The sequence below is a fragment of the Anomaloglossus baeobatrachus genome, chromosome 3, assembly GCF_048569485.1.
Source record: "Anomaloglossus baeobatrachus isolate aAnoBae1 chromosome 3, aAnoBae1.hap1, whole genome shotgun sequence".
Classification (NCBI taxonomy): Eukaryota; Metazoa; Chordata; class Amphibia; order Anura; family Aromobatidae; genus Anomaloglossus; species Anomaloglossus baeobatrachus.
This window is the reverse complement of record NC_134355.1, coordinates 691,470,115-691,758,472: the sequence shown is the minus strand read 5'-3', so window position 1 is coordinate 691,758,472 and position 288,358 is coordinate 691,470,115. Positions and strand designations below refer to the sequence as shown.

General features: G+C 48.4%; 1 protein-coding gene across 1 annotated transcript; it reads left to right on the top strand.

The window, feature by feature from the left end:
• The first annotated feature begins 50,702 nt into the window (after positions 1 to 50,702).
• LOC142295786 (uncharacterized) lies at positions 50,703 to 241,588 on the top strand. Its single transcript, XM_075338878.1, has 3 exons — positions 50,703 to 50,813; positions 208,290 to 208,411; positions 240,800 to 241,588. Exons 2-3 carry the CDS (start codon positions 208,296 to 208,298, stop codon positions 241,371 to 241,373), a joined length of 690 nt encoding a protein of 229 aa, XP_075194993.1. The 5' UTR covers positions 50,703 to 50,813; positions 208,290 to 208,295; the 3' UTR covers positions 241,374 to 241,588.
• Positions 241,589 to 288,358: the final 46,770 nt, after the last annotated feature.

The window sequence follows — 288,358 nt, the reverse complement described above, 5'->3', positions numbered from 1 at the left end:
TGGGTTATGGGCCCAGCACGCTTCCGCTGCGCCACTCTGCTGCCGGTGGTCTGTTTTGTTTTACTGAGGACACTGTGGAGATGACCCTGAGCTGTGGTTGCACATGCGCTGATGACTAGAGTTGAGCGCGGTTCGCGGTTCGAGGTTCTCCAGTTAGCGGCTCGAGTGATTTTGGGGGCTGTTCTAGATCGAACTAGAACTCAAGCTTTTTGCTAAAGCTCGTTAGCTCGAGTTACGTTCGAGAACGGTTCTAGCAGCAAAAAGACAAGCTAATTCCTAGCTGGCTTTCCGCTGTAATAGTGTAAGTCACTCTGTGACTCACACTATTATGAAATTTCAGTGTATAGTGTGCGGGAACAGCGCATTCAGATCACTGCTGTATGGATAATGGCGATTTGTTTTTTTTTTTCCTTGTCTTCCTTCCCTAAGCGCGCGCGTGTAGTGGGGTGGGCCAGCATGTCAGCCAATCCCAGACACACACACAGCTAAGTGGACTTTTAGCCAGAGAAGCAACGGCATGTGTGATAGGATGTCCATGTCACATGTCCATGCATTATAAATACGGGCATCTGCCCGTCTGGACACCATTATCTGCCTTCTGCGTCTGGGTGTCAGTCACCGCTGGCGTAGCTCCTGTCTCCGATACTGCTGTGTACGCTCTATACACAGCGCTATACAGAATAGGGATAGAAGTTTCTATTAGTCCTTTTAAGGGCTAATACCGGCAGGGTCAGAGCCATAGGTGACAGTCAGGGCCGTGAAAACAGATTTTAACAGCTACACAAGATGACAGCGTCTGTGTAGCTAAGGTCAGGGATTTCCTCGCTGCATTTCCCCATTAGGAGGGATAGAAAGGGAGGCTTCCTTTCCTCTACCCAGAGACCCACAACCCTGGCACTGTACCCTCCTGCCCTTTGCACACTCAAACTCATTGTTACTAAGCCATTATACTAGCAAACACTGAGTAAACTTAGTGGCATCCTAAAAGTGGCTGTTGGACTTCCATTAGTGTCCCACTGGTGCCAAGCTATTTCTAGCACCTCTGCATGACACCCTCCTGCTCTGTTTTTAATAAGCTATAATAATAGCAAAAAATACTGCCATTTAGTGGCATACAAGAAGTGGCTGTTGTACTCCATTAGTGCCCCACTGGTGAAAAGCTATTTGCAGCACCTCTGCATGACACCCTCATGCACATTTTGCTACACTATTTTTATAGCAAACTCAGGGAATTCCTTGCTGCATTTGATCATTAGGAGGGATAGAAAGTGAGGCTTCCTTTACTGTCCTGATACCCACAGAACACGGCCACTGTACTCACCTGTCCACGTTTGCCACGCTATTTAATTTGCCCAAAGAGCTGACTCTTTTTCTGCCTTCCTAAAATTGTCTGTAATACTAAGTTAGTGTTCCTTTGCTGCCAAGCAAGGTACAACACATGTGCATTCTACACTCCTTTCCATTTCTGGAATGCAATTATTAACTGCAGGTAGTCCAGGCAATCTGTGACGAAGGTGCAGGCGTGGATATAATGTAGCCTGCATCCAATGATGGTTCTCTCGATGTCTGACAGCTCAACAATACCATATGTTTCCACTTCCAAAACAAGTGATGACCTGCCAATCACACTCTCTGTTGCGTGTAACGGGGTGGAAGTTCAGTGTGAAAAACCATGTGTGACTGCTGTCCCCACAGTCACAGAGGATGAAGAGCACGCAGATGCACTTGATGGGCCAGGCGGTGGTTGCACAGGCACGCTAGGCCGCATTGTAGCACAGTGAAATTCACATTGCGACTTATGCTTCATATTAAGTCGTGTACAGGGTAAGCTCCCCAGTATGCAGCAAAACCAGGCAACAGGAAAAGGACTCTAGGCAGTTGGGTTGATAAATGATTGTTTAACTTTACCAAAACAAACAAAAAGAACCATGCATACAATTTAAATAATTGAACAATCTATTCTGTTGCCTACTACCTGCTAATCCCTCTGTGTAGCAGTAATTGTGTGTGTGTGTGTGTGTGTGTGTGTGTGTGTGTGTGTGTGTGCAAACACAACTTACCAGTGGCGCATCACAAGAGCTTCCCAGTTATCTACCTAAACATAGACAAAACACATTCCCCCCCCCTGAATACCCTTGTTAGCTGAAGCCTCACAGATAAGGCAGATGATAACAGTGTGAATGCAAACCACACAGCTCTGCAACACAGTCATCGAAATCTTGAAAAGCAACAGTCAATGCAAACATGTGTCGCTGTCCCTCTATGATTTAAACTGTACGTGACAATTTGACAGTGCAGAGGCAGCAAGTCTTATTGTCTATAAATAGTCGGCCTACCCAGAACAGATATGTGTTTTGCTATTATTGTCTGGGCACAGCCTACCGTACCCAGGTACTGTGATGTCCAGTTGCCAGAAATACAGACTTTACGCTCCTCTCACGGTAAGCAGTATAGACAGCACCGTAAGAATGTTGGTCTGTGGCACAGGATGCTGCTCACTGGCTTTACGGTACCCCTCACCAAACTCCAAAATGACTCCCCTCACAATTGAACGAAGTGTTTCCGCGGTGGCTCATTGCTGTAACCCACACCTTTAGCTTTTCCTTCTGTTCATAGACAGCATCTCCAAGTCCACACCCGAAGAGCAATTTCTCCTCCACGTGTAAGTGTGGAGAGGCAGCTAGTGCGCATGCGTGTGCCGATTTACCCCAGCCGCAGTCTAACTACAGTGTTTCGCCTAGTGAGTATGCTCAGCCTGACTGTGCCATTCCTGAGGCTAAGTCTTCATTTCGGGATACAGCGCATGCTCCCACACTTAGTGCGAAAAGCTTCTTTGCACAGGTACTTGCACTCCGTGACGGGTCTAAGTCCTGTTTTGTGCCTAGACACCATGCTAAAGCTGATAGTCTTTTTTCAGAGACTGTATTTCATGCTACTGAGCATGCTCAGGCACTTACTGCATCAGAGACTAGGTCCGGTAATGAACTCTTTGGCCCTGCCCCTGATGTGGGGGGCCCATATAGACCACAGGGAATCAGGTGTCCTGACGATGTGGCCAGGCCACTCCCAAATGGCTTGCAGAGGCTCGCCCCTATGACTTGTCACCTCATTATTGATGGTCAAACGAAGACTGGTGAGGTGTTTGTGTCGTGGCAGCCATGAGGTCATTATTGAAGTTGCGGTTCCAAATAGGACGCTAGTTATGCCACTCATGACGTGTCACTCTGCTTTTGTCTTCAGGAGGTGCATTGTGGTCCACCCTGGTTTGGGGCGGACCCAGGTTATAAAACGGGCTGGAGCCAACAATGAGGTGCGCAGTCTTCTATTATGCTCCGAAAGAGCACACCTCCATGTGTTGAACCCATTGCGGCTTTAGGCCAGAGGTAGGCAAGGATAGGGCGTCGATGCAGGCCGCCACCACAGTTGGTAACGCAGAACGGTTAAGACCAGCTCCTGTCCTACAAGTCCTGCTTGTGCAGCCCAGTGGCATTAACAGGCCTGCTGCTGCTGATGCGCCTGTTGTCCACAGGTGTGGCCCCAATGCACACGGTCAGCATACTCAATGGCCCCTGTGATGTTAACAGGGAGTTCCTGGGCTGGGTGGGCATGTGGACCCTGTGACGCTAACAGGGCTCACAGTCTCCAGATCCGAATGGCGTCTAACTCGGTTCAGGCTACTATTAGTTTCATAGCCACACGGCTCTGTATCCTCCACCAAACCTTCCAGTTGCCAACCTCTCCTTTTCCATCTGGGAGCACGGTGGACACTGACTGCTGATGGGGATATATACCTTTCTCTTTCTTTTCTTATTAATTTTCGTTATATAGCGGTAACATAGTATATACCACCTTATCCAAATCTGCCAGTCCCACCGTAACAGATGGTGTTTCTTCAGCAAATGTTACTTTTGCTTAACCAACAAACCCACGGACCAAAACTTTTTTCCCCTTTCCAACACACCTGTTCCCCTTTCCACCAGCATCTGTCCTTTTTCAACTCATTTTGTATATGACCAAAAGTGCAACTCTGCAGGGACACCATACTCAATGGCATCTCAGCACAGCAGCCATCCCTCGGTCCCTCAGGTGTGGACAAGTAAAAGACCATTTCCTCCTATCCATGACAAAGCGTTGAGATTCACTCTGTGCAGCACTGGTGTTTAGTGGAAAAGCAGATCGAAGATTGCGTACCACATTCTGCAGATAATCCTGTACACGTGCGTCCCTTTATATGGCAGGATTTATTTCGCCAATTTTTGTCTTGTACCGGGGATCTAACAGTGTGGCAACCCAGTAGTCAGCATTACTTCGAATTCGTGCAATCTGAGGGTCATGTTGTAGGTAGTGCAGCAAGAAGGCGCTCATGTGTCTTGTGCATCCAGGAGGACCAAGTCCTTGGTGTGTTGGTGGCAGAGAGGTGAGAATCGTGCCTCCTTCCTCTGCCCTCTCCCCCCAACCTCGCACAACCGAAATGTGAGCAAGCTCTCACTCATCTGCTGAGTCTTCCATGCCCATCGCCAGTTCGTCCTCCATTTCTTCATGGCTCCTGCACCTTCCTCAACAATTTTTGCTGATACTATGCGCCCTTGTTAATCCCTCTCCCCCACCATGACTGCCGCCTAGGTGCCGCTCACCGTATGGACCTTGTAGATCTTGTTATCCCTTCCGCATATGACTCCTCCTGTACTTCCTCCCCTTCCTCTTGTCCCAACACCTGACTCTGAATAATGCTTACAGTGTGCTCCATCTTGCAGATGACCAGAATTGTCACGCTGAGAATGACATTGCCAGTGCTAAACATCTTCGTCGACATTTGTAAACTGTGTAGCAGGGTGCATAGGTCCTTGATCTGACACCACTCCAGCAGCGTGATCTGCACCACCTCTGGATCAAGTTATCCCAGGCTATATGTCATACCGTATTTCAGCAGGGCTCTGCGGTGCTGCCACACACGCTGCAACATGTGCAGATTCCAATTCCTGCGTGTCGGAACATCGCATTTCAGGCGTTTAACTGCCAGACCTAAAGACTACTGTAGCGACGAAAGTTGTTGAGCTGCTGGGAGCGAAGGATGAAAGTGAGCACATAGCGAGCGTGCCCGCTGCACAAGGCCATGTAGGCCGGGATGGTATTTTAAAAATTGCTGGAGAATTAGATTCAACACGTGAGCCACACAAGGCATGTGTGTCACATTGTCACGGCGAAGGGCCGCACCCATGTTTGCATCATTGTCGCACCCGGCCTTCCCTGGCTGCTGGTTGAGTGGAGACAACCATTGATGAAACTTGGTGTCCAGAGCTAACCGTCCACAACTTCTCAGCGGTGTGACTCACATTTCCCCTACATTTCAAAGTAAACATTTGACCGCATGATGGCATTGAGCTCTGCTGCCAGCATAGTAAGGAGGTGTGTGGTTTTCCTTGTGCGCAGTTACAAGGAAGGGTGCCCTGACCACACAGGGTTTGGGCCAAGGTGAAGGACCCACACGAGGTTGAGGAAGCAGAAGCAGTGTATTAACTTCTACATACAGAGGAAGGATTGATACAACTCGTGGGGACAGCAAGACTTGTACAGCAGACCCTTCTCCACCTCTCCCCATAGTAACCCATTGCCCAGTCAGCGACATGTAACGCCCCTGTCCATGCTTACTGGGCCAAGTATCTGTGGTGAAATGCACCCTGTCACACAGTTTCTCAAAGAAGCGGTGATGTTTGGTGCGACATGCTGGTGTAGCGCGTGGACGCCTTTGTTTGAGAAGGAGTGGCGCCTGGGCATCGGCTCTTAGGGCACTGCGATGGGCATAAGGTCTCGAAAATCCTCGGTTAAAAAGGTTGGAAAGGAAGCATTTTGGTAGCCAACAGTTTGCAGATGCTGAAAGTCAAGCTCTAAGCCATGTCATGCCCTTCTAAAAGCATGTAAAACACAGCAAGGGGACTCCAACCACAGTCTCCCTCGTTTCCACTAACTGGGCCACACACACCCCACTTGACTGGCATCAGTTGACCCCATTTTCAAGATGAAAAAGATCCTTTGCATGAAGCACTCTCAAAAATACGCGTGCCTTTCGCCTCCCATGGCTGAGCCAGGGGAAGAAAAGTCCTCTGAGAGCCATGACTTGTTCATCTTGGTGAACGTTAGTCTGTCCATATTGTCAGTGGACAGATGCGTGTGTTTAGCTGTCAGCACACCCCCAGCAGCACTGAGGACACGTTCCGAGAGAACGCTGGCTGCAGGACATGACAAGATCCCCAAGGCGTACGTGGTGAGCTCAGGCAATTTATCCAGATTGGAAGCCTAAAATGAGCAGGGCTCAAGTTGCACAGTAATGGCATCGACGTTCCCTTGCATATACTCATATCTGTGTCTCCTCCTCTTTTTCCTTTTCCTGCTCTTTTGTGTTTTCACATGAGTATATGTCCTTGTCACTTTCCCATGTGTTTTTGTTGTGTTGTGAGTTGTTTGTCACCTTTTAGACACCTTTGAGGGCGTTTTCTAGGTGTTTTTATGTGTTTGTGATTGCCTGCCATTGTTTCCTATGTGGTTCGAGTTCGGTTCGTCGAACGTTCGTCGAACCGAACTCAAACGAGACGCCCGTTCGGCGAACCGAACTCGAGCCGAACCGCGACCGGTTCGCTCATCTCTACTGATGACAAGAAAAAATTCAATCTGCTGATGTGCTGCCACCGCTGATATTTTTGTCTCCACAGTGTCTTCAATAAAATGGCACCAGATAATATCGTACGCGCATGCACCAATACCAGCGCCATTTTACTGAAGACATCATCACACTAATAATGCGCACGTGCCACCAACAGTGGGAATGATGGTGGCAGTGTGAAATTTAAATAAAGAATAGTGGGCAAGCCAGGAGGAGGAAGCATTCCTGAGGACCCAGACCCCAAAGTCCTGCCCTGATGCTCAAGACACTGCACTGATGACATTATTTCTGAAGCTTTGATAAAGGATTCTTCAGCAATCAAGCCTCCAATCTCTAAACTGAAGGTTTTCTTCTAATCAGCATCCTAGTGTCAGTATGGCAGTGCCTGTACTTTATATGTAAAAAATTGACTGGTTGGTTCCCTTTAAGCACAAAACCGCTGCTTTCAGAGTGACCTCAGGAGAAGGAAATGTGCAACTGTGTGATAAAGCTATTAGCACAACTGTGGTGAGACCTGAACTCTGAGACAGGAATCAGCGAGACTCTGCTGAAACCCGAGCTCCATGACTTTTGTGGCAAAGGCTCCTGGTCAGGGGTGCACAGCCTCTTTTACCCTGCTGGCTGCATTTTTATCTTTTTTTACTTTAAAGGGAACCTGTCAGGTCCCCTAGGTCCTCCAACCCAGCAGAATTCACATCTGTATGCCCAAATTCCCTGCCTAACAAGCCCTGTATAATAATTCACTAATATGCAGGTTTTAAAAAAATGACTTATAAGCCTCAATGTCCTTATGCTAATTAGGGCCTTGACTACTCGCGGGATGTTAGTTTCCCAGACTAGTCGGCCCTCTTTCTGCATTATCATGCATGTGAGCTGGATATCATGATTTCCCATGAGCATTATCACTGCCAGCTCATGAAAATCTTGCATGACCAGGAGTTCAGAAGATGGCTTACAGATAAGTCTTCTGAACGTCCGATCATGCGCAGTGTGCCTAATACAGCCAGGAAGCATCAATCCTGCTTCTGAGGCAGCCAAAGTGAGCTGCCCATATGCGCGAGATATCCATGAGCTGGGGGTGATGCCTGGTCATGGAAATCATGTTATAACACCATTAGGGGAGTGATAATAAGGAAAGAGGGCAGACCAGTTTGGGGAAACAATGCCCGTGAGACTAGTCAAGGCCATAATTAGCACAGTTTATAAGTCATTTTTTTAAACATTCGTATGGGCACTGCAAAGGAACTTCAGAAATCCACAGCTCAGGAGGGAAAATCTGTCCACAGGACACCTATTTGCCATAGACTACTCAAATCTGCTCTTTATGGAAGAGCGGCTAAAAGAAGCCATTTTTTAAAGCTAGCAATAAGACGTTCCATTTGCAGTTTGGAATAATCTATGCAGGAAGCACAGCGAGCAGTGGAAGTGTGACGCCCTGGCAAAACCAGGTAGTCACACAGTTAGGCCCCCGCACTACACCTTTCCCACACAGGGTTAAACCAGCCGACCTGAAACCCTAGTCACCCCCCTTAGGGTAGGACAATCACACCAGTGGGTGGGGCCAGGCAGATGGAGAACGCCCACCTAGGGGTCTAGAGAACCCAGGGCGGGAAAAGAGTCAGAAAAGAAAAGTGAAGTGGAGCTGTGAAGTTGACCGGTGCCGGGGTTGGAGCCCTGGTGCCTTGGCAAGGTGGCAGACAGTTGTCAGAGTCAGCAGGAGATGGGAAAACGGCTGCCGGAGATCCGAGGTGGACCGGGACAGGGTTGTAGCCCGCCGCTACCGACACCGGAGAATCGACCCTGAAGCCAGGACCGGCACCAACTGCCTAGCTAATTCACTAATTGAGGGCAGGATGATTTAGGTCCTGTCCCAACCTAAGTCCCGAAAAGTGACAACCACCCACTGAGATGGATAGGGCATCTGCCAGGGCTCGGTAGATCCGACGAGTCAGCGTCAACGGGCATGGCTCCCCACAAAAGGACCGAGAGTGGACTCCCGTGTTACACACCGGGAAGTCTATTGCAAAGAAACACACAGTGCAGAGGAGAGGCACACTGACTACTAGCCCGGGTGTGGGACCAGATACACCCATCAGCGGAGGCTGGCCACCATCAGCTTGGTTTACCAAAAAGAACGTTGTGCTTATTGACTCCATACCGCCGTGCAACTTCGTCCAGCACCAGTACAACTGAACTGTGAGTGTGTTGAAACCTGCAACCCTGCACAACACTGGGTCCCAGGGCATCCATCTCTACCCACAGAGGGTTAACATTCAGCTGCCATTACATCTCCCCGGGTATCCCATAACAGCAGCGGTGGTGCTACAGCTCCCCACACACCGTGGGTGGCGTCACAGACACTTTACAACAAATCCCGTACATTTATGTCCGCCTTTTATTCGACGTGTCCGCATGACCCCCGGGTCTGGAGCACCCCTCGAGCCGCACCATAGGTCCGGATCCGAGCAGCACCGGCTGCTGGCGTGGGGAAGGCACACTCACTGCACACCCTGTACATTTTTCTTTATATACTATTTCAAAGTTTCATTTATTTTTAAATATTATATTTTTATTATTATTATTATTATTAATAAATTATAACCTCTTTGCAATTTTGTAAGTGGGTTGTTTTTATTTAAGGCCCCTTCCCTTTTAAAGGAGTTGTCAGCAGGTGCTGATCGTGTACAATCCTGTTGTATTGGATGACTGGCAGGCTATACCAACTTACCTGCTGATCATTCTTGGTATCTGTCAGATGAGCCAATGCAATGTTATCTGCATGATTTTTTTTTCATACTTATCTGATCATAACCTAATCCGTGCTCAAGAATTTTTTTTTCTATTTATAGCCATTTGGGGTTAAAAATTATTTCAACTGATATTCAGAATAAAATTAGCATGAAAAGCCCAAATTGTAAAAGGATCAGTGGTGGACACAGCGTTTCATTGTTGCACAGAAGCCACAACAAAGGAATCACATATTTCAATAATGCGAGGTCAATGTAACATACTGAAAAGTACACCATCGCCTAGTCAGATGAGACCAAAGAAGAACTTAATGGGCTAAGTGCAAAATGATGTCATAAAATGGCATGAATTTCATAAAACTAACACTGCACCTCATCCTGAACACATCATCCCCTTTGTCACACATGGTGGAGGCAGCATCCTGCTGTGAGGAGGCTTTTCTTCAGAAACTGGTCAGAGTTTAGGAGAAGATGGATTGAGCTAAACACAGCGCAATCCTGGAGGAAAACCTGTCCAATGCTGCAAAAGACTTGAAACTGGGGAGTCTGTTGACCTTACAGCAGGACAATGACCCTAAACATCCTGCAGATCTACAATTGAGGGTTTAGATCAGAGCATATTCTTGTGCAACAGTCCACACCCAAATCCACCCAGAATCTGTTACAAGATATGACAATTGCTGATCATAGGCATCTCCGTCCAATCTCACTGAGTTAGAGAAGAAGAAAATGTCACCTCTAGATGTGCAAAGCTGGAGAGACCAACCACAAAAGTCAGAGAATGTGGGTCCTACAAAGTGCTGAATGACAGGGGCTGAATACAAATGCATCCCACAATTTTCAGATTTATATTTTTATAATATTTAAAAACTGGTATCAGTTCCTTTTTTCTTGACAAATACTTGTGCTTAGTGTTGTAAAAACTGGAGAAATATGAGTTTAATTCTGAATAATCAAAGTTTAATGAGATAATTAAACACACAAAGTGCAAAAGTGCATACATCAAATACTCAAGGCAACACAAGTAACAGGAGGAAGAATGTCGAAAAAAAAACTAATTCCAATCTTTTAGTTAAGACAACAGATTAAAGCTGCCTTAAAGTATGCAGGCAGCAGTAAAAGCATGTTCCAAGTCATGAACCATATATAAATATATTCAGCTTTAGGCTGACAAATGTTACTTAAAAGGCAGCCCTAATCAAATGAAGTAAACTCCAGGGTGAAATTAACCCCTAAACATGGAAAATAATACCTTTCTCTGGTATCCATAGGACATGGCAGCGTGCCCTAATGCGCGTTTCGCTGCTTCAGGATTGTCTACTGCTGCTTCATCAGGGAAAACTCATCTTGCGAAAAACAAGCCCTAGTACTAATATTATTTAAAGAATAAAAAAAGTTATGGCTCAAAAAGGAAGTGAAATATGAAAATGTACAATTGAAAAAAATCACCTGGTCAGGGGGGTGGGTGGGATGAAAAAGGCCAATAAGGGGTCAACATGGCTACTAAATGAAAGCCAATTGTCTTTAATGTAGCGGTCATTTAATAGCCGCAGTCACCAGTGTATTTGCGCCATTAGTTACAACAAAGCATTACTCACTCGCTTTCTGGTGCTGGGTGAGCACATACATCTACTTTTATGCAGTAATAGGTACACCGGAATTCCAGGCCCCACCCCCTTGCATGTCTTGCTCCACCCCTTTGCAGATGGCGCAGGTGGAAAAAAGAAAAAAGTTTGCTGGCTTAATATGTAGATCAGGACATTGTACAAATAGAGGAAGAACATCTGTTCTCCTTTCCAGTAGACACTCCTGTCACACAGAGCATGATCTGAATGTGCCATAGGAGATTCTCAGTAATTACTGAGCACTATGTGTTACTGTTAGGGATTGCAAAGTCTCTGCCACTGATCAAAGCCTGCAAAAATAAAGAAAACAAAGGAGAAGGTGCTCCTGTGTGAAGCTATCGGAGGCTAAATGGTGAATTTAATGTCAGTTACACCCACATTACAATATTGTGCTGACAGGCACAACACTGTGGTAGCGCGTGTGAAGGGTTTACGACCAGGTGATCCAGGGAGAGATGTTTTCAGCCTGAGGTCCTCGCTGCCACCATCATCTGCCCCGTTGGAATACTATCCCCTTTTGTCAGCTGGCTGGTTCCCAGATCCTGCTGTTGCACGGGCCACAATGCAAAAATAGGAGGTGGTAATTCGGGTGGTGCACAGATCCAACCACAGCAACACCGACCGGGAGGTTAGTCACTTTATTCGCACAACGTGTTTCCGGGACGGAACGTCTCCTTCGTCAGGTGCTGCCTAGGCAGTGATTGATCTGCCTTATATACACATGCTAATAATCCATAATTAAATAAAACAACCAAAGATAAAAAATACTCCCAAACACATAAAATATACTGGCACAAAACCAATCACACATTACTGTCATGTTAAATAGGAGGAAGGAATCCTAGTACACAAATAGACACAATTATTAAAACCAAATTAAAAGAGGAACCTAATTTGTATAATGATGAGTACATACCAATTATGTCCATATGGAAACAAATTAAAATATTTTAATAATCTTAAAATAAATTTCATAAATAATGTGCTGACACACGGTAGATAAAAAATGTAATGAGACTTCATCTCTTCATTACCATTTTGTTGAATTCAATAATAAACTATATTAAATCAATTTAAAGGTTTTTATTTTATTTTATTTTATCATTCCAAATTATGCTTTATCAATAAATTTGCTCTATAAAACTGCCTGCCTCATCTTTCCTCACCACATACGGATAAAAATAGAGCTTCAAAAAAAAAAAAAAAAGAGTATTGGACCTATTTAGAGCTAACTGGATTTTTCAGAGTAGATAAAATACAAAATTCTGGACATGGTTTATTTCATAGTTCTAGTCTTAAATTTAGTGGGTGGCTACTCATCTAACATATGGTGACCTTAGGTGAACATACTATTACATGATAGATTAATGTCCTTCACATGCTTGGAAAATTGCGTTTATGATATGAAATATTCACAATTTATGGGTGTTACTAGAGCGACAGTCATATGATCGCGATTGTCTGATTGTGACCCTTGCGGCTTAACAGGCTCTCTGACCAGGAACCAGGTTTGTGGGCATGGCCTTAGTGGCTGCCATATGATTGCGTTATGCTCTTAATAACTGTGTTCTATGGGCCTGTGATCAGGAACTAGGCCTGTGGGAGTGGTTTAAGTGACTGTTACATGACCGCATCACTCAGAATACCCATAGTTTACATGCCTCCGATCATAACTAGGCTTGTGGGCGTGATTTGGGTGGCGGTCACATGGCCGCATTGTTATGCCTGTGACATCTATGATCCAGCATACAGCTGACCGGAAACTAGGTTGGACATGTGACTGGGATCCATGACGCGACGATTATACGTCTGGGTAGTTGAATATACCACGTGACCAGATGTGTGACGCGGCAGCCCTACACCTTGCTCCTGCGATCATGTGACTGCACTCACATATCGCCCGATTTTTCAAATGAATCACCATTTTACCGGAAATATAAAGTACCGGCCAGTCCCCCAACAAACATGGACTCCATAGGAAGCGCGGCCCCTGACAAAGCATGACATGTAAGCTCATGCACAGGGATGAAACAAGTTCCATGCTCTTTTGATAAGGTAACATTCTGCATATTATTTGGGGTTTATTTTAGCAATACATTTGCTCTACTCTTTGTACCACTTAGATAGGTCCATAGCTCATTATATCTTTCACACTGCAGCCTCCAAATATATTCCCCTGATGAATTGGTAAAGAGGAAACGCGTTGGAAAGAGGAGAGCATTGAGCACGCTTATGGATTTTTGGCTTAGGCTGAAACAATCTGTTGTGGAGGTTCACGCCTCATGCCCAAGCAAGGTAATATCCATACATGCTTCTGTCAAAGAGGATGGGTCAAGCAAAGATACCCTATTTCTGTCAGATGCCGCATAACAATTTGAGGTACCAATAGTCAGATCTTTTTGATTATTAATTATAGGACTGTGTGGGTACGCTAACCTCAAGTAAGGCTCTATATAAGCACTTAATATCTGACTACAATTTGCATTTTCTGTGAAACCGTGTCATATACAGAAAACATTCTAACACGAAGCCCAAATTGTTTATTGTCCATTTTTTGTGGTTTTTTTTCTATCACGGGTGATTAATACAGACTTTTGAGTCATTTTTAATACATTTAATTAAAAGTTAATTTTTATTACCAATTGCTGCACTCTCTACTATACCTAGGTCATTTTTTTTACCTTATTATCTTATTTCACCTTAAAATTATTTTTGGATTTTTTGGTAGACATTCGGCCAAGATGGGGTCACTTTTCAAAATGTACCAATATTTCCTTAATAGTATCTGCACATTCCCAAATAAGCTATTGAATATGTATGAATGAATGCGGGCCTGCAGCAGTGCAATAAAAAGCCCAGAAAAAATGTTGCACAGTGTACACACAGAGCTTTTTGGACGTTTAAGCCAACAGAATAGTGCACAGTGGTCAAATAGAGCTTGTTACTGATGTCACTCAGAGCCTGGTGCAGCTCCCTAAAAGCTTTATCATTTATTTACAGTTTGGATTTGCTGATCCCTATTTCCTATAGACCCGCAACACACATCCGTGTAATTTGTACGTGGGCGGTACGTATTTGCACGTACCGGAGACACGTACACACGGAGACACATGTTATTCAATGGAAGATGGCACACGTACGTAAAATCACACGGAACGTGTGTCCGTGTGGTAAGTACGTGTGTGCGCTTTTCTACACGGACAACATGTCCGTTTTTGGCCGGCAGCACGCAGGCACGGACCCGCTTTAGTCTATGGGTCCGTGCCTGCACGGACCGCGCACGGAGTATGTCCGTGTTCAGCACGTATCGTCCGTGTCCGTCTTTCATCACAAAATTGGAAACACTTGTTTCCAATCTATCAGGTCAATTGAAGGCAAACAACAACACCAGGATCTCATGATGAATGATTAACATCGGTAATTGGGTAAGAATACGGATCTGAAAAAACGGACAGCACACGTACGTATTTTATGTCAATACGAACATTCCACACGTACACACGGCTCGCATACGCCATCACACGGATGCCATACGTACCGGAGAAACGCCCCAAAAATACGGAACACGGACCCGAAAAACTGACCGTGTCACACGGACTTTTTTTTGCGGAAGTGTGTTTTAGGCCATAATGAGTTTTTGGGGAATTTTTGATGCTGACAATTTTTCCTTCACAAAAAATGAAGCATCATTCTGTTACAGTAAAGTGGAAGGGATTTACAGTGCCTTGAAAAAGTATTCATACCCCATGAACTTTTTCCCATTTTATCACATTACACCCAAGAACTTAACTTTTTTTATTGGGATTTTATGTGATACCAACAGTAACAGTAAGTAGCAAGTATTTATGAGAAACCACTTTGGATAAATAAGACAGTACAAAGTATAATAAAACAAAAACAAAGGGCGTCTAAAATCTTGAAGGCTGAGAATACAGAAATAGCACTTCAGAAGTATAAAGATATCAATAGTAAATGTAAAAAAGAAATCAAGCAAGCAAAATTAGCTACTGAAACAAAAATCGCCAAGGACATTAATATAAATCCCAAAATCTTTTATAAATACATTAATGCCAAAAGGAAAATAAAGGATAGTATTGGTTCCTTAAAATATAATAACAAGTTAGTTGTAGAGGACAAACAAAAGACTGAGATATTAAACAGGCACTTCTCAACAGTGTTCACCAAGGAAGAGACTGTTCCAGGTATCATTCAACAAGTGAAAAATCAAAGTTCACCACCCGATATAATTAATTTAACACAAGAAGAAGTACGCCTGCGTCTGGGTAAATTAAACATTGACAAATCCCCCGGGCCAGATGGCATTCATCCACGAATATTGAGGGAATTGAGCTCTGTAGTCGACAGACCGCTGTATCTCATCTTCTTAGACTCGCTTGTAACAGGGTTGGTGCCTCAGGATTGGAGGATTGCTGATGTGGTACCGATATTTAAGAAAGGTAAGAGGATAGATCCAGGCAACTACCGTCCAGTAAGCCTGACATCAGTAGTATGCAAAGTTTTTGAGGGCATTTTAAGGGATGACATGCAAAAATATATTGCAGAAAATAATATAATAACTGATAGACAGCATGGATGAATGAAAGATAAGTCGTGTCTAACCAACCTGTTGGGGTTCTATGAGGGGGTAAGTGCAAACCTGGATATTGGTAATGCAGCTGAGGGGATTTATTTGGACTTTGCAAAGGCATTTGATACTGTACCACATAATAACCCTATACTAAAGCTCCAGAAGCAAAGACTAGGGGACACAATATGCAACTGGGAAAGGAATTGGCTAAAAGATAGGAAACAAAGAGTATTCATAAATGGTATATTCTCTAAATGGGCTATAGTCAGCAGTGGGGGACCACAGGGATCTGTACTGGGAGCAGTGGGGGCCGCAGGGATCTGTACTGGGAGCAGTGGGGGCCGCAGGGATCTGTGCTAGGACCGATCCTTTTTAATCTCTTTATTAATGACCTTGTGGATGGGATTGATAGTAAAGTGTCAGTTTTTGCTGATGACACCAAACTATGTAGGATATTAAAAACTGACCTTGATAGTACAATATTACAAAAAGATCTGGATAAGATGTCAGAATGGGCAGATACTTGGCAAATGAGATTTAATGTTGATAAATGTAAAGTAATGCCCCGAGGACGGAGTAATCCTATAGCTGCGTATACATTAAATGGAAGTAAACTCGGGACTACAGAACAGGAGAAGGACTTGGGTATTCTCATTACAAATAAGCTGAGCAGCAGCACTCAATGTCAGGCAGCAGCTGCTAAAGCAAACAAGATTCTAGGGTGTATAAAAAGAGAGATTAGATCCCCTGATCCCAACGTATTGTTACCCCTCTATAAATCACTTGTAAGGCCACATCTGGAATATGGGATCCAGTTTTGGGCTCCACATTTTAAAAAGGACATTCACAAGTTAGAGTCAGTTCAAAGGCGGCAACTAGACTACTACAAGGAATGGAGGCCGCCCGTATGAGGAGTGATGGAGGCCGCCCGTATGATGAGTAATGGAGGCCTCCCGTATGATGAGAGGTTGAAAAAGTTAGATATTTTTAGCTTAGAAAAAAGACGTCTCAGAGGAGATCTCATTTATATGTATAAATACTGTACATGAGTGGTCAATATAAAGGACTGGCACATGACTTATTTCTTCTAAAGACAATACTAAGGACCAGGGGGCACTCACTGCGAGTGGAAGAAAAGCGATTCCAACAGCTAAATAGGAAAGGGTTCTTTACAGTTAGAGCAGTCAGACTGTGGAATGCGACCACAAGAGGTAGTAATGGCAGACACTATAACAGCTTTATATAAGGGCTGGATGATTCCTCACTACACAACATTGTTGGTTATAAATGACTTAGGGACAAAATGTAGAATTGGAGGAAGAAGGTTGAACTAGATGGACCTAGGTCTTTTTTCAACCTAAGTAACTATGTAACTACGTAACTATGTGAGGTGTAAAGAATATGACTCATTATTTTCTAAATATGTTAAAGATATAGTTCTGAAAATTGTGAGGTGCTTTTGTATTCAGCCCCTAAATAAAATCTTGAGTGACCAATTGCCTCCAGAAGTGTCCGAATTAGTAAAATAAGTCCACCTGTATGTGATTTCTACTCAGTGTAACCACAGCTGTTCTGTGAAGGCCTCAAACATTTGTATAAGAATATTAAGGATAAAATAACATCATGAAAACCAAAGAACCCACCAGACAGGTCAGGAATAAAGTTGTGGAGAAGTTTAAAGCAGGGTTAAGTTATGAAAAAAACATAGGCCAAGCTGTGAACATGTCAGAGCACTGTTCAATCCATCATCCAAAAATGGAACGAGTTTGGCACAACTGCAAACCCACCAAGTCGAAAAATGGCCATCCGCCTAAACTGACATCTCATGTGTCGCTGGCGGCGGGGCGCTGCGCTCACCACGCTCGGGTCCGGCGCTGCTGCAGCTGCTGCTCGGTGGCTCGAGCGGTGGGCCGGATCCGGGGACGCGAGCGGCACTCCTCGCCCGTGAGTGAAAGGGGTGGTTTGTTGGTGTTTGGGATGTCGGTTTGTGACGCCACCCACGGTGTGTGGTGAGGTTGGGACACCACCGCTGCTCTGTACGGGGATCCTGGGAGTGATGACAGGGAGCAGCTGAGATGTTTCTCTCCCCTCCGTGGGTAGGGGGATTTTGGTGGTCCCGGGGCCCGGTGTTGTTGTCCAGTTGGTGGATTGTGGGGCTTGGCCAGGTGCAGGGTCGCGGGGCAGCGCAGTGCCTGACGACATGGTGGTACTTACTCAGCCAGTAACGCACACGGAGTCTCTGGTAAAACAAACGGCTGGATGGACGAGTCCCACAGACGGCTGCGACGGTCACTCCCGGTAGGTTGGCGGTAACTGTCTCTCCCTGCACCGGTGTTATGTTCTCGGCCCCGATGGCTTCCCACCGGTAACCCGCTCCCCAGTGGTATGTTGGCTAAGGGAGCCCTTTTGTTGCCCGCAGGCTCTGGCCCTGGGAGCTCTAGCTCTGGCGGTAGCTCTATCTCCCTCACGGTTTGGACGGTCGCCTTCAGTCGGGTCTTTATTGCTGGGAAACCCCGGAGGTTCCTGTCGCTGACGGATTTGACCGGTTTAACGGCGACTCCTAACCTGGTCGGGGTCCGTAGGCCCTGCCGGATGGTGCTGGCTTCTCTTCACTCCCCGATCCGGTACCGGCGGGCCACCGCCCGTCCCCGGCCCTTACGGTTTGCGTCAATCTGCCTCTCCTGCAGACGGTCACCACCGTCTGCCAACCTTGCTGTATGTGCCCAGGCCACGTACCCGGACACGGTCAGTCAGCTCCTCCACTACCACTTCCTTCAACTGTCAAACTCCAAACTACACTGACTTCCTTTTCCCGCCTCCAGGACTGTGAACTCCTCGGTGGGAGGAGCCAACCACCTGGCTCCGCCCCACCTGGTGTGGACATCAGCCCCTGGAGGGAGGCAACAAGGATTTGTGTGTGCGGCTGATGTGCCTAACCGGGGTGTGGGGTGTGTTGTGGTAGTACCTGTGACATCCTGGCTTGTCCAGGGTGCCACACATGCAAGGAGAGAACTAAATAGAAAAGCAGCTCAGAGGCCCATGGTGACTGGTGGGGCCGCAGACAACCGCAGCTCAGGTTGAGAATCTGTGCACAGGACAACTATAAGTTCTATACTCCACAAATCTGACCCTTTTGAAAACATTACAAAAAGAAAATCATGTAGCTGGCACAGCGAGCATGTGGGAGAAGGGAGCTCTGGTACTTCTTGGACTAAATGCAAAACGCTATGTAGAGGTGTAAAACTATCACTGCACATCACCCTGAAAAAATCATCTCACAGTCACATGGTGGAGACAGCATCCTGCTGTGGGGAGGCTTTTCTTCAGCAGGGGCAGGGAAGCTGGTCAGAGGTGATGAGAAGATGATAGAGCTAAATACAGGGCACACCTAGAGGAAAATCTGTTATAGCCTGAAAAAGAATTGATACTTGGGCATAGGTCCACCTCCCAGCAGGACAACAACCCTAAACATCCTACGCAGCTACAATGGAGGGTTTAGATTAGAGCATATTCATGTGTGTGAGCGGCCGTGGCACAGCCCAGACCCAAATCCACCGAGAGTTTGTGACAAGACGGGAAAATCACCGATCACAGATGTCTCCATCCAACCTCACTGAGCGAGAGCAAAGAGAAGAGGAAAATGTCACCTCTAGATGTGCAAAGCTGGAGAGACCCCAAAAGACAGAGAAAGGTGGTCCTACAAAGTACTGAGTCCGGGGAGTTTGGGGATGGAAATAAAAATGCACCTCAAAATTTTAAGATTGATATTTTTAAAATATTTAGACATCCATTTATCCTTTCCTTCACACTTCACAAATACTTCTACTTAGTGTTCGTTTATCACAAAAAATCCCAATAAAATACATACATAACATACATAAATACATAAAATATATTATGTTTGTAAGTATAACATGAAAAAATATAGAAATGTTTTATGAATGCTTTTTCAATACATATTTCAAGAGAAATAGTTATACCTGGCTCACTGTGTGAACAGTTGGTGCTCAGAGAAAAAAAGCATACAATAAGTGAGAAAAACTCTGGCACACTCAATGAAAAAATAAGAGAATGGAGATTGTTTTGATACTTCAAGTGTATATTTATTTGTGCAAGGATCAAAAAATGTCATCCAACGTTTCGACCACGTGTTTTACGCTCTTTGTCAAGGATGGAATTTATCTAAGATAAAAAATTTTACATGATCAACATACATTTTGGATAATAACATAAGAATGATCTCACAAAGCAAAAATTGTTCATAACTGATCATATAAATCACATTGTCACAGAGACTACTTTACAAAGAAATATACATTCCTGAAATATATGAAAACCATGATAGACGTCTGGATACAATCAACTAGCCTAAAGCCCGCTACACACGCTACAATATATCTCACAATCTGTCGTTGGGGTCAAGTTGTAAGTGACGCACATCCGGCATCGTTTGTGAGGTATCTGCGTGTGACATCTACTTGCGATCAGGATTGAACGCAAAACCGTTGATCGCAAACACATCGTATCATTCTCTAGAATTGAGCGTTTTGTTGCACGAACCTAGTGAATTGTAACGTGTGACATCCCTCATACGATTTTGGTGTCTGATGCTATGTGCGCAGGTGTGCGCTCTGCACCGCAGCTTAAAAAAGGTCCGCTTCAGAGCGCAGCTGAAAAGCTGAAGCGCCTCACAATGTCTGTCATTCACTAATCTCTGTCAGTCGGTCACTATCTCTGTCCCTCTCTCTCTGTCCATGTCAGTCTATCCCCCTCTCTCATATACTCACCGATCCCCGGCGCTGCACGGCGTTCACACTGCTCCGGCGGCTTTTACTGTTTTGAAAAAGCCGGCCGCCCATTAAACAATCTCGTATTCCCTGCTTTACCCGCCCACCGGCGCCTATGATTGGTTACAGTGAGACATGCCCCCACGCTGAGTGACAGGTGTCACACTGCATCCAATCACAGCAGCCGGTGGGCGTGTCTATACTGTGTAGTGAAATAAATAATTAAATAATTTAAAAAAACGGCGTGCGGTTCCCCCCAATTTTAAAACCAGCCAGATAAAGCCATACGGCTGAAGGCTGGTATTCTCAGGATGGGGAGCTCCACGTTATGGGGAGCCCCCCAGCCTAACAATATCAGCCAACAGCCGCCCAGAATTGCCGCATACATTATATGCGACAGTTCTGGGACTGTACCCGGCTCTTCCCGATTTGCCCTGGTGCGTTGGCAAATCGGGGTAATAAGGAGTTATTGGCAGCCCATAGCTGCCAATAAGTCCTAGATTAATCATGTCAGGCGTCTCCCCGAGATTCCTTCCATGATTAATCTGTAAATTACAGTAAATAAACACACACACCCGAAAAATCCTTTATTAGAAATAAAAACACAAACATATACCCTGGTTCACCACTTTAATCAGCCCCAAAAAGCCCTCCTTGTCCGGCGTAATCCAGGATGGTCCAGCGTCGCTTCCAGCGCTGCTGCATGGAGGTGACCGGAGCTGCAGAAGACACCGCCGCTCCGGTCACCTCCACGCAGGTAATGAAGACAGCCGCACGATCAGCTGCTGTCACTGAGGTTACCCGCTGTCACTGGATCCAGCGGTGGCCGCGGGTAACCTCAGTGACAGCTCAGCTGATCGCTCTACTCACCGCTGCTCCTATCACCTCCACGCTGCAACTGAGGTGAGTAGCGCGATCAGCTGAGCTGTCACTGAGGTTACCCGCGGCCACCGCTGGATCCAGTGACAGCGGGTAACCTCAGTGACAGCTCAGCTGATCGCCGGCTGTCTTCATTAGCTGCGTGGAGGTGACCGGAGCGGCTGTGTATTCTGCAGCTCCGGTCACCTCCATGCAGCAGCGCTGGAAGCGACGCTGGACCATCCTGGATTACGCCGGACATGGAGGGCTTTTTGGGGCTGATTAAAGTGGTGAACCAGGGTATGTGTTTGTGTTTTTATTTCTAATAAAGGATTTTTTCGGGTGTGTGTGATTATTTACTGTAATTTACAGATTAATCATGGAGGGTGTCTCATAGACGCCTGACATGATTAATCTAGGACTTATTGGCAGCTATGGGCTGCCAATAACTCCTTATTACCCCGATTTGCCAACGCACCAGGGCAAATCGGGAAGAGCCGGGTACAGTCCCAGAACTGTCGCATATAATGTATGCGGCAATTCTGGGCGGCTGTTGGCTGATATTGTTAGGCTGGGGGGCTCCCCATAACGTGGAGCTCCCCATCCTGAGAATACCAGCCTTCAGCCGTATGGCTTTATCTGGCTGGTTTTAAAATTGGGGGGAACCGCACGCCGGTTTTTTAAATTATTTAATTATTTATCTCACTACACAGTATAGACACGCCCACCGGCTGCTGTGATTGGGTGCAGTGTGACACCTGTCACTCAGCGTGGGGGCGTGTCTCACTGTAACCAATCATAGGCGCCGGTGGGCGGGGAAAGCAGGAATACGAGATTGTTTAATGGGCGGCCGGCTTTTTCAAAACAGTAAAAGCCGCCGGAGCAGTGTGAACGCCGTGCAGCGCCGGGGATCGGGGATTGGTGAGTATGAGAGAGGGCTGCTAACTTCAGTAACTTAGGAGATTAGCGGTCACCGGTGAGTCCTTCACTGGTGACTGCTAATCAGGACGCGACACAGACAGAGCCGCAGCATGACAATGAAGTCGGGTTCTGACAGTGCGGCTCTGTCTGTGTCTGCTGTCATCTGCCATTCAGCTCTGCTACATGGCTGTCTGTGTCTGCTGTTAGCGGCCATGTAGCAGAGCTGAATGGCAGATGACATAGTAAAAACACATCCCTACACATTACACACGCTTGGCAAGTCAATAAATAAAAAAAAAAAAAAAAGGTGCCCAATGCATACGTCACAGAACACATGATCTAAAGGATCGCACACAAAATTGACCAATTTAACATAGACTACTAACGCTCATGTGACAGCAAATGAACGACCAACGTGAAATCTCATAGATCCCGTATGCAACCTGGGCGTGTCACATCGCAAATGCGATTGTACAACTAATTGCAACGTGTAAAGCAGGCTTTACAAAAGAATTCAGGGTTTACAGGGTATATAGAGGATAAAAATGCAGACAAACACACACCTAAATGCAAGATGAGTAGGATGAATGCTATTTGACAATTGTTCGTCACAATGAATCATTGAATAGATACGCTTGAGATCCTGTGCAGATAGCGAGAATATTATATTTAAAGACATACAATATAAAGATCTGCCTAGGAAAATAGACTGAAGATAATGACTACATTGCGCACACAGAGTATCTACCTTATGCATCAAAAATTGAGGGGTAGTTGATAATGAAATCCGTTTTCATAAATGGGACACCATGTAAGTCTGAATGAGGACATGCAAGGGATTCTGGATGAATATATATGTAAAACATTAGTATAATAAAACACTGCGCACTGTAACCAATATACGTTAGGAATCTTGTGTAAGTATGTTCTAATATATATGAACAAACGGAGTATAGGAAACATACAGCATGAAACTACCTTGTACACTTTGCTTTAAAGAACACAATGAAAAGAATTGGTAGTTCTATAAAGGATATTCTCCTTTTTCTGTAGGATATAGATAACTCCAGATTAGAGACATCATGAAAATCCGCATAATAGGGAATAAATTCTCAGTACAGCAACACCAGTATAAGGCCTATATAGCAATGAATGAGAAGAACTTGATATGAGCATTACCTTAATCTGGTATGAATGGGTGAAAAAACAGAATAAGTGGTGATATAAGAGAAACACGTCTCTCAAAGGCTATGCAGGAAACCTGCTAAATACATGACAAGTATTAGGCAGCTCAATAGCCAAAAATGGCTCATGTGAAAGGTGCTCAATGAAGCACATACCTTGTAGGGTACTTATGGGTAAATGAAAGGACAGCCAAGCTGTGGTGATGTAGGTCTATAAAGAAACGGAACATGGGGGTAAGTGATCATCTATGCCGGATAAAAATTAGTGTGACTCAGCCTCTTAACATACCTTATGGTGGTCCAGGGTAGGGGCCCTCAGGAGAGTGTGCAGGGTGAATGAGGTGAAGGCGCTATTTATGCTAAAGTGCTGCATCCACTTCCTGCTAGGTGGAACGCAGTGTGCTGGCCGGTGGAGCGCACGCCGCGCATGCGCAGTGAGACAAACGCACTGCACAGGCGCCGGGCACGGAGCACAGGCCAGAAAGTGGGAGTAGTGATGGATGGTGTGTGCGCTGCATCCACCTGCATTACTTGCATGGTGGACCGCAACGTGCAGGCCGGTGGAGCGCATGCCACGCATGTGCAGTGTGATAAACACACCACGCAGGTGCAGGGCATGGAGCACAGGCCAGTGTGTGAGCGGAATGGTGCTTACATGGAAGGTGTACTGTGCCCACCTCCTTTTCCCTGAGGTGGACCACAGTGTGCTGAACGGTGTAGCGCTTGCTACGCCAGCGCAGCGCAATGCCTTGCACAGCGCAGGCGCCGGGCACGGAACATAGGCCAGAGTGTGGGAGCAAACAAAGGGAGGTCCTTCAGGAAACCATGTGTTTGTGGTGTCACAATCAACTATAGAAACATTAAATGTTACCAAAATTAACATAAACCTTGGACATAATAGGATAACCTGGGATGAAAACAGAACAAAAGGACCCAATTCACTAAGAATCATACATGTACATCATATTCCCTATTGAGTCCCCTAGGTTCTAATGTATTCAGAGTGAATATCCAAAAGGATTCCCTTTCCTTGAGAATGCGCACCCTATTTCCGCCTCTGCGTGAGGGGGGTACATGATCAATTACTTGGTATTTAAGCTGAGCAATAGTGTGGCCATGTGTTATAAAATGGTACGGAATGGGCAGCAGAGTTTGTTTACACCTTATTATGGACTTATGCTTACAAATGCGGTCCCGGATATGCTGGGTGGTCTCCCCAACATACCCGAGACCGCAAGGGCACTTGATTAAGTAAACGACAAATGTAGATTCGTATGTGAAAAACTCATGTATAGGAAATATGCGGCCTGATAGGGGGTGAGAAAAGGTGTCACCTCTGGAAAGCTTGTTACATTGTATGCAATGATAGCATGGGAAGTTGCCCTTTCTAGGAGTCCCCAAGAAGGTTTGTCTTTGTTTGTCCTTATTTGAACCAATGTCAGCTCTTACCAGGCTATCTCTTAGATTTGTGGGTTTTTTTGTTACAAAACAACGGAGGCTCATTAAACTCACTGATTTCGGGATATGCCTTACTAAGGAGTGGCCAATGTTTGTGAATGATGTTTTTGAAGAGTGGTGAGAAGGGATGATATGTATTGATACAGGGGATACGAGCAATGTTCTTGTTAGTAATAGGTTTCTGTGATGTACTTTTGTTAGCAATCAACATAGGGTAGCCCGTTTGGAGAAATTTCTCGCTCATTTCAGAGGATCTCACATTACGCTGTATGGGATCGGATACAATCCGTTCCACCCGTTTATGTTGTGAAATTGGCAAACTCTGCTTTGTGTGCCTAGGATGACAGCTTGTGTAATGAAGCAAGTTGTTACGATCCGTAGGCTTAACATATAGGTCCGTACTTAGATGACCCTCAGAGAGTATGACCATAGTGTCCAGGAAATTGACTTGATGCTCATCAGAGTGGATGGTGAAGGAGAGACCCTGTCTGAATGAATTAATATCACTAAAGAATTGGGATAGAGATTCATGATTACCCTGCCAAATTAAAAAAATATCGTCATTAAATCGTTTCCATATGACGACATGTTCCAACCACATAGGGTGGTTGAAGATGTAACACTCCTCAAAATGCACCATGTATATATTCGCGTAGGGGGGCGCTAAATTCGAACACATCGCGGTACCACGTTTTTGTAAGTAAAATTGATCCTGGAATAAGAAAAAATTATTTTCAAGGACAAGTTGGAGCAGGTCAACACAAAGTTTGTTTTGTGAACTTGAATATGAACTGTGCTTACTTAAGAACCAGTCAATGGCCTGGATCCCATGTTGATGCTCAATACTGGTATACAAGCTATTAACATGTAGAGATACCAGAATGCACTGTGCTGGAGGTGATCCAATGCCGTGTATGACTGACAGAAAGTCTGAAGTGTCTTTCAGGTATGACCTAATGCTAGGAATCAATGGGGTTAAGATTTTCTCAACCACGGTGGCCAGAGGGGATAAATTAGACTCTGTGGAGGCAACAATTGGACGACCTGGAGGACTTTGCATGTTCTTATGGACTTTTGGAAGTGTGTAGAACACCAGAGTTATAGGGTGTGTCTTGACAAGAAAGTCAGCCAATTTCTGGTCAATAGTATTATTTCGTACATGATAATCAACCAAATGTTTGATGAGTCCTTGTATATGAGGTGTGGGGTCTTTAGAAATAGGTAAGTACGTCTTTGTGTCGCTTAGTTGGCCTAATATCTCACTGATGTAATAACTCTTATCTAATACCACAATGGCACCGCCTTTATTGGCGGGTTTGATGATTATTCTAGAATTGTTTTTGAGATCCTGTATGGCCCTACTCTCTTCCAAAGTGATGTTATGCCTGATTCTGAATTGTCCTTCCTCCACTGCTTTGAGTGTTCGTGTGATATCTCCGGAAACCAAAGAGATATACGTCTCTATTGGATGGTATATTTTCGGAGGATTATACGAACTGGGAACTCTCAAATCGAGTTGCCTGAAACATGTTGTCGGGTTCTGTTTGAACAGTGTCTGTATGTGTACCTTTTTCTGTACTGAAGTGTGCTTTGAGTCAGAGGGTTCTAAAGAATCTCCTCATTTCTTGAGCTAACTGAAAGGTGTTCAGTGGTGGAGTGGGACAGAATGACAAACCCTTTTGGAGAACACGTGACTCAATTACAGACAGGTTATATGACGAAATGTTATATACTGAATTAGTACCTGTGACCGCGTCTGTACGTGATAAGTTGGCGTGGTCCCTGTTGCCCCTCTTCTTGCTCCGCCTCATTTTCCTATTTGGTTTAAACGTTGAGGTAAAAAACGGGGTTGACGAGTTGCGTATTGTTCCGTATCAGAACAATTATAGGATGTAGATCGTCTTGGGATTTCTTCCATGAACCGCCAGCGATATACGCGGTCTTTAGAGTAGTCCTCTTGATCCCTTACGAATTTGGACCTTTTTCTTTCTGTAAGACTTTTCTGAATTTGGCAATGGTTTCTTTGGTTTTGGAATGTATTTTATCCCATTCTGTACTGGGAATGGTATTTTGGAGTTGTTGTTCTATTGAGTTGATATTACGTCCTAAGGTTTCGATCTCCGTCTGAAAGAACTCTATTGTGAGAATGATGATGTCCATAGAACATTTGTTCACTATACTTTCGAACTTTGTACAGTAATCAGAATTTTTGGAGAATAAAGTCGGTCTTAATGACACTCGTAGTCCCCTGGGAATCCTTTGCACCTGTGATATTCGGCCAGTGTAGCCAAATGTAGTTCTAACGCTGTATGTCTCCTTAACTCCTTTTCGTAATCTCGGGACCGCACTTCTTCGTTGGGAACAGACAGGAACATTTTCGGTATGGTTACCTTGGATAGTATGCTGCTAACCTCTTCATCATTATACGAGAATGTAGTGAAAGACATATGGTCTGATTTAGGCAAAAAAGAGACTTCTACCAAATTCAAGGGGAAAATGAACATAGGACAGTGTCTCTTAGGCTATGTTCACACGTGGCATCTTTTCATGCATTTTTTGTACATTTTTTACGTCATACAGATGCACCTAAATGTGTGCATTTCCTTCTCCCAGCAAAGTCTGAGATTTCTATTTTGCTGTCTGCATGGGGCATCTTGTTTTGGCTACATCTTGGCTGCGTTTTTGAAGATGCAGCCAAGATGCAGCATGTCAATTCTTTTTGCGTCTGGTCCATGCGTTTTGGAGGACTGGCAGATCAATCCACCGCTGACTCGATGTCGACGGGGGACTGATCCCTGGCATCTGGTAGATGCCGGTACCCATAGAGTCAATGGGGACCAGAATCTGGCGCAAAGGGGTAGGAACAAGCACTTCATACTTACCGAATCACCGGCGCAGCTGTCACACTGCTCCAGCGGCCGGTCATTCACTTCCCAAGCTGATCATTAAATTCATCGAATATTCACTGCTTCCTACACCCACCAATAGCTGTGATTGGTTGCAGTCAGACATGCCCCCATGCTGAGTGACAGCTGTCTGACTGCAAGCAATCACAGCCATCGGTGCGCGGGTCTATATCATATTATATAATAAGAAATAAATTAAAAAAATGATGTGTGGTCCCCTCAATTTTGATACCCACCCAAGATAAAGCATTACAGCTGAGGGCTGGTATTCTCAGGCTAGGGAGACCCACATTGTTAGGAGGCTCCCAGCCTAAAAATATCCGCCCAGAATTGCCGCATCCTTTAGCTACGACAGTCCCGGGACTTTATCCGGCTCCTCCCGACTGCCTGGTGTGGTGGCAATTGGGGTAATAAGGAGTTAATAGCAGCCCATAGCTGACACTAAGTCCTATATTAATAATGGCAGCGTCTATGAGACACCCACCATCACTAATCTGTAAGTTAAATGAAATAAACACGAACACCGAAATAATGCTTTTTTGGAAAGACAAAAAACCCTCCTCTTTACCCCAACACAACCCTCCAGGTTTGACATAATCTACATGAGGTCCCACAACACTTCTAGCACTGCTACATAGCTGAAGCTCATAGTGAGTGCCATAGAACAGGACTGCCTGCTGTGACGTTCAAGTCGCAACTGAAGTGAGCCGCGCGCTGACATTATTCAGGTTAGCCATGGCCACAGCATGAGTACGGCCTCCACCTGTGACAGCAAACCCCCTGAGTGATGTACCGCTGATCGCACAGCTCACTCTAGTCACTTCCGTGATTTTTTATCACAGGTGGAGGATTCCAGCTGTGGCCGCGGGTAACCTGAGTGATGTCACCGCTTATTGCGAGGCTCACTTCAGTTGCTGCATGGAGCTCACAGCGGGCAGTCTTGTTCTACGGCCGCTCCTGTCAGCTTCCGATGTAGCAGAGCTCAAAGAGTCATGAGACCTCGTGTGGATTACGTCGGATCTGGAGGGGTGTTTGGGGGCTTAATAAAGTGGAAAAAGATGGTGGCTTTTTTGTCTTTTATTTCAAATAAAGGACTTTTTGGGCGTTTTTTGTTTATTTACTTTCACTTACAGATTAGTGATTGGGGTGTCTCATAGACACCTGCCATCCCTAAGCTAGGGCTTAGTAGCAGCTGTGGGCTGTTATTTACTCCTTATTACCCCGATTGCCACCATACCAGTGCAATGGGAAGAGTCGGGCCCAGCGTCAGAATTGGCACATCTTATGGATGTGCCACTTCTGGGGCAGCTGTGGGCTGCTATTGTTAGGCTGGAAAGGGCCAAATAACAATGGCCCTTCCCACCCTAATAATATCAGCTCCCAGTTGTCTGCTGTACCATGGCTGGTTTTAAAAAAATGGAGGGGACCCCACGTAATTTTTTTTTTTTTTAAATCACTCAAATAATTAAAAAAAAAAGTGTGGGATCCCCTCAAATTTTCATACCCAGCCAAGGAGCAGCAGACAGTTGAGGGCTGCAACCTGCAACTGCTGCTGTTCCTGTGCTGGATCTGAAAAATGAGGGGGACCACACGTCATTTTTTTAACAATTAAAAAAAAAAACCAGCTGACCAAGCTAGCTATCTGTCTATCAAGCTATTCTGTTATTTCTTTTTATCTATTCTATATGTTATCTCTATTATCTGTTATCTAGCTATCTATTATTTACCTATTCTAGATATCTATCTATCAATTATCAAATCCTATCATGTTTTGTTTCTCATTTAAAAAACTTATTAACAAAAATGTGTCAAAAATGCACCAAAACTTCACGCACTTTTTGGGCCACAAGCTGCATTTTCTCAAACCACAGGAAAAAGATGCCGCATGCGAACATAGCCTAAGGGATACTTTGCACGCTGCGACATCGCTAGCCGATACTAGCAATGCCGAGCGCGATAGTAACCGCCCCCGTCGCACATGCGGTATCTAGTGATAGCTGCTGTAGCGAACATTATCGCTACGCCAGCTTCACACACTCACCTGCCCTGCGACGTCGCTCTGGCCGACGAACCGCCTCCTTCCTAAGGGGGCTGGTTGTGTGGTGTCACAGCGACGTCACCCGGCAGGCGGCCAATAGAAGCGGAGGGGTGGAGGTGAGCGGCATGTAAACATCCCGCCCACCTCCTTCCTTCCGTATTGCCGGCGGGAGCCGCGGGACACATGTAAGCGATGTTCCTCGCTCCTTCGGCTTCACACACAGTGATGTGTGCTGCCACAGGAACGAGGAACAACATTGTAACAGCGGTCGATCCGACATTATGGAAATGACCGACGCTACACAGATCGCCGATTTACGACGCTTTTGCGATCATTTATCGGCGCATCTAGGCTTTACACGTTGCGACATCGTTACCGGCGCCGGAAGTGCGTCACTTTCGATTTGTCCCTGATGATATCGCAGGTGCGATGTTGCAACGTGCAAAGTACTCCTTAGAGGGATAAAGGACAATCGGTAGCAGGTGAGATAACCTTATGGTAAATCATTAGCTTCATTTTAATTACTTTGTGTAGGTCAATGAATGATGAAATAAAAAAACAAATAACATGACTAGAGATGAGCGAACCGGTTGCGGTTCGGCTCGAACTTGGTTCGCCGAACGGAGGTCGCGTTCGAGTTCGGTTCGGCGAACCGTTCGACGAACCTCTCGAACCCCATAGGAAATAATGGGAGGCAATCACAAACACATAAAAACACCTAGAAAACACCCTCAAAGGTGTCCAAAAAGTGACAAACAACTCACAACACAACACAAACACATGGGAAAGTGACAAGGAGAAATTCTCATGCGAAAACAAAAGAGCTCAACAAGGAAAAAGAGGAGGAGACACAGATAAATGAGTATATGCAAGGGAACATCGATGCCATTACTGTGCAACTTGAGCCTTGCTCATTTTAGGCTTCCAATCTGGATAAATTGCCTGAGCTCGCCACGTACGCCTTGGGGATCTTGTCGTGTCCCGCAGCCAGCGTTCTCTCGGAACCTGTCTTCAGTGCTGCTGGGGGTCTGCTGGCAGATAAACACGCGTCTGTCCACTGACAATGTGGACATACTAACGTTCACCAAAATGAGGAAGTCATGGGTGACAGAGGACTTTTCTTCCCCTGGGGCATCCAGGGGAGGCGAAAGGCATGTGTTTTTTTGAGAGTGCTTCATGCAAAGCATCTTTTTCATTTTGAAAATGGGGGTCAACTGATGTCAGTCAAGTGGGGTGTGTGTGTGTGGCCCAATTAGTGGAAACGAGGGAGACTGTGGTTGGAGTCCCCTCGCTTTTGAAAAAAGAACCAAGATGAACAAGTCATGGGTCACACAGGACTTTTCTTCCCCTGGGTCATCCAGGGGAGGCGAAAGGCACGTGTATTTTTGAGAGTGCTTCATGCAAAGCATCTTTTTCATTTTGAAAATGGGGGTCAACTGATGCCAGTCAAGTGGGGTGTGTGTGTGTGGCCCAATTAGTGGAAACGAGGGAGACTGTGGTTGGAGTCCCCTCGCTGTGTTTTACATGATTTTCGAAGGGCATGACATGTCTAAGAGGTTGAGTTTCAGCATCTGCAACTTGTTGGCGACAGAAAGGCTGCCTTTACACCCTTTTGAGACCGAGGATTTTCGAGACCTTATGCCCATCGCAGTGCCCCAAGAGCTGATGCCCAGTCGCCACTCCTCCAAGAAAGATGTGCCCGCGCTACCACAGCAGGTCTCACACAACATCACCGCTTCCTTGAGAAACTCTGTGTGACAGGGTGCATTTCACCACAGATACTTGGACCAGTAAGCATGGACAGGGGAGTTACATGTCGCTGACTGGGCACTGGGTAACTATGATGAGAGATGGAGAATGGTCTGCTGTACAAGTCTTGCCGTCCACACGAGTTGTGTGTCAATCCTTCCTCTGTATGTAGAAGTTCCTACACTGCTTCTGCCTCCTCAACCTCGTGTGGGTCCTCCACCTCAGCCCAAACCCTGTGTGGGCAGGCCACCCGCGTTGTAACTGCGCACAAGGAATCCCACACACCTCCTTACTATGCTGGCAGCAGAGCTAAACAGCATCAGGCGATCGACTCTTTTCTTTGAAATGTCTGTGAATTGTGAGTCACACCGCTGAGGAGTTGTGGACGGTAAGCTCTGGAGAGTGAGACCGAGTTTCATCAATAGTTGTTTCCACTCAACCAGCAGCCAGGGAAGGCCGGGTGCGACAATGATGCAAACCAGTCTGCGACCCTTCTTCAGCACAATGTGACACACGTGCCTTGTATGGCTCACGTGTTGAACCTGGTTGCCCAGCAATTTTTAAACCACTATCCCAGCCTACATGGCTTTCTGCAGAGGGCACGGTGTAACACCTGCCTGGATCGACACATTCAGATGGGCTGTAAAGGATAGGCTAGAGGGACGCCACTCACCAAGCAGGACCCCCAGAAACCTTAAACCCTTTAACACCAATACAGGGATTTGGAATTACCCAGGGCCCAAGTTGATCAATACCTGTGGAAGGCTGCAGTCCGAGAGTAGTAGTCAGGCAGGGTCAAACCATGAATTGAGGAAGAGGAACAGAATGGGACGGCCAGGACTTAATCAGAAAACAAGCAGAGGTGAACTGCGGATTGGCCAATGAGGTGCATAAACAGCAAGCAGGAAAAGTAGTCAGGAAACAAGCACACAAAATCACAAAACAGAACTGGGGGTAAAAGTAACCAGAGGTTCATAGCTTTGTCTGGCAGTGGTCAGCCGACAGGATGAGCATAAAAAAGGGTGTTGTGTCGTCCCATTGGTTGTAGCTGAATGATGGTACTTCATCTGTGAGATACCCACCACCTGCATTCAGCCAGTGGTTCTGCATCTGTCAAGGTAACACAGTCCAGTGGGTGAGCATAACCTGCGTGACTGCCCACACATTAAACAAAGGCCCCTTTTTCCCCGACGCAAAGAAAAGACCACATTAGAAATTTAAATAACTTTATTGGAGAGTAAACAAAACTTACAACCACTCTCATCTTTTAAGACCACCATTTTGGAAGGGTAAGGTCGCAGCTCCTGACATTGACCACCGGAAGTGTTGGGGTTATGCCGCCGGACTCCCGACACATGTTACCCATAGCCGATCTTCCGCCATCAACTGCAACTTACAACATCAATAAACCCAACAACAAACAGCAACATAAAAGGGGAGGGAGGGTGGGCAGCTCTCGATCGCAGATCAAAGAGGCCGGAAGCACTTCAGTCACAGGAATATATACCCCCAAGGGGGAGGGGGGAAGGAGGACTGCCTCACATCCGGATCCGGGAAGGGAACAAGCCATGGAGAATTAACCCTTTACAATGCACCAGGGAAAAGAGGGCATAACAAGCCACAACCAGGCTGGCCAGTCAGGGGCTCCCCGTCATATAAAGCCGGGCTCCCACAGACTGCCCACACATTAAACAAAGGCCCCTTTTTCCCCGACGCAAAGAAAAGACCACATTAGAAATTTAAATAACTTTATTGGAGAGTAAACAAAACTTACAACCACTCTCATCTTTTAAGACCACCATTTTGGAAGGGTAAGGTCGCAGCTCCTGACATTGACCACCGGAAGTGTTGGGGTTATGCCGCCGGACTCCCGACACATGTTACCCATAGCCGATCTTCCGCCACGGAGTAGCGCCGACACGGCGGAGCTACGACCCCCCACCCAGCACAAACAACGCCTCCTCAATTCCGTCCTGCAGCCCAGACAGAAAGATGTCCAACCCAATATCATTCAGGTGGACCCCATTTGGAGGCATCAGCCTGGCATTAGTCCCCTCTAATTGGCGGTGCCGCACAATAACCCCGCCCTTAAAATGCACAAACCGTGAAATACGATGGTTTATGGTCCTGCGGGTTCTTTCCATACCTGCCCAATCCCGCGCTCCGCGCCACACCACCCTGGGTACTATCTCCGACCATACAATAAGTACTTGTGAGAAAAACGCGGGGAACTTATCAATATCCGCTCGCATAAGCGTAAGAAGCTCCGTCATCTGTATTGAACACAAATCGTTGCCCCCCGCATGCAAAACCAAGACGACTGGTCCGACAGCCGTTCTGGATATATTCACAACTTCCGGAAGCACTTGTGACCATGTAAGCCCCCGGATGCCTCTCCAATTCACTTCCGCATTAACAAAACCAAGTGATTTACCATCAGGACGTACCTCAGCCCTCTGCCCAGCCCAATAAACATAAGAGTGTCCCAGGACCCAAACACTTGGCCTGGAACAACCTGAAACGAGAAAATACTAAAGTCAGATGCAAATAACGGTTATCAAAGCGTAAGCAGTTCAGGCCTGATATAACGAAAGAAACACCCCGAGCGCCATCTGCCAACCCTCCTAATGTCCTCATTCATTAAACCTGCGCATGCAGCTTCTGTAGCTGCGCCAGTTCTAAACGAATGGGTACCAAACTCACCCGGAGGGAGACCCAAGAAAATCAAAATCCGTCGCAAAACCGCCAAAAACTGGAATCTAGTCAACGGGGACCCGTCAGCATGCGCAAAAAACGAAGGACTTTCAGGGCGAACAGCCAAATAATCAGAAACTAATTTGATAGGGCAAATAGGACCAGTAATAGAAAACAGGGGAAACCACAACCCACTACCCGTCGGGTCCGTCTTCGAACGCCGAATACGAATGCGTAAACCGCCGTTACAAAAAGCGACATCGTTATCTTGCAGTCCCCCCGGAACCCGCGCCGAAGGGGCCGCCAGCTCACTAACCCGCAGGGCCCCGAAAAATGCAATCCCGAACGCAGCAGCAAATAAAATCGCTTCAAAAGGTGAACTACAAACCGAATTAGTATTTACTATAAGACGCTGCAAAAGCGAAAAAGAAATTGGACGCCTAAGCAACTTCTGCTCCCTTAATCTTTCCCAACCCTTTAAAGCCTGGCGCAAAATAAAACATTTTGTGCCATCCTCCCATCCGCGCAGTTTAAAATGAAAGGCCAAACCTGACAGCCTATTCTTAGCCAAAGCCGCTGACGAACCAGCGGCATGGAGCTGCTGCAAGTAACGCTCTAAGGCCTCAATCCAGGCCGAGATAGATGAACCAACTGGCAGATTACCTGCACAAACACACCACTCTTGCCAAGCCTTACCGTACGCCGTCCATGTTGATGAAGCTATGGAGGCACGAACCAGCGGCATCAGGGGGCCTCCGGCACCTCCCAGAGGTAGTCCGGGCACGTTGCTCCTTGCTGACTGACCAATGGAGCAAGCTCCCGGAATTTCTGGAAATCAAAACGTGAAAGCGCATCAGCCATAGAATTATTATACCCGGCACGTGCCAAGCACGAAACCAAATATTAAGGGATAAGCATCTCAACACCAAGAAACGAATCAGCTTCACAACCGGAAGTGAAGAAGACGACAAATGATTCACAGCGTGGACAACACTTTCATTGTCGGACCAGAAACAAACTCGAGAATTGGCCAATTCCTCACCCCAAATAACAACCGCCACCACCAATGGAAAGAGCTCGAGCAGCGTGAGGTTTTTTGTCCATTCACATTCAATCCATCTGGATGGCCAACGCTCAGCACACCACTGGTCCTGAAAAATAACTCCAAAACCAACCGACCCGGCCGCGTCAGCAAACAGGGGGAGGTCCTGACACGACCGCTCCTTGCCTTGGAAGCAAGTGCGACCATTATATTGCAACAAAAAACTCCTCCACACTTGTAAGTCCGCCCTTAAAGGGAGGCCTATTCGAATCCTATGGTGTGAAAGCTGAACACCTCGCATGGCCATGGCCAGTCGCCTGGAAAAAATCCTGCCCATCGGCATAATGCGGCACGCGAAAGCCAAGGAGGGATTGCATCTGTGCCAACGTAACTTTCTTAAGGCAAAGGAAACCATCTATCAAACCTAGAAGCTTATCAATTTTTTCAACAGGTAAACGGAAAACCATGTCCATGGTATCGATTTCAATGCCTAAAAATGAAAGGCACGTAAGAGGACCCACAGTTTTTTCCTCAGATAATGGGACACCAAAAACGCCCATTAACTCCTTAAACCTCATCAGAACATTGCTGCACGTGTCCGAACCTGCTGGACCGACAAACAAGAAGTCATCCAAGTAGTGAGTGACCAACTTAGAGCCTGAATCATCTTTAATGACCCATTCCAGGAAGCTGCTGAAAAGCTCAAAATGCCTGCATGAAATTGCACACCCCATGGGCAGGCAAGTATCATAATAATAAGCCCCATCGACGACACAACCCAATAGGTGATGACAATCCGGATGTACAGGCAAAAGGCGGAAAGCGGACTCGATGTCTGATTTAGCCATTAGCGCACCACGCCCGGCTTGCTGGACCATCAAAACTGCATGATCAAAAGAGGCATAAACCACCGAAGACTCTTCCTCACTAATTCCGTCATTTACGGATGAGCCTCGGGGGTGAGATAAGTGGTGAATCAACCTGTATTCTCCAGGCTCCTTCTTAGGGACTACACCCAAAGGGGATACCCTAAGGTTGGAGAAAGGGAGGGAAGCAAAAGGCCCTTCCATGCGACCAAGGGACACCTCCTTCGCTATTTTTTTAGACAACACATCTGGGAGCTCTCTGGCCGATTTAAGGTTAGAGGAAAACGAAGGGGTCACAGAATACCGAAAAGGTATGAAAAATCCGAACGTGAAACCAACCCGCAGCTGAGCAGCTGCCACTTTATTGTGGTACCTGCTTAGCCACGGCTCCATCGCGGAGACGTTCACCGGGGTCCTTAATTTCTTGTTGTGGGGTTGACCTACTGGAGGTGGCTTTTTGAGCAGGGCGGGAGCACTTGACGAGTGCATGTGGGCCACCACATGCCGAGCATTCATGCTTGTATTTACATAATCCGAAGTACCTTCAGTGGCCGTCATTAAACAGCCAGCAGGTGCCAGGCCTGCGGGCCGAAACTGGCCCCGAGCCAGGCTGCTGGCCCGGGGCCCCGGAATGAAAGGGCTGGATGGGTCTTTGGGACATCATAAGGCGCAGCCATGAATCTGTGGCTTTAACACCCCAACCAAGTTGTGGATTAAGAGCAAGGCGACGCCGGAAATCCTCATCATATCTCCACCAAGCGGAACCGCCATGCGTCTTATACGAATTATAAATTGTGTCCATGTATAGAAAAAGTTCCGAGCACCGCTCAGGATGCTTTCTACCCATGACACAGCCTAAGACAAAAAACGCTTGAAGCCAATTATTTATGGACTTCGCAATCTTAGGACGGCGCTCATACGGCCTGTCCACAGGCCGCTTTTCACGGTCAACCGAGCTTTGTTCTGGCGACAAAAGGGACCAAATATCTATATAATCATTGGTCCAGATCTTATTTATGGTCTCCTGATCCAGGTGGGAACCCAAAGGGGCAACACCACAATAGAAAACGTCCCTATGAATATCTGCGCGAACAGGCGGGAGGGGCGAAGGGGACGCGCTTTGAGGCAACAGTTTAGGGTTCAAAACCACCTTATCCCCACTTAAAATGCTTCTCAACGTGTCCACTGTAACATACTTGTCCATACGAAGAGGAAGACGACCTGTGATGTCTTCTCCTGCCTCGACTCGAACGACCCAGGCCTGGCGAGGCCACGTTGGAGGCTGTAACAGGTTGAACAGAAACAGTGGAAACGGTAGGCATCATCCCTTGCTGGTTTGATAAACCCAGTAACAAAGAGTTACCTGCAGCTGTGGAAATAGCACTAGATTCTGCAGAAACAACACCCGGCTGCAAAGGGGCAATGGCAGAAGCCAGGAGAGTGTCAACAGCTTGAGAGGGGTTAACTCCTCCAGCAGGCACCTGGTGCATTATCAGTGACTGGGAAAGGGGGGGTTGTGGCGATGTAATCAGAGGGGGGGGTGTTTGACTGCCAGCAATCAGCAGCTGTACATTGGGAAGGGGCTGCAGGACAGCTGAATGCACTAGGGGAAAGTCTGTAGAAGGAGGAAGGGGAGCAAACTGTGGGGACCTTAATGATTGCTGACTCCCAGAGGCCCCAGGAGCAACCATCTGATTGTCCCCAGACTGAACCACCGGCAGCTGAGGCTGCCTGTGGCTCACACAATGCCCAGCTTCATCCACAGATGAGGATCTGGCACTGTGAGTACCCCCCATTAAAGCAGGCTGTGAATATGGCCGTGGGCAGAGCAGGGCAGACGCTGATGTTGTGATTCTGCTGCACGAGGCTGAGGACGCTGGAAGCTGTAACTCCGCCCCCCCTGTGAAGTGGCCAAACATTTAGCAGAAGTGTTATTCAAACTTGTCCCGCCCACCCATTGCCCAGCATGGCTAGGGGGTGAGCCAAAAGCGGGAGGTGTAACCTCCTCAACAAGGGGCGGGTCCTTCCCTGGTTGCTGAATGCTGGAAGGTATCCTCCCATGTTGCCGAGTGGCAGGGCAACGTGATCCTCGGGCCCGAAAGGTAGGCGGGCTCAAACGCTTTGGGGGGCGTGGCTTACGCCCAGATCTCCGGCCTGCTCTATCTAATAACAGAGGCACCGGGACAGGAGCAGGCTCTGGCAGGAGTGCTGCAAGCCATTCAGCTCCCTCCCTGCTTACCCTCTCCCTGATAGCAGCTTCCAAGGGCGACGCCATCTTGAAAAGCACAGATAAAGAACAGCGCAGCACAATGGGGGGTGCAGCTCTCGATCGCAGATCAAAGAGGCCGGAAGCACTTCAGTCACAGGAATATATACCCCCAAGGGGGAGGGGGGAAGGAGGACTGCCTCACATCCGGATCCGGGAAGGGAACAAGCCATGGAGAATTAACCCTTTACAATGCACCAGGGAAAAGAGGGCATAACAAGCCACAACCAGGCTGGCCAGTCAGGGGCTCCCCGTCATATAAAGCCGGGCTCCTACACCAGCTGCGCCGCTGGCATCGACTCCTCTCCCATCATCAGCACTATGCACGAAAGGAACACGTTGTCACCTGGCGACCGGAGTACAAATTGATGGAGTGGAATCCGGTGGTGACTTAACAGCCGTGTGCGGCAATGATGCAAACATGGCAGCGGGCCTTGTGACACTCGTGCCTTGTATGGCTCACATGTGGAATCTGATTCTCCAGCAACTTTTAAACCACCATCCTGGCCTACATGGCCTTGTGCAGCGGGCACGCTCGCTATGTGCTCACTTCCATCGTTCGGATCCAGCAGCTCAACAACTTTCATCGCTCCTGAAGTCTTAGGGTCTGGCGGTTCAATGCCTGAAATGCGATGTGCCGACATGGTTGAATTTGAAACAGCACATGTTGCAGCGTCTGTGGCAACACCGCAGAGCCCTGCTGAAATACGTTATGACGTATACCGTGGTCTAACTTGATCCAGAGGTGGTGCAGATCACACTGCTGGAGTGGTGTCAGATCAAGGACCTATGCACCCTTCTACACAGTTTACAAATGTCGACGAAGATGTTTAGCACTAGCGATACCAATTCTGTTCATCTACATGATGGAGCATACTGTAAGCATTATTCGGAGTCAGGTGTTGGGACAAGAGGAAGGGGAGGAAGTACAGGAGGAGTCATATGCGGAAGGGATAACAAGATCTCCAAGGTCCAGACGGTCAGCGGCACCTAGGCGGCAGTCATGGTGGGGGAGAGGGATTAACAAGGGCACATAGAATCAGCACAACTGTTGAGGAAGGTGCAGGAGCCCATGAAGGACGAACTGGCGATGGGCATGGAAGACTCAGCAGATGAGTGAGAGCCTGCTCACATTTTGGTTGTGCGAGGTTGGGGGGAGAGGGCAGAGGATGGAGGTACGATTCTTACCTCTCCTCCACCAACACTCCAAGGACTTGGTCCTCCTGGATGCACAAGACACATGAGCGCCTTCTTGCTGCATTACCTATAACATGACCCTCGGATTTCACGAATTCCAAGTAATGCTGACTACTGGGTTGACACACAGTTAGATCCCCAGTACAAGACAAAATTTGGCGAAACAATTCCTGCCATAGAAAGGGACGCACGAATGCAGGAGTATCAGCAGAAGGTGGTACGCAATCTTAGATCTGCTTTTCCACTAAACACCAGTGGTGCACAGAGTGAATCTCAATGCTTTGTCATGGATAGGAGGAAATGGTCTTTTACTTGTCCACATCTGAGGGACCGAGGGCTGGCTGCTGTGCTGAGACGGCGTTTAGTACGGTGTCCCTGCAGAGTTGCACTTTTGGTCATATACAAAATGAGTTGAAAAAGGACAGATGCGGGTGGAAAGGGGAACAGGTGTGTTGGAAAGGGGAAAAAAGTTTGTGTCCGTGGGTTTGGTGGTTAAGCAACATTAACATTTGCTGAAGAAACACCATCTGTTACGGTGGGCCTGGCAGATTTGGATAAGGTGGTATATACTATGTTACCGCTATATAATGAAAATTACTAAGAAAAGAAAGAGAAAGGTAGATATCCCCATCGGCAGTCGGTGTCCACCGTGCTCCCAGATGGAAAAGGAGAGGTTGGCAACTGGAAGGATAGGTGGAGGATACAGAGCTGTGTGGCTATGAAACTAATAGTAGCCTGAACCAAGTTAGACGCCATTCGGATCTGGAGACTGGGAGCCCTGTTAGCGTCACAGGGTCCACATGCCCACCCAGCCCAGGAACTCCCTGTTAACAACACAGGGGCCATTGAGTACGCTGACCGTGTGTGTAGGGGCCACACCTGTGGACAGCAGGCGCATCAGCAGCAGCAGGCCTGTTAATGCCACTGGGCTGCACTAGCAGGACTTGTAGGACAGGAGCTGGTCTTAACCGTTCTGTGTTACCAACTGTGGTGGCGGCCTGCATCGACGCCCTATCGCTGCCTACCTCTGGCCTAAAGCCGCAATGGGTTCAACACATGGAGGTGTGCTCTTTCACAGCATAATAGAAGACTGCACACCTCCTTGTTGGCTCCAGCCCCTTTTATAACTTGGGTCCGCCCCAAACCAGGGTGGACCACAATGCACCTCCTGGAGACAAAAGCAGAGTGACACGTCATGAGTGGCATAACTAGCGTCCTATTTGGAACCGCAACTTCAATGATGACCTCATGGCTGCCACGACCCAAACACCTCACCAGTCATCGTCTGACCAACAATAATGAGGTGACAAGTCATAGGGGCGGGCCTCTGCAAGCCATTTGGGAGTGGCCTGGCCACATCGTCAGGACACCTGATGCCCTGTGGTCTATATGGGCCCCCCACATCAGGGGCAGGGTCAAAGAGTTCATTACCGAACCTAGTCTCTGATGCAGTAAGTGCCTGAACATACTCAGTAGCATGAAATACAGTCTCCGAAAAAAGACTATCAGCTTTAGCATGGTGTCTAGGCACAACACAGGACTTAGACCCGGCACGGAGTGCAAGTACCTGTGCAAAGAGGCTTTTCACACTAAGTGTGAGAGCATGCGCTGGAGCACGAAATGAAGACTTAGTCTCAGGAATGGCACAGTCATGCTGAGCATACTCACTAGGCGAAACACTGGAGTTAGGCTGCGGCTGGGGTAAATCGGCACACGCATGCGCACTAGCCGCCTCTCCACACTTAGACGTGGAGGAGAAAGCAACCAGCTGGACAACCCGAGGCACAGCCCTAAATGGCAGCTAACGCCTGGGTGCAACTGAAACCGCAGCAGGCTGCTTGCGTTTAAGGCGGCACCGTTTCGTAACAACAAATACCATCCAAAAGAACAGGTGTACTTCTTCCCATGGATAATCTGATATGATCCCTTTTTTCACGTACACGACCATCACTAACAAATGTAGATGAGGCCAAAACAGCAGCTGCTTCAAAGGATCTCAAGTGCTCCATAAAGTGGCCTCTCCTCCACCTTAAGTTCAAGATCATAAATACTCCATTCCTCTGTGGTGTCAACCCAATCGCACTTGCTTCTTAACAGCTCTCAAGTTTCCACCAGCCCTGCTGAGTATGGGATAACAGAAATGGTTGATTCTGCAGAGCTGTTCAGTCACACTATAGCCTGGTAATCAGAGGTGTGCTCCAAAGCTGCAGTGAGTACAGAGAAGGAAATTATTATTATTAGTTTTATTATTATTATTATTATTATTATTATTTTTATTTATTTATAGAGCACCATTGATTACATGGTGCTGTACATGATAAGGGGGTTACATACAGAATACATATACAAGTAAAAATAGACAGACTGGTACAGAGGGAAGAGGGCACTGCCCTTGTAGGATTACATTCTAAAGGATTTTTGGGAGGAGACAGTAGGTGTGGTGTAGGTTGGGCGTTAGGTACACACGGTGGTGGTGTCATTGAAGGTTATAGTCATTTCTGAACAGATGAGTTTTCATATTCAGTTTGAAGCTTGCGGGTGTAGGAGAAAATCTGACGTGTTGAGGTAACGAGTTCCAGGAGACAGGGGAAATGATCTGCACAGATGGCCAGAAGCTTTGTGAGTCCGATCCAGGCCCTGATGAAGAAGGTGCTGAGCCTAATATACAACCTCACTTCCAAACAGTAAATCATCCTGGTGGAGACAATGGGGGACATGATGAAGAGCACAGATACCTGATTGGAACGACAACTTTACTATTCGGTCAGGGCAGGAAGAGGTTGTCTCGAAGGACTCAGGAAGAGGGGAATGAAAACACACAGGGTGATTGATGAGGTTTGAGACCACACTTACTGTCAAACCAAAGTCAGCCAGTCGATGAGGTCAGAAAAGGAGGTGGAGGAGGATGCTACTGACGACGAGGTTACGTTGCGTCTTCCTGGCCAGAGACAAAGTACTGGAAGCACGTCAACAACTGAATCCTGGGCCACAACTTTGCCTCTGAGCAGAAGTCGTGTTGGCTATGCAGGTCGCATGGGCTGTAAGCATTGCCTAGCCTGTGAATTTTTGGACATCGCAAAGGATCACCCAAATCATGGAATCTGTAAGATTTGTCAACAATCTGTAAGTAGAAGGCAAAAACTCACACCTTTGACTACTTCCTCCATGAAGTGTCACATGGATATGAATTGATAGCGTGAAGGTGTATTGCTCAGCTTTAGCCACTGTCAATACAACATGCTTATTTGCCGTTCATTGCATGCCTTGTTGCAGACTACACACAAGGGGCTGCTGTTTTTTTGGATCTGCCTTTGTCTGTTTGGTCACTATAGCAATAGCAAATTGGTCTTCGGGTGTGGACTTGGAGATGCTGTCTATGAACAGAAGGAAAAGCTAAAGGTGTGTGTTACAGCAAGGAGCCACCGCGGAAACACTTCGTTCAATTGTGAGGGGAGTCATTTTGGAGTTTGGTGAGGAGTACCGTAACGCCAGTGAGCAGCATCCTGTGCCACAGACCAACATTCTTCTGGTGCTGTCTATACTGTTTACCGTGAGAGGAGCGTACCTGGGTACGGTAGGCTGTGCCCAGACAATAATGCGGGCACGCAACACTTTGTTTTATTAGCAAAACACATATCTGTTCTGGGTAGGCCGACTATTTATAGACAATAAGACTTGCTGCCTCTGCACTGTCAAATTGTCACGTACAGTTTAAATCATAGAGGGACAGCGACACATGTTTGCATTGACTGTTGCTTTTCAGGATTTCCATGACTGTGTTGCAGAGCTGTGTGGTTTGCATTCACACTGTTATCATCTGCCTTATCTGTGAGGCTTCAACAACAAGGGTACTCAGAGGGGGTAATGTGTTTTGTCTATGTTTAGGTAGATAACTTGGAAGCTCCTGTGATGCGCCACTGGTAAGTCGTGTTTGCGCACACACACACACACACACATTCAGAAACACACAGTTACTTTTGCTACGGAGAGGGATTAGCAGGTAGAAGGCAACAGAATAGATTGTTCAATTATTTCAATTGTATGCATGGTTCTTATTGTTTGTTTTGGGAAAGTTAAACAATCATTTATCAACCCAACTGCCTAGAGTCCTTTTCCTGTTGTGTGGTTTTGCTAGATACTGGGGAGCCCACCCTGTACACGACTTAAAATGAAGCATAAGTCACAATGGGAATTTCACTGTGCTACAATGCAGCCTAGCGGGGCTGTGCAACCACCGCCTGCCCCATCAAGTGCATCAAGTGCTCTTCATCCTCTGTGACTGTGGGGACAGCAGTCACACATGCTTTTTCACACTGAACTTCCATCCCTTTACCTGTAAGCGGGAGTGTGATTGGCAGGTCGTCACTTGTTTTGGAAGTGGAAACAGATTGTATTGTTAAGCTGTCAGACATCGAGAGAACCACCATTGGATGCAGGCTACATTATATCCACGCCTGCACCTTCGTCACAGATTGGCTTGACTACCTGCAGTTAATAATTGTGTAGCAGGAATGGAGAGGAGTGTAGAATGCACATGTGTTGTACCTTGCTTGGCAGCAAAGGAACAGTAAGGTAGTATCCCAGACAATTGTTATATGCCCCTAAAAGTGTCAGCACTTTTGTAAATTAAAATTGCGTTCCACAAATGGAAAGAAGTGTAGAATGCACATGTGTTGTACCTTGCTTGGCAGCAAAGGAACACTTACTTAGTATTCCAGACACTTTTAGGATGGCAGAAAAAGAGTCAGCTCTTCAGCAATTTAAATAGCGTGGCAAAAGTGAGCAGGTGGGTACAGTGGCCGTGTTCTGTGTGTGCCAGGATAATAAAGGAAGCCTCACTTTCTATCCCTCCTAATGATCAAATGCAGCAAGGAATTCCCTGAGTTTGCTATAAAATTAGTGTAGCAAAATGTGCATGAGGGTAGAATGCAGAGGTGCTTGAGATTGCTTGGCATCAGTGGGACACTAATGGAGTACAACAGCCACTTTTTGAATGCCACTAAGTTTCAGCTGTGTTTGCTAGTATAATAGCTTAGTAAAAGTGAGCAGGAGGGTGTCATGCACAGGTGCTGGAGATTGCTTGACACAAGTGGAAGCCAAATGGAGTACAGCAGCCACTTTTTGGATGCCACTAAGTTTCAACTGTGTTTGCTAAAATATAGCTTAGTAAAAGTGAGCAGGAGGGTGTAATGCACAGGTGCCAGAGATTGCTTGGCACCAGTGGGACACAAATAGAGTACAGCAGCCACTTTTTGGATTCCACTAAGTATCAGCTGTGTTTGCTAGTATAATAGCTTAGTAAACGTGAGTAGGAAGGTGTAATGCACAGGTGCTGGAGATTGCTTGGCACCAGTGGGACCCAAATAAGTACAGCAGCCACTTTTTGGATGCCACTAAGTTTCAGCAGTGTTTGCTAGTATAATAGATTAGTAAAAGGGAGCAGGAGGGTGTAATGCACAGGTGCCGGAGATTGCTTGGCACCAGTGGGACACAAATAGAGTACAGCAGCCATTTTTTGGATTCCACTAAGTTTCAGCTGTGTTTGCTAGTATAATAGCTTAGTAAAAATGAGCAGGAGGGTGTAATGCAGAGGTGCTGGAGATTGCTTGGCACCAGTGGGACACTAATGAAGTAAACCAGCCACTTTTTGGATGCCACTAAGTTTCTGCTGTGTTTGCTAGTATAATAGATTAGTAAAAGTGAGCAGGAGGGTGTAATTCAGAGGTGCTGGAGATTGCTTGGCACCAGTGGGACACAAATAGAGTACAGCAGCCACTCTTTGGATTCCACTAAGTTTCAGCTGTGTTTGCTAGTATAATAGCTTAGTAAAAATGAGCAAGAACGTGCAATGCAGAGTTGCTGGAGATTGCTTGGAACCAGTGGGACAATAATGGAGGACAGCAGCCACTCTTTGGAAGGCAATAACTGGCAGCACTCTGCAATTAAAATGGCTTTGCAATAAAGGGCAGGAGGGTAGAATGGCCGGGTTGTGGGTCAGTGTAGAGGAAAGGAAGCCTCACTTTATATCCCTCCTAATGGTGAAATGCAGCAAGGAAGTCCCTGAGCTAGGCTACATAGACGCTGTTATCTGTAGCTGTTAAAAACTGTTTCCACGGACCTGACTGTCACCTATGGCTCTGAGCCAGCTGTAATTAGCCCTTAAAAGGGCTGAAATAAAATTCTGTCCCTAATCTGTAGAACGCTGTGCGTGTATAGTGTACACAGCAGGATCAGCGGCAGGAGCTGCGTCAGCGGTGACTGTCACCCAGACGCAGAAGGCAGATAATGGCGTCCAGACGGGAAAATGGCCGTATTTATAATGCAAGGACATGTGACATGGACAGCCTATGACACATGCCCTTGCTTGTCTGGCAAAAAGTCCACTTAGCTGTGTGTGTGTCTGGGATTGGCTGACATGCTGGCCCGCTCCACTACACACGCGCTTAGAGAAAAAAAAAATGGCGATCGGCATTTTCTCAGCAGCACAGATCTAAAACCCGTCCCCCACGCACACTATACGCTAAAATTTCATAATTGTGTGAATCACAGAGTGGCTTACACTATTACAGTGAAAAGCCAGCTAGAAATTAGCTAGGCTTTTTGCTGATAGAACAGTTCTCGAACGTAACTCAAATTGTCGAGCTTTTAGCAAAAAGCTCGAGTTCGAGTTCGATCTAGAACACCCCCCAAAATCACTCGAACATGAAATTGGCGAACCTCGAACATCGCTCAACTCTAAACATGACACCATCCAAGATACATTAAGGGACAGATTTAAATTGTGCCTGATGGTCCCCATTAGTGTTGAGCCACCCCCCTAGTGTTCGAGTTTGGTTCGGTTCATCGAACGGTGGCTGCGTTTGGTGAACATTCTACGAACGTTCGACGAACACCTTCGAACCCCATTGAAAACAATGGCAGGCAAACACAAACACATACAAACACATTATACATGTACACATACAGTTAATAAACATTACACTTACAGGTCCCCGCTACGCGTCCTGCACTCTGTCTCCTGCCGCTTTCCCTTCCGATCATCGCTGCCCCCTCCTGGTAACCAGCACTGATGATCGGACCTTCCGTGTTGTAGTCATAGTGTGTGACCAGTCACGTTTGTATTATCTCATTGGCTACAGACTGGTCACATGGCTAGACGTCATGCTAGGTCCTGTCAGTGCATCTCTTTGGTACGTGGTGCTCGTTTGAGCATCTCTGTGTACCGGCGAGGTGCTCTGGCACATGATCGCCTCCCCGTCCCTGTATGTCGGCGCTCTTTATAGAGTCAGCCCACATGCAGGGACTGGCTGCCACAGCCGATGAATATCGGCACCAGGTATCAGGGGACGTCCCGGTTTACAACCCGCAGCCTCTGCTCACTCACTGAGTTATTAGACTGCACGGAGCAGCAGCGTCTTCCTCCCATGCAGTGCTGTCTGATGTAGCAGAGCTGCATGGGTCGAAGGAGAAAGAAGACAGAAGACCAGGATCGTGATCTGTGGGGTGTTTTTTTAACCCTTTAGTGGAGATTCTTCTTTGGCTTAATACTAGCTAGGAAAAAAAAGCTAGTATTAACCCTTTATTACCCAGCAAGCCACCCGGCATTAGGGCTGCTGGAAGAGTTGATACAGCGCCAGATTATGGCGCTTCTATGAAAGCGCCATTTTCTGGGGCGGCTGTGGACTGCAATTCGCAGTAGAGGGGCCCAGAAAGCTTGGGCCAAACTGTGCTGCGGATTCCAATCTCCAGCTGCCTAGCTTTACCTGGCTGGACACAAAAAGGGGGCGAAGCCCATGTTGGTTTTTTTTTTGTAATTATTTCATGAAATTCATGAAATAATTAAAAAAAGGGCTTCCCTATATTTTTAGTTCCCAGCCGGGTACAAATAGGCAGCTGGGGGTTGGGGGCAGCCGTGCCTGCCTGCTGTACCTGGCTAGCATACAAAAATATGGCGAAGCCCACGTCATTTTTTTGGTGGGCAAAAAACTCCTGCATACAGTCCTGGATGGAATATGCTGAGCCTTGTAGTTCTGCAGCTGCTGTCTGCTCTCCTGCATACACCAGAGAATGGAGCATGCTGAGCTTTGTAGTTCTGCTCCCCCTGTCTCTCCCTGCAGCATATAGTCCTGATGGAGGATGCTGAGCCTTTTAGTTCTGCAGCTGCTGTCTCCTATTCTCCATACAGAAAGACAGCAGCTGCAGAACTACAAGGCTCAACATACTCCATCCAGGACTATACGCAGGAGTTTTTTGCCCCCCCCCCAAAAAAAATTACATGAGCTTCGCCATATTTCTGTATGCTAGCCAGGTACAGCAGGCAGCTACAGGCTGCCCCCAACACCCTGCTGCCTATTTGTACCCGACTGGGAACCAAAAATATTGGGAAGCTCTTTTTTTTTATTATTTCACGAATTCCATGAAATAATTAAAAAAAAATGACGTGGGCTTCGCCCAATTTGTGTGTCCGGCCAGGTACAACTAGGCAGCTGGGGATCTGTCTTCTGGCGCTATATCCAACTCTTCCAGCTGTCCTGGTGACGGGTGGCTCGCTGGGTAATAATGGGGTTAGGGATAGCTGTGTATTATCAGCTGTCCCTAAGCTCGAAATTCATGGTGTCACACCAATATTAGACATGGCCACTATGAATTTCTAGTACAGATAAAAAAAAACACAACGCACAGAAAAATATTTCTATTAGAAATAGAACACAACACAATTAGTGACTCCATCTTTATTGAAATAAAGAACCTCTCTCCGCAGTAATCCTGGGTCAATGGTCCCGCGCCGTCCAATCCGCATCCAATATCATCTGATCGGTTTGCTGGAAGGCAAAGCAAGCGATCAGATGATGTGTCAGGTTCAAGGGCCTGAATCACATGACACAGCAGCTGATCGTATAAATGGCTTTTATACAATCAGTGATGCATCAGTGCAAAAAATCCCAAAAAACTACACACTTCTGTGCAGACTCCTGTCTGACAGCTGATAGTTTAGCCGACAGGGCGGTGAAAAGCGGGCCTCACCGCTCGACTTATAGTGTCAGCTGATTCTGTCAGGTGACCGCATCAGCTGATTATAGCCAGGTCTGAGAGAGAGGGAGAAGAGAGAGAGAAGAGAGAGAGAAGAGAGAGAGAGAAGAGAGAGAAGAGAGAGAGAGAAGAGAGAGAAGAGACAGAGAAGATAGAGAGAGAAGAAAGTGAGAGAAGAGAGAGAGAGGAGAGAGAGAGAATAGAGAGAGAGAGAGAAGAGAGAGAGGAGATAGCAATGAAGCCACATTCCGTGAACTGCTCCAATTTTAGAGGTGTGTCCCGCGGCTCACAGCTGATGTCCAGCTCCTCCCCTCAGTGCATAATTAAATTAAATTATAATTATAAATAAATAATTATAATTTAAAATTATAAATAAATTAAGTTAAATTCTTTTCCGGGATGGCCGGGATTCAAACTCGTGAACTAATTCTCCTTAGGCAGTAGCTCTACCCATTAAGCCACTGCCTCTAATGAAAAGCATAGGAAGATTTGGTAATCTTGACCTCTATATTGCATATATCTATAGAGTCTCCAGAAACAGATTGTTCAGCTGCAAGGATGGATGGATGGAGGGATGGATGGAGGGATAGATGGATGGGGGGATGAATGGATGGAGGGATGGAGGGATGGATGGAGGGATGAATGGATGGAGAGATGGAGGAATGGATGGAGGAAGGATGGAGGGATGGATGGATGGATGGAGGGTTCAATGCATGGAGGGATGAATGGATGGAGGGATGAATGGATGGAGAGATGGAGGGATGGATGGAGGGAGGGCTGGATGAATGGATGGATGGCTGAATGGATGGATGGATGGAGTGATAGAGGGATGGAGGGAGGGATAGAGCGAGGGATGAAGGGAGGGATGAATGGAGGGAGGGATGGAGGGATGGAGGGAGGGATGAATGGATGGAGGGAGGGATGGAGGGAGGGATGAATGGATGGAGGGAGGGATGGAGGGAGGGATGGATGGATGGATGGAGGGAGGGAGGGATGGAGGGAGGGATGAATGGATGGAGGGAGGATGGAGGGATGGATGGATGGGAGGGCGAGCACCGGCACTACCGCACTCATCACCGCACACACGCAGGCACCTTTGCCCCAATCATCACCTCATATGCAGGCATTACCTCAATGACGTCCCTGCTGACAGCGCAATTCACTTCAGCTGCTGCGTGAAGCTCCTAGGTGCAGCGGTGTTCTACTGCCGCTCCTGTCAGTTTCATGTAGCAGAGATGATAGCGTCATGGGACCTCTGTGGATTACGTCGGATCTGGAGGGGTATTTGGGGATTTTAATAAAATGGTGAAAGAGGGGTTTTTTTGTCTTTTATTCCAAATAAAGGATTTTTCGTTGTGTGTGTTTATTTACTTTCACTTACAGGTTAATAATGGAAGGTATCTCGGGGAGACGCCTGCCATGATTAACCCCTTATTACCCCGATTGCCACTGCACCAGTGCAATTCGGGATGAGCCGGTAGTTTTGTTTTTTTTTATTATTTTATTTTACTGCACAATATAGACCCGCCTGCCGGCGGCTGTGATTGGTTGCAGTGAGATAGCTGTCACTCATCGTGGGGGCGTGTCTGACTGCAACCAATCATGGGCGCCGGTGGGCAGGGAATAACAGATTGAATAATGAGCGGCAACCATTTTCAAAAGAGGAAAAGCCACCGGAGCTTTGTGACAGCCGTGCAGCGCCGCGCGTGTGATCGGCGAGTAGGAAAGAGAGAGGGATTGTGCTGGGGACGTAGGACGCAACGTGCGCACATAGCCTTACTGTGAAAAGCCACGCTTTTGGTGATCGAACCATTATCGAACGGTAACTCAAACTGCCGAACTTGAAGCAAATCATTCGAGTTCGTCGAATGACTCGAACACCGCCCAAAATCACTCGAATTTGAAATTGGCGAATGGCTCTAATCGAACATCGCTCATCTCTAGTCCCCACTGGTTTCCACTGGTGTTCTTGCTAAAACTATGAAAAATTGAGAAAGAGAAAGTGAAAGCTCAATTAGGGACGTGCAGGACAATATGTTAATTTAAAGATTGTGAAACAGGAAACTTTTCATCGCATTCAACAAACTGTGAGCTACGTCGAGAGATTATAAATCCTGTGTGACGGAGATACCAAGCAGAAAGCTTCACACCTTGGGTCACGGTCTACATCTCTGATTCTCCTGTAGAAACGCATCTCAGGTGCAGTATAATCTGATCTTTATCCATATACAGATATCTGTACAGGGATCAGTTTTATTCTCATTTTTACAAGGAAAGACTAGTAGCAATGGGATGAAACTGATGGGGAGGAGATGTGCCACCCCCGTGGAAGCAGCCGAGCTGCTCGGATCCGGGTTCTTTATGGATCGGGGGTCTGGGGACCCGGGGGTCGTGGGGCCACTCAAATGAAGCGGGTATTTACAAGGGAATATAGAGTTTGTGACGCCACTTGTGGTGTATGGTAACTTGGGAGATTATCGCCGCTGCCATTGGGGAGTACCCGGGGTGATGAAGGGGCAGACAGGTGTTGTAACCCTCCATGGGTAGGGCAAAAGCCCCGGCACTCGGTGTTGTGGGGGTGCCGTGGTGCCCAGGGGTCACTATCGTACTCACTCAGTTCATAAGCAGACACTGACAACCGGGTAAACCAAGTCTCTGGACACCACTGCTGCTGAGGGTAGCTCGTCCGGGTCCCGTCCCCTATGGTGTTGCCTGGTGATCTGTGACCTGCCTCCAGGCAATAAGTTTAACTTCTCTGGTGGTCCGGTAGTGTGAAACTTGCCGGGCCCCGCTCCCCACTATGGCTAAGTGTGGGAGCTTGCTCTCAGGGCTCACCCTTTGGATTATCTGGACCGTTTTGGATGAGAAGGTCCTCTCCCCCTCGATGCGCTAATGCCCTGATTCTGGAGCGAGTGGGAATGGATCGTGAAGGCTCCATTCTTCTCGGGTGTATTATCGGGTTGCCTGAAGCTACTCCCCGACCTAGGGTCCGCATACCCAGTCGTGCCTTTGGTCCTGGACCGGTGACAGTGCTAGGCTGCCGGCTGTCCTCCTCAACAGGTCCAGGCACCTCACCACAATCCCCTGCGACCAGGAGTCCGACGCCTCTGGGCCCATACCACTGTCTGCAACTTAAACAGCTTCCTTCTTGGAGCCACCGCTCCCGACCTCCTCTAAGCTCCTCACAGCTCGAGGGTTACTCTCTCAACAACTACTCCTACTGACTACACTCCTGACCCCTCAGGTGGGCGACTCTATCCCACTCAAGCTGTCCACTGGTGTGCCTGGTGGGTGTGGTGCAGGGTGAATTGAGGGTTTGATTTGCTGTTGGAGGCATCACCATTAGTTAGTAACCCAGAACCAAGAGGGAGGTGGAATACTGCACGAAGGATAGATGTGCAGTACCCTGTGACGACATGATAGTCCAGGGGTGTCACAGAGACACAGATTAGATATTAGAAAAAACTTTTTGACAGTGAGGGTGATCAACAAGTGGAACAGGCTGCCTTTAGAGGTGCTGAGTTCTCCGTCAATGGAAGTCTTTAAAGAGAGGTCACACGGACATCTGTCTGGGATGATTTAGTGAATCCTGCTTTGAGCAGGGGGTTGGACTAGATGACCCATGAGATCCATTCCAACTCTAATATTCTATAATTCTATAATTCTATGATCTCCTCTGCTACAAATCTATTCTTATAAGCTATGACTTAAATGCTGATGTCTATAGAATTTCATTTTAGAAACAAAGATACAGTGGAACCTTGGTTTACTAGTAACTTGGTGTGTGAGTATTTCGCTATACGAGCAAAGCTTGCTGTAAATTTTTAACTCAGTCTATGAGCAAGCTTTGCTGTACGAGCAAATACTCACTGCACACACTTCCCGTTCCGTACATTCACTGCGCTCTGACCTGCTCTTGCAGTCCGCACAAACACGCACAAACACACACATAATATGCTCACCTTACCTTCCCTCACAGGCCTCCTGGTTCTTGTAGTTCACCAGTACAGGATGTGTATCGGGTAACCATTGCGACAATTGAGGAACTTCCGCTGTCAGCTGCTTCTCAAAGCCAAGCGCGCTGACCAATCAGAGGCAAGCGGCTCATGCGTTTGACGTCAGCGCTCCGCCATCGGTAGCGAAGTTTACCTGATACACATCCTGTACCTACGGACTACAAGAACCAGGAGGCTGGTGAGGGAACGGAAGGTAAGGTGAGCATAATATGTGTGCGTGTGCGTGTTGGTTTCTGTGTGTATGGAATGGCACAATAGGGGACCAGGATGGGAGATTGAACAAGTTGTGGAACAAATTGTCTGAGCTTCCATTATTTCCTATGGGAAATTTTGCTTTGCTAGACGAGTAACTTCGTTTACAAGCACACTCCCAGAACGGATTATGCTCATAAACCAAGGTTCCACTGTATTAAAAAGTTTGAACTCCCTTCCAGATGTGCACTGCTCATGGTGTCTGAGAGCTCCACAAAATGTTATATAGAGAGAATACAAGTAATTCAAAGACCTGAGACTTTAATTATAACTTCACTTAACTATTATTATTATTATTACTATCATTATTATTTATTATTATAGCGCGATTTATACCATGGCGCTTTACAAGTGAAAAGGGTATACGTACAACAATCATTAACAGTAAAAAACAGACTGGTATAGGAGGAGAGAGGACCCTGCCCGCAAGGGCTCACAGTCTATTCCATGGCGCTTTACAAGTGAAAGAGGGTATACGTACAACAATCATTAACAGTACAAAACAGACTGGTATAGGAGGAGAGAGGACCCTGCCCGCGAGGGCTCACAGTCTATTCCATGGCACTTTACAAGTGAAAAGGGTATACATAAAAACAAGTACAACAATCATGAATATTACAGAAAAAGGTAAAGGAGAAGAGAGGACCCTGCCCATGAAGGCTCACAGAAATCTCTAGGTCTCTAGGTGAAAAAGTGGAGGAATGGATTGATTTCCATCTTCAAGCGCTTGTGAAGGAAATATTGGGTTTCATACGGGACACTAAAATCTTAAGGCCGCTTTACACACAACGACGTATCTAACGATATGTCGTCGGGGTCACGGAATTCGTGATGCACATCTGGCATCATAAGCAACGTCATTGCGTGTGACACCTACGAACGAGTGCTAACGATCAGAAATACTTACCTAGTCGTTGATCATTGACACGTCATTTATTTTTAAAAGATCGTTGCTCGTTCTGGACGAATGACGGGGAATGACGAACCGCAGCGTTCCTGCGTCTTCTGGCAACGAGGTGGGCGTGACATTAATGCAGCTGCTCTCCGCCCCTTCACTTCTATTGGTGGCCCGCTGTGTGACGTCACTGTGACACCCTAAAAAAAGAGGTTGTTCGCCGGCCACATCGACGTCGTTAGGAAGGTAAGTCCGTTTGACACATCCTAGTAATATTGTGCGCCACGGGCAGCGATTTGCCCGTGACGCACAAATGACGGGGGCGGGTGTAATCGCTAGCTATGTCGCTGCGTGTAAAGCAGCCTTTGGTCTCTAGTTTACAAAATATTAAATGGGAAAATATTTTTCATGGATATCTTGTGACATCGTAAGTTTGTACCCTTCTATTCCACATCATATTTCTTTAAAGAGTTTAGAGTGTTTTTTGAAAAAACATAGTACCTATCCAGATGAGACTCAATTTATTTTTATTTACAAGTTTATTGTCCAAGCAAGTAGTTTTTTACTTACACATAATTATTTTTCTTTTGACAAAAGTTTTTTCTCACAGAAATGTGGTGTAAGTATGGGTGGGGGAAATTTTCCCCCTCATTAGCAAACATTGTGGTGGCCATTTTTGAAGAACAATTTATTCTTAATGAAAAAATATTTTTTTGGATAAAATTTACTTTTTTGGCAGATAGATAGATAATTTAGTGTTAATCTTGATGGGTACAGAAGAGGAGGCAGTTATGTTTATTAATTACATCAACATTAACCCTTTCAATTTAAAATGTACCCATTTTTTTGATAAAAAAGGAAATTAATTACCTAGATGTCACTTTAAAAGGTAATCATGATGTCATAAGTGTGTTACCATATAGGAAAATAACCAATAGCAATTCAATCCTGACAGCTGACACTTGCCATTCCCAACATGTGATCAATAATATTCCGTTGAGTGAATATATTAAAACTAAAAGAAATTGTTCTCAAGATGAGATTTTTCTTATTGAGGCTGATAAAATAAAAAAACTCTTGCGGCATAGAGGCTATAAGACATGGAGTCTGAATAGGGTCCAAAATATTGCTTACAATTTAAGGCCGCTTTACATGCTACATTATATCTTACAATGTATCGGCGGGGTCACGTCGTAAGTGACGCACATCCGGCATCGTAAGTTACATTGTAGCATGTAACAGCTACGTGCGATTGCGATTGAACGGTAAAACGTTCATCCCATGCACGTTGTTCAATTCCTAAATATTGAACGTTAGGTTGTTCATCGTACCTGGGGTAGCACACATCGCAGCGTGTGACACCCCGGGAACGATGAACAGATCTTACCTGCGTCCAGCGGCTCCCGCCAGCTATGCAGGAAGAAGGAGGTGGGCGGGATGTTTACGTTCCACTCAGCTCCGCCCCTCCGCTTCTATTGGCCGGCTGCTGCGTGACGTCGATGTGACGCCGAACGTCCCTCCCACTCCAGGAAGTGGATGTTCGCCGCCCACATCGAGGTCATATGGACGGGTAAGTGCGTGTGACGGAGGGTTACTCGTTTGTGCGACACGTTCAACAAATTGAACGTGCCACAAATATGATGGGGGCGTTGTAAATCGCGTACGATATCGTATGCGAAATCGTAAGGTATAAAGCAGGCTTTAGATAGACAAATCAGATTATGAGAAAATAACTCTAAAAAAAATACTTTGAGAAGTTCAAATAGTATCAAATAATATTATATTCACAACAGAAATTTTTTCCCCAATACTGCGATATAGTGAACATCATAAAAAAATATTTACTCAATCTTAATCATGATATGATTTTTAATAATGTTTTTAAAGAAAATACAGTCAGATTTGTTCCTAAGCGTGCCCCCACTTTGGCCACTTTACTCTCACCTAGTTTATTATTGAGTTACAACAAACATAGTAAACATACCTGGCTGTCCTACACAGGTTTTTATGGCTGTGGACATTCACAATGCCTTCAGTTACGCTACTCAAGGTAGAATTTTTACATCTAATAGCAGTGGAGAAGTTTTCAGCTTGAGGAGTTTCATTAACTGCAATACCTCTAAGGTGATATATTTGATTGAGTGCATTGCATGTTAATTACAATATGTGGGTTGCACAGTTACATCGTTAAAAACACATATGAGGTGACACTTACCTGATACTACCAATGTGAATGCAGTTAATGTGCAAGCAGTATTGTGGCATTTCAGATCTTCAGAAAGTATTTGTATGAGATTGCGTCATTCTTTATGTATACAGTCAGCCTTTTTTTCCTGTTGATCTGTATTTGCAGGCCCTAATTAGACTGTTATTCCTGCTGTCAGGCTTCAGGTTTACTTTTGTGTAGATTCTCTGATGAGATCACTAATAGAGATAAGCGAACCGGCCGTGGTTCGGCTCGAGATCGGTTCGCCGAACGGAGGTCTCGTTCGAGTTCGGTTCGGTGAACCGCTCAAACCGCATAGGAAACATTGGGAGGCAATCACAAACACATAAAAACACCTAGAAAACACCCTCAAAGGTGTCCAAAAGGTGACAAACAACTCACAACACAACACAAACACATGGGAAAGTGACAAGAACAAATTCTCATGCAAAAACAAAACAGCGTTACAAGGAAAAGAGGAGGAGACACAGATATAGGCATGGCACGCCCTTCTAAAACCATGTAAAACACCGCAAGGTGACTCCAAGTGGAGTCTCCCTTTTTTCCAAAAATTGGGCCACACACACACCCACCCCTTCAGTGGCAGCACTTGTGCCCCAGTTGTACAATTCACAGCTAGGTTTGCATCAAGCACATTCAAAATCCACAAGCATTTACTCTCCCCAGGATGACACAGGGGTAGTAAATTCCTTGTGGATCCATGACTTGTTCATTTTGATGAACATTAGTCTGTCCACATTGTCACTGGACAGACGCGTGCGCTTATCTGTCAGCACACACCCAGCAGCACTGAAGACACGTTCAGAGACAACGCTGGCAGCTGGACACGACAAAATCTCCAAGGCGTAACTGGAGAGCTCTGGCCATTTTTCTAGATTTGAAGCCCAAAAGGAGCAAGGCTCCATTTGCAAAGTCATGGCATCGATGTTCATTTGGAGATACTCCTGTATCATTCTCTCCAGCCGTTGACTATGTGTCAGACTTGTTGTCTCTGGTGGCCTTGCAAAAGATGGTCTAAAAAAAATATGAAAAGATTCAATAAAATTGCTGTTACCAGCACCAGATACGGTGCTACTGGTACGGGTAGACTGTTGAAGATGACGAGACCGTCCCATGTTTGTCAAGTTACAACTGGGAGAATCACTCCCTGCACCTGCACGGTTGTTTGGTGGAAAAACCAAGTTAAGATCGAGTAACAGCTTTTGCTGATACTCCTGCATACGTGCGTCCCTTTCTATGGCTGGAATTATGTCACAAAATTTGGACTTGTACCGAGGATCTAATAGTGTGGCAAGCCAGTAGTCATTATCACTTCTAATTTTGACAATATGAGGGTCATGTTGGAGGTAGTGCAGCAAGAAGGCGCTCATGTGTCTTGCGCAGCCATGCGGACCAAGTCCACGCTGTGTTTGTGGCATAGAGGTGCTAACCATTCTTTCTTCCTCTGACATCTCCCCCCAACCTCTTTCAACTGAAATTTGACCAAGGTCTCCCTCATCCGCTGAGTCTTCCATGTCCATGGACAGTTTGTCCTCCATTTCTTCATGTTCTCCTGCACCTTCCTCAACATTTCGCCTGCTACCATGCGCCCTTGTTGATCCCTGTCCCCCATGGTCCCATGCCTGCCACCTTGGTGATGATGAACGTCTGGACCTTGGTGATGTTGTTGTCTCTTGCGCATATGAATCCTCCTGTAGTTCCTCCCCTTCCTGTTGTCCCACCCCCTGACTCCGAATAGTGTTTAGCGTGTGCTCCAGCATGTAAATGACTGGAATTGTCATGCTGATAATGGCATTGTCAGCGCTAAACATATTCGTCGCCATGTCGAAACTGTGCAGAAGGGTGCATAGGTCCTTGATCTGAGACCACTCCATCAGGGTGATCTTCACCACCCCTGCATCTCGTTGGCCCAGGCTATACGTCATGACGTATTGCACCAGGGCTCGGTGGTGCTGCCACAGTCGCTGTAACATGTGGAGAGTCGATTTCCAGCGTGTCGGCACATCGCATTTCAGGCGATGAACCGGCAGGCCGAAAGACTTCTGGAGCGATGCAAGTCGCTCAGCTGCGGTGGTTGAACGGCGGAAGTGAGCAGACAGTTTTCATGCCCTGTTCAGAAGGCCATCTAGGCCGGGATAGTGTGTTAAAAATTGATGGACAACAAGGTTCAACACGTGAGCCATACAAGGCACGTGTGTCACCTTGCCCAGGCGAAGGGCCGCACCCAGGTTTGCAGCATTGTCGCACACGGCCTTACCAGGCTGCAGGGTGAGTGGCGACAACCATTTACCAAACTCAGTCTCCAGAGCTGCCCACAACTCAGCCACTGTGTGACTCCTATTTCCAAGACATTTCAATTTATTCACCGCCTGATGCCGTTGCGCTCTGCTGCCAGCATAGTAATGAGGGGTGTGTGATTCCTTCTGCGCAGTTAGAACACTGGTGGTCTTACCAGGCAGGCTTGGGGCGGAGGTGGAGGACCCAGACGAGGTGGAGGAGGCAGAAGCAGTGGCGGAACTTGGACAGACAGAGGATTGACACACAAGTCTTGGGGACGGCAAGACTTGTGCAGCAGACCCTTCACCATCTATCACCATAGTTACCCAGTGCCCAGTCAGCGACATGTAATGTCCCTCTCCATGCTTACTGGTCCAAGTATCGGTGGTGAAATGCACCCGTTCACACACAGAGTTTCTCAAGGAAGCGGTGATGTTGTGTTCGACATGCTGGTGTAGCGCTGGCACACCTTTCATAGAGAAGTAGTGGCGACTGGGCATCTGGTACTGGGGCACAGCGACAGACATAAGGTCTCTAAAATCCTGTGTGTCCACCAGGCGGAAAGGCAGCATTTCGGTAGCCAAGAGCTTACAGAGGGATAAAGTCAACCTCTTAGCTTTGTCATGGGTCGCAGGAAATGGCCTTTTATTTGTCCACATCTGAGGGACCGAGATCTGGCTGCTGTGTGTAGACGGTGGTGAGTAGGGTGTCCCTGGAAAAATGCAGGTTTGTGAGGAAAGTGCAGGTGTAGACATGATGTTGCCTTCATCCAATGTTGGTGCTATCGATATCTGAGAGAGCTGTACACACGCACTTGTTTCCCCTTCCAAACCAACTGACGACCTACCATGCAAACTGCCTGTTGCACTTACAGTGGTGGAAGTTGTGCGTGGAAAACCAGGTGTGACAGCTGTCCCCACAGTCCTAGAAGATGAAGAGCGCGCGGATGCACTGGAAGGGTCAGGCGGTGGATAGCCCGCTCCGCTAGGCCGCATTGCAGCACGGTGAGCTTCCCACTGGGACATATGATATTTATTCATGTGACGATTCATGGAAGAAGTTGTCAAACTGCTGAGGTTTTGCCTTCTACTAACATAATCACGACGCCTGAATCAGAGTCACAAAGGTTCTGGGCATCACTGCACATCATTTCCTGGTCTGTACTCACAGTATCTTGGGAGCAGACCTCTAATTCCCAGGCTATAGTGTGACTGAACAGCTCTGCAGACTCAGCCATCTCAGTTCCACCATACTGTGCAGGGCGGATGGAGACTTGAGAGCTGGGAGAAAGCAAGTGTGATTGGGATGACAACTCAGAGGACTGGTGTTTTTTGGATGCGGTAGTTGAGGTGGCGGAGAGGGCACTTGTTGGACCACTTGAGATCCATTCAAGCATTTTCTTTTTTTGGCCATTATCTACCTTTGTTCCAGTTGTTCGTGTCCGTAAAAAAGGGAGCACATCGGATTGTCCACGGTAAGTAGTAGACATCTTACTTTTGCTGGAAGATGGTCTATCTTCAGCTGATGTTAATGGAGCTTTGCCACCTTCCCCATGGACAAACCCTTTTTTCCCTTTTCCAACACGTCTCTTTCCCTTTCCACCAGCATCTGTCATTTTGCCACTCATTTTGATTGCGACAAGATTGTGCACTTAAAATGTGGTAGTAAAAATTGAGAGGTGGTGTAGATTGCAGCGGTGGTCTTTATTAACAGCAGAATAAACAACAATAATTATCCCTGACAATGCAACTACGGCCCTTAAATTGGCAGCATAGTTTGCTATTAGAATGGCTTAGTAACAATGAGTTTCAGTGTGCAATGCAGAGGTGCCGTAAATATCTTTGCACCAGTGGGACAATAATGAAGTCCAACAGCCACTTTTAGGATGCCACTAAGTTTCCTCAGTGTTTGCTAGTATAATGGCTTAGTAACAATGAGTTTCAGTGTGCAATGCAGAGGTGCCGCAAATAGCTTTGCACCAGTGGGACAATAAGGAAGTCTAACAGCCACTTTTAGGATTCCACTAAGTTTCCTCAGTGTTTGCTAGTATAATAGCTTAGTAAAAATGAGTTTGAGTGTGCAATGCAAAGGTGCTGCAAATATCTTTGCACCAGTGGGACAATAATGAAGTCCAATAGCCACTTTTAGGATGCCACTAAGTTTCCTTAGTGCTTGCTAGTATAATGGCTTAGTAACAATGAGTTTGAGTGTGCAATGCAAAGGTGCTGCAAATAGCTTTGCACCAGTGGGACAATAATGAAGTCCAACAGCCACTTTTAGAATGCCACTAAGTTTCCTCAGTGTTTGCTAGTATAATGGCATAGTAACAATGAGCTTGAGTGTGCAAAGGGCAGGAGGGTACAGTGGCCGGGTTGTGGGTCAGTGTAGAGGATAGGAAGCCTCCCTTTCTATCCCTCCTAATGGGGAAATGCAGCGAGGAAGTCCCTGAGCTTAGCTACACAGACGCTGTTATCTGTAGGTGTTAAAATCTGTTTCCACCGACCTGACTGTCACCTATGGCTCTGAGCCTGCTGTAATTAGCCCTTACAAGGGCTAAAAGAAACTTCTATCCCTATTCTGTATAGCGCTGTGTGTAGAGCGTACAGCAGGCAGATAATGGCGTCCTGACGGGCAGATACCCATTTTTATAATGCAGGGACATGTGACATGGACATCCTATCACACATGCCGTTGCTTCTCTGGCTAAAAGTCCACTTAGCTGTGTGTGTGTCTGGGATTGGCTGACATGCTGGCCCGCCCCACTACACGTGCACGCTTAGGGAAGGAAGACAAGGAAAAAAAAAAATGGTGATCGCCATTATCCCAGCAGCAGTGATCTGAACGCGCTGTTCCCACACACTATACGCTGACATTTCATAACAGTGTGAGTCACAGAGTGACTTACACTATTACAGCGGAAAGCCAGCTAGTAATTAGCTTGGCTTTTGGCTGCTATAACCGTTCTCGAACATAACTCGAGCTACTGAGCTTTTAGCAAAAAGCTCGAGTTCTAGTTCCATCTAGAACAGCCCCCAAAATCACTCGAACCGCAAACTGGAGAACCACGAACCACGAACTGCGCTCAACTCTAATCACTAACACTATTTAGGTTTTCCTAGAGTACACAAACGCTGTTATGTTCATTGTATGTTTGTCACACCTGTATGTCATTTGGGTACCCCAATTTTAACTTTAGTATAAAAAGTTATGTTTTATATTCACAACTCTACCCTGCTGAATTAAACCTAATATATTTGGTAGCCTTCATTATAACACGCTGTTAATGTGTCAGCAGTATCGCGGCATTTCAGATCTTGGCATAACAGGGACACTTCTAATTTCAGATTTATGGGTATTGAAAAAGTTTTTAAACCTATAGGAAATGGGGATATAAAAAGAAAAGTTCTCAACCGCGAATCTTATTGGATCTTTAAGCTTAATACCAGGTCACCCAATGGATTAAATGGAGACAGGACTTAATTTTGCAATACTCTTGAATCATTAATGTGTACAATATTTATGATGTATTTATCATCTGGAGTTAATTTTTGCATCCTTGTAACCTTTTCTCTGTGTGTTCTATTATTACACACAGTTTCTTTACTTTCCATATACCTGCATAAATCTGCACTTTGGATATGCAAATTAAGGGAGTATCTACTTACCAATTAATGGCATCACAAATTAATTTGCTCCTCTAGCAGGATGTAGGAAATATAAAGGCTCTGTGTTTTTTAATTTATCTGTGACTAAGGCTACCTATAGCTGAAATGCGTGGGAGGGTTGTTCCTATAGCCTATGCCTCTGGCTGCACCATGCTGCACTGTATTTTAACGTGTCTACAATAAACGGGACGTTTTAAGAAAAATTCTACTACCCGCTGTCGCTGGATTATCCTCTGTTATTTTGTATTCTACTATTTGGCTGGCGCCAAGGCTTTAATCCTTGAGCAAAGGGGGAGAATCCACAGCATAAGATGTCTATCAAGAAGGGGTGAGCTGAATTACTTTTCTATTTTTTGCATACTGGATTGGTTGTTTTTCACTGCTCCCCCTTGGTCACATATATGGCTGATAGTTTTCTGATTTTTGTCAGAACTTTACAATATGGATTTTTCAACAAGTAGAAGGAATAAAGTTAATCTAATTTTTAAGAGTACTGCAGCAGATAATGTTGTTTCTGCCACAGGACAGACTGGACGATTTTCACAAACTCATGAAACAAAGGGAAAAGTATAAAGCAAAAGAGATCAAACTTTGGTGGGATTCTACCTCTCTACAATCGTATGTTGATAAAAATCTTATCCCTAGGGAATTAAGGTTATATGAAAATTCTACTTTTTCATTTTATCCAGAAGAATTTCAAAAAGACTGGGATGGAGCTCTTACTGATTGCTCCATGGAATTAAAGGAAATGATAATCAAATATGACAACGAGGAACTGATTAAAACGCAAAAGGATTTAACATGTAAGGAAAGTGCACTAGAATTTTTCAAAGATAAAAAGGATTAGAAATTGATGAAAGATAAAATGGATAAATGTCTGACTAATCTGGAGGATAAAATTGCTGAGAGAAAAAAACAAATATGAAAGGGATGTTAAAGATTGTCAGGATAATCATGTGTACACCTGGCAAACATCAACTCCTCGCCGTCCGATCTGGAAAAAAAGAAAAAAGGATCACCATACACAGCAAGTCAGTTTTGTAAATCCGGATGTCTCTACAGAATCCTCACGGTTCACAGTAGGAGAATTTACAGAAGATCTTTCAGATGAATCGGATGGAAATATGATGTTGGAGGGTGTTCACACAGCTGCAGCAAAAAAAAGATTAAGAAGAGCAGGGAGGAAACATAAGAGTTGAGGCACAATCTGCATCTGCAGAAAAACAGGATCTGACATGCCCAGTATGGAATCTTTTCAGCTTTATTTTATCTAGTGAGCAAATACCAGTCCTGTCAAAGGGCCTTGGATTTTATCCAACAAATAAATTCAATATTTTCAAGACGTTATTGGACGTTAACAAGCTTGCCCGACACCTCACTCTAACATGTAATTTCTCCCATGAACCTGAGACTGAAACTACCCTTTTTTTGTGATACTATTGTTCCTGATATACTGTATCATCTGGTGTCAATAGTATCATGAAATTTAAAGAACAACAGTTTATTACGGAGCTCAGGAACTTAGCGTCACTCTCCAATAAGGATAAATCTTTGCCTGTGGATAAATTCATCACAAATAATCTTTTTTTTTAATCCAGTTAATTCATGGTCTCCTTTTTTGGACACTTTCCAAGAACTGATTGAGAGAGATTTGATCCTTCTTGACAAAACTTGCAAAAACAAAACACACAATCTGAACAGAGCAGAACAACAGGCTTTGTCCTCTAAAATCTAATGAGGACCTGGTTATCAGAAAAGCAGATAAGGGAGGAGGAATAGTAGTGTTAAATTCATTCTTATATTTTCTGAAAAATTATAAGATTCTACAAGACACTGTTATCCCCCTCACAAATGATCCCACTGCTTTCTATAAAAATAAACTAGACAGATTGTTACAGGAGGGTTTGAGGGAAGGAGTGTTTGATCAGAAAACTTATGATTATTTGGTAGTTGATTCCCCGTTATTACAATTTATCACTCCTTGCCAAAAATCCATAAAGGTGTTTCCCCGACTTTTAGGCCCATTATATCAAGTATTGGGTCTCTAGGTGAAAAAGTGGAGGAATGAATTGATTTCCATCTTCAACTGCTTGTGAAAGAAATACCGGGCCTCATACGGGACACTAAAATCTTAGGGGCACTTTGCACACTACGATATCGCAGGTGCGATGTTGGTGGGGTCAAATCGAAAGTGACGCACAACCGGCGTCGCAGTCGATATCGTAGTGTGCAAATCCTTTTTGATACGATTAACGAGCGCAAAAGCGTCGTTATCGTGTCATCGGTGTAGGGTCCGACATTTTCATAATGCCGGTGCAACGACAGGTACGATATTGTTCCTCGTTCCTGCGACAGCACACATCGCTGTGTATGAAGCCGCAGAAGCGAGGAACATCTCCTACCTGCCTCCCAGCTGCAATGAGGAAGGACGGAGGTGGGCAGGATGTTTACATCCTGCTCATCTCCGCCCCTCCGCTGCTATTGGCCGCCTGCCGTGTGACGTCGCTGTGACGCCGCACGACCCACCCCCTTAGTAAGGAGGTGGGTCACCGGCCAGAGCGACGTCGCAGGGCAGGTGAGTGCATGTGAAGCTGCCATAGCGACAATGTTCGCTACGGCAGCGATCACAAGATATCGCACCTGCGACGGAGGCGGGGACTACCGCTGCAGCATCGGTAACACATTGTTACTATGTCGCAGCGTGCAAAGTGCCCCTTTGTCTCTAGTTTACAAAATATTAAATGGGAAAATGGATATCTTGTGACATCATACATTTGTACCCTTCTATACCACATCATATTGCTTTAAACAGTTTAAGCTATATGCGCACTAGAAAGTGACTTTTTCTTAAGGAAAAACCAGACCCTCTTAAAGAATCCCACACCCGCGGTAAAAAAAAAACGCACCAAAAACGCAACGAAATCTGCATGCAGTTTTGCCTTGGTTTGGTGCAGATTTGATGCTGATTTGACGCGGATTTGATGCGGATTTTCTGCAGGTTGGTCTCTGCGAGTTTTTATTATTAACTATGGCAAAAACCGCAGAGAAGTGACATGTATAATAATAATAAAATAATAATAATGTGTGGCGCCCCTGACTTGGTCAGGAACAACTGAGTGCTGCACCCATGCTGGGATAGTGCTTACAGGTAAACCTAAGGGCCAGGACGAGGTGTACGCACAGACACATAGCAACCAGTTTCCCCCACACCATTAGATGGGACCCTTGGGCAGTCTCCAGAAGGGGGCTAGCCTGCAACTCTTGTCTGTCAAAGGGTGAAGCGGAGGGGCTGGGAGCTAGAATGCAGAGGCTGTCAGGAAAGGGAGGAGAGCCAGTCAGGTAGTGGAGCACGGCGGTTGCTAGGCAGATGCCATCCACTAGCCGGACCCTGCGCATGTGTAGTGACAGTTAGTTGGGGAGAACGGTCACGGAGGGAGACAGAGAAGGTGCTCTGGTGACTAGGCACGTACGGGGAACAGGTCCCTAGAGCAGACTCCAGTTTATCTACCTGCTAAACCTGGCCGGTGAGGGGAACAACAAGTACCTCACCGACCTTACAGAGTCTGAGCCTTGGCAGCAACGCAGGGACCCAAAATGAGACAGAGCCTGGAGCCATCTCACCTGGTCCACACTGCCGGCAAACGGGCCAAACACAGGGGAGAAAAGGCAGTTGCGACTCCCTGGATAGACCCCCCTGGTACTTCAGGTCAGGGGGTTATCCGAATAAAGAAGTGCTAGGAAGGCGAGCTAACAGTTACCCTCAGACTGGCCCAAAGGATACCTGATCCTACCCGGTTTTTTGAAGCATTGCCTGGGTCTGCTCACAAAACAACTGAAGTGAGTAAAAACCAGTTAAAGACTTTCAGAGTCTGCCTGAGTTATTCTGGACCTGCTACTCTGCTCACTCAAGCCCCTGGGCCCTGCCTCACTCACAGAAGGCTACATCATCTAGCTGCAGACCCCATCAGCCCCAGAAGCTCCTAAAACCTGCAGCTGCGGTCATTTACATCCCATACCGCAAGCCGTGAGTGGCGTCACGATATACATATAAAAAAACTGACTTTACCTGTTGCCATAGAGAAGAAGCCCTGTGGCGCCTCTGAAAAGGATCAACACTCCTGGGCAGTCACATCTTTCTTTTTGGCATCACGAACAGGATCATGGACTAGACCCGTTCAGACGGGTGACAGTGTGCCTCGGCGGTCCGATTGGAAAATTTGAACCGACGCCATTTTTAACACCACTGAAAGTGCGTCATCAAAAGCTGCAGCTCGCACAGAGGAAATAACCACCCACAGAGAGGAGTGACCATCCCAGGATCCCAAGAGTGCTTTGACCCCCTGAGAGTAAAAAATGGGGGCTGATCTGTCCCCAGACTGCTGGGACATCCAGGCCCTGTGGGAGGAGAAACGGAACTAGGGCCAAAACCTGGTGAGCGAGGGAAGGAGAAAGATGGCGTCGGCAGGAGATGATCAGAGAGAACAGGGCTTGTCAAGGCCCATGATGGTGGAGGAGCTGGAAGAGGATGTCAATGGAATTGCAGACCGCATGGAGGAGCAGTGGAAACGGGAGGTAGCCATCTGAAGAAATAGGATGCTGATGGCAATCCAACACCTGCGGATGTCCGTGCATCGAGGCCCGCTCGGAGGCGCCGCCCCTGCTCAGCCTAAACCGCGCCAGCGACAGAGACCCCCACCACTGCATGTCTCCGGCCTGACTCTGGGTGAGTCCAATGTTACCCTTTCTGTACCTGGTGTGCTGATCCCGCCGGCGCTACTATCGGACGCCGGTGCGACGTGCAAGCCATCCCGACCTGAAGCAGTCGCAGCACCCTCTCCGCTGGAGAGAGGTCTAGGTGCCCTGCCCTCAGCTTACCTGTTTGCTAAAGACCCGCTCCCCAGACCTGAAGGGGTCGCACCACCCTCTCCGTTGGAAGAAGACCCACCTCCGTCCTGCCCAGCTTCCGAAGGCTCGACCTCAGAGCTGCCACTTGCCCGACCGGAGGAGGTCACAGCACCCTCTGTGAGAGAGGGAGACCGAAGCTTATCCGAAGCCAAGGCCGCGCTGCTGTCCCCCTACCGATCGGAAGAGGTCGCAGCACTCTCCTCCAGGGAGGGAGAGCAGGTCCTGCAGCCAGTGGCAGCCGCCACTCCATCATCACCGACTCGATCTAACCAGGTTGCTGCAAATTCCAGCAGAGAAGAAGATATGGAAAGCGCTTCACTCACCTGGTGGCCTGCTGATGACCGGGTGGTGTCGCTGCAGGGGGAGGGCCACCCCAGGGCCATCTCAACATCACAAGTCCACAGAGGGCGATAACAGGTGAGAGCCAGTCGCCCCTGCCCCCTTGTAGAACCAATCCCGGGGAGTGAGCAGTTGAAGGCCCGGGACCTGCAGGAAAAGCAGTCCCTACGGCGGACTGGATCTCAGTCTCGAGGTCCCCTCCAACTGGGAGTAGTGGAGGAGTTTAATTGTCGTAATGGGTGGGGTTTCTTTGTGGAAGCAGGGGTAAAAGAGGGAATTTTTGTGTCCCAGCGGGACGTGCAATCCCATTTGCAGCGAGGTAATTCTGGCCGTGACCTGTTCATGGGGGACGTGGTGGAGTTTACGCGGCATATGGGGGAGAGAGGCTGGTTCGCTTTGGATGTGGTGCCATTTCCAAGGTGGACCTCAGTTAGCTGAGGCTCCACCCCCACCGCTTCAACCAGGTCCCCATTGTCACCACTGTCAGGGGACGCCCATGACATGACCTCCAAAGGCTCCACCCCCACTGCCTCAACCAGGTTCCCATTGTCACCACTGCCAGGGGACGCCCATGACATGACCTCCAAGGGTCAATGCCCCAAAGTACCAAGCACTGACCTTAGAAGGCAGAAGTCAATCTAGTAAACTTATTTAATAGAAAAAGTCCAGTTTAAAATGTTTTATAAAAGTTAAAGTAACGTTAAAGTAATATGTGCCCACAAGGACTTTTGCATAAACTCTTTAAGTAAATTTTACACCAGGTTATGTGCACTTTATATGGACCATAGGTTATGAAATAGCTATAACCACAAACTCTCACAGTGTACATAGTTACCTCAGTAGTACCAACCCCAGAGTCTGCCTGTTAAGGGGCATGGATTTGCACCACCAAGGGGGCACGCCTGTTTATGCTCTCCAACACAAAGAAACAAAGCAGGTACGCCTGTTTATGGGGCCTACCCTACGCCACCAGGACAAGAAGGACTGTCACCAAAATGGTTTACGGCGGACCAGGTCGAGACCAAGTCACCAAAAGGACTGGTGATCCCTCCATAATACCTCTAAGGTGATATATTTGATTGAGTGCATTGCATGTAAATTGCAATATGTGGGTTGAACGGTTACATCGTTCAAAAAACGTATGAGGAGACACTTACCTAATACTACCAATGTGAATGCAGTTAATGTGTCAAATTTAGCAAGGAAGAGTTGAGAATTAGAGATGAGCGAGCCTCTACAGGCTCGAGTTCGGTTTGGTTCGTCGAACGGAGGCCGCGTTCGAGTTCGATTCAGCGAGCCGTTTGACGAACCTCTCGAACCCCATTGAAAAAAATGGGAGGCAATCACAAACACATAACACATAGAAAACACCTTTAAAGGTGTCCAAAAGGTGACAAACAACTCACAAGACACCACAGACACATGGGAAAGTGACAAGGAGAAATACTCATGCGAAATCAAAACAGCTGGACGAGGAAAAAGAGGAGGAGACACAGATATAGGCATGTCATGCCCTTCTAAATTCATGTAAAACACAGCAAGGAGACTCTAAGCAGAGTCTCCCTTTTTTCCAAAAATTGGGGCTCACAGACACCACTTCAGTGGCATCACTTGTGCCCTAGTTGCAAACTGGATGTTTTGATTTGCATGAAGCACATTCAAAAATACGCCAGCTTTAACTGTCCCCTGGATGACACTGAGTTAGGTAGAAATGTCTTTGCTGAACCATGACTTGTTCATCTTGGCTCATTTTTAAAAGCACAGCAGGGGGACTCCAAGCAGAGTCTCCCTTTTTTACAAAAATTGGGCCCCACAGACACCACTTCAGTGGCATCACTTGTGCCCCAGTTGAAAACTTGACAGGTAGATTTGCATCAGGCACATTCCAAAATACGCCAGCCTTAACTGTCCCCTGGATGACACTGAGGTAGATAGCAAAGTCCTTGCTGAACCAAGACTTGTTCATCTTGGATCATTGTCACGAACAGGGGGGTAGGAAGCGGAAGCTACAGCCCCCCTTTCCACCACCCTGCAGACCGAGCACGTGACGGGCTCTCTAGCGCCCCTCTTAAAGTCAGGCCAATTATGGAGTTGCCCAACAATAAGCAAGGAGGCCGCTATTCTACTATGCCAATGATTGAAGGGTTCCCGGTGAGAGTAAGGTATATATTCCCCCGATATATATATATATATATATATATATATATATATTCTCCCGAGGTATATATTCAGCATACGGAATATATCTAAACCCCCCTTAGATCTCACTGGTTGCCCCACAATAATCCTTGGCATAAACTCGCCGACACCAATCGATTACGTTAACTATTACGCCGATCACACAGACGTGGAGTTCAGGATTGAGATTAGAGATGAGCGAACCGGTCCCGGTTCGGCTCGAGGTCGGTTCGCCGAACGGAGGTCCCGTTCGAGTTCGGCTCGTCGAACGTTCGACGAACCGAACTCGAACTGCATAGGAAACAATGGCAGGCAATCACAAACACATAAAAACACCTAGAAAACACCCTCAAAGGTGTCCAAAAGGTGACAAACAACTCACAACACAACACAAACACATGGGAAAGTGACAAGGACATATACTCATGCGAAAACAAAAGAGCTGGACAAGGAAAAAGAGGAGGACACACAGATATAGGCATGGCACGCCCTTCTAAAATCATGTAAAACACCGCAAGGTGACTCCAAGCGTAGTCTCCCTTTTTTTCCAAAAATTGGGCCCCACACACACCCACCCATTCAGTGGCAGCAGTTGTGCCCCAGTTGTACACTTCACAGCTAGATTTGCATCAAGCACATTCAAAAATACGCCATTCTTAACCGTCCCCAGGATGACACCGGGGTAGGTAGCAAAGTCTTTCCTGACCCCAGCTCTGTTCATCTTGGATCATTTTTAAAAAACACAGCAAGCAAGGGTTACTCCAAGCGGAGTCTCCCTTTTTTCAAAAAATTGGGCCACACAGACACCCCATCAGTGGCAGCACTTGTGCCCTAGTTGCAAACATGATGTTTTGATTTGCATCAAGCCCATTCAAAAATACGCCATAATTAACCGTCCCCAGGATGACACCAGGGTAGGTAGCAAAGTCTTTCCTGATCCCAGCTCTGTTCATCTTGGCTTCTTTTAAAAACAATGTAAGCAAGGGTTACTCCAAGCGGAGTCTCCCTTTTTTCCAAAAATTGGGCCCCACACACACCCACCCATTCAGTGGCAGCACTTATGCCCTAGTTGTACACTTCACAGCTAGATTTGCATCAAGCACATTCAAAAATACGCCATTCTTATCCGTCCCCAGGATGACACCGGGGTAAGTAGCAAAGTCTTTCCTGACCCCAGCTCTGTTCATCTTGGATCATTTTTAAAAAACACAGCAAGCAAGGGTTACTCCAAAGTCATGGCATCGATGTTCATTTGTAGATACTCCTGTATCATCCTCTCCAGCCGTTGACTATGTGTCAGACTTGTTGTCTCTGGTGGCCTTGCAAAGGAGGGTCTAAAAAAATTATGAAAAGATTCCACAAAATTGCTGTTACCAACACCAGATAAAAACACCTAGAAAACACCCTCAAAGGTGTACCAAAACTGGTACGGGTAGACTGTTGAAGATGACGAGACCGTCCCATGTTTGTCAAGTTACAACTGGGAGATTCACTCCCTGCACCTGCACGGTTGTTTGGTGGAAAAGCCGATCTAAGATCGAGTAACAGCTTCTGCTGATACTCCTGCATACGTGCGTCCCTTTCTATGGCTGGAATTATGTCACAAAATTTGGACTTGTACCGGGGATCTAATAGTGTGGCAAGCCAGTAGTCATCATCACTTCTAATTTTGACAATACGAGGGTCATGTTGGAGGTAGTGCAACAAGAAGGCACTCATGTGTCTTGCGCAGCCATGCGGACCAAGTCCACGCTGTGTTTGTGGCATAGAGGTGCTAACCGTTCTTTCTTCCTCTGACATCTCCCCCCAACCTCTTTCAACTGAAATTTGACCAAGGTCTCCCTCATCTGCTGAGTCTTCCATGTCCATGGACAGTTCGTCCTCCATTTCTTCATGTTCTCCTGCACCTTCCTCAACATCTCGCCTGCTACCATGCGCCCTTGTTGATCCCTGTCCCCCATGGTCCCATGCCTGGCGCCTTGGTGATGATGAACGTCTGGACCTTGGTGATGTTGTTGTGTCTTGCGCATATGAATCCTCCTGTAGTTCATCCCCTTCCTGTTGTCCCACCCCCTGACTCCGAATAGTGTTTAGCGTGTGCTCCAGCATGTAAATGACTGGAATCGTCATGCTGATAATGGCATTGTCAGCGCTAAAAATATTCGTTGCCATGTCGAAACTGTGCAGAAGGGTGCATAGGTCCTTGATCTGAGACCACTCCATCAGGGTGATCTGCCCCACCTCTGCATCTCGTTGGCCCAGGCTATACGTCATGACGTATTGCACCAGGGCTCGGTGGTGCTGCCACAGTCGCTGTAACATGTGGAGAGTTGAATTCCAGTGTGTCGCCACATCGCATTTCAGGCGATGAACCGGCAGGCCGAAAGACTTCTGGAGCGATGCAAGTCGCTCAGCTGCGGCGCTTGAATGGCGGAAGTGAGCAAACAGTTTTCGTGCCCTGTTCAGAAGGCCATCTAGGCCGGGATAGTGTGTTAAAAATTGCTGGACGACAAGGTTCAACACGTGAGCCATACAAGGTACGTGTGTCACCTTGCCCAGGCGAAGGGCCGCACCCAGGTTTGCAGCATTGTCGCACACGGCCTTACCATGCTGCAGGTTGAGTGGAGACAACCATTTATTAAACTCGGACCGCAGAGCTGACCACAACTCCTCAGCTGTGTGACTCTTATTCCCAAAACATGTCAAGCTAAAGACCGCCTGATGCCGTTGCGCTCTGCTGCCAGCATAGTAATGAGGGGTGCGTGATTCCTTCTGCGCAGTGAGAACACTGGTGGCCTGACCAGGCAGGCTTGGGGCGGAGGTGGAGAACCCAGATGAGGTGGAGGATGCAGAAGCAGTGGCGGAACTTGGACAGACAGAGGATTGACACACAAGTCGTGGGGACGGCAAGACTTGTGCAGCAGACCCTTCACCATCTATCACCATAGTTACCCAGTGCCCAGTCAGCGACATGTAACGTCCCTGTCCATGCTTACTGGTCCAAGTATCGGTGGTGAAATGCACCCGATCAAACATAGAGTTTCTCAAGGAAGCGGTGATGTTGTGTGCGACATGCTGGTGTAGCGCGGGCACACCTTTCTTAGAGAAGTAGTGGCCACTAGGCATCTGGTACTGGGGCACAGCGACAGACATAAGGTCTCTAAAATCCTGTGTGTCCACTAGGCGGAAAGGCAGCATTTCGGTAGCCAACAGCTTACAGAGGGATAGAGTCAACCTCTTAGCTTTGTTATGGGTCGCAGGAAGTGGCCTTTTATTTGACCACATCTGAGGGACAGAGATCTGGCTGCTGTGTGTAGACGGTGTTGAGTAGGGTGTCCCTGGAAAAATGCAGGTTTGTGAGGAAAGTGCAGGCAGAGACATGATGTTGCCTTCATCCAACGTTGGTGCTATCGATGTCTGAGAGAGCTGTACACACTCACTTGTTTCCCCTTCCAAACCAACTGACGACCTACCATGCAAACTGCCTGTTGCGGTTACAGTGGTGGAAGTTGTGGGTGGAAAAACAGGTGTGACAGCTGTCCCCACAGTCCTAGAAGATGACGAGCGCGCGGATGCACTGGAAGGGGCAGGCGGTGGATGGTTCGCTCCGCTAGGCCGCATTGCAGCACGGTGAGCTTCCCACCGGGCCATATGATATTTATTCATGTGACGATTCATGGAAGAAGTTGTCAAACTGCTGAGGATTTGACCTCTACTAAGAGAACCATGACAAATTTTACAGATCACATAATTTGGGCGATCTTTTTCTATGTCAAAAAAGGACCAGGCTAGGCAAGGCTTAGAGGCCATGCGACCTGTTGATCCACCCCGAATAATGCTAAGAGGCAGAGTGGTGGCTGAGGATGCAGTTGTAGACATGCTACCAGTACTCCGACTGTGTCCAGGAAGGCGCAAGGTAACTTCGTCATCAGTTGCATCCTCCTCCACCACCTCTGTTGACCTCCTCGAGTGCCTGACTGTGGGTTGACAGTAGGTGGGATCTAGAACTTCATCATCAATTGTTGTGTTTGCACTCCCCTCCCCCTCAGACCGAGCCTCTTCTTGCCCTGACCGAATATTTAAGTTGTCATCCCAATCGGGTATCTGCGTCTCATCTTCATCAGTATGTTCCTCATTGTCTATAACCACAGGTGTTACACTTTGTGACAAAGGGTCAACATTATACTCAGAAACTTGGTCCTCACGGCCTGAATCAGAGTCACAAAGGTTCTGGGCATCACTGCAGACCATTTCCTGTTCTGTACTCACTGTAGCTTGGGAGCAGACCTCTGATTCCCAGGCTATAGTGTGACTGAACAGCTCTGCAGACTCAGCCATCTCAGTTAAACCATACTGTGCAGGGCTGATGGAGACTTCAGAGCTGGGAGAAAGCAAGTTTGATTGGGATGACAACTCAGAGGACTGGTGTTTTTTGGATGCAGTACTTGAAGTGGCTGAGAGGGCACTTGTTGGACCACTTGAGATCCATTCAAGCATTTTCCTTTTTTGGCCATCATCTACCTTTGTTCCTGTTGTTCGTGTCCGTAAAAAAGGGAGCACATCGGATTGTCCACGGTAAGTAGTAGACATCTTACTTTTGCTGGTAGATGGTCTATCTTCAGCAGATGATAATGGAGCTTTGCCACCTTCCCCACGGACAAACCCTTTTTTTCCTTTTCCACCACGCCTCTTCCCCTTTCCACCAGCATCTGTCATTTTGCCACTCATGTTGATTGCGACAAGATTGTGCACTGAAAATGTGGTAGTAAAAATTGAGAGGTGGTGTAGATTGCAGTGGTGGTCTAGCTTTATTAACAGCAGAATAATAAAGAATAAATATCCCTGACAATGCAACTACGGCCCTTAAACTGGCAGCAAAAATTGCTAGTATAATGGCTTAGTTATAATGAGTTGGGGTGTGCAATGCAGGCAGACGTGCTGCAAATATCTGTGCACTACTGGGACTATAGCAAAGTCCAATAGCCATGTATAGGATGCCACTAGGTACACTGAGTGTTTGCTAGTATAATGGCTTAGTTATAATGAGTTGGAGTGTGCAATGCAGGCAGAGGTGCTGCAAATGTCTTTGCACTAGTGGGACTATAGCAAAGTCCAATAGCCACGTTTAGGATGCCACTAGGTACACTGAGTGTTTGCTAGTATAATGGCTTAGTTATAATGAGTTGGAGTGTGCAATGCAGGCAGAGGTGCTGCAAATGTTTTTGCACTAGTGTGACTAGACAAAAGTCCAATAGCCACGTTTAGGATGCCACTAGGTACACTGAGTGTTTGCTAGTATAATGGCTTAGTTATAATAAGTTGGAGTTTGCAATGCAGGCAGAGGTGCTGCAAATGTCTTTGCACTAGTGGGACTATAGCAAAGTCCAATAGCCACGTTTTGGATGCCACTAGGTACACTGAGTGTTTGCTAGTATAATGGCTTAGTTATAATGAGTTGGAGTGTGCAATGCAGGCAGAGGTGCTGCAAATGTCTTTGCACTAGTGGGACTATAGCAAAGTCCAATAGCCACGTTTAGGATGCCACTAGGTACACTGAGTGTTTGCTAGTATAATGGCTTAGTTATAATGAGTTGGAGTGTGCAATGCAGGTAGAGGTGCTGCAAATGTCTTTGCACTAGTGGGACTATAGCAAAGTCCAATAGCCACGTTTAGGATGCCACTAGGTACACTGAGTGTTTGCTAGTATAATGGCTTAGTTATAATGAGTTGGAGTGTGCAATGCAGGTAGAGGTGCTGCAAATGTCTTTGCACTAGTGTGACTAGACAAAAGTCCAATAGCCACGTTTAGGATGCCACTAGGTACACTGAGTGTTTGCCAGTATAATGGCTTAGTTATAATGAGTTGGAGTGTGCAATGCAGGCAGAGGTGCTGCAAATGTCTTTGCACTAGTGTGACTAGACAAAAGTCCAATAGCCACGTTTAGGATGCCACTAGGTACACTGAGTGTTTGCTAATATAATGGCTTAGTTATAATGAGTTGGAGTGTGCAATGCAGGTGGAGGTGCTGCAAATGTCTTTGCACTAGTGGGACTATAGCAAAGTCCAATAGCCACGTTTAGGATGCCACTAGGTACACTGAGTGTTTGCTAGTATAATGGATTAGTTATAATGAGTTGGAGTGTGCAATGCAGGTAGAGGTGCTGCAAATGTCTTTGCACTAGTGGGACTATAGCAAAGTCCAACAGCCACGTTTAGGATGCCACTAGGTACACTGAGTGTTTGCTAGTATAATGGCTTAGCTATAATGAGTTGGAGTGTGCAATGCAGGCAGACGTGCTGCAAATGTCTTTGCACTAGTGTGACTAGACAAAAGTCCAATAGCCACGTTTAGGATGCCACTAGGTACACTGAGTGTTTGCTAGTATAATAGCTTAGTTATAATGAGTTGGAGTGTGCAGAGGACAGGAGGGTACAGTGCCAGGATTGTGGGGCTCTGGGTAGAGGAAAGGAAGCCTGCCTTTCTATTCCCTCCTAATGGGGAAATGCAGCGACGAAATCCCTGACCTTAGCTACACAGACGCTGTCGCTGTTTTCAGGACCTGTCACCTATGGCTCTGACCCTGCCGGTACGAGCCCTTAAAAGGACTGATGGAAAGTGCTCTCCCTAAGCTGTCTAGCGCTGTGTATGGAGCGCATACAGCAGTATCGGCGATAGGATTTAGGACGGAGCTGCGCCAGTGATGTCTGACACCAAAGACGCAGAAGGCATATAATGGCGTGCTGGAGGAAAATGTTCGGTTTTATAATGCAGGGACATGTGACATGGACATCCTATCACACATTCCGTTGCTTCTCTGGCTAAAAGTCCACTTAGCTGTGTGTGTGTCTGGGATTGGCTGACATGCTGGCCCGCCCCACAAGACGCGCGCGCTTAGGGAAGGAAGACAAGGAAAAAAAAAAAAAAAAAATGGCGATCGCCATTATACAAACAGCAGTGATCTGAAGGCGCTGTTCCCGCACACTATACACTGAAATGTCATAATAGTGTGAGTCACAGAGTGACTTACACTATTACAGCGGAAAGCCAGCTAGGAATTAGCTGTTTTTTTGCTGCTAGAACCGTTCTCGAACGTTTCTAGAACTATCGAGCTTTTGCAAAAAGCTTGAGTTCTAGTTCGATCTAGAACAGGCCCCAAAATCACTCGAGCCTAGAACTGGAGAACCTCGAACCGCGAACCGCGCTCAACTCTAATTGAGATAACAGAACAGCCCAAGATGGCCGGGTTATGCAGGTGGCTCATGGCCACAGTTCTCGTTTAAAAGCTCTTTGCAAAGGCCTGGGTGGGGCAGAGTTGCTTTTGTAAGATGCAGAGCAAGAAGCTGAGAGGAGTTCAGACCCGTGTGGTGTGACCCCCACCCCGCTACATTGTGGTGGAGAATGCGGGCATTGAGACTTGAGGCATACCCCACCGCTGCATGTCAATAATCAAGCCTGCTACGCTACGGTATAAACCCGCTGACAACATGGAGGAGCTTCTGCGGCAGCTGGTACTCACTCAGCAGAAACAACAGTAGCAACACCAGGAATCCCAGCGGCAGCACCAGGAATTCCAGCGGCAGCACCACCAGGAATCCCAGCGGCAGCATCACCAGGAATCCCAGCGGCAGCATCAGGAATTCCAGCGGCAGCATCACCAGGAATCCCAGCGGCAGCATCAGGAGACACATCGGCAGCACCAGGAATTCCAGTGGCAGCATCAGGAAACCCAGCGACAACAACAGGAGGCGAACACATTGCTACGGCAGCAGATTGCGGCCCTGCGTGAGACAGCGCCAGCAACTGCCTCCGACCGACGGGTACCCCGGGACAGGGTTCGCTCTGCCCTACGGAAGCTAAGCCCGGAGGATGACGGGGAGGTCTTCCTTATGGTATTCGAGCGCACAGCAGAGCGGGAAAAACTGCTGGCAGATCAGTGGGTGGAAGTGGTGACTCTGTTCCTGATTGGGGACGCCCAGAAAGCCTGCTTTGACCTCAGCCGGGAGGATGCCCTGGACTACGAGAAACTGAAAGGTGAGATCCTTGCCCGTCTGGGGGTCAATACCTATGTGCGGGCTCAGCGGGTATTTTCCTGGACCTATGTGGAGACCTGTCCGGTCAGGTCTCAGGCATATGACCTACTTCAATTGGTAAAAAAGTGGTTGCAGCCGGAGATGTTGTCTCCAGCCCAGATGGTGGAAAGGGTGGTGGTCGACCGGTTGGTGCGGACTCTGCCGGTCGCTATACAACGCTGGGTGGGGCAAGGGGACCCGGGTAACCTGGATCAGGTGGTGAGTCTAGTTGAGCGATATACCACCACACAGGACTTTATATGAGACTCTGCCCCAGGGCGTCAGGCCCAGCAGCCACAGGACCCTGGCCGAGAGACACGTACGGCGCAGGTGAACAACAAAATCCAAACCCATACTGAGGGGGTAGCCCGCACTGAGAGGGGCAAAAGACTAGTCCCCCCAAGAATGGTAACAAAAACTGGTGGGGCCACCGCTATGAAGTGCTGGAGATGTCAAGGGCCCGGCCATATCGCCGCTTATTGCCCTTTGATTACGGAGGCCATGGATTGTGGGTACACACGCCGAATGTCTATGTATGCTAATACGGTGTGTGCTGCACGCCCTATTCTTGAACCTCCTCTCTGTCATGTGTATATAAATGGACATTGGGCAGAGGCCCTGTTGGACTCGGGCAGTATAGTGACCCTCGTACATGGGTCGCTGGTATCGGGGTTGGAGTCCACGAAGAGGGAGGTTGGGATTGTATGTATACATGGGGAGCTCCGCAAATATCCAACAGCAGAGGTAGGCCTCTCCACTCCATGCGGAGACGTGACACATGTGGTAGGAGTGGTGACAACTCTACCATACGGGGTAGTGCTGGGCAGGGATTTTCCGTTGTTCTGGTGCTTGTGGGAGAGAAATGGCACGTCTTCCCAAGCAAGAATGGGTTCGGGTGCAGAGCCCGATGATCCCGAGGCGGGAATACCTGCTGTAGGGATCACCGACCTTGGGACAGGGGGAGAACCTGACCGGGGTCCCCTAGAAGTATTGGCGGGAGACAGCGAAGAGACCGTAGCAATCCTGGAGCTGGACACATCCCGGGAGGTCTTCGGGATGGCCCAGCTGAGGGATCCTACCCTCTCCCAGGCGTGGGGTAATGTAAAAGAGGTGAATGGGGTGGCCCAACAACCAGGGGCAGAAGCGGTCTTTCCCCGTATGGCGGTTTATAATGATTTACTCTACCGAATAGACAAAACCAGGGAAGAGATAGTAGAACAATTGGTAGTACCCCAATCCCACCGTCGGGCAGTGCTTAACATGGCTCACACACACCCCCTGGGGGGACACTTAGGGGTTACCAAGACACAAGAGCGCATTTCACAGAGGTTCTTCTGGCCAGGAGTATACGCAGAAGTACGGAAATTCTGTGAATCTTGCCCGGACTGCCAGCTGACCTCGCCCATTGCAAATTTCCGGAGTCCATTGGTGCCTCTCCCTATTATAGAGGAACCTTTTGAACGAATTGCAATGGATCTGGTAGGACCCCTGGTAAAATCTGCGCGCGGTCACCAACACATTTTGGTGGTTGTAGATTACGCCACCCGCTATCCAGAGGCCATTCCGCTGCGCCATACCTCTGCTAAGCTTATTGCCCGGGAGTTGTTTTCCATGTTTTGTCGTCTTGGGCTACCAAAGGAGATCCTTACTGACCAGGGGACCCTGTTTATGTCCAAGGTGACAAAGGAATTATGTAAATTGTTGAAAATAAAGCACCTGCGCACATCGGTGTATCATCCGCAAACCGATGGGCTGGTCGAGCGGTGTAACAAAACCCTTATGTCCATGCTTAAAAAGGTGGTTGCCAAGGACGGGAGGGACTGGGACATGCTGTTGCCCTATCTTATGTTTGCGCTCCGAGAAGTACCGCAGGCGTCCACGGGGTTTTCACCATTCAAGTTGCTTTATGGCAGACACCCTAGGGGCTTGCTGGACGTAACCAAGGAAACATGGGAACAGGAGCCCACCCCATATAAAAGTGTGATTGAACATGTGGCTCTAATGCAGGACCGCATCGCAGCGGTTTTGCCTATCGTAAAAGAACATTTAACAAGGGCACAAGGGGCACAAAAGTGCACTTATAACACACGAGCCACCCTCAGATCTTTTAATGTAGGGGATCGGGTCTTGGTTTTGGTGCCCACTGCCGAGAGTAAACTGTTGGCCAAATGGCAGAGGCCGTATGAGGTTCGGGAAAAGGTGGGGGAGGTGAACTACCGAATATATCAGCCGGGGAGGAGGAAGCCGGAACAAGTGTATCATGTTAACTTGCTTAAAGCCTGGAAAGACCGTGACTGTATGGTGACGGGAGTAACACCGGTGGGGCCCTGTGGGCATCCTATAGTGCCGCTCATCCTGGGACCCGAAGGGGGGGTACACCTAGGCGACACCCTCACTAAACCGCAGCGTCGTGAAGTTCGGAAGTTAGTACAGCAGAACTCGGATGTGTTTTCCGAGTTACCCGGCCGTACTTCGGTTATCCAACATGACATTGTCACCGAGCCTCGGGTAAAGGTGCGTATGAAACCGTACCGGGTGCCCGAGGCCCGGAGACAAACCATTGCAGCAGAGGTGAAACAGATGCTTACTCTAGGGGTGATCGAGGAGTCAAAGAGTGACTGGGCTAGTCCCATTGTGCTGATTCCAAAACCCGATGGGTCGCTACGTTTCTGCAATGACATCAGGAGATTGAATGAGGTTTCCAAGTTCGACCTTTACCCTATGCCCCGGGTGGACGAACTTATTGAACGGTTGGGAAAGGCTCAATATTTCACGACGCTTGACCTTACCAAAGGCTATTGGCAGGTGCCGCTGACAGAATCAGCCAAGGAAAAAACGGCCTTTATTACACCAGAGGGGCTCTATCACTATGTTGTCTTGCCTTTCGGTTTACATGGAGCCCCGGCTACTTTCCAAAGACTGATGGACATAGTGTTGGAACCCCATCAGAAGTACGCATCCGCCTATCTAGATGACATCATCATCTTCATTACCGATTGTCAGACCCACTTGTCCCAGGTCCAGGCCGTCGTTAACTCCCTGCGGGCAGCAGGATTGACCGCAAACCCAAAAAAATGTGCAATCGGTCTGGAGAAAGCCCGCTATTTGGGATACGTGATTGGCCGCGGGGTGATCAAACCTCAAGTAAATAAAATAGAGGCCATCCAAAAGTGGCCCAGACCAATGTCCACTAAACAGGTGAGAGCATTCCTCAGCATTGTTGGGTAGTACCGGCGGTTTATACCGGACTTTGCCGGGAGAACAGCGGCTTTGACCGATCTGTTGAAGGGTAAGAAGGCGGCTATGGTACGCTGGACCCCTCAGGCTGAGGAAGCGTTTCAGTCCATGAAGACTGCCTTGTGTGGTCAACCGGTCCTCATTAGCCCCGATTTCGGTAACACCTTCCTGGTGCAAACAGATGCCTCCGAGGTGGGTTTGGGTGCCGTACTCTCGCAAGAGGTGAACGGAACTGAGCATCCGGTTACCTATTTGAGCCGGAAACTTACCCCGGCGGAAAAGAATTATAGCGTAGTGGAGAAGGAGTGCTTGGCTATTAAATGGGCCTTGGAGTCCCTGCGCTATTATTTGCTCGGGCGACAGTTTCGGTTGGTGACGGACCACGCGCCCCTCATCTGGATGAGAAATGCGAAGGAACGGAATGCCCGGGTCACCCGCTGGTTCCTGTCCCTTCAGAATTTCAGTTTTACGGTGGAACATCGGGCCGGTTCGTCCCAGGGAAATGCCGATGCCCTGTCTTGGGCGGCCTGTTTGGGAGCGTCCGTTCATCCCCTCGGGTTTGAACGGAGGGGGGGTATGTGAGATAGTGGGTCCATTGGTATGTGATGGACGGTACGTATCTCCCAGAATGCGTACAGAAACATATTAGAGCCCTACATAGTGGTCAGTCCAGTAACCTCCAGGCCGGGTTATGCAGGTGGCTCATGGCCACAGTTCTCGTTTAAAAGCTCTTTGCAAAGGCCTGGGTGGGGCAGAGTTGCTTTTGTAAGATGCAGAGCAAGAAGCTGAGAGGAGTTCAGACCCGTGTGGTGTTATAACACAGGTCTGTGGGGGCTCCCTGAAAAGCAGTATGGGGTACAGTAAGACCGACTTCTACGGCAGCGGGTACCTGTGTGACATGGTAACCTATGGACTGTATATAGCCTGGATGTATCCTGAAGGACGTATATTCCTGTGCAGCAGCGGTAAATAAACTGATGTTGATTGGACTTTTTGGGTCACTGCCTCTTTGTCATCCTGGGGGACCCCCACCCCGCTACAATATATATATATATATATATATAGGTCAGAGTACATTTACAGGTAAGTTATGGATCACAAGCAGGCATACAGTTCAAGCAGTTACCTTATGCGTCTAGCCACAGGGGGGCGCTGTTCGACCAGGGTTTCATGGACTTCCTCACATGTGTATCATACACATTGACCCCTGAGCAAAGACAAGCTAAAAATGGCTGTACTGTGTTTATCAACTGGCTACAATTAGTGTCCCTCCCCCTTTTGGTGACCTCACAGGAGTGTACAGCTCCACCCCTGTCCTGAGCCTAAAATAATATCCCAAAGTGAATATTATCCGCAACTCTGGACTAGGAGGTCCGATCGGGACGGTTCTGGTGTCATCAAATCCGTCTGGGTCCCCTCTGCATACTGACTCCAAGCATGACTCCTCTACCGGACTCCTACTCGCAGTTCTCTGTATCTCGCCGCCCCAGGGCGCGACAAAGTATCCGAGGGTATCAAAAGGTGCGGCTCGAAGTCCCGATTTTAACAATGTAGTGGGTGTATAGCTCAGACGCACGGTAATATCATCACTGTGTAGAACGTTACGGAGCCAGGAATATGAACTCCTGCTGGGAACGAGCGTCCTAGATGTCTTTTGAAGCTTCTATTGTTTTGCTAGTTTCCTACCTACTCTCTTTGAATGGACATAACCCCCAGGGGGTCTTCCTCTGGCCTGGCAGGGTAATTGGATTCAACACCTTCCCAGATGTGACCATCTGAGAAGGATCTCTGTGTGGGAAGGGAGGGGGGTGACATCAGGGAGTGATTACTTACTTGACTGAACATCATAATTCTCATCATATCTGAGGATTTCCCCCACACCTCCCCCCTTTAGAGGGTGCTAGGGGGCAGCACATTCCGGTGTTCCCCTGTGCGCCTTGTCAGGACAGCCCGTCTGCGTTACCATGGTCACGGACCTTCTGGTGGCGAATGGTGAAGTTGTACTGCTGGAGCGCAAGGCTCCATCGCAACAACCTCCTATTTTTCCCGAAGACTGTGTGTAACCAGCTGAGGGGATTGTGCTCTGTCTCCACGATGAAGCAGCGCCCGTATAGGTAGGGTTGCAGATGCTGCAGAGCCCACACTATGGCTAGGCATTCCTTTTCCATCGTGGAGTAGGCCACTTCCCTCGGCAACAGCTTTCTGCTCAGGTACAAGACTGGGTGCTCTTGGCTCGGAGAGTCCACCTGGCTGAACACCACACCGAGGCCGAAGTCACTGGCGTCGGTGTGCACTACAAACAGCCGCATGAAGTCGGCTTCCTGTAGTACTGGTGAGCTGGACAGGGCATCCTTTAGGGCCTAGAAGGCTGTCTCGCAGTCCACTGTCCAATCGACTGCAGAGGGCAGCTTCTTCTTGGTGAGGTCCGTCAGGAGCTTTGCCAGGCTACTATAGTAAGGAACAAACCTCCTATAGTACCAGGCGGTCGTCAAGAAGGACATCACCTGCTTCTTGGTCCTGGGGGTGGGCCAGGATGTGATGGCCCCCACTTTCTCAGGCTCTGGCTGCAGAGATCCCCCGCCTACCCGGTGACTCAGGTAGAGGAACTCACTCATGGCCAGCTGACACTTCCCTGGCTTGATGGTCAAACCTGCCTGGTGGGTCCGCCTTAGCACCTGTGCTAGATGCTCTAGGTGGTCCTCCCAGGTGGGACTGAAGATGGCAATGTCATCCAGGTACGCAGCCGCGTACCCTTCAAGTCCCTTGAGCAGGGTGTTGACCATCCGCTGGAAAGTGGCAGGGGCATTCTTCATTCCGAATGGCATCACCATGGACTTGTACAATCCAAATAGGGTAATGAAGGCAGAGTGTTCCCTGGACTTGTGAGTCAGAGGGATCTGCCAATATCCCCAGCTCAGATCCATGATGGTCAGGTACTGAGCCCCAGCCAACTGATCGAGCAGGTCATCGATGCGTGGCATTGGGTACGCATCGGCGACCGTGACAGCATTGAGCCCCCTGAAGTCCACGCAGAACCGAGTGGTTCGGTCCTTCTTAGGGACAAGGACTACAGGCGAGGCCAAAGCACTGTTGGATGCCTGGATCACCCCCAGCTTCAGCATCTCATCAATCTCCTGACGCATGTGCTGCTGCACCTCCAGGGAGACCCGATATGCTGAACCCTGGATCAGGGGGTGATTCCCCGTGTCCACGTGATGGACGGCCAACTCAGTCCTTTCAGGCCTGTTGGTAAACAATTCCCGGAAAGGATGTAGGGTGGCCCACAGCTGGGACCGTTGGTCCTCCAAGAGCTGGTGGGCAACCTCCACATCCTTGATGGATCCACCCGCCCTGACCTGGGCAAGCATATCCAAGAGGGTTTATGCTCCTCCCTCTTTGGGCAGGTTGCACACGGGGAGTGCACATGCCTCCCGCTCATGATGTGCCTTCATCATGTTCACATGGAAGGCCTTCTGCCTTCCACTGGCAGGCTCCAGGGTGACCAGGTACGTTACAAGGTTGAGCTGCTGGTACACAAGGTATCGGCCTTCCCAGGCTGTCTGAATCTTATCCTGTGGTACGGGGACCAGCACCCAAACCTTTTGACCCACTTGGTAGGTCCTCTCACAAGCATTCTGGTTGTACCAACTCTTCTGATCGGCCTGGGCTTGAGCCATATTATCGTGCACCAGCTGCGTCAAGGCTTGCATTTTGTCCCGGAAACGCACGACATACTCAATGACAGACACTCCAGGGGTAGCCAAATCCCCTTTCCAAACCTCTTTCACCAGAGCCAGAGGGCCCCGCACACATCGCCCGTACAGAAGCTCAAAAGGTGAGAATCCCGTTGAGGCCTGTGGAACCTCCCGATAAGCAAATAACAGGTGGGGGAGATACCGCTCCCAGTCACGCCCATGGGAGTCAACCAACATCTTAAGCATCTGCTTTAAGGTGCCATTGCACCGCTCGCATAGGCCATTAGTCTGTGGGTGGTACGGGCTTGGTCATCAGATGTTGCACCTGGATTTGCTTAAAGAGGGACTCCATCAGCTGCGACATGAATTGGGTCCCCCGGTCAGTGAGCATTTCCTGGGGAAATCCCACTCGGGAGAAAATCTCCAGCAATGCGGTGGCCACCTTGTCAGCCCGAATGGACGACAAGGCTACCACTTCAGGGTACCGGGTGGCACAGTCTACTATCGTCAGTATGAAGCATAAACGGAGCTGCTGGGGATGGCCAACGGGCCGTCAAGATCCACAGCCACCCTCCTGAAAGGCTCATCAATGATGGGCAAAGATACTAGTGGAGCTTTGGGGCATGGCCCGCCTTCCCCACTCTTTAACAGGTGTCACACGAACGGCAGTAGGCAACCACATTGGCCCCAATCTTTAGCCAGTAGAAATGCTGGGTTAACCTGGCCTTGGTCTTAGCGATCCCTAGGTGTCCGGCCATCGGAATCTCATGTGCAATTCGCAACAACTCCGTCCGGAATGGATAGAGTACCACCAACTGTCGGTCACTGGGCCACGCCTCTGGTGAACCCTGCTAGACCGTGACTCGGTACAGCCATCCTTGGTACCAGACCACTTGCTCTGGGTCAAAGTCTGAGGGAGGCTGTGCCGCCTGCTCCTTAAGAGCTTTCAGACTGTTGTCAGCTTCTAACTAGAGTTGAGCGATGTTCGAGGTTCGAGGTTCGCCAATTTCATGTTCGAGTGATTTTGGGGGGTGTACTAGATCGAACTAGAACTCGAGCTTTTTGCTAAAAGCTCGACAGTTCGAGATACGTTCGAGAACAGTTCTATCAGCAAAAAGCCTAGCTAATTACTAGCTGGCTTTTCACTGTAATAGTGTGAGTCACTCTGTGATTCACACTATTATGAAATTTCAGCGTATATTGTGCGTGGGGGAAGGGTTTTAGCTCTGTGCTGCTGAGAAAATGCCGATCGCCATTTTTTTTCTTCTCTAAGCGCGCGTGTAGTGGGGCGGGCCAGCATGTCAGCCAATCCCAGACACACACACAGCTAAGTGGACTTTTTGCCAGACAAGCAAGGGCATGTGTCATAGGCTGTCCATGTCACATGTCCTTGCATTATAAATACGGCCATTTTCCCGTCTGGATGCCATTATCTGCCTTCTGCGTCTGGGTGACAGTCACCGCTGACGCAGCTCCTGCCGCCGATCCTGCTGTGTACGCTCTACACACAGCGCTATACAGAATAGGGATAGATGTTTCTTTCAGCCTTTTTCACGGCTCATTTCATCCGGCTCAGAGCCATAGGTCACAGTCAGGTCTGTGGAAAGGCTGTATACAGCTTCAGATAACAGTGTCTGTGTACCTAAGGTCAGGGAATTCCTTGCTGAATTTCACCATTAGGAGGGATAGAAATTGAGGCTTCCTTTCCTCTACACTGACCCACAACCCGGCCACTGTACCCTCCTGTACATTTTTACAAAGCCATTTTAATGGAAAAGTGAGCTGCCAGTTACTGCCATTCAAAGAGTGGCTGCTGTACTCCACTATTGTGCTACTGGTTCCAAGCAATCTCCAGCACCTGTGCATTACACCCTTTCTGCTCACTTTTACTAAGCTATTATACTAGCAAACACAGCAGAAACTTACTGGCATCCAAAAAGTGGCTGTTGTACTCCATTTGTGTCCCACTGGTGCCAAGCAATCTCCAGCACCTCTGCATTACACCCTCTTGCTCACTTTTACTAAGCTATTATACTAGCAAAGACAGCAGAAACTTAGTAGCATCCAAAAAGTGGCTGCTGTAGTCCATTTGGGTCCCGCTGGTGCCAAGCAATCTCCAGCACCTCTGCATTGCACCCTCCTGCTCCCTTTTACTAATCTATTATACTAGCAAACACAGCAGAAACTTAGTGGCATCCAAAAAGTGGCTGTTGTACTCCATTTGTGTCCCACTGGTTCCAAGCAATCTCCAGCACCTCTGCATTACACCCTCCTGCTCACTTTTATTAAACTATTATACTAGCAAACACAGCAGAAACTTAGTGGCATCCAAAAAGTGGCTGCTGTACTCCATTTGGGTCCCGCTGGTGCCAAGCAATCTCAAGCACCTCTGCATTACACCCTCCTGCTCACTTTTACTAAGCTATTATACTAGCAAACACAGCAGAAACTTACTGGCATCCAAAAAGTGGCTGTTGTACTCCATTTGTGTCCCACTGGTGCCAAGCAATCTCCAGCACCTCTGCATTACACCCTCTTGCTCACTTTTACTAAGCTATTATACTAGCAAAGACAGCAGAAACTTAGTAGCATCCAAAAAGTGGCTGTTGTACAACATTTGTGTCCCACTTGTGCCAAGCAAGTCCCACCACCTCTGCATTCTACCCTCATGCACATTTTGCTATGCTAATTTTATAGCAAACTCAGGGAATTCTTTGCTGCATTTGATCATTAGGAGGGATAGAAAGTGAGGCTTCCTTTACTGTCCTGGTACCCACAGAACATGGCCACTGTACCCACCTGTCCATGTTTGCCACGCTATTTAATTTGCCCAAAGAGCTGACTCTTTTTCTGCCATCCTAAAATTGTCTGGAATACTAAGTTAGTGTTCCTTTGCTGCCAAGCAAGGTACAACACATGTGCATTCTACACTTCTTTCCATTTGTGGAACGCAATTTTAATTTACAAAAGTGCTGACACTTTTAGGGGCATACAACAATTGTCTGGGATACTACCTTACTGTTCCTTTGCTGCCAAGCAATTTCTCCATTTCTGGAACGCACTTATTAACTGCAGGTAGTCCAGCCAATCTGTGACGAAGGTGCAGGTGTGGATATAATGTAGCCTGCATCCAATGGTGGTTCTCTCGATGTCTGACAGCTCAACATAACCATCTGTTTCCCCTTCCAAAACAAGTGACGACCTGCCAATCACACTTACGGGTAAAGGGGTGAAAGTTCAGTGTGAAAAAGCATGTGAGACTGCTGTCCGCACAGTCACAGAGGATTAAGAGCACGCAGATGCACTTGATGGGGCAGACGGTGGTTGCACAGGCATGCTAGGCCGCATTGTAGCATAGTGAAATTCCCATTGCGACTTATGCTTCATTTTAAGTCGTGTACAGGGTGGGCTCCCCAGTATTTAGCAAAACCTCGCAACAGGAAAAGGACTCTAGGCAGCTGGGTTGATAAATGATTGTTTAACTTTCCCAAAACAAACAATAAGAACCATGCATACAATTGAAATAATTGAACAATCTATTCTGTTGCCTACTACCTGCTAATCCCTCTGCGTAGCAGAAGTAATTGTGTGTTTGTGTGTGTGTGTGTGTGTGTGTGTGCAAACACAACTTACCAGTGGCGCATCACAAGAGCGTTATCTACCTAAACATAGACAAAACACATTACCCCCCCTGAATACCCTTGTCAGCTGAAGCCTCACAGATAAGGCAGATGATAACAGTGTGAAGGCAAACTACACAGCTCTGCAACACAGTCATGGAAATCTTGAAAAGCAACAGTCAATGCAAACATGTGTCGCTGTCCCTCTATGATTTAAACTGTATGTGACAATTTGACAGTGCAGAGGCAGCAAGTCTTATTGTCTATATAGTCGGCCTACCCAAAACAGATATGTGTTTTGCTAATAAAACAAAGTGTTGCGTGCATGCATTACTGTCTGGGCACAGCCTACCGTACCCGGGTACTGTGATGTCCAGTTGCCAGAAATACAGACTTTACGCTCCTATCATGATAAACAGTATAGACAGCACCAGAAGAATGTTGGTCTGTGGCACAGGATGCTGCTCACTGGCGTTACGGTGCTCATCATCAAAGTACAACACAACTCCCCTCACAATTGAACGAAGTGTTTTCACGGTGACTCCTTGCTGTAACACACACCTTTAGCTTTTCCTTTTGTTCATAGACAGCATCTCCAAGTCCACACCCGAAGACCAATTTGCTATTGCTTTAGTGACCAAAGGCAGATCCAAAAAAACAGCAGCCCCTTGTGTGTATTCTGCAACAATGCATGCAATGAACGGCAAATAAGCATGTTGCATTGACAGTGGCTAAAGCTGAGCAATACACCTTCACGCTATCAATTCATATCCATGTGACACTTCATGGAGGAAGTAGTCAAAGGTGTGAGTTTTTGCCTTCTACTTACAGATTGTTGACAAATCTTACAGATTCCATCACTTGGGTGATCCTTTGCGATGTCCAAAAATTCACAGGCTAGGCAAGGCTTACAGCCCATGCGACCTGCATAGCCAACACGACTTCTGCTCAGAAGCAAAGTTGTGGCCCAGGATTCAGTTGTTACCTCAACATGTCAGATTATCTGCTACACCCGCAAGCTTCAAACTGAATCTGAAAACTCATCTGTTCAGAAATGACTATAACCTTCAATGACACCACCACCATGTGTACCTGACACCCAACCTACACCACACCTACCGTCTCCTCCCAAAAATCCTTTACAATGTAATCCCACAAGGGCAGTGCCCTCTTCCCTCTGTACCAGTCTCTCTATTTTTACTTGTATATGTATTCTGTATGTAACCCCCGTATCATGTACAGCACCATGTAATCAATGGTACTCTATAAATAAATAATTATAATAATAATAATAATAATAATAATTTCCTTATCTGTACTCACTGCAGCTTTGGAGCACACCTCTGATTACCAGGCTATAGTGTGACTGAACAGCTCTGCAGACTCAACCATCTCTGTTACCCCATACTCAGCAGGGCTGGTGGAAACTTGAGAGCTGTTAGGAAGCAAGTGTGATTGGGTTGACACTAGAGATGAGCGAACCGGCCGTGGTTCGGCTCGAGTTTGGTTCGCCGAACGGAGGTCGCGTTCGAGTTCGGTTCGGCGAACCGGTTCGGCGAACCGCTTGAACTCCATAGGAAACAATGGGAGGCAATCATAAACACATAAAAACACATTATAAATGTACACATACAGTTAATAAACATTGCCAAAACACTTAGCGGTGCCCGCGATGCTTCCTGCACTCTGTCTCCCGCAGCTTTTCCATCGGTAATCGCTGCGTCCTCCGGGAACCAGCAGGGATGACAGGACCTATCGTGACATCAAAATAATAGCAATGTGACCAGTCAAGTGTCTATTATCTCATTGGCTACAGACTGGTCACATGGCTAGATGTCATGTCCTGTCCTAGGTCCTGTCAGTGCATCTCTCCAGTACGCGGTGATTGTTTGTGTATCTCCGTGTACTGGCGACATGCTCTGCCACACGGACGACTCCCCATTCCTGCATGGGGTGCTCTTTACAGAGTCAGCCCACAAGCAAGGACTGGCTGTCACAGCCGGTGAATAGCGGCATCGGGAATCACGTGATCGGAGCTCCGCTGCTATGGTAACCAGCTGTGAGCGGTGAAGTCACCGTTCACAGCCGGCAGCCTGTGGTCACTCTCACTGAGTGATTTCTGCATGGAGCAGCAGCGTCTTTCTCACCTGTGCAGCCTAATGTAGCAGAGCTGCATGGGTTAAAGGAGAAAGAAGACAGAAGAGCAGGATCGTGGAGGGGTGAGAGAGATTAATAAAGATGGAGTCTCTAAGTGTGTCTGTGTATTTATTTCTATTAAAGTATTTTTCTCTGTGTGGTGTCTTTTTTTAACCCTTTATTGGAGATTCCTAATGGCCGGGTCAAACTTGCCTGACATTAGGAATCTCTGGCTTAATACTAGCTAGTAAAACAAAGCTAGTATTAACCCTTATTACCCAGCAAGCCACTGTCACCAGGGCTGTTGGAAGAGTTGGCTACAGCGCCAGATGATGGCGCTTCTATGAAAGCGCCATTTTCTGGGGCGGCTGTGGATTGTAATTCGCAGCAGAGGGGCCCAGAAACCTCGGCTAACCTGTGCTGCGGATCTAACCCCAGCTGCCTAGTTGTACCCGGCTGGACGCAAAAATGGGGCGAAGCCCACATCATTTTTTTTTTTAATTATTTCATGAAATTCATGAAATAATTAAAAAAATGGCTTCCCTATATTTTTAGTTCCCAGCCTGGTACAAATAGGCAGCTGGGGGTTGGGGGCAGCCCGTAGATGCCTGCTGTACCTGGCTAGCATACAAAAATATGGTGAAGCTCACGTCATTTTTTTTGTAGTTTTTTGGCAAAAAAAATAAAAAATGCTTCCCTGGATTTTCCATTGCCAGTGAAGGTAACACCAAGTAGTGGGGGTTAGCAGCCAGTAGCTCCCTGGAATACCCTTAGCTAGCAATACAAAAAAATGCAGCGGGAGCCCATATATATATTTTTTTAATTATTTATTTAAATAACTAAAAACAAAAAGGGCTTCCCTGTATTTTGATTGCCTGACATCACAGTGCTGTAAAAATAAATCTTTAAAAAAAATGACGTAGCGCTCCGCGGTATTTTTGATTCTCAGCGCAAATAAAGCAGACAGCTACGGGATGCCACCCCCATCTGCCTGGCGTTACCTTGATTGGCTGGCAATCAAAATACAGGGAAGCCCATTATTTTTTTTTATTTAAATAAATAGTTAAAAAAAATGATGTTGGGTCCTCCCATTTTTGATAGCCAGCTAGGGTAAAGCAGAAGGCTGTAGCCTGAAAACCACAGCTGGCAGCTTTACCGTGGTTGGAAATCCAATGTGGAGGTCACCCCAGGCTCTTTTTTTATAATTATTTTATAAATATTAATAATTACAAAAAAAAGTAGGGTCCCCCCTAAATTGGATCACCAGCCAATGTAAAGCAGACAGCTGTAGTCTGGTATTCTCAGGGTGGGAAGGTCCATAGTTATTGGCCCTTCACAGCCTAAAAATAGTAGGCCGCAGGCGCCCCAGAATTGGCACATCCACTAGATGCGCCAATCCTGGCGCTTCACCCCAGCTGATCCCGTGCCCTGGTGCGGTGGCAAACGGGGTAATAAATGGGGTTGATACTAGCTGTAAGGTCACCTGACATCAAGCCCAGCAGTTTGTGATGTCATGGTGTCTATCAGATACCCGACATCACAAACTGTCAGAACTAACAAAAAAAATAGACAAAAAAAATGTATTTGAAAAAACACTCCCCAAAACATTCCCTCTTTCACCAATTTATTGTAATGAAAAAAAATAAAAGGGTCCCACGATGACTCTGAATATGGGGGGACACACTCAGGGAACGTATCCCCCATTTCTAGGAGTGCAGACCCTCCATGTGAGGAGTGTGGGTGCAATGAATCTGCACCCACTCTCCCCGGGTCCACAGCAGCAGAGTCCATGTCGTAACTGTTGCTACCAAAGCTGAAATGCCCTGCTCATGAGGTAAGGGCATGCCTAATCAGGAGAACTATTCTACATTTCAAAATATTGGTATTTGCTAATATTATTGCTATTCCACCTACTATATATTGGGGATAGGATCTTGGAGATGGAATACCCATTTAAGTCCAGTTATCCAGCTGAATGAATACTTTTGCGTACTGCAAAAAAACTGAAGGAGGGAAAATACATAAATTTACCCAGGATCCATAGCTTCAACCTACATGAGGTGGTCACATGTTCACTCCAGTGACATTTTCTACTGCTTTTCACAGCGTAGAGCGCTCTGGTGATTTTCTTGTGCTTGTGCACTTCATATCTGTCTTTTCTGTCATTTTAATGGCAGAATTCCAATTATCTCTCCAAGAAAGGAGACAAACTCTAGCGCAGCGCCACCATTTGGAAGTAGCGATCCTAAAAGTCAAATGTGGATTTTTAACAATCCTTTGCATATGAGCTAGGATATATAAGCCAGATCAGAATCCCATCTTGCAGACACGGTGTTTCGGGGTGTTTGCCCCTCGTCAGTGCAAAGTATGGGGTGTCTGAACTGGCTCGTGAGAAGCTTTGTGGGGACCACGGGGGAACACTATTCTCCTTAAGGAGACTTTGCAAGCCAGTCTGGCTACCAGTAAAGTAAGGGGACTTATAGCTTCCTCGCCCCTCTGGGGAATATTCAAATTATCTTTCCAAGAAAGGAGACAAACTCTAGCGCAGCACCACCTATTGAAAGTAGCGATCCTAAAAGTCAAATGTGAATTTTTAACAATCCTTTGCATATGACCTAGGATATATAAGCCAGATCAGAATCCCAATTTGCAGACATGGTGTTTCGGGGTGCTTGCCCCTCATCAGTGCAAAGTATGGGGTGTCTGATCTGGGGATCGTGAGAAGCTTTGTGGGGACCACGGGGGAACACTATTCTCCTTAAGGAGACTTTGCAAGCCAGTCTGGCTGCCAGTAAAGTAAGGGGACTTCTAGCTGCCACGCCCCTCTGGGGAATGGCAGCTATAATGGCAGAAAGATACATCATGTCCCATTCTCCTGCATTTTGTAATTTTGCACCCTTTGGTGCCTTTCATGTGGCACTAAGGGGTGCTTAGCCTTGTATTTACCAAAAAAAATAAATAAATACATTTAAAAAAAATCACGTGGGGTTCCCCCTATTTTTGATAGCCAGCTAGGTAAAGCAGATGGCTGCAGCCTGCAGACCACAGCTGGTAACCTTGGCTGATCACCTTGGCTGGTAATCCAAAACTGAGGGCACCCCACGCTGTTATTTTAAATTAAATAAATAATTAAAAAAATAAAAACACATCCAAAATTGGATCATCAGCCAAGGTAAAGCAGACAGCTGGGGTCTGATATTCTCAGACTAGGGAGGTCCATGCTTATTGGACTCTCTCCAGCCTAAAAATAGCAGGCCGCAGCCGCCCCAGAAGTGGCGCATCCATTAGATGCGCCAATCCTGGTGCTTCGCCCCAGCTTATCCCGTTGCCCTGGTGCGGTGTCAAACGGGGTAATATATGGGGTTAATACCAGATGTGTAATGTCACCTGTCATCAAGCCCTGGGGTTCGTGAGGTCAGGCGTCTATCAGATACCCGACATCACCAACCCAGTCAGTAATAAAAAAAAAAATAGACGACAAACACATTTTTATTTGAAAAAACACTCCTCAACACATTCCTTCTTTCACCAATTTATTAGAATGAAAAACAAATCCAGGGCTGGTGTAATCCAATAAGGCGTTCCCATGACGATCCATACCATAGTCACTGTCCTAGTCAATGAAGAACAGAATGTTTCCCATTGGCTGGGAGAGCAATGCAGTGACCTGAGCTAACATCAATAGGTCAGCCCAGGTCACTGCAGGGGATGACAAGTGCTGCTGTCAGCGAGGTACATTACCTGCGGTGACGATCTCCTGCACTGCTGACAGCAGAGCTGTCACTGACTTCAATGCCCGCCGACATTACAGCCAAGTATCGCGAGAGCCTATGATATCACCGCTAGTCACAGTCTCGGCTATGCAGCGAGATGAGATGTGAAGCGACGGCCATGGAAGATAGTGACAGCGCTGAGGTCGGGAGGGCAGGACTTCATCACCGCAGGTAAGCCGAGCGGAGTAATGTGTGCGGAGTACGAGGTTGGCGCAGCTGAGCAGGGCCATGTGTGCAGAGTGTGAGGTGGGTGGAGCCAAGCAGGGTAATGTGTGCGGAGTGCGAGGTGGGCGGAGCCAAGTGGGGTAATGTGTGCAGAGTGTGAGGTGGGTGGAGCTAAGCTTGGCCATGTGTGCGGGCGGCGGAGTGTGAAATGGGCAGAGCCTAGCGGGGCCATGTGTGCGGTCGGCGGAGTGCAAAGTGGGTGGAGCTTAGCGGGGCCATGTGTGTGGGCGGCGGAGTGCGAAGTGGGCGGAGCCTAGCGGGGCCATGTGTGCGGGCGGCGAAGTGCGAAGTGGGTGGAGCTTAGCGGGGCCATGTGTGCGGGCGGCGGAGTGTGAAGTGGGCGGAGCCTAGCGGGGCCATGGGTGCGGGCGGCGGAGTGTGAAGTGGGTGGAGCTTAGCGGGGCCATGTGTGCGGACGGCGGAGTGCAAAGTGGGCGGAGCCTAGCGGAGCCATGTGTGCGGGTGGCGGAGTGCGAAGTGAGTGGAGCTTAACGGGGCCATGTGTGCGGGCGGCGGAGTGCGAAGTGGGTGGAGCTTAGCGGGGCCATGTGTGCGGGCGGCGGAGTGTGAAGTGGGCCGAGCCTAGCGGGGCCGCTGAGTGTGAAGTGGTCGGAGCCTAGCGGGGCCATGTGTGCGGGCGGCGAAGTGAGAAGTGGGTGGAGCTTAGCGGGGCCATGTGTGCGGGCGGCGGAGTGCGAAGTGGGCGGAGCCTAGCGGGGCCATGTGTGCGGGCAGCGGAGTGGGAAGTGGATGGAGCTTAACTGGGCCATGTGTGCGGGCGGCGGAGTGCGAAGTGGGCGGAGCCTAGCAGGGCCATGTGTGCGGGCGGCGGAGTGCAAAGTGGGCGGAGCCTAGCAGGGCCATGTGTGCGGGCGGCGGAGTGCAAAGTGGGCGGAACCTAGCAAAGCCATGTGTGCGGATGGCGGAGTACGAAGTGGGTGGAGCTTAACGTGGCCATGTGTGCGGGCAGCGGAGTGCGAAGTGGGTGGAGCTTAGTGGGGCCATGTGTGCGGGCGGCGGAGTGTGAAGTGGGCGTAGCCTAGCGGGGCCATGTGTGCGGGCGGCTGAGTGCGAAGTGGGCAGAGCCTAGCGGGGCCATGGCACTGAGGACGTCACTGTCGGGGACTGCATGGCTGGGGACAGGTGAGTGTGTGTGTACATGCCGAGTGCAGGAGGGGGCGGAGACGAGTGGGGAAGTGTCGGCTCCCTGCCCACGCAACCAGCATAAATATCGGGTTACTAAGCAAAGCGCTTTGCTTGGATAACCGATGTTTATCTTGGTTACCAGCTTCTGGCAGGCTGCCAGCAATGGCTCCCTGCACACTGTAGCTGTAAAAAGCCCTGCTTTTTGCTGATAGAACCGTTCTCGAATGTAACTCGAGCTGCCGAACTTTTAGCAAAAAGCTCGAGTTCGAGTTCGATCTCGAGCACCCCCCAAAATCACTCGAACATGAAATTGGTGAACCTCGAACCTTGCTCATATCTAGTTGACACCACAGAGGAATGGAGTATTTGGGATCTTGAACTTGAGGTGGAGGAGAGGCCACTTTAATGGAGCACTTGAGATCCATTGAAGCAGCTGCTGTTTTGGCCTCATCTACATTTGTTAGCGATGGTCGTGTCCGTGAAAAAAGGGGTCATATCAGATTATCCATGGGAAGAAGTACACCTGTTCTTTTGGATGGTATTTGTTGTTACGAAACGGTGCCGCCTTAAATTCAAGCAGCCTGCTGCGGTTTCAGTTGCGCCCAGGCGTCAGCTGCCATTAGGGCTGTGCCTTGGGTTTTCCAGCTGGCTGCTTTCTCCTCCACGTCTAAGTGTGGAGAGGCGGCTAGTGCGCATGTGTCGCGGGCGGGGAGGAGGACGCTGCGCTCACCACGCTCGGGTCCGGCACTGCTGCTGCTTGCTGCTCGGTGGCTCGAGCAGTGGGCCAGATCTGGGGACTCGAGCGACGCTCCTCGCCCGTGATTGAAAAGGGGAATGGTTTTGGGGATTTATTGTCCGTGACGCCACCCACGGTTGTGGTGAGGTTGTGACACCACCGCTGCTCTGGACGGGGATTCCGGGAGCGATGAAAGGGAGCAGCGCAGTTGTTGTTTTCCCCTCCGTGGGTAGGGGGTTGGTTGTTCCGGGGCCCGGTGAGGGAGGGATGTGTGGCAGGTGGGTTACGGGACCTGGTGAGGTGCAGGGTCACGGGGGCAGCGCGGTGGTACTCACTCAGCCAATGATGAATGCAAAGTCCTTGGTAAAACACACGGCTGGATGGACGGGTCCCACTGACGGCTGCGGTGGTTTCTGCTCCCGGTAGGTTGGCGGTAACTGTCTTTCCCTGCACCTTTAGTATGTTCTTGGTACTGATGGCTTCCCACCGGTAACCCGCTCCCCAACTTAGGTGGATGCTGAGGGAGCCCCTTTTGCCCGCAGGCTCTGGCCCTGGGAACTGTAGCCTTGGCGGTGACTGTATTTCCCTTCACGGTGTGAGCTGTTGCCTTCTATCGGGTCTTGACTGCTGCGAAACCCAGGAGGTTCCCTTCGCTGACGGATTTGACCGGTTTTACGGCAACTCCTAGCCTGGTCGGGGTCCGTAGGCCCTGCCGAATGGAGCTGGCTTCTCTTCGTTCCCCGATCCGGTACCGGCGGGCCACCGCCCGTCCCCGGTCCTTACGGTTCACTCCAATCGGCCTCTCCTCCAGACGGTCACCGCCGTCTGCCAACCTTGCTGTAAGTGCCCGGGCCACGTTCCCGGACACAGTCAGTCTGCTCCACTGCTACTTCCCTCTCCAACTCCCAAACTAATCTGACTGCTCTTTTCCTTTTCCCGCCTCCAGGACTGTGAACTCCTTGGTGGGTGGGGCCAACCGCCTGGCTCCACCCCCTGGTGTGGACATCAGCCTCTGGAGGGAGGCAACAAGGATTTTTGTTTGACTTTGGTGTGCCTAGCCGGAGTGTGGGGTGTGTTGTTGCAGTACCTGTGACGACCTGGCTTGTCCAGGGCGCCACACATGCATGTGCCGATTTACCCCAGCCGCAGCCTAATTCCAGTGTTTCGCCTACTGAGTATGCTCAGCCTGACTGTGCCATTCCTGAGGCTAAGTCTTCATTTCAGGCTACAGCGCATGCTCCCACACTTAGTGCGAAAAGCCTTTTTCCACATGTACTTGCACTCCGTGCCGGGTCTAAGTCCTGTGTTGTGCCTAGACACCATGCTAAAGCTGATAGTCTTTTTTCAGTGACTGTATTTCATGCTACTGAGCATATTCAGGCACTTACTGCATCAGAGACTAGGTCCGGTAATGAACTCTTTGGACCTGCCCCTGATGTGGGGGGGCCCATATAGACCACAGGGCATCAGGTGTCCTGACGATGTGGCCAGGCCACTCCCAAATGGCTTGCAGAGGCCCGCCCCTATGACTTGTCACCTCATTATTGTTGGTCAGACGATGACTGGTGAGGTGTTTGGGTCATGGCAGCCATGAGGTCATCATTGAAGTTGCGGTTCCAAATAGGACGCTAGTTATGCCACTCATGACTAGAGTTGAGCGCGGTTCGCGGTTCGAGGTTCTCCAGTTCTAGGCTCGAGTGATTTTGGGGCCTGTTCTAGATCGAACTAGAACTCGAGCTTTTTACAAAAGCTCGATAGTTCTAGAAACGTTCGAGAATGGTTCTAGCAGCAAAAAAACAGCTAATTCCTAGCTGGCTTTCCGCTGTAATAGTGTAAGTCACTCTGTGACTCACACTATTATGAAATTTCAGTGTATAGTGTGCGGGAACAGCGCCTTCAGATCACTGCTGTTTGTATAATGGCGATCGCCATTTTTTTTTTTTCCTTGTCTCCCTTCCCTAAGCGCGCGCGTGTAGTGGGGAGGGCCATTATGGCAGCCAATCCCAGACACACACACAGCTAAGTGGACTTTTAGCCAGAGAAGCAACGGCATGTGTGATAGGATGTCCATGTCACATGTCCCTGCATTATAAAAACGAGTATCTGCCCGTCCGGACGCCATTATCTCTTCTGCGTCCTTGGTGTCAGACATCACTGGCGCAGCTCCGTCCTTTGTCCTATCGCCGATACTGCTGTATGCGCTCCATACACAGCGCTGGACAGCTTAGGGATAGCACTTTCTATAAGTGCTTTTAAGGGCTCGTACCGGCAGGGTCAGAGCCATAGGTGACAGGTCCTGAAAACAGAGACAACGTCTGTGTAGCTAAGGTCAGGGATTTCGTCGCTGCATTTCCCCATTAAGAGGGAATAGAAAGGCAGGCTTCCATTCCTCTACCCAGACCCACAACCCTGGCACTGTACCCTCCTGTCCTCTGCACACTCCAACTCATTATAACTAAGCCATTATACTAGCAAACACTGAGTGTACCTAGTGTCATCCTAAACGTGGCTGTTGGACTTCTGTATAGTCCCAGTAGTGCACAGATATTTGCAGCACGTCTGCCTGCATTGCACACTCCAACTCATTATAACTAAGCCATTGTAAGACCTGTTAACATTTACATATATAGGTTAGAAGACTGTGGACTTTTCCTTGTTATGCTGCCACCTGCTGTCAAAACAAAGAACAGCGGGCACAAACCCCCTGCTGCTTGATTTACTTGGTACAGTCCTGAACAGGATGTGAGGAGGAGCTGGTTTTGTTTTTTTAGCTGTTTTATGCAGAGAAGTGTGTGTTCGGACGTGCTGAAGAAGACAAGGCTGCATTCTGCCCTGCTGAACAAGGTCCAAGTACCTGAGTGTTGCGTGACATCTCCCCAAGACACAGATCCAAGAAAGGCTGGATGTGGAGCGAGGAGCCAGACAGCACGGGCAAATTACAGAGACGGGACAAAGACTGAACTTTAGAGGTGTCTGCCAGCGGAATACGGGCCCCAACGGTGACGAGGTACCCCACGCTGAAACCTGCAGTTAAGTGTGCACACTACTTTTAGTTAGGGACAGATAGGAAATGACTCTGCACTGTGTTATGCAAGTAAGGTAACTAGGACCCTGCGTTTTTTTTGCTTAATAAGGTTTTGCTTTTGGGAGTACAATCTGAGGCTTCCCACCCTTGACAAGCTATTCAAAGTGGTTGTATGTATATTACATTATATCTACTGCTGTGCACATTCCCGCTTTTCTTCCCCTCCTTTCCCGCACTATTCCTCCACCTGTGTTGTGCAATATGTTATTAAATTTGCATTGATTAACCACCGTGGTTCCGTGCAGTCCTTGCGTATCCCGTTACCTGCAGGTTATTACATTTGGCGTAGTCGGCAGGATACGCAGGCTGGTACGGAACAATGGACGGACAGGGTGGTGTCGCTGATGGAGGTGTTCTAATACAACCTGATGGGTGAATACCAGCAAGGCAGCTGTCCCTGGCGGCTATGCTGACCCATATACCAAAATTTACTGGCAGCAATGTACCTCTCCATGACTGGGCGCAGAGAGTGAGGGGCATGTTGAGAGTAGCAGGAGTGACTGCAGAAAATCAAGGGGAGATACTGTTGATTACTCTTGAAGGCCATGCTCAAGAGACTATTTTATTGCGCCCTGAGAGTGAACGAAAGACATTAGAGCAGGTGGTGAAGATTCTTGAGAGAGTGTATGGCGGGAAACCAGAAGCAGGAGATTTACAGGCGCAACTGTTCTACAGGCTGCAGGGTGAAGAAGAAGGTCTGCCACAGTATGCAAATGCACCAGAGAATAATGAGACAAATGCTTACAGCAGAGCCAGAGCTAGCACAAACCCCGGTTATGCTGACCGTACCCTACGAGATCAATTCCACCGTGGGTTACATAACCCCAAGATCAAAAGTGCCCTCCGTGAACGGCTCAGGGTAGAAAAAAAACTAACTTTCCAGGAGATATTGGAAGAAGCAGTCTCCCGCGCACAAACTGAAAATTGCGACCCGCAGAACGCCTGGGGAGAAGTTTGTATGCATAGGATAGTCCCGGGTGAGAAAAACCGAGAACCGAGCCAACTTGAGGCTAAAGTGGATCAGTTACAAGAGACGGTTACTGCTCTACAAGAGTTGCTGAAGAATATGCAAGCCCCGGCGTCAGAAGTAAGAACGACAGCACCACGGCCAAATACCCGAACGCATACCTATCAAGAAGAGAGGGGACAGATTGAGCAGAGACGATCGAGACCCGCTGGAGAGTACCAGTGTTGGAACTGTGGAAATCAGAACCATTTATTCCGACACTGTCCGGAGAGGAAGACTTCTCAAGAAAGACCGCCGTTAAACTGGTGCCTCCCTCCATGGATGGGCACATGGCGGGGAGACCAACTGAGCTTAGAGAAAACCAACGCCCTGAAGATATAGCAGCCAGCACGCCGACGATCATGGCCGAATTTGAAGGGAAAGAAGTAAGATGCTTGATGGATACTGGGTCCCAAGTGACCACCATGCCAGAACAGTTCTTCTACCAACATTTTGGACAAACTGTATCCATTGACAAAGGGGCACATATCAAACTGAGGGCTGCAAACAATCTTCCCATTCCGGTTGTAGGAGTCGTGTGGATGAACATACGTGCATGTGGCCAGAACTTAGGCAAAAAAGGGATTGTGTTAACGGAGGGCCAGTACGACAGAGAGGTGCCGGCTATCGTGGGTATGAACGTCCTGAAAGAATTAGACCAGTTGCTCTTCAACAAGGGGGGCTGTGATTACTGGAAAACAACAGTTGCTAACAGGCCCGCCCAAAAGGTCTTTCAACACCTTATCCGTGCCCGAGGACTGTGGAGGAATGGTGGGAGCCGCTACCCGGTGGGGAGGGTTCGAGTCCCAAGACAGACAACAATTACTCTACCTCCAAATCGTGAGACAGTCCTCACCTTGCCAGTCGGAGCCCACCGTACACTCGAGGGGATGGAGGTGTTGGTGGAGCCTTACCGTGGTGAAGAGAACGGAGATGAACCGTTGGTGGCTCGCACTTTAGCAACAGTAAGAAATGGAAGAGTCCCTTTCCGTTGCGTGAACACCGGTGAACAGGTCTACACCTTGACCTCGGGAGTTGTTCTGGCCCATGTCTACCTGGCGCCTGAAGAGGTGGCGACCGCAGAATCGATTGAATTGCAGCCCATGGCAGGGGAAGCCTGGACTTGGGCTGTTTCTATGGAAAGAAAAGAGAAACCCACTGATCAGTGGAACAGTGGCTTCATCTTAGGGCAGATGGGAGTGGACCTGAGCCCCTTCGCTTCGGAGCAAGCCCAAGCCATAGAAGACTTTATTTGGGAGAATCAAGCCACGTTCTCCCGTCACGCAGAAGATTTTGGCTGTACTGACAAGATCCAGCATGAAATACCCACGGGAGATGCCCCACCGATCAGGGAAAGGTACAGACAAATACCCCCAAAGTACTACCAAGAGGTGAAAGAGCTCTTGGCGCAGATGCTGAAGAGCGGGGTGGTAAGAGAAAGTCAGAGTCCATGGGCTGCCCCAATCGTGCTGGTCAAGAAAAAGGATGGGTCTACCCGCTTCTGTGTTGACTACCGCAAGCTTAATGGATGCACGGTTCGTGATTCCTACCCTCTGCCCCGGATAGAGGAGTCCCTGTCGGCGCTGGGAAAGGCACGTTACTTCTCCTCCCTTGATCTGGCCATCGGATATTGGCAGGTCCCTGTGGCAGAGAAAGACAAGGCCAAGACCGCATTTATTGTACCCATGGGACTCTTCGAGTTCAATCGCATGCCGTTTGGACTAAATAATGCCCCAGGAACTTTTCAGCGCCTCATGGAAAGTTGCCTTGGAGACATGAACTTCGAGGCCACGTTGATTTACCTGGATGACATAGTAGTGTATTCTGCAACCTTCGAAAAACATCTAGAAAACCTGGGTCAAGTGTTTCAGTGGTTACGGGCCCATGGGCTTAAACTGAAAACAAAAAAATGCCGGATCTTTCAGGAAGAGATTGAATATCTCGGACACAAGGTGTCGGAAGCCGGCGTACAGCCCTCCGATGGGAAAGTGAGAGCAGTGCTACAATGGCCCACACCCAGCACAGTGCGGGAGGTTCGAGCTTTCCTGGGGCTAGCCGGATATTACCGTTGCTTTATCAAAGATTTCGTGAAGGAGGCAGAACCTTTGCACGAATTGCTCCGAGGGACTGCGAAAGGACTAAAAGCACAGAAAATTTGCTGGGGACCAAGACAAGCAGAAGCCTTACACCGATTGAAAGAGGCCTTGGTTAGCGCCCCTGTGCTTGCCTATGCAGACTATAACCCCCCTTTTCGGTTGTATACAGACGCAAGCCTCTACGGCCTGGGTGCAGTACTGGCCCAGGTACAGAATGGTACTGAACGGGTGATTGCATATGGAAGTCGGACGTTATGGGAAGCCGAGCGCAACCCCGAGAATTACAGTTCCTTTCGGCTGGAGTTACTGGCACTAGTATGGGCAATAACCGAAAGGTTCTCGGAATATCTCACGGGAGCCCAAATTGAAGTCTATACGGATAATAATCCCCTGGCTCACATCTCCACCGCCAAACTGGGAGCAATGGAACAGAGGTGGCTGGCACGACTCTCCAGATACAATTATCATGTGCAGTACCGCTCCAAGCATGAAAATCAGAATGCGGATGCCCTTTCTCGTGTTACCACCGAAGCCCCAGTGGGGGAGAGAGATGAACAGTTGGAGGAAGACGAAATTCCGGACTTCAGTAAATTCACCGCTCAATTGGTAGAGGCTCGTATGCTGGAAATTACGTCGGGCACGACATCACGCCTGCTTGGCCAAACCAGAGAGAAATGGGTGAAAATCCAGTCATCTGACCCAGAACTGCTTCAAGTGAAAGAGTGGGTGATCCAGCAGCGCAAGCCTAGAAAGGAAATACGGGCCACGCTGTCGCATGTGGCCCTCCAGATTCTCAGCCAGTGGGATAAGCTGTCGGTGCAAGAAGGGATGCTGTATCGGAAGGTGCACCTAGCTACAGAGTTGGAAGTGCGGTGGCAAGTAGTGATACCCCAGAAGATGGTAGTACCATTGGCCCGAGAGGCGCATGAGAAGGGAGCCCATTTCGGACCGGAAAAGACTTACCAGTGGTTGCAAATAATAGTATACTGTCCTCAGATGCTTCGGGCAGTAGAGAAGGCCTGTAAACTGTGCCGTTCCTGTGAGTTAAGTAAAGCTCCCCCACAGCGAGCACCAGTACAGACTATTGCAACCAAAGAGCCATTGGAAGTACTCATGATCGATTATCTGAAGATTGGTCACTCCCACCGGGGCTATCAGTTCTGCCTTGTGATGACAGATCACTTCTCTAAATTTGCGGTGGTGACGCCCACCAGAGATCAGACGGCTGAATCAGCTGCTCGAGCCATCAGTGATGACTTTATCCTGGTGTACGGCTGCCCCAAAAGAATACATTCCGACCAAGGGGCTTGCTTTCAGGGCGGTGTCATGAGAGAGCTGCAAAGGATTTACGGAATGCAGAAGTCAAGGACTACGCCTTATCATCCACAGGGCAACGGAGCCTGCGAGAGATTTAACCGGACCCTCCTACAAATGCTACGCACGTTAGAGGATGATCGTAAGAATCACTGGCCCGGCTATCTCGCAGAACTCGTGTGGGCGTACAATAATCGTGTCCACTCCACCACTGGGTACACCCCGTACGTGCTACTGTTTGGAAGAGCCGGAAGAGGCATAGAAGAGCTCAACCTGGCTCCCCCCGAGATCAGTGAAGGTCAGAGTGTGGGTTCCTGGGTTGACTGTCACCGTCGACGGCTGGAGACTATCCATCGAATTGTCACCAAGCGACTGCAAGAAAAGACACATCCACAGCGGAAACCTGTGTGTGAAACGCCGTTCTTGCCAGGAGACCGAGTACTAGTAGCACGTCTACAACTGCATCCTCAGCCACCACTCTGCCTCTGAGCACTAGTCGGGGTGGATCAACAGGTCGCATGCCCTCTAAGCCTTGCCTAGCCTGGTCCTTTTTTGACATAGCAAAAGATCGCCCAAATTATGTGATCTGTAAAAATTTGTCATGGTTCTATTAGTAGAGGTCAAAACCTCAGCAGTTTGACAACTTCTTCCATGAATCGTCACATGAATAAATATCATATGCCCCGGTGGGAAGCTCACCTTGCTGCAATGCGGCCTAGCGGAGCGAACCATCCACCGCCTGCCCCTTCCAGTGCATCCGCGCGCTCTTCATCTTCTAGGACTGTGAGGACAGCTGTCACACCTGTTTTTCCACGCACAACTTCCACCACTGTAACCGCAACAGGCAGTTTGCTTGGTAGGTCGTCAGTTGGTTTGGAAGGGGAAACAAGTGAGTGTGTACAGCTCTCTCAGACATCGATAGCACCAACGTTGGATGAAGGAAACATCAGGTCTTCGCCTGCACTTTCCTCACAAACCTGCATTTTTCCAGGGACACCCTACTCAACACCGTCTACACACAGCAGCCAGATCTCTGTCCCTCAGATGTGGTCAAATAAAAGGCCACTTCCTGCGACCCATGACAAAGCTAAGAGGTTGACTCTATCCCTCTGTAAGCTCTTGGCTACCGAAATGCTGCCTTTCCACCTAGTGGACACACAGGATTTTAGAGACCTTATGTCTGTCGCTGTGCCCCAGTACCAGATGCCTAGTCGCCACTACTTCTCTAAGAAAGGTGTGCCCGCGCTACACCAGCATGTCACACACAACATCACCGCTTCCTTGAGATACTCTGTGTGTGAACGGGTGCATTTCACCACCGATACTTGGACCAGTAGGCATGGACAGGGACGTTACATGTCGCTGACTGGGCACTGGGTAACTATGGTGATAGATGGTGAAGGGTCTGCTGCACAAGTCTTGCCGTCCCCACGACTTGTGTGTCAATCCTCTGTCTGTCCAAGTTCCGCCACTGCTTCTGCCTCCTCCACCTCATCTGGGTCCTCCACCTCCGCCCCAAGCCTGCCTGGTCAGGCCACCAGCGTTCTCACTGCGCAGAAGGAATCACGCACGCCTCATTACTATGCTGGCAGCAGAGCGCAACGGCATCAGGCGGTCTTTAGCTTGACATGTCTTGGGAATAAGAGTCACACAGCTGAGGAGTTGTGGTCAGCTCTGCGGTCCGAGTTTAATAAATGGTTGTCTCCGCTCAACCTGCAGCCTGGTAAGGCCGTGTGCGACAATGCTGCAAACCTGGGTGCGGCCCTTCGCCTGGGCAAGGTGACACACGTGCCTTGTATGGCTCACGTGTTGAACCTTGTTGTCCAGCAATTCTTAACACACTATCCCGGCCTAGATGGCCTTCTGAACAGGGAACGAAAACTGTCTGCTCACTTCCGCCGTTCAAGCGCCGCAGCTGAGCGACTTGCATCGCTCCAGAAGTCTTTCGGCCTGCCGGTTCATCGCCTGAAATGCGATGTGGCGACACGCTGGAATTCAACTCTCCACATGTTACAGCGACTGTGGCAGCACCGCCGAGCCCTGGTGCAATACGTCATGACGTATAGCCTGGGCCAACGAGATGCAGAGGTGGGGCAGATCACCCTGATGGAGTGGTCTCAGATCAAGGACCTATGCACCCTTCTGCACAGTTTCGACATGGCGACGAATATGTTTAACGCTGACAATGCCATTATCAGCATGACAATTCCAGTCATTTACATGCTGGAGCACACGCTAAACACTATTCGGAGTCAGGGGGTGGGACAACAGGAAGGGGAGGAACTACAGGAGGATTCATATGCGCAAGACACAACAACATCACCAAGGTCCAGACGTTCATCATCACCAACGCGGCAGGCATGGGACCATGGGGGACAGGGATCAACAAGGGCGCATGGTAGCAGGCTAAATGTTGAGGAAGGTGCAGGAGAACATGAAGAAACGGAGGACGAACTGTCCATGGACATGGAAGACTCAGCGGATGAGGGAGACCTTGGTCAAATTTCAGTTGAAAGAGGTTGGGGGGAGATGTCAGAGGAAGAAAGAACGGTTAGCACCTCTATGCCACAAACACAGCGTGGACTTGGTCCGCATGGCTGCGCAAAACACATGAGTGCCTTCTTGTTGCACTACCTCCAACATGACCCTCGTATTGTCAAAATTAGAAGTGATGATGACTACTGGATTGCCACACTATTAGATCCCCGGTACAAGTAAAATTTTGTGACATAATTCCAGCCATAGAAAGGGACGCACGTATGCAGGAGTATCAGCAGAAGCTGTTACTCGATCTTAGCTCGGCTTTTCCACCAAACAACCGTGCAGGTGCAGGGAGTGATTCTCCCAGTTGTAACTTGACAAACATGGGACGGTCTCGTCATCTTCAACAGTCTACCCGTACCAGTAGGACCGTATCTGGTGCTGGTAACAGCAATTTTCTGGAATCTTTTCATAATTTTTTTAGACCCTCCTTTGCAAGGCCACCAGAGACAACAAGTCTGACACATAGTCAACGGCTGGAGAGGATGATACAGGAGTATCTCCAAATGAACATCGATGCCAAGACTTTGCAAATGGAGCCTTGCTCCTTTTGGGATTCAAATCTAGAAAAATGGCCAGAGCTATCCAGTTACGCCTTGGAGATTTTGTCGTGTCCAGCTGCCAGCGTTGTCTCTGAACGTGTCTTCAGTGCTGCTGGGTGTGTGCTGACAGATAAGCGCACGCGTCTGTCCAGTGACAATGTGGACAGACTAACGTTCATCAAAATGAACAAGTCATGGATCCACAAGGAATTTACTACCCCTGTGTCATCCTGGGGAGAGTAAATGCTTGTGGATTTGGAATGTGCTTGATGCAAATCAAAACATCCTGTTTGCAACTAGGGCACAACTGCTGCCACTGATAAGGTGTCTGTGTGTGGCCCAATTTTTGGAAAAAAGGGAGACTCCGCTTGGAGTAACCCTTGCTTACATTGTTTTTAAAAAAAGCCAAGATGAACAGAGCTGGGATCAGGAAAGACTTTGCTACCTACCCCGGAGTCATCCTGGGGACGGTTAAGTATGGCGTATTTTTGAATGTGCTTGATGCAAATCTAGCTGTGAAGTGTACAACTGGGGCACAACTGCTGCCACTGAAGGGGTGGGTGTGTGTGTGGCCCAATTTTTGGAAAAAAAGGGAGACTCCGCTTGGAGTAACCCTTGATTGCTGTGTTTTATATAAATGATCCAAGATGCACAGAGCTGGGATCAGGAAAGACTTTGCTACCTACCCCGGTGTCATCCTGGGGACGGTTAATTATGGCGTATTTTTGAATGTGCTTGATGCAAATCTAGCTGTGAAGTGTACAACTGGGGCACAAGTGCTGCCACTGAAGGGGTGGATGTGTGTGTGGCCCAATTTTTGGAAAAAAAGGGAGACTCCGCTTGGAGTCACCTTGCGGTGTTTTACATGATTTTAGAAGGGCGTGCCATGCCTATATCTGTGTGTCCTCCACTTTTTCCTTGTCCTGCTCTTTTGTTTTCGCATGAGTATATGTCCTTGTCACTTTCCCATGTGTTTGTGTTGTGTTGTGAGTTGTTTGTCACCTTTTGGACACCTTTGAGGGTGTTTTCTAGGTGTTTTTATGTGTTTGTGAATGCCTGCCATTGTTTCCTATGCGGTTCGAGTTCGGTTCGTCGAACGTTCGACGAACCGAACTCGAACGGGACCTCCGTTTGGCGAACTGACCTCGAGCCGAACCGGGACTGGTTCGCTCATCTCTACTCATGACGTGTCACTCTGCTTTTGTCACCAGGAGGTGCATTGTGGTCCACCCTGGTTTGGGTGGACCCAGGTTACAAAAGGGGCTGGAGCCAACAAGGAGGTGTGCAGTCTTCTATTATGCTGTGAAAGAGCACACCTCCATGTGTTGAACCCATTGCGGCTTTAGGCCAGAGGTAGGCAGCGATAGGGCGTCGATGCAGGCTGCCACCACAGTTGGTAACGCAGAACGGTTAAGACCAGCTCCTATCCTACCAGTCCTGCTAGTGCAGCCCAATGGCATTAACAGGCCTGCTGCTGCAGATGCGCCTGCTGTCCACAGGTGTGGCCCCTACGCACACGGTCTGCGTACTCAATGGCCCCTGTGTTGTTAACAGGGAGTTCCTGGGCTGGGTGGGCGTGTGGACCCTGTGACGCTAACAGGGCTCCCAGTCTCCAGATCCGAGTGGCGTCTAACTCGGTTCAGGCAACTATTAGTTTCATAGCCACACAGCTCTGTATCCTCCACCTAACCTTCCAGTTGCCAACCTCTCCTTTTCCACCTGGGAGCACGGTGGACACCGACTGCTGATGGGGATATATACCTTTCTCTTTCTTTTCTTATTAATTTTCGTTATATAGTTGTAACATAGTATATACCACCTTATCCAAATCTGCCAGTCCCACCATACCAGATGTTGTTTCTTCAGCAACTGTTAGGGGTACTTTGCACGCTGCGACATCGCCGGCCGATGCTGCGATGCCGAGCGCGATAGTCCCCGCCCCCGTCGCAGCTGCGATATCCTTGTGATAACTGCTGTAGTGAACATTATCACTACGGCAGCTTCACATGGACTCACCTGTCCTGGGACGTCGCTCTGGCCGGCGACCCGCCTCCTTATTAAGGGGGCGGGTCGCACGGCGTCACTGCGACGTCACACGGCAGGCGGCCAATACGAGCGGAGGGGCGGAGATGAGTGGGATGTAAACATCCCGCCCACCTTCTTCCTTCCGCATATCCTACGGAAGCTGCGGGGACGCCGGTAGGAGATGTTCCTCACTCCTGCGGCTTCACACACAGCGATGTGTGCTGCCGCAGGAGAGAGGAACAACATCGGACCGTCGTGTCAGCGTAATTATGGATTACGCCGACGCTGCACCGATGATACGATTACGACGCTTTTGCGCTCGTTAATCGTATCATCGAGCCTTTACACACTACGATGTCGCATGCGATGCCGGAAGTACGTCATTTTCAATTTGACCCCACCGACATCGCACCTGCGATGTCGTAGTTTGCAAAGCCCACCTTACTGTTGCTTAACCACCAAACCCACGGACAAAAACTTTTTTCCCCTTTCAAACACACGTTCCCCTTTCCACCAGCATCTGTCTTTTTTCAACTCATTTTGTATATGACCAAAAGTGCAACTCTGCAGGGACACCGTACTCAACGCCATCTCAGCACAGCAGCCAGCCCTCGGTCCCTCAGATATGGACAAGTAAAAGACCATTTCCTCCTAGCCATGACAAAGCGTTGAGATTCACTCTGTGCAGCACTGGTGTTTAGTGGAAAAGCAGATCTAAGATTGCGTACCACCTTCTGCAGATACTCCTGTATACGTCCCTTTCTATAGCAGGAATTATTTCGCCAAATTTTGTCTTGTACCAGGGATCTAACAGTGTAACAACCCAGTAGTCAGCATTACTTGGAATTCGTGCAATCCGAGGGTCATGTTGTAGGTAGTGCAGCAAGAAGGCGCTCATGTGTCTTGTGCATCCAGAAGGACAAAGTCCTTGGTGTGTTGGTGGCAGAGAGGTGAGAATCGTGCCTCCTTCCTCTGCCCTCTCCCCACAACCTCGCACAACTGAAATGTGAGCAAGCTCTCACTCATCTGCTGAGTCTTCCATGCCCATCGCAAGTTCGTCCTCCATTTCTTCTTGGGCTCCTGCACCTTCCTCAACACTTTTTGCTGATACTGTGTGCCCTTGTTAATCCCTATCCCCCACCATGACTGCCGCCTAGGTGCCGCTGACCATCTGGACCTTGGAGATCTTGTTATCCCTTCTGCATATGACTCCTCCTGTACTTCCTCCCCTTCCTCTTGTCCCAACACCTGACTCCGAATAATAATTACAGTGTGCTCCATCATGTAGATGACCAGAATTGTCACGCAGAGAATGGCATCGCTAGTGCTAAACATCTTCGTCGACATTTGTAAACTGTGTAGAAGGGTGCATAGGTCCTTGATCTGACACCACTCCAGCACCGTGATCTGCACCACCTCTGGATCAAGTTAGCCCAGGGTATACGTCATAACATATTTCAGCAGGGTTCGGCGGTGCTGCCACAGACGCTGCAACATGTGCAGATTCAAATTCCTGCGTGTCGGCACATCGCATTTCAGGCGTGTAACCGCCAGATCTAAAGTCTTGTGTAGCGATGAAAGTTGTTGAGCTGCAGGTGTGTAACGGGGTGCCAGGGGCGCCTCGGGGATTGTAGTCGTGGCCCCTTTCTCTATCAGGCTTACCCCCGGCTCCGCCGTCACTATTGGGACAGGAGATGACTTGGTGGGGCAGAGTGTGGTGGTGCAGATCACGCCGTCAGAGGTACAAACACTTTGCAGACGTAGGTCAGTTGAACCAGAAGGCATGTTTATTGTACACTTCTTCATAACAGAGGCAATAATCAGATGGTTTCACAACTTCTGCTGGGGGAAAACCTTTTCTGGACGTCTCCTCTAGTGGGGATGTGCCCGGCTACTCCACTTCACCTAGGCTCCCACTCCGGCTAACACAGACTGGACCCACACCAATTCTGCTTCACCCTTGAGGACACTTCTTCTCTTCCTTTCCTTCGCTTTCCTGTCCACCCAGCTCCCACATTCTGCCCCTTCTGCTTCTTCTCTCCCGTCCCGGAATCAACTGCCTTCCGACTCACTGCTCTCTCCCTAAGGGCTCCGCCACACATCCGTGAAAACCACGTTCGTGTAAAACGGGCCGTTTTTCGGGTCCGTTTTCCGTTTTTTAGGTCCGTTTTTATGGTATGTGTGGCCTGCGTGTGTATCCCGTATGATAGCCGTATGTGCGTGTTGAATGTCCGTGTGTGCATGAGTGAAATAACTGACATGTGTATGTGTTGTCCGTGTGAAATGTATGTGTGTGATGCAAAATGTTGTTACTACATGTCGGAAGACAGAGTAGCGGGATGAGAATGAACTCGGGTGAACTTCACCCGACTTCATATTCATGCTGCGGCTCTGTCTTTGTGCCGTGTACCGATTAGCGGTCACCTGTGAAGGATTCACCGGTGACCGCTAATCCCCCGAGTGACTGAAGTGTCCCCCCCTCTCTCATACTCACCGTTCCCCGATCACCGGCGCTGCACGGCGTTCACACTGTTCTGGCGGCTTTTTCTATTTTGAAAAAGCCGGCCGCTCATTAATCAATCTCGTATTCCCTGCTTTCCCCGGCCACCGGCGCCTGTGATTGGTTGCTGTCACACACGCCCACCACGCTGAGTGACAGCTGTCTAACTGTACCCAATCACAGCAGCCGGTTGGCGTGTCTATACTGTGCATTGAAAATATTAAATAAATAATTAAAAAAAACGGCGTGCGGTTCCCCCCCATTTTAATACCAGCCAGATAAAGCCATACGGCTGAAGGCTGGTATTCTCAGGATGTGGAGCTCCACGTTATGGGGAGCCCCCCACCCTAACAATATCAGTCAGCAGCCGCCCAGAATTGCCGCATACATTATATGCGACAGTTCTGGGGCTGTACCCGGCTCTTCCCGATTTACCCTGGTGCGTTGGCAAATCGGGGTAATAAGGAGTTATTGGCAGCCCATAGCTGCCAATAAGTCCTAGATTAATCATGTCAGGCGTCTATGAGACACCCTCCATGATTAATCTGTAAGTTACAGTAAAAAAAAACACACACACCTGAAAAAATCCTTTATTTGAAATAAAAAACACAAACAAATTCCCTCATTACCAATTTATTAACCCCGAAAAACCCTCCGTGTCCGGCGTAATCCACGGACTCCAGCGTCGCTTCCAGCTCTGCTGCATGGAGCTGACAGGAGCAGCAGAAGACACCGCCGCTCCGGTCACCTCCACGCAGCTAATGAGATGAGTAGAGGGATCAGCTGCTGTCATTGAGGTTACCCGCAGCCACCGCTGGATCCAGCGGTGGCCGCGAGTTACCTGACTGACAGCAGCTGATCGCGCTACTCATCTCATTAGCTGCGTGGAGGTGACCGGAGCGGCGGTGTCTTCTGCTGCTCCTGTCAGCTCCATGCAGCAGAGCTGGAAGCGACGCTGGAGTCCGTGGATTACGCCGGACATGGAGGGTTTTTCGGGGTTAATAAATTGGTAATGAGGGAATTTGTTTGTGTTTTTTATTTCAAATAAAGGATTTTTTCAGGTGTGTGTGTTTTTTTTTACTGTAACTTACAGATTAATCATGGAAGGTGTCTCATAGACGCCTGACATGATTAATCTAGGACTTATTGGCAGCTATGGGCTGCCAATAACTCCTTATTACCCCGATTTGCCAACGCACCAGGGTAAATCGGGAAGAGCCGGGAAAAGTGCCAGAGCTTTCATCTCATTGATGAGGCTATTCTGGGCATCAGAGGGCCGATATTGTTAGGCTGGGGGACTCCCCAGACCGTGGGGCTCCCCATCCTGATAATACCTGCCTTCTGCTGTGTTACTTTCCCTGGCTGGTTTCAATTTGGGGGGGGACACACGTTATTTTTTTTTTTAAATTAATTAATAAATTTTGCTGTACAGTTTAGTCACGCCCACAGGCATATGTAAACTGATGATGTCATTAGGGGGCGACAAAGCGCGTAGCCGTCTGAGACCTGTACATATCCTCAAGGCATCATGGCTTGTTTATGGAACACTAAAGGGATTATTATTGGAGAAACACATGTTGTGAGTATTTTTTTCTCATATTTTGCAGACTTGAACATAATAGTATTGTTCCGTTGTGTTCCACATTTAGCCAAGTAGTGATTTAGTTGGTAATACAATTACCAAGAATATATGTGTAATGTTTTTCATGTTTACATGATCATCCTATTATTTAGAATCTGTTAAATGTTTTTTTAAAAAAAAAAAAAAAAAATAACAATTTTTATAAAAAAAAAAGAAAATGAACATAGTGATATTTAAAACAAAACAGTCTTTATTTAACATCATAAAGATTGTGAAATAATATTGGAACATTGGTATGAAGCTACTTTGAACATTTCAATTGCGTAAAGTTAGCTTTGAAAAAACATATGTACAAACACATTATTTATCAAACATACATTATTGATAATTAAAGACATTCTACATATTATTGTTTATTAATATTTTAAACAAAAATAAAACATGCAAACCAAATAAGATCATGCTTGTAATATATTTTTGAATGTAATCAACATTTCATTACATTTCATTATATTTTCAATATTCATTGTTATGACCTTAACATTAAATTATATTTTATTCATAAATTATGAAAAATGAAAATTTTAAAAAAAAAAAAAAAAAAACAAAACAAAAAAAAAAAAAAATTAGTCATAAAATGCATCATTACTATTACCAGACTCTTGACTCACACTTATGTGACAATCTGCTTCAGCAGATGTTAGAGTCACACTTGTGGTAGGTATTGTTCTACTGGTACATGGCAATATTGTCACATCAGCACCTGAGGTAGAAGGTAATACCTGTGTGTTTTGAGCATACACAGATTGCCCAATCGGTTGAGTATATATAATATTTGGCTGAATTGGTTGTTGTGGAGTGTATGGGTAAGGATTTTGCATTTGTGGGGTCGTTAATAGGGATTGTGCACTAGTTTGGCCATGGTACAAAGATGGATTTACATTTAATATTGGATTAATATTTGGTATATTTGGAAAAATGGTCGGATTAATTTGAGCTTGACTAAGTTGCTGTATTTGAGTGGGGAAAGTAGGGTTAACATTAACTGTTGATGGTAATGTACTAGTTGAGGGCATGTTGGTATGTTGGGCAGGCCACATTGATATATGAGAAGGTTGTGGCACATTCAATATGTTTGGAATATCATAGGTTCTAGAAGTAGGATTTGACAACTGACTAGTGATATTAGTTGAAGTTGGTTGGTTAGACATTGGTATAGATTGTGTTACTGCAACATCACTACTAGTGTCATGGAAATTAGTGCGCCACTGCTCTATTGTTAGTAGAACATTATTTGGAAATGGTCTTTTTTGACAGGCATCTATAAGGGTAATTATAGCAGCCCTAACCCTATCCTGATGATCTGAATGTATTTTTGATAGACTTGTTGGCAATGATCTACAAAACCGTTCACAATCAGTTTCTGGAATTAAACTATTCATAATATTCATAACTCTTGTGTCAATTAATTCAGGCAAAGCTCTCATATCATCCCTCCTTCTCATTCTTCGACCCCTGAGTGTAATTGGATTAAAGCGTGGGACATTTGTTGCTATAGGAGATTGAGATCGACTTGGAATGGTTGGTTGGGTTGAAGTTTCTTGAGTTTGTACTGTTGATAACACACCTGTGTCACTGGTTTGATGTTCACTTTGATGACTGTCAGGTCTATTAGTTTCTTGGGTATTGGCTACACATGGTTCAACTTCAGCCTCAGAAGTTGCAGATGCAGATTGTATTGTGCCTGATTGTTCATCTAAATCATCAAGATTGTCATCTGTCCTGTAATTATGTGAAAAAATTAAGAAATACATTTTTTTTAAAGGAAAATTTAGATTTAAATTAACATTTATTGTTTAAAAAAAAAACAAAACCATTAAGTAATACAAATGATGAAAGACAACGTACTGTGTGACCTCCATTATTGGTCTCAAGAAATCCAGATTATTAAAATAAACATAACGCCTTTTTCGGGTTGACATTGATGAAGACGGAATGGGATTAAACTCCCTCCGATATTGATCTCTTGCAGATCTCCATCGTCTGCGAACTGTATCGACTATAGAAATAGTTTAAAAAAAAAAACAAATTTTTAAATTTTGGTATATTGTTTTTGTAAAATTGAAATTCTATTGTTAACCCCTTCACGACCGCGGGCCGTAAAATTACGTCCTATTTTAACGTGACTTAACGACCAGGGACGTAATTTTACGGCCTAAACTTCATTTGATTGCCGTGGCCATAGCAACGGCTTTCAAATGATGTCCCCTGCTGTTTCTTACAGCAGGGGACCTTTGCTTGACCCCAGGGGGGGCGGCATCGCCACCCCCTATCGACGATCGATGTGATTGGCTGTTCAAATCTGAACCGCCAACCACATCGATCGCACTAATTTCGGCAAAAATAATGCCCGAATTAGTGCGATCCTGTGAGATCCAGCTATGAGATGCCGCAGCTGCAGCAGCATATCATAGGTGGACCTCAAACATGCCGCCCCCAGCCCCTGCAGCACTGATTGGAGCGATCGTGCTATGACGCGCAATCGCTCCAATCAGTGTGCAGTGGGGCGGTCTGATCTGCCGGTGGCCGCCCTCCCCAGGCCTGTGCTGGCCTGCGAGCCCTCCCCCAACATGGCTGCAGCGTGGAGTGGCTGGTACTTTTGGTACCACGCCACCGCTGCTGCTGCCGCCGCCGCCTCTGATGTCTCCGCCGCTGCAGCTCTAATGGTAAGTATTCCGCTCCCTGCGCGCTCCCGTGAAGGCCCCTGCGCGCTCCCGTGAAGGCCCCTGCCCGTGCCCCCCCCGATCTGCCCCCCTACGCCCCGATCTGCCCCCCTACGCCCCGATCTGCCCCCCCGGCATCCCGATCTGCTACCACCGCTGCTGCTGCAAAGTGAGTACTGTGCTCACTTTGCAGCCCGTGCGCGCTCCCGTGAAGGCCCCTGCGCGCTCCCGTGAAGGCCCCTGCCCGTGCCCCCCCCGATCTGCCCCCCTACGCCCCGATCTGCCCCCCCCCGGCATCCCGATCTGCTACCACCGCTGCTGCTGCAAAGTGAGTACTGTGCTCACTTTGCAGCCCGTGCGCGCTCCCGTGGTGCCCCTGCGCGCTGCCGTGATAGCCCCTGCCGTGCCCCCCCCGCGATCTGCTCCCCCCAACCACCCCCCCCCCCCCCCCGACATCCCGATCCGCTCCCCCCGCGATCTGACTGCCTCCCCCATTATTTCTATTCTGCTTCTGCAGCTCCCTCTCCGGTCTCCCCCTCTGCTCTCCCCCCCTCCCCCTCTGCTCTCCCCCCCTCCCCCTCTGCTCTCCCCCTCTGCTCTCCCCCCTCCCCCTCTGCTCTCACCCCCCCCCTTTCCCCCTCTGCTCTCCCCCGACGTCCTCTTACCTGTCTTCACCGGCCTGATCACATCTGCGTCCATCGCTGGGTCCTTCCTGGGCATTCTGCTGATCTGCCTGCTGCTCCTGTAAAGCTGTCCATCTCTCTGCCATCTGTTCCTCTGCAGCTCTTCTGGTCAGTGATCCTCCTGCTAGTCCTGTGGGTACTGTGAGTATAACTTTTTTTTTTTTTTTTTCCGTATCCCCTGTCCATTTTTACACCTCATCCGTCCGTGCGTCCCGCCAAGCGCTGATCAGGGATGCAGATAACGGATCGGCATCCCTGCTCAATTTTTGGCGTGACTTTTTTTTCCGTGTCCCTGACGCTTTTTGTATCGCATCCGTCCGTGCGTCTCGCCAAGCGCTGATCAGGGATGCACATAACGGATCGGCATCCCTGCTCAATTTTTGGCGTGACTTTTTTTTCCGTATCCCCGACGCTTTTTGTATCGCATCCGTCCGTGCGTCCCGCCAAGCGCTGATCAGGGATGCATATAACGGATCGGCATCCATGGTCAATTTTTGGCGTGACTTTTTTCCGTATTCACGACGCTTTTTGTATCGCATTCGTCCGTGCGTCCCGCCGAGCGCTGATCAGGGATGCACATAACGTATCTGCATCCCTGCTCAATTTTTGGCGTGACTTTTTTCCGTATTTGCGACGCTTTTTGTATCGCATCCGTCCGTTCGTCCCGCCAAGCGCTGATCAGGGATGCACATAACGTATCTGCATCCATGGTCAATTTTTGGCGTGACTTTTTTTTTTACGTATCCCCGACGCTTTTTTTTATCGCATCCGACCGTGCGTCCTGCAGCGGCCGATCAGTGCACTGCGTCTGTGCGTTTGAAAAGTCAAATGGCGCTCCTTCTCTTCTGAGCCCCGCCATGCGCTCAAACAATTACTTTCCACCACATATGAGGTATCTGCGTACTCAGGAGAAAATGCACAATACGTTTTATGGTGCATTTTTTCCTGTTACCCTTGTGAAAAAAAAAGCTACCTAGTTGAAGCAACTGTTTTGTGGTAAAAAAAAAAAAAATTCTTTTCACGGCTCAACGCTATAAACTTCTGTGAAGCCCCCAGGTGTTCAAAGTGCTCACCAAACATCTAGAAAAATTATTTGAGGGCTCTAGTTTCCAAAATGGTGTCACTTGTGGGGGAGCTCCACTGTTTAGGCACCATAGGGGGTCTCCAAACGTGACATGGTGTCCGCTAATGATTCCAACCAATTTTGCTGTCAAATGGCGCTCCTTCTCTTCTGAGCCCCGCCATGCGCCCAAACAATTACTTTCCACCACATATGAGGTATCTGCGTACTCAGGAGAAAATGCACAATACATTTTATGGTGCATTTTTTCCTGTTACCCTTGTGAAAAAAAAAGCTACCTAGTTGAAGCAACCGTTTTGTGGTAAAAAAAAAAAAAATTCTTTTCACGGCTCAACGCTATAAACTTCTGTGAAGCCCCCAGGTGTTCAAAGTGCTCACCAAACATCTAGAAAAAATATTTGAGGGCTCTAGTTTCCAAAATGGTGTCACTTGTGGGGGAGCTCCACTGTTTAGGCACCATAGGGGGTCTCCAAACGTGACATGGTGTCCGCTAATGATTCCAACCAATTTTGCTGTCAAATGGCGCTCCTTCTCTTCTGAGCCCCGCCATGCGCCCAAACAATTACTTTCCACCACATATGAGGTATCTGCGTACTCAGGAGAAAATGCACAATACATTTTATGGTGCATTTTTTCCTGTTACCCTTGTGAAAAAAAAAGCTACCTAGTTGAAGCAACCGTTTTGTGGTAAAAAAAAAAAAAATTCTTTTCACGGCTCAACGCTATAAACTTTTGTGAAGCCCCCAGGTGTTCAAAGTGCTCACCAAACATCTAGAAAAATTATTTGAGGGCTCTAGTTTCCAAAATGGGGTCACTTGTGGGGGAGCTCCATTGTTTAGGCACCTCAGGGGGTCTTCAAACCCGACATGGCGTCCGCTAACAGGTGCAGCTAATTTTGCACTCAAAAATTCAAATGGCGCTCCTTGCCTTCCGAGCACTGCTGTGTGTCCAAACATTTGATTTCCACCACATATGAGGTATCTGCGTACTCAGGAGAAAATGCACAATACATTTTATGGTGCATTTTTTCCTGTTACCCTTGTGAAAAAAAAAGCTACCTAGTTGAAGCAACCGTTTTGTGGTAAAAAAAAATTTTTTTCTTTTCACGGCTCAACGCTATAAACTTTTGTGAAGCCCCCAGGGGTTCAAAGTGCTCACCAAACATCTAGAAAAATTATTTGAGGCCTCTAGTTTCCAAAATGGGGTCACTTGTGGGGGAGCTCCATTGTTTAGGCACCTCAGGGGGTCTTCAAACCCGACATGGCGTCCGCTAACAGGTGCAGCTAATTTTGCACTCAAAAATTCAAATGGCGCTCCTTGCCTTCCGAGCACTGCTGTGTGTCCAAACATTTGATTTTCACCACATATGAGGTATCTGCGTACTCAGGAGAAAATGCACAATACATTTTATGGTGCATTTTTTCCTGTTACCCTTGTGAAAAAAAAGCTACCTAGTTGAAGCAACCGTTTTGTGGTAAAAAATGTTTTTTTTCTTTTCACGGCTCAACGCTATAAACTTTTGTGAAGCCCCCAGGGGTTCAAAGTGCTCACCAAACATCTAGAAAAATTATTTGAGGCCTCTAGTTTCAAAAATGGGGTCACTTATGGGGGAGCTCCATTGTTTAGGCACCTCAGGGGGTCTTCAAACCCGACATGGCGTCCGCTAATGAGTGCAGCTAATTTTGCGTTCAAAAATTCAAATGGCGCTCCTTCCCTTCCGAGCTCTGCCGTGCGCCCAAACAATTGATTTTTACCACATATGGGGTATCAGCGTACTCAGGAGAACATGCACAATAAATTGTATTGTGTACTTTCTCTTTTCTCCCTTGTAAAAATGAAAATTTTATGGCTAAAGTAACATTTTTGTGTTAAAAAGTAAAATTTTCATTTTTTCCTTCCACATTGCTTTGGTTCCTGTGAAGCACCTAAAGGGTTAATAATCTTATTGGATGTGGTTTTGAGCAGTGTGAGGGGTGTAGTTTTTAGAATGGGGTCACTTTTGGGTATTTTCTGTCACCTCGGCCTCTCAAAGTCACTTCAAATGTGATGTGGTCCCTAAAAAAATTATTTTGTAAATTTTGTTGGAAAAATGAGAATTTGCTGATGACCTTTGACCCCTTCTAACTTCCTAACGGAAAAAAAATTTGTTTCGAAAATTGCGCTGATGTAAAGTAGACAAGTGGGAAATGTTATTTAGTAACTATTTTGTGTGACATATCTCTCAGATTTATGGGCATAAATTTTCAAAGTTTGAAATTTGCGAAATTTTCAAAATTTTCGCCAAATTTCCTAAATTTTCACAAATAAACGCAAAAAATATCGGCCTAAATTTACCACTGACATGAAGTACAATATGTCACGAAAAAACAATGTCAGAATCGCCAGGATCCGTTGAAGCGTTCCAGAGTTATAACCTGTCAAAGTGACACTGGTCAGAATTGCAAAAAATGGCCCGGTCATTAGGGTGTTTTAGTGGCCGGGGGTGAAGGGGTTAAAGACAATTACATAAAACATATCAATAATGATGTAAATTAAAAAATATTTGAACCACGAAAGATAGTATTACACATAGATTTTTTTGATGAAATGTAACAAATTAGTAGAGTCATAAATATAATAATTAAATTAGCTATTGTTACAATTCATCCAAAAAAAAAACCCATTACACATTTTTTTTTTTTTTTAAATAAAAAAAAAAAAATAGACTTGTAATAATCGGACATTTTTACACAAACATTGTTAAATTTGCAAATTGTGTGAAGGTTGTTTAGAAGTGAAAATAACAAAATGTTCTGTATATTTGAACATGCTACTATTATGGGACATTATAAATTCAATCTATATACATAGAGTATGTTTGAAAAATATTTAAAAAATGTAGATTGTATAATACTCTTTTTAAATTTAAACACAAAAAATAATTTTAAGAATATATATTTACATGACAATAGATAATAGAACACAAAAAAAAAAAACTTACCAAAACGAGCACGTTTAACGGGAGAACATCGCTCCCATCCATTGTTTGGAAAAAGTTCTTGGGCAACATCCTCCCATGCCCTCTCCACTATTAGCCGATCCCTGTAGCCTTCCATTCTCGTGTCCCACAGTACAGGATGCCGTTCGACAGCAGAGATAATTCTTTCTGTATCAACTCGGGGAGACATTTTTTCTTGAAATATTTAGACACAATTAAAGCACTGAAAAGGATTTCTACATGTGCATTTGAAAATACACACAATGTGCCTAGCCAGCTAGTAATGCAGGACGCCTGCACGATTCTTATACCTTACACCTGCTGGCCGATTTTACATTCACAATCGTTAAATCTGCAGCACGCACACGCACCATTAGAACACGTATCCGTGTTTAATTAATTGTTTGAACCAAATCATTGATTTTAATGGTGTCCGTGGATGCGTTCTCCGTGCACAAAACGGACATGCTGGCGTTTGACACGGCCCACAAAACGCATCACGGAGACGGACTAACGGACATAACCAAAAACGCAAATGTAACCGCTGAGATATAGTAACATTGGTGCACGTTTGGCCGTGTCTCCAGTATACACGGAAACGGACCAAACACGCACGTGTTTCACGGATGTGTGGCGGAGCCCTAACACACACTCTCCCTCCCCCTTCTACTGCCGGCTCTAACTTTCTCCTGCCCTGTTTCTATGGGGACAGCCGTCCCACCCAGCCACTAGGGGAACCCACTAAAACAGTAAAAACATTTTTTATTAAATAACATCAGCATTAACAACTTTCCGGGGAAAACTGTGCCTCCTTGTAAGGGGTCTGCCCACCCCTTACAGGTGTGAACGGTGGAAATGAGCACATAGCAAGCATGCCCGCTGCACAAGGCCATGTAGGCCGGGATGGTGGTTTAAAAATTGCTGGAGAATCAGATTCCACACGTGAGCCATACAAGGCATGTGTGTCACATTGCCCTGACGAAGGCCCGCAGCCATGTTTGCATCATTGCCGCACACGGCTGTTAAGTCACCACCGGATTCCACTCCATCAATTTGTACTCCGGTCGCGAGGTGACAACGTGTTCCTTTTGTGCATAGTGCTGATGATGGGAGAGGAGTCGATGCCAGCGGTGTAGCTGGACACAGGTTATGCTCATGTGGCGCCCTGGACAAGCCAGGATGTCACAAATACTACAACAACACACCCCACACCCAGGCTAGGCACATCGAAGTCAGACAAAAATCCTTGTTGCCTCCCTCCAGGGGCTGATGTCCACACCAGGGGGTGGAGCCAGGTGGTTGGCCCCACCCACCGAGGAGTTCACAGTCCTGGAGGTGGGAAAAGGAAGTAGTTGAGTTAGGGAGAGTGAAGTGAGAGGAGTGAAGTGGCAAAGGAGCAACTGACTGACCGTATCCGGGTACGTGGCCCGGGCACATACAGCAAGGTTGGCAGACGGTGGTGACCGTCTACAGGAGGGGCTGATTGACGTGAACCGTAAGGACCGGGGACGGGCGGTGGCCCACCAGTACCGGATCGGGGAATGAAGAGAAGCCAGCACCATTCGGCAGGGCCTACGGACCCTGACCAGGCTTGGAGTTGCCGTAAAACCGGTCAAATCCATCAGCGAAGGGAACCTCTGGGGTTTCCCAGCAGTCAAGATCCGATTGAAGGCAACCGCTCAAACCATGAAGGGAAATACAGTCACCGCCAAGGCTACAGTTCCCAGGGCCAGAGCCTGCGGGCAAAAGGGGCTCCCTCAGCATCCATCCAAGCTGGGGAGCGGGTTAGGTGGAAAGCCATCAGAACCGAGAACACAACACAGTTGCAGGGAAAGGCAGTCACCGCCAACCTACCGGGAGGAAAAACACCGCAGCCGTCTGTGGGACCCGTCCATCCAGCTGTTTGTTTTACCGGAGACTTTGCATTCATCATTGGCTGAGTGAGTATCACTGTGCCGTGCGGCACCGCGCTGCCCCCGTGACCCTGCACCTCCCCAGGTCCCGTAACCCACCTGTCATCTCCCCCTCAGCGGGCCCCGGGACAACCAACCCCCCTACCCACGGAGGGAAGAAACAACATCCAAGCTGCTCCCCGTCATCGCTCCCGGGATCCCCGTCCAGAGCAGCGGTGGTGTCACTACCTCCCCACAACCGTGGGTGGCATCACGGACAATAAATCCCCCAAACCATTTCCCTTTTCACTCACGGGCGAGGAGCGCCGCTCGAGTCCCCGGATCCGGCCCACCGCTCGAGCAGCCAGCGAAGCAGTAGCAATGCTGGACCCGAGCGTGGTGAGCGCAGCGCCCTCCTCCCCGCCCGCGACACTCACCCACTGGGCTGCATTACCTTGACAGATGCAGAACCACTGGCTGAATGTAGGTGGTGGGTGGGTGTAGCACCCCTTGCCCCAGTCCAGGACCAAATAGCCCGAGCGGGTACGGTCTCTTTCAGGGGACCCACGTCCATGGGGAACCCCTGAACCCCCCGGAGGATCGCCACCAGTTACGGTAGTGGCGGGCCTGGGCCATCCATTCCTCCAAGCCCATCCTCCAAATCAGCCTCTCCGGAGGCGGTCACGGTAAATTTGCCAACATTTTTATTTACATGCCACAAGTTTGTGGTTGCCCTGCAAGTTCTCGGGCGTGTCCGTAAGCAGTTTCTTACGCAACGGTTGCAGAAAGTCCCTACGGGGACTAGTTGCCGGCAACGGCCGGTTCAATCACGGTGCCAATCTGGTAACTGTTCGGTTGATTCATTTTTCCTTATCATTAGTTTCATTTTTTAACAAATCACACATTCAACGGTTCTGGTGTTCCCAACGGGGACAACTGCTGGCGGGGGGACCGCTGACATCATTTCAGGTCCACCCCACTGACCGGGGGAGGGGGCTGAGCGGGTGCTTGAGGCCCCTGGCTTCCTCTCAGTCATACACCCAAGGCGTACCAGCCTCTCTCCCCACAGTGCCGGGTGTAGTTGACGAGGTCACCAGGGAGTAAGTTGCGGTCCGGGTGGTCCTCCGGCAGATAGTCATTCACGTCCGTCCGGGCCACAAAAACTTCGGCCTCCAGGCCCGGTTCATAAATGAAGCCGTATCCTCTACGTGTATCGAACCTCCTCACTTGCCCTTCATATCTTGGGCCCCGCACTCGGAAGGTGGCTCTGCGGAGACGCTCGTTCTCCTCGATAGTGCGGGCCACCAGCTCCGCTTTTCTCTTCTCCCTCTCGGCAATCTCCTGGCCCAGCGGTGGCGGCTCCCTGTCCCAGTAAGGGGCTGCTGCGGGCCCCTGCGCATGGGTCGGGCCCCACGAGACCTCCTTGATGCTGCCCACCACTGGCAATCTGGGTGGAAGGTCCCGCGGTGTCATGGCCTGGGGTGCTGCCTCACAGCGGCGACCCGGCGCAGCCTCAGCCGAGGCGTGGGGAACGGGTATAGGGATCCTCTCCCGCTGAGCCTCCGCCTCCTCCTGCACGAGACGGGCTGCCGGTGCCGGTACGGGGCCGGGCACGGTCACAGGTGCCTCCGGTGTAGCTTCGTTGACAGGCTCAGCTTTCGGCTTCTTCCATGGAAGCGGTTCAGGCCTCGGCTGCAGTTCGGTCCGCTTGGGCGGATAGGCAGGGTACCGCTACCGGTTGCGGTGGTAGCGGGCCTAGTGGCGGGGCAGCAACAGCCAACATGGGTAGCGGGGGAGGCAGCAGGGTGAGCGGGCGCAGATCGGGCCCCTCAGCCGCGATGACCGACCCACTACAGTTACAGGGGCGTGGGTCACTTACCTGCTCTTTCAGAACTCCCTCCACCTCGCGTCGCCGTATGGCCGCCACCACATCCGCTATGTCGGCCTCCCACTCCTCCAAGAGGAGCTGCACTCGGATCTGCAGACGGTTACGGAGCTGAGCGGTCCAGACCTCCACCCACGCCGCGGTGCCGGGCGCGGGCGTGACGGTGTTGCTAGTCAGACGGTGCATCGCTGCGGCGGCCTTTTCCAGGAACCAAAGATGGCCGCAAGGTCCTGGCGTCCCCGCTTTTATTGCCGTGGCTCACATGCGGCCGGCCGCCATCCGTGCCCCCTTGGTTTCTTTCCGTCACCTCCTCTTTTGGGGCGGAGCGTTTGCTTTCGGGCCTCCACTGCTCGGGAAGACGCTCGAGTGGGGAACTTTTCGCGCCCAATATGGCAGATTCTGAAATTTTTCGGCCGGACACCTCCGACGGGACACAAGGCGCACTTCTACCAGGCAGTAGAACGGTAAGATCCTGTTTGTGACGCCAAGTTGGCGCGGGCGGGGGGGTGCGCTGCTCGACCGCGCTTGCGGCTCGGGTCCGGCTGCTGCTGCTGCGGCTGCTGCTCGGTGGCTCTAGCGGTGGGCCGGGTCCGGGACTCGAGCGGCGCTCCTCGCCCGTGAGTGAAAGGGGTGGTTTGGTTTGGGGATGTAGTCCGTGACGCCACCCACGGTTTGTGGTGATAATGGGACACCACCGCTGCTCTGGACGGGGATTCCGGGAGCGATGACAGGGAGCAGCTGAGATGTTTCTCTCCCCTCCGTGGGTAGGGGGATTTGGTGGTCCCGGGGCCCGGTAAGGTGGACTGGAAGGTGGATGGCGGGAGTTGGGGAGGTGCAGGGTCGCGGGGGCAGTGCGGTGCCAGACGGCACAGTGGTATTCACTCAGCCAGTAATATACACGGAGTCTCTGGTCAAACAAACAGTTGGATGGACGGGTCCCACAGACGGCTGCTGTGGTCACTCCCGGTAGGTTGGCGGTGACTGTCTCTGCCTGCACCTCGGATGTGTTGTCGGCTCCGATGGCTTCTTACCGGTAGCCCGCTCCCCAGCGGTGTGTGTTGCTGGAGGAGCCCCCTTTTTGCGCGCAGGCTCTGGCCCTGGGAACTCTAGCTGTGGCGGTACCTGTATTTCCCTTCACGGTTGAGCGGTTGCCTTCAGTCGGGTCTTTGGTTGCTGAGGAACTCTGGAGGTTCCCGTCACTGACGGATTTGACCGGCTTAACGGCGACTCCAAGCCTGGTCGGGGTCCGTAGGCCCTGCCGAGTGGTGCTGGCGTTTCTTCGCTCCCCGATCCGGTACCGGCGGGCCACCGCCCGACCCCGGTCCTTATGGTTGTGCGTCAATCGGCCTCGCCTGCAGATGTTCACCACCGTCTGCCAACCTTGCTGTATGTGCCCGGGCCACATATCCGGACATGGTCAGTCAGCTCCTCTACTACCACTTCCCTCCTCAACTGTCAAACTCAAAACTCTACTCACTCCTTTTCCCGCCTCCAGGACTGTGAACTCCTCGATGGGCGGGGCCAACCGCCTGGCTCCATCCCACCTGGTATGGACATCAGCCCCTGGAGGGAGGCAACAAGGATTTTTGTGTGACTGATGTGCCTAACCGGGGTGTGGGGTGTGTTGTTGCAGTACCTGTGACATCCTGGCTTGTCCAGGGCACCACATTAGTATGTCCACATTGTCAGAGGACAGATGCGTGTGCTTATCTGTCAGCACACCCCCAGCAGCACTGAAGACAGGTTCAGAGAGAACGCTGGCTGCGGGACACGACAAGATCCCCAAGGCGTACGTGGCAAGCTCAGTCAATTTATCCAGATTGGAAGCCTAAAAGGAGCAAGGCTCAAGTTGCACAGTAATGGCATCGATGTTCCCTTGCATATACGCATTTATCTTGTCTCCTCCTCTTTTTCCTTGTCCAGCTCTTTTGTTTTCCCATGAGTATATGTCCTTCTCACTTTCCCATGTGTTTGTGTTGTGTTGTGAGTTGTTTGTCACCTTTTGGACACCTTTGGGTTGTTTTCTAGGTGTTTTTATGTGTTTGTGATTGCCTCCCATTATTTCCTATGGGGTTCGAGTGGTTCGTCGAACGGTTTGCCGAACTGAACTCGAACGTGACCTCCATTCGGCGAACCAAGCTCGAGCCGAACCGCGACCGGTTCGCTCTTCACTACTTCTAACGCTGCCTGAAACCCCTGACTAGATGTGGCCAGAATTGACGAGACTGTCACATCTTCAGTCGGTACCCCGGGACCTGTGTCCTGGCCTCCGCCTGACTCGGCTGCCAATTGGTCAGAAGGTGAAGAGCTATTGGACCTCCGGGAGTCCCCTTGGGTTCCAGCACTCCCACTGCGGGTGACAGAGGCCACGGCCTCTGTTACAGTGGGCCTTGCCTGCTCCTCCTCCATTCCTGACCAAGTTGCCGGTTTAGGCAGACCTACTTGGCTTTCTGACACCCCGCTTGTGGGGGAACCCTGCACCGAGATCTTACCTGAGAGCACTTCCGCTCCTGGGCCAGCCCCAATCTCACCTGCCTGCCCCCCCCCCCCCCCCCTGCAGAAGCAGAACCCTGCTGTGAAATCTCTGGGGACCCCGCATTTGCTGTGGTAGCCCCCACCTCACACACTGGCTCTCTCCCTGCAGTATCCTGCTCTTTGCTTATCCCTGCAGAGGGCAACAGATCCCAGCTCACTGGCTGATCACTTGTAAAAGCATTGTCACACCTTTCTCTGACCCCCTCCCCTGTCACGCAGAAGACCCAGAGCTCACTCCTTCCTCCCTTACATCATGTACAGTTAACACATCAACATCGCCAGGGGGTATGTCAGTACTGGCTGTCAGATCACCCCATGGGGATTTGGGGGCCTCAAACTGGGAGGTTATCCGCCCCAAATCTGTCCCAAGTAACACTTTGGAGGGAATCCTATCAGTTATTCACACCTCCCTCACCCCTCGTCCTGCGCCCCAATCCAAATAAATCTTGGCGACGGGCAGTGCTGGGTCAATGCCTCCAATCCCGGAGACAGCGAGGGTTTTCCCGGGTACCAAGTCTTGGGGGGACACCATCTCATGCCGTACCAGAGTCATCTCAGAGGCGGTGTCTCGCAGTCCCATGGTCATAGACCGGCCGACTGTGACGGGTTGTAAGTTGTCCAGGGACCTAGACCTATCACCACGCCCACCCACACACATCAATGTGGGCGGCCTTTGGGACAGGGACGAGGCCGGGGCCTTGGGCGGCTGAGGGCACATGGCCTTGAAGTGTCCAGTTTGGTTGCACTGGTGGCACCGTCTTGGTTCTGCCACTGGCCTGGAGAGGGGAGTCGAGAGGGACACCCCCTGCAGTCTAGGGGCAGGTGGGGCAGTCGCAGGATTCATCTTACCCCCTCTCCAGGTGCTGCTGGCGGCCGCTCTCTTGGCCTCAGGGGCCCGATTGTTGGTGTAGTCATCCACCAGGGCAGCTGTAGCAGTAGACCCCTTGGCTTCTGGTCTCAGATGAACTGGCGGAGATCCTCAGGGCAGTTCCAATGAGAGTTGCTCCGTTACGAACAAATCCATGATCTCCGGTCCAGTGGTAAGCTGCAGACCTTGGGTCCAGTGGTCGGCAGCTCTGGCAAGTGCCCGCCGGTGGTCAGCCCAGGTGTCTTTTGGTCCCTTCTGCAGGCTCCGGAACTTCTTGCGGTAGGACTCCGGAGTAAGGTTGTACTGTTGAATCAGGGCCCGCTTGATGGTGTCATAGCCCTGATCTGCCTCAGCAGGCAAGTCCCCAAGGATTTCCAGGGCCTTACCCCTTAGCACTAAAACTACTGAGGTAGTCATTTTGACTACTTCGCACTATGTATTTCTCCTCTGTGACTACGAGTCCAGTAGTTCTAGTGTTAAACGGGGGGTCAGGTACTTGGTCCACTTGTCCTTGTCCAGATGGTGCTGCAGGCAAGTCCGTTCAAAGGCCGTCAGAAAAGAGTCCAAATCTCCATCCTTCTCCAGCACTGGGAAAACCTCAGCACGGACCTTTGGAAGCTTGGCGTCTTGATGGTCACGGGTGGATGATGAGGGCTGGAGCTGAGCTAGCTGCAGCTGGTGGTCATGCTCTAACTGTCGCTCCGCAGCCTCATGCTCTGCCTGTCACTCTGCAGCCTCACGCGCTGGCTGTCGCTCCACAGCCTCCTGTGCTGCCAGACGCCCACGCTCTGCCATGAGCGTGTGCTAGGTGTTCTCATCTCCAGCTGGAAGACTGGCCACAGCAGGTTGAAGGAGGGCCTCCGAACCCCTCAGGCTGGAGGGATTGGCCAGTGGTGATCTGCGGCACGCTGCAGAGCCTGGTACTTCGCTGTCCACTGCAGAGTGGAGGACTGGCATCTGGTTCTTTGAGGATCCTTGGATGGGCTCCTCCTCGACTTGTCCATAATTGCCTGGTTGTGTGCTGTCCTCTGCAGAGCGGCTCTCTGACGCCGGGCTCCTGGAGGACTCATGAACAACCTCCTCATCGCTGGACACGACACCGTCCGCCACCTCTTCGGCTCCTGCCTTAGCATTGGCCAGTTGCATATCTCTGCTACTGGTGCTATCAGCCATTCTTGCAGACTTTGGTCACTGACACCGAACTGCCACCTGATGCACACACACCTTACAGTATCTGCACTCTGACACTCTAGTGTTGAGCTGGTCTTAAGACCCCAGCAGCCACAGCTGCTACTGGCAGTCTTTAGTGTCTGGGAGTATGGGCCTCACACTCACACAAGCTATTATCTCGATCCCACCGCTGGCCACCAATATGTCACGAACAGGGGGGTAGAAAGTGGAAGCTACAGCCCCCCTTTCCACCACCCTGCAGACCGAGCACGTGACGCGCTCTCTAGCGCCCCTCTTATAGTCAGGCCAATTATGGAATTGCCCGACAATAAGCAAGGAGGACACTATTCTACTATGACAATGATTGAAGGGTTCCCGGTGAGAGTAAGGTATGTATTCCCCCAACCTCAGCGGATGGAATATATATAAACCTCCCTCAGATCTCACTGGTTGCCCCACAATGATCCTTGGCATAAACTCGTTGCAGCCAATCAATTACAATAACTATTACGCCGAGCACACAGACGTGGAGTTCAGGATCGAGATAACAGAACAGCCCAAGATTAATTTATATATTTTAATCGGTCTAAGGCACACTAGAAACTACAAGATATACAATATGGAATTTACAGTGTATATATATATATATATATATATATATATATATATATATATATATATATAGGTCAGAGTACATTTACAGGTAAGCTATGGATCACAAGCAGGCATACAGTTCAAGCAGTTACCTTATGTGTCTGGCCACAGGAAGGCGCCGTTCGACCAGGGTTTCATGGACTTCCTCACATGTGTATCATACTTGTGACCCCCGAGCAAAGAAAAGCTAAAAATGGCTGTACTGTGTTTATCAACTGGCTACAATTCGTGTCCCCTCCCCTTTTGGTAACCTCACAGGAGTGTACAGCTCCACCCCTGTCCTGAGCCTAAAATAATATCCCAAAGGGAATATTATCCGCAACTCCGGACTGGGAGATCCGATCGGGACGGTTCTGGTGTCATCAGATCCGTCTAGATCCCCTCTGCATACTACGTCCATGCATGACTCCTCTACCGGACTCCTACTTGGAGTTCTCTGTATCTCGCCGCCCCAGGGCGCGACAAAGAATCCGAGGGTATCCAGAGGTGCGGCTCGAAGTCCCGATTTTAACGAAGTAGTGGGTGTATGGCTCAGACGCACAGTAATATCATAACTGTGTAGAATGTTACGGAGCCAGGAATATGAACTCCTGCTGGGAATGAGCGCCCATGATCTCTTTTGAAGCTTCTATTGTTTTGCTAGTTTCCTACCCACTCTCTTTGATGAATGGACATAACCCCCAGGGGGTCTTCCTCTACCCTGGCAGGGTAATTGGATTCGACACCTTCCCAGATGTGAACATCTGAGAAGGATCTCTGTGTGGGAAGGGAGGGGGGTGACATCAGGGAGTGCTGACTGACATGACTGAACATCATAATTCTCATCATATCTGAGGATTTCCCTCACACTCATTTTTAAAAACACCGCAAAGGAACGCCAAGCAGAGTCTCCCTTTTTTCCAAAAATCGGGCCCCACAGACACCACTTCAGTGGCATCACTTGTGCCCCAGTTACAAACTGGATGTTTTGATTTGCATCAAGCACATTCCAAAATACGCCAGCCTTAACTGTTCCCGGGATGACAGCGGGGTAGGTAGCAAAGTCCTTGCTGAACCAAGACTTGTTCATCTTGGCTCATTTTTAAAAGCACAGCAAGGAGAGTCCAACCAGAGTCTCCCTTTTTTCCAAACATTGGGCTATACATACCACTTTAGTGGCATCTGTTGTCCCCCAGTTGCAAACTTGACAGGTTGATTTGCATGAAGCACATTCCAAAAGACGCCAGCCTTTACTCTCCCCAGGATGACACAGGGGTAGTAAAGTCCTTGTGGATCCATGACTTGTTCATCTTGATGAACGTTAGTCTGTCCACATTGTCACTGGACAGTAGAGTTGAGCGCGGTTCGCGGTTCGAGGTTCTCCAGTTCGTGGCTCGAGTGATTTTGGGGGCTGTTCTAGATAGAACTCGAGATTTTTGCTAAAGCTCGATAGTTCTAGATATGTTCGAGAACGGTTCTAGCAGCAAAAAGACCAGTTAATTACTAGATGGCTTTCCGCTGTAATAGTGTAAGTCACTCTGTGACTCACACTATTATTAAATTTCAATGTATAGTGTGCGGGAACAGCGCATTCAGATCACTGCTGTATGGATAATGGCGATCGCCATTTTTTTTTTTCCTTGTCTCCCTTCCCTAAGCGCGCGCGTGTAGTGGGGAGGGCCATTATGGCAGCCAATCCCAGACACACACACAGCTAAGTGGACTTTTAGCCAGAGAAGCAACGGCATGTGTGATAGGATGTCCATGTCACATGTCCCTGCATTATAAAAACAAGTATCTGCCCGTCCGGACGCCATTATCTCTTCTGCGTCCTTGGTGTCAGTCACCGCTGGCGCAGCGCCTATCTCCGATACTGCTGTGTACGCTCTATACACAGCGCTGTACAGAATAGGGATAGCACTTTCTATCAGTCCTTTTAAGGGCTAATACTGGTAGGGTCAGAGCCATAGGTGACAGGTCCATGAAAACAGAGTTTAACAGCTACACAAGATGACAGCGTCTGTGTAGCTAAGGTCAGGGATTTCCTCGCTGCATTTCCCCATTAGGAGGGATAGAAAGGCAGGCTTCCTTTCCTCTACCCAGACCCACAACCCTGCCACTGTACCCTCCTGCCCTTTGCACACTCAAACTCATTGTTACTAAGCCATTATACTAGCAAACACTGAGTGAATTTAGTGGCATCCTAAACGTGGCTGTTGGACTTCTGTATTGTCCCACTAGTGCAAAGATATTTGCAGCAAGTCTGCCTGCATTGCACACTCAAACTCATTGTTACTAAGCCATTATACTAGCAAACACTGAGTGAACTTAGTGGCATCCTAAACGTGGCTGTTGGACTTCTGTATTGTCCCACTAGTGCAAAGATATTTGCAGCACGTCTACCTGCATTGCACACTCAAACTCATTGTTACTAAGCCATTATACTAGCAAACACTGAGTGAACTTAGTGGCATCATAAAAGTGGCTGTTGGACGTCTGTATTGTCCCACTAGTGCAAAGATATTTGCAGCACGTCTGCCTGCATCGCACACTCAAACTCATTGTTACTAAGTCATTATACTAGCAAACACTGAGTGAACTTAGTGGCATCATAAAAGTGGCTGTTGGACTTCTGTATTGTCCCACTGGTGCAAAGATATTTGCAGCACATCTGCCTGCATTGCACACTCAAACTCATTGTTACTAAGCCATTATACTTGCAAACACTGCTGCCAGTTTAAGGGCCGTAGTTGCATTGTCAGGGATAATTATTGTTGTTTATTCTGCTGTTAATAAAGCTAGACCACCGCTGAAATCTACACCACCTCTCAATTTTTACTACCACATTTTAAGTGCACAATCTTGTCGCTATCAAAATGAGTGGCAAAATGACAGATGAAGGTGGAAAGGGGAAGAGGCATGTTGGAAAAAGAAAAAAAGGGTTTGTCCGTGGGGAAGGTGGCAAAGCTCCATTAATATCTGCTGAAGATAGACCATCTTCCAGCAAAAGTAAGATGTCTACTACTTACCGTGGACAATCCGATGTGCTCCCTTTTTTACGGACACGAACAACTGGAACAAAGGTAGATGATGGCCAAAAAAGGAAAATGCTTGAATGGATCTCAAGTGGTCCAACAAGTGCCCTCTCCGCCACCTCAACTACCGCATCCAAAAAACACCAGTCCTCTGAGTTGTCATCCCAATCAAACTTGCTTTCTCCCAGCTCTGAAGTCTCCATCCGCCCTGCACAGTATGGTGGAACTGAGATGGCTGAGTCTGCAGAGCTGTTCAGTCACACTATAGCCTGGGAATCAGAAGTCTGCTCCCAAGCTACAGTGAGTACAGACCAGGAAATGCTCTGCAGTGATGCCCAGAAACTTTGTGACTCTGATTCAGGTCGTGAGGACCAAGTTTCTAAGCATAATATTGACCCTTTTTCACAAACTGTAACACCTGTTGTTATAGACAATGAAAAACATACTGATGACGATGAGACGCAGATACCAGATTGGGATGACAACTTAAATATTCGGTCAGGGCAAGAAGAGGCTCGGTCTGAGGGTGAGGGGAGTGCAAACACAACAATTGATGAGGAAGTTCTAGATCCCACCTACTGTCAACCCACAGTCAGGCACTCGAGGAGGTCAACAGAGGCGGTGGAGGAGGATGCAACTGACGACGAAGTTACCTTGCGCCTTCCTGGACAGAGTCGGAGCACTGGTAGCACGTCTATAACTGCATCCTCAGCCACCACTGTGCCTCTGAGCACTAGTCGGGGTGGATCAGCAGGGCGCATGCCCTCTAAGCCTTGCCTAGCCTGGTCCTTTTTTGACATAACAAAAGATCGCCCAAATTATGTGATCTGTAAAATTTGTAATGATTCTGTTAGTAGAGGGCAAAACCTCAGCAGTTTGATAATTTCTTCCATGAATCGTCACATGAATAAATATCATATGTCCCGGTGGGAAGCTCACCGTGCTGCAATGCGGCCTAGCGGAGCGAACCATCCACCGCCTGCCCCTTCTAGTGCATCCGCGCGCTCTTCATCTTCTAGGACTGTGGGGACAGCTGTCACACCTGGTTTTCCACGCACAACTTCCACCACTGTAACCGCAACAGGCAGTTTGCTTGGTAGGTCATCAGTTGGTTTGGAAGGGGAAACAAGTGCGTGTGTACAGCTCTCTCAGACATCGATAGCACCAACGTTGGATGAAGGCGACATCATGTCTACGCCTGCACTTTCCTCACAAACCTGCATTTTTCCAGGGACACCCTACTCACCACCGTCTACACACAGCAGCCAGATCTCTGTCCCTCAGATGTGGACAAATAAAAGGCCATTTCCTGCGACCCATGACAAAGCTAAGAGGTTGACTTTATCCCTCTGTAAGCTCTTGGCTACCGAAATGCTGCCTTTCCGCCTGGTGGACACACAGGATTTTAGAGACCTTATGTCTGTCGCTGTGCCCCAGTACCAGATGCCCAGTCGCCACTACTTCTCTAAGAAAGGTGTGCCTGCGCTATACCAGCATGTCGCACACAACATCACCGCTTTCTTGAGAAACTCTGTGTGTCAACGGGTGCATTTCACCACCGATACTTGGACCAGTAAGCATGGACAGGGACGTTACATGTCACTGACTAGGCACTGGGTAACTATGGTGATAGATGGTGAAGGGTCTGCTGCACAAGTCTTGCCGTCCCCAAGACTTGTGTGTCAATCCTCTGTCTGTCCAAGTTCCGCCACTGCTTCTGCCTCCTCCACCTCATCTGGGTCCTCCACCTGGGTCCCCAAGCCTGCCTGGTCAGGCCACCAGCTTTCGCATTGCGCAGAAGGAATCACGCGCCTCTCATTGCTATGCTGGCAGCAGAGCGCAACGGCATCAGGCGGTCTTTAGCTTGACATGTCTTGTAAATAAGAGTCACACAGAGGCTGAGTTGTGGGCAGCTCTGGAGACTGAGTTTAATAAATGGTTGTCTCCACTCAAACTGCAGCCTGGTAAGGCCGTGTGCGACAATGCTGCAAACCTGGGTGCGGCCCTTCACCTGGGCAAGGTGACACACGTGCCTTGTATGGCTCACGTGTTGAACCTTGTTGTCCAGCAATTTTTAACACACTATCCCGGCCTAGATGGCCTTCTGACCAGGGCACGAAAACTGTCTGCTCACTTCCGCCGTTCAACCGCCACAGGTGAGCGACTTGCATCGCTCCAGAAGTCTTTCGGCCTGCCGGTTCATCGCCTGAAATCCGATGTGCCGACATGCTGGAATTCGACTCTCCACATGTTACAGCGACTGTGGCAGCACCGCCGAGCCCTGGTGCAATACGTCATGACGTATAGCCTGGGCCAACGAGATGCAGAGGTGGGGCAGATCACCCTGATGGAGTGGTCTCAGATCAAGGACCTATGCACCCTTCTGCACAGTTTCCACATGGCGACGAATATGTTTAGCGCTGACAATGCCATTATCAGCATGACAATTCCAGTCATTTACATGCTGGAGCACACGCTAAACACTATTCGGAGTTAGGGGGTGAGACAACAGGAAGGGGAGGAACTACAGGAGGATTCATATGCGCAAGACACAACAACATCACTAAGGTCCAGACGTTCATCATCACCAACGCAGCAGGCATGGGACCATGGGGGACAGGGATCAACAAGGGCGCATGGTAGCAGGCGAAATGTTGAGGAAGGTGCAAGAGAACATGAAGAAATGGAGGATGAACTGTCCATGGACATGGAAGACTCAGCGGATGAGGGAGACCTTGGTCAAATTTCAGTTGAAAGAGGTTGGGGGGAGATGTCAGAGGAAGAAAGAACGGTTAGCACCTCTATGCCACAAACACAGCGTGGACTTGGTCCACATGGCTGCGCAAGACACATGAGCGCCTTCTTGCTGCACTACCTCCAACATGACCCTCGTATTGTCAAAATTAGAAGTGATGATGACTACTGGCTTGCCACACTATTAGATCCCCGGTACAAGTCCAAATTTTGTGACATAATTCCAGCCATAGAAAGGGACGCACGTATGCAGGAGTATCAGCAGAAGCTGTTACTCGATCTTAGCTCGGCTTTTCCACCAAACAACCGTGCAGGTGCAGGGAGTGAATCTCCCAGTTGTAACTTGACAAACTTGGGACGGTCTCGTCACCTTCAACAGTCTACCCGTACCAGTAGGACTGTATCTGGTGCTGGTAACAGCAATTTTCTGGAATCTTTTCATAATTTTTTTAGACCGTCCTTTGCAAGGCCACCAGAGACAACAAGTCTGACACATAGTCAACGGCTGGAGAGGATGATACAGGAGTATCTCCAAATGAACATTGATGCCATGACTTTGCAAATGGAGCCTTGTTCATTTTGGGCTTCAAATCTTGAAAAATGGCCAGAGCTCTCAACTTACGCCTTGGAGATTTTGTCGTGTCCAGCTGCCAGCGTTGTCTCTGAACGTGTCTTCAGTGCTGCTGGGTGTGTGCTGACAGATAAGCGCACGCGACTGTCCAGTCACAATGTGGACAGACTAACGTTCATCAAAATGAACAAGTCATGGATCCACAAGGAATTTACTACCCCTGTGTCATCCTGGGGAGAGTAAATGCTTGTGGATTTTGAATGTGCTTGATGCAAATCAAAACATCCTGTTTGCAACTAGGGCACAAGTGCTGCCACTGATGGGGTGAGTGTCTGTGTGGCCCAATTTTTGGAAAAAAGGGAGACTCCGCTTGGAGTAACCCTTGCTTACATTGTTTTTAAAAATGATCCAAGATGCACAGCGCTGGGATCAGGAAAGACTTTGCTACCTACCCTGGGGTCATCCTGGGAACGGTTAAGTATGGCGTATTTTTGAATGTGCTTGATGCAAATCTAGCTGTGAAGTGTACAACTGGGGCACAACTGCTGCCACTGAAGGGGTGGGTGTCTGTGGGGCCCAATTTTTGGAAAAAAGGGAGACTCCGCTGGGAGTAACCCTTGCTTACAGTGTTTTTAAAAATGATCCAAGATGAACAGAGCTGGGATCAGGAAAGACTTAGCTACCTACCCCGGTGTCATCCTGGGGACGGTTAAGGATGGCGTATTTTTAAATGTGCTTGATGCAAATCTAGCTGTGAAGTGTACAACTGGGGCACAAGTGCTGTCACTGAAGGGGTTAGTGTCTGTGTGGCCCAATTTTTGGAAAAAAGGGAGACTCCGCTTGGAGTAACCCTTGCTTGCCGTGTTTTTAAAAAGGAGCCAAGATGAACAAGTCATGGTTCAGCAAAGACTTTGCTACCTACCCCGGTGTCATCCTGGGGACGGTTAAGAATGGCGTATTTTTGAATGTGCTTGATGCAAATCTAGCTGTGAAGTGTACAACTGGGGCACAAGTGCTGCCACTGATGGGGTGTGTGTGTGGCCCAATTTTTGGAAAAAAGGGAGACTCCGCTTGGAGTCACCTTGCGGTGTTTTACATGCCTATATCTGTGTCTCCTCCTCTTTTTCCTTGTCCAGCTCTTTTGTTTTCGCATGAGTATATGTCCTTGTCACTTTCCCATGTGTTTGTGTTGTGTTGTGAGTTGTTTGTCACCTTTTGGACACCTTTGAGGGTGTTTTCTAGGTGTTTTTATGTGTTTGTGATTGCCTGCCATTGTTTCCAATGCGGTTCGAGTTCGGTTCGTCGAACGTTCGACGAGCTGAACTCGAACAGGACCTCCGTTCGACGAACTGAACTCGAGCCGAACCACGACTGATTCGCTCATCTCTACTGGACAGACGCGTGCGCTGACCAGTCAGCACACACCCAGCAGCACTGAAGACGCGTTTAGAAACAATGCTGGCTGCAGGACACGACAAGATCTCCAAGGCGTAAGTGGCGAGCTCAGGCCATTTTTCAAGAATTGAAGCCCAAAATGAGCAAGGCTTCAGTTGCAAAGTCATGGCATCGATGTTCATTTGGAGATACACCTCTCCAGCCGTTGACTATGTGTCAGACTTCTTGTCTCTTGTGGCCTTGCAAAGGATGGTCTAAAAAAATTATGAAACGATTCCATAAAATTGCTGTTACCAGCACCAGATACGGTGCTGCTGGTATGGTTTGACTCATAATGACGAGACAGTCATATGCTTGGCAAGTTACAACTGGGAGATTCACTCCGTGCACCACTGGTGTTTGGTGGAAAAGCCGAGCTAAGATTGAGTAACAGCTTCTGCTGATACTCCTGCGTATGTGCGTACCTTTCTATGGCTGGAATTATTTCACCAAATTTTGACTTTTACTGGGGATCTAAGAGTGTGGCAACCCAGTAGTCATCATTACTTCTAATTCTGAGAATCCGAGGGTCATGTTGTAGGTAGTGCAGCAAGAAGGCGCTCATGTATCTTGCGCATCCACGCGGACCAAGTCCTCGCTGTGTTTGTGGCGGCGAGGGGATAACCGTGCTTCCTTCCTCTGACATCTCCCCCCAACCTCGTTCTACCAAAATTTTACCAAGGTCTCCCTCATCTGCTGGGTCTTCCATGTCATCGAGAGTTCATCCTCCATTTCTTCCTTGGCTCCTGCACCTTCCTCAACATTTCGGCTGCTACCATGCGCCCTTGTTAAACCCTCTCCCCTACCGTCCCATGCCTGCCGCCTTGGTGATGATGAACGTCTGGACCTTGTAGATGTTGGTATCCCTTGCGCATATGAATCCTCCTGTAGTTCCTCCCCTTCCTCTTGTCCCACCCCCTGACTCCGGATAGTGTTTAGCGTGTGCTCCAGCATGTAAATTGTCATGCTGGTAAATGCCATTGTCAGCGCTAAACATATTCGTCGCCATGTCGAAACTGTGCAGAAGGGTGTATAGGTCCTTGATCTGAGACCACTACCACTCCATCAGGGTGATCTGCCCCACCTCTGCATCTCGTTGGCCCAGGCTATACATCATCACGTATTGCACCAGGGCTCGGTGGTGCTGCCACAGTCGCTGTAACATGTCGAGAGTCGACTTCCAGGGTGTCGGCACATCGCATTTCAGGTGATGAACCGGCAGGCCGAAAGACTTCTGGAGCGATGCAAGTCGGTCAGCTGCAGCGGTTGAATGGTGGAAGTGAGCACAGAGTGACCGTGCCTTGTGCAGAAGGCCATCTAGTCCGGGATAGTGGGTTAAAAATTGCTAAACTACAAGGTTCAACACGTGAGCCATACAAGGCATCTGTGTCACCTTGCCCCGGCAAAGGCCCGCACCCAGGTTTGCAGCATTGTCGCACACGGCCTTCCTTGGCTGCAGGTTGAGTGGAGACAACCGTTTACTAAACTCGCTCGCAAGAGATGACCACAACTCCTCCGCTGTGTGACTCTTATTTCCAAGACATTTCAAGGTAAAAACCACCTGATGCCGTTAAGCTCTGCTGCCAGCATAGTAAGGAGGTGTGTGGGATTCCTTGTGCGCAGTTATAACGCAGGTGGCCAGACTAGGCATGCTTGGGGCAGAGGTGGAGGACTCAGACGAGGTTGAGGAGACAGAAGCAGTGGAGGAACTTCGATATACAGAGGATTGACGCACAACTGGTGGGGACGGCAAGACTTGTACAGCAGACCATTCTCCATCTATCACCATAGTTACCCAGTGCCCAGTCAGCGACATGTAACGCCCCTGTCCATGCTTACTTGTCCAAGTATCGGTGGTGAAATGCACCCTGTCACACACAGAGTTTCTCAAGGAAGCGGTGATGTTGTGTGTGACATGCTGGTGTAGCGCAGGCACACCTTTCTTGGAGAAGTAGTGGTGACTGGGCATCTGGTACTGGGGCACTGCGACTGACATAAAGTCTCGAAAATCCTCTGTGTCCACCAGGTGGAAAGGCAGCATTTCGGTAGCCAAGAGCTTACAGAGGGATAAAGTCAACCTCTTAGCTTTGTCATGACTTGGAGGAAATGGCCTTTTATTTGTCCACATCTAAGGGACCGAAATCTGGCTGCTGTGTGGAGACGGTGTTGAGTAGGGTGTCCCTGGAAAACTGCAGGTCTGTGAGAAAAGTGCAGACGGAGACATGATGTTGCCTTCATCCAAATTTGATGCTCTCGATGTCTGAGAGAGCTCTACACCTGCACTTGTTTCCCCTTCCAAACCAACTGTTGACCTGCCAAGCAAACTGCCTGTTGTTGTTAAAGTGGTGGAAGGTCTACGTGGAAAAACATGCGTGACAGCTGTCCCCACATTCATAGAAGATGAAGAGCGCATGGAGGAACTTGAAGGGGCAGACGGTGGTTGGACCGCTTCGCTAGGCCACATTGCAGCACGGTGAGCTTTATGCTGGGACTTATGCTTGTTATTCATGTGACGATTCATAAAAAAAGTTGTCAAACTGGTGAGGTTTTGGCTTCTACTTATAGATTGCCGACAAATTTTACAGATCACATGATTTGGGAGATCCTTTGCAAGGTCAAAAATTGACCAGGCTAGGCAAGGCTTAGAGCCCATGCGACCTGCAGAGCCACCCCGACTTGTGCTCAGAGGCAGAGTTGTGGCTGAGCATGCAGTTGTTGATGTGCTTCCAGTACTCCGACTCTGTCCAGGAACGCGCAAGGTAACTTCATCGTCAGTTGCATCCTCCTCCACCGCCTCTGGTGACCTCCTCGAGTGTATGACTGTTAGTTGACAGTAAGTGGGATCTAGAACTTCATCATCAAGCGTTGTGTTTGCACTCGACTTGCCCTCTGACCTAACCTCTTCCTGCCCTGACTGAATAGTTAAGTTGTCATCCCAATCTGGTATCTGCGTCTCATCATCATCAGTATGTTCCTCATTGTCTCCACCAACAGGTGTTACAGTTTGGGAATGAGGGTCTACATTATGATCAGAAACTTGGTTATCACGGGCTGAATCTGACTCACAAAGCTTCTGGACATCACAACAGACCATTTTCAGGTCTGTACTCACTGTAGCTTGAGAGCAGACCTCTGATTCCCAGGCTATAGTGTAACTGAACAGCTCTGCAGACTTATCCATCTCTCTTACACCATATTCTGCAGGGCGGGTGGAGACTTGAGAGCTGGGAGAAAGCAAGTGCAATTGGGATGACAACTCAGAGGACTCTTTTTTTTATATGTTGAGCTTGAGGTGGAGGAGAGGGCACTTGTTGGAGCACTTGAGATCCATTCAAGCATGTTATTTTTTTGTGCATCATCTACCTTTGTTACAGTTGTTCGGTTCCAATAAAAAGGGAGCACATCGGATTGTCCACGGAAAGTAGTAGACATCTTACTTTTGCTGGCAGATGGGCTATCTTCAGCAGATGTTCATGTAGCTTTTCCACCTTCCCCATGGACACAAACTTTTTTTCCTTTTCCAACAAACATGCCTATTCCACTTTCCACCACCTTTTGCCACTCATTTTGTTAGCGACAAGATTGGACACTTTAAAATGTGGTAGCAAAAATTGAGAGGTGGTGTAGATTGCAGAGGTGGTCTAGCTTTATTGACAGCTGAAGAACCAACACTGACTATCACAGACAATGTTTGTATGCCTCTAACAGTGAATGGGACTCAGCACCAATATGAGTGAATAAAAATCTTCATGCTTTATTTGAATAATTTTAAAAAATAGAGAAAGGGTCACAGATCATCCAAAACCGCCATGCGGCTTGCCGTGCGGCTTGACGCGTTTCGGACACAAAGGGGGAATTAAAAACAGTCCTTAATCATAAGCCATGTAAGATAGAAGGCAAGAGGTATATATGGCACTTTGAGAGGCAATGAAACACAAAAGCAAGATGGGAAACAGGAAGGGAGTTCACCCAAAAAAAATGCAAATTAGTAAGAGGGTTAGTATGTCATTGGATTCTATTAACCCTATATATGCATATATATGCATTAGAGTGTTCACAGAGAAAAAAAAATAAAAAACAACAATTCATTGGATTATAAAAAGACCACAAAATAGCAAAAAATGATAGATAATAACATATATGCGTCCACACGTGTGCGCACGTGCAGCATCCGATTCCTCCAAATGTCTTGTTATTTCGCACATGCCACTATTATATTAGGGGGACAAAGAATTTATGTTGTTGAATCATAAAAAGATGTTCTTATTAATATCATAATAGATTGGTATATATAAGTAGATGTTGCCCTCCAAAACACATATATGAGTGTATGTGCACATGCACACACATGCAGACGCACATACCCTATGGATATGAGAAAAAGAGGGGAAGAAAAGCTGGACATGCATATGCATGGGTTAAACATTATATAGTCTCAAATATGGATAAGCATTTATGTGTTACATATATATTAGTGGATTCTGTTATATATGTATGGTTATGTATATACGCGTGTATGTTGTATATATGCATGTATACAATGCAGAAAGCATATAAACATAGAATGCCAAAAAACCCGGTCATGAAATGGTTAAAGAGATCTATACTCTATTCTGAGTTATAACTGGTTCACTAATGAATCACTTATGTCTTTCTATTATTATATATATAAAAAATTTTTGTTTATATGTGTATTTTTTGTGTATTTTTTTATATTTTTTTAATATTTTTCAACTCTATTAAATTGATTTTTTCGTTGTTTCACTATATTTTAGTGTTATTATATTATTTATTATTTGCTATATATTTATCCCTATTCTTATATGTTTATGTGAAATTTTATATTAAAAGTTTTTCTTATTAATCTATTATTATTGTTTTATATATATTTGTTAATCAGAAAATTCATGTAACCGTTAATATTGAGAATAGAACAGAATAAAAAAAAAACATCAGAGGTGCGGCAAAATTCACTCCTCGACGCACCAACAGAAACCGGCACCAGAGGTATTAAATATATCTAATCATGCTGAGTTCTCTGTTATAAATTTATCTGCATGTTCTATCAGCTCTGCTCAATTACAAGTTCTTAAAAAGGGCTTGAATTTTGCCCCTACATCCCGGGCTGACTTGTTCCAAACCATTAAGGACATCAATATATTTATTAGAAACCTCACGGTTAAAAAACATTTCTTTTCATCTGAACAGAGCCAGGCAGACACTACTTCCATCTCCAATACTACTACCGAAGCTCCATCTTTCCCATTACAAATGAGTCTCAAGGAACATGTTTCCATAAAAATCTTGTCTGAAATGGACAATTTTAACAATCCTGAGTTTCATATTCCTTCTTTCAAAACTACGAATAAGAATTTCTACCCAGTGGCCTCACGTGTTCCCATCATGGACACATATCAGGACCTAATGGAAGCTGAAATCAAAAATATCCTTTCTTCCAGTCCTGCATCCTCTAACAATCTTACCACCCATGAATGTAAAGCTCTAAAGGATTTGAGTAAAAACCCTTACATCACTATAAGAGCAGCAGACAAGGGTGGCTCAGTGGTCATTCTCGACAGTTCACTGTACGAGAGGGAGATCATGAATATGTTGAAGGATCCTACTACTTATAAACGGCTTACATCTGATCCTACAGAAGCCTTTTCCAAAAAATTGGATACTATTCTTGACCAAGGACTATCTTTAGGCATTTTTGACAAATCAACCCGTGACTACCTGACTAACGACGTTCCTGTGTGCCCAAACTTCCAAGGACTCCCCAAAACCCACAAGGGTCTTTTTCCACCACCATTACGACCTATTGTAGCCAGCACTAATTCCCTTACCAGTCGGATCTCAGACTGGCTGGATAACATCTTACAGCCTCTTGTTAAAGATTCCGCCGGCTACATTAGGGACTCTAAGCATATGCTACAAGTTCTTCCTGATATTACCTGGACTGATGACCTGTTCTGGGTCACAAGTGATGTTGCATCACTATATTCATGCATTCCACACATCTTAGCTCTTAAATCCTTGTCCCATCATTTGAATCGGCTGACTGATTTGAGTGACATATTCAAAGACTATGTCATTCTAGTCTGTGAATTTCTTTTAAAACATAACTTTTTCAGTTTCAATCAACAATTCTTTTTACAAGTAAATGGTTGCCCTATGGGTGCTAGTTTTTCTTGCATTCTAGCTAATTTATATATGATTTCTTGGGAAGCTATGTACATACACACTCCCAACAATCCCTTCTTGGACCAAATCTTTTGGTATGCGAGATACATAGACGATCTCATTATGATCTGGAAACGCAAGAAAAAGGCACCCTCACCAAACCTATCAGATATTTTTCTTTCTTATTTGAATTCAAACTATATGAACTTGAGCTTTACTGTGGTAATTTCTGAAAATTCTACTCCATTTTTAGATATATACCTCACCGGTGACTCCAGAACAGGTCTTATTAATACTTCTTTATACAGGAAACCGCTTAGTGAGAACACCATCCTGCACGCAAACAGCAACCATGCTAAACACACCATAAATAATCTTCCCCTTGGTGAATTCCTCAGAGCACGCCGTCTTTGTTCTACAGACATTGCCTACTCTTCTGAATTGGAAATTATGAAAAAGCGTTTACAATGCAGAGGTTATAAAAATAAAATCCTTTCTCGTGCTGAAAAAACCGCTGGAAAGAAAACTCGCAGTGATTTACTTTCTAACAAAAACACATCTGATGCCAAAAATTGTCGTATTGTTTTTTCCACTCCCCACAATGCTGATTTTTTTAAAATAAGGCTATGTGCGCACTTACCGGATTTTGCCGCTGATTTTTTGCGGATTTGCTGCATGTTTCGCTGCAGAAAATGTTCATAACATCTCTGCAGTGAATCACCAGCAAATCCTATGGAGAAAAAAAATCCTGTGCGCACTGGGCGGAATTTGACAGCTGCATGTTTTGCTGCCGGAATCCCGCAGCAAAAACAAGTGCATGTCACTTCTTTTCCGCACATCGCTGCGGGATTTCACTCCATTGACTCCAATGTAATCGTGAAATCCCGCAGGGAATAACGCAGGCAGCAAATTCTGTGCGGTTCACTGCGTTTTCCTGCGTTATTCCCTGCGGTATTTCGCGGTTTACCTCCGGTAATGTGCATCGCTTGTCTGCGGTTTTGCAGGGAAGTGATGTCATTACAGGAAGAGGAAGCCGTGCAGAGAATAAACACACACACATCACACACACACAGATATCACAGACATAGAACACATAGACACAGACACATAGAACACACATAGAAAGAAAACGGAAATATAGAAAAAAAAGAACGTGGGCTCCGCCGTATTTTTACCTTCCAGCCGAGGTAAGCACACAGCGGCGGCCCGGTATTCTCAGGCTGGGGAGGGAGAGGGGCAGGGTTAATGTCCCCCGCCTCACTCCCCCTTAGGCAGCCGAGAATATCAGCCGCAGCTGCCCCGGCACTGTCGCATGCATTATGCGGCACTACCGGCGTGTCCCCGGCTCTTCTTGCCACCGTGTAGCAGTGGTGGCAAGGTAATACAAGGGGTTAATGGTGATGGGGGACCACCGCCATTAACCCCAGGCTTGATCATGGCAGCGTCTATGTGACAGCTGACATGATCAACCCGTAAGTAAAGTGAAAAAACACACACACACACACAGAAAAATCCTTTATTTTAAATAAAACCAACAAGCCTCGTTCACCATTTTATTAACCCCCCCCAAGCAAAGCTCCGACATAATCCACAGCTCCGGCTCCGGCGTCCTGCACTGCTGACATCCAGCCGCGACTGTCACAGACACAGGCTGAATGCAGCAGACAGCAGAGGTAATTACCGGTCATTTCCCACGGCCGGTAATGTGAACTCACTGCCGACCGTGGGAAATGCAGCGATCTGTCATCTATCTATCCCTCTATCTATCCCTCTATCTATTCTTCTGTCTCTTTATCTATCTATCTACTATCTCAGAATTAAATGACTTTTTTTTTTCTTTTTTTTTCAATGTGCTTTATTGCATTGAATGCAATAAAGCACATCCCAACCCGCACGCGGCAAAACCGCGGCAATACCGCGAATAATACCGCGGTAAAACCGCAGCAAACCGCGGCAAACCGCATGCGGTTTTCGGGTGCGGTTTCCCGCGTTTTTTTACCGCGGGTGCGGTAATCTTTGAGAGCATGCGGAATTTTCTCAAGGAAATTTCATTTCCCAGTGCGCACAGAGCCTAAAAGAAGTTTTTTTACGCTATATCCCCCTCCTTCATCAAGATCCGGAGTTAGCTCAAATATTATCAAACGGTGTCAATGTCGTAGCTAGGAAGGCTAAAACCATAGGCAATATGATATCTCCCAGTCTATTCATCTCCCAGAATAAAACCGAGACCTGGCTAAGCACAAAAGGTTCCTATAAGTGTGCTTTGCCACGATGCGGACTTTGCAAATTCATGAAGAAAACAGTATCTTTCACAGTGGGCAATACTTCTCACAATATTTCTGCTTTTATAAACTGTTCCACTACATATGTTGTATACAAAGCTTCCTGTACCACATGCTTGAAAGATTACATAGGCTGTACTTCCAGGCCTCTCAGAAAAAGGATATCTGAGCATACTCACATCCCACTTCCAACCCTTTCCTCGGACCCTCCGAAATATAAAAGATCTATTTCAGGTCTCACCAGACATTTTCTTGATTTTCATCACGGCGATTTTTCCACCATGGATATTGCAGGCATCGAGCAAGTAAAGAAACCTATGAGAGGAGGCGATTGGTTTCGTGAACTTCTCTACACCGAAGCCAAATGGATATTACGGCTCGATACCCGGCATCCAAAAGGACTTAATTATCGTTCTGATCTACGTTATGTTATCTGACCCCCCCCTTTTTTTTTTTTATTCTGTTCTATTCTCAATATTAACGGTTACATGAATTTTCTGATTAACAAATATATATAAAACAATAATAATAGATTAATAAGAAAAACTTTTAATATAAAATTTCACATAAACATATAAGAATAGGGATAAATATATAGCAAATAATAAATAATATAATAACACTAAAATATAGTGAAACAACGAAAAAATCAATTTAATAGAGTTGAAAAATATTAAAAAAAAAATATAAAAAAATACACATAAAAAATACACATATAAACAAAAAAAATGTTTTTTATATATATATATATATATAATAGAAAGACATAAGTGATTCATTAGTGAACCAGTTATAACTCAGAATAGAGTATAGATCTCTTTAACCATTTCATGACCGGGTTTTTTGGCATTCTATGTTTATATGCTTTCTGCATTGTATACATGCATATATACAACATACACGCGTATATACATAACCATACATATATAACAGAATCCACTAATATATATGTAACACATAAATGCTTATCCATATTTGAGACTATATAATGTTTAACCCATGCATATGCATGTCCAGCTTTTCTTCCCCTCTTTTTCTCATATCCATAGGGTATGTGCGTCCGCATGTGTGTGCATGTGCACATACACTCATATATGTGTTTTGGAGGGCAACATCTACTTATATATACCAATCTATTATGATATTAATAAGAACATCTTTTTATGATTTAACAACATAAATTCTTTGGCCCCCTAATATAATAGTGGCATGTGCGAAATAACAAGACATTTGGAGGAATCGGATGCTGCACGTGCGCACACGTGTGGACGCATATATGTTATTATCTATCATTTTTTGCTATTTTGTGGTCTTTTTATAATCCAATGAATTGTTGTTTTTTTTTTTCTCTGTGAACACTCTAATGCATATATATGTATATATGCGTATATAGGGTTAATAGAATCCAATGATATACTAACCCTCTTACTAATTTGCATTTTTTTTTGGGTGAACTCCCTTCCTGTTTCCCATCTTGCTTTTGTGTTTCATTGCCTCTCAAAGTGCCATATATGCCTCTTGCCTTCTATCTTACATGGCTTATGATTAAGGACTGTTTTTAATTCCCCCTTTGTGTCCGAAACGCGTCAAGCCGCACGGCAAGCCGCATGGCGGTTTTGGATGATCTGTGACCCGTTCTCTATTTTTTAAAATTATTCAAATAAAGCATGAAGATTTTTATTCACTCATATTGGTGCTGAGTCCCATTCACCTTTTGCTGTTACTTACCCTGGAACCGGACCTGCCTGTCCGAGGGACTACGTGCATCTGTCGCAGACTGGAGGACTTTACATGGGTGAGCTGAATACTCTTTTTTTTCTATGCCTCTAACAGTGGTAGCACAGTTTGCAATTAGAATAGCAAATAATGTCTGTGTTTTATACTGACGTGTAAAACGGGCCTAAAACGGCGTTTGTGGACTCTAGGAAAACCTAAATAGAAGGAATAAAAGTCTAATTAGTGCCTGCAAATACAGAGTAGCAATACAAGACAACTATAAATAGTGAATTGAGGTATTGTGTGGCAGCAACGGTTTATGCGCCCCCCCCCACCCACGGATTCATGATTGCCCCTATAAAGTATTTGTATGAACACACCAAATGGTGAGATTGCGTCATTCTTTATGTATACAGTCAGCCTTTTTTCCTGTTGATCTATATTTGCAGGCCCTAATTAGACTGTTATTCCTGCTGTCAGGCTTCAGGTTGACTTTTGTGTAGATTCTCTGATGAGATCACTAACACTATTTGGGTTTTCCTAGAGTCCACAAATGCTGTTATGTTCATTGTATGTTTGTCACACCCAGTGGCGTAACTACCGCGGTCACAGCGATCGCGACCGGGCCCGGGAGGTTAGGGGCCCGGCGGCCGCCAGGCAGATCAGCAGCCAGATCCTGTCAGTGTGAGAGGAGCTGCGCTAATCTGTCACAGACCTCGCGGCCGCTATTTGACCCGCCGACACCGGGCCCCCCTGCCTGATGTCAGCGGTGGCACCGGGGCCCCCTGCCTGGTGTCAGAGGCTGCAGCGTCTCCCCCGTCACCTCGCACAGTAATGATGAAGCATAGCGCGGCCGGTGCCGCGCTATGCATCACCATTCTCCTCCTGTGCGATGACGTCACTCCCGAGCGACTGCTGTGCTGAGTGCACAGAGTGCAGGACGGGAGGACGCCGACCGCAGCATCGGGAGAACGAGCAGCGGTGAAGACAGCAGCGGTGGAAGGAAGAGAGAAGGTGAGTAGTTGTTTTTTTTTTAATATAAGTGAGTAAACGGTGGCCAGAGGCTTGGGAAGGCAGTTCTGGGGAAGCTGCATTATTGTATATGGAAGCCTGGAGAGGCTGCTTTATACATGGAGGTCTGAGGAGGCTGCATTATATATGGAGGCCTGGAGAGGCTGCTTTATACATGGAGGCCTGGAGAGGCTGCTTTATACATGGAGGTCTGAGGAGGCTGCATTATATATGGAGGCCTGGAGAGGCTGCTTTATACATGGAGGCCTGTAGAGGCTGCTTTATACATGGAGGTCTGGGGAGGCTTTATTATATATGGAGGTCTGGGGTGGCTGCATTATTATACATGGAGGCCTGGAGAGGCTGCTTTATACATGGAGGTCTGGGGAAGCTGCATTATTATACATGGAGGCCTGGAGATACTGCATTATACATGGAAGCCTAGAGATACTGCATTATACATGGAGGCCTGAGGAGGCTGGGTGCATTGTTATACATGGAGGCCTGGAGAGCCTGGCTGCTATATTATACATGGAGGCCTGAGGAGGCTGGGTGCATTGTTATACATGGAGGTGGTCTGGAGAGACTGGGTGCTATATTATACATGGAGGCCTGAGGAGGCTGGGTGCATTGTTATACATGGAGGTGGTCTGGAGAGACTGGCTGCTATATTATACATGGAGGCCTGAGGAGGCTGGGTGCATTGTTATACATGGAGGTGGTCTGGAGAGACTGGGTGCTATATTATACATGGAGGCCTGAGGAGGCTGGGTGCATTGTTATACATGGAGGCCTGGAGAAGCTGGCTGCTACATTATACATGGAGGCCTGATGAGGCTGGCTGCATTATTATACATGGAAGCCTGGAGAGGCTGGCTGCATTATTATATATGGAGGTCTGGGGGAGCTGCATAATACAAAATGAAGGACACCTTATACATGGAATATAGGGGTGCCTTATGCATGGAGGAGTATGGGGTTGCATAATGCAATATGAAGTTTTATGGGATTGCGTTATAATACATATAGGACTATGGGGGCTACATTATAATATATGGAGGACTATGGAGGCTACCTTATACATGGACTATGGGGGTGCATTATAAAACATTGGGGACTATGTGGTGCAGTATAATATATGGAGAACTATGGGGTGAATTATAATATATGGAGAACTATGAGAAATTCATTATAATAATTGGAGGGCTACTTTATACAAGGAGGACTATAGGGCTGCATTATAATGGAGGCCTATGTGGTGCTGTATAATACATGGAGAACTATGGGGTGAAATATAATACATAGAGAACTATGAGAAATTCAAGATAATAATTGAAGGGCTACTTTATACATGGAGGATTATGGGGGTGCATTATAATATATGGAGGCCTATGTGGTGCAGTATAATACATGGAGGCCTATGTGGTGCAGTATAATACATGGAGAACTATGGGGTGAAATATAATACATAGAGAACTATGAGAAATTCAAGATAATAATTGAAGGGCTACTTTATACATGGAGGATTATGGGGGTGCATTATAATATATGGAGGACTATGTGGTGCAGTATTATATATTGAGTACTATGGGGTGAATTATAATGCATGGAGAACTATGGGAAATGCATTATAATACATGGAGGACTATGGAAGTGTATTCTAATATATGAAGGGTTATGTGGGACCCTTTATACTATTTGGAAGGCTATGTGGGTGCCATTATTGTATTTGGAGAACTATATACAAGGGGGGACAAAGATACAAGCAGGGGATGGGAATGTTTTGTGCTGAGGGAAAAAGGCTCTTTTCCCTCAGCACCCAGCTTTTCCATGCTCTGCTATACATCTTCTCTCAGCACCCAGCTTTCCCATGCTCTGCTATACATCATGTCTCAGCACCCAGCTTTCCCATGCTCTGATATGGGAAAGCTGGGTGCTGAGGGAAAGATGTATAGCAGAGCATGGGGAAGCAGTGTGCCGAGGACAAGATGGATATCAGAAAATAGGAAAGCTGGGTGCTGATAGTGGGATTTCAGATCATGGGAAATCTGGGTGCTGTGGGTAAGAGCCAAGTGTCAGCATCATTATCCTGTACCCAGAGTGTCAGTGTCATTATCCTGTACCCTAAATGTCAATGTACGTGGAGGGGGGGCCCAGGTCTGAACTTTGCACCTGGGCCCATCAAACTCTAGTTACGCCCCTGGTCACACCTGTATGTCATTTGGGTACCCGAATTTTAACTTTAGTATTTAAAGTTATGTTTTATATTCACAACTCTACCCTGCTGAATTAGACCTAATTAGAGATGAGCGATGTTCGAGGTTCTCCAATTTCATGTTCGAGTGATTTTGGGGGTGCTCGAGATCGAACTCGAACGCGAGCTTTTTGCTAAAAGCTCGACAGCTCAAGTTACGTTCGAGAATGGTTCGATCAGCAAAAAGCCTAGCTAATTACTAGCTGGCTTTTCACTGTAATAGTGTGAGCCATTCTGTGATTCACACTATTATCAAATTTCAGTGTATAGTGTGCGGGGGGGACGCGGTTTACATCTGTGCTGCTGAGAGAATGCCGATCGCCATTTTTTTTTTTCCCCCTAAGAGCGCGTGCAGTGGGGCGGGCCAGGATGTCAGCCAATCACAGGCACACACAGCTAAGTGGATTTTTGCCAGACAAGCAAGGGCATGTGTGATAGGCTGTGAATGTCACATGTCCTTGCCTTATAAATACGGCCATTTTCCCTCATGCCGCCATTATCTGCCTTCTGCGTGTGGGTGATAGTCACCGCTCACACTGCTGCTGCCACCGATCCTGCTATGTGCACTATAGACATAGTGCAAGCTACACAGTGCTGTAGGGATTAGGGACTGATGGTTATTTCAGCCCTTTTCAGGGCTGATTTCCAGGCCTTCATAGCCATAGCTGCTAGGCAGGTCCGTGCAAACGCTGTGTACAGCTTTAGATAAGTGTCTGGCTACCTCAGCTCAGAGAATTCCTTGCTGCATTTCATCATTAGGAGGGATAGAAAGTGAGGCTTCCTTTCCTGTCCTGGTACCCACAGAACCTGGGCACTGTACCCACCTGCCCACTTTTGCCACGCTATTTTATTTGCCCAAAGAGCTGACACTTTCTGCCATCCTAAAAGTGTCTGGAATACTAAGTTAGTGTTCCTTTTCTGTCCACTGATCCACAGAACCCGGGCACTGTACCCACCTGCCCAGTTTTGCCACACTATTTTATTTGCCCAAAGAGCTGACACTTTCTGCCATCCTAAAAGTGTCTGCTATACTAACTTAGTGTCCCACTGGTACCAAGCAAGTTCCACCACCTCTGCATTCTACCCTCCTGCCAATTTTTGCTACGCTATTTTTATAGCAAACAGTGCTGAAAGTTTGTGGTATCCAAAAAGTGTCTGCTATACTAACTTAGTGTCCCACTGGTGCTAAGCAAGTTCCACCACCTCTGCATTCTACCCTCCTGCCCATTTTTACTATGCTATTGTTATAGCAAATGTGACGCCCTCGACTAGCCAGGGGTCACAGATAACAACACACACACACACACCCACCCTAGGCAGTTACAGCAGTCAGACAAAAATCCTTGTTGCCTCCCTCCAGGGGCTGATGTCCACACCAGGTGGGGCGGAGCCAGGTGGTTGGCCCCACCCATCGAGGAGTTCACGGTCCTGGAGGCGGGAAAAGCACAGCAGATAGTGTTTGGAGGTGAAAGTGAAAGGAGTAAACTTCAGACATGCCTGGGTTGGAGCCCACGCACCTACAGCAAGGTTGGCAGATGGTGGTGGCCGTCTGAAGGAGTGACGGATCTCTGCAGAACCGTAGGACCGGGTCTGGGCGGTGGCCCAGCGGTACCGAACCAGGGACCGGAGTGAAGTTAAGCACACAGGCAGGGCCATCGGACCCCGACCAGGCATGGAGCCGCCGTTAATAGTCAAATCCGAGAGTGACAGGAACCCCAGGGGTTTCCTAACTACCCAAGTCCCGTCAGAAGGCAACCGCTCACACCGTGAGGATATACAGCCACCGCCACAGGCTAGAGATCCAAGGGCCAGCGCCTGTGGGCAAAAGGGCTCCTGCGGCACCTATACGCCGGGGAGCGGACTACCTTGAGGGAAAACCATCGGAGTCAACACAGTACACCAAGGTGCAGGGAAAGACAGCCACCATCAGCCATCCGGGGAGAGCACAACATCAGCACTGCAGCCGGCTGCGGGACCCGTCCATCCGGCCGTTTGGTTTACCAGAGACTCTGTCATTGATTATCTGAGTGAGTACACCAGTGCAGTCTGGCACCACGCCGCGCTGTCCCTGCGACCCTGCACCTCACCAACCGAGCCTCCCCGTCACACCACCGGGACCACCAACCACTACCCACGGAGGGGGAAAACAACATCCCAGCTGCTCCCTACCATCGCTCCCGGGATCCCAGTCAGCAGCAGCGGTGGTGCCCACCTTCACTACGACCCGTGGGTGGCGTCACGGACACTCTCTCTCCCCAAACCAATCATTCCCCTTTTCACTCACGGGCGAGGAGTGTTGCTCAAGTCCCCAGATCCGGCCCACCGCTCGAGCCACCGAGCAGCAGCAGCAGCGCCGGACCCGAGCGTTAGCGAGCGCAGCGCCCCGCCGCCGGAGACACAAACTGTGCTGAAACTTCGTGACATCCAAAAAGTATCTGCTACAGTAACTTAGTGTCCTATTGGTGCCAAGCAAGTTCCACCACCTCTGCATTCTACCCTCCTGCCCATTTTTGCTATGCTATTTTTATAGCAAACAGTGCTAAAACTTAGTGGCATCCAAAAAGTGTCTGCTATACTAACTTAGTGTCCCACTGGTGCCAAGCAAGTTCCACCACCTCTGCATTCTACCCTCCTGCCTATTTTTACTACGCTATTGTTATAGCAAACAGTGCTGAAACTTCGTGGCATCTAAAAAGTATCTGCTATAGTAACTTAGTGTCCCACTGGTGCCAAGCAAGTTCCACCACCTCTGCATTCTACTCTCCTGCCCATTTTTGGCACGCTATTTTTATAGCAAACAGTGCCGCCAGTATTAGGGCCATAGTTGCATTGTCACGGATAGTCAGTGTTGGTTCTTCAGCTGTCAATAAAGCTAGACCACTTCTGCAATCTACACCACCTCTCAATTTTTGCTACCACATTTTAAGTGTCCAATCTTGTCGCTAACAAAATGAGTGGCAAAAGGATAGATGTTGGTGGAAAGGGGAACAGGCGTGTTGGAAAAGGAAACAAAGTTTGTGTCCATGGGGAAGGTGGGAAAGCAACATTAACATCTGCTGAAGATAGGCCATCTTCCAGCAAAAGTAAGATGTCTACTACTTTCCATGGACAATCCAATGTGCTCCCTTTTTTAAGGAACCGAACAACTGTAACAAAGGTAGATGATGCACAAAAAAAGCACATGCTTGAATGGATCTCAAGTGCTCCAACAAGTGCCCTCTCCTCCACCTCAACTACCACATAAAAAAACAGTCCTTTGAGTTGTCATCCCAATCGCACTTGCTTTCTCTAAGCTCTCAAGTCTCCACCCGCCCTGCAGAGTATGGTGTAACAAAAATGGCTAAGTCTGCAGAGCTGTTCAGTCACACTATAGCCTGGGAATCAGAGGTCTGATCCCAAGCTACAGTGAGTACAGACCAGGAAATGGTCTGCGGCGATGCCCAGAAGCTTTGTGAGTCACATTCAAGCCCTGATGACCAAGTTTCTGAGCATAATGTAGACCCTCATTCCAAAACTGTAACACCTGTTGTTGGAGACAATGAGGAACATACTGATGATGATGAGACGCAGATACCAGATTGGGATGACAACTTAACTATTCAGTCAGGGCAGGAAGAGGTTAGGTCAGAGCGCAAGTCGAGTGCAAACACAACGCTTAACGATGAAGTTCTAGATCCCACTTACTGTCAACCCACAGTCGGGCACTCGAGGAGGTCATCAGAGGTGGTGGAGGAGGATGCAACTGACGACGAAGTTACCTTGCGCCTTCCTGGACAGAGTCAGAGTACTGGAAGCACGTCAACAAGTGCATCCTCAGCCACCCCTCTGCCTCTGAGCACAAGTCAGGGTGGCTCTGCAGGTCGCATGTTCTCTAAGCCTTGCCTAGCCTGGTCCTTTTTTGACCTTGCAAAGGATCTCCCAAATCATGTGATCCGTAAAATTTGTCGGCAATCTATAAATAAACCTCACCAGTTTGACAACTTCTTCCATGAATCATCACATGAGTAAGAAGCATAAGTCCCAGTGGGAAGCTCATTGTGCTGCAATGCAACCTAGCGGAGCGGGCCAACCACCGCCTACCCCTTCCAGTGCATACGCGCGCTCTTCATCTTCTATGACTGTAGGGACAGCTGTCAGAACCTATTCTTCCACACAGACCTTCCACCACTTTAACCGCAACAGGCAGTTTGCTTGGCAGGTCGTTAGTTGGTTTGGAAGGGGAAACAAGTGAGTGTGTAGAGCTCTCTCAGACATCGAGAGCACCAACTTTGGATGAAGGCAACATCATGTCTCCGCCTGCACTTTCCTCCCAGACCTGCAGTTTTCCAGGGACACCCTACTCACCACCGTCTCCACACAGCAGCCAGATCTCGGTCCCTCAGATGTGGACAAATAAAAGGCCATTTCCTCCGAGCCATGACAAAGCTAAGAGGTTGACTTTATCCCTCTGTAAGCTCTTGGCTACCGAAATGCTGCCTTTCCGCCTGGTGGACGCAGAGAATTTTTGAGAACTTATGTCCGTCGCAGTGCCATAGTACCAGATGACCAGTCGCCACTACTTCTCCAAGAAAGGTGTGCCTGCGCTACACCAGCATGTCGCACACAACATCACCGCTTCCTTGAGAAACTATGTGTGTGACCGGGTGCATTTCACCACTGATACTTGGACCAGTAAGCATGGACAGGGGCGTTACATGTCGCTGACTGGGCACTGGGTAACTATGGTGATAGATGGAGAAGGGTCTGCTGAACAAGTCTTGCCGTCCCCACGAATTGTGCGTCAATCCTCTGTATGTCGAACTTCCTCCACTGCTTCTGCCTCCTCAACCTCATCTGGGTCCTCCACCTCCGCCCAAAGCTGCATGGTCAGGCCACCCGCTTTGCAACTGCACAAGGAATCCCGTACACCTCCTCCTTACTATGCTGGCAGCAGAGCTCAACGGCATCAGGTGGTCTTTACCTTGAAATGTCTTGGAAATAAGAGTCACACAGCGGAGGAGTTGTGGTCATCTCTTGCGAGTGAGTTTCGTAAATGGTTGTCTCCACTCAACCTGCAGCCAGGGAAGGCCGTGTGCGACAATGCTGCAAACCTGGGAGCGGGCCTTCGCCGGGGCAAGGTGACACACGTGCCTTGTATGGCTCACGTGTTGAACCTTGTTGTCCAGCAATTTTTAACACACTATCCCGGCCTAGATGGCCTTCTGCAGAGGGTACGAAAACTGTCTGCTCACTTCCGCCGTTCAACCGCCGCAGCTGAGCGACTTGCATCGCTCCAGAAGTCTTTCGGCCTGCCGGTTCATCGCCTGAAATGCGATGTGCCGACACGCTGGAATTCGACTCTCCACATGTTACAGCGACTGTGGCAGCACAGCCGAGCACTGGTGCAATACGTTATGACATATAGCCTGGGCCAACGAGATGCAGAGGTGGGGCAGATCACCCTGATGGAGTGGTCTCAGATCAAGGACCTTGGCACCCTTCTGCACAGTTTCAATATAGCGACGAATATGTTTAGCGCTGACAATGCCATTATCAGCATGACAATTCCAGTCATTTACATGCTGGAGCACACGCTAAACACTATTCGGAGTCAGGGGGTGGGACAACATGAAGGGGAGGAAGTACAGGAGGATTCATATGCGCAAGACACAACAACATCACCAAGGTCCAGACGTTCGTCATCACCAACGCGGCAGGCATGGGACGGTGGGGGAGAGGGATTAACAAGGGTGCATGGTAGCAGCCAAAATGTTGAGGAAGGTGCAGGACACCAGGAAGAAATGGAGGACAAACTCTCGATGGGCATGGAAGACCCAGCAGCTGAGGGAGACCTTGGTCAAATTTCGGTTGAACGAGGTTCGAGGGAGATGTCAGAGGAAGAAAGCACGGTTATCACCTCGCCGCCACAAACACAGCAAGGACTTGGTCCGCATGGCTGCGCAAGACACATGAGCGCCTTCTTGCTGCACTACCTAAAACACGACTCTCAGATTGTCAAAATTAGAAGTGATGATGACTACTGGGTTGCCACACTATTACATCCCCAGTACAAGTCCAAACTTTGTGAAATAATTCCAGCCATAGAAAGGGACGCACGTATGCAGGAGTATCAGCAGAAGCTGTTACTCGATCTTAGCTCGGCTTTTCCACCAAACACCAGTGGTGCACGGAGTGAATCTCTCAGTTGTAACTTCACAAACATGGGACTGTCTCATCTTTAACAGTCTACCCGTACCAGTAGGACCGTATCTGGTGCTGGTAACAGCAATTTTATTGAATCGTTTCATAATTTTTTTAGACCATCCTTTGCAAGGCCACCAGAGACAACAAGTCTGACACATAGTCAACGGCTGGAGAGGATGATACAGGAGTATCTTCAAATGAACATCGATGCCATGACTTTGCAAATGGAGCCTTGCTCATTTCGGGCTTCAAATCTTGAAAAATGGCCTGAGCTCGCCACTTACGCCTTGGAGATCTTGTCGTGTCCCGCTGCCAGTGTTGTCTCTGAACGTGTCTTCAGTGCTGCTGGGTGTGTGCTGACAGATAGGCGTACGCGTCTGTCCAGTGACAATGTGGACAGACTAACGTTCATCAAGATGAAAAAGTCATGGATCCGCAAGGACTTTGCTACCCCGGTGTCATTCTGGGGACAGTTAAGGCTGGCGTATTTTTGAATGTGCTTGATGCAAATCTACCTGGGAAGTTTGCAATTGGGGCACAAGTGATGCCACTGAAGTGGTGTCTGTGGGGCCCAATTTTTGTAAAAAAAGGAAACTCTGCTTGGTGTCGGCTTGCTTGCTGTGTTTTTAAAAATGATCCAAGATGAACAAATCATGGATCAGCAAAGCCTTTGCTACCTACCCCGGTGTTATCCTGGGGACAGTTAAGGCTGGTGTATTTTGGAATGTGCTTGATGCAAATCAAAACATCCAGTTTGCAACTAGGGCACAAGTGATGCCACTGAAGTGGTGTCTGTGGGGCCCAATTTTTGGAAAAAAGGGAGACTCTGTTTGGAGTCCCCTTGCTGTGTTTTACATGATTTTAGAAGGGCATGCCATGCCTATATCTGTGTCTCCTCCTCTTTTTCGTCGTCCAGCTGTTTTGTTTTAGCATGAGTATATGTCCTTGTCACTTTCTCATGTGTTTGTGTTGTCTTGTGAGTTGTTTGTCACCTTTTGGATACCTTTGAGGGTGTTTTCTAGGTGTTTTTATGTTTTTGTGATTGCCTCCCATTGTTTTCAATGGGGTTCGAGAGGTTCGTCGAATGGCTCGCCGAACTGAACTCGAACGCGGCCTCCGTTCGACGAACCAAGTTGAAATCGAGCCTCTAGAGGTTTGCTCATCTCTAGACCTAATATATTTGGTAGCCTTCATTATAACACGCTGTTAATGTGTCAGCAGTATCGCGGCATTTCAGATCTTGCCATAACAGGGACAATTCTAATTTCAGATTTATGGGCATTGAAAAAGTTTTAAACCTATAAGAAGTGGGGATATAAAAAGGAAAGTTCTCAACCGCGAATCTTAGTGGATTTTAAAGTGTCGCGGGCGGAGGAGGTGACGCTGCGCTCTCCCACTGCTCGGGTCCGGCTCTGCTGCGGCCTGCTTGCTCGCTGCTCGGTGGTGGCTCGAGCGGCGTGCCGGATCCCGGGGACTCGAGCGGCGTTCCTCGCCCGTGAGTTAAAAGGGGGTTTGATTGTGGGGATTTGGTTATTGTCTGTGACGCCACCCACGGTTGTGGTGAGATTGGTGACACCACCTCTGCTCTGGACGGGGATCCCGGAAGCGATGACAGGGAGCAGCCTGGATGTTAGTTCTCCCCTCCGTGGGTAGGGGGTTGGTTGTCCCGGGGCCCGGTGAGGGTTGGTAGGTAGGGATGGATGGCAGGCGGGTTACAGGGCCTGGTGAGGTGCAGGGTCGCGGGGGCAGCGCTGTGCCGCACGGCACGGTGGTACTCACTCAGCCAATGATGAGGACACAGTTCTCGGTAAAACACACGGCTGGATGGACGGGTCCCACAGACGGCTGCGGTGTTGTTTCTCCCAGCAGGTTGATGGTGACTGCCTTTCCCTGCACCTATGTACTGTAAACGGTTCCAATGGGTTCCCACCGGTAACCCGCTCCCTGGCTTGGATATGGGCCGGAGGAGCCCCTTTTGCCCGCAGGCGCTGGCCCTGGGAAATGGTTGCCGTGGCGGTGTCTCCCTCTCCTGGTTGGACTGTTGCCTTCTGTCGGGACTTGGCTGCTGGGAAACCCAGGAGGTTCCCTTCGCTAACGAATTCGGCAAATTCACGGCGACTCCTAGCCTTGCCGGGGTCCATAAGCCCCTGCCAGATGGTGCTGACTTCTCTTTGTGTACCGGTCCGGTACCGCTGGGCCACCGCCCGTCCACGGTCCTTACGGTAAACTCCGATAGGCCACTCCTGCAGACGGTCACCACCGTCTGCCAACCTTGCTGCTCCGTCCGGGCCACACACCCGGACCACTTCAGACTGCTCGACTGCTACTTCACTTGCTCTCACTTTCACCTCTCCAACTAGACTGACTGTTTTCCCTCCTCAAGGACTGTGAACTCCTTGGTGGGCGGAGACCAACCGCCTGGCTCCACCCCCTGGTGTGGACATCAACCCCTGGAGGAAGGCAACAAGGGTTTTGTGTCTGACCTTGATGTGCCTGCCGGGAGTGTGGGGTGTGTTGGTGTTGTTCTCTGTGGCCCCTGGCTTGTCCAGGGCGCCACATTCCCTCTTAGTTAAATGCAGACCGTCCGCGGGCTGCCCGTCCATCACCGGTTTTATTTTCACAAACTGGAAAAATAGAAAAACGGTAACATATTACAATTATAATAACATCTTCCCACATCGGGAGGTACTCTTACTTAAACGTTACTAACGGTACGGCTTCCGCTCTCTCCCACCCAAGCATCCTGGCCCTGATTGAGCAATTGGGCAGCACCCCTTGACCCCAGTCCTGCACAAGCTGCCCAAGCGGGTTCAGTCCTTATCAGGGGACCCATGTCCATGGGGAACCCCTGAACCCCTCCAGAGGATGGCCACCGGTTCCGGCGGTGGCTGGGCCCCAGCCTGCTCCACTGCGGGCCCTTCCTCCAATCTGCCTCTCCGGAGGTGGTAACGATAAAAGCCAACAACATTATTATTTACATGCCACATGTTTGTGGTCGCCCTGCTAGTTCTCGGGCCTGTTCATAAGGAGTTCCTTATGCGTAACTGTAAAGGGGGTCCCAACGGGGACCAATTGCAAGCAACGACCGATTTCAAATCAAGTAGCAAATCAAGTAACTTTTCTTCTGTTTCATTCACTTATCATTCTTTTCATTTTCAAAACTTGCAAACGGTACTTTTAACATACTGGTGGTCCCAACGGGGACAACGACAACGGTATTCCGCTGCCATTACTCTGAGTCCTCAGCATCACTTGGGGGAGGGGGCGCGGTGCACACACGGGCCTCCTGGCTGCCCCTCAACTTCGCATCAAGCGCAAACCACCCCCTCTCCCCGCAGTGCCGGGTGTATTGTACCAGGTCCCCTGGCATCAGGTTGCGGCCTGGGTGCTCTTCTGGCAGGTGGGCGTTAACGTCCCGCCGGGCTATGAAGACTTCGGCCTCCAGGCCAGGTTCATATATAAAGCCATAGCCCCGGCGGACATCAAACCGCCTCATCTGCCCTTCATACAGGGGGCCCTGGACGCGGAAGGTCGCTTGCCTCAGGCTCTCCTTCTCCCGGATCGTACGGGCCACCATCTCTGCCTTCTTCTTCTCCCGTTCTGCGATCTCCGGGCCCAGCGGTGTCGGCTCCCTTTCCCAATATGGTGCTGCTGCGAGCTCCGGCGCACGGGTCGGGCCCCGCGAGACCTTTTAGACACTGCCCACCGCTGGTGATCTGGGCGGAAGGTCCCGCGGTGACTTGGCCTGGAGCGCTGCCTTGCAGCGACAACCCGGTGCAACCTCAGCCGAGGTGTGGGGGATGGGCACAGGGGCTTTCCTCCGCTGGGCCTTCGGCACGGAGCGGTCTGTCGGCTCCGGCTCGGGGAGTCTTTCGGGGTATGCCTCCGGCTCAGGCTTCTGGGCTTTACAAGGTAGCACTTCCGGTCGGCTACGGGCTCCGGCTACAGGTCGGTCCGCCTGGGCGGACATGCGGGGTATCGCTGCCGGTTGCGGGGGTAGCGGGCCTAGTGGCGGGGTCACGGCAGCTGGGACGGGTAGCGAGGGAGGTAGCAGGGCGAGCGGGTTCAGACCGGGTCCCGCAGCCACGATGACCGACCCACTAGGGGTACCGGGGCGTGGGTCACTCAAGCTCCCTTCCGCAACTTCCTCCTCGCGTCTCCGCACGGTCGCTATGACCTCCGTCATGTCGGTCTCCCACTCCTCCAAGAGGAGCTGCATCTTGACCTGCAGCCTCTGTTGGAGCTGCGTGGTCCGGATCTCCACCCACGCCGTGGTTCCAGGCGCAGGGGCTACGGTGCTACGGGACGGCATGTACATCTTGCTGACGGCCTCTTCCAGGAACAGCAAAATGGCCGCAGGGTCCTGGCGTCCCCTCTTTTATAGCCACGCTCACATGCGACCAGCCGCCATTTCGTCCCCCTCAGCCTCTTTCCGGCTCCTCCTCTATAGGGGTGGGGTTTTGGCCTTCACGCCTCCACTACTCGGAGACACTCGAGCGGGAATTCTTCGCGCCCAAGATGGCGGCTTCTCAAAATTTTCGGACGGACACCTCCGGCGGTCACACAAGGCGCACTCCCACCAGTCGGTAGAACGGTAGGATCCTGTTCGTGACGCCAAGTTGTCGCGGGCGGAGGAGGTGACGCTGTGCTCTCCCACTGCTCGGGTCCGGCTCTGCTGCGGCCTGCTTGCTCGCTGCTCGGTGGTGGCTCGAGCGGCGTGCCGGATCCCGGGGACTCGAGCGGCATTCCTCGCCCGTGAGTGAAAATGGGGTTTGATTGTGGGGATTTGTTTATTGTCCGTGACGCCACCCATGGTTGTGGTGAGATTGGTGACACCACCGCTGCTCTGGACGGGGATCCCGGGAGCGATGACAGGGAGCAGCCTGGATGTTAGTTCTCCCCTCCGTGGGTAGGGGGTTGGTTGTCCCGGGGCCCGGTGAGCGTTGGTAGGTAGGGATGGATGGCAGGCGGGTTACAGGGCCTGGTGAGGTGCAGGGTCGCGGGGGCAGCGCTGTGCCGCACGGCACGGTGGTACTCACTCAGCCAATGATGAGGACACAGTTCTCGGTAAAACACACGGCTGGATGGACGGGTCCCACAGACAGATGCAGTGATGTTTCTCCCGGCAGGTTGATGGTGACTGCCTTTCCCTGCACCTATGTACTGTAAACGGTTCCAATGGGTTCCCACCGGTAACCCGCTCCCTGGCTTGGATATGGGCCGGAGGAGCCCCTTTTGCCCGCAGGCGCTGGCCCTGGGAAACGGTTGCCTTCGCGGTGGCGGTGTCTCCCTCTCCTGGTTGGACTGTTGCCTTCTGTCGGGACTTGGCTGCTGGGAAACCCAGGAGGTTCCCTTCGCTAACGAATTCGGCAAATTCACGGCGACTCCTAGCCTTGCAAGGGTCCATAAGCCCCTGCCAGATGGTGCTGACTTCTCTTTGTGTACCGGTCCGGTACCGCCGGGCCACCGCCCGTCCACGTTCCTTACGGTAAACTCCGATAGGCCACTCCTGCAGACGGTCACCACCGTCTGCCAACCTTGCTGCTCCGTCCGGGCCACACACCCGGACCACTTCAGACTGCTCGACTGCTACTTCACTTGCTCTCACTTTCACCTCTCCAACTAGACTGACTGTTTTCCCTCCTCCAGGACTGTGAACTCCTTGGTCAGCGGAGACCAACTGCCTGGCCCCACCCCCTGGTGTGGACATCAGCCCCTGGAGGAAGGCAACAAGGGTTTTGTGTCTGAACTTGATGTGCCTGCCGGGAGTGTGGGGTGTGTTGGTGTTGTTCTCTGTGGCCCCTGGCTTGTCCAGGGCGCCACAAAAGCTTAATACCAGGTCACCCAATAGATTAAATGGAGACAGGACTTAATTTTGCAATACTCTTGAATCATTAATGTGTACAATATTTATGATGTATTTATCATCTGGAGTTAATTTTTGCATCCTTGTAACCTTTTCTCTGTGTTCTATTATTACACACAGTTTCTTTACTTTCCATATACCTGCATAAATCTGCACTTTGGATATGCAAATTAAGGGAGTATCTACTTACCAATTAATGGCATCACAAATTAATTTGCTCCTCTAGCAGGATGTAGGAAATATAAAGGCTCTGTGTTTTTTAATTTGTTATCCGTGACTAAGGCTACCTATAGCTGAAATGCGTGGGAGGGTTGTTCCTATAGCCTATGCCTCTGGCTGCACCATGCTGCACTGTATTTTAACGTGTCTAAAATAAACGGGACGTTTTAAGAAAAATTCTACTACCCGCTGTAGCTGGATTATCCTCTGTTATTTTGTATTCTACTATTTGGCTGGTGCCAAGGCTTTAAAGGGAACCTGTCAGCAGAAATTTTGCCCAAAACCTAAAAGATTCCCCCTCTGCAGCTCCTGGGCTGCATTCTAGAAAGGTCCCTGTTATTATTGTGCCCCATGTGAGACCAAAATAAAGACTTTATAAAGTGGTACCTTTTTGTATTCAGATACTGTAAATGTGACACGGGGGCGGGCTCTCTGCCGTCCGTTATTCTGCCTCCTGGTCCTGTATGCCGCCCCCATCGCTCCTTTCCATATCTGATGCACCGCCCACTGCTCCAGCCATCCCCGCGTATGCCCAGTGCCAATCTCACGGGTCTGAGCAGTGTGACCGCTGGTGACATGTGCGCAGGCAAGTGATTATGGGCGGGGCTGTGATTGTTATCAGCAAGTACCCGCCCATAATCTCATGAGCGCGCAAACCTCACCAGCGGTCACACTGTGCTCAGGGTAGTGCTAGACTGTATGGGCTGCTTCCAGGGATGACGTCCCTTTTGTCACGTGATAGGGGCATGTTCAAAATACTATCACGTGACAAAAGGGACGTCATCCCTGGAAGCAGCCCATACAGTCTAGCATCTACCCTGTGCACAGTGTGACCGCTGGTGAGGTTTGCGTGCTCATGAGATTATGGGCGGGTACTTGCTGATAATCACAGCCCCGCCCATAATCACTTGCCTGCGCACACGTCACCAGTGGTCACACTGCTCAGTCCCGTGAGACTGGCACTGGGCATGCGCGGGGATGGCTGGAGCAGTGGGCGGTGCATCAGCTATGGAAAGGAGCGATGGGGGGCGGCATACAGGACCAGGAGGCAGAATAACGGACGCCAGAGAGCCCGCCCCCATGTCACATTTACAGTATCTGAATACAAAAAGGTACCACTTTATAAAGTCTTTATTTTGGTCTCATATGGGGCACAATAATAACAGGGACCTTTCTAGAATGCAGCTCAGGAGCTGCAGAGGGGGAATCTTTCAGGTTTTGGGCGAAATTTCTGCTGACAGGTTCCCTTTAATCCTTGAGCAAAGGGGGAGAATCTGCAGCATAAGATGTCTATCAAGAAGGGGTGAACTGAATTACTTTTCTATTTTTTCCAGTCTACAGGGGACGGTGCTATAGGTGAAGACAGAGCTGGTTGCGCAGTGGTGTGCTAGTCTGAGGATTGTTGTAGGTGTCGCAGGCGGGGTCCAGACCTCAGCATGGGGGCTGCTTGGGACGCTCGGATCTGGGGTTTCTGCTGTGGCTCGAGTGGAGACCGGACCCGGGATTCGAGCAGTGGTCCGCCGCCCACGAGTGAAAAAGGGGTTATTTACAGGGGATAGAGTTTTTGTTAGTGACGCAACCTGTGGATTGCCGTGATGGATGGTAGCACCACCGCTGCCTTTGTATGGGACGCCCTGGGCTGAAGGAGCGGGGCAGCAAGGTGGTATCCCCTCCATGGGTAGGGGAGGTGTTGTCCCGGGGCCAAGGTGTTGGTGAAGTAGATGGACAGGGCGCCGGCTGCAGGGATGGATCGGAGGGTACCAGTGTACTCACTGTTTAGATCAAAGTCACACAGAGTCCAGATAGTAAACCAAGGCCGGATGCCAGTAGCCTCTGTAGGGCTGTGCTCGGGTCCCACACCCAGGTAGACAACCAGGGGCCCTTCCTCCTGCATTTTAGTGTTTGTCTCTCGTGTTGGACTAGTCCGCTTGAAACGGGAGAAGTCTACTTTTGGTTTATTGATGTTGGGAACTGTGGCCTGCGAGAACTGACCCTTGGGATTTCTGTAGGCACATGCAGATACCCTATCCTCCGCATTGGGCTTCAGTCTCGCTCAATTGGGGCAGTAGTTGGAACAAGGCCTGAAACCTTTTCCCCGGCTGGTCAATTAACAAGGAGCTTTAAGCTTGCCTCGTCCTAGGGTCCAGGCACCCCATCTGTGCACTGCCTCAAGACCGGATTCCCTCTGTCAGCACTGGCGGGCTAAAACCCTGTCCTGGTCCACCTTGGGTCTCCCGTGACCAGATCTCTGTCGCCTGTGGCCCTGACTGTCATCTGCCACCTAGCTAGGTAGGTAGTCCGGGAGCTACAACCCCCCAACTACTGCTCACGCCCACTCCTCAACTTCCCCTCCTTACTACTTGGCTCCCCAAGCTCAACTGACTTGTTCCCACCCATGATACCTCAGAGCTCCTAGGTGGGCGTCACCATCTGCCTGGCCCCACACACTGGTGTACTCCTATTGTCCTGGGTGGGTGACTAGGATTTGAATGGCTGGTGTAACCTGTGTGTGGGACGGTGTTGGAATTTCAAGGAGAAGGTGACTCCTGCACCCAGGTGGGGGCGCAGTCATCTGTGACTACCTGGTTTTGCCAGGGCGTCACACTCCCCCCTTGGTAAAACACAGCCCGTCCTCGGGCTGTACGGCACCGGTATTTATTAAACAGCAACTGCATAAAGGTAAAAACAGGGTAAATATCAACATTTGATATAATATATTTACATTTTCTTCCCTTTACAGGGAGGCACTTTTCTTGAACGTTGCAAACATTTGTAAACATATATCTACATTACCCAGTTTCACCCGCCACCCAAAACACCTGAACCCACCCTTGATGCCACCGGTAATCAAGTGCACACTGTCCCGGGTTCCTGGGGGCGTTTGCAATGTCCGGGCAAAAGTCCCTCACCCGCCAATTCACCCCAAGAGTTCCATAGTCCGGGAACCCTGGACCTGGAGGTTAGCCACCGGTTTTGTTAGTGACTGGGCCTCAGCCGACTCTACCGCAAGCCCTTCCTCCAACCAACCTCTACAGAGGTGCTGCAGTCCTGACGGTGGGGCCACAAGAAAGTAGATGGGGCGTATTTACAAGACCCAAGAAAGTTTTTGGGTTGGCTCTGCCAGTCCTGAGCCATGGTCCATTTTTAGCAGCAGAGAAATGCAACAAAGGAAATTAGGTGAGATATACGGTTAATTAGCATTTTAACATAACAAGTAATCAACATTTACAGTTTCTATGTACTATATATATAGGCATCACTTATCCCTGTACCTGAGTGGCAACCGACCTAGGTTAGGGCGTGTCGACCTCCTCAACCCTAAACTCCCCTCTAGGCTCTTTGGGTCAGTGCTACCTATGGATTCCTTACTCTCCGTGATGGGTGCGGTAGGTGGGAGCCTACGGGTGCGTGGCATGGGTACAGGCGTGACTCTAAGGGGTACTTTGCACACTACGACATCGCAGGTGCGATGTCGGTTGGGTCAAATTGAAAGTGACGCACATCCGGCGTCGCTGTCGATATCATAGTGTGTGAATCCTTTTTGATACGATTAACGAGCGCAAAAGCGTCGTAATCGTATCATCGGTGTAGTGTCCGGCATTTTCATAATTTTTCTGCAGCGACGGCACGATGTTGTTCCTCGTTCCCCTGCGGCAGCACACATCGCTGTGTGAGAAGCCGCAGGAGCGAGGAACATCAGCTTACCTGCGTCACTGCGGCTCATGCCGGCTGTGCGTAAGGATGGAGGTGGGCAAGATGTTTATGTCCCACTCATCTCCGCCCCTCCGCTTCTATTGGCCGCCTGCCGTGTGACGTTACTGTGATGCCACACAACCCGTCCCCTTAGGAAGGAGGCGAGTTGCCGGCCAGAGCGACGTCGCAGGGAAGGTGAGTGCATGTGAAGCTACCGTAGCAATAATGTTCGCTACGACAGCAATCACAAGATATCGTAGCTGCGACGGGGGTGGGGACTATCGCGCTCGGCATCACAAGCATCGGCTTGCGATGTCGTAGTGTGCAAAGTACCCCTAAGTGTGTGTACTGGTGCAATGTCAGTAGGCCTCTCTGGGTCTGTCTCTTCCACGGGTTGTGGGAATGTTAGAACGGGAACAATCACTGCTCCATTTTGCATAGGCCAATCTGCTGGGAAGTCACCTAGAATGGTGTGGATCACCTTCTCCTCTTTCTCAACACCTGGAGATGGAATGGGAACTTCTTCTCGGATTTTCAGAGGTTCCGGGCACTTTTTCAAGTGGTCTCTGGAGACGGTAGCCGTAGTTCTCCCTTGATCTTTACTAATTAGACAGGTCTTTTGGCTGTCAAATTCAGATGGTTGTATGACATAAGGGATCTTTTCCCATTGGTCGTTCAATTTGTGTAACTTCCTTTTTTCGCTTTAGCACCACTTCTCCTGGTGCAAAGGGAGCGGCTTTTGATTGTTTGATGAAGTGTTGTTCCTGCTTCTCTCGGCTTTGTTCAGGTTTCGTTCCACGTACTCCTGAATCTGCCGGTACTGCCTCTGCCGCTTGGAATCCCAATCTGTGGTTGGAGAGATGGTTTCAGGTACCTCCACATCCATATATAGACAAAGTTCCAGAAAACCATACTCAAGAAAATCCCGGGGGTCCTAAATGTCTGAGGGCCACACAGATAGCACAAACTCATGATTATGCAATAACAATGAGAACAAGCGAGTTTTTAAAGTGCAAAAAATACATGTTTATTAAGGATGAGGGTGACAATACTTGTAAGCGTTGGTAAAAGGATAAAACCTAGACCACTCCAGGGGCTACATACAGTTAGGTCCAGAAATATTTGGACAGTGACACAAGTTTCGCGAGTTGGGCTCTGCATGCCACCACATTGGATTTGAAATGAAACCTCTACAACAGAATTCAAGTGCAGATTGTAACGTTTAATTTGAAGGTTTGAACAAAAATATGTGATAGAAATTGTAGGAATTGTCACATTTCTTTACAAACACTCCACATTTTAGGAGGTCAAAAGTAATTGGACAAATAAACCAAACCCAAACAAAATATTTTTATTTTCAATATTTTGTTGCGAATCCTTTGGAGGCAATCACTGCCTTAAGTCTGGAACCCATGGACATCACCAAACGCTGGGTTTCCTCCTTCTAAATGCTTTGCCAGGCCTTTACAGCCGCAGCCTTCAGGTCTTGCTTGTTTGTGGGTCTTTCCGTCTTAAGTCTGGATTTGAGCAAGTGAAATGCATGCTCAATTGGGTTAAGATCTGGTGATTGACTTGGCCATTGCAGAATGTTCCACTTTTTTGCACTCATGAACTCCTGGGTAGCTTTGGCTGTATGCTTGGGATCATTGTCCATCTGCACTATGAAGCGCCGTCCGATCAACTTTGCGGCATTTGGCTGAATCTGGGCTGAAAGTATATCCCGGTACACTTCAGAATTCATCCGGCTACTCTTGTCTGCTGTTATGTCATCAATAAACACAAGTGACCCAGTGCCATTGAAAGCCATGCATGCCCATGCCATCACGTTGCCTCCACCATGTTTTACAGAGGATGTGGTGTGCCTTGGATCATGTGCCGTTCCCTTTCTTCTCCAAACTTTTTTCTTCCCATCATTCTGGTACAGGTTGATCTTTGTCTCATCTGTCCATAGAATACTTTTCCAGAACTGAGCTGGCTTCATGAGGTGTTTTTCAGCAAATGTAACTCTGGCCTGTCTATTTTTGGAATTGATGAATGGTTTGCATCTAGATGTGAACCCTTTGTATTTACTTTCATGGAGTCTTCTCTTTACTGTTGACTTAGAGACAGATACACCTACTTCACTGAGAGTGTTCTGGACTTCAGTTGATGTTGTGAATGGGTTCTTCTTCACCAAAGAAAGTATGCGGTGATCATCCACCACTGTTGTCATTCGTGGACGCCCAGGCCTTTTTGAGTTCCCAAGCTCACCAGTCAATTCCTTTTTTCTCAGAATGTACCCGACTGTTGATTTAGCTACTCCAAGCATGTCTGCTATCTCTCTGATGGATTTTTTTCTTTTTTTTCAGCCTCAGGATGTTCTGCTTCACCTCAATTGAGAGTTCCTTAGACCGCATGTTGTCTGGTCACAGCAACAGCTTCCAAATGCAAAACCACACACCTGTAATCAACCCCAGACCTTTTAACTACTTCATTGATTACAGATTAACGAGGGAGACGCCTTCAGAGTTAATTGCAGCCCTTAGCGTCCCTTGTCCAATTACTTTTGGTCCCTTGAAAAAGAGGAGGCTATGCATTACAGAGCTATGATTCCTAAACCCTTTCTCCGATTTGGATGTGAAAACTCTCATATTGCAGCTGGGAGTGTGCACTTTCAGCCCATATTATATATAGAATTGTATTTCTGAACATGTTTTTGTAAACAGCTAAAATAAGAAAACTTGTGTCACTGTCCAAATATTTCTGGCCCTGACTGTATGTGTAAAAAGCTAGATCACAATCAATGGAACAATCAAATAGGTATATACAATCAAGTATTCTGTATAAAAATGTAACACTGTCTCATATGTGGCAAAGTATAATGATTATCTACAAAATGTAAGGCATATAAGGCTTAAATAGCATGAGAGCCACAAATAATGCTAGTAGGTGACATTATAATAACATTATAACAATAACCAATGACTGCAACCATACAGATCACAAAACAGCAATTTAAGGCATGACTAGATTATTTGCCTTAGGGGATCCAGAGTCTTTCACTCATATAATGTCAATCCTGCAAAGGCAGGGGTCATACCCTTAGATGCTGAATGGAGTCCGAATAATAAAGTGCAAAAGCACGCTGGTGGTCCAGGGTCGTGGTCCCCAGGCTGCCCGACGTACGTTTAAGATGGAAGTGTTGTTTTTCTTCTTCAGGGGATGGCACCAGGCATTGCCTGATAATCTTGTCCACGGGAACCTACTGCGGCCCTACACCAAATCATCATTTCACTTCGCTGAGGCACCACAAGGGGAGACACATCCATCACTCTCACACCACCAATCTCTCCACCAGACAGATTCACCTGTTACCGCTGCAGGAGGGCTCAAATCTCACGCTGCAGGACTCTCTGCTGGCCCGCAGAAAACTGTTGAAGTACTGTAAATACAATACTTCCCCCATGCAATTTTCAATAACATTGGATCCTAGCATCATTTTCGGGTTACGATCACTGGGGTCGTTCTGCACCACTATAAGCCCTTGGTGCTGCAACTCCACATGCCCCACCTTGAGAGTCATTTCCTTAAACACCATCTGAGTCATCGGGAGTCCATTAGGTGCAATAATGGTAAGGCTAGAGTCTGGTGGGATGAGGTCATCATCGGACCAGTTATGCATATACAGTACATGAGGTATAGTCGTTACCTGTGAGCCGGTATCGAGGAGTGCAGACGTCGGAATCCCATCTACGGTGAGGGATATGGTGGGACAACCTCCGACATACCGCTCACGCCAATCAGCTGGGCCTTGTGGGTCTATTCCTGAGGATTGGCCCTTGGCCTCAGGGACTGCCCGTTTAAAGGACATCGGCTATAGAGATGGCCGGTCTTGTTGCACCTAAAACAAACGGTTGGTCGATACCGGTTGTTGTTCCTCTTCTGCATTCAGAGGACATCCTCAGGGCTGTCAGCGAGCTGGATCTTCTCCACCGGCTAAAGCCTGCTTTACATGCTACGACATTGCTTTAGAATTTGTGGCGCACATCAGGCAGCGTTAGCGATGTCGTTGCATGTGACACCTATGAGCGATTTTAAATCGTCGCAAAAACGTGAAAAATTGCTAATCCATGACATGCTTCCCTATTCCCAATTATCGTTGCTGCTGCAGGTACGATATTGTTCGTCATTCCTGCGGCAGCACACATCGCTATGTGTGACACCGCAGGAATGAGGAACATCTCCTTACCTGCCTCCACCGGCAATGAGGAAGGAGGGAGGTGGGCGGGATGTTACGTCCCGCTCATCTCCGCCCCTCCGCTTCTACATGGCAGCTGCTTAGTGACATCGCTGTGACGCCGAACGAACCGCCCCCTTAGAAAGGAGGCAGTTCGCCGGTCACAGCGACGTCGCTAGTCAGGTAAGTAGTGTGACGGATCCGGGCGATGCTGTGCGCCACGGGCAGTAATTTGCCCGTGACGCACAAACGATGGGGGCGGGAACGCATGCTAGCGATATTGGTAACGCTATCGCAGCGTGTAAAGCGGCCTTTAGTTTTTGGCTGGAGCTGCATAGCCTCGAGAATCCTGGCGACGTCCTTGCTAAGTTGTTGGATTTGAGATGATAAGTCACCGGGAGCTCTAGGGGGCGCTGTTGGGACTGCAGGCGCTGGTGAGGCCAATTGGGGAGGCTTCACCAGCAGGTGAGAGTGGTTGGCTGGCCAGGAGGGTGGGCTTAACTCATTAGCCTCAGAGGTCTGCAGGGCTTTTATGGCCCAGTCCTTTAAAACTGCAAAGTCCAAGTCCGGGTGTTCCAGGGCCCACAGCCACAGTTGCTTGCAGTCCTCTGCTGACCCCAGCCCCTGCAAGAACTGCTCCACCAGCATTTTTTTTATAAATTCTTTATTTAAATTTTTTAAGTCATAACAAGGTATAGGACAAAAAAAAAGGATTTTTTCCTTTTCATTTTTTCCTTTTCCTTTTCAGCATTTCATATCTTCTCAGGCATCAAAGCTTTCTCTTTTGTACTCTATTGATATAGAATCATATGTGTTGCAATGTGTATTACACTCCGTGTATGTATATTATTTCATCTCCACCAGCATTTTATTGCTTTCTTGTAGAGATGAGCGATGTTCGAGGTTCGCCAATTTCATGTTCAAGTGATTTTGGGGGGTGTTCGAGTCGTTCGACGAACTCGAATGATTTGCTAAAAGTTCGTCAGTTCAAGTTACGTTCGAGAACGGTTCAATCACCAAAAGCATGGCTTTTCACAGTAAGGCTATGTGCACACGTTGCTATCTGTATGCGCCCTGCGTCCCCAGAACAATCCCTCTCTCTTTCCGACTCATCAATCACAGGCGCCTCGCTGCACGGCTGTCACAAATCTACAGTGTCTTTTCCTCTTTTGAAAATGGCTGCCGCTTCATTATTCAATCAGTTATTCCATGCTTTCCCCGCCGACCAGCGCCCATGATTGGTTGCAGTCAGACACGCCCCCACGATGAGTGACAGCTGTCTCACTGCAACCAATCACAGCCGCCGGCGGGCGGGTCTATATCGTGCAGTAAAATAAATAAATAAATAATAAAAAAAAGCGGTTCCCCCTATATTTTGATACCAGCCAGGATAAAGCCACACGGCTGGAGGCTTGTATTCTCAGGATGGGAAGAGCCACATTATGGGGAGTCCACCACCCTAACAATATCTCCCAGCAGCCACCCGGAATTGCCGCATCCATTAGTTGCGGCAGTCCCGGGACTCTACCCAGCTCATCCCGAATTGCCCTGGTGCAGTGGCAATCGGGGTAATAATGAGTTAATCATGGCAGGCGTCTCCCTGAGATACCTTCCATGATTAAACTGTAAGTGAAAGTAAAGAAATACACACAGCGAAAAATCCTTTATTTGGAATAAAAGACAAAAAAACACCCTCTTTCACCATTTTATTAAAATCCCCAAATACCCCTCCAGGTCCGAAGTAATCCACACGACACTGTCAGCTCTGCTACATGAATATGTAGGAGCACCGTAGAACACGATCGCTCTGTATAAGCTCCAAGTAGCACCTGAAGTGAACCGCGCTGTCACCAGAGACTTCAGTCTGCAGTGCAGACGTCAAGATTACCAAATCTTCCTATGTTTCTCATTTGAGCCAGTAACTCAATGGATAGAGCACTCGCCTAAGAAGCATTAGTTCACGAGTTCAAGTCCTGGCTATCCCGGTAAAGAATTTAATAAATTTTTAAAATTATAATTATTATTTATTTATAATTATAATTTAATTATGCACTGAGGGGAGGATGATGGGGATTGTAGTGCCTGCGGTGATGAAGGTGGTTGTAGTGCCTGCGTGTGTGCGGTGATGCCAGTGTTTGCTCGCCCATCCGCCCATCCATCCTTGCAGCTGAACAATCTGTTCCTAGATTTTCTACTGCAGCATAGAGCTAAAGATTACTAAATCTGCATATATTTCTCATTAAAACCAGTGGCTCAATGGTTAGAGCTCTCGCTTCAGAAGCATTAGTTCACGAGTTAAAGTCCCGGCCGTGTCGGTAAAGAATTTAATTTATTTATATTTTAAATTATAATTATTATTTATTTATAATTCTAATTTAAATTAATTATGCACTGAGGGGAGGAGCCGGACATCAGCTGTGCGCCGCGGGACACACCTCTAAAATCGGAGCAGTTCACGGAATGAGGCTGTATTGCTCTCTCTCTCTCTCTCTCTCTCTCTCTCTCTCTCTCTCTCTCTCTCTCTCTCTCTCTCTCTCTCTCTCTCTCTCTCTCTCTCTCTCTCTCTCTCTCTCTCTCTCTCTCTCTCTCTCTCTCTCTCTCTCTCTCTCTCTCTCTCTCTCTCTCACACTTTTTCTCTCTTCTTTCTCTCTCTCTCCCTCTTTCTCTCTCCTTCTCTCTCCTTCGCTCTCTCCTCTCTTTTTCTCTCTCTTTTTCTCAGTCTACCTTTTTCTCTTTTTCCCTCTCTCTCCTCTCTCTTCTCTCTTCTCTCTATCCTTTCTCTCTCTCTTCTCTCTCTCCCATTCTCTTCGCTCTCCTCTCTCTCTCCTCTCTCTCTTTTCTCTCTCCCTCCTCTATCTCTTCTCTCTCCTCTCTCTATATCTCTCTTTTTACCACCCGGCTGGCTAAAGTATCAGCTGATGCTGTCGGACAGGAGTCTGCATTGAAGTGAGTAGTTTTTTTTTTTGCACTGATGCATCAGCTGATTGTATAAAAGCCGTTTATACAATCAGCTGCTGTGTCATGTGATCCAGACCCTTGAACCTGACACATCATCTGATCGCTTTGCCTTCCTGCAAACCGATCAGATGATATTGGATCCGGATTGGACGGCGTGGGACCCTTTAGCCAGGATTACTGCGGAGGGGGGTTCTTTATTTCAATAAAGATGGAGTCACTAATTGTGTTGTGTTTTATTTCTAATAGAAATATTTTTCTGTGTGTTGTGTTTTTTTTATCTGTACTAGAAATTCATGGTGGCTATGTTTAATATTGGAGTGACACCATGAATTTCGGGCTTAGGGTCAGTTGATAATATAAAGCTAGCCCTAACCCTATTATTACCCAGCGAGCCAGCCGTCACCAGGGCTGGAAGAGTTGGATACAGTGCCAGAAGATGGCGCTTCTATAAAAGTGCCATTTTCTGGGGCGGCTGCAGACTGCAATTCGCAGCAGGGGTGCCCAGAAAGCTTGGGCACCCTGAGCTGGGGATTCCAATCCCCAGCTGCCTAGTTGTACCTGGCTGGACACAAAAATTGGGCGAAGCCCACATCATTCTTTTGTTTTAATTATTTCATGAAATTCATGAAATAATTAAAAAAAAAAAGGGCTTCCCTATAGTTTTGGTTCCCAGCCGGGTACAAATAGGCAGCTGGGGGTTGGGGCAGCCCGTAGCTGCCTGCTGTACCTGGCTAGCATACAAAAACATGGCGAAGCCCACGCATTTTTTGGGGGGGACAAAAATCTCCTGCATACAGTCCTAGATGGAGTATGCTGAGCCTTGTAGTTCTGCAGCTGCTGTCTGCTACCTGTCTGTATGGAGGAGAGCAGACAGCAGCTGCAGAACTACAAGGCTCAGCATGCTCCATTCACTAGTGTATGCAGGAGAGCAAACAGCAGCTGCAGAATCACAAGGCTCAGCATACTCCATCTAGGACTGCATGCAGGAGTGTTTTGCCCACCAAAAAAATGACATGGGCTTCATCATATTTTTGTATGCTAGCCAGGTACAGCAGGCAGGTACAGCTGCCCCCTACCCCCGGCTGCCTATTTGTACCCGGCTGGGAACTAAAAATATAGGGAAGCCCTTTTTTTAATTATTTCATGAATTTAATGAAATAATTAAAAAAAAAAAATCGACATGAGCTTCGCCCCATTTTTGTCTCCAGCCTGGTACAACTAGGCAGCTGGGGATTGGAATCCTCAGCACAGGTTGGCCCAAGCTTTCTGGGCCCCTCTGCTGTGCATTGCAGTTCGCTGTCGCCCCAGAAAATGGCGCTTTCATAGAAGCGCCATCATCTGGCGCTGTATCCAACTCTCCAGCAGCCCTGAAGCCAGGTGGCTTGCTGGTTTATAATGGGTTAATACTACCTTTGTTTTACTAGTTAGTATTAAGCCAGAGATTCTTAATGTCAGGCAGGGTTGACCCGGCCATTAAGAATCTCCAATAAAGGGTTAAAAAAAAGACACCACACAGAGAAAATATACTTTAATAGAAATAAATACACAGACACACTTATAGACTCCATGTTTATTACTCCCTCTCATCCCTCGACGATCCATGGTCTTCTGCCTCTTTCAACCCATGCAGCTCTGCCACATCAGGCTGCACTGCATGGGAGGAAGAACGCTGCTGATCCCCGTGCAGTCTATTCACTCAGTGAGTGAGCAGAAGTTGCGTTGTGTAAGTGGTGACATCACCACTGACAGGCGGGTTGCTATAGCAACGGTGATCTCCGTTATTCACCGGCTGTGGCATCCAGTCCTTGCATGTCTGCTGACTCTGTGCCGACATGCAGGAACCTGGAAGCCGACCATGTGCCAGAGCATCTCGCCGGTACACGGAGAAACTCAAACAAGCACCGCGTCCTGGAGAAATGCACTGACAGGACCTAGCATGACATCTAGCCATGTGACTAGTCTGTAGCCAATGAGATAATGGACACGTGACTGGTCACATGCTTTTTTGACATCACAGAAGGTCCTATCATCAGTGCTGGTTACCAGGAGGACACAGCGATAATCAGAAGGAAAAGTGGTGGGAGACTGAGTGCAGGACGCGTCGCGGGGACCTGTAAGTGTTATGGCAATATTTATTAACTGTATGTGTACATGTATAATGTGTTTTTATGTGTTTGTGTTTGCCTGCCATTGTTTTCAATGGGGTTCGAGTGGTTCGTTGAACGGTTCGTCGAACGTTCGACGAACGGAGCCTCCGTTCGACGAACCGAACCGAACTCAAACACTAGGGGGGTGGCTCATCTCTACTCTCTTGTGCACTCATAGAATCTACTAGTTTCAGGGTGCGCAGTGCAGTTTGTAGTCTCAGGGCATAGTCTCTAATGCTGTCCTGGGGACGCTGCCTGCAGTTATAAAATTGCATTCGTAGCTCCGCCTCCGTGCGGGTTTCAAAAGCCACTTGCAGTTTGTCTAATATGGCGGGTGCCGAGGCCCGATCCTCATCAGTCCATGTCTCTACCTGATGCTCCGCTGCGCCTGTCAGCTGTCCAAGCACCACGGAAGAGCGCTGCCAGCTGGTCATTGCATACATATCAACAAGAAGTAAATGGCACTTCCTCTGTGCTGATGATAATTGATGTAGGAGTGCGCTTCAGGTTCCAAGGCCTTATGTCAATAGAAGTATACAAGGCACTCCCAAGATTGGCTGCAACGTGTGATTTTATTTAATGTGCATAACAACAACAGAATGTTTTCGGTCCGTGGACCTTCCTCAGTAAGCACATTCGTGAAGAGGAGTTCAGCGTGGGTGATTAGCGCGGTGTCCACCGCCGCATGGAGGCTGCCAACAGCCTCCAGCCTCCATGCGGCGGTGGACACCGCGCTAATCACCCACGCTGAACTCCTCTTCACGAATGTGCTTACTGAGGAAGGTCTACGGACCGAAAACGTTCTGTTGTTGTTATGCACATTAAATAAATCACACGTTGCAGCCAATCTTGGGAGTGCCTTGTATACTTCTATTGCATACATATCAAGCACAATGCATAACTTTTTCTTAAATACCTGCAGGGCATCGGGTCGGCCATCATACTGGGACAGCCAGGCGCCACTAGGCACGTAAGGTAGGGTGATCGGCATTACCTGCGTGACCGCTGGGACCTCAGGCACCGCTGCTCCTGCGACCGGAGCGGGGCCTGCCGCTCCTGTGTCATCCTGCACCATCACGGGAGCCGCGGCTCAATCATCAGCATTGGGTGACGACATCTTACGGGTTTTTCCCCCTTGGTTTTCAACAGCAGTCTCGCGGGACCCACTGTCCCTTGCGACTTCCTACTTTTGAGTCACTTGGTTCCGCCCGCATTCTTGGGGAGCGGGGCTTAAGCTTTGCGCTCTTTTCTGGGATGAAGACAGCATGGTTGTTGTTTTTGGCGCCAAAATGGCGGGCAAAATGGCGACAGTCCGAAAAATTTTCAAACAGTTCACGGATTACAAGTTCAAAAAGGCGCACTTCACCCAGGTTAGTGGATGTGGCAGATATCCTGTTCGTGACGCCAAGTTGTCACGGGCGAGGGGCAAGACCTCAGCAAGGGGGTTGCTCGGGATGCTTGGATCCGGGGTTTCTACTGTGGCTCGAGTGGAGACCGGACTCGGGACTCGAGCAGCGGTCTGCCGCCCACGAGTGAAAAAGGGGTTATTTACAAGGGATAGAGTTTTTGTCAGTGACGCGACCCATAGCTTGCAGTGATGGATGGTAGCACTGCCGCTGCCTTTGTATGGGATGCCCAGGGCTGATGGAGCGGGGCAGCAAGGTGGTATCCCCTCCATGGGTAGGGGAGGTGTTGTCCCGGGGCCCAGGTGTTGGTGAGGTAGATGGACAGGGCGCCGGCTGCAGGGATGGACCGGATGGTACCGGTGTACTCACTGTTTAGATCAAAGTCACACAGAGTCCAGATAGTAAACCAAGGCCGGATGCCAGTAGCCTCTGTAGGGCTGTGCTCGGGTCCCACACCTAGGTAGACAGCCAGGTGCCCTTCCTCCTGCACTTTAGTGTTTGTCTCACTTGTTGGACTAGTCCGCTTGAAACAGGAGAAGTCCATTCCCAGTGTATTGATATTGGGAGCTGTAACCTGCAAGAACTGACCCTTGGGATTTCTGTAGGGAAATGCAGACGCCTTATCCCCCGCGTTGGGCTTCCGTCTTGCTCAATTGGGGCCGTAGTTGGAACAAGGCCTGAAACCTTGTCCCCGGCTGGTCAATTAACAAGGGGCTTGAAGCTTGCCTCGTCCTAGGGTCCAGGCAACCCCGTCTGTGCACGACCTCCGGACCAGATTCCCTCTGTCAGCACCGGCGAGCTACAACCCTGCCCCGATCCACCTCGGGTCTCCTGCGACTGGATCTCCGTTGCCTGTGACCCTGACTGTCATCTGCCACCTAGTCAGGTAGGTAGTCCGGGAGCTACAACCCCCGACTACTGCTCACACCCACTCCTCAACTTCCCCTCCTTACTACTTGGCTCCCCAAGCTCAACTGACTTGTTCCCTCCCATGACACCTCAGAGCCCCTAGGTGGGCGTCACCATCTGCCTAGCCCTGCCCACTGGTGTGCTCCTATTGTCCTGGGTGGGTGACTAGGATTTGATTGGCTGGTGTAACCTGTGTGTGGGATGTTGTTGGAATTCTAAGGAGAAGGTGATTCCTGCACGCAGGTGGGGGCGCAGTCATCTGTGACTACCTGGTTTTGCCAGGGCGTCACGTAGGCTTGTCGGAAGAGGTGAGTCTTCAGGTTCCTTTTGAAGCTTTCCATGATAGGAGAGTGTCTGATATACTGGGGTAGAGCATTCCAGAGTATGGTGGAGGCAGAAATCTTGTATGTGATCGTGTGAAGAGGAAATAGGAGAGGAGTAGAGAATGAGGTCTTGTGAGGATCTGAGGTTGCGTGCAGGTAGGTACCGGGAGACTAGCTCCTAGATGGAAGGAGGAGTGTTATGGTCAGGAGACCACTGCAAATGATCTTGCAAAAATCCCATACGAGGTAAAAAATAATGCACAAGAGTAGTTGGAAGCTTAGCTGACTGCAATCCGCTGACTACACAACACAACTAGAAGTAGCGGTGAAGCGTTTCTAACCAAACTAGATGCCTCGTCACCACTGGAGAACTAACTAGACTCAAGGATGGAATAAGGAATCCTGACTTGCCTCAGTGAAGCCCAAAAAGGATAGTAAAGCTCCCAACATATAAAAATGGTGATGTAAGGAAAAAAACAGCACACAGATGGTTAATGTAGGATTAAGTAATGTGAGGCCCTGTTAGCTAGATACAAAAGATAAAAATAGCAACAAGAAGAGGAATAAATATACTCCAAAAATTAAGCATTACTTACAGCAAAGATGGGCTGCAGTTGTACATCACCCAGGCCAAAAACTAGTACTCTAGCAGGATGCAGCTAAGCCCCCACTAGTGAAGGCATCACAGGTGCAGGAGCAAATCACACACACACTTCCAAAAAAATGGAGGGGGCGATTCCTAGATGGTAAAATTGCACACTGATGGCTTGCATAGAGCGCTGTTCACACATGCACAATCACAAATCCGCAGCCTATTAGGCGACGCCCATACTATCAGATCAGGTGGGCTGCCAAGTCGTATTTATTCCTTTTATGGTTGCTATTTTTATATTTAGTGTAGGGACCTACAAGCATGAGGTTCCCGTAACTAGGGTTGTATGCTTCCGTATTCGGGCCATAATACCAACTAAAACCTCATTTTTTTGTACAGGATACAGCCAGACCCCTTTCTGTTAGGCCTTGCATATAAGAGTTTCTGTCCCTGTATGGAGCACAGATGGAGTACGACTTGGCAGCCCGCCTGATCTAATAGTATGGGCGTCACCTAATAGGCTGCGGGTTTGTGACTGTGCATCTGCATGTGTGAACAGTGCTCTATGCAAGCCATCAGTGTGCAGTTTTATCATCCAGCAATCGCACCCTCCATTTTTTTGGCAGTGTGTGTGTGATTTGCTCCTCCTGCAACTGTGATACCTCCACTAGTGGGGGCTTAGCTGTATCCTGCTAGAGTATTAGTTTTTGCATTACAAAAGGTACCCTAAGGTAAACTACCTAGGTGTTATGAAGCAATGCTAGAAAAATCACAACTATTGTAGAATAAATTCAAATATTTTTATTATGACATTTTGCATTCAAACAGAAACCACACACCATATTACATCCAAAAATGCCTCAGGTTCAAGAAAGTTCAAAAGTAAACAATCTTTATAAATAATTTCATTAATCATATAACTTTCATTTTATATCATTTCATATGGTGAAAAAAGACTCATCATAGTGTCCTGAATATACCAATTTGCAGAATATTAACTGCTATAAAAAAAAAAAAATTATATATATATATATATATATATATATATATATATATATATATATATATATATATGCCAATGTAGTAGATAATATTTCACATCGGATACTGATTTTTCACGAAGAAAAACAGGAAGGGGGGTGAAGGGGGGGTTAAATAGCCTATAAAACTGCCCTTATAGGAGGCATCATTATGAGAAAATTACTCATCAAGATATACAATATAGGATTTTTCTGTGCCTCACCACCTTACCTGTTTGTATTAAATATATGTGGAAAAATCGGAAAGGTAAAAAAATACACAATTGATACTAGTATAAACAAGAGATATTCCTCCTATCAGCCAATAGACAGGCAGAGTCCCATAATTTTTCTCCTTAAATGAGGCATATTGTACAAAAACAGGGCACCTACCCGTCGATCGACTGATAAGTCCACACAGCTGAGAATCATCTGTAAAGCAGTAAATATAGAAATGGGGTATAAACATCTAGACTCCGGATACGTGTCCGGCAATAGCCCGCACCATTGCGAAGTCCAATGTTCAACACCTCATCAAAAAGGAAATGTAACAGTATTAAAAATTGAACACTTTCCGAACATCAATAAATACAATAGCAGTGGATGACTCTCTCTTTTCCCCGACGTACGTTTCGCGCCAGCTTTTTCAAGAGGGGCATGTCGGGTAGGGAGGAAGTTGCCAGTAATATATCAGTTCGTAACCAATAAGGCAAGGGGGGGGTGTAAAAACAAGCCAATGAAATACTAAAGAGGCGTGTGAGTATATGTCACTACTGCAGTGAGGATGTGTTTATAGAACGTCAGTATGGGATTTTGATTGCGCATGTCAGCGCTATCGCCTGCCTTCAAGTAAATTTCAAGGCTGCGCGTGCTGAAACACATGTTTGAGACGCATACAGTCCCATAATGCACCTGTTTCGGAACTCCACAAATATATTATAATACGTTAGTATGGCTTTAGAGTTTTAAGTGCGCATGCCGGTACAGTCATCTGCTTAAATGAATTTACAATTTGTGTGCGCCGAAGCGCATATTTGAAACACATACAGTTTCATAAAAGAACGAGGAACCGGCATGCGCAATACTATCATAGTTAAGTCAAAAACTCTCGTGAACATATGGTTTCCAAATACCATCATAGGTCTAAGGCGGACTTTGCACACTACGACATCGCAGGTGCGATGTCGGTGGGGTCAAATTGAAAATGACGTACTTCCGGCATCGCATGCGACATCGTAGTGTGTAAAGGCTCGATGATACGATTAATGAGCGCAAAAGCGTCATAATCGTATCATCGGTGCAGCGTCGGCGTAATCCATAATAACGCTGGCGCGATGGTCCGATGTTGTTCCTCGCTACTGCGGCAGCACACATCGCTGTGTGTGAAGTCGCAGGAGCGAGGAACATCTCCTACCGGCGTCACTGCGGCTTCCGTAGGATATGCGGAAGGAAGGAGGTGGGCGGGATGTTTACATCCCACTCATCTCCGCCCCTCCGCTCCTATTGGCCGCCTGCCGTGTGACGTCATAGTGACGCCGTACGACCCGCCCCCTTAATAAGGAGGCGGGTCACCGGCCAGAGCGACGTCCCAGGACAGGTGAGTTCATGTGAAGCTGCTGTAGCGATAATGTTCGCTACGGCAGCTCTCACAAGGATATCGCAGCTGCGACGGGGGCGGGGACTATCGCGCTCGGCATCGCAGCATCGGCCTGCAATGTCGCAGCGTGCAAAGTACCCCTAAGTGTGCCCACATAATTCATAAAGTACATCCAATGTATTATAACACAAATAAACATAATTGTCATTCCATAAACACCTAATAATTTAAGGAATTTATATATATCACCACTCTACACCTCAATAAGGCATGAGGATGGATTACGTGCGGTATCGTGGTTTTTGAATGAAAGCAATATGGACGCATCCACTTCTGGTCTCCTGTTAACATTGCTGGAATACATTTTATATCATATTTTTTACATTTAATGGTCGGATTTATTTACAGCAACAAGGTACAGCAATGGGGGCGGCATGTGCCCCCTCATATGCAAATTTATTTTTAGGTTTTTGGGAGTGTCAGATTTTTTTAGGTGATTTTTTTCCCAGCAATGTCGGAAGTCCAGGAGTGGATGTGATACATAGATGACATTTGGTTTTTGTGGTCAGGACCTATCCCTGAGTTGGAAAAATTGATGACCAATTTGAATAAAAATAAATTTACCATCAAGCTTACTTACAAGTAGAGTTGAGCGCGGTTCGCGGTTCTCCAATTCGCGGTTCGAGTGATTTTGGGGGGTATTCTACATAGAACTAGAACTCGAGCTTTTTGCTAAAGCTCGATAGTTCTAGTGACGTTCGAGAACGGTTCTAGCAGCAAAAAGCAGGGCTTTTTACAGCTACAGTGTGCAGGAGCCATCGCTGGCAGCCTGCCAGAAGCTGGTAACCAAGATAAACATCGGGTATCCAAGCAAAGCGCTTTGGTTAGTAACCCGATGTTTATCCTAGTTACGTGCAGGAAGCCCACACTTCCCCGCTCAGCTCACTCCGCCCCCTCCTGCACGCGGCATGTACACACACACACACACACACACACACTCACCTGTCCCCAGCCAAGCAGTCCACGACACTGACGTCCTCAGCACCACATGACCCCGCTAGGCTCCACCCACTTCGCACTCCGCCGCCAGCACAGATGGCTCCGCCCACCTGTCACTCTGCACACATGGTCCCGCTAGGCTCCGCCCACCTGTCACTCTGCACACATGGTCCCGCTAGGCTCCGCCCACCTGTCACTCTGCACACATGGTCCCGCTAGGCTCCGCCCACCTGGCACTCTGCACACATGGTCCCGCTAGGCTCCACCCACCTAACACTCTGCACACATGGTCCCGCTAGGCTCCACCCACCTAACACTCTGCACACATGGTCCCGCTAGGCTCCACCGACCTAACACTCTGCACACATGGTCCCGCTAGGCTCCACCCACCTGACACTCTGCACACATTACCCCACTAGGCTCCGCCCACCTGGCACTCTGCACACATGGTCCCGGTATGCTCCGCCCACCTTTCACTCTGCACACATGGTCCCGCTAGGCTCCGACCACCTGTCACTCTGCACACATTACCCCGCTAGGCTCCGACCACCTGGCACTCTGCACACATGGTCCCGCTAGGCTCCGCTAGGCTCCGTCCACCTGGCACTCTGCACACATGGTCCCGCTAGGCTCCGCCAACCTGGCACTCTGCACACATGGTCCCGCTAGGCTCCGCCCACCTGTCACTCTGCACACATTACCCCCGGTAGGCTCCGCCCACCTGTCACTCTGCACACATGGTCCCGCTAGGCTCCACCCACCTGACACTCTGCACACATTACCCCACTAGGATCCACCCACCTGTCACTCTGCACACATGGTCCCGGTATGCTCCGCCCACCTTTCACTCTGCACACATTGTCCCGCTAGGCTCCGCCCACCTGTCACTCTGCACACATTACCCCGCTAGGCTCCGACCACCTGGCACTCTGCACACATGGTCCCGCTAGGCTCCGCCAACCTGGCACTCTGCACACATTGTCCCGCTAGGCTCCGCCCACCTGTCACTCTGCACACATTACCCCACTAGGCTCCGCCCACCTGGCACTCTGCACACATGGTCCCGGTATGCTCCGCCCACCTTTCACTCTGCACACATGGTCCCGCTAGGCTCCGACCACCTGTCACTCTGCACACATTACCCCGCTAGGCTCCGACCACCTGGCACTCTGCACACATGGTCCCGCTAGGCTCCGCTAGGCTCCGTCCACCTGGCACTCTGCACACATGGTCCCGCTAGGCTCCGCCAACCTGGCACTCTGCACACATGGTCCCGCTAGGCTCCGCCCACCTGTCACTCTGCACACATTACCCCCGGTAGGCTCCGCCCACCTGTCACTCTGCACACATGGTCCCGCTAGGCTCCACCCACCTGACACTCTGCACACATTACCCCACTAGGATCCACCCACCTGTCACTCTGCACACATGGTCCCGGTATGCTCCGCCCACCTTTCACTCTGCACACATTGTCCCGCTAGGCTCCGCCCACCTGTCACTCTGCACACATTACCCCGCTAGGCTCCGACCACCTGGCACTCTGCACACATGGTCCCGCTAGGCTCCGCCAACCTGGCACTCTGCACACATTGTCCCGCTAGGCTCCGCCCACCTGTCACTCTGCACACATTACCCCCGCTAGGCTCCGCCCACCTGTCACTCTGCACACATGGCCCCGCTAGGCTCCGCCCACCTTTCACTCTGCACACATGGTCCCGCTCGGCTTACCTGCGGTGATGAAGTCCCGACCTCAGCGCTGTCACTGTCCTCCATGGCCGCCGCTTGTCACATCACCTTCTCTCGCTTCCGACCCGAGACTGACTAGTGGTGACGTCACGGGCCTCTCGCGATACTTGGTGTGAAGGCGGCGGTCATTGAACTCAGTGACCGGTGCTGTCAGCAGTGCAGGAGATCAGCGCAGGTAATGTACCTCGCTGACAGCAGCACTTGTCATCCCCTGCAGTGACCTGGGCTGACCCATTGATGTTAGCTCAGGTCACTGCATTGCTCTCCCAGCCAATGGGGAACATCCTGCTCTTCATTGATTGGGACAGTGTGGATGGTCATGGCAACCCCTTGGATTACAGCAGACCTGGATTTGTTTTTCTTTCTAATAAATTGGTTAAAGAGGGAATGTATTGGGGAGTGTGTTTTCAAATAAAAATGTGTTTGTCTATTTTTTTTTATTACTGACTGGGTTGGTGATGTCGGGTATCTGAGAGACGCCTGACCTCACCAACCCCATGGCTTGGTGCCAGGTGACATTACACATCTGGTATTAACCCCATATATTACCCCGTTTGCCACCGCACCAGGGCGCGGGATGAGCTGGGGCGAAGCACCAGGATTGGCGCATCTAATGGATGCGCCACTTCTGGGGCGGCTGCGGCCTGCTATTTTTAGGCTGGGGAGAGTCCAATAACCATGGACCTCCCTAGTCTGAGAATATCAGACCCCAGCTGTCTGCTTTACCTTGGCTGGTGATCCAATTTTGAGGGGACCCCTACGTGTTTTTTTTTTTTTTTTAATTATTTATTTAATTTAAAATAACAGCGTGGGGTACCCTCAGTTTTGGATTACCAGCCAAGGTGAGGTTGCCAGCTGTGGTCTGCAGGCTGCAGCCGCGTGCTTTACCCTAGCTGGCTACAAAAATCATTCGTCATTTTTTTTTTTCATTTTTTTTTGGCTAAATACAAAGCTAAGCACCCCTTAGTGCCACATGAAAGGCACCAAAGGGTGCAAAATTACAAAATGCAGGAGAGTGGGACATTATGTGTCTTTCTGCCATTATAATGACAGAAAAGACTGATATGAAGTGTACAAGCACAAGAAAATCACCAGAGCGCTCTACGCTGTGAAAAGCAGTAGAAAATGGCACTGGAGTGAACATGTGACCGCCTCATGTAGGATGAAGCTATGGATCCTGGGTAAATTTATGTATTTTCCCTCCTTCAGTTTTTTTGCAGTACACAAAAAAAACGGAAGGCACACGGATGACAAACAGATGACATACGGACCGTCTACGGAACGGAAACGGATGCCACACGGATGCACCCGTGAAAAAAAACGGACTGTTTTTTGCAGACCACAAAAATGGATCGGTCATGTGAATGTAGCCTTATTCTGATCTGCCGTTTATAAACAGCAGGCAGAAATAAGTGAATAACGCCCCCCACCGTCAGAAAATCTCCGGGGTTTCAGGGCTAGCTGAGACCCTGGAGATCATGATTCAGGACGGTTTTTCCGGTCCCCGCTCACGCGATCACAGGTATACACCGTACACCGATGATCACGTTACAGTAAATGACAGCGCTGGTAAAAAATTATTTATCTCCCATCTGGCATGAACAAACATGATAAATCTTCTCCCCGGTCCCCCGGTGTCGCCAAAGTGCCCCCCCTGATGCCCTCCCAGAAATCCAAGATGGCCGCGCGCACAGCAGCGCGCCAGCCACATTCACCCTACTCCTCTGATTTCTGTCGCATGTGCCATGTACCAAACTCCTCCCCAGGCCCTGCCAGGTCACCCCCTATAACCCCACCGGTGTTCCCCGGTGTCCCACGGTACCTGTGCAGCGTTGATCCCCCCACAGCCCTCTCCTTCACAATAGACGCTGCCGCATGCACAGAGCGGCTGTCAGCTCAGCTTCCTGTGTTCAGACACAGTGAGTGGTGGTTATGCATCTGTAAGCTAAATGGGCGGCACGGTGGCTCAGTGGTTAGCACTGCAGTCTTGCAGCGCTGAGGTCCAGGGTTCAATTCTCACCATGGGCACCAACTGCAAGCAGTTTGTATGTTCTCCCTGTGTTTGCGTGGGTTTCCTCTGGGTACTCCGGTTTCCTCCCACACTCCAAAGACATACAGCGCTATGGAATTAATAACGCTATGTAAATGAATAAATTATTATTATTACTGCAATGCCCTGCTCATGAGGTAAGGAACATAATTGATCAGGAGAGCTATATACTACATTTCCAAATGGAGGGATTTGCTTTTATAGTTTCCCTGCTGAACGACTATAAAACATGAGAGTCCGTTATACGTCACAAGTAGAGTTGAGCGCGGTTCGAGGTTCTCCAGTTCTAGGCTCGAGTGATTTTGGGGCCTGTTCTAGATCGAACTAGAACTCGAGCTTTTTGCAAAAGCTCGATAGTTCTAGAAACGTTCGAGAACGGTTCTAGCAGCAAAAAAACAGCTAATTCCTAGCTGGCTTTCCGCTGTAATAGTGTAAGTCACTCTGTGACTCACACTATTATGACATTTCAGTGTATAGTGTGCGTCAACAGCGCCTTCAGATCACTGCTGTTTTTTTTTTTTTTTCCTTGTCTTCCTTCCCTAAGCGCGCGCGTCTTGTGGGGCGGGCCAGCATGTCAGCCAATCCCAGACACACACACAGCTAAGTGGACTTTTAGCCAGAGAAGCAACGGCATGTGTGATAGGATGCCCATGTCACATGTCCCTGCATTATAAAAACGAGTATCTGCCCGTCCGGACGCCATTATCTCTTCTGCGTCCTTGGTGTCAGACATCACTGGCGCAGCTCCGTCCTTTGTCCTATCGCCAATACTGGATACGCTGGACAGCTTAGGGATAGCACTATCTATCAGTCCTTTTAAGGGCTCGTACCGGAAGGGTCAGAGCCATAGGTGACAGGTCCTGAAAACAGCGACAGCGTCTGTGTAGCAAAGGTCAGGGATTTCGTCGCTGCATTTCCCCATTAGGAGGGAATAGAAAGGCAGGCTTCCTTTCCTCTACCCAGAGCCCCACAATCCTGGCACTGTACCCTCGTGTCCTCTGCACACTCCAACTCATTATAACTAAGCCATTATACTAGCAAACACTCAGTGTACCTAGTGGCATCCTAAACGTGGCTATTGGACTTTTGTCTAGTCACACTAGAGCAAAGACATTTGCAGCACCTCTACCTGCATTGCACACTCCAACTCATAACTAAGCCATTATACTAGCAAACACTCAGTGTACCTAGTGGCATCCTAAACGTGGCTATTGGACTTTGCTATAGTCCCACTAGTGCAAAGACATTTGCAGCACCTCTACCTGCATTGCACACTCCAACTCATTATAACTAAGCCATTATACTAGCAAGCACTCAGTGTACCTAGTGGCATCCTAAACGTGGCTATTGGACTTTGCTATAGTCCCACTAGTGCAAAGACATTTGCAGCACGTCTGCCTGCATTGCACACTCAAACTCATTATAACTAAGCCATTGTACTAGCAATTTTTGCTGCCAGTTTAAGGGCCGTAGTTGCATTGTCAGGGATATTTATTCTTTATTATTCTGCTGTTAATAAAGCTAGACCACCACTGCAATCTACACCACCTCTCAATTTTTACTACCACATTTTCAGTGCACAATCTTGTCGCAATCAACATGAGTGGCAAAATGACAGATGCTGGTGGAAAGGGGAAGAGGCGTGATGGAAAAGGAAAAAAAGGTTTTGTCCGTGGGGAAGGTGGCAAAGCTCCATTATCATCTGCTGAAGATAGACCATCTACCAGCAAAAGTAAGATGTCTACTACTTACCGTGGACAATCCGATGTGCTCCCTTTTTTACGGACACGAACAACAGGAACAAAGGTAGATGATGGCCAAAAAAGGATAATGCTTGAATGGATCTCAAGTGGTCCAACAAGTGCCCTCTCAACCACTTCAAGTACCGCATCCAAAAAACACCAGTCCTCTGAGTTGTCATCCCAATCAAACTTGCTTTCTCCCAGCTCTGAAGTCTCCATCAGCCCTGCACAGTATGGTGGAACTGAGATGGCTGAGTCTGCAGAGCTGTTCAGTCACACTATAGCCTGGGAATCAGAGGTCTGCTCCCAAGCTACAGTGAGTACAGAACAGGAAATGGTCTGCAGTGATGCCCAGAACCTTTGTGACTCTGATTCAGGCCGTGAGGACCAAGTTTCTGAGCATAATATTGACACTTTGTCACAAACTGTAACACCTGTGGTTATAGACAATGAGGAACATACTGATGAAGATGAGATGCAGATACCCGATTGGGATGACAACTTAAATATTCGGTCAGGGCAAGAAGAGGCTCGGTCTGAGGGGGAGGGGAGTGCAAACACAACAATTGATGATGAAGTTCTAGATCCCACCTACTGTCAACCCCCAGTCAGGCACTCGAGGAGGTCAGCAGAGGCGGTGGAGGAGGATGCAACCGACGACGAAGTTACCTTGCGCCTTCCTGGACAGAGTCGGAGCACTGGTAGCACGTCTACAACTGCATCCTCAGCCACCACTCTGCCTCTGAGCACTAGTCGGGGGGGCTCAGCAGGTCGCATGCCCTCTAAGCCTTGCCTAGCCTGGTCCTTTTTTGACATAGAAAAAGATCGCCCAAATTATGCGATGTGTAAAATTTGTCGTGATTCTGTTAGTAGAGGTCAAAACCTCAGCAGTTTGACAACTTCTTCCATGAATCGTCACATGAATAAATATCATAGGTCCCGGTGGGAAGCTCACTGTGCTGCAATGCGGCCTAGCGGAGCGAACCATCCATGGCCTGCCCCTTCCAGTGCATCCGCGCGCTCTTCATCTTCTAGGACTGTGGGGACAGCTGTCACACCTGTTTTTCCACGCACAACTTCCAACACTGTAACCGCAACAGGCAGTTTGCTTGGTAGGTCGTCAGTTGGTTTGGAAGGGAAACAAGTGAGTGTGTACAGCTCTCTCAGACATCGATAGCACCAACGTTGGATGAAGGCAACATCATGTCTCCGCCTGTACTTTCCTCACAAACCTGACTTTTTCCAGGGACACCCTACTCAACACCGTCTACACACAGCAGCCAGATCTCTGTCCCTCAGATGTGGTCAAATAAAAGGCCACTTCCTGCGACCCATGACAAAGCTAAGAGGTTGACTCTATCCCTCTGTAAGCTGTTGGCTACCGAAATGCTGCCTTTCCGCCTAGTGGACACACAGGATTTTAGAGACCTTATGTCTGTCGCTGTGCCCCAGTGCCAGATGCCTAGTGGCCACTACTTCTCTAAGAAAGGTGTGCCCGCGCTACACCAGCATGTCGCACACAACATCACCGCTTCCTTGAGAAACTCTGTGTGTGAACGGGTGCATTTCACCACCGACACTTGGACCAGTAAGCATGGACAGGGACGTTACATGTCGCTGACTGGGCACTGGGTAACTATGGTGATAGATGGTGAAGGGTCTGCTGCACAAGTCTTGCCGTCCCCACGACTTGTGTGTCAATCCTCTGTCTGTCCAAGTTCCGCCACTGCTTCTGCATCCTCCACCTCATCTGGGTCCTCCACCTCCGCCCCAAGCCTGCCTGGTCAGGCCACCAGCGTTCTCACTGCGCAGAAGGAATCACGCACCCCTCATTACTATGCTGGCAGCAGAGCGCAACGGCATCAGGCGGTCTTTAGCTTGACATGTCTTGGGAATAAGAGTCACACAGCTGAGGAGTTGTGGTCAGCTCTGCGGTCCGAGTTTAATAAATGGTTGTCTCCACTCAACCTGCAGCCTGGTAAGGCCGTGTGCGACAATGCTGCAAACCTGGGTGCGGCCCTTCGCCTGGGCAAGGTGACACACGTACCTTGTATGGCTCACGTGTTGAACCTTGTTGTCCAGCAATTTTTAACACACTATCCCGGCCTAGATGGCCTTCTGAACAGGGCACGAAAACTGTCTGCTCACTTCCGCCGTTCAAGCGCCGCAGCTGAGCGACTTGCATCGCTCCAGAAGTCTTTCGGCCTGCCGGTTCATTGCCTGAAATGCGATGTGGCGACACGCTGGAATTCAACTCTCCACATGTTACAGCGACTGTGGCAGCACCGCCGAGCCCTGGTGCAATACGTCATGACGTATAGCCTGGGCCAACGAGATGCAGAGGTGGGTCAGATCACCCTGATGGAGTGTTCTCAGATCAAGGACCTATGCACCCTTCTGCAGAGTTTCGACATGGCGACGAATATGTTTAGCGCTGACCATGCCATTATCAGCATGACGATTCCAGTCATTTACATGCTGGAGCACACGCTAAACACTATTCGGAGTCAGGGGGTGGGACAACAGGAAGGGGAGGAACTACAGGAGGATTCATATGCGCAAGGGACAACAACATCACCAAGGTCCAGACGTTCATCATCACCAACGCAGCAGGCATGGGACCATGGGGGACAGGGATCAACAAGGGCGCATAGTAGCAGGCGAAATGTTGAGGAAGGTGCAGGAGAACATGAAGAAATGGAGGACGAACTGTCCATGGACATGGAAGACTCAGCGGATGAGGGAGACCTTGGTCAAATTTCAGTTGAAAGAGGTTGGGGGGAGATGTCAGAGGAAGAAAGAACGGTTAGCACCTCTATGCCACAAACACAGCATGAACTTGGTCCGCATGGCTGCGCAAGACACATGAGCGCCTTCTTGCTGCACTACCTCCAACATGACACTCGTATTGTCAAAATTAGAAGTGATGATGACTACTGGATTGCCACACTATTAGATCCCCGGTACAAGTCCAAATTTTGTGACATAATTCCAGCCATAGAAAGGGACGCACGTATGCAGGAGTATCAGCAGAAGCTGTTACTCGATCTTAGCTCGGCTTTTCCACCAAACAACCGTGCAGGTGCAGGGAATGAATCTACCAGTTGTAACTTGACAAACATGGGACGGTCTCGTCATCTTCAACAGTCTACCCGTACCAGTAGCACCGTATCTGGTGCTGGTAACAGCAATTTTATGGAATCTTTTCATAATTTTTTTTAGACCCTCTTTTGCAAAGCCACCAGAGACAACAAGTCTGACACATAGTCAACGGCTGGAGAGGATGATACAGGAGTATCTCCAAATGAACATCGATGCAATGACTTTGCAAATGGAGCCTTGCTCATTTTGGGCTTCAAATCTTGAAAAATGGCCAGAGCTCTCCACTTACGCCTTGGAGATTTTGTCGTGTCCAGCTGCCAGCGTTGTCTCTGAACGTGTCTTCAGTGCTGCTGGGTGTGTGCTGACAGATAAGCGCACGCGTCTGTCCAGTGACAATGTGGACAGACTGACGTTCATCAAAATGAACAAGTCATGGATCCAGAAGGAATTTACTACCCCTGTGTCATCCTGGGGAGAGTAAATGCTTGTGGATTTGGAATGTGCTTGATGCAAATCAAAACATCCTGTTTGCAACTAGGGCACAACTGCTGCCACTGAAGGGGTGGGTGTCTGTGTGGCCCAATTTTTGGAAAAAAGGGAGACTCCGCTTGGAGTAACCCTTGCTTGCTGTGTTTTTTAAAAATGATCCAAGATGAACAGAGCTGGGGTCAGGAAAGACTTTGCTACCTACCCCGGTGTCATCCTGGGGACGGATAAGAATGGCGTATTTTTGAATGTGCTTGATGCAAATCTAGCTGTGAAGTGTACAACTAGGGCACAAGTGCTGCCACTGAATGGGTGGGTGTGTGTGGGGCACAATTTTTGGAAAAAAGGGAGACTCCGCTTGGAGTAACCCTTGCTTGCTGTGTTTTTTAAAAATGATCCAAGATGAACATGACCATTGAGGAAGGATTCTCCAGTCGTGCTGTATGTGTGTTACCCACCAATACCATCTGTAAATAATACACGAACTGCATGTGACTTGGTTTAAAATTGGCCACAGCAGCCTTTATTACCTATTATTTACATACTAACACAAGGGGGCGCCGTCCAACGGGCGACCCCAACAAATAACAATAGGTAACACAGTAACCAATACAGTAAATATACAACCCTGGGTAGGCCCGGTCCAGGAACCACTTCTCACTCCAGTATCCCTGGCCGCAACACACCGACCCAGAGATGAGGTATTAATCACCTACGGATTAACCCCCCAACTTTGCAGAACCCCGTGCCTGCAACATCCCGGAACCTGGAGCCACCATACCAAGATGGTGTCTCTCTGTCCAGTTACCATTGCCTTCAACCGCCTCTGGACCAGACCTACCCCCCGCTGCTGTGACAAAGAAACAACCCAGACAAAATTCCCCTCGGTATTAAACACAAGGGAGGGTGGGCGGGGATCGTTCCATATCCGGAAGTCAAGAGAGAGGGGGGTAAGTCAAGGTCCTTTACTTACACCCCTCAACTGTCCCACCTCTTCCTCCAGGGAACTCCTCCTACCCACCAATCCCTCTATTCTGCCTTATAAACAAACCATTCCTGTTTCCATTAACCCCATCACTCCTTCCCTTCCCTCTAGTCATGTCGCCCCTCCACCCTATGGGTTCCATGGCTTTCTGAGCTGGGGTCAGGAAAGACTTTGCTACCTACCCCGGTGTCATCCTGGGGACGGATAAGAATGGCGTATTTTTGAATGTGCTTGATGCAAATCTAGCTGTGAAGTGTACAACTAGGGCACAAGTGCTGCCACTGAATGGGTGGGTGTGTGTGGGGCACAATTTTTGGAAAAAAGGGAGACTCCGCTTGGAGTAACCCTTGCTTGCTGTGTTTTTTAAAAATGATCCAAGATGAACAGAGCTGGGGTCAGGAAAGACTTTGCTACCTACCCCGGTGTCATCCTGGGGACGGATAAGAATGGCGTATTTTTGAATGTGCTTGATGCAAATCTAGCTGTGAAGTGCACAACTGGGGCACAAGTGCTGCCACTGAATGGGTGGGTGTGTGTGGGGCCCAATTTTTGGAAAAAAAGGGAGACTACGCTTGAAGTCACCTTGCGGTGTTTTACATGATTTTAGAAGGGCGTGCCATGCCTATATCTGTGTGTCCTCCTCTTTTTCCTTGTCCAGCTCTTTTGTTTTCGCATGAGTATATGTCCTTGTCACTTTCCCATGTGTTTGTGTTGTGTTGTGAGTTGTTTGTCACCTTTTGGACACCTTTGAGGGTGTTTTCTAGGTGTTTTTATGTGTTTGTGATTGCCTGCCATTGTTTCCTATGCAGTTCGAGTTCGGTTCGTCAAACGTTCGACGAGCCGAACTCGAACGGGACCTCCGTTCGGCGAACCGACCTCGAGCCGAACCGGGACCGGTTCGCTCATCTCTAGTCACAAGAAAACACATCTAAATAGCGAGCTCTGTTGTTAAGTATTCATTCAGCTGGGTAACTGGACTTAAAGGGGTATTCCATCTCCAAGATCCTATCCCCAAAATATAGTAGGTGGAATAGCAATAATATCAGCAAATACCAATATTTGGAAATGTAGAATAGTTCTCCTGATTAGGCATGCCCTTACCTCATGAGCAGGGCATTGCAGCTTTGGTAGCAACCATTACGACATGGACTCTGCTGCTGTGGACCCGGGGAGACTGAGTGCAGATTCATTGCACCCACACTCCTCACATGAAGGGTCCGCACTCCTAGAAAATGGGGGATACGTTCCCTGAGTGTCTCCCCCCCATATTCTAGACGGTCCAGAGTCGTCGTGGGACCCCTTTATTTTTTTTCTTACAATAAATTGGTGAAAGAGGAAATGTTTTGGGGACTGTTTTTTCAAATAAATTTCTTTTGTCGATTTTTTTCTTTTTTTTTTTTTTTTGTTAGTACTGACAGTTTATGATGTTGGGTATCTAATAGACGCCATGACATCACAAACTGCTGGGCTTGATCTCAGGTGACTTTACAGCTAGTATCAACCCGATTTATTACCCCGCTTGCCACTGCACCAGGGCACGGGATGAGCTGGGGTGAAGCGCCAGGATTGGCGCATCTAGTGGATGCGCCACGTCTGGGGTGCCTGCGGCCTGCAATTTTTAGGCTGTGAAGGCCCAATAACTATGGACCTTCCCACCCTGAGAATACCAGACCACAGCTGTCCGCTTTACCTTGGCTGGTGATCCAATTTGGGGGGGACCGTACTTTTTTTGTGTAATTATTAATATTTATAAAATAATTATAAAAAAAGAGCCTGGGGGGACCTCCACATTGGATCCCCAACCACGGTAAAGCTGCCAACTGTGGTTTTCAGGCTACAGCCGTCTGCTTTACCCTAGCTGGCTATCAAAAATGGGGGGACCCAACGTCATTTTTTTTTTAACTATTTTTTAAATAGAAAAAATTAATGGGCTTCCCTGTATTTTGATTGCCAACCAAGGTAACGGCAGGCAGATGGGGGTGGCAACCCATAGCTGTCTGCTTTATCTGCGCTGAGAATCAAAAATACCGCGGAGCGCTACATCAGTTTTTTTTAAAGATTTATTTTTACAGCACTGTGATGTCCAGCAATCAAAATAAAGGGAAGCCCATTTTGTTTTTAGTTATTTAAATAAATAATTAAAAAAAATATATATGGGCTCGCGCTGCATTTTTTGTATTGCTAGCTAAGGGTAATCCAAGCAGCCACTGGCTGCTAACCCCCACTGCTTGGTGTTACCTTCACTGGCAATGGAAAATCCAGGGAAGCATTTTTTATTTTTTTGCCAAAAAACTACAAAAAAAGGACGTGAGCTTCGCCATATTTTTGTATGCTAGCCAGGTATAGCAGGCAGGTGCTGGAAGAGTTGGATACAGCGCCAGAAGATGGCGCTTCTATGAAAGCGCCATTTTCTGAGGCGGCTGCAGACTGCAATTCGCAGCAGTGGGGCCCAGAAAGCTCAGGCCAACATGTGCTGCGGATTCTAAACCCCAGCTGCCTAGTTGTACCTGGCTGGACACAAAAATGGGGCGAAGCCTACGTCATTTGTTTTCTAATTATTTCATGAAATTCATGAAATAATAAAAAAAGGCTTCCCTTTATTTTTGGTTCCCAGCCAGGTACAAATAGGCAACTGGGAGTTGGGGGCAGCTGTACCTGCCTGCTGTACCTGGCTAGCATACAAAAATATGGCGAAGCCCACATAATTTTTTCAGGGGGCAAAAAACTTCTGCATACAGTCCTGGATGGAGTATGGTGAGCCTTGTAGTTCTGCAGCTGCTGTCTGTCTGTATGGAGAAGAGCAGACAGCAGCTGCAGAACTACAAGGCTCAGCATACTCCATCCAGGACTGTATGCAGAAGTTTTTTGCCCACCAAAAAAATGACGTGGGCTTCGCCATATTTTTGTATGCTAGCCAGGTACAGCAGGCAGCCACGGGCTGCCTCCAACCCCCAGTTGCCTATTTGTACCCGGCTGGGAACCAAAAATATAGGGAAGCCCCTTTTTTTTAATTATTTCACTTATTTCATGAAATAATTAAAAAACAAATGACGTGGGCTTCGCCCCATTTTTGTGTCCAACCAGGTACAACTAGGCAGCTGGGGATTGGAATCCCCAGCACAGGTTGGCCCAAGCTTTCTGGGCCCCTCTGCTGCGAATTGCAGTCCGCAGCCGCCCCAGAAAATGGCGCTTTCATAGAAGCGCCATCATCTGGCACTGTATCCAACTCTTCCAACAGCCCTGGAGCCGGGTGGCTTGTTGGGTAATCATGAGTTAATACTGGCGTTGTTTTACTAGCCAGTATTAAGCCAGAGATTCTTAATGTCAGGCACGTTTGACCCGGCCATTAAGAGTCTCCAATAAAGGGTTAAAAAAAAACACCACACACAGAAAAAAGACTTTAATAGAAATAAATACACAGACACATTAGAGACTCCATCTTTATTACCCCCTGTCAGCCCTCCACGATCCATGGTCTTCTGTCTTTCTCGTTCAACAAATGCAGCTCTGCTACATCACTGCTGCATGGGGGAAGACGCTGCTTCCCGTGCAGCCTTCACTCCGTGAAGGCTGCACGGGAAGCAGCGTGCAGCCTTCACTCCGTGATAGATCAGTGCCGCTAGCGGTAACAGCGGTAACGCTGACAGATGCGTTACCATAGCAACAGGGCTCCGATCATGTGATTCCCGGAGCCGCGGTTAGCGGTGACGTCACCACTAACTGCGTTGCTATGGCAACTGTTATCTCCGTTAATGACCGGCTGTGTCAGCCGGTCCCTAACGGAACGGGGAGTCGACCGTGTGCTAGAGCATGTCGCCGGTACACGGCGATACACAAATGTGCACCGTGTACCGGAGAGTGCAATGACAGGTCCTACATGACGCGTCATAGTCATGTGACCAGTCTGTAGCCAATGAGATAATAGCCACGTGACTGGTCACATGGCTATTTTGACGTCACGATAGGTCCTGCATCACTGCTGGCAGTGCTGGTTACCGGGACGATTCAGCTATCATCGGATGGAATAGCGGCAGGAGACAGAGTGCAGGAGGGATCGCGGGGACCGGTAAGTGTTATGGCAATGTTTATTAACTGTATGTGTACATTTATAATGCGTTTTTATGTGTTTGTGATTGCCTCCCATTATATCCTATTGGTTCGAGTTCGGTTCGTCGAACGAGACCTCCGTTCGACAAACCGAACTCGAGCCAAACCACGGCTGGTTCGCTCATCTCTACTTACAAGTATGGAAAACAACTCGATTTTTTGGACATCGAGATTTCAGCTTTAGATAGTGGTGATATTGTGACGGATATGTTCCGAAAATCAACCGCAATGAACTCCTTGCTTCATGCAACTTCGTCTCATCCTCCAGCTACTGTCAATAGGATTCCCGTTGGTCAATTCCTCAGAGCTAGGAGGATATGTACACAAGATGATGATTTTCATAGGAAAGCTAAAGACATTGCTCGTAAATTTGAGGATCGGGGATACAGCCGGCGATGTATCAAGCGAGGCTATAAACGAGCCCAACAATCCAACAGAGATGATCTCCTCTTTGGCAAGAAAAATGTTAGTGAAAAGGATTCCTCTAAGATTACACGATTGGTTGTCACTTACAGTTCCCAGTGGAGTGATTTCAAGACAGTAATTGAAAAACATTGGGATGTCTTATTAACAGATCCTATCTTGAGGAATTATATACCTACTAGAAGGTGGCCCGATTCTACGCATCGGGTATTCTATAGATATAGATAGATATATATATATATATATATATATATATAGATGTTGTTGTGTGTAGTTACCAAGTGTTTGTGTAGGGTGCTGTACATGTTCTGGGTGTTGTCTGGGTGTGGCGGGGGGTGAGAGCGGTGTTGTATGTGTGTTGCGTGTGTTGCGTTGTTTGTGGAGCGCTGTGTGTCTGTCGCGTTGTGTGTGTGTGTGTGTTGCGCGGATTGTGTGGGTGTGGTGTGTTTTGGGGGGAGGTATGTTTTGTGCAATGTGTGTGTTGTGCGGTATGTGCGTATATTTATGTATGCCGCGGTGTTTGTGTGTTTGGTGTTGTGTGTGGGCAGCGTTGTCTGTGTGTGTGGGTGTCTGTGTATGGCGGTGTTTGTGGTTCCCTGTGTGTGTGTGTGTGTGTGTGTGTGTTGGGGGGAGGTGCGCACCTCCCCATCGTGCTACATCCCCCATGCTGAGCACTCCCCATCGTGCTACATCCCCCATGCTGCGCACTCCCCATTGTGCTACATCCCCCATGCTGCGCACTCCCCATCGTGCTACATCCCCCATGCTGCGCACCCCCCATCGTGCTACATCCCCCATCGTGCTACATCCCCCATCATGCTACATCCCCCATGCTGCGCACTCCCCATCGTGCTACATCCCCCATGCTGCGCACCCGCCATCGTGCTCCATCCGCCATGCTGCGCACTCCCCATCGTGCTCCATCCGCCATGCTGCGCACTCCCCATCGTGCTACATCCCCCATGCTGCGCACTCCCCATCGTGCTACATCCCCATCGTGCTACATCCCCCATGCTGCGCACTCCCCATCGTGCTACATCCCCCATGCTGCGCACTCCCCATCGTGCTACATCCCCCATGCTGCGCACTCCCCATCGTGCTACATCCCCCATGCTGTGCACTCCCCATCGTGCTACATCCCCCATGCTGCGCACTCCCCATCGTGCTACATCCCCCATGCTGCGCACTCCCCATCGTGCTACATCCCCCATGCTGCGCACTCCCCATCGTGCTACATCCCCCATGCTGCGCACTCCCCATCGTGCTACATCCTCCATTCTGCGCACCCCCCATCGTGCTACATCCCCCATGCTATAATAGTTCTCCTATTATACTCAGAGAGGAGTATAATAGGAGGACTGTAATAGGAGGAGTAGTCCTGGGGGGAGAGGAGTATAATGCCGGCTCCCTGCACATGTGTACCGGGAGCCGGTGTACGCTGGTAACTATGATACACATCGGGTAACCAAGAGACCTTAGTTACCCGATGTGTATAATGGTTACCAGCGTTCACCGCCTCCGTCAAGATCCCAGCATCGCAAGGTTATGTCTGGCGCTGCTGGGATCGTGACGGAGCCGGTGTAGAAGCAAGCGATATCCCAGGATGTTGTGAGTGTGTGGATGTGATGTGTGAGGTGTGTGTGAGAGTGAGTGTGATCTGATGTGTGTGTGTGTGTACTCACCTGGGAGTCGGAGCTCCGTGTCAGTTGGGCAAGAGCGAGCGTGCATTGCGTGAGGGGGGCGGGGCCTGCAGAGAGCCGGGGCGAGAGGCCAATCCGTGGGGGGGGGCGGGGCCATGGCGAGCCCAGCGGCCAATCAGCTTTGTGTCACCGTAACACAATTTTGGAGCATGACAGACAGACAGACAGAATAAGGCAATTATATATATAGATGAAGCCATCAATTGTGGCCAGACGCTCAAAAAATCTGCGAGATTTGCTCGTACATAGCCATTATGAGAAAAAACAAGGCCATAAAAAACCTAACAATACACTATGGGGATTTTTCCCATGTGGCCTTTGCAAGGCGTGTGGCAACTGTACTAAGGCTAGAGATGAGCGAACTGGCCGTGGTTCAGCTCGAGTTCGGTTCGCCGAACGGAGGTCTCGTTCGAGTTCGGTTCGTCGAACGTTCGACGAACCAAACTCGAACCTATAGGATATAATGGGAGGCAATCACAAACACATAAAAATGCATGATAAATGTACACAAACAGTTAATAAACATTGCCATAACACTTACCGGTCCCCGCGATCCCTCCTGCACTCTGTCTCCTGCCGCTATTCCATCCGATGATCGCTGAATCCTCCCGGTGACCGGCACTGCCAACAGAGATGCAGGACCTATCGTGACGTCAAAATAGCCATGTGACCAGGCTATTATCTCATTGGCTACAGACTGGTCACATGACTATGACGCGTCATGTAGGACCTGCGAGTGCATCTCTCCGGTACACGGTGCACATTTCTGTATCGCCGTGTACCGGCGACATGCTCAAGCACACGGTCGACTCCCCGTTCCGATAGGGACCGGCTGACACAGCCGGTCATTAACGGAGATCACCGTTGCCATAGAAACGCAGTTAGCGGTGACGTCACCGCTAACCGCGGCTCCGGGAGCACCGTTGCTATGGTAATGCGTCGGTCAGCGTTACCGTTGTTACCGCTAACAGCCAGCAGCACTGATCACTCACGGAGTGAAGGCTGCACGCTGCTTTCCGTGCACCCTTCACAGAGTGATTTCTGCACGGGAAGCAGCGTCTTCCCTCATGCAGCAGTGATGTAGCAAAGCTGCATTTGTTGAACGAGAAAGACAGAAGACCATGGATCGTGGAGGGCTGACAGGGGGTAAAAAAGATGGAGTCTCTAATGTGTCTGTGTATTTATTTCTATTAAAGTCTTTTTTCTCTGTGTGGTGTTTTTTTTTAACCCTTTATTGGAGGGTTAAGAATCTCTGGCTTAATACTAGCTAGTAAAACAAAGCTAGTATTAACTCATGATTACCCAACAAGCCACCCGGCTTCAGGGCTGTTGGAAGAGTTGGATACAGCGCCAGATGATGGCGCTTCTATGAGAACGCCATTTTCTGAGGCGGCTGCGGACTGAAATTCGCAGCAGAGGAGCCCAGAAACCTCGGGCTAACCTGTGCTGCGGATTCCAATCCCCAGCTGCCTAGTTGTACCCGGCTGGACACAAAAATGGGGCGAAGCCCACGTCATTTGTTTTTTAATTATTTCATGAAATAAGTGAAATAATTAAAAAAAAAACGGGCTTCCCTATATTTTTGGTTCCCAGCCGGGTACAAATAGGCAACTGGGGGTTGGAGGCAGCCCGTGGCAGCCTGCTGTACCTGGCTAGCATACAAAAATATGGCGAAGCCCACGTCATTTTTTTGGTGGGCAAAAAACTTCTGCATACAGTCCTGGATGGAGTATGCTGAGCCTTGCAGTTCTGCAGCTGCTGTCTGCTCTTCTCCATACAGACAGACAGCAGCTGCAGAACTACAAGGCTCACCATACTCCATCCAGGACTGTATGCAGAAGTTTTTTGCCCCCTGAAAAAATTATGTGGGCTTCGCCATATTTTTGTATGCTAGCCAGGTACAGCAGGCAGGTACAGCTGCCCCCAACCCCCAGTTGCCTATTTGTACCCGGCTGGGAACCAAACATAAAGGGAAGCCTTTTTTTATTATTTCATGAATTTCATGAAATAATTAGAAAACAAATGACGTAGGCTTCGCCCCATTTTTGTGTCCAGCCAGGTACAACTAGGCAGCGGGGGATTGGAATCCGCAGCTAAGGCTAGAGACCCAAGGGCCAGCGCCTGTGGGCAAACGGGCTCCTCCGGTACCCATACACCGGGGAGAGAGACACTGCAGCCGGCTGCGGGACCCGTCCATCCAGCCGTTTGGTTTACCAAGGACTTTGTACCTTTCTTGCTGAGTGAGTACACCCGTGACATCCGGCACCGTGCCTCGCTGTCCCTGCGACCCTGCACCTCACCGACCCTGCCTCCCCGTCACAACATCATCGGGCCCCGGGACCACCGACCCCTACCCACGGAGTGGAAAAACAACATCCCAGCTGCTCCCTACCATCGCTCCCTGGATCCCCATCACCAGAAGCGGTGGTGCCTATCTTCACCATGACCCGTGGGTGGCGAGACGGATAAATCCCCCAAACCAACCACCCCTTTCACTCACAGGCGAGGAGCGCCGCTCGAGTCCCCGGATCCGGCCCACCGCTCGAGCCACCGAGCAGCCATCGCAGCAGCGCCAGACCCGAACATTAGTGAGTGCGTGGCGGCGGCGTCCTCCCCGCCCGTGACACCCATATAGCTGCCATCTTATGCAGCCCCTCTCCCCATATAGCTGCCATCTTTATGCGACTCATCTCCCCATATAGCTGCCATCTTTATGTGGCTTCTCTCCTCATATGTCTGCCATCTTTTGTGGTTCCTCTCCCCATATAGCTGCCCTCTTTATGCGGCTCCTCTCCCCATATAGCTGCCTTCTTTTGTGGCCCCTCTCCCCATATAGCTGCCATCTTTTGTGGCCTCCTTTTCCCATATAGCTGCCCTCTTATGCAGCCCCTCTCCCCATACAGCTGCCATCTTATGTGGCCTCCTTTCCCCATATAGCTGCCATCTTTATGCAGCTCATCTCCCCATATAGCTGCCCTCTTTTGCGGCACCTCTCCCCATGTGGCGCCCTGGCCTAGCCAGGTCGTCACAGATAACACACACACACCCCCACCCCCATTAGACAGGGACACCAGCCAAACACAAAACCCTTGTTGCCTCCCTCCAGTGTCTGATGTCCACACCAGGTGGGGCGGGGATAAGTGGTTGGCTCCACCCACCGAGGAGTTCACAGGCCTGGAGGCGGGAAAAGTGACAGAACAGTTGTGGAGAGTGAACAGTGAGGAGTAAACACTTGGGTGTCTGGATTTGTGGCCAAGGCACTGACAGCAAGGTTGGCAGATGGGTGGTGGCCGTCTGCAGGAGTGGTGGAGCGACGCGGAACCATAGGACCGGGGTCGGGCAACGGCCCGCCGCTACCGACCGGGGATCGAAATGGAACCAGCACACACAGTCAGGGCCATCAGGCCCCGACCAGGCTTGGAGCCGCCGACAATAGTCAGATCCGAATGTGACTGGAACCCCAGGGGTTTCACAACAGCAAAAGTCCCGATTGAAGGCAACTGCCCACATCGTGAGGGTATACAGCTACCGCCTAAGGCTAGAGACCCAAGGGCCAGTGCCTGCAGGCAAACGGGCTCCTCCGGTACCCATACACCGGGGAGAGAGACACTGCAGCCGGCTGCGGGACCCGTCCATCCAGCCGTTTGGTTTACCAAGGACTTTGTACCTTTCTTGCTGAGTGAGTACACCCGTGACATCCGGCACCGTGCCTCGCTGTCCCTGCAACCCTGCACCTCACCAACCCTGCCTCCCCGTCACAACATCATCGGGCCCCGGGACCACCGACCCCTACCCACGGAGTGGAAAAACAACATCCCAGCTGCTCCCTACCATCGCTCCCGGGATCCCCATCACCAGAAGCGGTGGTGCCTATCTTCACCATGACCCGTGGGTGGCGACACGGATAAATCCCCCAAACCAACTACCCCTTTCACTCACAGGCGAGGAGCGCCGCTCGAGTCCCCGGATCCGGCCCACCGCTCGAGCCATCGAGCAGCCATCGCAGCAGCGCCAGACCCGAACATTAGTGAGTGCGTGACGGCGGCGTCCTCCCCGCCCGCGACACCCATATAGCTGCCCTCTTATGCAGCCCCTCTCCCCATATAGCTGCCATCTTTATGCGGCTCGTCTCCCCATAGAGCTGCCCTCTTTTGCGGCCTCTCTCCCCATATAGCTGCCCTCTTATGCGGCCCCTCTCCCCATATAGCTGCCATCTTTATGCGGCTTCTCTCCCCATATAGCTGCCATCTTATACAGCCCCTCTCCCCATATAGCTGCCATCTTTGGCGGCCCCTTTCCTTATATAGCTGCCATCTTTTGTGGCCTCCTTTCCCCATATAGCTGCCCTGTTTTGCGGCCCCTCTCCCCATATAGCTGCCCTCTTATGCGGCCCCTCTCCCCATATAGCTGCCATCTTTATGTGGCTCCTCTCCCCATATAGCTGCCCTCTTATGCGGCCCCTCTCCCCATATAGCTGCCATCTTTTTGCGGCTCCTCTCCCCTCTCCCCATATAGCTGCCATCTTATGCAGCCCCTCTCCCTGCATCTTCGGCTCTATGAGCGCTTACCTATTCCAAACACCGGCGGCTGCTTCTCTGTCTTCCGTCCTCCTCCGCGGCTCTCTGCAGTGACGCTGACACTGACAAACGACAGTAGGAGGAGCTACCTCCTCACACTGACGTGACCTCTGTAGCGTCAGCACGTCACTGCATGCCGGGTCAGGGAGCCGACAGGCTTCACTGAACCCAGAAGTGCGGCGCGGAGGTACAGGATTCATTTGTGCTAGTGTCTTAAAAAGACACTAACACAAATGAATACAGGGAACCGGATCGCTGGAGCTGTTTCTTGCTGGTTTGGGGAACCGGCTGCTATTTTAACAACCGGTTCTCCGGAACCGGACAGAACCGGCTGAATCCCACCACTGCCTGGCACCTGTCAGACTGCTGCAGACCTGTCACCCAGGCTTCCTCTCTACTCCACTCTCTGAAATGAACACTCCTACTCCTCTCCTCCAACTCATCTGACTACTTTTCCTGCCACAGGCTATCCGAACTCCTCGGTGGGCGTGGCCAACCGCCTGACCACGCCCCCCTGGTGTGTCCATCAGCACTGAGGAAGGTGGCGTAGCGTTTTCAGGTTGGCTGCTGACACCTAGTTTAGGGTCAGGTGTTGTGCGGGGCGCTACCTGTGACTACCTGGCTGGTCCAGGGCGTCACACATACCTATAGGAAGAGAGACATGTGATTAGATGATACTAGAGAAGTGATTATAGATGACCAAGTGCATCATAATAATACGTTTGGTCTAATTCACTCCAGTATACTTGTATGATGCAGACTAAAGAACTATATGCATCACTTATCTTTAACTATCATCCAGTCCCCCATATCCATCATTACCAACATGTTCTGCCCCCTGATACAATGACATTTTTACCTCTCCTATCACTTGATTTCAATCTGTTGCATCATTATAAACTTTTCTCCCAATTTTAGACACAATTTTGAAGATGAGTTAATTTGCAAAAAATAGAATCTTGAAGATGTGCTCAAATTCAGCTAGAAAATCAATTTTCATTGAACTGATTCTATGAGAATTGAATTTCTTGACCAATCCTTTTTAATCTCTTTATTAATGACCTTATGGATGGGATTGATAGTAAAGTGTCAGTCTTTGCTGATGACACCAAACTATGTAGGATATTAAAAATGGACTTGATTGAACAATATTACAAAAAGATCTGGATAAGATGTCAGAATGGGCAGATACTTGGCAAATGAGATTTAATGTTGATAAATGTAAAGTAATGCACCTAGGACGGAGTAATCCTATAGCTGCGTATACATTAAATGGAAGTAAATTTGGGACTACAGAACAGGAGAAAGATTACTCTCAAGCCCATCCACAAGGTCATTAATAAAGAGATTAAAAAGAATCGGTCCTAGCACAGATCCCTGCGGCCCCCCACTGCCGACTATAGCCCATTTAGAGAATGTACCATTTATGACTACAATTCTTTAGAGATATTCCAGCAACATCGACCAGAGGATTTATAAAATCAAAGACTTTTATTCCAAAAAATTAAAAACAGGTATCATGTATAAAATACATATGGTACACCAATGTGGAAACCGCCTACATGTTTCGGACTGGAGAGTCCTTACTCATAGCTTAACATCTTACAAATAAATATGTACCTATACACTTGGTGGCTGAGGTGAAGTGGGAGGGAATTAAACTGGGCGGAGGTCCACAGTACATGGAAGAGGAGAGCACAACCAAAAAAAAAAAAACCAAAAAAAAAAACCACACAAACCTCCACTGTAATTATAATATCAATGCAAAATATCTAATCTACACATGGAGGAGATAACCGCACCATTTCAATCATAGATATATAAAAGATCAGACTCATGCCTGCAGGGTATCGTGTTTTTAGCCTGAATATCCACATAGCTTCTTTTCCCTGCAGTTCTTTTTTTCTATCACCTCCCCTCTTGGGGTTTGGGATAGTTTCTATTACATTAACCCTACAAGTGCTGACATCTCCTCCATGTGCAGAAATAAAATGCTGAGAGGCTCCTGAGGGACTCCTTGTACTTTTATTACATGCATCATAAAGGTGTTCAGAAATTCTTTTACGTAGAGGACGTGTAGTATTACCTACATACTGGGTGCAACATGTCTCACATGTGATTAAATAAATAGCATATGTAGAAGCACAATTGGCAAACATATTTATAGCATATTCTTTTTGTGTAACTGTGGATTTGAATGTATTTGTGTTGTGCATATATTTGCACAAACCACATAATTTCATACCACAACGATAACTGCCAGAAACAGACAACCAGCTTGAATTTTTTTCATGTGAAAAACGCAAAGTGTGATCACTTGGTGACAAAATGTTTGCAATTGTGGTTCCTTTTTTAGGAATAAAATTGCAGCCCTTATCCAATATAATTCTCAAGGTTGGATCTACCCGCAAAATGGATAAGTTTGATTTAATAATTTCAGTTATTTGCTTGAATTGATCACTATATTTTGTGATCAAACTTGGTTTTTCCTCATAATTACTAAATTTAGGTTTTATTTCCAAATAATCATCTCGGGTTTTTCTGTCAGCTGCAACTTTACCCCTATCAATCTGGTACCTGCGATAACCTCTAGATTTTAATCGTTCATTGATTGTTTGACATTCCTGTCTATATAAAGAATCAGTTGTACAGCACCTCTTAGCGCGCACAAATTCTCCTACTGGGAGATTATTTATAACATGCTTAGGATGATTACTGCTGGCATGTAATAAAGAGTTCCCTGTTTGCGGTTTTCTATATAAACGCACTTCAACCCTGGAATCAACTTTATTACCAATCAACAACATGTCTAGAAAAGCAATTTGTTCCCTATTTGTGTGATATGTAAATATTAAATTATGATTATTGGTATTAAGGAAATGTATGAATTTTTTGATGTTATTAGGGTCACCCTTCAATATTACTATCAGATCATCAATAAATCTCCCAAAAAATTCTATGTGATCCTTAAAAATATTTTCCTGACCATAAATTTTTTCTTCCTCCCACCAGGTAACAAAAATATTAGCGAGCGATGGGGAAAATTTCGCCCCCATCGCACATCCTTGTAATTGAAGGAACAAATTGCTTTTCTTTTGAAACATGAAGTAATTGTTTTTCAACAAAAATTCCGTTACAGACAAAATATACTGCTGAAATTCCACACTATATTTTGTATATTTATGCAATTGATCGTGCAGTGCACGGATAGCTAGATGGTGAGGTACTGATGAATATAGTGTGGCTATATCAGCAGTGACCCATGTATAGTCACTGTCCCATTTGATATTCTTCATTACACGCAATACATGTTTACTATCCTTGATATAACTGGGTGATCTCAATACCAGTGGTTGAAGTCGTTCATCCAGCCAATCCCCCAAATTCTCTAATAGTGACCCTATGTAGGATATTAAAAATAGACTTGATTGAACAATATTACAAAAAGATCTGGATAAGATGTCAGAATGGGCAGATACTCGGCAAATGAGATTTAATGTTGATAAATGTAAAGTAATGCACCTAGGACGGAGTAATCCTATAAGTGCGTATACATTAAATGGAAGTAAATTTGGGACTACAGAACAGGAGAAAGATTACTCTCAATCTCATCCACAAGGTCATTAATAAAGAGATTAAAAAGAATCGGTCCTAGCACAGATCCCTGTGGTCCCCACTGCTCCCAGTACAGATCCCTGCGGCCCCCACTGCTCCCAGTACAGATCCCTGCGGCCCCCACTGCTCCCAGTACAGATCCCTGCGGCCCCCACTGCTCCCAGTACAGATCCCTGCGGCCCCCACTGCTGACTATAGCCCATTTAGAGAATGTACCATTTATGACTACTCTTTGTTTCCTATCTTTTAGCCAATTCCTTACCCAGTTGCATATAGTTTCCCCTGTCCTTGCTTCTGGAGCTTCATTACAGGACTGTTATGTGGCACAGTATCAAATGCTTTTGCAAAGTCCAAATTGATTACATTGGCTGCACTAACAATATCCAGATCTGCACTTACCCCCTCATAGAAACTCAATATGTTGCTTCGACATTATTATTAAATTCTATTAAATTAATATTAATATTACATCGGCTGCACTGTAGTTTCCTCCTTTCAGACTTAAGCGGGCTTTACACGCTGCGAAGTTGCTAGCCGATGCTAGCGATGCCAAGCGTGATAACACCCGCCCCCGTCGCACATGCGATAAGTGGTGATTGCTGCCGTAGCTAACATTATCGCTACGGCAGCGTCACACGTACATACCTGCTCTGTGACGTCGCTGTGACCGGCGATCTGCCTCCTTTCTAAGGGGGCGGTTCGTTCAGCGTCACAGCGACGTCACAGCAGCGCCACTGATCCGCCGCCCAATAGAAGCGAAGGGGTGGAGATGAGCGGCTGGAACATGCCGCCCACCTCCTTCTTTCCTCCTTTTCCGGTGGACGCAGGTAAGGAGATGTTTGTCGGTCCTGCGGTGTCACACAGCGATATTATGCAAATGAGCAACGTGACAACGAGCATCGATTTTTGACATTTTTGTGCTCGTTGATCGTCGCTCATTTGCGTTACACGCTGCGATGTCGGTAACGGCGCCGGATGTGCGTCACTAACGACGTGACCCCGACGATATCTCATTGCCGATCTCACAACGTGTAAAGCCCGCTTTAGTTAAGTTTTATTGGAAGCCAATAAGTTTCATTATTAAAGGCAATAAGTGCAGAGACTCATGAGAAACTTTTAATAAAGGAAATGCTATATATATTCCTGAGCTAGTGCTGACAGATGTACTCAGATCCTCTTCTGTTTTATATGTTAATCATAAATATCTCCTAGTCCTGTACAAATAACTCTTTCTATCATTACAGGTGAGGATGGGGCCTGCAATCCTGACCGTTCTCTGTCTGTGGAGCTGTGTGATTATAGTTACTCCTCTAAACCAAGAAGAAGTGGGAAGAGCCACACACTACATTGAGACAAATATCTTCAAGTAAGAAGCTTTCATTTTTGTAATGGATTTGTATAGCCCTTCCATCATTTAAAGCGCACCAATCACCAGGATTTTTGTATATAACCTATAGCAAGTGCTATACTGGCACTATCAGTCTGATTCTATACATACCTCTAGTGTTCAGCTCGGATGTTTAGGTTTTTGAAATCCAAGAAAGTAAAGTTTATAAAATAATCAGCTTCTTGAGTGACAGCAGCTGAGGATCAGATAATATCTGGGGGTATTCATACTTATCCCCTCCCTCTGTTAGAATTAGCATACGTATTCTACAATCGATGTAACTTAACTTCCAGGACCTGTGGTGAGGTCATACCCATGTGACCAGAAGGGGTGGAGCCTCAGCCAATAGAAAAATGTTGCTTCCTGATATCAGTTTTGTTGGCTGAGGCCCTGCCCCTTCTGGTCACATGGGTATGACTTCACCACAGGTCCTGGAAGAGAAAAGTTACATCGATTGTATAATACGTATGCTAATTCTAACAGGGAGGGGATAAGTATGAACACCCCCCAGTTATTATCTGATCCTCAGCTGCTGTCACTCAAGTAGCTGCCAATTTTATAAACTTTACTTTCTTGGATTTGAAAACCTAAACATCCAAGCTGACCACTACAGGTATGTATAGAATCAGCCTGATAATGCCAGTATAGCACTGACTTTAGCTTATAGACAAAAATACTGTTGATTGGTGCTCTTTAAATTCTGTGGAAAAACTCTTTTTCAAATAGTTATAAAGCAGTACTCTAGTATTTATTGCTGCCTGATACAGTAAAGCACCGTTACTGTTTCCACAATATTTAGGGGTTCACAGAGTGACTTGTGCCATCCATCCACGTCAGCCACATTAATATGTTGCTAGTGGCTTTTGTAAATAGTTACAAAGCAGTACTCTAGTATTTACTGCTGCCTCCATTTCTGTTTCCACAATATTTAGAAGTTCACAGCCTCCTTTGTGGCATCCAGATCAGCCACATTAATACGTTGCTACTGGCTTTTACAAATGCAAAGCAGGACTCTACCATTTTTTGCTGCCTTTTACAAAGTACTCACTTGTACTTTTGTAGCACCCCTGAAACCCTCAGGGCACTACTAGGTACTGCATCCTGACAAAGATGCAGGGCCTACCCCCAGGGACATGGAAGACCAGTGCCAGTACCACCAAAATACATAACATCCCCAGTGCCTACTCCCAATTAGGGGTGACTGACTAGTCCGGGACCCAATGGATGGCCACCCAGAGGTGGAGCCAGTCCACTAGCCGACAACTCGGTTGGAGGGGACAGAGACAGAATAACAGAAGAATCCGGTAGTGACAGTTGAAGGGGATGGACATGTGTAGGAGAGTGGTTGCCAGGGAGGGTACAGCCAGGTACCCCTGGAACCAGAGCACCGACGGGGCACAGGACCCTAGGTCAGGCGACAGCTTCAGGCAACCTGACAAACACCTGCACAGTAAGGGGACCTTCACGGACCTCACTGACCCAAAGAATCCGGGGGCACCACCAGTAAAGTTTGAGCCAGGGACTTGAACAGAACATCAACCCTACAGGGTTCACACTGCCCGCCGTACGAACGAGAGACTGCCGACAGACAATGAGGGACCCACAAACACTCCAAGCTACGGGGTCCCACCAACCAGTGAGAGGTGTCGGGGAAAGAGACTACCTGGTCACCAAATGGTACTGGGACAAAAGGGACCAGAGACCTGCACCAGCCATCCTCAGTGCCACAGCTCAACATCAGTGTACAGAAGTATACTGCATCCCCCAACATGTGGTCTCCCTTATTTCTGCACCAGACCCCACTTTTCACTTCCTGGGACCTGGCCCTGCTTGCAGAAGGCCTACCATCCAGGCTGCCATCACCATCAGCCCCAACGGTAACCGACTGTGCAGCGGCGGTTCCATCACCATAACTGCAACCCGCAAGTGGTGTCGCGATATGAACAGTTTAATCTCCCCTGTATATACAGTTAGGTCCAGAAATATTTGGACAGTGACACAATTTTCGCGAGTTGGGCTCTGCATGCCACCACATTGGATTTGAAATGAAACCTCTACAACAGAATTCAAGTGCAGATTGTAACGTTTAATTTGAAGGTTTGAACAAAAATATCTGATAGAAATTGTAGGAATTGTCACATTTCTTTACAAACACTCCACATTTTAGGAGGTCAAAAGTAATTGGACAAATAAACCAAACCCAAACAAAATATTTTTATTTTCACTGCCTTAAGTCTGGAACCCATGGACATCACCAAACGCTGGGTTTCCTCCTTCTTAATGCTTTGCCAGGCCTTTACAGCCGCAGCCTTCAGGTCTTGCTTGTTTGTGGGTCTTTCCGTCTTAAGTCTGGATTTGAGCAAGTGAAATGCATGCTCAATTGGGTTAAGATCTGGTGATTGACTTGGCCATTGCAGAATGTTCCACTTGTTTGCACTCATGAACTCCTGGGTAGCTTTGGCTGTATGCTTGGGGTCATTGTCCATCTGTACTATGAAGCGCCGTCCGATCAACTTTGCGGCATTTGGCTGAATCTGGGCTGAAAGTATATCCCGGTACACTTCAGAATTCATCCGGCTACTCTTGTCTGCTGTTATGTCATCAATAAACACAAGTGACCCAGTGCCATTGAAAGCCATGCATGCCCATGCCATCATGTTGCCTCCACCATGTTTTACAGAGGATGTGGTGTGCCTTGGATCATGTGCCGTTCCCTTTCTTCTCCAAACTTTTTTCTTCCCATCATTCTGGTACAGGTTGATCTTTGTCTCATCTGTCCATAGAATACTTTTCCAGAACTGAGCTGGCTTCATGAGGTGTTTTTCAGCAAATTTAACTCTGGCCTGTCTATTTTTGGAATTGATGAATGGTTTGCATCTAGATGTGAACCCTTTGTATTTACTTTCATGGAGTCTTCTCTTTACTGGTGACTTAGAGACAGATACACCTACTTCACTGAGAGTGTAATGGACTTCAGTTGATGTTGTGAACAGGTTCTTCTTCACCAAAGAAAGTATGCGGCGATCATCCACCACTGTTGTCATCCGTGGACGCCCAGGCCTTTTTGAGTTCCCAAGCTCACCAGTCAATTCCTTTTTTCTCAGAATGTACCCGACTGTTGATTTTGCTACTCCAAGCATGTCTGCTATCTCTCTGATGGACTTTTTCTTTTTTTTCAGCCTCAGGATGTTCTGCTTCACCTCAATTGAGAGTTCCTTAGACCGCATGTTGTCTGGTCACAGCAACAGCTTCCAAATGCAAAACCACACACCTGTAATCAACCCCAGACCTTTTAACTACTTAATTGATTACAGGTTAACGAGGGAGACGCCTTCAGAGTTAATTGCAGCCCTTAGCGTCCCTTGTCCAATTACTTTTGGTCCCTTGAAAAAGAGGAGGCTATGCATTACAGAGCTATGATTCCTAAACCCTTTCTCCGATTTGGATGTGAAAACTCTCATATTGCAGCTGGGAGTGTGCACTTTCAGCCCATATTATATATATATAGAGAAACCAAGGAAAAAATTGTGAAAACATACCCTGCTGTAACTAAATAAAAGCATAGTGCATATAAACATAGGGTACTTAGTAAACACTGTTTTTGATCAAAAAAAGCATAAAGCTATCCCACCAAACGTCAAGGTGTACCCAGTTGGGATAGTACCTACACTCTCTAATATTAAAACCTTACCATGGGTCTAAAATAGGCCTCAATGTGGCTAAGGGCTGAGAGCGACCGGGTCCCAACAGGACACACACAGTCAGGGGGATTCACAGAATGAAATGTCCAGCTCGCTGAGAAGGGGGCCACTCCCTGTTTGTACTGAATACAAAAAAAAAAAAAAACATGGACATGGTCTCACAAGTTCCATGTATACCATCTCATACTCCGGCTCACTTTTTTGTTTTTATTTTGTTTTTATGTTATTTTGTTTTTTGTTTTTTTCATATTATATATATATAATTGTATTTCTGAACATGTTTTTGTAAACAGCTAAAATAACAAAACTTGTGTCACTGTCCAAATATTTCTGGCCCTGACTGTATATCCCCATTTAAAAAGCGTATCCAGGGTCACAGAACCAGAAATCGTAGGTTACACAACTGTGACACAGCATCCCCGTACATATACGGCCCGTGACCGAGTTCCCTAAAGCCCTGGGTGACACACTTTCTCCTCAATATTTTTGGGGTCAAACTTTGCTTGGCTTTGGCTATGTACATCTGCAAATATGTCAGAAAAACCCAAAATGACAAAAAAAAAACCAGTTGTTAAGGTACAGAGACGTTGACATGGGAGTGGTGTTGTCAGTGGTGGGTGACAAGGCACTGAGTCTGTGTCAGGTCAGAAGAAGCTTTATGCATCCACTATGTTTCTTGCCAAATTTCCCAGTCTGGAACTTAAACGTGTGTGGAAGACAATAGACTGTAATAAATGGAGAGCGCAATAGTGCCTTACCAGGTTAGGAAGTGAGAAATGTAAATGAAACACACTCACCTGGCAGAGTTGTGGAAGGCACAACTCCTATGTAAGCAAAAAATGCGATTGCGGTTACAGCAGGTCTACGTGGATAGTCTAAGGTGCTTTATTTTCAGCAATTTTTTTATATGTAATTTCCTGTTTCTGTATTACAAGTGCCAGAGTTACTGCACAGCGGCTCTGGCATCTGAATGGTCTCTCTATATGTCACGCTCCCGATGCCTCGGCACCGCTCCTTACCCACTGATCTGGTTGCACCATCCCGGCACCGCTCCTTACCCACTAATCCGGTCTCACCAGCACTGCACCGCTCCTTACCCACTGATCCGGTCTCACCGTCAATGCACCGCTCCTTTCACATTGATGCAGTCTCGCCGTCGTGGCACCGATCCTTAACCACTGATCCGGTCCACGTGTCCACCGGTCACAGCTGCTGCTCCCGCTCTCCTGTGTCCTGTCCCCAGTCTCATGTGTCTGACTCATGCTTCTGTATAGTGTTGGGCCGCGCACAGTCACCTGGTCTTATGGGCCCAGCACTGCTGCAGCAGGATATGACATGAGGCTGTGATGGGTATATAAGACTGGCCATGCACATGTGGGCGGGGCCTGATCAACGTGTCTTGTAAGCCTTGTCTTGAAAGCTAGGTGCTCAGGTCCCCCTTGTGCAGTGTCCTGTGATCAATACTATTGCCTGACATTCCTACCCGGCACCTGTGCTGGATTCCTGCAATGTCTCCAGGAACTCTGAGGCCCCAGTGACTCTGTTCTACCCGTCCCCTGTGGGACGCAGTCCCTGCCCCGCTAGTGCTCCGGCTACCGTGCACCCAGACCTCCGCTGGGGTGCATAGTCCAGTGGATCCACCTCCTGGACCTAACACTATAACTAGTGATGAGCGAGTACTAAAAAGCTCGGGTGCTCGAAGCTCGGGCCGAGCCTCCCAAGATACTCGTGTACTCGGCCCGAGCAACGAGCCCAATGTTATCCTATGGGAGACCCGAGTATTTTTGTGAAATGACCACCGGCAGCATGTAGAAACCCTAAAAATGGCACAAAAGTCTCCGAAGAGTGCTCAAATGACATGGCAACAGCATGGGGAAGACCCCTTGAAGCATTTATCACTCAAAAGTCACAGCTGTGAACAATTTAGTCCGCGTTTTACGCCATTTTTACGGACTCACCAGAAAACCTTCCAAAATGACACCAAAATGAATTTTCATGGCGGAAATGTTAAGGGCACATACCCAATAGTGAGATAGAGCTGGTGTATGTTACTTTTTGAGATTACTACATGAAAGATTTTACGTAAAACATTGTGTGGCACTCCGATGTCCCTGAGAAGAGACGTACATAAAGGCCTCTGAGTCTAATGTGCCCATTTTGAGGAAGTGAGTCTTTGTAGTATTTTCCTTTGCCAGGGCAGTCCAAAATTGTGAGGTTCACCAATGCCCCTGCAAACAGACGTGCATGATGGCCTGTAAACCTGAAGTGCCCATTGGAAGGAAGTGGGTCTATTGTAGTATAGCCCTTAGGCAGAGCAGCCAAAAATTGGGAGGCTCCACGTTGTCCCTGGATAGAGACGTGCATGAGGGCCTGTAAACCGGAAGTGCCCATTGGAAGGAAGTGGGTCTATTGTAGTATAGCCCTTAGGCAGGGCAGCCAAAAATTGGGAGACTCCATGTTGTCCCTGGATAGAGACGTGCATGAGGGCCTGTAAACCTGAAGTGCCCATTGGAAGGAAGTGGGTCTATTGTAGTATAGCCCTTAGGCAGGGCAGCCAAAAATTGGGAGGCTCCACGTTGTCCCTGGATAGAGACGTGCATGAGGGCCTCAAAACATTAAGTGTCCATTGTCAGGAAGTGGGTCTTTTGTAGTATAGCCCTTTGGCAGGGCAGCCAAAAATTGGGAGGCTCCACGTTGTCCCTGGATAGAGACGTGCATGAGGGCCTCAAAACATTAAGTGTCCATTGTCAGGAAGTGGGTCTTTTGTAGTATAGCCCTTTGGCAGGGCAGCCAAAAATTGGGAGGCTCCACGTTGTCCCTGGATAGAGACGTGCATGAGGGCCTCAAAACATTGTTCCCATTGCAAAGGAGCGGGTCTCCTGTCGTTGTAATGTCCATTCTGCAAAGAATGGCCGAAAAAATTTACCACTGGGGGTATACCTGAAACAAAGGCCTAACTCTTGTAACGGTCATCATGGTGGCGCATGAGGAGAAGGAGGAGCAGTCCAGCGATTATCCAAAGTCCAGAAGTGTGTACCTGTGTCGCCCTGGGCAAGCCAGGGGACACAGGTCACAACACCACCACACCCCACACTCCAGGTAGGCACACCAATGCTAACCAGAAATCCTTGTTGCCTTCCTCCAGAGGCTGATGATTCACACCAGGGGGTGGGCCAGGCGGTTGGCTCCGCCCACCAAGGAGATCACAGCTCTGGAGGCAGGAAGGACCAGGCAGAACTGTCAGGGAGGTGGAAGGAGTGGAGGAGTAGCCCAGGCAGGGCTAAAGTAAACAGCAAGTGGAAAGTGAAGGAAGGAAAAGTGGAAAAGGAGGAGAGCAAGAAGTGGTGACAGAGCAGAGAGGGTGCAAAGCCTGAGATCAGCAAGGTCAGCGACGGCGGTGACTGTCTGGAGGGGGACCGTTTGGAAGTTCCTGGAAGGACCCCGTTGGCTGTGTGCCCGGTGGTCTGGAGCAGTGTTTCGAAGGACAGTCAGCACCAGGGCAGGGGCCTCTCGGACCCCGGCAAGGCTAGGAGTCGCCAAATTTGCCGAATCCGTCAGTGAAGGGGACGTAGATCCCCCAACAACCAAGTCCCGATTGACGGCAACAGCCCAACCAGTACGGGGCAGACACCGCCACCGCCAGGGCACCAGTTTCCCCAGGGCCAGCGCCTGCGGGCAAAGTGTAGAGCTCCTCCGGCCCAGATTGCAGTCGGGGAGTGGGTAACCGGAGGGAATCCACCGCTACCATCAGTCAACATAGGTGCAAGGAAGAGGGACATCACCGTCACCTACCGGGAGTGCAGGTGCAGCCGTCTGTGGGACCGTCCTACCAGCCGTTTGGTTTACCGTACAAACTGTGTCCGTGTCTCAGGCTGAGTGAGTACCACAGTGCCGCAAGGCACAGCGCTGTCCCCGCGTCCCTGCGCCCACCAGGCCCCGCACCTCACAAACCATCACCGGGCCCCGGGATCACCAACCCCTACCCACGGAGGGGCGACACAACACCTGGCTGCTCCCCATCACCATCCCCGGGAGCCCCATCCAGAGCAGCGGTGGTGCAATCACCACAACCGTGGGTGGCGTCACGAACTATAACAATCCCCACACCCAACAAACCCCCCTTTCACTCACGGGCGAGGAGTGTCGCTCGAGAAACCCCGGGATCCGGCCCACCGCTCGAGCCACCACTGAGCAGCTGCCGGACCCGAGCAGAAGGGGTGAGCGCGGTGTGCTGACACCCTCCTCCCCGCCCGCGACAACTTGGCGTCACGAACAGGATCTTACCGCACTGCCGTCTGGTAGAGGTGCGCCTTGTTACCGCCGGAGGTATCCAGCAGAAAAATTTCAGAAGCCGCCATCTTTGGCGCGAAAAGTTCCCGCTCGAGCGTCTTCTCGAGCAGTAGAGGCGCGAAGGCCAAAACCCCGCCCCGAGAGAGGAGGGGCCGGAAAGAGCTAAGGGGGACGCGATGGCGGCTGGCGGCATGTAGTCGTCGCTATAAAAGCAGGGACGCCAGGACCTTGCAAGCATACCGTTCCTGGAAGAGAGACAGAAAGATACCATGTGGATGCCGTCCCGAAACACCGTGGCCCCCGCACCGGGAACCGCAGCGTGGGTGGAAATCCGGACCGCGCAGCTCCATCTAAGGCTGCAGGTCAAAATGCAGCTCCTCTTGGAGGAGTGGGAGACCGACATGGCGGATGTTATAGCCACCGTGCGGAGACGCGAGGAGGAAGCGGAGGAAGGGAGGGCGAGTGACCCACGCCCCTATGTCCCGGAGGGACCGGTCGCTGCGGCTGAGGGACCCGGTCCAAGCCCTCTCCCCCCGTTGCCTCCCTCGCCACCCGTCTCGGAGGCCGTGACCCCGCCACTAGGCCCGCTGCCACCGCAACCGGTAGCGATACCCAGCCCGTCCGCCCCAGCGGACCGACCTGTAGCCGGAGCCCGAAGCAAACCGGAGGCATTACCATGGAAGGCCCCGAAGATTGTGCCAGAGACAGTTCCCGAGCAGTTCCCCGAGCCGGAGCCGATGACCCGCTCCGAGCCGAAGGCCCAGCTGCGGGAAGCCCCTGTGCCCATCCCCCACACCTCGGCTGAGGTGGCGCCGGGTTGTTGCTGCAGGGCAGCGCCCAAGGCCATGACACCGCGGGATACGCCGCCCACCTTCCTGACAGTGGGTAACGTTCTGGATGTCCCGCGGGGCCCGACCCGTGCGCCGGCTCTGGCAGCAGCGCCATACTGGGAAAGGGAGCCGGCAAAGCTGGGCCTGGAGATCGCGGAGAGGGAGAGAAGGAAAGCCGAGCTGGTGGCCCGAGCCATTCGGGAAAAGGAAAACCTGCGGCAAGCGACCTTCCGTGTCCGGGGCCCGTTCTACGAGGGGCAGGTGAGGCGGTTTGATGTCCGCCGGGGCTACGGGTTCATATACGAACCGGGCCTGGAGGCCGAGGTGTTTGTAGCCCGGCGGGATGTGAATGCCCACCTGCCCGAGGAGCATCCTGGCCGCAATCTCATACCGGGAGACATGGTGCGGTATACCCGGCACTGCGGAGAGAGGGGGTGGTTTGCCCTGGATGTAAAGCTTAGGGGCAGCCCGGAGAGCAAGGTGAGCTCTGCACCCCCTCCCTCGGGTGAAGCAGCAGGAGGACCGGAGTAGGGCAGCGGATGCCCGTTGCACCGTCCCCGTGGGGACCACCAGAAGTTTGTTGTTTGTTTGAAAAGTTTTGAAAGTTTTGCCAATAATGAAAATGATCACACCGAAGAAGTTACCTGATTTGTTTGTTGATTTGCAACCGGCAGGAGCCGGCACCGTTGTCCCCGTGGGGACCGTTTAAAAATGCATGGGAACTATCCATGGACAAGCCCGTGAACTTGCAGGGCAACCACAAACGTTAGTGGCTTGTAAATATGTTGGTTACCGTTACCGTTTTCCGCAATTCCGCCTCCGGAGAGGCAGGTTGGAGGGAGGGCCCTGAGCAGAGCAGGCCAGGGCCCAGCCGCCAAAGGAACCGGTGGCTACCCTCTGGAGGGAAGGACAGATCCCGCTCGGGTACCGTGTGCTGGACTGTGGGTCAAGGGGTGCTGCCTGGGCTTTAGGGGCAGCATCAGGGCCAGGTTACTTGGGTGGGAGAGAGCGGAAACCGTAGCCGTAAACCGTTGCAACGTTAAAAGTAAATGTGCCTCCCGTCTTGGGAAGAGTTTTGATTAAAAATGTATTTATGTTTTGCTTAACCCTGTTATCCCCTTTTTACAGAAAAATAAAACCGGTGTAGGACGGCAGCCCGCGGACGGTCTGCATTTTGCTAAGGGGGAATGTGTCGCCCTGGGCAAGCCAGGGGACACAGGTCACAACACCACCACACCCCACACTCCAGGTAGGCACACCAATGCTAACCAGAAATCCTTGTTGCCTTCCTCCAGAGGCTGATGATTCACACCAGGGGGTGGGCCAGGCGGTTGGCTCCGCCCACCAAGGAGATCACAGCTCTGGAGGCAGGAAGGACCAGGCAGAACTGTCAGGGAGGAGGAAGTGGAAGGAGTGGAGGAGTAGCCCAGGCAGGGCTAAAGTAAACAGCAAGTGGAAAGTGAAGGAAGGAAAAGTGGAAAAGGAGGAGAGCAAGAAGTGGTGACAGAGCAGAGAGGGTGCAAAGCCTGAGATCAGCAAGGTCAGCGACGGCGGTGACTGTCTGGAGGGGGACCGTTTGGAAGTTCCTGGAAGGACCCCGTTGGCTGTGTGCCCGGTGGTCTGGAGCAGTGTTCCGAAGGACAGTCAGCACCAGGGCAGGGGCCTCTCGGACCCCGGCAAGGCTAGGAGTCGCCAAATTTGCCGAATCCGTCAGTGAAGGGGACGTAGATCCCCCAACAACCAAGTCCCGATTGACGGCAACAGCCCAACCAGTACGGGGGAGACACCGCCACCGCCAGGGCACCAGTTTCCCCAGGGCCAGCGCCTGCGGGCAAAGTGTAGAGCTCCTCCGGCCCAGATTGCAGTCGGGGAGCGGGTAACCGGAGGGAATCCACCGCTACCATCAGTCAACATAGGTGCAAGGAAGAGGGACATCACCGTCACCTACCGGGAGTGCAGGTGCAGCCGTCTGTGGGACCGTCCTACCAGCCGTTTGGTTTACCGTACAAACTGTGTCCGTGTCTCAGGCTGAGTGAGTACCACAGTGCCGCAAGGCACAGCGCTGCCCCCGCGTCCCTGCGCCCACCAGGCCCCGCACCTCACAAACCATCACCGGGCCCCGGGATCACCAACCCCTACCCACGGAGGGGCGACACAACACCTGGCTGCTCCCCATCACCATCCCCGGGAGCCCCATCCAGAGCAGCGGTGGTGCAATCACCACAACCGTGGGTGGCGTCACGAACTATAACAATCCCCACACCCAACAAACCCCCCTTTCACTCACGGGCGAGGAGTGTCGCTCGAGAAACCCCGGGATCCGGCCCACCGCTCGAGCCACCACTGAGCAGCTGCCGGACCCGAGCAGAAGGGGTGAGCGCGGTGTGCTGACACCCTCCTCCCCGCCCGCGACATACCCATGGGTGACTGGAGGTACATGGCAAATTCCCGTTACAAACTTTAAATTCCGCTCTCATTTGCTGGTGGTGTGGTGAAGTCTGGCCCAATCCAACCCTTGTTCATCTTGATCAGAGTCAGCCTGTCAGCATTTTCAGTTGACAGGCGGGTGCGTTTATCTGTAATGATTCCACCTGCGGCACTAAAAACACGCTCTGACAAAACGATAGCGGCAGGGCAGGCCAGGACTTCCAAGGCGTAGAGAGCCAATTCATGCCACGTGTCCACCTTGGATACCCAATAATTGTAAGGCACAGAGGAATGTCGGAGTACAGTTGTTCGATCTGCAAGGTACTCCTTGAGCATCTGGGCAAACTTAGGATTTCTTGTGGCACTACCCCGCACCTCAGGGGCTGTGGTACGTGAGGGGCTGAGAAAACTGTCCCACATCTTAAAGACTGTTCCCCTACCTCTGGCGGATTGGACTTGTGCCTCTCTCGGCTGTACGCCTTGGTTGTCCACTGATTCCTGACCTATGCCGCTAGCGTTTTGTGAGGGGAATGCTTTGCCTACTTCCGTGACTATGGCCTTCCGGAACTGCTGCATTTTGGTTGACCTCTCCGCCTCGGGAATAAGAGACATAAAGTTCTCCTTGTAGCGTGGGTCTAACAGTGTTACCAACCAGTAATGATTGTCGGCCAAGATGTTCTTAACGCGAGGGTCACGAGACAGGCAGCTTACCATAAAGTCAGCCATGTGCGCCAGACTCTTAACAGCCAGGACTTCAGTAGCCTGACCAACACGTTGACTGAACATGCTGTCCTCCTCCTCCTCCTCCTCCTCCTCCTCCTCATCTACCCTGTCCTCTGGCCAGTCACGCTGAACCGAGGATATGACTGGTGTGCATGTCATATCCTCAATTTGGCCGGAGATTTGCTCCATGTCTTCATCCTCCTCCTCGTCATAGTCCTCCACTGCACGTTGTGATGAGACGAGGCTGGGCTGTGTTATCACCCACACCCACTACTGTTTCTTGCTGCAACTCATCGCGCTCCGCCTGCAATGCATCATGTTTGGTTTTGAGCAGAGACCGTTTTAGAAGGCAGAGTAGCGGTATGGTGACGCTAATAATGGCGTCATCACCACTCACCATCTTGGTGGAGTCCTCAAAGTTTTGGAGGATGGTACATAGGTCGGACATCCATCTCCACTCCTCAGGTGTTATGTGTGGAGTTTGACCCATTTCCCGACGGTTTAGGTGATGCAGGTACTCAACAACTGCCCTCTTCTGCTCACATATCCTGACCAACATGTGCAGAGTTGAATTCCAACGCGTGGGGACATCACACACCAGTCTGTGAGCCGGAAGATGCAAACTGCGCTGAAAGCCGGCAAGGCCGGCTGAAGCAGTAGGTGACTTTCGAAAATGTGCAGACAGGCGGCGAACTTTTACCAGCAGATCAGACAGCTCTGGGTATGACTTTAGAAACCGCTGAACCACGAGGTTGAGCACATGGGCCACGCATGGAACATGTGTCAGCTGGCCTCGCCTCAAAGCCGCCACCAGGTTCCGGCCATTGTCACACACGACCTTTCCTGGCTTTAGGTTCAGAGGTGTGAGGCAGTGATCTGCCTGCTGTTTCAGAGCTGTCCACAGCTCTTCTGCATTGTGGGGTTTGTCACCTATGCAGATTAGCTTCAGCACAGCCTGTTGCCGCTTCGCCGAGGCAGTGCTGCAGTGCTTCCAGCTTGGGACTGGTGTGGAGGGTACAGTGGATGAGGATGCGCAGGAGGAGGAGGAGGCTGAAGAGCATGACATTCCGGAGCTGTAGAGTGTGGGTGAAACACTGACTGAGGTAGGGCCTGCAAACCTTGGTGTGGGAAGGACGTGTTCCGTCCCTCGCTCAGACTGGGTCCCAGCTTCCACAATATTAACCCAGTGTGCCGTCAACGAGATGTAGCGGCCTTGCCCACAAGCACTTGTCCACGTGTCTGTGGTTAGGTGGACTTTGGGTGAAACAGCGTTGTTCAGGGCACGTGTGATGTTTTGTGACACGTGGTTATGCAACGCGGGGACGGCACACCGGGAAAAATAGTGGCGGCTGGGGACCGAGTAACGTGGGACAGCTGCCGCCATCAGGTCGCGGAATGCTTCTGTCTCCACCAGCCTAAAAGGCAACATTTCCAGCGCAAGCAGTCGCGAAATGTTAGCATTTAGAACTGTGGCATGTGGGGTGTTGGCAGTGTATTTGCGCCTGCGTTCAAAGGTTTGCTGAATGGATAACTGAACGCTGCGCTGGGACAAGGACGTGCTTGATGATGGTGTTATTTCTGCGTAGGCAACTGCAGGTGCAGGACCGGAGGAGGCTTGTTCGCAGGCAGCATGGACAGGGGATTGGCTCGCATGCACAACCAGCGAAGACGTAGCAGTGACATTAGCAAGCACTGCTCCTCGACTCTGTTGTACTTCCCACAAAGTCGGGTGCTTGGCTGACATGTGCCTGATCATGCTGGTGGTGGTCAGGCTGCTAGTTTTGGTACCCCTGCTGATGCTGGCACGGCAGGTGTTGCAAATGGCCTTTTTAGAATCATCTGGATCCAACTTAAAAAACTGCCAGACTCGGGAAGACCTAACATTTGTACAGGCACCTTGTGTCGTGTTGTTGTTCCGGGGAACGGTTGCCTGACTTCTGCCTGGAGCCACCACCCTGCTTCTTACTGCCTGTTGGGATGCTACGCCTCCCTCCCCCTGTGCACTGCTGTCCTCGCTCTGCATATCCTCCTGCCAGGTTGGGTCAGTTACTGGATCATCCACCACGTCGTCTTCCTCTTCCGCACCCTGCTCCTCCTCCTGACTTCCTGACAATTGTGTCTCATCATCGTCCACCCCTTGTTGAGACACGTTGCCAACTTCGTGAGAACGTGGCTGCTCAAATATTTGGCCATCTGTACATACGATCTCCTCATGACCCACTTCAACATGAGCTGGCGAGAGGCCAGAATGTGCGAATGGAAACGTGAACAGCTCTTCCGAGTGTCCAAGTGTGGGATCATTAATGTCCGAGGACGTGTACTCAGCCTTGTGGTAGGAAGGAGGATCAGGTTCTGAAATGTGCGGTGCAGTATCACGGCTACTGACACTTGACCGTGTGGAAGACAGAGTGTTTGTGGTGGTGCCAATCTGACTGGAAGCATTATCCGCTATCCAACTAACAACCTGTTGACACTGGTCTTGGTTCAAGAGCGGTGTACTGCTGCGGTCCCCAAGAATTTGGGACAGGACGTGCGAGCGACTAGATGTGGCCCTTTGTTGTGGCAAAATTAGAGCTTGCCCACGACCTCGGCCTCTGCCTGCATCACCATCACGTCCACTTCCTTGTTCCTTGCCAACGCCCTTGCGCATTTTGCAATGCTGTGCTGACGTGTATTCACTAGACTTGGGCGTTATATCAAAGTTTGTGCAAATCGTGCACCTGTACGCTGCCACCGACAGGCACACACGTGCGGTTTTTAAATGCAAGCACGGACGCACTAAGAACCTAACAGGTTTTTAAGAGCGACAATTGCTGAGAAGTCTGACACTATCAGGACTGTTTTAGACTGTGTACACCAGCCCCAGATATGATGAAGGCTGGTATACGGTCACCACTAGGAATGGCTATATACCCTGCCTGCCTGCCTGCCTGCCTGTATACTGCTACAATAGTCCTGACAAGGACTCTTTTGCTCACTAGCCTGTATTCCAACCTGGCTATACCCTGCCTGTATACAGCAACAATAGTCCTGAGAAGGACTCTGCTACTGTACTCCGACCTGGCTGTACCCTGCCTGCCTGTATACAACTAGAATAGTCCTGAGAAGGACTTTTGGTCACACTGTTTGCAGCCCTGCTACGGAAATAGCTATAAAGGGCCGCAAACCTTTCCCTGAAGCAGCGACACTCTCCCTGCACTGACTGTCTGGATGGCTGTGTGCAGAGCACAGCGCGCCCGCCGGTATAAAGGCTCGGTCACGCTGTGTCACTGCAATTCCACAACTAACAGGGCTGTGGCATTGCAGTGGTCTGCCAGCCAATCCCTGCATGAGGGCTGGCTCTCAAAAGAGCGCCAACATGCAGGGATGAAGACCACGAGTACAGCACGAGTATCGCGAGATTACTCGGTCCCCGCCGAGTAGACCGAGTACAGTGATACTCGTGCGAGTACCGAGTAGTAACAAGCATGCTCGCTCATCACTAACTATAACACAACGCATGCGTGCTTGAACGTTTTTCCCACGGCTCTGAACTCTGTCACCTTCGTGAGTTTGCGCATTACATATTGAATAGAATCCCCTGAAGTTACCTGGTACAAATTTTTCCCACACTCTGCCCTGTAGTAAACTTTTCACGCCTGCACAAAGATGCTATTGAACTACATAAGCTTTATACAGTTCTGTTAACCCTTATTGGAAACTAACGCTAGGCTCTTTGACACATTATATTTTTACTTGCTCCCCTACAAATAGATTATTTGTATTTTACATTTTTAATATGAATATAATAATTATCTTTAACCCACAGTGTATTCAAATTGTTCATAAATACGTAGTAGCCAGTATTTTTATCAGTTACTTTATTATCTTAATAATTATTATTTTAATTTTCACACAATTTTTATATTTAGTATGAATAAAAACCCTCTTTTTATCTAAGGTCGACCCACATGATTTTAGCCAATTTAATTTTCCCCTTTTCTATGAATTTATATTAATTTTTTGGAATATATAAAAAATATTTTGTACATAACAATTAGGATCTTACAACCTATGAAAGTTTTTTACTTTCAACTAACTCCCGACTCCCTGCTTTATCTATTTATACTACCTCTCAAAGGGAAATAACCCTTCCTCTAGCTTCTCTACTCTGATTGTCAACATAGTTATATGGGATTTGTCAGTTCTAGTCACCAAGAATGCACCGAAAAGATTTTTATTTATAACTTTTGTTGTTTTTTATTTAATAATTTTTATTTTATTGAATAACCATAGTATATTTCAATTGTTATATTTCTGTTCTTGTTTATTGGAAAATGTTGCAATTTGTGTTGTATTTGCAATGCTGCGTCACTGCAGTGCACAATACCCGCCGATTTTTTTTCTTTGGTGGGTTGTCCTTTTACTTTTCAGCAAGTATATATATGTATATATATATATGTATGTATATATATATATATATATATATATATATATATATATATATGTATATATAATATATATATATATACGTAATTCTTGTTAATTGACATCCATTGTTGATTCTTATGGTTCCGAGGAAGGGGACTTTGATCCCAGAAACGCGTCGACCTACACAATAAGTTTATTAACGCTAATCAACAATTCTTCACATTGGTGGTAGTGCGGTATTACATCCAGCTATTTCTACAGCACCTTGGAAGCCAGAAGAGCGAGAGCAGATTCTGTCTTGGATGGCAGACAAGGCCTGTTCGCATTTGTCAAGCAGCAACCAATCTTCCACAGCCACACAGTCTACTATGGATACACAGAAGGCTGGCCTATCCAGTCCTCAATATGGTCCTGTTCCTCCCCCTTGATCAGTCACAGGAGACATATGACCCCAAGCTTGGACACTCTGAGGATCTGTTTTGTACGTATCCTTTGGTTGGCTCTGGCCTCTTACCGTGCAGCATGGAAGATGGATGTGAGGAGCTAGCATGCATTGATACGTAAGTATTTGAGAACCTATGGCCAGAAGAAAGCCAGTTTGAGAAACATGATTTACTGTCCCCAGAGGTGGAGGCTGATGATGATAAGACACAGTTGTCATCAGGTCAGCCTACAATCTCAAGTAGGAAGGAGGATGAGATGGAAGATGAGGTGGTTGATGCGTCCACTGATCCGACCTGGACCATTGACATGCATAGCCAGCACGGCAACACAGAAGAAGATGGATATATAGCACCAACACAGGCACTAAGGGGTAGTGGTTTGTGTGGCGCCCCAGGATCTGGTTGCCACAACAGCATTGCCCCTCCAAAGGGTTAATGCTGAGCCTGGAGGTAATTGGGGAATGATTGGCTAGTAGGTACCACCATCCAATGCAGTTTCTCCCTCAGGCCAGCAGAGGGAGCTCTGAACCTGGAGTTCCAGGGAGCATTCCTCAAGCCTGACCTGAGGGAGGAGTTAGTGTGCAGTCTGTGAGGAGAGAGCAGAGAGTGAAGACGCAGAGTAGTGCTGTCCTGTGGACTGGGGCCTGGAGCTGGAATAGCTTGGCCCAGTGAAGCAGGATTGGCAGAGAGGCACAGAAGAGACTTAGACATCAGAGTCTGTGGTTGCCAGGGTGTAAAATCCTTCCCTGGTAGCCGAATCCGAAGGGCAGGAGAGCTGCAAGCACCTGGCCCATAAGCAACCTGAAGGTACAGCTGCATCACCAGGGCCCGGTGTGGACTCCAGCAGAGAAGCACCAGAGAGGGCCTGCGCAGCCTACCACACAGGGAGAGGGACGTACCACCGGTCCCAGCAGCAAGAGGGCCATTGCTAATCCAGAGTGCAGGGTCCTATAACAGCAAAGAAAGAACAGGAGTATGCCTCATACTCAGCTGGCCAAAAAGATCACCCCAAGTACTTCCAGGCCGACCGGATCCCCTTCACCACCTGTGACGGTCTCCCAGGACTGGACTGTTCTCAAAGTAAAAGAGGAGAAGGTAAAGAGACTACTGTTTGTGACTGTTTCTTTCACTGCCTGTCGGCACTGCACCGTATCATTCACACAAACATCACCATAGACACTTACAAGCACCAACAGTGTCCTCGGGGCACCGCTCCACCTGTGGGGAGCAGTAACACCATTGCTGCCGTTCCATCACCCCGGAGGCCTCATACAGCAGCGGCGGCTTAATAGCCGCAAACCACAGGTGGCGTCACGAAAATATAAACTTTAAGCACCCCCACTGAAGCCATCTTAATTGACTCCCGCCAGGGTCACGGAGTCGGGCTCCGCCACCACTGACGATCCCCCGGACTAGTCCGGCCAGGCACCGGGTGTCCCATAGCTCTGGGGTGGGCGAGTCATTTGCCCAGACTGAGAACGTTATCCACTTTTCCCAAGAGCACCCTCACTGTTGCCCAAGTCAGTGCAAGGAGGCATCCATCCACTGTCTGGAATTTGTTTTCTGAAAGTCCTTCATAGAAAAACATTGTAATCTGTAGCATCTGCCATACCAAGTTGAGCAGAGGCCAGTGCAAAGGCAACCTGAGCATGAGCAGTATGCGGAACCACATGGCAGCCAAGCACCCCAATAGGTCGGCTGAACACCAGGGTACCAAATTTGTGTCTCCCGGTCAAACCACTGCCATGTCGCCTGTGCTACGTCCTTCACAATCTGCTGTCCAGGAAGCAGGCATTCATACATCCTGCCCACAAGATGCAATTGCACACACACCAAACATCAACCACATCCACGTTCTTGTCCCAGGGAAGCATCCAGTTGTCTACACCAGAGATTTTGGAAAGGAAGCGTAAATACCCAGCCACGCACCCACAGGCACAAAACCTAAACTTTCAAATTGCCAAATTAGTAGCCATGGAGATGTTTCTGTTTAAGCTTGTGGGAACACACTGTTTCCATGATCTCTTGGCTGTGGCTGCTCCATGATTCAGTGTTTTCAGCTGCCAGTATTTTGCCTGTTGTGCTGTCCCCTCATTACACAAGCATGTATTAAACAATCTCAACCGTGCTCTGACCAACGCTGTAACTTGGAAGGTCCAGCTAACAACAGAAACGTGGACAAGTTGTTGTGGACAGGGACGATACATATCTGTTACGGCACACTGGGTGAATCTGGTGGATGCAAGGACAAAGTCACAAACTGTAACATCACACATCCTACCCAAGCCAAGAATAGTGATCCCAACTTCTACCAACGTTTCCGCCTCATCATATGCCACTTCCTGTTTTCCCTCCTCCTCCTGCTCCTCAACATCTGCTGAATTACCCTCCCAATCACTGCCAAACTGGTTGCTGTGCAACAGCGCATCGGCAAAGCGGCAACACGCTCTACTGAAGCTGATTTGTATGAGTCACAAACCACACACTGCAGCAGAGCTGTGCAAGGTATAAAAGAGCAGACCGATCAGTGGCTCTTCTCGCTGCACCTCCAACCCGGCCTGGTCGTTTACAACAATGGGCGTAACCTGTTGGTGGCTTTAAAGGTCGGCAAGCTGGTACATGTGCCAAGCATGGCTAATGTGCTGAACCTAGTTGTTCAGAAATTTATGAAAACATACCCTGACTTGCCGTACCTATTTGAGAAGGTGCAATGCACTGTATTAGTGCCCATTTCCACCATTCCTGTACAACGTTTGCTGGTCTTACAGTGCTGCAAAAGCGCTTTAATTTGCCAAGTCACTGACTCAATATGCAACCTGCCCAGGCGGTGAAACTATACATTCTATACATTCTATATATTTGGCGAGGATTACTGAGCAGCAGAAGGCAGTAGCTGAATACCAATGTTAACATACCTATCAGACTGAGAGTCAGAAATCACACATAACAAATATCGAGTGGGTGTGGATCGCTGACATTTGGGAGGTTCTTGAGAACTTTGAGTACTGCACCAAGCTCGTGAGCGGTGATCAGGCTATTATCAGCTTAACCATAGCTCTGCTGTGTCTGTTGAACCAATTACTGCATAATCTCAGTGAGGAAGCGTCGAGTGCCAAGTATGTGGCTATGGAGCCAGATTTCTTAATGGGTGATACTACCCAGCCCAGCCAATATTCTCAGGCAACATTGGGTGATGATGAGGAGGTTGGGAAAGGTGAGGAGGAAGAAGACTTTTTTTCTGTGCTACCTGGGGAAACCCAATGCTACATAGGGGACTCTCAACCCCAGCTTCATGTCTGTCCAGCATGGATGGGCTGGAGAGGAGGAGGTGGAGGAGGAGGCAAATCAGCGTGAGGAGAGGATGAGTATTAATCTTCGTGGTGGGGATATAGAACTTTTGCCTGTTTGCAGCTCGGCCCACATGGCACAGTTCATGTGTAAGTGTCTATGGCAAGACCCTCGTTTGATACACATTTATCGAACAGCCTTTACTGGTTGGCCACTTTTCTGGACCCACGGTACAAGGAGAAATTTCCTTCTCTCCTTTTGGAGTCAACAAAGGGTTGCACAATGGAATCCTTCAAAAGGGTCCTTGTAGATCAGTTGATGAAAACATCACCCTCAGACAACACTGATGGCAGAGTTACCGGCTCTTTTCAACACCAAGGATTAATGGGAGAGACACAAACACAAGGTCCAACAGAGGTGGGTAAAAAATGTGCACAAACTGGGTCATTTTCAATAAAACAGAACATCAGCAAGGGGTATCTGTGCCTGTAACAATGCCAAGGAGGGAGATGTTGTTTAACATGGTCAAGGGGCACTTAAGTGACCATACCTGCATCATTTCTGATGCTTCAGTTCTCTTTCATTATTGGGTGTCCAAGCTGAAAACTTGGCCTGACCTCTCCTTATACGACTTGGAGGTGCTGGTTTTGCCTGGCTGCTCGAGTGATGTCAGAGCGTGTTTTCAGTTCTGCTGCGGCAATCATCACTGATAGGCGCTCACGCCTCTCCAAAGTAAATTCACACAGATTTACTCTGATTAAATTCAACAAGGACTTGATTTCTCCTCAGATTGCAATACCTCCAGATGAGAGCAAGCCAAACTAAATTCCCCAAAATGTTCATTTTGGCTACTGCTGTTAATGTCCACCCCTTCCCATATAAAGCCGTTTCTTTCCTGTGTCAACCATGACTCAGGCCATAGGGCTAATTTTTATAAAAACTATACACATTGTGCAGTGGCGGACAAACCAGGACAGTTCTCCTGCTGTAGGCTAATTACAATTTGTCATTGCAGGTGTTGCGGGCGGCGGGGCACTGCGCTCGCACTAAACGCTCAGGTCCGGCGCTGCTGCTGCTGCTCGGTGGCTCGAGCGGTGGGCCGGATCCGGGGACTTGAGCGGCGCTCCTCGCCCGTGAGTGAAAAGGGGACAGTTTTTGTTTTGGGGACTGAGTCCGTGACGCCACCCACGGGTTGTGGTGAAGATGGGCACCACCGCTGCTGGTGACTAGGATCCCGGGAGCGGTGTTAGGGAGCAGCTGGGATGTTGTTCTCCCCCTCCGTGGGTAGGGGTTGGTGGTCCCGGGGCCCAGTGAGGTGACAGGGAGGCAGGGTTGATGAGGTGCAGGGTCGCTGGGACAGCGCGGCGCGGTGCCGGATGGCACTGGTGTACTCACTCAGCAATCGACACACAAAGTCTCCGGTAAACCAAACGGCTGGATGGACGGGTCCCGCAGCCGGCTGCAGCGTCTCTCTCCCCGGACAGATGATGGCGGCTGTCTTTCCCTGTACCTGTGTCGTGTTTTTGGCTCCGATGGCTTCCCAACGTTAGCCCACTCCCTGGCGTATAGGTGCCAGAGGAGCCCGTTTTGCCCGCAGGCGCTGGCCCTTGGATCTCTAGCTTCTGGCGGTAGCTGTATATCCTCTGGTGCGGACGGTTGCCTTCTAACGGGTCTTTGGTTGTTAGGAAACCCCTGGGGTTCCGGTCACTAACGGATTTAACCTTTGTCAGCGGCTCCAAGCCTGGTCGGGGTCCGCAGGCCCTTCCTGTGTGTGCTGGCTTCACTTCACTCCCCGGTTCGGTACCGGCGGGCCACCGCCCGACCCCGGTCCTACGGTTCCGCGTCAATCCACCACTCCTGCAGACGGCCACCACCGTCTGCCAACGTTGCTGTCAGTGCCTGGGCTCCCTCCCAGACACCAGCAGTAGCTCCTCTCACTTTCACTGCTACAACTAAACTGCTTCCTTTTCCCACCTCCAGGCCCATGAACTCCTCGGTGGGTGGGGCCAACCGCCTGGCCCCACCCCACCTGGTGTGGACATCAGCCCCTGGAGGGAGGCAACAAGGATTTTGTGTCTGACTCTGGTGTTTCTGTTCGGGGGTGAGGGTGTGAGCGTTATTCATGTGGCTACCTGGCAAGTCCAGGGCGCCACACAATCCCTAGTGATGGGGACTTCCTGCACCAATGTTGACTTAGTCTGTAGGACTAATTTTTGCAAGGATTATGCACATTGTGCAGTGGTGGACAAACTAGGACAGTACTCCTATTCCAGTCTAACTACTATTTGTCATTGGAGGACTTTTGTGATGAGAACTTCCTGTGTCTGTCAACCATGATGCAGCCCATAGGTTTAATTTTTGTAAACACAGTTGTCGCGGGCGGAGGAGGGGACGCTGCGCTCTCCCACTGCTCGGGTCCAGCTGCTGCTGCTGCTGCTCGGTGGTGGCTCGAGCGGTGAGCCGGATCCCGGGGACTCGAACGACGTTCCTCGCCCGTGAGTGAAAAGGGGATTGATTGTGGGGATTTATTGTCCATGACGCCACCTACGGTTGTGGTGATATTGGTGACACCATCGCTGCTCTAGACGGGGATCCCGGGAGCGGTGACAGGGAGCAGCTTTGTTGTTATTTCTCCCCTCCGTGGGTAGGGGGTTGGTTGTCCCGGGGCCCGGTGATGGGGGTAGGAATGGATGACAGGCGGGTTACAGGGCCTGGTGAGGTGCAGGGTCGCGGGGACAGCGCTGTGCCGCACGGCACGGTGGTACTCACTCAGCCCAATGATGAAGACACAGATCTCGGTAAAACACTCGGCTGGATGGACGGGTCCCACAGACGGCTGCGGTGTTGTTTCTCCCGACAGGTTGATGGTGACTGCCTTTCCCTGCTCCTAAGTACGGTTGATGGTTCCGATGGGTTCCCACCGGAAACCCGCTCCCCAGCTTGGATATGGGCTGGAGGAGCCCCTCTTTGCCCGCAGGCGCTGTCCCTGGGAAACGGTTGCCTTGGCGGTGGCGGTGTCTCCCCCTGTTGGTTGGACTGTTGCCTTCTGTCGGGACTTGACTGTTTGGAAACCCAGGAGGTCCCCTTCACTAACGGATTCGGAAAATTCACGGCGACTCCTAGCCTTGCCGGGGTCCGCAAGCCCCTGCCAGATGGTGCTGGCTTCTCTTTGTGTACCGGTCCGGTACCGCCGGGCCACCGCCCATCCACGGTCCTTACGGTAACTCCGATAGGCCACTCCTGCAGACGGTCACCACCGTCTGCCAACCTTGCTGTACCGCCCGGGCCACACACCCGGACGCTGTCAGTCAGTTGCTCCACTACTACACTTTCCTTGTACCGCACCCTGATGCTCATCATCCCGCCGCGGGACCCCACCAGGGGTTATTCTGAAGAAAAAGGGGGGTCTAAATCTACATGTGACTCATGACGCCCGGGGCCCCAACGCCCGTGCATATCCCCAGGTGGGGGAAGGGGGACAGAGTCCGATCCAAGCCGCTACCCACAGAAGGGGAGGTAGGGGATTATACAAGTGAGTGAGGGTTGTACAATGCACATGGCACAGCTTACCTCTTCCCCCACCCTACACAGTTGAAGTGAGGCCTGACCACACCCCGTAATTCACCCCACTGGTCGGGATACCCAGATGACCCCTAGCTCCTTCATGACTACCAGCTTTTTTTTTTTTTTTTATTTATAATTTATTTATTCAATTTATTTATTTATTTATTTTATTTATAATTTATTTACTTAATTTATTTATTTTTTATTTCTAATTTATTTATTTATTTTTTATAATTTTATTTACTTATTTTAACTTGTCTGGGGATACCAATGGGGATGGGTGGATCCTGCTGACTTCTGCAGTCAGCACAGACACCAATGCAGCACCTCCAATCCGAGCTGCATCAGCGGCTGTGCCCATCCACAGCCTCCCCCCGCATTCTCCCCGCTCCCCTGTACTGGCTGTGACAGGGCAGCAGTGACAAGGCAGTGGAGGGAGCAGAGGCACGGGGTTTTTTATTCCCTCAAAAACCGGCAGTTCCTCCGCTGCAGCGCTTCCACCTGCGCTGCATCAGGGACCGCCCGGCTCACAGCCTGCACTCGCACCCACCGCTGGCAGAGGCAGGGCGGCGGGCGGCCGGCACCATAAGCAAAGAGCGCTTTCGCGCTCTTTTCACAATGAGGGGCGGGCTCCAGCTGACCGGCGGGTGGGTAGTTCACTCAGAACGCCGCTCGCCGGCACACCTAGCTGGAGCCTCAGCAGGGAGGAAGCCGCTCACAACTAACAGCGCTGTGAGTAGGACGCTTCCTTCCCTGCTGATGGGGGATTTGCGATGGACGGCGAGCACAGGCGGACCGGCGTGCGGGTATTTCCCTGCAAACACCGCTCGCCAGCACATGTCACTTTTACCTCAGCAGGGAGGGAGCCGCTCACAGCTAAAGCGCTGTGGGCAAAACTCTCCCTCCCTGCTGATAACTCTCTTACCGCCTTCCGAAGCGGGTATACGCCACCGGCCGCCCAAACAGGTCCAGGTCCAGGAACAAAGAGACCGGAAGCTGGGCAGCGCAGTGACTTATATCCGATCAGGTCATACCACAGGAGCCGGGGGTAGCTGGTGAGTCTTTCCAGGGGGAGAAACCACCTAGCATTAGCATAGGGGGCCCGCAGTCAGGTGGCAGCATCTCAAATTTTGGCTGCAGTGCCCCTCATTCCTGCGACAACCATGACTCAGGCCAAAGGGCTAATTTTTGTAAACACTATGCACATTGTGCAGTACACAAACCAGGAGCGTACTCTTACTCCAGCCTAACTACTGTTTGTCATTGCAGGCTCTTGTGATGAGACTAAAGGGGGCTTTACACGCTACGATATCGTTAATGTTTTATTGTCGGGGTCACGTTGTTAGTGATGCACATCCGGCATCATTAACGATATTGCAGCGTGTGACACTGACCAGCGACCTCAAAAATGGGGAAAATCGTTCACCATGGAGAGGTTGTCCCAAAACCAAAAATCGGTAAGGGTTGTTTTTCGTTGTGGTTCATCGCTCCTGCGGCAGCACACATCGCTATGTGTGACACCGCAGGAGCGAGGAACGTCTCCTTACCTGCCGCCGGCCGCAATGTGGAAGGAAGAAGGTGGGCGGGATGTTATGTCCCGCTCATCTTCGCCCCTCCGCTTTGATTAGCCGGCCGCTTGGTGACGTTGCGGTGACGTCGCTGTAATGCCGAACGTCCCTCCCCCTTGAGGGAGGGATTGTTCGGCAGTCACAGCGACGCCGCCGACCAGGTAAGTGCGTGTGACGCTGCCGTAGCGATAATGTTCGCTACGGCAGCAATCACAAACAATTGCATGCACGACAGGGGCGGGTGCTTTCGCGCTCGATATCGCTAGCAATTGCTAGCAATATCGTAGCGTGGAAAGCCCGCTTTAGGGGCACTTTGCACACTACAACATCGCAGGTGCTATGTCGGTGGGGTCAAATCGAAAGTGACGCACATCTGGCGTCACAGGCGATATCGTAGTGTGCAAATCCTTTTACATACGATTAACGCAAAAGCATCGTTATCGTATGATCGGTGCAGGGTCCGACATTTCCATAATGCCGCTGCTGCTGCCGGTACGATGTTGTTCCTCGTTCCTGCAGCAGCACACATCGCTGTGTATGAAGCCGCAGGAGCGAGTAACATCTCCTTACCTGCGTCACCGCGGCTCACACCGGCAATGCAGAAGGACGAAGGTGGGCGGGATGTTTACGTCCTGCTCATCTCCGCCCCTCCGCTTCTATTGGCCCCCTGCCGTGTGACGTCGCTGTGGTGCCGCATGACCCACCCCCTTAGGAAGGAAGCGGATCGCCGGCCAGAGAGACATCGCAGGGCAGGTGAGTGCATGTGAAGCTGGCGTAGCGATAATATTCGCTACGCCAGCGATTACAAGATATCGCACCTGCGACGGGGGCGGGGACTATTGCTGCAGCATCGGTAACACATTGTTACCGATTTCGCAACGTGCAAAGTGCCCCTAACTTTGTCAATGTTGACTCCGTCTGTAGGGCTATTTTTTGCAAGCATTATGCACATTGTGCAGTGGCGGACAAACTAGGACAGTACTCCTACTTTAGCCTAACTACTATTTGTCATTGCAGGCCCTAGTGATGGGGACTTCCTTTGTCAATCATGATTCAGCTCACAGGGCTAATTTTTTTAAACAATGTATGTCTATATCTGTGTGAAAACGGCATCCTTTCCGTACTGTACACGTTCGTCTTACATCTTTGTGCCTTTCATTTTTTGGGTTTTTTTGCGAACCGGAAAAAAATAATTGAAAGAGAGTTACATACAGTTAAAAGCTAGAAAGATAGATACAGTTAGGTCCAGAAATATTTGGACAGTGACACAAGTTTTGTTATTTTAGCTGTTTACAAAAATATGTTCAGAAATACAATTATATATATAATATGGGCTGAAAGTGCACACTCCCAGCTGCAATATGAGAGTTTTCACATCCAAATCAGAGAAAGGGTTTAGGAATCATAGCTCTGTAATGCATAGCCTCCTCTTTTTCAAGGGACCAAAAGTAATTGGACAAGGGACTCTAAGGGCTGCAATTAACTCTGAAGGCGTCTCCCTCGTTAACCTGTAATCAATGAAGTAGTTAAAAGGTCTGGGGTTGATTACAGGTGTGTAGTTTTGCATTTGGAAGCTGTTGCTGTGACCAGACAACATGCGGTCTAAGGAACTCTCAATTGAGGTAAAGCAGAACATCCTGAGGCTGAAAACAAAGAAAAAATCCATCAGAGAGATAGCAGACATGCTTGGAGTAGCAAAATCAACAGTCGGGTACATTCTGAGAAAAAAGGAATTGACTGGTGAGCTTGGGAACTCAAAAAGGCCTGGGCGTCCACGGATGACAACAGTGGTGGATGATCGCCGCATACTTTCTTTGGTGAAGAAGAACCCGTTCACAACATCAACTGAAGTCCAGAACACTCTCAGTGAAGTAGGTGTATCTGTCTCTAAGTCAACAGTAAAGAGAAGACTCCATGAAAGTAAATACAAAGGGTTCACATCTAGATGCAAACCATTCATCAATTCCAAAAATAGACAGGCCAGAGTTAAATTTGCTGAAAAACACCTCATGAAGCCAGCTCAGTTCTGGAAAAGTATTCTATGGACAGATGAGACAAAGATCAACCTGTACCAGAATGATGGGAAGAAAGAAGTTTGGAGAAGAAAGGGAACGGCACATGATCCAAGGCACACCACATCCTCTGTAAAACATGGTGGAGGCAACGTGATGGCATAGGCATGCATGGCTTTCAATGGCACTGGGTCACTTGTGTTTATTGATGACATAACAGCAGACAAGAGTAGCCGGATGAATTCTGAAGTGTACCGGGATATACTTTCAGCCCAGATTCAGCCAAATGCCGCAAAGTTGATCGGACGGCGCTTCATAGTACAGATGGACAATGACCCCAAGCATACAGCCAAAGCTACCCAGGAGTTCATGAGTGCAAAAAAGTGGAACATTCTGCAATGGCCAAGTCAATCACCAGATCTTAACCCAATTGAGCATGCATTTCACTTGCTCACATCCAGACTTAAGACGGAAAGACCCACAAACAAGCAAGACCTGAAGGCTGCGGCTGTAAAGGCCTGGCAAAGCATTAAGAAGGAGGAAACCCAGCGTTTGGTGATGTCCATGGGTTCCAGACTTAAGGCAGTGATTGCCTCCAAAGGATTCGCAACAAAATATTGAAAATAAAAATATTTTGTTTGGGTTTGGTTTATTTGTCCAATTACTTTTGACCTCCTAAAATGTGAAGTGTTTGTAAAGAAATGTGACAATTCCTACAATTTCTATCAGATATTTTTGTTCAAACCTTCAAATTAAACGTTACAATCTGCACTTGAATTCTGTTGTAGAGGTTTCATTTCAAATCCAATGTGGTGGCATGCAGAGCCCAACTCGCCAAAATTGTGTCACTGTCCAAAGATTTCTGGACCTAACTGTAGATAGACAGACAAACATACATATATAATGTCCCACTCTCCTGCATTTTGTAATCTTGCATCCTTTGGTGCCTTTCATGTGGCACTACAGGGTGCTTAGCCTTGTATTTAGCCAAAAAATAAATAAATAATTAAAATACCTGGCGTGGGGTCCCCCTTATTTTTGTAGCCACCTAGGCTAAAGCAGATGGCTGCAGCCTAAAGACCATAGTTGGCAGCTTCACCTTGGCTGGTAATCCAAAACAGAGGGCACCCCATGCTATTTGAAATTAAATAAATAATTTAAAACAAAAAATGTGGGGTCCCCCCTCAAATTGAATCAACAACCAAGGTCAAGCGGACAGCTGTGGTCTGGTATTCCTAGACTAGGGATGTCCATGGTTATTGGACCCTACCCAGCCTAAAAATTACAGGCTGCAGCTGCCCCAAAAGTGGTGCATCCATTAGATGCCCCAATCCTGGCTCTTTGTCCCAGCTCATCCCATTTCCCTGGTGCGGTAGCAAACGGGGCAATATATGGGGTTGATACCAGCTGTGTAATGTCACCTGGCATCAAGCCCTGGCATTAGTGATGTCACGGCATCTATCAGATACCCAACATAACTTACCCAGTTAGTAATAAAAAAATAGACAATAAAAAATATTTTATTTGAAAAAACACTCCCCACACATTCCATCTTTCACCAATTTATTGAAAAATAAAAACAAATCTGGGTCCGGTGTAATCCAATAAGGGGGTCCCATGATGATCCATATCATACTCACTGTCCCAGTCAATGAAGAACAGAATGTTCCCCAGTGACTGGGAGAGCAGTGCAGTGACTTGAGCTAGCATCATTAGGTTAGGCCAGGTCACTACATGGCATGATGAGCGCTGACATCATGAGCTTAGCAGAGTTCATTACCTGGAATGGTGAACTCCGCTGAACTTGTGACGTCAGTGCTCGTCACTGAGTTCCATGGCTGCCGTGTTCTCATGCAAACTGTCCCATGAGCCCATGACGTCACTGTTAGTCACAGTCTCGGGCCCCCAGCGAGACCTGATGTGAGAACATGGCATCATGGAAGTCAATGATGAGCACTGATGTTGAATGCTGAGATCACGAGTTCAGTGGAGATCATCACAGCCAGTAATGATCTGAACTAACCTCCTGATGTCGGTGCTTGTCATCCTGTAGCTGCTTTCACACTGCTCTGCGTGTCACTGCAGAGCTGGCCAGGGCAGTGCTAGATACACTGCAGGGGCACCGATAGACTGAAGACACACAGAACGTCTACTGTGTGGCTTCAGAGGATCCAAGAAACCATATGTGAGTCAGAAATACATGCAGGCATATTATCCAGGCTCTCCCCATTCACTTTCATCACTTTCCCATCCATTTCAGCCTTTTCTTCAGGCCCCCAGACCCCTTTGTTGGGTCCAGCAGAAAATTACTCACATTTCCCATTGACTTGCATTGTACTCTCTCTTTGGAATGAATACATGAATATTACAAAGTCCTCGTTACGAGTATAGCGATTACAAATATTACGGTACTCGCTCATCTCTAATCAGCACTATTTGTGAAACATTTGTTTTTGTTAAAGAAAATTGTTTAAAAGAACTGAGTCCTCAGTGGTTGATACCTTTTAATGGCTAACTGAAAAGATGGTAATAATTGCAAGCTTTCGAGACTACTCAGGTCTCTTCATCAGGCATGGTATAACACAAAATCTGAAGAGTCACATATTTATACACAACAGGACTTAATATTTAAGTCCTGTTGTGTATAAATATGTGACTCTTCAGATTTTGTGTTATACCATGCCTGATGAAGAGACCTGAGTAGTCTGGAAAGCTGCAATTATTACCATCTTTTCAGTTACCATTAAAAGGTATCAACCACTGAGGACTCTCAGTTCTTTTAAACAATTTTTTTATCTCTACTGGCTAACACGGTACAAAGATATATTTTACTTGTTTTTGTTAGGAATTTCTAACAATTAAAATTTATCAGCAATTTCTAATTTTACAACACAATTTAGAAAAATATTTATTTTAGAAACCATATCACATTTGAAGTGATTAGAGGGGTTTAGGTGACAGAGAATACCCCGAAATGACACCATTTTAAAACCTGTACCTCTCATCTTGCTTAAAATAATGTTCAAGAAGTGTAGTAACCCTTCAGAAGCCATACAGGAATTAAAATAATGTGGAAGAAAAAAAAATGAAAATGTAATATCCCACAAAAATGTTGCCTTAGACCCAAATTTTTCATTTTCACAAATCTAACAGGAGAAAATGAACCATGCAATTTGTTAAGCAATTTCTCCTAAATACAACAATACCCTACTGGAAAACTACTGTTTAGGCACATGGCAGGGCTCGGAAGTGTATGAACGCTATTTGAGCTCAGATTTGGTAGGAATAAACTACTAGAGGTGCTATGTCACATTTGAAGAGCCGCTATGGTGGAAAAGCTCCCATATGTGAACACATTTTGGAAAGTACACCTCCTGAAGAATTTATCTAGGGTGGTAGGGAGCATTTTAAACAAACAAAATTGTGTAATATTGGCCTGTGAAGAGACAAAAGAATGGAGCGCACCACTTCAAATGGTACCAGATCAAAGTGGGTGCACCCTGGTGCAGAAGTAGAGGAACATGTAAAAAAGAAGAAAAGATTCTGCACAGGGAATCAGGGGCACACCAAGTAAATATAGATAAAAGAAAACACCTTTATTGAGTACACAAATATGACATGTTAAAAACATTTAAAGCAAACATAGAATTGACAACATCCACTCGGCGGAGCCAAGCCCAAAATATTGCACCAAAGTACAAAAAAATGTGCAAAAAAACCACAATATAAATAGTATGAGACACAGCAAATTGTGCAGTATTAAGTATCACATAATATTAATACCCTCTGGTAATAACACAAAATGGAAAAGCCTACATGAATGAAGAGAACAATCCTCAATCATAGAGCATGCAAAGAAACAGAATATATGGATAAAAGTAGATGACTCGTGCAGTTGTAGCCAAAATACAGATATATGCCTTAAAGGAGACGAATAGTTCATATGATACCACAATGGCGGTGATAAGCACCAGAACACATGCCCCAGAGATGACAGGTATATAGAGCACTGTGGTGCAGGTATGAGGAGTATAAGAATCCAATGCTGGGAGGCATGGAGAATAAACAAGTTGGTGCAGACCTATATTAATTAGAGCTGAGACCGATAGGCTCCATACATCAGGGGTTAAAGAGTGATGCTAGCATGGTCCAGGCAAAGGGGACATGAAGAGGACCAATCTGCAAATAACAGGCTCAATGTCATAGCGTAATAGAAGAGGAGAGAAAATAAATAAATAGCAGCAGGGAGGTTACCAGAGGGAGATCCAGAGGTAATCAGTCGCACATGGTATGCGGCAGGGCAAGGCAAAGATGAGCCGCTCAGAGTGGGTGGCCCGACCCGTATCGCCACCGGAGCGGCTTCATCAAGGAAAGTGGGCATAGTATTGGCCTGTGGATATGAAAAATAAGATATTTTCCATTAAAATGTTCTTTTCCCCCCAAGTTCATAATTTTCAAAAGGGCTATTAGGAGAAAATGAACCACATTATTTCGTCACACAATTTCTCCAGAGTTTTTCAATATCCTATACGTGATTAGAAAATACTTTTCAGGCATAGTAGCACCATATTGGAGTGCAGATTTTTCTAGAATGGTCATGTCATATTGTCAGAGCCCCTGAGGTGCCAAAACATTAAAACCTTCTATAAGTGATACATTTTACAAACTGCACCCCTCAGTGAATACATCTAGAGATGCTGAGAGGATATTAACACCCCAAATGTGTCAAATAATTTTATACCATTCTTTTAAGAAGACGACCTTGAGTTGTAATGGCAACAATCATGCCCTTGCGATGACACTGCGGAAGCGCTGATTGTAGTGTAGTGATATCAATCTCAGAATTTGGTGGGTTACACAGCCAGGGGCAGTATGGAGTCCACTCCCGGCTATGAAAATTGGGTCTTGGCTGTAATGTATGCAGAGCTCCCTGCAGCAATCACACTGGCACAACTCCTGTGCCTTGCTCAATCACCATGATGTACCTATCCGTCACCGGTCGGGAACCTCTCCCCAACCATTACATATGAGTATGTCATAAGTTGTGGAGGGGTTAAAGTCATATGTGCCAATCAAAGTACTTTTCATTGTTCTTCTCGTCTGCCTTGCAGGGGTTTGCAGGACCAGTATGCCTATTTTGTGAAGTTTAATGAAGACGAGTGTAACAAAGGTTTACAGACCCAGGACATTGAGAAGGCTCTGATAGCTGATGTAGCTGCTGGCATACCCGATACAGTGGAGAAGAAAGAAATCTATCAGGGAGATCAAATGGTGGCTGCATCTTATGTGAAAGAAAAAAACTATGATATTCATGCTGAATCTCGCCTGTTGAATGCTCTTCCTGGTTCTACTGAATCCCCCATCAGCAATCTACTAAATGAGAACCCCAAAGCTGGTTGTGTTGTATTTTACTCCCTGAACTCCCCGTGTGTGCAGACCTGCACTGACCTTAAGGGAAAATACAACATCATCGACAAACTTAACAAAGTTAACCTTCCCGAGCCCAACAGTCGAGCCTTCGCTTACACCAAAGTGTTTGATAAAGATAAGAAAAGACCAGAAGAGGACGTTTGGATAAACTGGAAAGCGCTCGATGCAAAAATCAAATTACTTCGCTGCAGTGGTGATGAGTGTATTCAATGCTTGGTTAACGGAGTCAGAGATGAGAAATGCTACAACGATTAATCCAGATCATTGGATTAAGCTGCTGCTTTGCTTTCCTACCTAAAAAATTATTTTACTAATCTCAGCAGATTTGCCTTTTTTAGCTTTTGCAGATATAATCATAATATTAGTACGCACTTTTTCTGACATTTCCTGACATATGGTTTATAGATGGTCGTAATTGCTTAACAACCTGACTTTTTGAGAAAATGTCAAAAGCCGAATCAATAAAATCAGTGGATTTAAATTCTTTAAACCTCTCTTGTTTTACTTCATTTTTCACCTTATCTAATCTACCAGTTTTTTAAATAGTAAGTCTGGAAACTTAAGACTAGAAATAGTAATCGTAAACAGAGTCTTTCTTGCCCAGAAACAAAATTTGCACATGGTACACCATCAGCATGTTAGTCAGATCTACGGGGCCCTGTAGCATTAAAAAAACTATAAAAGAATGTGCTTGTTCCCTCCTCCCCAATAAATAAAACACTACAGGTAAAATATACTGTGTATATATAGAGTATTCATACATTTACAAAATAACAAACATCACCATTATACCAAAAATAAACCGCATAATAGTGATAAATGCTGCCACACAGTAATCATATACTATCATCACATAGTGTCTAGTATAACTACCATCCTCTTAATGAAAATAATCCACTATCCAAGACCATTACAATAATACCACATACAAGGGATAAATACCACCACACCATGACCAGACCACATGTTACCACCACATAGTAACTAAATAATACCAACATACTGACCATTATCAAAATACACAGTACTAAATGCTAATATTACCACCAATGAAGCTACATACAGGAGTTACGTAGATAGTACTATATATAGTAAAGGTTAACCAGTGGCAACCTGGAAGTCTTCAAAATTCAGTCACTTTTACTTTTCTTCTTTATCTAGAGCAGACCGCTATAACTTCTTCTACATAGGATTTGTTTTCTCAAAAAGTAACACAATGATATCTATAACTGGTCCCTTCTACAGCAAACACAACACTTTTTAGCCCACTTCTACACTGATGAGGGAAAAAGATGCAACAGTACCACCCTGGTGTGATGCACAGTAACAGTACCTTCCTTTTGTTTCCCCTATAATAACAGTATCCACAAACAAACCAAATGCATATTACAGTGGTGCTGACTTCCTTTTTCACCCTCTTAGAGATGAAATGACCAATTTTGTGCCATGAGAGAGGTAAACAGTGGCATTTAAAAGTTTGGACACCCCTGATAAAAATGACTGTTATTGTGAACAGTTAAGCAAGTTGAAGGTAAAAGGATCTCTAATAGGCATAAAGTTAAAGAAGACACATTTTCTTTGTATTTTAGACAAAAATATCTATATATATATATATACATATATATAATTGCCTTACTCTGTCTGTCTGTCTGTCTGTCTTGCTCCAAAATTGTGTCCTTACAGTGACAACTTTCGGATTGGCCGCCGGGCTCGGCCTGGCCCCGCCCACCCCCACGGATTGGCCGCTCGCCTCGGCCTGGCCCTGCCCCCCGCATGGATTGACCGCTCGCCCCAACACTCCGCACGCATCGACCGCTCGGCCACGCCCCTTCCCCCCGAATTCAAATGAAGCCCCGACTCCCCCAGCCCAGACATAACCTTGCGATGCTGGGACGTGACGGAGCCGGTGTACGCTGGTAACCATGATAAACATCGGGTAACCAGCGTACACCGGTGCGGTCAATAATGAAGTGTCATGCAGCGGTGAAAGAGTTAAAGACACTGCAAGACACTTCATTATAGGCAGCGGGCACCCGCAGAAGAGAGAAGACAGAAGAAAGAAGACCCCGCAGTCATACTCACCAGACGCCGACCGGGAGCAGGTGAGCACATCAAGGTCCTGCAGCGGCGGAACACACACACACACACACACACACACACACACACACACACACACAAGAACAGACACACACACATCAGATCACACTCACTCTCACACACACCTCACACACACATCAGATCGCATCCACACACTCACAACATCCGGCGATATCGCTTACTTCTTGGCAGCGATACTGTGCCCTGTGCAGTGACCTTCCAGGACCTGCCGGAGGATCACATGGCCGGAAGCATGTGGTATCTCCAGATGTTGGGAGTGTGTAAGCGCGTATGTGCGATATCGTCAGTGTGTATGTGTATGCGATCGGATGTGTGCGTGTATGCGATCGGGTGTGTGCGTGTATGCGATCGGGTGTGTGCATGTATGCGATCAGGTGTGTGCATGTATGCGATCAGGTGTGTGCGTGTATGCGATCGGGTGTGTGACTGTGGAGCACGATGGGGAGTGTGCAGCATGGGGGATGGAGCACGATGGGGGGTGCGCAGAATGGGGGATGGAGCACGATGGGGAGTGCGCAGCATGAGGGATGGAGCACTATGGGGGGTGTGCAGCATGGGGGATGGAGCACGATGGGGAGTGCGCAGCATGGGGGATGGAGCACGATGGGGGGTGCGCAGCATGGGGGATGGAGCACGATGGGGAGTGCGCAGCATGGGGAATGGAGCACGATGGGGGGTGCGCAGCATGGGGGATGGAGCACGATGGGGGGTGCGCAGAATGGGGGATGGAGCACGATGGGGGGTGCGCAGCATGGGGGATGGAGCACGATGGGGAGTGCGCAGCATGAGGGATGGAGCACTATGGGGGGTGCGCAGCATGGGGGATGTAGCACGATGGGGAGTGCGCAGCATGGGGGATGGAGCACGATGGGGAGTGCGCAGCATGGGAGATGGAGCACGATTGGGGGTGCGCAGCATGGGGGATGGAGCACAATGGGGGGTGCGCAGCATGGGGGATGGAGCACGATGGGGGGTGCGCAGAATGGGGGATGGAGCACGATGGGGGGTGCGCAGCATGGGGGATGGAGCACGATGGGGAGTGCCCAGCATGGGGGATGGAGAACGATGGGGAGTGCCCAGCATGGGGGATGGAGCACGATGGGGGGTGCGCAGCATGGGGGATGGAGCACGATGGGGAGTGCGCAGCATGGGGGATGGAGCACGATGGGGGGTGCGCAGCATGGGGGATGGAGCACGATGGGGGGTGTGCAGCATGGGGGATGGAGCACGATGGGGGGTGCGCAGCATGGGGGATGGAGCACGATGGGGGGTGCGCAGCATGGGGGATGGAGCACGATGGGGGGTGCGCAGCATGGGGGATGGAGCACGATGGGGGGTGCGCAGAATGGGGGATGGAGCACGATGGGGGGTGTGCAGCATGGGGGATGGAGCACGATGGGGGGTGCGCAGCATGGGGGATGCACACACACACCGCCACACACGCACCGCACAACACACCACACACACACTGGGAACCACAAACACCACAAACAACGCAACACACACAACGCAACACACATACAGCACCGCTCACACCCCGCGCCACACCCAGACAACACCCAGAATATGTACAGCACCCTACACAAACACTTGGCAACTACACACAACATCTATATATATAATTTTTCAATAAAAAAAGAGATTAAACATATATATATATATATAACAAAAATCATACATTAACTACACAATACGTAAATTCTAGAATACCCGATGCGTAGAATCGGGCCACCTTCTAGTATATATATATTTGTGTATCTTTCACATTTTAAAATGAATAAAACAGGAAAATTGACTCATGCAAATGTTTGGGCACCCTGTATAGTTAGTACCTTAGCACCCCCTTTGACAAGTATCCCAGCTTCTGAAAATGCTTTTTATAGACAGTCGAGTTTTTCAGTTGTTGTTTGAGGGATTTTCATCCATTCTTCATTGGATATGTCTTCCAGTTCTGTGAGATTCTGGTCTTTGGTCTTGTCTTGCATGCACTACTCTTTCTTGGAGAAGTCATTAAGTTCTGTGAGATTCCAGGCTCGTCTTCCAGTTCTGTGAGATTTCTAGCTTGTCTTGCATGTACTGCTCTTTTGAGGTCTAGCCACAATTTTTTATGATATTCAGATCAGGGGACTGTGAGGACCATTGTATAACCTTCAGCTTGTGCCTTTTGAGGTCATCTGTTGTGGATTTTGATGTATGTAGGATCATTATTCATTTGCAGAAGCCATCCTCTTCATCTTCAGCTTTTTTACAAATGGTGTTATGTTTGCATCACGAAGTTGTTGAAATTTAATTGACTGTACTCTTCCCTAAAAATGTTCCTCTTGCCATTGGCTGAAACACAACTCCAAAGGATGATTGATCCACCCCCATGCTTAATGGATGGCAAGATATTCTTTTCCTGAATTCTGTGTTCTTTATTCTCCACACATATCTATAATCATTGTGACCACAGAGTTCTATTTCTGCCTTAACGGTCCACAGAACCTATTTCCAAAATGAATCAGGCTTGATTAGATGTTCTTCTGAAGACTTCTGAATCTGATTTTTATGGTAAGGTTGTAAGAGAGGTTTTCTTCTGATGACTTTTCCATGAAGGCCATATTTGTGCAGGTGTCTCTGAACAGTAGAACAATGTACCACTACTCCAGAGTGTGCTAAATGTTCCTGAAGGTCTTTTGCAGTCAAAAGAGGAGTTACCTTTCTAGCAATCCTACGAGCAGTTCTCACAATAGTTGTGCTTGGTCTTCCGGACCTTTTCTTGACCTCCAATCTTTCTGGTAACTGCCATTTCTTAATTACATTTAGAACTAAAGAAAAGGAAACTTGAAAACACTTTGCTATCTTCTTACAGCCTTGTCCTGCTTTGTGGCCCGCCACCATTTTAAATTTCAGAGTGCTAGGCAGCAATTTAGAAGAACCCATTGCTGTTGTTTTTGGCACATGGTTAGAGGAGGCTGGATTTTTATAAAGCTGTGAAATTTCTTGTGTTACCAAGCCTTTCCAATCGATGATACTAAACAAGCCAAAACCCTAACAGGTTAAGGTCTGAACCTTGGTCAAAGTTATCTGAGCACTTAAATCTCCCAGAGAACCACAACCCTTGAATTGGCCCATTTTCCTTTTTGTAACTTTTAAAATGTAAAAGATGAAAATATTTTTTTGCCTAAAATATAAAGGAAATTTGTAGTCTTTAACTTTTCGCCTTTTAGAGATGAATCATTTTATCTTTAACTTCCTTAACTCTTCACACCAACAGTAATTTTGACCAGGGGTGTCCAAACCTTTACATGCTGCTGTATTTAATGTGAGATGAAGAACTTCTTGTCTGCAACATGTTCATGACCATACGTGTCCCAAATAACATCAATACCCCAGTGAGGTGTTAGGGGTACTTTGCACACTACAACATCGCAGGTGCAATGTCGGTGGGGTCAAATCGAAAGTGACGCACATCCGGCGTCGCTGTCGATATCGTAGTGTGCGAATCCTTTTTGATACGATTAACGAGCGCAAAAGCGACGTAATCGTATCATCGGTGTAGTGTCCGTCATTTTCATAATTTGGCTTCAGCGACGGTGCGATGTTGTTCCTAGTTCCTGCGGCAGCACACATCGCTGTGTGAGAAGCTGCAGGAGCAAGGAACATAAGCTTACCTGCGTCACCGTGGCTCACGCCGGCTATGCGGAAGGACGGAGGTGGGCGGTATGTTTACGTCCCGCTCATCTCCGCCCCTCCGCTTCTATTGGCCGCCTGCCGTGTGACGTCGCTGTGACGTTGCACGACCCGCCCCCTTAGGAAGGAGGCGGGTCGCCGCCCAGAGCAACGTCGCAGGGCAGGTGAGTGCTTGTGAAGCTGCCGTAGCGATAATATTCACTATGGCAGCAATCACAAGATATCGCAGCTGCGACGGGGGCGGGGACTATCGCGCTCGGCATTGCAAGCATCGGCTTGCGATGTCGTAGTGTGGAAAGTACCCCTTATACGATGGTGGAGAAGGCTATGGATCTCCCATTAGTTGAGTGGATTTCAATATAGAAATGATGATGCAAATATAAGGAACCACAAAGAATACAAATAGCAAGGAGAGTGTGATGCTCTTAGAAAAGGAGAGATCACCGCAGGCAAAATCTAGATGGGCCAGAATCTCAAAGTTGTCTAGATTTTTTTGCAAGGACAAGAGGCCGTAAAAGAGTGGGAAAGATGCACGATATGAAATTTATTATTTACATTTATGATAGTTAGGCATTTACATAAAGTATAGTTCATAATGGTGGTGTAATATAAAGGGATAGCGATATACCGATCATAGGTAGAGTTGAGCGGATCAGTAATAATCCGGGTCCGGCGGATCCAGATCGGGTTGTGATAGAAGTCCAAGATCCGATCTGGAATCCGTTCAATACATATCAATGATGGGCGGTCCGGAGAGACAGAGACAGAGAGAGAGAAAGAGAAAAAAAAAAAACGGATCCGGATCGTGCAGCCGGAATCCCGGGTCCGGGTCGGACTCAGATCTGCAGCTCAAACCGCGCGGATCCGGATTTTGCGGATCCGGGTCCGCTCAACACTGATCATAGGCCATCACCGCCAGTAACATGTTCTCAATCCCTCTGAGGAAAAGCCCAAAGTTCATATGTGTCAAGTACCTGAGACATCAGATTTGTGACTACCCGACCATGGAGGTTGTCACCCTAATATTACGCAATGGTGCCTTCACTCAACGTCGGAGTATTCTAAGTGTTGGTAACTGTAGCCTCAAATATAAACTTATAAAAGTGTAACACAAAATAGCAGTAACAATAAAAGACGTAAAAAACAACACACACTTCAGGACAACGCCCTGTCCTGAAGTGTGTTGTTTTTTTCTTGGCATATGTTAGAGGATATATAAGCATACAGATGGTGGTGGTGGTATTCACCTATGACTAAGGACATTTTTTCAATATGTGTTGTCCGAAACGCATAAGGTGTCCTGTATGCCTGATGCCGTTACATCTTGAGATGCCACTTTTTTAATGATTCAATAAAAAAAAATTCTACTTTTATATTTAATCTCTGGTGCTGGATCCATATTTTCCTTTCCTGTTTAACCGCTACACCAGACCAGGACTGGAGGCTTTCCGTGCACCACCTCTGAAGTCCTGGAACACCCACTATAAGTAAGCTGAAAACCTTTCTTTTCCACATCATTTAAAAAAAAAAAAGTCATATTCAGGGCCAGACTTAACCTGAACGTGACCCTGGATCCCGAACCCCAAATAAGTCTATGGAGACCTGATCTTACTGTAAGTGCTATAAAATGATGGTGGTAAAAGATAAGGGGTTTCAAAAGGAAGCAAAATGGGGATTAAAGCAGGAAAATTATGGTTACCCTGCATCCATTTGGCTGTAACACTGCTTCCGGGTCCGCCCATTAACGATGATGAATGATCACCGCTTTCCCCATCCACCCTCTGTTACAGTGTCTGTGATTGGTTACAGTCACGCTGCGCTCCTACCCTGAAAGCCGGAATCTGTGATAGGTTGCCCTCACACTAGCTGTTTGAGTCCCCAAAGTGGAGTGCAATAATAAAATAATTGGAAAAAATAGCGTAGGGTCCCCTGTATTTTGATACCCAGATCAGCTAAAGCAGGCGCAATCTCCAGCTGGGCACTCTATTTTGGCAGTGTCTGAAAAAATGAAGGAACCCACAAATTATATTTACATTTTTTAAATATATAAATAATTTGAAAAAATGACATGTGGACCCCTCTTATAGGGGGACTGGCAGATTACGATAAGGTGGTATATATCCCAATCGCCAGTCGGGGCCCACCATTCTCCAGGTGACAAAGGAGCTGCTGGCAACCTGAAGGTTAGGCGGAGAATACAGAGCTGTGTGGCTATGAAACTAATAGGAGCCTGACCTGAGTTAAATGTCACTTGGATCAGGAGACTGTGATCCCTGTTGGCGTCACAGGGTACCCAGGGCAGGCACACACAAGTCTGCCACTGATGCTGCAGACTGGTCACGTGCATAGGGGGCATGTCAGACTATAAGGACCCTGACCCTCACCGCGCCAAACACAGCTGTACCCAGATACGAATATCCGGTACTGGCGCATGCCCAACAATCACTTGCACACTGACACATACACATTGAAGGCAGGTGGCGCAGCAGCCGCAGCCCATTTGACTCCACTGGGCTGCACTAGCAGGACTGGACGGTAGGAGGTGGAAGGGCGGCGCCTGACCCTAGCATGCTGAGCCATGGGTGTCTTGGCGTAAAAGGCACCATTCGCCTAAAGCGGGCTTTATATGCTACAATTTATCTAACAATGTGTCGGCGAGGTCACGTCGTAAGTGACGCACATCCAGCATCGTTAGTTACATTGTAGCGTGTGACACCTCCATGCGATTGCGATTGAACATTAAAACGTTGATCGCATGCACGTCGTTCAATTACTAAAAATTTAACGTTTGGTTGTTTAATGTTCCCGAGGTAGCACACATTGGTCTGTGTGACACCCCGGGAACGATGAACACAGCTTACCTGCGTCCTGCGGCTCCCACCGGCAATGCGAAAGGAAGGAGGTGGGCGGGATGTTTACGTCCCGCTCATCTCCACCCCTCCGCTTTTATTGGCCGGCTGCCGCGTGACGTCACTGTGACGCCGAAGGTCCCTCCCACTCCAGGAAGTGGATGTTCGCCACCCACATCGAGGTCGTATGAAAAGTAAGTACGTGTGACGGGAAATAATCGTTTGTGCGACATGGTCAACAAATTGAACGTGCCACACATACGATGGGGGCGTGTCACATCGCATACGATATCGTATGCGAAATTTTAAGGTGTAAAGCAGCCTTTACCCTACCTATCGCTTCCAAACAAAGGCTTGTGCCACAATGGGCGCAATGGGCACACATGGAGGTGTGCGCACAACAAGCATATGGGAAGACTGCACACCTCCATTTTTTCTCCAGCCCCTTTTATAACCTGGGTCTGCCCCAAACCAAGGGTGGACCACAATGGCACCTCTAGGGTCCAATAGTGGAATGCCACGTCATCAGTGACATCACAAGTAGCCTATCTGGAACCGCCACGTCACTGATGACCTCATGGCTGTCACGCCAGTCATCGTCTGATGACCAATGGTGAGGTGCCGTGTTATAGGGTTGAGCCACCGCGAGCCAGTCCGGAGTGGCCACATCATCAGGACACCTGATGTGTGTCGGCCTATCAGAGCCTGCCACCTCACGGACATGCCCAGTGAGGTCCTTACCGGACCTAGCCTCTGATGCACTAAGTGCCTGAGCATGCTCAGTAGCCTGAACAACAGTCTCAGAAATCAGACTGCCTGAGCATGCTCAGTAGGCACAACACAGGACTTAGTGCGAAAAGCCTCTTTGCACAGGAACTTGGACATTGTGCCGTGTCTAAGTGTAGGAGCATGCTCAGTAGCCTGAACCTGAACTTAGTGCCATTTCTGAGGCTATCAGGCTGAGCATGCTCACTAGGCGAAATACTGGACTTAGGCTCTGGCTGGGTTAAATCGGCGAGCGCATGCGCACTAGCCGCCTCTCCACTAGAGATGAGCGAACCGGCCACGGTTCGGCTCGAGTTCGGTTCGCCGAACGGAGGTCTCGTTCGAGTTCGGTTCGGCGAACGTTCGACGAACCACTCGAACCGCATAGGAAACAATGGCAGGCATTCAGAAACACATAAAAACACCTAGAAAACACCCTCAAAAGGTGTCCAAAAGGTGACAAACCACTCACAACACAACACAAACACATGGGAAAGTGACAAGGACATATACTCATGCGAAAACAAAAGAGCAGGACAAGGAAAAAGAGGAGGAGACACAGATATATGAGTATATGCAAGGAAACATCGATGCCATTAGTGTGCAACTTGAGCCCTGCTCATTTTAGGCTTCCAATCTGGATAAATTGCCTGAGCTTGCCACGTACGCCTTGGGGATCTCGTCGTGTCCTGCAGCCAGCGTTCTCTCGGAACCTGTCTTCAGTGCTGCTGGGGGTCTGCTGGCAGATAAGCACACGTGTCTGTCCACTGACAATGTGGACATGGCTCTCAGAGGACTTTTCTTCCCCTGGGTCAGCCAGGGGAGGCGAAAGGCACGTGTATTTTTGAAAGTGCTTCATGCAAAGCATCTGTTTCATTTTGAAAAGGGGCATCAACTGATGCCAGTCAAGTGGGGTGTGTGTGGCCCAATTAGTGGCAATGAGGGAGACTGTGGTTGGAGTCCCCTCGCTGTGTTTCTAAAAGAACCAAGATGAACAAGTCATGGCTCTCAGAGGACTTTTCTTCCCCTGGGTCAGCCAGGGGACGCGAAAGGCACGCGTATTTTTGAGAGTGCTTCATGCAAAGCATCTGTTTCATTTTGAAAAGGGGCATCAACTGATGCCAGTCAAGTGGGGTGTGTGTGGCCCAATTAGTGGCAACGAGGGAGACTGTGGTTGGAGTCCCCTCTCTGTGTTTTACATGCTTTTCGAAGGGCATGACATGCCTAAGAGGTTGAGTTTCAGCATCTGCAACTTGTTGGCTACCGAAAGGCTGCCTTTACACCCTTTTGAGACCGAGGATTTTCGAGACCTTATGCCCATTGCAGTGCCCCAAGAGCCGATGGCCATTCGCCACTCCTTCTCCAAGAAATGCGTGCCCGCGCTACCACAGCAGGTCGCACACAACATCACCGATTCCTTGAGAAACTCTGTGTGTGACAGGGTGCATTTCACCACAGATACTTGGAACAGTAAGCATGGACAGGGGAGTTACATGTTGCTGACTGGGCACTGGGTAACTATGGTGAGAGATGGAGAAGGGTCTGCTGTACAAGTCTTGCCATCCCCACAAGTTGTGCATCAATCCTCTGTATGTAGAAGTTGATCCACTGCTTCTGCCTCCTCAACCTCGTCTGGGTCCTCAACCTCCGCCCAAACCCTGTCTGGTCAGGCCACCCGCCTTGTAACTGCGCACAAGGAATCCCGCACACCTCCTTACTATGCTGGCAGCAGAGCTCAAGGCCATCAGGCGGTCAAATGTTTACTTTGAAATGTAGGGGAAATGTGAGTCACACCGCTGAGGAATTGTGGACGGCTAGCTCTGTAGAGTGAGACCGAGTTTCATCAATGGTTGTCTCCACTCAACCAGCAGCCAGGGAATGCCGGGTGCGACAATGATGCTAAACAGTCTGCGGCCCTTCTTCAGGGCAATGTGACACACGTGCCTTGTATGGCTCACGTGTTGAATCCGAATCTCCAGCAATTTTTAAAACACTATCCCGGAATACATGTCCTTCTGTCGAGGGCATGGTGTAACGCCTGCCTGGATTGACACACTCAGACGGGCTGTAAAGGATAGGCTAGAGGGAACCCACTCACCAAGCTGGACACCCAGAACTCTGAAACCCTTTAATACAGTGATGTTGAATGACACAGGGCCCAAGTTGATCAATACCTGTGGAAGGCTGCAGTTCCAGAGAATAGTAGTCATGCAGGGTCAAAACATTAATTGAGGAAGAGGAACAGAATGGGATGGCCAGGACTTAATCAGAAAACAAGCAGAGGTGAAATGCGGATCGGCAAACAAGGTACCTAAACAGCAAGCAGGAAAAGTAGTCAGGTAACAAGCACACAAAATCATAAAACTGAACTGGGGGTAAAAGTAACCAGAGGTTCATAGCTATGTCTGGCAGTGGTCTGCAGACAGGAGGGGCCTAAAAAAGGGTGTGGTGTCTTCCCATTGGTTGTAGCTGAATGATGGTACTTCATCTGTGAGATACTCACCACCTGCATTCAGCCTGTGGTTCTGCATCTGTCAAGGTAACGCATCCCAGTGGGTGAGCATAACCTGCGTCCACCTGCGCCGCTGGCATCGACTCCTCTCCCATCATCAGCACTATGCACGAAAGGAACACGTTGTCACCTGGCGACCGGAGTACAAATTGACGTAGCGGACTACTGTGGTGACTTAACAGCCGTGTGCGGCAATGATGCAAACCTGGCTGCGGGCCATCGTCAGGGCAATGTGACACACGTGCCTTGTATGGCTCACGTGTTTAATCTGATTCTCCAGCAATTTTTAAAACAAAATCCCGGCCTACATGGCCTTGTGCAGCGGGCACGCTAGCTATGTGCTCACTTCCATCGTGCGCACACAGCAGCTCAACAACTTTCATCGCTCCTGAAGTCTTAGGGTCTGGTGGTTAAATGCCGGAAATGCGATGTTCCGACACGCAGGAATTGGAATCTGCACATGTTGCAGCGTCTGTGGCAGCACCGCAGAACCCTGCTGAAATACGTTATTATGACGTATACCCTGGGCTAACTTGATCCAGAGGTTGTGCAGATCATGCTGCTGGAGTGGTGTCAGATCAAGGACCTATACACCCTTCTACACAGTTTACAAATGTCGACGCAGATGTTTAACACTGGCGATGCCATTCTCAGCGTGCAATTCTGGTCATCTACAAGATGGAGCACACTGTAATTATTATTCGGAGTCAAGTGTTGGGACAAGAGGAAGGGGAGGAAGTACAGGAGGAGTCATATGCGGAAGGGATAACAAGATCTACGAGGTCCAGATGGTCAGCGGCACCTAGGCGGCAGTCATGGTGGGGGAGAGGGATTAACAAGGGCGCATAGTATCAGCAAAAATTGTTGAGGAAGGTGCAGGAGCCCATGAAGAAATGGAGGACGAACTGGCGATGGGCATGGAAGACTCAGCAGATGAGTGAGAGCTTGCTCACATTTCGGTTGTGTGAGGTTGGGGGGAGAGGGCAGAGGAAGGAGGCACGATTCTCACCTCTCTGCCACCAACACACCAAGGACTTGGTCCTCCTGGATGCACAAGACACATGAGCGCCTTCTTGCTGCACTACCTACAACATGACCCTCGGATTATACGAATTCGAAGTAATGCTAACTACTGGGTTGCCACACTGTTAGATCCCCGGTACAAGACAAAATTTGGCGAAATAATTCCTGCCATAGAAAGGGACGCACGTGTACAGGAGTATCTGCAGAATGTGGTACGCAATCTTAGATCTGCTTTTCCACTAAACACCAGTGCTGCACAGAGTGAATCTCAACGCTAGAGTTGAGCGCGGTTCGTGGTTCGTGGTTCTCCAGTTCTAGGCTCGAGTGATTTTGGGGCATGTTCTAGATCGAACTAGAACTAGAGCTTTTTGCAAAAGCTCGATAGTTCTAGAAACGTTCGAGAACGGTTCTAGCAGCCAAAAAACAGCTAAATCATAGCTTGGTTTCTGCTGTAATAGTGTAAGTCACTCTGTGAATCAAACTATTATCACATTTCAGTGTATAGTGTGCGTGAACAGCGCCTTCAGATCACTGCTGTTTCTATAATGGCGATCGCCATTTTTTTTTTTTTTCTTGTCTTCCTTCCCTAAGTGCGCGCGTCTTGTGGGGCGGGCCAGCATGTCAGCCAATCACAGACACACACACAGCTAAGTGGACTTTGAGCCAGAGAAGCAACGGCATGTGTGATAGGATCTGCATGTCACATGTCCCTGCATTATAAAACCGGACATTTTCTTCACGGACGCCATTATCTGCCTTCTGCGTCTTTGGTGTCAGACATCACTGTCGCAGCTCCGTCATCCTGAGTCCTATAGCCGATACAGCTGTATGCGCTGCATACACAGCGTTAGACAGCTTAGGGAGAGCACTTTATAGCAGTCCTTTTAAGGGCTCGTACCGGCAGGGTCAGAGCCATAAGTGACAGGTCCTGCAAACAGCAACAGCGTCTGTGTAGCCAAGGTCAGGGATTTCCTCCCTGCATTTCACCATTAGGAGGGAATAGAAAGGCAGGCTTCCATTCCTCTACCCAGAGCACCACAATCCTGCCACTGTACCCTCCTGTCCTCTGCACACTCCAACTCATAACTAAGCCATTATACTAGCAAACACTCAGTGTACCTAGTGGCATCCTATCTGTGGCTATTGGACTTTGCTATAGTCCCACTAGTGCAAAGACATTTGCAGAGCACGTCTGCCTGCATTGCACACTACAACTAATTATAACTAAGCCATTATACTAGCAAACACTCAGTGTACCTAGTGGCATCCTATACGTGGCTATTGGACTTTGCTTTAGTCCCACTAGTGCCAAGACATTTGCAGAACGCATCTGCCTGCGTTGCACACTCCAACTAATTATAACTAAGCCATTATACTAGCAAACACTCAGTGTACCTAGTGGCATCCTATACGTGGCTATTGGACTTTGCTATAGTCCCACTAGTGCCAAGACATTTGCAGAGCGCATCTGCCTGCGTTGCACACTCCAACTAATTATAACTAAGCCATTATACTAGCACACACTCAGTGTACCTAGTGGCATCCTATACGTGGCTATTGGACTTTGCTTTAGTCCCACTAGTGCCAAGACATTTGCAGAACGCATCTGCCTGCGTTGCACACTCCAACTAATTATAACTAAGCCATTATACTAGCACACACTCAGTGTACCTAGTGGCATCCTATACGTGGCTATTGGACTTTGCTTTAGTCCCACTAGTGCCAAGACATTTGCAGAACGCATCTGCCTGCGTTGCACACTCCAACTAATTATAACTAAGCCATTATACTAGCAAACACTTAGTGTACCTAGTGGCATCCTATACGTGGCTATTGGACTTTGCTATAGTCCCACTAGTGCCAAGACATTTGCAGAGCGCATCTGCCTGCGTTGCACACTCCAACTAATTATAACTAAGCCATTATACTAGCAAACACTTAGTGTACCTAGTGGCATCCTATACGTGGCTATTGGACTTTGCTTTAGTCCCACTAGTGCCAAGACATTTGCAGAACGCATCTGCCTGCGTTGCACACTCCAACTAATTATAACTAAGCCATTATACTAGCACACACTCAGTGTACCTAGTGGCATCCTATACGTGGCTTTTGGACTTTGCTATAGTCCCACTAGTGCCAAGACATTTGCAGAGCGCATCTGCCTGTGTTGCACACTCCAACTAATTATAACTAAGCCATTATACTAGCACACACTCAGTGTACCTAGTGGCATCCTATACGTGGCTATTGGACTTTGCTATAGTCCCACTAGTGCCAAGACATTTGCAGAACGCATCTGCCTGCGTTGCACACTCCAACTAATTATAACTAAGCCATTATACTAGCACACACTCAGTGTACCTAGTGGCATCCTATACGTGGCTATTGGACTTTGCTATAGTCCCACTAGTGCCAAGACATTTGCAGAGCGCATCTGCCTGCGTTGCACACTCCAACTAATTATAACTAAGCCATTATACTAGCAAACACTCAGTGTACCTAGTGGCATCCTATACGTGGCTATTGGACTTTGCTTTAGTCCCACTAGTGCCAGGACATTTGCAGAACGCATCTGCCTGCGTTGCACACTCCAACTAATTATAACTAAGCCATTATACTAGCACACACTCAGTGTACCTAGTGGCATCCTATACGTGGCTATTGGACTTTGCTATAGTCCCACTAGTGCCAAGACATTTGCAGAGCGCATCTGCCTGCGTTGCACACTCCAACTAATTATAACTAAGCCATTATACTAGCACACACTCAGTGTACCTAGTGGCATCCTATACGTGGCTATTGGACTTTGCTATAGTCCCACTAGTGCCAAGACATTTGCAGAGCGCATCTGCCTGCGTTGCACACTCCAACTAATTATAACTAAGCCATTATACTAGCAAACACTTAGTGTACCTAGTGGCATCCTATACGTGGCTATTGGACTTTGCTTTAGTCCCACTAGTGCCAAGACATTTGCAGAGCGCATCTGCCTGCGCACACTCCAACTAATTATAACTAAGCCATTATACTAGCAAACACTTAGTGTACCTAGTGGCATCCTATACGTGGCTATTGGACTTTGCTTTAGTCCCACTAGTGCCAAGACATTTGCAGAACGCATCTGCCTGCGTTGCACACTCCAACTAATTATAACTAAGCCATTATACTAGCACACACTCAGTGTACCTAGTGGCATCCTATACGTGGCTATTGGACTTTGCTATAGTCCCACTAGTGCCAAGACATTTGCAGAGCGCATCTGCCTGCGTTGCACACTCCAACTAATTATAACTAAGCCATTATACTAGCAAACACTTAGTGTACCTAGTGGCATCCTATACGTGGCTATTGGACTTTGCTTTAGTCCCACTAGTGCCAAGACATTTTCAGAGCGCATCTGCCTGCATTGCACACTCCAACTAATTATAACTAAGCCATTATACTAGCAAACACTTAGTGTACCTAGTGGCATCCTATACGTGGCTATTGGACTTTGCTTTAGTCCCACTAGTGCCAAGACATTTGCAGAACGCATCTGCCTGCGTTGCACACTCCAACTAATTATAACTAAGCCATTATACTAGCACACACTCAGTGTACCTAGTGGCATCCTATACGTGGCTATTGGACTTTGCTTTAGTCCCACTAGTGCCAAGACATTTGCAGAGCGCATCTGCCTGCGTTGCACACTCCAACTAATTATAACTAAGCCATTATACTAGCAAACACTTAGTGTACCTAGTGGCATCCTATACGTGGCTATTGGACTTTGCTTTAGTCCCACTAGTGCCAAGACATTTGCAGAACGCATCTGCCTGCGTTGCACACTCCAACTAATTATAACTAAGCCATTATACTAGCACACACACTCAGTGTACCTAGTGGCATCCTATACGTGGCTATTGGACTTTGCTATAGTCCCACTAGTGCCAAGACATTTGCAGAGCGCATCTGCCTGCGTTGCACACTCCAACTAATTATAACTAAGCCATTATACTAGCAAACACTCAGTGTACCTAGTGGCATCCTATACGTGGCTATTGGACTTTGCTTTAGTCCCACTAGTGCCAAGACATTTGCAGCACGTCTGCCTGCGTTGCACACTCCAACTAATTATAACTAAGTTACATTGTCAGGGATATTTATTCTTTATTATTCTGCTGTTAATAAAGCTAGACCAACACTGCAATCTTCACCACCTCTCAATTTTTACTACCACATTTTCAGTCCACAATCTTGTCGCAATCAACATGAGTGGCAAAATGACAGATGCTGGTGGAAAGGGGAAGAGGCGTGGTGGAAAAGGCAAAAAAGGTTTTGTCAATGGGGAAGGTGGCAAAGCTCCATTATCATCTGCTGCAGATAGACCATCTACTAGCAAAAGTAAGATGTCTACTACTTATTGTGGACAATCCGATGTGCTCCCTTTTTTACGGACACGAACAAGAGGAACAAAGGTAGATGATGGGCAAAAAAGGAAAATGCTTGAATGGATCTCAAGTGGTCCAACAAGTGCCCTCTCAGCCACTTTAAGTACCGCATCCAAAAAACACCAGTCCTCTGAGTTGTCATCCCAATCACACTTGATTTCTCCCAGCTCTGAAGTCTCCATCAGCCCTGCACAGTATGGTGGAACTGAGATGGCTGAGTCTGCAGAGCTGTTCAGTCACACTATAGCCTGGGAATCCGCGGTCTGCTCCCAAGCTACAGTGAGTACAGAACAGGAAATGGTCTGCAGTGATGCCCAGAACCTTTGTGACTCTGATTCAGGCCGTGAGGACCAAGTTTCTGAGCATAATGTTGACCCTTTGTCACAAACTGTAACACCTGTGGTTATAGACAATGAGGAACATACTGATGAAGATGAGACGCAGATACCCGATTGGGATGACAACTTAAATATTCGGTCAGGGCAAGAAGAGGCTCGGTCTGAGGGGGAGGGGAGTGCAAACACAACAATTGATGATGACGTTCTAGATCCCACCTACTGTCAACCCCCAGTCAGGCACTCGAGGAGGTCAACAGAGGCGGTGGAGGAGGATGCAACCGACGACGAAGTTACCTTGCGCCTCCCTGGACAGAGTCGGAGCACTGGTAGCACGTCTACAACTGCATCCTCAGCCACCACTCTGCCTATGAGCATTATTCGGGGTGGATCAACAGGTCGCATGGCCTCTAAGCCTTGCCTAGCCTGGTCCTTTTTTCACATCGAAAAAGATCGCCCAACTCATGTGATATGTAACATTTGTCATGATTCTGTTAGTAGAGGTCAAAACCTCAGCAGTTTGACAACTTCTTCCATGAATCGTCACATGACTAAATATCATAAGTCCCGGTGGGAAGCTCACCGTGCTGCAATGCGGCCTAGCGGAGCGAACCATCCACCGCCCGCCCCTTCCAGTGCATCCGCGCGCTCTTCATCTTCTAGGACTGTGGGGACAGCTGTCACACCTGTTTTTCCACGCAAAACTTCCACCACTGTAACCGCAACAGGCAGTTTGCTTGTAAGGTCGTCAGTTGGTTTGGAAGGGGAAACAAGTGAGTGTGTACAGCTCTCTCAGACATCGATAGCACCAACGTTGGATGAAGGCAACATCATGTCTCCGCCTGCACTTTCCTCACAAACCTGCATTTTTCCAGGGACACCCTACTCAACACCGTCTACACACAGCAGCCAGATCTCTGTCCCTCAGATGTGGTCAAATAAAAGGCCACTTCCTCCGACCCATGACAAAGCTAAGAGGTTGACTCTATCCCTCTGTAAGCTGTTGGCTACCGAAATGCTGCCTTTCCGCCTAGTGGACACACAGGATTTTAGAGACCTTATGTCTGTCGCTGTGCCCCAGTACCAGATGCCTAGTCGCCACTACTTCTCTAAGAAAGGTGTGCCCGCGCTACACCAGCATGTCGCACACAACATCACCGCTTCCTTGAGAAACTCTGTGTGTGAACGGGTGCATTTCACCACCGATACTTGGACCAGTAAGCATGGACAGGGACGTTACATGTCGCTGACTGGGCACTGGGTAACTATGGTGATAGATGGTGAAGGGTCTGCTGCACAAGTCTTGCCGTCCCCACGACTTGTGTGTCAATCCTCTGTCTGTCCAAGTTCCGCCACTGCTTCTGCATCCTCCACCTCATCTGGGTCCTCCACCTCCGCCCCAAGCCTGCCTGGTCAGGCCACCAGCGTTCTCACTGCGCAGAAGGAATCACGCACCCCTCATTACTATGCTGGCAGCAGAGCGCAACGGCATCAGGCGGTCTTTAGCTTGACATGTCTTGGGAATAAGAGTCACACAGCTGAGGAGTTGTGGTCAGCTCTGCGGTCCGAGTTTAATAAATGGTTGTCTCCACTCAACCTGCAGCCTGGTAAGGCCGTGTGCGACAATGCTGCAAACCTGGGTGCGGCCCTTCGCCTGGGCAAGGTGACACACGTACCTTGTATGGCTCACGTGTTGAACCTTGTCGTGCAGCAATTTTTAACACAGTATCCCGGCCTAGATGGCCTTCTGAACAGGGCACGAAAACTGTCTGCTCACTTCCGCCGTTCAAGCGCCGCAGCTGAGCGACTTGCATCGCTCCAGAAGTCTTTCGGCCTGCCGGTTCATCGCCTGAAATGCGATGTGGCGACACGCTGGAATTCAACTCTCCACATGTTACAGCGACTGTGGCAGCACCGCCGTGCCCTGGTGCAATACGTCATGACGTATAGCCTGGGCCAACGAGATGCAGGGGTGGGGCAGATCACCCTGATGGAGTGGTCTCAGATCAAGGACCTATGCACCCTTCTGCACAGTTTCGACATGGCGACGAATATGTTTAGCGCTGACAATGCCATTATCAGCATGACGATTCCAGTCATTTACATGCTGGAACACACGCTAAACACTATTCGGAGTCAGGAGGTGGGACAACAGGAAGGGGATGAGCTACAGGAGGATTCATATGCGCAAGACACAACAACATCACCAAGGTCCAGACGTTCATCATCACCAAGGCGCCAGGCATGGGAGCATGGGGTACAGGGATCAACAAGGGCGCATGGTAGCAGGCGAGATGTTGAGGAAGGTGCAGGAGGACATGAAGAAATGGAGGACGAACTGTCCATGAACATGGAAGACTCAGCGGATGAGGGAGACCTTGGTCAAATTTCAGTTGAAAGAGGTTGGGGGGAGATGTCAGAGGAAGAAAGAACGGTTAGCACCTCTATGCCACAAACACAGCGTGGACTTGGTCCACATGGCTGCGCAAGACACATGAGTGCCTTCTTGTTGCACTACCTCCAACATGACCCTCGTATTGTCAAAATTAGAAGTGATGATGACTACTGGCTTGCCACACTATTAGATCCCCGGTACAAGTCCAAATTTTGTGACATAATTCCAGCCATAGAAAGGGACGCACGTATGCAGGAGTATCAGCAGAAGCTGTTACTCGATCTTAGATCTGCTTTTCCACCAAACAACCGTGCAGGTGCAGGGAGTGAATCTCCCAGTTGTAACTTGACAAACATGGGACGGTCTCGTCATCTTCAACAGTCTACACGTACCAGTAGGACCGTATCTGGTGCTGGTAACAGCAATTTTATGGAATCTTTTCATAATTTTTTTAGACCCTCCTTTGCAAGGCCACCAGAGACAACAAGTCTGACACATAGTCAACGGCTGGAGAGGATGATACAGGAGTATCTCCAAATGAACATCGATGCCATGACTTTGCAACTGGAGCCTTGCTCCTTTTGGGCTTCAAACCTAGAAAAATGGCCAGAGCTCGCAACTTACGCCTTGGAGATTTTGTCGTGTCCAGCTGCCAGCGTTGTCTCTGAACGTGTCTTCAGTGCTGCTGGGTGTGTGCTGACAGATAAGCGCACGCGTCTGTCCAGTGACAATGTGGACAGACTGACGTTCATCAAAATGAACAAGTCATGGATCCAGAAGGAATTTACTACCCCTGTGTCATCCTGGGGAGAGTAAATGCTTGTGGATTTGGAATGTGCTTGATGCAAATCAAAACATCCTGTTTGCAACTAGGGCACAAGTGCTGCCACTGAATGGGTGGGTGTGTGTGGGGCACAATTTTTGGAAAAAAAGGGAGACTCCGCTTGGAGTAACCCTTGCTTACATTGTTTTTAAAAGAAGCCAAGATGAACAAGTCATGGGTCAGCAAAGACTTTGCTACCTACCCCGGTGTCATCCTGGGGACGGATAAGAATGGCGTATTTTTGAATGTGCTTGATGCAAATGTAGCTGTGAAGTGTACAACTGGGGCACAACTGCTGCCACTGAATGGGTGGGTGTGTGGGGCCCAATTTTTGGAAAAAAAATGGAGACTCCGCTTGGAGTAACCCTTGCTTGATGTGTTTTTAAAAGAAGCCAAGATGAACAGAGCTGGGATCAGGAAAGACTTTGCTACCTACCCCGGTGTCATCCTGGGGACGGATAAGAATGGCGTATTTTTGAATGTGCTTGATGCAAATGTAGCTGTGAAGTGTACAACTGGGGCACAACTGCTGCCACTGAATGGGTGGGTGTGTGGGGCCCAATTTTTGGAAAAAAATGGAGACTCCGCTTGGAGTAACCCTTGCTTGATGTGTTTTTAAAAGAAGCCAAGATGAACAGAGCTGGGATCAGGAAAGACTTTGCTACCTACCCCGGTGTCATCCTGGTGACGGATAAGAATGGCGTATTTTTGAATGTGCTTGATGCAAATGTAGCTGTGAAGTGTACAACTAGGGCACAACTGCTGCCACTGAAGGGGTGGGTGTGTGTGGGGCCCAATTTTTGGAAAAAAGGGAGACTCCGCTTGGAGTAACCCTTGCTTACATTGTTTTTAAAAGAAGCCAAGATGAACAGAGCTGGGATCAGGAAAGACTTTGCTACCTACCCTGGTGTCATCCTGGGGACGGTTAATTATGGCGTATTTTGGAATGTGCTTGATGCAAATCTAGCTGTGAAGTGTACAACTAGGGCACAAGTGCTGCCACTGAAGGGGTGGGTGTGTGGGGCCCAATTTTTGGAAAAAAAAGGGAGACTCCGCTTGGAGTAACCCTTGCTTGATGTGTTTTTAAAAGAAGCCAAGATGAACAGAGCTGGGATCAGGAAAGACTTTGCTACCTACCCCGGTGTCATCCTGGGGACGGATAAGAATGGCGTATTTTTGAATGTGCTTGATGCAAATGTAGCTGTGAAGTGTACAACTGGGGCACAACTGCTGCCACTGAATGGGTGGGTGTGTGGGGCCCAATTTTTGGAAAAAAAGGGAGACTCCGCTTGGAGTAACCCTTGCTTGATGTGTTTTTAAAAGAAGCCAAGATGAACAGAGCTGGGATCAGGAAAGACTTTGCTACCTACCCCGGTGTCATCCTGGGGACGGATAAGAATGACGTATTTTTGAATGTGCTTGATGCAAATCTAGCTGTGAAGTGTACAACTGGGGCACAACTGCTGCCACTGAATGGGTGGGTGTGTGGGGCCCAATTTTTGGAAAAAAGGGAGACTCCGCTTGGAGTAACCCTTGCTTACATTGTTTTTAAAAGAAGCCAAGATGAACAAGTCATGGGTCAGCAAAGACTTTGCTACCTACCCCGGTGTCATCCTGGGGATGGATAAGAATGGCGTATTTTTGAATGTGCTTGATGCAAATGTAGCTGTGAAGTGTACAACTAGGGCACAACTGCTGCCATTGAATGGGTGGGTGTGTGGGGCCCAATTTCTGGAAAAAAAGGGAGACTCCGCTTGGAGTAACCCTTGCTTGATGTGTTTTTAAAAGAAGCCAAGATGAACAGAGCTGGGATCAGGAAAGACTTTGCTACCTACCCCGGTGTCATCCTGGGGACGGATAAGAATGGCGTATTTTTGAATGTGCTTGATGCAAATGTAGCTGTGAAGTGTACAACTGGGGCACAACTGCTGCCACTGAAGGGGTGGGTGTGTGTGGGGCCCAATTTTTGGAAAAAAGGGAGACTCCGCTTGGAGTAACCCTTGCTTACATTGTTTTTAAAAGAAGCCAAGATGAACAAGTCATGGGTCAGCAAAGACTTTGCTACCTACCCCGGTGTCATCCTGGGGATGGATAAGAATGGCGTATTTTTGAATGTGCTTGATGCAAATGTAGCTGTGAAGTGTACAACTAGGGCACAACTGCTGCCACTGAAGGGGTGGGTGTGTGTGGGGCCCAATTTTTGGAAAAAAGGGAGACTCCGCTTGGAGTAACCCTTGCTTGATGTGTTTTTAAAAGAAGCCAAGATGAACAGAGCTGGGATCAGGAAAGACTTAGCTACCTACCCCGGTGTCATCCTGGGGATGGATAAGAATGGCATATTTTTCAATGTGCTTGATGCAAATCTAGCTGTGAAGTGTGCAACTGGGGCACAAGTGCTACCACTGAAGGGGTGGGTGTGTGTGTGGCCCAATTTTTGGAAAAAAGGGAGACTCCGCTTGGAGTCACCTTGCGGTGTTTTACATGATTTTAGAAGGGCGTGCCATGCCTATATCTGTGTGTCCTCCTCTTTTTCCTTGTCCAGCTGTTTTGTTTTCGAATGAGTATATGTCCTTGTCACTTTCCAATGTGTTTGAGTTGTTTGTCACCTTTAGGACACCTTTGAGGGTGTTTTCTAGGTGTTTTTCTGTGTTTGTGATTGCCTGCCATTGTTTCCTATGCAGTTCGAGTTCGGTTCGTCGAACGTTCGACGAACCGAACTCGAACGGGAGGTCCGTTCGGCGAACCAACCTCGAGCCGAACCGCGACCGGTTCGCTCATCTCTACTCAACGCTTTGTCATGGATAGGAGGAAATGGTCTTTTACTTGTCCACATCTGAGGGACCGAGGGCTGGCTGCTGTGCTGAGATGGCGTTGAGTACGGTGTCCCTGCAGAGTTGCACTTTTGGTCATATACCAAATGAGTTGAAAAAGGACAGATGCTGGTGGAAAGGGGAACAGGTGTGTTGGAAAGGGGAAAAAAGTTTTTGTCCGTGGGTTTGGTGGTTAAGCAAAAGTAACATTTGATGAAGAAACACCATCGGTGGGACTGGCAGATTTGGATAAGGTGGTATATACTATGTTACCGCTATATAACAAAAATTAATACGAAATGAAAGAGAAAGGTATATATCCCCATCAGCAGTCAATGTCCACCATGCTCCCAGATGGAAAAGGAGAGGTTGGCAACTGGAAGGTTTGGTGGAGGATACAGAGCTTTGTGGCTATGAAACTAATAGTAGCCTGAACCGAGTTAGACGCCACTCGGATCTGGAGACTGGGAGCCCTGTTAGCGTCACAGGGTCCACACGCCCACCCAGCCCAGGAACTCCCTGTTAACATCACAGGGGCCATTCAGTACGCTGACCGTGTGCATTGGGGCCACACCTGTGGACAGCAGGCGCATCAGCAGCAGCAGGCCTGTTAATGCCACTGGGCTGCACAAGCAGGACTGGTAGGACAGGAGCTGGTCTTAACCGTTCTGTGTTACCAACTGTGGTGGTGGCCTGCATCCACCACCCTATCCCTGTCTACCTCTGGCCTAAAGCCGCAATGGGTTCAACACATGGAGGTGTGCTCTTTCGGAGCATAATAGAAGACTGCGCACCTCCTTGTTGGCTCCAGCCCGTTTTATAACCTGGGTCCGCCCCAAACCAGGGTGGACCACAATGCACCTCCTGGAGACAAAAGCAGAGTGACACGTCATGAGTGGCATAACTAGCGTCCTATTTGGAACAGAAACTTCAATAATGACCTCATGGCTGCCACGACACAAACACCTCACCAGTCATCGTCTGACCATCAATAACGAGGTGACAAGTCATAGGGGCGGGCCTCTGAAAGCCATTTGGGAGTGGCATGGCCACATCGTTAGGACACCTGATACCCTATGGTCTATATGGGCCCCCCCACATCAGGGGCAGGGCCAAAGAGTTCATTACCGGACCTAGTCTCTGATGCAGTAAGTGCCTGAGCATGCTCAGTTGCATGAGATACAGTCTCTGAAAAAAGACTGTCAGCTTTAGCATGGTGTCTAGGCACAACACAGGACTTACACCCGGCACAGAGTGCAAGTACCTGTGCAAAGAGGCTTTTCACACTAAGTGTGGGAGCATGCGCTGTAGCCCGAAATGAAGACTTAGCCTCAGGAATGGCACAGTCAGGCTGAGCATACTCACTAGGCGAAACACTGTAGTTAGGCTGTAGCTGGGGTAAATCGGCACACGCATGCGCACTAGCTGCCTCTCCACACTTACACGTGGAGGAGAAATTGCTCTTCGGGTGTGGACTTGGAAATGCTGTCTATGAACAGAAGGAAAAGCTAAAGGAAGCCTCACTTTCTATCCCTCCGAATGATCAAATGCAGCAAGGAATTCCCTGAGTTTGCTATAAAATTAGCGTAGCAAAATGTGCATGAGGGTGTCATGCAGAGGTGCTGCAAATAGATTTGCACCAGTGGGACACTAATGGAAGTCCAACAGCCACGTTTAGGATGCCACTAAGCTCACTCAGTGTTTGCTAGTATAATGGCTTAGTAACAATGAGTTTGAGTGTGCAATGCAGGCAGACGTGCTGCAAATATCTTTGAACTAGTGGGACAATACAGAAGTCCAACAGCCACGTTTAAGATGCCACTAGGTTCACTTAGTGTTTGCTAGTATAATTGCTTAGTAACAATGAGTTTGAGTGTGCAATTGTAACGCCTGCCTGGATCCACAGACTCAGATGGGCTGTAACGGGGAGGCTAGAGGGAAGCCACTCACCAAGTAGGACCCCCAGAACCCTGAAACCCTTTAACCCCTATACAGGGATTTGGAATTACACAGGGAACTGGAGATCACTACCTGTGGAAAGCTGCAGTCCGATGAGAGCAGTAGTCAGGCAGGGTCAAGCCAGGAATAGCGGAACAGAATCGGCAGGCAGTGACATAGTCAGCAAACGTAGCAGAGGTCAGATCCGGGTCGGGCAGCAAGGTACGAAAACAGTAGGCAGAAGAGTAGTCAAAACACGCAGAAGTCAACACAGGAATCACCAACAGAATAGGATGTAACAGGAGCCAGGAAAATCAGAACTATCTCTGGCAGTAATCATGTGACAGGAGGGGAAATAAGAAGGGTGTGGTGTCTTCCCATTGGCAGTAGCTGAACGCTGGCAACTTCAGCTGGAAGACACATGCCACCCACAGTCAGCCAGCGGTACTGCAGATCCCAAGCTAACCCAGCCCAGTGGATGATCGAAGCCTGCGCCCACTGGTGCTGCTGGCATCGACTTCTCTCCCATCACCAGCACCATCTACGGCAGGAACACGGCGTCGCCTGGCGATCGAAACAGAAGTCGCTGGAGCAGACTCCGGCGGTGATGTGACAGTACCCCCTTCCTCCACGAGGGACCCTCAAAACCCGGCTTCCCAGGAAATTGGAAGTGAAACCGTCGGACCAGAGCCCTAGCATGAACACCGCTCGCAGGGACCCATGACCTCTCCTCGGGGCCGTAACCCCTCCAATGCACCAAATACTGTACCGCCCCTCTGACAATACGGGAATCAAGTATCCTCTGTACCTCATACTCCAAGTTACCTTCCACCAAAACAGGAGGAGGAGGGTCACTGACTGGGAGAATGGGGACACGATATAACTTGAGGAGGGACTTATGGAACACATTCGATATCTTGAAGGATGGGGGGAGTTGCAGGCGGAAAGCTGTGGGATTAATTTCCTCGATTATCTTGTAAGGTTCAATAAATCTCGGACCCAACTTAGCAGAAGGGACCTTGAGTTTAATATTCTGTGTGGATAACCATACGTTGTCCCCAACTCCAAGGCTAGGGCCCTTGGAACGTCTCTTGTTAGCAGAGGAGGCTTGACCAACCTTTGCCTTCTTCAGGTTCTCTTTCACCTCAGACCAGATAGCCTTTAATTTGTCCACAGTTGAGTCAGCCTCAGGAGTATCCACCACAGCAGAAGAAAAAGAACCAAAACGTGGATGCAACCCTAAATTGCAGAAAAAGGGGGTAGTCTTGATGGATTCCTGATACCGATTATTGATAGCGAACTCAGCTAGCGGCAGATATTCCACCCAGTCAGACTGACGGTCAGACACATAACACCGGAGATATTGTTCAAGGGTTTGATTGGAACGTTCGGTCTGACCATTGGTCTCTTGGTGGTAGGCAGAGGAAAAAGATAGCTCTATATTGATCTTTTTACAAAACGCCCTCCAGAATTTTGAGACGAACTGTGTTCCTCGGTCAGAAACAATAGTGTCCGGAACCTCGTGTAACCGCACAATATGCCTAATAAACAACTTGCTAAGAGTTTCAGAATTGGGTAATCCGGACAGAGGAACAAAATGACACTGTTTGCTGAATCTATCCACTACTACCCAGATACAGGTCTTCCCTTCTGAGGGTGGAAAGTCAGTGACGAAGTCCATGGAGAGATGTGTCCAAGGGCTTACTGGAGTAGGTAGGGACTGGAGAAATCCGGCAGAGCAGGTACGGGGTGTCTTGGCTCGAGCACAAGTTTCACAAGCCAGTACATATTCCTTACAATCTTTCGCTACGGTTGGCCACCAAAAATTCCTGGTTACTAATCGGAGGGTATTGCCGATACCAGGGTGGCCTGCCAGCACAGAATTGTGGGATTCCTGGAGTACCCGTAGGCGAAGTGAGGGGGCAACAAACAGTTTATGGACAGGGGTGGTTTCAGGAGCTTGGTCTTGGATATTATGGACCTCTTTTATCAAATCTAAGGAAACAGATGACATAATAATGCCTTTAGCTAAAATATACACTGGTTCAGAGTTTTCAGACTGAGAGGGACAGAAGCTAAGGGAAAGTGCATCAGCTCTGGTGTTCTTGGTACCGGGCCGGAATGTTACCACAAAATCAAATCTGGAGAAGAACAATGCCCACCTAGCTTGCCTAGGATTGAGTTTCTTAGCAGATTCCAGATACGTGAGGTTCTTATGGTCTGTGATGACTGTGACCTTATGTTTGGCGCCTTCGAGGAAGTGGCGCCATTCCTCGAAGGCCCATTTAATTGCCAACAGCTCACGATTACCAATATCATAATTTCTCTCTGTGGGAGAAAACGTGCGGGAAAAGAAGGCACAAGGACGAAGCTGATTGAGAGACGGAGTACCTTGTGATAGTACCGCTTCCACTCCAACCTCGGATGCATCGACTTCCACAATAAACGGACGCATAAGGTTAGGCTGAACCAGAATCGGGTCTGAGGAGAAACATTCTTTTAATGTAGAGAGGGCATGGATCGCCTCTGGCTTCCAATTAACCACATCAGCCCCCTTTTTAGTCAAATCGGTGAGGGGTTTGGCAATTTTGGAAAATTCTCTAATGAATTTGCGATATTAATTAGCGAATCCAAGGAAACGCTGCAAGGCTTTCAGAGACTTAGGTTGCACCCACTCCTTAATCGGTTGAAGCTTAGAGGGATCCATGCGGAAGCCTTCTGCAGACAATATATAACCCAGGAAATTAACCTCTGCCTCAAAAAAAAACCAAAAACACATTTCTCATATTTAGCAAATAGGGAGTTCTCCCTGAGTCTCTGGAGTACAGTGCATACATGTTGGACATGTGACGTAGCATCAGGAGAATAAATCAGGATGTCATCCAGATAGACCACCACATATTGACCACAAATATCTCTGAAAATGTCATTTACAAAGTTCTGAAAGACAGCCGGAGCATTACTCAATCCAAAAGGCATTACCAGATACTCATAGTGTCCCTCTGGAGTGTTAAATGCAGTTTTCCACTCATCCCCTTCTCTGATACAGATGAGGTTATATGCTCCCCTGAGATCCAGCTTGGTGAACCACCGGGCTCCTAAGAGCTGGTTAAACAGATCGGGGATCAGTGGCAGAGGGCACTGATTCTTTACAGTAATAGCATTCAGTTCACGGTAGTCAATACAAGGTCTGAGGCCACCATCTTTCTTATCAACAAAAAAGAATCCAGCGCCGACTGGTGACCTGGATGGTCTGATGAACCCTCTCTGCAGACTGTCTGCTATATAATCTTTCATGGCCTGACGCTCCGGACCAGAAAGATTATACATTTTACCCTTGGGGAGTCGGGAATTGGGGACCAAATCTATGGGACAGTCATAATCTCTGTGCGGAGGTAATTTTTCAGATTCAGATACAGAAAACACATCAGAAAATTCCCTGAATGCATAAGGTAGGAAGATAGGTTCAGCTCTAGTCAGGTTATCAGATAAAGACATACACGTCCCGACACTCAGGGCTCCAGCGCACAATCTCACCCTGATGCCAGTTTATGACCGGGTTATGTTTACGCAGCCAAGGCATGCCCAATACCACTGCTGACATCAGATTGTCAAGAACAAAAAATGACACAGATTCTACATGCAGAGCACCAACAAGCATGGAGATCTCTGGAGTTACAAAAGTAACCACACCCTGAGTGAGAGGGGTGTACTGTCAATAGCAGAGATTCTAATAGGTGCATTTAACCTGAGCAAAGTCAAACCCAGCTCTTTTCTTACAATAGTGTCTATAAAATTAGCAGCAGAGCCACAATCAACAAAGGCCTGCAGCCGTACAGATTTTCCCTGGTGAGACAATGAGACAGGTAACATTAACCTCATAGGGTCTGCAGGAAGTACCTGGGCACCTGAGCGGGTATCCTGGGGTCCGCTCAGGTGGTGCTGCTGCCTTCGAAGCGATTGCCTCTCTGATCCAGGCACTCCACCACGTGATCTGCTCCCTTGCAGTCGACGGGACTCTGGACATGCTGAGGTAGGTACTGCAGCGGCGGCTTGGATCTGAGAAGACCTGAGATCCTGCACTTGCTGTGTCAGTCCATGTACAAGCCCAGAAAGGGTGTGCACCTGATTTAGCACAACATGGAGAGAATCAATTTTTTTTTTCTCTCCTGGTTAGAGGGCCAGATATAATGTAACGCCTGCCTGGATCCACAGACTCAGATGGGCTGTAACGGGGAGGCTAGAGGGAAGCCACTCACCAAGTAGGACCCCCAGAACCCTGAAACCCTTTAACCCCTATACAGGGATGTGGAATTACACAGGGCCCTGGAGATCACTACCTGTGGAAGGCTGCAGTCCGATGAGAGTAGTAGTCAGGCAGGGTCAAACCAGGAATAGCGGAACAGAATCGGCAGGCAGTGACGTAGTCAGCAAACGTAGCAGAGGTCAGATCCGAGTCGGGCAGCAAGGTACAAAAACAGTAGGCAGAAGAGTAGTCAAAACACGCAGAAGTCAACACAGGAATCACCAACAGAATAGGATGTAACAGGAGCCAGGAAAATCAGAACTATATCTGGCAGTAATCATGTGACAGGAGGGGAAATAAGAAGGGTGTGGTGTCTTCCCATTGGCTGTAGCTGAACGCTGGCAACTTCAGCTGGAAGACACATGCCACCCACAGTCAGCCAGCGGTACTGCAGATCCCAAGCTAACCCAGCCCAGTGGATAATCGGAGCCTGCGCCCACTGGTGCTGCTGGCATCGACTTCTCTCCCATCACCAGCACCATCTACGGCAGGAACACGGCGTCGCCTGGCGATCGGAGCAGAAGTCGCTGGAGCAGACTCCGGCGGTGACGTAACAGCAATGCAGGCAGACGTGCTGCAAATATCTTTGCACTAGTGGGACAATACAGAAGTCCAACAGCCACGTTTAGGATGCCACTAAGTTCACTCAGTGTTTGCTAGTATAATGGCTTAGTAACAATGAGTTTGAGTGTGCAATGCAGGCAGACGTGCTGCAAATATCTTTGCACTAGTGGGACAATACAGAAGTCCAACAGCCACGTTTAGGATGCCACTAAGTTCACTCAGTGTTTGCTAGTATAATGGCTTAGTAACAATGAGTTTGAGTGTGCAATGCAGGCAGACGTGCTGCAAATATCTTTGCACTAGTGGGACAGTACAGAAGTCCAACAGCCACGTTTAGGATGCCACTAAGTTCCCTCAGTGTTTGCTAGTATAATGGCTTAGTAACAATGAGTTTGAGTGTGCAATGCAGGCAGACGTGCTGCAAATATCTTTGCACTAGTGGGACAATACAGAAGTCCAACAGCCACGTTTAGGATGCCACTAAGTTCACTCAGTGTTTGCTAGTATAATGGCTTAGTAACAATGAGTTTGAGTGTGCAAAGGGCAGGAGGGTACAGTGCCAGGGTTGTGGGTCTGGGTAGAGGAATGGAAGCCTGCCTTTCTATCCCTCCTAATGGGGAAATGCAGCGAGGAAATCCCTGACCTTAGCTACACAGACGCTGTCATCTTGTGTAGCTGGTAAAATCTGTTTTCACTGCCCTGACTGTCACCTATGGCCCTGACCCTGCCGGTATTAGCCCTTAAAAGGACTGATAGAAACTTCTATCCCTATTCTGTATAGCGCTGTGTATAGAGCGTACACAGCAGTATCGGAGACAGGAGCTGCGCCAGCGGTGACTGACACCAAGGACGCAGAAGAGATAATGGTGTGCTGGAGGAAAATGTCCGTTTTTATAATGGAGGGACATGTGACATGGACATCCTATCACACATGCCGTTGCTTCTCTGGCTAAAAGTCCACTTAGCTGTGTGTGTGTCTGGGATTGGCTGACATGCTGGCCTGCCCCACTACACGCACGCTCTTAGGGAAGGAAGACAAGGAAAAAAAAAAATGGCGATCGCCATTATCCATACAGCAGTGATCTTAATGCGCTGTTCCCTCACACTATACACTGAAATTTCATAATAGTGTGAGTCACAGAGTGACTTACACTATTACAGCGGAAAGCCAGCTAGTAATTAGCTGGTCTTTTTGCTGCTAGAACCATTCTCGAACGTATCTAGAACTATCGAGCTTTAGCAAAAAGCTCGAGTTCTAGCTCGATCTAGAACAGACCCCAAAATCACTCGAGCTGCGAACTGGAGAACCTCGAACCGCGCTCAACTCTACTCCTGAACTTGAACTCTCCTGACTCTAACTAACTGTTTTTCCCGCCTCCAGGCCTGTGAACTGCTCGGTGGGTGGGGCCAACAACCTGGCTCCGCCCCACCAGGTGTGGACATCAGACCCTGGAGGAGGCAACAAGGGTTTTGTTTGACAGATGTTCCCTACCAGGGGAGGGTGTGTGTGAGTATGTGATGTTATTCTGTGACCCCTGGGGTCCAGGGCGTCACACTCCCCCTTGGTAAAACGCAGACCGTCCACGGGCTGCCCATCCACCACCGGTTTTATTTTTCTGAAAAATATAAATAACAAAAACAGTATTCATTTCAAATCTTCCCATACGGGAGGCATGTCAAACGTTGCAAACATGAATAAAAATATTTTTAATAATAATGGACGGGTCCCATTTCTTCCGCTTCCCCACCCAAACAACCTCAACCTTGATGCTGCCCCTAAGAAATGGGCAGTACCCCTTTTCCCAAGTCCAGAAAACAGAACCTGGTTCAGGTTGTCCAAGCGGGAATGGGTACGGTATCTCGCACCCGACTGTCATTCAGGGGGCCCCACGTCCAGGGGGACCCCTGACCCCGGAGGATGGTCACCGGTCCTGGTGGCGACCTGACCCCAGCCTGCTCCGCTGCGGGTCCCTCCTCCAACCTGCCTCTCCGGAGGCGGTCAACGGGACTCCTGCCCACAATTATTTACAAACCCACTAGTTCGTGGGTGGCCTGCGAGTTCTCGGCCGTGTTCATGAGTAGTTTCTCCTGTGGGCTGTTTCAGGGTGGTAACGTGGCAAACAGGGGACAAAACATGCTGATGGTCCCAACGGGGACAACAGTTCTTTTTAATCAGATGAGTGTCTGGTTGATTAGTTACTGGTTCATTCGACATATATACACAATCAACATACGGCATCCCTAGATAGCAGTTTCCCTATACCTAAGCGGGGGCCTACCTAGGTTGGGGCGTGTGGACCTCCTGGGCCCAATGACGTCATTGGGGGGCGCTGGGACAGAGGAGACAACTGGTTCCTCTTCCCGTCTGTTGGGTATGGCAGGTGGAGACCTGCGGGGGCTTGGTATAGGTGCATCCCTGGGCACTGGTTCAAGCGGTTCACTGGCGGTTATTTCCGTTTCCACTTCTTCCACGGGTTGTGGGAACATTATCACCGGAATAATCACCGTACCGTTCTGCATAGGCCAGTCTACTGGGAAGTCGCCCATCATGGTGTGGATCACCTCTTTGTTTTCTCCGTTCGGTGTGGGGACTGGAGCTTCATTTGCCAATCGTAAGGGGCGTGGGCATTTATTCAGGTGGTCCATGGAAACTGTAGCCGTGGTCCTTCCCTGGTCGCGACTAATCAGATAAGTCTTCTCGTTCTCCCATCCAGTGGGCTGTATGACATATGGGGTTCTTTCCCACTGGTCATCAAGCTTGTGGGTTTTCCTCTTCCGTTTCAGCACTACATCTCCAGGCTCAAAGGGAACAGCTGAGGCCCATCTGTTGAAGCGCTGCTCTTGCTTTTCTCGGCTCTGGCGCAGATTCTTTTCCACATATTCCTGGATCCATCGGTACTGCGCCTGCCGCTTGGTATCCCAGTTTGCAGTGGAGGGAAGAGCTTCTGGAGCGTCCAGGCCCATTTCCAGGTCCACCGGCAGTCGGCCCGGTCGGGGTCTCATCAGATACACTTGGTAGAACCACAGGGAATGTTGTTGTACATGTCTGCCAGGTCAGGCAACTTCTCCGGCCACAGGTTTCGTTCTTCCAAGGATAGTGTCTTGAGGAGACCCAGAACCAGGTGATTCATCTTTTCACACATCCCATTGGTTTGGGCATGGTATGGTGTGGTCCTGATCTTCTAGCACCCATACAACTGGCAAAACTCCTGGAACACTTCTGCTTCAAAGGCCGGACCCGATCCGTGAGCACCCTTTCCGGGTATCCATGCAGTCGACAGAAGTAGGCCTGGAATGCCCTAGCTGCGGTACGGCCTGTCAGATCTTTAACTGGAACAACCACCATGAACCGCGAATAGTGGTCTACGATGGTCAGGGCGTAGGTATACCCGTTTTGGCTGGGTGTGAGCTTGACGTGGTCCAAGGCGACCAATTCCAGCGGTTGATGGGTGACGATCGGCTGAAGGGGGGCCTTCTGGCTGGCTTCATTCCTTCTTCTCAGTGCACAGGGACCACATTCTCGACACCAGGCCTCCACAGACTCCCGCATCCCACTCCAATAAAAGCGCCCTCTCAACAACATCTCCAGTTTCTTCCAACCAAAGTGTCCAGCGCCATCATGGTACGCCTGCAGGACTTTGGGCACGCTGGCCTGAGGAACCACCAGCTGGCAAACCTTCTCATGAGTTTTTGGGTTGATCAGCTCCTGATACAGCTTCCCTTGATGCAGGTATAGCCGGGCTCTTTCTTTTCATAGCCGCTGGGCTTCAGAGGGAGCTGAGGGATCCATTTTGGAGGAGCCCTGTGCAATCATGGTCTTGACCAACTGGATGGCAGACGCCTGGTCCTGGACTTCTTGCCACCCCTGGCTGGGTAACGGGTCCAGGTTCACCTGTTGCTGATTGACACCAAGTTTCTCGGCCAGTGGCCGGGGGAACGCAGGCAACTCGATTTCTTCGAGGTCATCGTCTTCCGACCCCCCGTCAGGCAGGTGGGTCATTCGAGATAACGCGTCCGCGTTGGTGTTCTTGCGGCCGGCTCTGTATTTGATGGTGAAATCATAGTTGGACAGCCGGACCACCCACCGCTGTTCCAGTGCACCTAGCTTGGCTGTATCCAGATGGGTCAACGGATTATTGTCCGTGTAGGCAGTGAATTTCGCTGCCGCGAGGTAATGCCTAAACCTTTCGGTGATTGCCCACACCAGGGCTAGGAATTCAAGCTTGAAGGAGCTGTAATTCGCGGGGTTTCTTTCCGTGGGCCGGAGTTTTCTGCTGGCATAGGCGGTCACTTTCTCCTTCCCGTTCTGGACCTGGGACAAGACTGCGCCCAGGCCCACATTGCTGGCATCGGTGTAAAGGATGAACGGGAGGCTGTAGTCGGGATATGCCAGGATTTCTTCCCCTGTCAAGGCTGACTTCAGCTGGCGAAAGGACTCCTCATGCTTCTCTTCCCACACAAATGGGGGTCCAGGGGCCCTACCACCCTTGGTCTGTCCCACAAGGAGGTCTTGCATTGGTGCAGCCATCTTGGTGTACCCCTTGATGAAGTGGCGGTAATAGCCCACCAGGCCCAGGAACTGCCTTACCTCCCTCACCGTGGTTGGCCGCGACCAGTCCTGGATAGCAGTAATCTTCTCAGGGTCTGGGGTGACACCTTCTGCACTCACCACATATCCAAGTTACTGTACCTTAGGCATCAGCAGATGGCACTTGGAGGGTTTCAGCTTCATCCAATACTTAGCAAGGGACGCAAACACTTCTGCCAGGTGCTCCAAGTGAGCTTCGTATGTCTGGGAATACACAATCACATCATCCAGATACAGTAAGACCGTTTCGAAGTTAAGATGCCCCAGGCAGCACTCCATAAGCCGTTGGAAGGTCCCAGGGGCATTGCACAGCCCAAACGGCATGCTGTTGAACTCGCAAAGTCCCATAGGGGTGGCAAATTCAGTCTTCTCACGATGTTCTGGTGCAACCGCCACCTGCCAGTACCCGCTGGTAAGGTCGAGGGTAGAGAAATATTTGGCAGTTTTCAGCGCAGCCAGCGACTCTTCAATACGGGGGAGAGGATAGGCATCCTTATGCGTTATTTGATTGATCTTCCGGTAATCCACACACATTCTCATGGTGCCATCCTTCTTCTTCACCAGTACCAGTGGGGCTGCTCAGGGACTACAACTATCCCTGATGACCCCTGCCTCCTTCATGTTCCTCAACATGTCCTTAGCGCATTGATAGTGTGCTGGTGGGATTGGCCTATACCTTTCCTTGATGGATGGATGTATGCCCGTGGGGATATGATGTTGCACCCCTCTAATCTTCCCGAAGTCTAGCGGGTGTTTGCTGAAAACCTGTTCATACTCCTGCACTACCCTGAGAAACAGAAAGGTAGAATCAGCTCACCCAGATCACATGGAGACTCCAATGAAGGACAGGTGCACGGGAAGGCCGGCCCGGCCAAGAAACTCCAGGAAAAAGAAAAAAATCCAGCACTCGTGTCCAGGAAATGTAATAAAATTTGCTTCTTTTATTTATTCAATTTTCATAGTAAAATTGGATCATATCCACAAAGTATAAAAAATCCCCATAAAGACAGGATGGGATGACAGAGGAGTACGCGTTTCGAGCTACATGCTCTTAATCTCAATCCACATTGAATGAACAACCACATGGGGATTTAAAGGGAAAAAAAAAAAAAGGAAGGAGGAGGAAAAATTTGAATTTAAGACGGATATGACACCATAGAAAAAAGTCAGAACCAAACAAAATAGCAGCAGATAAAAACAGTGCACTACCCTGTATACCCCCTCTTTGTGATGCGTGGGTGTAGTTTCAGTGCCTACATGTAAGTCCTGGCACCACTCCTCTAGTTGTTCGGGGGGTGTACCGCTATTGGTGGGGGGTGCAGAGGTAGAAGGGGTGGCTTCGTGGATGGCGTGGGGGTCTATGATAAGCAGCTTGGCAATGGTAGCATAACGGGGAAGCCTAACTTCTTCCTCCTCACAATTCAGCACTCTCACAGGCACTCTCCCCTTTTTGACGTCAGTCACCCCTCTGGCAGCCATCACCGTGGGCCAGTGTTCTGAAGGCGTGGGTTCCACCATCGCCGGGTAATCATGCCCCTGGGGTCCTACTGCTGCCCTGCACCAAATCATGATCTCACTCCTCGGTGGCACCACCAAAGGGGCCACATCCATCACCCGCACTCGACCAATCTCTCCACCCGTCAAGTTCACTTGCTGCCGATGCAGGAGGGCCCGGATCTCACGCTGCACCGCCCTCTGTCGGGATCCTCCTGCAGTGGCAGACAACTGCTGCAACAGACTCAGCACTTCCCCCATACAATGCTCAATCATTAGTCCCTAGAATTACTTTTGGGTTACGGTCACTGGATTCATTCAGCACCACAATCATCCCTTGATGTTTTAACTCAGTACGTCCCACAGTCATACAGGTCAAGAACTAATCTTTAATTTGCCTGGGGAATCTCTGACGCTCGGTTCCGGTGCTTCTGCTCCTCGGTGGCTCAAGCACGGGGCCGAACCCGGGGGCTCGGCAGCGCCTTCTCGTCCACAAGAGAAAAGGGGGGAGGTTTGGTGGTGGGATGTCGGTTGTGACGCCACCCACGGGGTTGTGGTGATGCTGGGCACCACCGCTGCTGGTGACGGGGGTTCCCGGGAGTGATGGCGGAGAGCAGCTGAGGTGTTGGCCCCTCCGTGGGTAGGGGCTGTTGGTCCTGGGGCCCCAGTTGGGGGAGTAGTGGGTAGGGGATAGGGGATAGGGGATAGTAGTGGGTAGTGGGTAGGGCAGGTGCCGATGCAGGGAGGCAGCGCGGATGTGGAGCAGCGGTGCAGCGCTGTGCCGGATGGCACTGGTGTACTCACTCAGGTAGTCAATGACAGAGTCTCTGGTAAACCAAACGGCTGGATGGACGGGGCCCACAGTCGGCTGCGGTTTCTTCACTTTCCCCACATGGGTTGATGGCGGTTGTCTTTCCCTGCACCTATGTGTACGTGTTTGACCCCTATGGATTCCCACGGGTGGTCCGCTCCCCGGCTTGTATGTGTCAGGAGAGCCCGTTTTGCCCGCAGGGGCTGGCCCTTGGATCTATGGCCGTTGGCTGTGGCTCTTACCCGGATGTGTTGGGCTGTTGCCTTCTGACGGGACTTAGGTGGGAATTAACCCCTGAGGTCCAGACCGCAATCAGGGAATTTGACCGTTACGGCTGCTTCAGAGCCTAGTCGGGGTCTGAGTACCCTGCCTTGGTGCTTAGCTTCACTCCACTCCCCGGTTCGGTACCTGCGGGCCACCGCCCGACCCCGGTCCTACGGTTCCGCAGACGTCCACTAACTCCTGCAGATGGCCACCACCATCTGCCAACCTTGCTGACTGTGCCTGGGCTCCGACCCAGACACACACAGTCTCTCCACTTCAACCTCCAACTCCACTACTCCTCTACACCAACTCCTTCACTCCACTCCTGAACTTGAACTCTCCTGACTCTAACTAACTGTTTTTCCCGCCTCCAGGCCTGTGAACTCCTCGGTGGGTGGGGCCAACCACCTGGCTCCGCCCCACCTGGTGTGGACATCAGACCCTGGAGGAGGCAACAAGGGTTTTGTTTGACGGATGTTCCCTACCAGGGGAGGGTGTGTGTGTGTATGTGATGTTATTCTGTGACCCCTGGTGTCCAGGGCATCACACAAGCATAACTGCTTTAGGATACATAAGGAATGAAAAATACAACTAGCCATATGAAAAATTGAAAAAAAATTTAAATGTGACATTGCATAACTGCTGAGGATTATTTGAAAAAAAGAGATATTTAGCTAACGTTGATCAATTAATTACTGCTTCATAACCAACTTCACGGTAATCTCATATTTATGGTGTCCCTAACCAAATGTAACCTCTATATGTGGTTAAAACCTGCTTGTGTGCATGGGTTCCTAACCAAATGTTACCTCTATGTGCGGTTGAAACCTGCTGTGTATGAGAAGCAAGGGACCTGGCTATATAGGAAGTTGAATAATCATGGGCTAAAGGGCGGGACTGGGTTCTCAGACAGAAAAAAACTGCATAACAATCAAAAAGACTGCTGGAACACCATTGTAAATGTGAACAGGGTGTTAGCCAAAAAATACATAATAATAATAATTATAATTTATTCATTTATATAGCGCTATTAATTCCACAGCACTTTACATACATCAGCAATACTGTCCCCACTGGGGCTCACAATCTAAGGTCCCTACATATTCTATATGAAGTGAAAGCTGCACACCAAATTCAGAGAAATATGAACAAGCATAACTGCTTTATAATACATAAGGAATGAAAAATACAACTAGCCATATGAAAAATTGAAAAAAATTTTAAATGTGACCTCTAGCAATGATTATTCAACTTCCTGTATAGCCAGGTCCCTTGCTTCCCATACACAGCAGGTTTCAACCGCACATAGAGGTAACATTTGGTTAGGTACCCATGCACACAAGCAGGTTTTAACCGCATATAGAGGTAACATTTGGTTAGGGACCCCATAAATAAGAGATTACCGTGAAGTTGGTTATGGGGCAGTAATGAATTGATCAATACATTAGCTAAATATCTCTTTTTTTCAAATAATCCTCAGCAGTTATACAATGTCAGGACAGCAAGTTGGTTTGAGCATCGGGGTCACCACACGCGCAAAAGAATTTTTTTAAAAATTAACTTTTAATTAATTCATTAAAATGAGGATAATCCTCACTAATAAAAGGACAAACAATACAAATAAAGGTTTGGCCCCTCCTACTTTCTCAAGGGTTTGATGCAAACCATAGAAAAACTAGTACCGCTATACAAAGTGGAACTTGTCTCACCCATGAACTAGGTGCCAGTTTCAGAAAAGTCCACTAATAAATAGAAAATTGGATTAATCTCACCAAAATCTTGTATACCACATATTAGATTCAAATGGGTTCAGGCAACCTTTTGGCGGAACCTCTTAATTATGAAAAATGTACCTCCCAACGCGTTTCGTTCAAAGAGCAAACTCATCAGGGGAGCTTATAATTGTGGCAAATCCATCTCAGGTCTCATTAAAAATGAGTCAAGAAATATCCATAATATGCTGAAATCCATAATATCCTGCCCTGACTGAATAGACAAGTTGTCATTCCAATCAGGTATCTGAGTCTCATTGTCATCAGCATGTTCCTCATTGTCTCCACCAAGAGGAGTTACAGTTTGGGAATGAGGGTCTACATTATGCTCAGAAACGTTTTCATCTGGGCCTGGATCTGACTCACAAAGCTTCTGGGCATCAGTGCAGATCATTTCCATGTCTGGACTCACTGCAGCTTTGGAGGAGACCTTTGATTCCCAGGCTATAGTGTGACTGAACAGCTCTGCAGACTCCACCATCTCTGTTACCACATACTCAGCAGGGCGAGTGGAGACTTGAGAGCTGGTAGGAAGCAAGTGCGATTGGGGTGACACCTCAGAAGAATGGAGTATTTGGGATGTTGATGAAGTTGAAGTGGAGGAGAGGCCACTTGATGGAGCACTTGAGATCCATTCAAGCACCTGCTCTTTTTGTGCCTCATCTACATTTGGTAGCGATGGTCGTGTCCGTAAGAAAGGGATCATATCAGATTGTCCACGGAATGAAGTAGACATCTTATTTTGGCTGGAAGATGGTCTTTCTTCAGCAGATGTTACGGTTGCTTTACCACCTACCCCATGGACACAAACTTTTTTTCCCTTTCCAACACGTCTGTTCCTCTTTCCAACATGTCTGTTCCCCTTTCCACCATCATCTGGCCTTTTGTATGTGAACAAATTGGCAACTGTTTGTTGCAGTTAAAAATTGGTTACTACAGATGGAGAGGTGGGGTAGCTTTAATGACAGCAGTGCTACGCCACTGACTATCACACACTGATACTATGCCCAAGTGATTGCCTGCATTAGTTCCAGTTAAAAATTGTCTAGCAGAAATGGAGAACTGGGCTATGTTTGTGGAAAGCAGTTGTAGGTCACTGACTAGCACAGACACTGATACTATGCCCCAAAGAATTTCCTGGACTACCTGCAGTTACAAAATGGCTAGTAGAAATGGAGAGGTGGGGTAGCTTTCTTGACAGCAGTGAAAGGTCACTGATTATCACAGAAACTCATATTATGCCCCAAAGAATTGCCTGAACTATCTGCAGTTAAAAATTGGCTAGTAGAAATGGAGATGTGGGGTAGCTTTCTTGACAGCAGTGGTAGGTCACTGACTATCACAGACACTGATACTATGCCCCAAAGAATTGCCTGGACTACCTGCAGTTACAAATAGCCCAGTTCTCCATTTCCACTAGGCAATGTTTGTGGAAAGCAGTGAAAGGTCACTGACTATCACAGACACTGATATTATGCCCCAAATAATTGCCTGGACTACTTGCAGTTAAAAATTGACTAGAAGAAATGGAGAGGTGGGGTAGCTTTCTTGACAGCAGTGGCAAGATCATTGACTATCACAGACACTGATACTATGCCCCAAAGAATTGCCTGAGCTGATTTAGACAGACGAAGTAAAAAACCATTGCACAGCGCTGGCACAGACTTGCCTATAAAAAATGGCTATGTACTGCTCTAATCTAGCCCTGAAAAGGGCTGAAATTACAACTAGTCCCTAATCCCTAAACCGATGTGTAGATTGCACTATATAAGTGTATAGCGCCCACAGCAGCAGCAGCGGCAGCAGTGACTGACACATACCCGCAGCAGTGAGATAATGGTGGCGATGGGGAAAATGGCCAGGTCTTATAGGGCAAGGACATGTGACATGCACAGCCAATGAAACATGCCCTTGCTTGTCTGGCAAAAATCCACTTTGCTGTATGTGTGTCTGTGATTGGCTGACAGCCTGGCCCACCCCACTGTACGCGTGGTTAGCAATAAAAAAATGTCACTCAGCAGCATCTAATCCCCGTCCCCCCCGCACACTATATGCTGAATTTTGATAATATTATTATTAACAGTGACTGACAGTATGAAAAGCCAGCTAGTAACTAGCTACGCTTTTGGTGATCGAACGGTAACTCGAACAGTCAAACGTTAAGCAAATCATTCGAGTTCGTCGAACGACTCGAACATCGCCCAAAACAACTTGAATTTGAAATTGGTGAATGGTTCGATTCGAACACCGCTCATCTCTATTTATGACCAATATTTTCCATTGACTTTTGTTTCATTTCCATATTTAGGTCACTGTGTTAGAGTCATGAGAAACGTCATGATCAAGTACAGGAGGCCAAAAATTTTATCAATAATTTCCTGGAAATTTCTTTCACTTCATTATTCCTCAGGCTGTAGATTAAAGGATTTAGGACGGGTGTTACAACTCCATAAATCAGAGAAGTATATTTAAGATGAGATGAAGAACTTCTTTTCTGTACCATGTACATGGCCATGCCTGTCCCGAAGAACATCAATACCACAGTGAGGTGGGAAGAGCAGGTGGAGAAGGCTTTAGACCTCCCATCAGGTGAATGTATATTCCATATAGAAATAATAATACAAATATAAGAGACCACAATGAAAATAAATGGCAAGAAAAGAGTGAAAAAGCTGATGACAGCAGATCCTATCTTATAAAAGGAGAGATCACCGCAGGCAAGATCGAGAAGGCCCAGAATCTCACAAGCAAAATGGTCTAGATTTCTTCCTTTGCAGAAGACGAGAGGTTTAAAAAGAGTGGGAAAGATGCACAGCATGAAACTTATTTCCCATATAATGACGGTGAGGCATTTACATAAAGTCCAGTTCATAATGGTGGTGTAATATAAAGGGAGGCATATAGCGATATACCGGTCATAAGCCATCACCGCCAGCAACATGCACTCAATCCCTCCAAGGAAAAGCCCAATGTTCATCTGTATCAAGCAGCCAACGAATGAAATTCTCCTATGATTCGACAATAAATCAAACAGCATCCTGGGGAGATTACAAGACGAGAAACACAAATCTAAAAAAGACAAATTACCAAGGAAATAATACATAGGAGTGTGTAACTGAGGACTGACCATGACTATAATGATAAGGACACTGTTCCCCAATACTGTAAGAACGTAAATCATAAAGAGCACAACAAAAAGGAAAATGCAGATCTGGAAGTTCTTAGACAATCCAATAAAGATGAAATATGTCGTGAACGTTTGATTGTGATTCTCCATGTTACAAGTCTCATTTTCTGCATCATAAACACCTACAAAGTACTACAAAGTAAATGTTCAATAAGTGAAATATGTCCTGTAATTTATCCAATAATATACTGTCAATGAAAATATCTACAGATGTGTGGAAAGCTTAGCTATGTCAAAAAGGATTTTTTTTTTTTTACTTTATTTCTTTTGGGATCTTCATTCCTAGAGCATACATTATAAGAATGAAAATGAATGAATGAAAAAATACACAATAACACGTTGACTTTCCAAAAACATATGAAACAATGCATTCTGCTGTAAAGCTACAGTGATCTCGTTGGGGTCACGGATTTTGTGACGCACATCCAGTCGCTGTAGCGATCTCTTTGTGTGTGACTCCTAGGAGCGATTTTGGATCATTGCAAAAACGTCCAAAATCGCTCCTCGTTGAGATGGGGGTCCGCTCCCAATTATTGCTTCTGTCACTTGGGCGAAGTTGTTCCTCGTCCCTGCAGCAGCACACATCGCTACGTGTGACTCAGGAACAAGGAACCTCTCCTTACCTGCCATACGCCAGCAATGAGGAAGGAAGGAGGTGGGCGGGATGTTCGTCCCGCTCATCTCCGCCCCTCCGCTTTGATTGGCCGGCCACTTAGTGATGTGACGGTTACGTTGCTGTGATACTGAACGTCCCTCCCCCTTGAGGGAGGGATTGTTCAGCAGTCGCAGCAACGCCACCGACCAGGTAAGTTCGTGTGACGCTGCCGTAACGATAATGTTCGCTGTGGCAGTGATCACAAAATATCGATATAAAGATAGGGGTGGGTTCTATCATGCTCGCCATCGCTAGCATTGGCTAGCGATGTCGCAGCGTGTAAAGCCACCCTTAGTGTGCAAATGTTTCACTACTAAAGATGAGTAAATATATTACAGTGGAATTGAATTGTACACATATATTACAAAAATCAGAATTTGTCAAAATCCAGATTTTTGGTAATTTCCTTCCATGCAGAATGAAAAAATGGCAACAATTGGGATCATAATGTCATGAGCTTGCCTGAAGTCATGGACAAAGCTTGAAGTCTTGGACCTCATCACAGCTTGAAGTTATAGACCTCATCACAGCCTGAAATCATGGACCTCATCACAGCTTGATGTTATGGACCTCATCACAGCCTGAAGTCATGGACCTCATCCCAGCTTGAAGCCATTGACCTCATCACAGCTTGAAGTCATGGACCTCATCAAAGCCTGAAGTCTTGCGGCTCATCAAAGCCTGAAGTCATGGACCTCATCACAGCTTGAAGTTATGGACCTCATCACAGCCTAAAGTCATGTACCTCATCCCAGCTTGAAGTCATTGACCTCATCACAGCTTGAAGTCATGGACCTCATCAAAGCCTGAAGTCTTGCGGCTCATCAAAGCATGAAGTCATGGACCTCATCACAGCTTGAAGTCATGGACCTCATCACAGCTTGAAGTCATGGACCTCATCAAAGCCTGAAGTCTTGGGGCTCATCACAGACTGAAGTCTCGGACCTCATCACAGCCTGAAGTCATGGACCTCATCACAGTCTGAAGTCATGGACCTCATCAAAGCCTGAAGTTAACTGAAATACATGCTGGATTGGGAGAAGGACCTAAAACAATCCTTTTTCTGAAGAGAATTGGCAGATCGGTTTAAAAGCAAAAAATTCCTCAACTATTTGCTCTTCTCTTTTAGAATCCCACTACAAAACTTCTCACCCGATGATATTTTACTCCACTCAGGCTCCATCAAATTAATAAAAACAACTCCTCCTCATGCTGGAGGAACTGTAACGGCACCAGTAGCCTACTGCACATTTTCTGGGATTGCCCAATATTAAAAAACCTCTGGATAGAAATATCCAAACTAATTAATCAAATCACCCATTCCAACATAGTTATTACCCCCCCAATTAGCTCTCCTCTCTCTAGACCTTGACCAGATTGATCCATCCTTCAAATTTGTTATTATCTACATCTTCCTCACCACCAGATGCCTTTTTGCAGCCAACTGGAAAAATCCCCTCCCTCCATCTATTACACAACTTATTGAAGCATTAGCCCAACACAACAATTTTGAGAAACATTATGCCACTATTAACAATAATTTCCCTAAATATTTCTGGCAGTGGAATCCATGGAATCAATATCGCCAAGGCGTTACATGAGATCAGATGATCCTACTAATTGAATTCTAACATGAGGTTGTCTTTGTGTTCATCTTATTATAGCCTTCAGCTCAGGTTTTCTTATAATACTGAAATCCTCTAGACGTTGACAAATGTGATATATTTCATAGTTTTCAATTATAACTGTTATATATGTTTAATCCTCATATTCTCTCTCATATTGCAACCAACTTATTAGATGTTCTCCCTTTCCCAGTTTCCCTCCCTTTTTCCTTCCCCCTCTTACCAGTTTCCCCAATAAAAATTTCACTACTCTCCTCAACCCCATACTCCTCTTCCTATCTTTACTCCCTTTCCCATTTTTATAGTACTTAAATGGTAAGATTATAGAACATAAGAATGATTAATGCAATTATAATACAACTCCTTCAAATTTGTACTTCCCCACAAATTTTCAAAATAAAAAATATTTTAAACAAAGCCTGAAGTTAGTCACAAGAAAAAAGTGTTGGTACCGTGTTAGCCAGTTGAAAAATGATGGATTGCTCTCAGTGAGAGAAACAAAATTATAATCTTATAGTTCCGATACCTTATAATGGCTAACAAAAATAAAATAATTGATGTTACAATGCAGCTTTTGAGACTCCTCGGGTCTCTTCTTCAGGCATGGTATAACAAAGTATCTGAAGAAACACAAATATATCCAGAGCAGAGGCATAGAATAATAAATTGACATTTAAGAAAACAAACACTGAGCTTAGAGAGAGAATCCTTCATTAGCTTAAGATACCGTCACACTAAGCAACATCGCTAGCAACATCGCTGCTGAGGCACAACTTGCTAGTGATGTCGCTGTGTGTGACATCCAGCAACAACCTGGCCCCTGCTGTGAGGTCGCTGGTTGTTGCTGAATGTCCTGGGCTATTTTTTAGTTGTTGCTCTCCCGCGGTGAAGCGCACATTGCTGTGTGTGACAGCGAGACAGCAACAACTAAATGTGCAGGCAGCAGGGAGCCGGCTTCTGCAGACGCTGGTAACCAATTTAAATATTGGGTAACCAAGAAGCCCTTTCCTTGGTTACCCGATATTTACCTTCGTTACCAGCGTCCGCCGCTCTCAGCTGTCAGTGCCGGCTCCCTGCTCCCTGCACAGGTAGCTGGAGTACACCGGGTAATTAACCCAATGTGTACTGTGGCTAGGAGTGCAGGGAACAGGGAGCCGGTACTGGCAGTGTGAGAGCGGCAGACACTGGTAACGAAGGTAAATATCGGGTAAGCAAGGTAAGGGCTTCTTGGTTACCCGATGTTTACCGTGGTTACCAGTGTCCGCAGAAGCCGACTCCCTGCTGCCTGCACGTAGCAGAGTACACATCGGGTAATTAACCCGATGTGTACTGTGGCTAGGTGTGCAGGGAGCCAGCGCTAAGCGGTGTGCGCTGGTAACCCAAGGTAAATATCGGGTTGATTACCCGATATTTACCTTAGTTACCAAGCACAGCATGCTTACACGTGTAGCAACGCTCCAGCGATCCCTGCCAAGTCAGGTTGCTGGTGGGATCGCTGGAGCGTTGCTTAGTGGGACATCTCACCAGCGACCTCCTAGCAACTTACCAGCAATCCCTATCAGGTTGTATCGTTGTTGGGATCACTGGTAAGTTGTTTAGTGTGACTGGGCCTTTAGATTAGTGGTGTGAAAGTTTTATTGTCCCAATATCCCTGTAAGATCCTTGTAAGATCAGAGGCCTGGTACCCTCACCATCTCTGGAGTAGACTCCTCAGATTCTGTATCCATGTGAGATCAGAGGTCTGGTGCCCTCACCGTCTCTGGATCAGACTCCTCAGATTCTGTAGTGGGTCATAAATCCTCCTGACAGATTTAGTCCTGTGTGGACAGAATCAAACATTTTAATGAACTTATATTCCCAGATTGTTTCATGATTTTGTGATCTGACATTGCCTTTTAATAGGCCAACTTTCATATACCGTATTTTTCGCTTTATAAGACGCACCGGAATATAAGACGCACCCCAAACTTAGACATAAAAAAAGGTAAAAAAAAGAAAAATGGGGTCCGTCTTATACTCCGATGTTCTCTTACCGGAGGGGGGCAGCAGTGGTGGTGAAGCGGGGTCACAGGAGGCACAGGTTGTGCTGGCAGGCGCGGCAGGTCAGTGGCAGCGGGGTCCGTGGTTGCAGGTGCCGTGGCGTCCGTGGTTGCAGGCGCGGTGGTGTCCGCGGTGGCAGGATCCGTGGGGTCCGTGGTGGCGGCAGCAGCCGTGGCATGAGAGCCGTGCAGCAGGCCGGTGCAGTGAGTGTCCGCGGTCCCGGTTCAGTGGTGGCAGCGGCGGCGGCGGCGGCTCAGTGGTGGG

Excerpts from the sequence above, each read along its gene's own strand:
- LOC142295786 (XM_075338878.1), top strand. The coding sequence starts at position 208,296 with ATGGGGCCTGCAATCCTGACCGTTCTCTGTCTGTGGAGCTGTGTGATT. Across the intron at positions 208,412-240,799 it reads ATTGAGACAAATATCTTCAA|GGGTTTGCAGGACCAGTATG; the intron begins GTAAGAAGCTTT and ends TCTGCCTTGCAG.